This window comes from Mustela erminea, chromosome 12 (assembly GCF_009829155.1).
Source record: "Mustela erminea isolate mMusErm1 chromosome 12, mMusErm1.Pri, whole genome shotgun sequence".
Lineage (NCBI taxonomy): Eukaryota > Metazoa > Chordata > Mammalia > Carnivora > Mustelidae > Mustela > Mustela erminea.
The window spans coordinates 34,923,262-35,202,748 of record NC_045625.1 but is presented as its reverse complement, the minus strand read 5'-3'; the positions used below and the strand labels follow the sequence as shown (position 1 = coordinate 35,202,748).

At 41.5% G+C, this 279,487-nt stretch overlaps 3 protein-coding genes across 24 annotated transcripts; 1 reads left to right on the top strand and 2 right to left on the bottom strand.

Moving 5' to 3' along the window:
• Positions 1-9,689: 9,689 nt before the first annotated feature.
• CLTA (clathrin light chain A) lies at positions 9,690-29,882 on the top strand. Of its 4 annotated transcripts, XM_032307076.1 has the most exons (7): positions 9,690-10,044; positions 15,444-15,481; positions 17,443-17,560; positions 22,419-22,530; positions 27,258-27,311; positions 28,432-28,467; positions 29,443-29,882. In XM_032307076.1, exons 1-7 carry the CDS (start codon positions 9,828-9,830, stop codon positions 29,612-29,614), a joined length of 747 nt encoding a protein of 248 aa, XP_032162967.1. In that variant the 5' UTR covers positions 9,690-9,827; the 3' UTR covers positions 29,615-29,882. The 4 variants fall into 4 exon arrangements, with proteins under 4 accessions (XP_032162967.1, XP_032162969.1, XP_032162968.1 ...); XM_032307078.1 differs by lacking the exon at positions 27,258-27,311; XM_032307077.1 differs by lacking the exon at positions 28,432-28,467.
• Positions 29,883-37,761: 7,879 nt separating this feature from the next.
• On the bottom strand, positions 37,762-80,911 carry GNE (glucosamine (UDP-N-acetyl)-2-epimerase/N-acetylmannosamine kinase). 4 transcript variants are annotated; one of them, XM_032306569.1, is made up of 12 exons: positions 80,743-80,911; positions 62,569-62,774; positions 58,268-58,719; positions 54,990-55,142; positions 52,649-52,861; positions 49,132-49,219; positions 48,177-48,387; positions 45,437-45,566; positions 44,865-45,086; positions 42,809-42,991; positions 40,132-40,248; positions 37,762-39,124 (listed from the first exon to the last, which is right to left on the bottom strand). In XM_032306569.1, the coding sequence occupies exons 1-12, from the start codon at positions 80,791-80,793 to the stop codon at positions 38,889-38,891; spliced, it is 2,262 nt and encodes a 753-aa protein (XP_032162460.1). In that variant the 5' UTR covers positions 80,794-80,911; the 3' UTR covers positions 37,762-38,888. The 4 variants fall into 4 exon arrangements, with proteins under 4 accessions (XP_032162460.1, XP_032162462.1, XP_032162459.1 ...); XM_032306571.1 differs by lacking the exon at positions 80,743-80,911 and adding an exon at positions 68,532-68,553; XM_032306568.1 differs by lacking the exon at positions 80,743-80,911 and adding an exon at positions 67,921-68,140.
• Positions 80,912-113,214: 32,303 nt separating this feature from the next.
• RNF38 (ring finger protein 38) lies at positions 113,215-253,741 on the bottom strand. Of its 16 annotated transcripts, none has more exons than XM_032306386.1 (13): positions 253,385-253,741; positions 182,469-182,539; positions 155,494-155,643; positions 143,267-143,460; positions 135,958-136,171; positions 129,115-129,282; positions 127,684-127,854; positions 125,253-125,414; positions 124,397-124,503; positions 122,863-122,947; positions 120,744-120,865; positions 118,668-118,767; positions 113,215-116,681 (listed from the first exon to the last, which is right to left on the bottom strand). In XM_032306386.1, the coding sequence occupies exons 1-13, from the start codon at positions 253,635-253,637 to the stop codon at positions 116,619-116,621; spliced, it is 1,860 nt and encodes a 619-aa protein (XP_032162277.1). In that variant the 5' UTR covers positions 253,638-253,741; the 3' UTR covers positions 113,215-116,618. The 16 variants fall into 16 exon arrangements, with proteins under 16 accessions (XP_032162277.1, XP_032162278.1, XP_032162279.1 ...); XM_032306387.1 differs by having other exon boundaries at positions 155,581-155,643; XM_032306388.1 differs by having other exon boundaries at positions 155,596-155,643.
• Positions 253,742-279,487: the final 25,746 nt, after the last annotated feature.

Below are 279,487 nucleotides of genomic sequence, written 5' to 3'. Positions count from 1 at the left end.
TGGTGAATTGACCCTTTTATCATTAGATAATATATGCCTTTATCCTCTGTTATTTTCCTTGCTTTGAGTCTACTTTGTCTGATATTAGTGTTTGCATGGTTTATCTTTTTCCATCCGTTTAGTTTTAATCTATCATCTTGAAGTTTCTTGTAGACAGACTATAATTGGTTCATAACTTGCTATTCTAACGAACTCTGATTTTTGTATTGGTGTGTTTAAAACAGTTACATTTAATGGCACTTATCAATATGTTTGGATTTAGGTCTATTTGTTTTATTATTCATTTTCCATATTCCTCGGCCTTCTTTTCTGCCCTCTTTTAGGTTATTTGAATATTTTTTATTATTCCATTTTAATTTATTGTGTTTTGACAATATCTCTTTGTATAAAGTTTTCAGTGGTTCTTGGGATTACAATATATATACTGAATTTAAAATTAATATTTTACTACTTCAAGTGGAATTTTATTTTATTTTATTTTTTTAAAGGTTTTTATTTATTTATTTGACAGAGATCACAAGTAGGCAGAGAGGCAGGCAAAGAGAGGAAGAAGCAGGTTCCCTGCAGAGCAGAGAGCCCAATGTGGGGCTCGATCCCAGGATCCTGGGATCATGATCTGAGCTGAAGGCAGAGGCTTTAACCCACTGAGCCACCCAGGTGCCCCTCAAGTGGAATTTTTAAAAAACTTACTCCATATAGGTCCCTCAACCCTCACCCTTCATATTACAGTTGTCTTATATATATCCCATCTCCACTCATTGAAAACTCCATCGGACACTGTTATATTTTTTTGCTTTCAAATACCAAGTTTATTTTAAAGAACTCAAGAGAAAAAGAATAGTCTATTATATTTACCCAGATGCTTATCATTTTTGTTGTTTTCCTTCATTCCTGTTGTTCTAGCTTTCATTTTGGTGTCATTTCCCTTCTCTGAAGAACTTCCTTTAGACATTCTTTTAAAGCACCTCAACTGGCTATGAATTCTCTTACTTTTCCTTCTGAGAATGTCTTCATTTTGTCTTCATTCCTGGAGGTTATTTTTACAGATAGAAAACTCTGGCTTGATAGTTCCTTTTTTCAACACCTTAAAAATGTTGCATCACCTCCTCTGGCCTCCGTGGTTTCTTTTTTCTTTTCTTTTTTCCCCCTTAAGATTTTATTTATTTATTTATTTATTTGAGAGAGAGAGAATGTGAGTGAGGAGAGAGGTAGAGGAAAAGGGAGAGGAGAATCCCAAGGAGACTCCCCACTGAGCACGGGGCAATCCCATGAACCTGAGATCATGACCTGAGCTGAAATCAAGAGTTGGATGCTTAACTGACTGCATCACTCAGGTGCCACTGGCCTTCACGGTTTCTGACGAGATTTCAACTTTCATTCAAATCATTGCTTCTCTGAATGTGTTATTTTTGTGTAGCCATGTGGAAGATTTATTTTCTTTAGTTTTCAGCAGTTTTATTATGATGTTTATGGGGACAAAATTCTTTGGCTTTATCTGATTTGGAGTTCATGGTGCTTCTTGAGTATGTAGGTTTATGTTGTTTGCCAAATTTGGGAGGTTTTCAGCTGTTATTACTTCAAACATTTTTCCAGCTCTGCACCTTCTTCTATTTCTGGAAGTCTGATGGAACAAATGCTGCACCTTTTTTTTTATTGTTACACAGGTCCCTGAGGATCTTTTGGGGTTGTATTTTCCCTCACTGTTTTCCAGACTTATTTTTACTCATTGTTATGTTTGCTGACTTTTCTGTCATCTCCATTCTGTTTGGAATATACCAGTGAGTTTTTAATTTCTGGGTTTTCTTATTTTCCAGTCCTAACCTTTCCACTTTGTTATTCTCTGTATTTTCTATTTCTTTACTGAATCTTTCTAGTTAACCGTTTGTTCCAAGAGTACTTATGATTCTTAGAGCATTTTTAAATTAGCTGCTTTAAACTCTTTGTCAAATGATTCCAATGTCTAAGTCATCTTGGTATTGACATGTGTTGACTGTCTTTGTGAGTTGAGGTTTTCCTTCCTCATATGCCAATTAATTATTCATCAGCTAAGTTTAAGAATATATATTAAACATTTTGAATGTTAGTCTATGAAACTCTGGCTCTTGTTTAAATCATATGAAGAATGTTGATATTTTTGTATTAGTATGCAACTGACCTCATTAGATTTAGGCCATAAGTTCCAAACCACTCTTGTGGACTGTGGTTAGAATTTCATTTCAATTTTCAAAGACTTTGCAAGGGCATTCAGATCTACACCATATGTGCACCACCCAGTTGACAGTCTGGGACCTAGACAGTGGAAAATTCAGTTCTCAAAGTCTTAGGTACTGATTAAGACCAGGTCAAACCTAATTACAGCTCAGGGTTGAGCCCATAAGTTTTTAAACAATTTTACAGGGTCACTTCCCCAAGCTACTCCCTCTCTGTGATCTCCCTTGTACTATTCACTTCCCTGAGGTTCCTCTTTTTGGCTCTCCATCAGAAAACTAGAGCTTTGCTTAGCCCACTGTGCCTGCCATCCACTTTCATAACTGTGCCTGTATCTGAGGCCTGATGGCAGAAGAACCAGAGGATAAAAACTAGTGAACTCATTGCCAGTTCAGTGCTTCATATTTTTGGTCTTCTTCCCAATTTGCCTGCCACTATTTACTCTTCAGAGTCCTCAAATAGCTTCTGCTCCATGCATTCTGGCTAGGTTTTATAGCTGCATTCAGTGGGAAAGACCAGGAAGAATGTGCTTACTCCATCTCACTCCCACTCATGGTTTTTTCAACTATATTCATGAATGATTTTGCCTGTAATTTTCCTTTCCCTTACTGTCTGTTTCGGGTTTTGTATCAAGACTGTGCTTACAATAAAATCAGTTGGAGTGTATTCTCCCTTTTAAAATTCTCCCTTTTAAAAAAATGGAAGAATATGTGAAGACAAGTTTCACTGATGAAGGCAAATCGAGTTTTTTTTTGTGTGAGAAGCATTTTGGTTTATTAAACTGGTTTTACTAGTTATAGAAATATTCAATTCTATTTCTCCTTGTGTTATTTTAAAATTACATTTTCTAGGAATTTTTCATTTAAACTTTCAAAGTTATTAACATATAATTGTTTGCATACCTTCTTTTGATCCTTATATCATGTTTAAATTTTCAGTGACCCCATTTTTAGTCCAGATTTTGAATTAAAAAAAAAATCATTCCCACATAAGTGTTTTTATGACTTTGGATAGGCAATGGCTTCTTAGATATTACTCCAAAAACACAAATAACCAATATCAAGTTTAAAAACAGAAGATAAAGCACAGAAGTATCCAGGCTGAAACACAAAGGACACCATCAAGAATGTGAAGACACTATTGAGAAAATATTTGGAAAGCACATATCTGACAAGGAACTTGTATTTAGAATATATAAAGAACTCTTACAACTCAACAAAAAGCAAAAAAATTAGAAAAAAATGAGAAAAATTAAAAGATGGGCAAAGGATCTGAATAGACATTTCCTCAAAAAAGATGCGCACATGGTAAATAAGTGCATGACAAGATATTCAGTATCTTGGGACGCCTGGGTGGCTCAGTTGGTTGAGCGGCTGCCTTCGGCTCAGGTCATGATCCCAGCGTCCTGGGATCGAGTCCCACATCGGGCTCCTTGCTCGGCAGGGAGCCTGCTTCTCCCTCTGCCTCCAGCCTGCCACTCTGTCTGCCTGTGCTTGCGCTCTGTATCTCTCTCTCCTCTCTCTCTCTCTAACAAATAAATAAAAAAAAAATCTTTAAAAAAAAAAAAGATATTCAGTATCTTTAGCCACCAATGAAAAGCAAATCAAAATCTTGAGATGCTACTTCATACCCACTAGGATCACTATAATAAAAAGAAGTGTTGGTGAGGATGTGAAAAAAAAAAAAAAAAGGAAACCTTATACAACATTGGTGGGAATGTAAAATGGTTTAACCACTTTGGAAAACATTATGGCAATGTCTCAACTAATTAAACATGGAGTTACCATATGACCCAGTAATATATATATGGGGTATATTATCCATTAATTTCATTTTTAGGTATATATACTCAAGGGAAATGAAAACACATGTGCATAAAAAAACTTGTACATGAATGTTTATATATAACAGTCAAAAAGTAGAAACAACCCAAATGTCCATCAACTGACACATGAATAAATGAGATATATCCACACAATGGAATGTTACTGAATCATCAAAAGAAATGAAGTACTGATGTGTGCTATAACATGCACGACCACTGTAACTATTATGCTAAGTCAAAGAGGCTAGTCACAAAGAAGCACATATTATATCATTCCATTTTCATGAAATGTCCATATTAGGCAAACTTATAGAGATAAAACATAGAAACCTAGTGCCTAGAATTAGAGGGTTTGAGAAGATGGAATGTAAAATTTCTCTAGGGATAATGAAAATATTCTCAAATTGATAGTGGCGATGGATGCACAACTCTGTGAATATGCTAAAAGCCACCGAATTGTACACTTAACCTGGGAGAATTGTATGGGATGTGAATTGTACCTCAATAAAGCTATTAAAAGATATCATGCCTCTGTCTTGATCATTCTTTCTTGGGTTACTCACTCTGGAGAATGCCAACTGCTCTGTCCTAAGCAACATTTTGGAGAGGCTCGTGTGGCAAGGAGCCAACAGTTCCTGCCAACAGCCATGTGAGTGACCTTGGAAGTGGTTATCCTGTCCCCATCAAGATTTTCATGAATGCACCGATTGCCAATAGATTGACTGCAACCTTATGAGAGATCCCGAGTCAGAACCACCCAGTTAAGCCTGACCCTCGGAAATTGTTTAATAATGTTTATTACCTTAAGGTGCTAAGATTTAAGATAACTTATTACACAATAAGTTACACAATAAAATACGCAATAGATAATACAAGCCCATCTAGCTCTTTAAGACAGGAATTTCTAATAAAATTTTGTATTATATTTAATAATTATAAGATTTTCTGGTATACTTTGCTATTTGATTAAATGTATACTACTAATAATTATGTCAATCCAAAACAAAATTTTAAGAGCCTTATGGTCATGGGCTATTTTTAAATAGTCAATTATACTTATAGCACATATTTTTGTTACAAAGAAGTATGATACATTGACCGATAAAAGTCTTTCAAGCAGGGCTGCCTGGGTAGCTCAGTTGGTTGAGTGTCCAACTCTTGGATTTCAACTTAGGTTGTGATCTCAGACTCATGGGATGGACCCCTGAGTGGAGCTCCAGGCTCAGTGCAGAATCTACTTGTCCCTCTCTCTCTGCTTCTTCTCCTGCTCTCTATCTCTAAAATAAATGAAATCTTTAAAGTCTTTCAAGCACAAAAACATTCTAGGGGCAAGTGTTGGAATGATGGGATGTGTTCAAGGAGCAAAAGTAATACTATGAAGTTTTTTAGTGTTAATAAAAGACTTTGCAATGTATTTTTTAAATGTATGATAGTATCAAACCATTATATAGACACCATTAGATACATTTAGAAGAGCAATGCAACAATTTTATTTTAAAGGATCAATATTTACAATATATTAGAAATTATATCCTTGCAACTACTTAAGTTTTGAAAAAATTAAGATGTCAATTCAAAAATGCACAAGAGGCCTGTAAATTTTTTAAAAATTGTTTTAGGGAAGTATTTTTTAATTTTTTATTTTTTAAATTTAATTAATACATAACATATTATTAATTTCAGAGGGAGAGGTCAGTGATTCATCAGTCTTATATAATACCCAGTGCTCATTACATTTTGTTGGGAGGGTACTTTTTATCTTGCTTGGAGTTCATGGTGATTCTTAAAACTGTGACCTGGTTTCATCAATTTTGGGAAATTCTTAGCCATTTTATCTTCTAACACTGCTCCATTCTCTCTCTCCTCCTTCTAGCTAAAATTACATGTTTATAAAACCTATTCTTGGGGCACCTGGGTGGTTCAGTCAGTTGAGCCTCTGACTCTTGGTTTCGGCTCCAATCACAGTCTTGGGATCATGGGACTCAGTCTGCATCTGGCTCTGCCAGCAGCGCTGATTCTGCTTGAGATTCTGTCTCCAGCCCCCTACCCCTGCTCGCTTGTGAGCACACGTGCTCACACACACTCTCTCTGAAATAAAACCTTAAAAAAGCAACCCAAAACCTATTCCTCATATCCCATATAATTTTTATGCTCCTTTTTGTGTTTCAGCCTGGATATTCTGTGCTTTATCTTCTGGTTCACTAATTCTCTTTTCAGCCAAGTCCGATCCACTATTAAATTTATCCACTGAATTGTTTATAACACTATATATTTTAATAATACTATAAATTTTAGTTCTCACATTTTTAAACTGTTGAAATTCTTTATTTTATTTTTTAATTTTTAAATTAACATATAATGTATTAGCCCCAGGAGTATAGGTCTGTGAATCGCCAGGTTTACACACTTCACAGCAATGAAATTCTCTATTTTAATTTCTTTAACTCAATCATAGGTATTTTATGTATTTTATTTATTTTTAGTTTTTTTTTTTTTTTTTTCTAGAGATCACAAGTAGACAGAAAGGCAGGCTGGGGGGCAGGGTGTGTGAAGCTGACTCCCTGCTGAACAGAGCCTGAGCAGAGAGCCCAATGCAGGGCTTGATCCCAGGACCCTGAGATCATGACCTGAACAGAAGGCAGACGCTTTAACCCACTGAGCCACCCAGGTGCCCTAATCACAGCTATTTTAAAACCTAGGTCTGATAAATCCATTATCTGATTGCTCTGGAATTTCTATTCTAAGTCTGTCTCTCAAAATGTCTCTGAGCACGTTCTGCCTTTTCATGCTTAAGTTATTTTTGGATGAGGTTTTTTCTATTGGAGAGAATTTACTGTTGCTTTTGGCAGGCAGCTCTAGGCTAAAGACACTAGAAAGCCTGGATCATTTTAATTCAATCAAGGAATTATAGGATTCAAAGCTGTGATTTAGTCAATTTTCACCATGATTCCAACTGTGTAGCCCTGCAGGAGCCCAACTAAAAACCTGATACAGTTATCAGGGTCATTCCTTTTTGGTAAGCCCTCTATTATTTTCTTCTCCCAGCCTTGTCCCCCAAGCCCCAAAGATTTATTTATTTGAGAGAGAGCGTGAGTGGGGTGAAGGGCAGACAGACGAACAGGCTCTCTGCTGAGCCTGCCCAATCCCAGGCCCCTGGGATCATGACCCAAGCCAAAGGCAGACGCTTAACCAACTGAGTCACCCAGGCGCCCCCTCCTCCCAGCCTTGTTTACTGAAAGCCCTACTCAGCTTCTCAGCTTTTAGAACAATCTCTTTGAGGTAAAAAGTGGCTGGAAATGTTAGGATCATTCTTCTTGGCCTACCCTCCTCCTAGAACTTGGGCCCACAATTTCTTACTCCTTTGGTAGTCCTCTGATGCCCTCAGATTTTGAAAACTTCTTGCCCAGTTTTTCAAGTTACTTTCAGCGGAAGAGTTAGCTCGAGGCAACTCTGCCCACCATTGCCAGAAGTAGATCCTCCACTCCTCAATGTCAGACTGATTTCCAATATCCTGTTGAATGCCTCCTGAGTTATCTCACAGTTCCCTTGGGCTCACTAAGAAGCCACACTGAAGTCTTGGTCTTATCTCTTGCCTCATCCTACTCAACTGGCTTTTCCTGTTGTAGCTATTTCTGTTCGTGGTTTTCTAAGCTATAAATATTGCTTGTGGGGGCACCTAGGTGGCCCAGTCTGTTAAGCCTCATTCCGCTCAGGTCACCATCTCTAGGTCTTGAGACTGAGCCCCAGGTGGTGGGCTCCAGGCTCAGCAGCAGGGAATCTGCTTGAGATTCTCCTTCTCCCTCTGCCGCTCCCCCTGCTCGCATTCTCTTTCTATAATAAATCTTTAAAAAATATATACTGTGAATGTCTTCCCTCCTAAGTGCTGTCAGTTACCAAGTTTTCTGTACATTACCTCCATTATTTTCTTTCCATCAGAGCCCACTACTCTGTTCTTGAAATACCGTCCTCGGCCTGTCCTCTCCCAAACCACTGCAGGTTCACTGCAGCACCTTTCCTAACTGACGTCCCTGCTTTCAGAACCCTCTCATATGCTTACTGAGCATATGCCTGAGCTGCTAGAAGATTCTTTCAAAACAGGGTTCTGAGTCATTGCCTGCTTAAAGTCTTTCAAAGGCCCCTCACAGCCCCTGAAATTCAGGAATAATCCTCATCTGGGCAATCAAGCACTCCCTGAGTTGACGCCACACTTGCCTTCAGCTGTATCCATTTATTTTCAGGAGCGAGTGCCATCTGTCCCTCAGCTACTACTGCTGTGAGCAACCAATATTGTCTTTGGACTCTCTCATGGTCCTCCTTTCCCATTATTCCACACCCGGGACAGAAGAGATGGTCTCCAAGAAAAGATGAACATGAAACTACATTACATGTTGTTGATAATTTATGTTAGGGATGAGCATTAAACAAGAAGAGGGAGGAGAAAACAGTACAGTGCCGGCACTAAAATTTTAAGTTTCTTAAATGTTTTTCTTCAAAACTGTCCTACGTTCCATACTAAAAATGACTAAAAATCCACACTTTAAGCAAATAATTACCTCTTTTTGTCATTAAAGATTCATGCATATTTTAAAAACCACTTTCCTGTCCCTTGCTGACTATCTCTGGAGACTTCTTTGACCTCCGGTTGGTTGGTCTTTGCTCTTTTCCTTTTCAGGGAGCGGTGGTGAAGGAGAAAGGTCCTCCTGTTGGCCACTGCTTATCTCGGCAAGACCACAGTTAACTGTGATCACCCATTATCCTTTCTACGGTGTAGACAACATCCCCTGAGGTAAAATACTGAAGGAATTTTAGAGAAAGCTCCTGCTCTCCTTAGCTGACAAAATATGTACTTACAAGAGGTTGTTACCATTACCGAGGTACCCAGGAGACCTGGGTTTCTTCTTGACCACTCTCTCCCTGCGTGATTATTCCCTTCCCCATGCAGGTGCCTGTTTCCATATGAAATTTCTAAGTGATCCTACGCACAGTGTTCCGGTTCTAGAAACTTCTCTCTAGCCCTGGTAAGGTGTCCTGGCTGCAAAAGAGCTTTGGAAAGGAGAGACAGTCGCCTTTTTATAAAGATACGGTGGGGGTAGAAAAATCAGAGCAGATTTGAATCAATTATGTCTAAGTCAGGCGGCTCTACAGGGGAAAATAATCCAGACTGCATGAATGAATTAACACATACAAATTTTTTAATAAAGCCAGTACAAGGCCGTGAAAGGATTCAGTCTTCCCAAGGAGCCTGGGAGGGAAGTAGTACAGGATGCTCGTTCCCATTTGAAAACGAGGAAACGTGGGTTCAGAAAGCCTAAGTAGCTTGCCTCCTTGGTAGTCGACCGATCGATCGATGCCGCCCTCATTCCACCTCACCTCCGGCTTTGGCACTTGAGTCTCCTCAGAGGTAGCAGTCCGGGGTCAAGACCGCCCCAAAGGCCAGGCGGGGAAGGCCGCTTTAAGTCAAGCCACTTCCGCCTCCCTAGGGCCTTGCTGCGCTCACCACCACCCTCGAAGCCGCCGCGGCCCTAGTCACGAGTTTTCCTCGGGGGCCCGCCCTTCTTCCTGCTGATTGGGTAGTTCTTGAACCATAGCTGTCCTCTGATTGGTTGTTATCCCTTAGGCTCTCCAACACCGCCTACACCAACCGGATATAGGGGCAGGGTTTCCGCTTCCGCCTTCTCCCTCCCGCTTATCGTCGGTTCGCGGTCGCCGCCACAGCTGCCGCTGCGGGGCGCGGTGTTGGTGGGTCGGTTGGCTTGTCTCTCAACGCCGTGTCTGTGCCGTTGAACTGTCCGCCATGACTGAATTAGATCCGTTCGGTGCTCCTGCCGGCGCTCCCGGCGGCCCTGCGCTGGGGAATGGGGTGGCCGGTGCCGGCGAAGAAGACCCTGCCGCGGCCTTCTTGGCGCAGCAAGAGAGTGAGATTGCGGGCATCGAGAACGACGAGGCCTTCGCCATCCTGGACGGCGGTGCCCCCGGGCCCCAACCGCACGGCGAGCCGCCAGGGGGTCCGGGTGAGAGTGCGGCCGCGTTTGGGGCGGGAGGGCTTCTATAGAAACTCAGCCCAGAGTGTGTCTGAGGGCTCTCTGAACTCTTGATTCTTGCTGAACCTGGACGTTAAGAGTGTAAGGAGGAAACGAGACCCCAGCCCAGTCATAGCAGAAACCTAGGTTCGGCGAGCCTCCTTGGTGGTATGCATGTTTGAGCTCTCGGACGGGGCAGAGTGAGAAAGCAAAGAAAATAGGGTGTCAGTCAGGCTGAAGAGCTCGAAGAAGCCGGTTCATTTTCAGGAACTTTTCATTGAGCGCTTGCTGTGCTTTGAGCCTAGCCTCTAAAACACAGCCGCATTGGCGCAGTTTGGCCAGACTTGAAAGGCAAGCCTGAGCCCTGCACTAAACCAGTTATTAGGAAAGGGAGGCAGGGAAAAAAATGAGAATAGTAGTATCGTTTTTTGAGATATATACAAAACAAAAATGGCAAGGCAGTTCAGCTTTGAAGCACTTCAGGTGTACAGAATGTTGAATTATGGGGAGGAAAGGAGGCATGAATAGCGAACTCAAGGAAGGTGGTCTAATCCTGGAGGAAGAAACTCTAACCAAAGAAGGATAAGAGTTTTACCATTTGTCGAGCGGATTATGCCGGGATTTCTGGAGCTCTACTTCCTCTAGCTACAGCTTTGTTAGGCAGTGTTGCCTAAGCAGTATTTAAGATTAGTCTGAATTAGTTCTTCCAAAAGGTGGATAGAGAATGTAGTGTGGCCTTTCTCCAGCCAAAATCAAGAAAAGACAGACAACAACAAAAAATGAGCAGTAGGATGCCAGTTTGACCTCTGGCATTGATGCTTCGAATTACAGTGGGAGGAAAAGATGAGTAGAAGAGACCTATTCAATAGAATGGGGAAGTAGGAAATTAGCTGGAAGAAATGAGACCTGGGTTTGCATTTACTTAAAAAAAAAAAATCTAATTAAAAGAGAATAGGGCACTGGTGGGGCAGATAGGAGTGTTTGTACTACTCTAACCTCAGACCTCAAGGGGCCAGGCAGATAACATAAATGAGAGAAACCTGCTGTACTCTGAAAGCATTCAGATTCAGAAATCTCAAATTACTATGCCAGCCAGGCAGAACCGTTTTTGTAAGTAGGGGTAGGGAGAATGCTCGTTTGCAGTCTCTGAGTTTTTAATGCTGCACCATGTTACCTCCTTAGCAGATTAGTCCCAAATAAGAATTTACACAAGAACATAGAATTCACCTGAAAATGTGAATCATAGCAAGCAGGTTGGACTGAACCGGGTTGTGGCCGGGAAATGAAGTTGGCTTTAAGTCCGTAGGGTTTTGTTGGGTGGTGTTTATTAACATTTGCCTGAGAATTATAAAATTTACTTCTTAGATCCTTAGTTTCCTTCCTTCATTTAATACAAGAAAATTTGAGTCCTGCGGAGAAATGACTTGCTTAAGAAAAAAGGACAAGTTCTTGGCTCTGCCCCCATTCTCCCTACCCGTAGACTGTACCATATGCTGTTGGCAGTTGTTTCAGCAGGGGTGTTACAGGACAAGAGATTGTCATTTCTGAAAGGCGGTGTGGCTGCCTTGGGTAGGACAGAGTTGGGACAGTCAAGACTCCTAATTAGAAAAGTGTCCTGATTCAAGGACAGTGTTACTCTTGCTTACAGTTGTAATCCCAGCGCCTAACAGGGTGTCTGGCACATAGTAGACAGGCACAAAGGAATGAACAAAAACTACAGGTCCAAGAGTCCTGTAGAGAAATGACAAATCTTGATGATGGGCAGTTTGGAGAGGTAAAGGGGGGAGGGTAGAGTTGGATACACAGGTCCCTTGTGCATTAAGCTTTCAGCAAAGGGAAGGAAGGGATGATTGCTGACTTAGTTTCTAGGAAGGACTTTCTTAGTGAACTAAGCATTTAGTGATTTAAAGCCAGACCTCTGACAGTGTAGTTGAGGTTGGCAGTAGTGCATGGTCAGCACTTCCTTTGGGGACCAGAGAACTAGTTGGACACTTTATTTCCTTGAAAAGAGGCACTCTGGTGGTTGACATTCTGTGCTGTCCTAGACTGCTTGAGTGTAAGTTTAACTTTGTGGTCTCGGGCAACTTAGGTAACCACCACTGCCCTGCCTTAGATTTTTTCATCTGTACAAGGTACAGATATATACCACATAGGGTTACTAGGATTACATTAGTACCTATAAAGTGCTTACACACAGTACTTGTACATATTACACAGTACATATTACTGCCACAGTACCTGGCTGTACTCTTACTCTTTGGGAGTAGAAGGAAGGCATTACAAAGCCTGTAGGCCTTGGGGTGTGCTGAGGAAAAAGATTTAGGAGGGAGCCCTATATCTGATGTATTACTATACAGAGATACGTCGTCAGGAGACGCAAACAGATTGAATTGCAGTCTTGGGGAGAACTCCCATGTAGGATGGGAACAGGCAAAAACCAGAGGGATGGAGCCTTGGATGACTCCTTCAGCTAGGAGATCTGGAGAAGAGAGGTAAGTTTAGAGGTGGGAGGTGACCAGCTGAGTGAAGTGGCTCAGATACTGTGGAGGAGTAGGTAGTCAGGAGAGAGGCAGCATTAGTGTAGAGCTGTTGAAAAGCCCTCAATTACGAGGGCTGAGGAGGGAGGAGAAAAAGAGGTGATTAAAGAGCTACTGAGAGAGTATGGCAGTGAGGCACCATTTGTTGATTCTGACACGTCTGTCCTTGGAGGAGGAAGAGAGGCACATGAATTAAAGGAAAGCCTTCTGGAGGAGGAGAGTAATTTTCTTGGTAGCAGTGGTGGAGAGAAGTTCAGGGAAATTTCATGCTTGCTAATTAGTATTGTGCACTTACTGTGTGCTGGTTCTCTGTAGCTGCCGATCCACGGGGTAACTGCGGGCTATGTGATAGCATCTTATTTGAGATAAGAAATGATCATGGAAGTTAAGCTGTGTTCCTAAGGTAGCAAGCTAGTATATGTCTCTACTGGAATTCAAACCCACCTCTGCTTGACTTCCAGTGGATGGGCACCATGGGAAGTCAAAGGTGGGTTTGGGACAAAATGTCTTTCTTCTTAGGAAACTTACTCTTCTTCTGGCCTTTGAGATGCCTTAGGAAGTTTCCTTCTGGAGTGTCAGGTTGCTTAGCCTAGTTGTCCTAATCAGTCAAGGCCCTAGATGTCTTTCTGCATGTTTTGTAGCAACAGACAATTCTTTGACTTGGGCCAGTTGTACATCATCAGTACAGTAACTAATTGAAGCTCAAAGCACTTGCCAATGGGTTTGGATGAGTCTTCAGTCCTAAAGGACAGGAAGCATGTGAATTAGAAGGAGGTATGGGATGAGAATTGCTTCTAGTTTGTGTATGGAATAGTGATCAAAGGCTCTCCTTTTGGGAATGGCCCTGGCCTGGAATATATTAACTGGATAGTTGGTGTGTTAAATGTAATATATTAACCAGAATCTAGGCCTAGGCCTGGCCATACTAGCTAGCCATTATAAGCTCTAAGAGTCAAAGTTATCTCACTCTTTTCTGTCTTAAACAAAAATGAATTCCAGGTGGATTAGAGAGACACATTTCTGGTTTTTTTAGTACCAGAAAAAACCATATAAAGTGACAATGGGGGAATGTTTGTAATATGAGGGGACAAATAATACAAAGTGAATAAAGATCAAAAGATAGAAAAATGGGCAAAACTCAAGACAATTCAGTAAAGAAGAAAAACATCAGCTACATGATTACCTCACAAGAAAAAGAGATTTGCGGGACAAAGTCACCTTAAGTTTTTTCCCTGCTATCAACCTAGCAAAAATTTAAAAACCTAAAACTCAGTCTTTAGTATCACTAAGAGTCTGAAAAATGGGGCAGTCATGTGGTAATGGTGATATAAATGAGACACTAAAGGAGGGACAAGTGGTCTGTATTTAGACATCTTTAAAATGTATATATTCTGTGACCCAGGCGTCTGTATCTTGAAGGTTGTCTACTGGAGGGTCTTCAGGGTGACCAGAATGGTGTCACCGAAGCTCTGCGCCAGGCTGCTCCCAGTGCTGCCCGCTTGGCATGGTCTGTGCTAGCAGTTCTAGATGAAGGGATTTATTACTGAGGAGCAATTGACTATGCGCCCTAAATACTTCTATTAGTTTTTTGATCGCTGGGTGCAACTCTGTCATCTTTCTTATGCTACCCTGTCTAATAAGTTTGGGGGAAAAAAATATTGGACAAATAGTTTGGAAAAAAAAAAATCTTTTTTGGACAAAGTAATGCAAGTCCTAGGTGGTACATAGTAAATATGGGTGGACCAACAGATCCAGAGTACAGAATGTGTAGGCAGAAGCTTAAATCTTTATGATGCCTGTATGGAGACTTGGAAAGAAGGCGGAGCAGCACCCCTCAGGGATGGTGGGCAGCCCGGACAGATGGCCTCTTCACAATAGCTTGTGGGTCAGGGCAGGGCTTAGGACACATGCTTATCTGGCTGATCAGATAACTGAATTACTGAAACACAGTAATTAAAAAAAAAAAAAAGGTGGGGGGGATGGGGAGGTCCTTGCAGATAGACCAGACCTTGCTGTATGTAAAGGCTGCCCTCCTCTCATGCAGGCCCAAGATTGCCAGATCTGTCTGCCTGCCCTCACCCCAAAACCTAGACATCCTGAATGTGTGAAATTTTCTGACTTGATAGTATATGTTGTAAATATGTTCAGCCAGTGGACCGCCATTTTGCATTTTGTACTATATGGATTGATGGTCTCTAGCTCTTACTAAAAAACCATTTCCACATTCTTCAGATAGACTTTATCATTTAGCTCATGAACAAATTGTATGATACCCATCACACTTTGAGTTTTTTGTAACTTAAATCCTTGAAAATACTGACTTAATTTGGTATGTCCAGATCTTAACCATCCCAGACTAGTTCCAGGGGTGTAGAGGAATTAGCTCAAGAAGTCTATAAACTGTAGACCGATCCACGGGGTAACTGGTCTACAGGCACAGGATGGAGAGTCCTTACCACCAAAAAAGCACCTTGGTTTGAACACGAAGCTGCATGTCCTTGCTTACAGAATGATTCCAGGCCCCACTTTTCTTTTGCCTTCTCCAGAACTTTCATAGAGAAACACTGTTGCTCTGTGAGACTCTTCTGCCAGTCATCCGTGTGTTCTTTTTCTAGGGCAAAAGATCAAAAAGCTTTTGAATTGGGGTTTTGGTATAGATTTGTCGACATTTTGGTGAAGTACATCTTGGTTTCATTAAACAGGAAGTTGTTGATTGTTCTGTCCGTGTGTAGCACCAGGATAACATTAGTATAACTTCAGTACTTGCAGCGGATAGTACTGTGTTACACTCGGTAATGCTCTGGCCCAGCATCTGACAAGTCCTGATTGACTGACTGAAATTTTTTCTTGCAGATGCTGTGGATGGAGTGATGAATGGCGAGTACTACCAGGTACAGAGTGCTCTGATATGTTAAAAGATAGTGATTGTGTTTTCCTTTCCTGTGATTTGAATTTATTAGAATTGGATATGTTATCTGCTAAAATGGATTTGAAAAGTGACATTAATCATTCCTTTAAAATGTTACTGACCTGGCCCTAGTATTGCTGATTTTATTTTCAAGAAATGAGCCTTCATGGCAATGAGGATAGCAGTGGCTAATTTAAACACTGTGTGCCATGCACTGTGTCAGACACTGCTTATATTTACTCTTTAATACTCTCAACAACCTGGGGGTCCTGTACTGTTGTTCCTGTTTACAGATGAAGAAACTGAGGCACAGAGTAGTCTAAAAGTCATAAAGCTGGTATGCGGTGGCTAGGGCCAGCATTCGAACCTTGGAGATTGTATTTGGGGAAGGGGTTGGAGTTCATGGTGACTGCCATTATTCTCCCGTCTGTATCACTCAGTGCTGAGTTGCCCGCCCAACTCAGACTAGCTTAAACCAAAAAGTCTTTTAACAGTTTATATATACATAAATGAAGTGTCCTTGAACCAGGACTCTAACTCGTTTTCCCTAGGACTCTGGCTCTGCTTGCTAAGCGTGCATTTTTGTGCTCAAGCTTTTTTCGTGGTGGTCAAATGACTACAGCACTTCTAGGCTTCTCATGTGCATGTCACATTATCTAGAACAAGGTGGGGGTTTCTCCTCTTCTCCCAGCCACCCAACAAAAGTCTTGCATTTCCTTCTGGATCATCTGGAAATAGTCACTACAGCCTGGGGAAAGAGCATGATGCTTTGCTTAGACCTGGGTTTCTGCCCATCCTTCAACCAGTTAATTGGCAGGAAGGATGTTAGTCTAATTGGTTTAAACCAAGGATGGACTAACTTTTTTGTAAAGTACTAGATAGTAAACATTTTAAGCTTTGTCATAAGGTCTGTGTCAGACTGCTCTTGCTGTAATGTGAAAGCAGCCATAGACCATATATAAACGAATGCACACAGCTGTGTTCAGTAGAATTTAATTGTAAGTAAACAGGCAGCTGGTCTGGACTCTGGTTTCCAGTGCCTGGTTTAGAGCTTAGCCCTTAGGGAGAGACAGTATGGGTTTTAGATCCTGGCTCTACCTCTTACTAGCTGTGAATTGGACATGTCATTTCTCTGTGCCCCAGATTAGTCCCCCCAAATGTGAAATGGGAATAAAAACGTTGCAAGTTGCTTGGGAGATAAAGCCTTTATGTGCCTAACCCATGGAAAATGTCAATAAGTTAGTTACTAATACTTCAATAATAATTCTCTTTTTATAGTCTGGTTGGGTGAACCTGAAATTTATTCCCTAGTTCAGCAGGTGAAAAATTTTCTAAAGATTAAAATCTGTTTGAGTTGTATCAGTTTATTAGCTGTCAGACCTTATGCACTATGAAGAATCTGTCCCTGTCCCCACCCCCCTGCATACACTCATAACTCCTAATTTGCCTGCCTTTTTATTCTTTCCCTCAGTGTGGCTAGTGACTGTACATTTTCTTTTGGACTCCCTTATACCCAGAATTCACATATTAGATGGTATCAGGTGCTCTTGATAGCATTTAGAAGTTTTAGCTCCTGAGCCTCGCTGAGCAGTGTATTTTACCTTTGTTACTTAAGCTGCGTGTCAAGTTAGGAAACTAAAACTAGTAACACTGTTCTCTTGTAAGTCCATGACCCAGCTCCCCTGCTTTCCTCTTTCCCACTTCTATCCCAGGTATTACAAGGCAGGGTAACAACCACTCCGCCTTCCTTGCAGAGTGGAAGGTTGTGTGCAGTCATGTTGAGAGCTCCCTGTGAGCACGCAAGGTGGTAGTGTTTTTTTTTTAAGGTAATCCTCTAACATTTGCTAACAGTCGTCAGCACGTGACCAGGGTGTCCTGCAGTGGATGCGCATTTTGGGAAGGTGTGTTTGGTACTGATAGAACACAATTGTGTTTTGTGTTAAGGAGAGTAATGGTCCAACAGACAGTTATGCAGCTATTTCACAAGTGGATCGATTGCAATCAGAGCCTGAAAGTATCCGTAAATGGAGAGAAGAGCAAACAGAACGCTTGGAAGCCCTCGGTAAGGAATCTTTTTCTGTCTTGGGGTGTCTGTTTTCAGTGGAATAGTTGACCTTGACTCTTAGCCCTTTTTAACTGGAATTAGCCATAATGTCCTTGTCTAATATTTGGGAAGATACCTTCTGCAGCCTGAGGGTTACAAGGTCACCCACAGGGAGATGCTTAATCACAAGCCATTTTGTGAGGATTAGGGCAGCTCAGAGAGCCACTACCAAATGCATCCTCTCGGGAAGAGCAGAGCAGAGTTCTGAGCTTGGAGCAAGGAAAGAGTAGATTCAAGACCCAGCCTTATTAACTCTTCCTAGCTATGGGCACTTGGTAGTTCAAACCTCACAGAGTCTGTTTCTTAGTCCGTGGGGTAAGATCAGTGTTAGCAATTCCAGGGTTCATCTGAGATGGTGTTTATGAGAGAGGGATGTGAGCCTGAAGGTCCCCGCGAGAGAGATTTCAGAGTTCGTTTATCATTTCTAGGCTGAATGTAAGGTAATGCTTTAAGAAGAAAATGTGAAGTATGTTAAGAAACATGTACAACTTGATTTTCCTACTCTACTATCCCTGTAAGTTAAGTTTGTATGTTTTTGTGAGTGAGGAAAGTGAGAATCCTAGGGTAAGTTTTTGAATCACACAGCAAAGAAGCAGTAGCATCAGAACTCTGCCCTGCCTCGTGGTCCGTACCCCTGCATCCTTCAGCCGCCTCGCATGTAGTATATGTCGTCCCACCGACATCATTGCCAGCCGGCCTGGCCTTCCGTGAAGATCCGTGTACATGGAGTGTCACTTTTGGTCAGGGTCATGGGACTTGGCATCTGTGCATAAGTGGGTTGCAGAGGTGTGGCACAGTGTGGAGATAAAGCCGTGGGGTATTCTTTTCTCATCTTTTTATTAAAATTTCAAACATGGGCATCTGGCTGGCTCAGTTGGTAGAGTGTGCAACTCTTGATCTTGGGGTCATGAGTTCGAGCCTCACATGGGTATAGAGATTACTTAGTAAAACTTGAAATAAAATTTCAGACACCAAAGAGTTGAAAGAAGAATAAAATGAACTTGTGCATACTCCCTTAGAGTCAGTGATTAACATTTTTGCCATATTGAGTTCTCTGTATGTAAATGAAGCATGTATGTATGTGTGTTTGTTTGTTTTATACACACCCATTTCTCATCCACTTGCAGATACATCATCCATTTCATGCCTAAATATTTTGTTGTATATCTGGAAATAACGACGTTCTTTGTACGCACAATGTCAGCATTATTAGTCCTTTTTGGGAACCATTGAATTAGTACAAACTGACTTTTTGTTATATGGGGTTAACTGACACCTAGAAGTATGACCCAGTTAGTGCCCAATCTGTTCTCTCTCCAGCCCAACTTATGTGGCTTTCAGAATAAAGGGCACACTTTGTTTGAACCGTTGTGGCACTGTCCAGTAGAATTTCTTTGGAAATATTACAGATGTGCTGTACCGTATGGTATCCACTAGCCGCATGTGTCTGTTAAAGAGCTTGAAATGTGACTAGTACGACTGAGAAACTGAGTTTTTAATTTAATAAGTAGCCACGTGTGGCTGGTAGCTACTGTATTCGATAGTGCTTTAAAAAGATGAACATTGTCTTCATGATGCTGATAGTTTCAGTCTTTGCTTTTTCTTTGGGTGTCTCTTCTGAGCGGGCAGAAAGGCAGGACTTCGCTGGTACTAATATTTGTCATGTTACAGAACCCAGCCTTTCTCTTTTCCCAAAGTTTAGCAAAGTTGTCTTCCCCGTGAAGAGAGTATACTTAGATCACTTTGGTATCTGGGAAAATCCCCCCCCTTCCCAATGATCAGATTGGGCACTTTGGGAATATTCCATGAAGTGTTGTTTCCTTAACTCAAGATGCTTTTCTGCAAATATTTGGCTTTGCAATTGAATTAAATTGGTCTGTGAACTAGGTGTTTCTTCAGTTTCATCTTTTTTCTTTGCAAGAAAGCACAAGATGCTAAAAATAGAGAACCATGGTTTTCAGCTTAGCTGGTGACTGCGTTCTCATAGATTTATTTTCTGTGAACAGTAACAAGGACTGCTCGAGAAGACAGCCGTCTGTGCTCCCTGCTCTCTAAGGGAACTCTTCAGCCTTCCCTCCCTCTTCTTCTGCCCAGATGCAAAGATCATGTTGTCACTTGGATCTTTGTTCTGCTGAACTAAGCATTTAAGAATTCTTTTTTTTTTTTTTTTTTTAAGATTTTATTTATTTGAAAAAGCACACAAGCAGGGGATAGAGGGAGAAGCAGGCTCCTTGCTGAGTAGGGAGCCCAATGTGGGACTTGATCCCAGGACTCTGGTATCATGACCTGAGCTGAAGGCTGATGCTTAACCATTTGAGCCACCCAGGCGTCCCAGAATTCTAAATTTTTTATCAGCTTTTTAAAAAAATCTGTAAAAGCAAGACAATTTAAAGGGATGGTTTTTATGTAGTAACTACAGTCTGTGCAGATGGTTACAGTTTTTATTTAGATTAATTTTTCAGAGTAAATTTCTGTGTTATTTTGTTCCTAGTATATTAAAACTTAAAAAAAAATCATCTTCAGACTACAAAGAAAGGAAATACCCAATCAAAAAGTAATGTTTCAGAAGTGATTTCACCACTATTGAAAAAGAGATTTTTTTGTTTTAATTTTATTTATTTGCCAGAGAGAGGGAGAGAGTACACACAAGCAGGCAGAGACGCAGGCAGAGGCAGAGAAAGAAGCAGGCTCCCCGCCGAGCAAGGAGCCCGATGTGGGACTTGATCCCAGAACCCCGGGATCATGACCTGAGCTGAAGGCAGCGGCTTAACCAATTGAGCCACCCAGGCATCCCTGAAAAAGATTTTTAAGCTTCCTATTTTTTGGTTTCTTGTCCACATACACTGGCAGCCCAAAGTGTATCCTGCTGCATTCTAGCACCCTCCATTCTACTTCTCCTTAGTGCCGCAGACACATATTACAAGTCTGTTGTATAGACTTGACTTATCAGTGAAAATCTGAGTATAAAAGAATTCTGTGTGGGGCGCCTGGGTGGCTTAGGTCATAATCTCAGGGTTGTGAGATTGAGCCCCATGTCAGGCTCCATCCTGGGCGTGTAGCCTTAAGATTCTTTTCTCTCCCCCTTTGTGGGCACCCTCCCAATCTCTCTCAAAAAAAAAAAAAGATAGTCACCTTCTGATAAATAACAGGGTAGAAGTTCTTTATAATCTGAAACTTTGAGGAAGTTTCTAGCTGCTAACAAGCTATTTCCAGTAGCTACAGACCAAGTCTTCTGCAGGTTGTTACTGTAAGACGTTCTGGGAAAGGCCCTGAAAATACCCCAAAGTGCTTAATTGCTTCCCTTCAAGGGGTTACTCACTGTCGCCACCACTGCTTTCTCCTCTTCCATGATGCTAGCTAGTTACAGGTCGGGCTCTGGCTCTGCACTGTCAAAACTCTTGTTTGCATCTCTGGTGATCACCTTCTGCTCCCGTCTTGTGATTGATTGTTTCTAGTTTTGTTTTCCTTTCCATTCCTCTCTTTGGATGCAGCAGTAAGAACGGGTAAGCTTCAGAGTCAGACCTGGTTTGAATCTTAGCTCAGCCACTTTAGGAAAGGTAACTAAAATTCTCTGAGCTATAGTTTTTCTCAGTGCTGAACATGGATCTAGAGTTGACCTTCTCGGGATTGTTGTAAAGATTAAATGAGAGGTCTGTCTATTATAAAACACCTGCTAGAGAGGAAGCTTAAGAATGTGTTCCAGGTGAAGTCTCAGGGTAACTTCAGATGTCCACTGCAGCCCTAGCCCTGACCTGCATTTCTGTCTCTTGCTATCTACTAACCTGGTCTTTTTAGCTAGTTGTCATATTTGAGAATCCAGTCTGGAAAACTTCCTAAGTTTGTATTTTCTCTCATTCGAGAACCTTCTGATTAACTATTAATGAGTCCCACCTCAACCCCCTGCAGTCCTCTCCATTAGAGCCTTTTTAATTCTGTCCTAGCTCTGCCACAGACTCACTCTGCATCTGAGCAGGAATAGATGTTTTGTGGTCCCCTTCAACTCTTAATATCTGTATTCTGTTCCCTGGTTCCTGAACCCTCTCTTCCTCTGGTTATTTCAACAGTAGGTTTCTGCTTTATAGAAGTGCTTCTACCATGTTCATTTAAGAGAGTGCTACCTTGTGTTTTACAAAACCATCGATTGGCAGAGTTGGGGTGTTAAATATAGTTTGTAAGAGATTTTGTTGAAAGATTATCTAATATCAAAAGTCCACCCTGAACTAATATTGGCAGCATAAGTATTAAAGAATCCTCCTGGGGTGCCTGGGTAGCTCAGTCGGTGGGGCACCCGACTCTTGATTTCAGCTCATGGTCTCAGGGTCCTGGGATTGAGCCCCGAGTCAGGTTCCACACTCAGTACAGAATCTGCTTGAGATTTTCTCTTTTCTCTCTCCGCCCTCCCCTACTCCTTCTGGGCTCTCATGCATGTGCACTCTCAGATCTTTAAAAAAGAATCCTCTGCTTTTTTCCTAGTTGGTGCTGCCAAAGGCTTTTTTCCTAGGTATCTTCCCCTACCCCCAGAAGAAACCCCAAAACAAGTGAATCCACTAAGATGTCAGTGGATTGAGAGAAAACGTGAAACAACTTGGATAGAATCACTGGGATAAGAGACTAGATGTACAAATAGGGAAAATAGAATTTTGTCTTCCCTCCTATTGTCCCTCCAAAATACACAGACACACACACACACACACACACACGGATACACCAACACAAACCTGCACACCCCATAAGTTTAATAAGACCAAAGAAATTGATGGTGCAAACTTCAGTTTGTGTTTTGCCTCATTTGTGTTTCTTTTCCTTCCCTTCAAAGATGCCAATTCTCGGAAGCAAGAAGCAGAGTGGAAAGAAAAAGCAATAAAGGAGCTAGAAGAGTGGTACGCGAGGCAGGACGAGCAGCTACAGAAAACAAAAGCAAACAACAGGTCAGTCCCTGTGCTGCTAGCACTGTTTGTTTTCCGAGACGGAATCACATTCATTTCTGACAGCCAGCATAGTTCTCACATGCTGCCTCTTGTAGTGTGAAATGTCTCTGTGGGTTTTGGAAAAAGTATTGGAAACATAAAGGTTGCAAGTCTCTTGGGTCATAGGAGCATAATTCAGCCTGTCCTTTAGCCACTCCGGCTGTGGTGACTTTAGCTCTTCACCTGAGAGTTTGGTCACTCCACGTTGCTTGGAATAGTACGAAACAGCAAAAGGGAAAGTTATTTCATGGATCCATTCCACATTTGGAAATGTAACCCTGAAATGAAGGGCCACTTTCCTGAATATAGCAGGATCTCAGTACTTTCCAGATGATCATAGACTTGGTCATGTTGCATCCCCTAAATACAGCCCTGCCTTCTGAAAGCTGCTTTACAGAGGGGTCCAGTAGCAGGGAAACGTGTGTGTCATTGGGTAGCGAGAATGTTCCAACATGGTGACTGCAGAAATAAGGGGTCTGAGAAAAACTCTATTTTTTAAAAATGCTCTTCAGAACGGGCTCGCTCAGTGAAGGTTAAGAGCAATTATAGGGAGAAATCACGTTCTTTCTCTCAGCCCCTCTCACAGCACCTGCGGTCTTGATTACTCTGTGCTTAAAGTCCACTTGGAAGTAGCTCAGAGAAAGGCGGAGGTAGCACTCCTGGCCTTGATGCAGGCCGGGGGCTGGCCCGTCCTGGGGGATTCGGAGCCCAGCTGTCCCTTCGTGGTCACTCCCCTACCTCACAGGAAAGAGCGGTGAGACCAAGCCTGGGGTATTGGTAGTTTTCAGTATAAAGAGCCTTAGGATCCTGCCCTCAGAGGCAGAAGGTGGTTTACATGCTCTTGCCTCAGGCAGCTCTTAGCTGGAAATGTGCCGGAAAAGAGGGAGTGGACTGCTTTGCCAGCCAGCCTGTGCTGTTTAGCATAGGACAGCGACGGCAGAACAGCTGGACCGTCGTGTACAGTAGCCTTCAGCTACCTGTCTTTTGTTGGCCATCCTTGCATCTGGCGGGCTGGAGCCCGTGTCCAGTGGGGGATGGATTCTCTAGGCGTGCCTCTCAGGTTCCAGGATAAGTGCTGTGATAAGTGTGGTGGGCTGCTCTCTGCTCTCGGTGTTGAGTTGCTCAGGGCCGGGGCACTCGCTACCGGGGCTTCTCCTGAGCTTGTGATCAGTTTCAAGTGCTGACAGGTCCAGGCTGCTTTATTCTCTGCTCATTCAAGATGATTGACCCGAGGTACAAGTTCAGAAATCTAAAGGGAGATGAGTGGGTGCTTTGTGCAAGCTCTGTGTGAGGCCCCATTTATCCTAGCAAGTTGCCTATGAGTCATTCTGCCCTGAAGTACTTGGTAGAATCAGGCTGTCCCTCCCTGTTCAGGATCCCTGATGTGTAGACAAGCTGATATATAGATTCTAAGACTTAAATGACTGTGTTGGGAATAGGCTTCTGATGGCAATTTTGCTAAACCGTGGCCCTTTTTGTAAAGAAAGGGGTGTCTGAACAGCATCTGTTGTCCTTGGACCAAATAAGTGTACCTGTTCTTAGGAGCTCAGTCCCCCAGGTTTAGTCCCTCCAAGGCATGGATTTAGGGCGTTGGTACCGCTCTTAGAATTGTAGAAGGGTGGGTTGGATGGTCTCATAGATGAACGTCCCAGGTTCCAGAGAGGGGAAGAGACTTACACTTGCCATTCATGGAGAATGTAGGACTGTTCCCAACCAGATCCCCTGCTTTGCAGAAACCCTGAAGCATAGGGTGGACTCTGTCAAATTAGTGGCACACTGGCCCTTGTCACCAGGGTTCCAGGATAGAAGAAATGGTTTTGACACTTGATTCCACTTATTCTTCATGGGCTGGGGCAGGAGCCACTTCGAGCCACCATGGGGGACTTCTTGCAATGGCTTCCCCCTTCCCTGGAGATTTTGACATTGTTGCCACTCCCCCTCCATTTTTCTTTTTTTAAAGTATTTTATTTATTTATTTGAGAGAGAGTAAATGAGAGCACGAGAGGGGAGAAGGTCAGAGGGAGAAGCAGACTCCCCATGGAGCTGGGAGCCCAACGCAGGAATCAGTCCTGGGACTCCAGCATCATAACCTGAGCCAAAAGCAGTCGTTTAACCAACTGAGCCACCCAGGCGCCCTCCCCCTCCATTTCTGACTCTCTAAACGGTGTCCCATGGGACTAAATCAGTAAGTCCGTTTACATATGTGAAAGAACTGTCTGTAGGTAAATAGTGAATCTCAGGAGAAAATAGAGTGCTCATTTCAGGCATGTGTCTTCCTCTGAGTGACTTTTGCTGCTGGATTTTTTAGGGGCCCACAACGCTAAGGCAGAGCAGTTTGAGAGAAGAGATGATGTGGTGGGGAACAAGGGCCTATTTCTAGGAGTGTATCATCAGGCCTCCTGCCTTCTAGATGCCCTAACCTAAAACCTCAGGAGCACATCTGTGCCAGGCACGGTACTGGGCAGTGGGCGGATGACAGCTGATCTGGCCTTCATGGCATCTGTAGTCTGGTGTCCCTCTGCAGTTTCTTTTCTTTTCTTTCTTTTTTTTTTTTTTTTTTTTAAGATTTTATTTATTTATTTGATAGAGACAGCTCACCAGTATGCTGAGAGGCAGGCAGAGAGAGGGGGGGAAGCAGGCTCCCTGCTGAGCAGAGTCCAATGCAGGGTTCAATCCCAGGACCCTGGGATCATGACCTGAGCCGAAGGCAGAGGCTTTAGCCCACTGAGCCACACAGGTGCCCCCCGCCCCTGCAGTTTCTATCTCCTTCCTTTTGTCCCAACTTGAGGCCCAGATATTGTTGTACAAGAACCATGAATTATTAGTGACAGCCTGTGGGGAAAATAACTTTCCATTGGAGCCAGTCAGAAGAGTGTTGACCTGAGAGCAACCCCAGACCATCTTCCCTTACAGTGACAGAAACATTCCCTTTCACAGGGAGCTCTGGTGTATCTTTTTCAAGATACTTTTTTTTTTTCCAAGATACTCTATAAAAAGTTTGGGGAACCTGGTTTTCCATGATGGCAGACATTTTTTCCATGCCCCCTGGGGACTGTTAATGTGGGTCACTGCTTGAGCACCCTGCAGTCCAGCCCCCGTTTCCCACAGGCTTCCCTGAGGATTGCTGCTTTCAGACCCCTCTGTCAGGTGAAGACCATACAGGTAGAGGGGCTGCCTGTGGTGATCAGGGTTTTCCATCATCTTTGTTTGTCTGTAGCCTGGGTGGTGCTATGCTGTCCCTGACGAGTTCTGTAGTCTTGGGGTTAGCTGCAAAGGCGGGAAAGCCTGCCTTTCAAGCTTTTGTTGTCTTAGTGATGCTGTGGCCGTAGTCTATTCAGCCTTTATTTTCTTCAGTAGGAGCAAGCACAAGTTGAAATTGATTATGTTTCGCCCCTTGTGTAAACTAACAGGATTATGGGTTTACAAGCCCGCCTGCCTTGCCTTTCCTGCCCACTCAGTCTGCCCACAAACAACTCTGTTTTCTGGCTGATTCAGAGTTAAAATCAGGCTGTTCTTTTTTGCTTTCTTTAAATTTCCACAAATCACCACCTATGTGTAAACCAAAATGGGAAAGAAGGAAGGCTATGTGTGAGTTTAAAAATAAACAAATAAAATTACTAGAATTTCCCTCCAAATAAATAAGGGCACCTAGGTTAATAAGCAGGCATGATTGTCCTTAAAAATGTCCCTTCTATTCCTATACCCGAAACCAACCTGGCAAAAGACAGGGTAGGACTCCCGGGTTGGGGAGGTCCCCTGCCCACCCACAGTGGATGGCGTGGGGTGGAAAGTTTTATACCTGGGATGTGCCCCCCTTTCCTTTTTGTCCCAGAGTCCTGCCACTTTGACCCATTTCTGGTGTTGTAAGAGGTTAAGTGAAGTTCTGGTCCCCGGGCTATACCTTGTGACAGCAGTCCAGTCTGGCATGGACTGAGCAGATCAGCACCTTCAGGGACAGACAGGAAGCCAGAGCCAGGACGCTTGGCTGCAGTTCTTTCCACCGAACCACTTGATGTACAGCAAGTTTTTCCTTTAAGGTGGGGATTTTGCAATGACCACCTCTGTTCCCAGAATACAGATAATGGATCTCATTCAGTCAGGGCAGGGCAGCAGGAGTCAGATAATCGAAGATAAAAGTTGGCTACTAGGCGTAGTCTGTCTGGCGTCTGGCAGCATTGACGCCCAATAAGACTGAGTCTCCCGAGTGCACAGCCGCGGGGCAGCCACACTCTGTCCCGTGCGAAGAACCAGGCAGGTTTGCTTGGGAGTTCCGGGGCCACCTCCGGAACTGGTTGCTGCCAGTCCACGTCTCCTGTTACTTTACCTGTAAAGTGTCAGTGAGAACACTGGGCCCGAGGTTGTCGGGGTCGAGGACCGGCTTGAATGGACGCAGTAGCTCTGCAAGGGCTTACTGGAAGTGGGTGCCGAGACCTGCTCACTGTGGCTGGGAGAAGGCGGGAAGGACTTGGCAGGGCTCACCTGTGAGAATCCCCAGGGGGAAGGCCAGTGGGAACCTTGCCTGCCAGGGTCTCCGGTGCTTGAAGCCTCGCTGGGTGAGCACAGAGCCTTGGGAGCCACGTCCCGGAGCACAGTCGTGCCTGTGTTACGGATTTGAGATGTTTCTGCTTCTCAATGTTCTCTCTTTTTTCCTGCCTGCTTGCCTGCCTTTTGGACCTCTTGCTGTCTAGGGTGGCAGATGAAGCTTTCTACAAACAACCCTTCGCTGACGTGATTGGTTATGTGTATGTTGCAAAACTAATTTTTTCCTGTTTTGATTCTACTTTTTGTTTAGAGTTAATGCTCCTGTAATGTCACAAGTTGTTCTGCTTTCTAAATGATTTCAAATTGGCACTCTGGGGGCTGCCTGAGAGTTAGAAGGTTGGGGGTGTGATTCATCGATTGTCTTGCAGAAGCGTGACTCCCTTTAACTGAGCCTTTTTTCCACTTTGGGGGTTTTGGAGGGAAGGAAGCAGATTCCCTTTTAAAATGTGGGTCATTTGCGACCTTGTCAGGGAAGGCTTTGGGACTGGGGTGGCCCTTTAAGCTGTTGCTGCCACCACTGCAGCCTCCCTGCTTGGGAGCCAGTGGGGGCAGTATTTTCTCCATTTGGTTCTTTTGAAGACCATGTGGGGTTGGTTGCTTCTCCCTTGGGAGCAGAGGTTGTCTCACTTTGCGGGGGTGGGGGTGTCCTGTAACTGTTTCTCTATGGTGGAAATTGTTCAGTGGCCAGCTTCTGATGCATGTTCGCCCACTTGGGCACAAAGAAGCCCCAGCTTTTTCAGATAGAGATAGCCTAAGCCTAGGCCACTGTGGCTCTCCCCACCCCCAAGAAAACGGAATCTTCTCTGGGAAGATATTTAAGGACTCTTACTTTCAAAACAGTATTGCCGAAGACAACTTGGAAACAGTTCTTGCTGTTTCCTGAAAAAATAGTACTCAATTTTGATACAAGGGAGATGGGGGTAGAGGGAAGAACAACTGGCGGGAAGGGTGGACGGTAGGTTCGTGTCTGCAGAGCTTCTTAGGGCCTGTGACCTCGACATGTTCATCCATTTAGAATACAGAGCGGAGTTTCCCGGGTCCCCAGATGCATTTGCAGTGAGATTTGTGAAATGCTGGATTTACAGGTGGTGTTGGATTGATTTTTGCACATTCTCTCTGGAGTGGAAATGGAGACTGGAAAGGTCGAGTCTGGGTTTGCTGGGCAGCAGGGTGGCCCAGCAAAGCCAGCTGCACGTTCCCAAGTGTAGACGGAGTGGCAAGGGCATGTCTAGCTTACTGACCATCTGCATTGAGCTCATTCTCATTTTCTATATCTGACCTAAAGTTTCTCTCGTTTCTTTTCTTCTCTTCACCTTTAAGCACAAACATAAACCATCCTTGCTACAGCCTAGAACAGTTAAGTAAACCTTTCTCACTGCCCCTCACTGTGTGTGCCATGAAGTCGCAGTGTTGTAGTGGCTCCGGGCTTCAGCAGTGTTTGCCACGGCCATCCCTGTGAGAGTGCCACCCCTCCGTCCCCACAGACCAGTCATCTCCATCGCTTTCGCTTTGCCCGTGATGCTTGTTGGAGTAGATGAATATAGTGTGTCTTCCCTCCTCTTTCCACTGTCCTTTCAGGCTGTAGCTCCCACGAGGTAGTTCCCAACTGGGGGTGGGCTGACCTTGATGTGAAAGAATGTTGGAGCAGCATCCTACCCCCAAGCAGCTAACCTTGATGGGCTCTTCAGCCATTAGGCACTGCCCCCTTCCAGAGCGTGCCCTGAGTGGCCCAAGGCACCTGGCTGGAGGGAAAACGGCCAGCTTGCAGCTCACCTGGAGAAGGTCCTAACAAATCCCCTTCCAGAATGGCTTCAGTCTCTAGCGCCTGCTCGCATGGGAGCTGTGTCTTGAATTCCTTTTGATCTGCCCTGTTTCTCTCTGGCCTTAGGAATAAATCCAGAGGCTATCGTGCAATGACTAGTGGGCTTTTGAGAAGTCTCTCGATTCACTTGAAACTCAGAGCCCAACATCAACTACAGTGCACATTCTTGACCGGCCTGCTGCTTTGCTCCTGCTGATGAAGGCAGTGCATAGCTGGCTAAGGACTTGCTTTTTAATGCTCTGTATCAGCAGAGACAGAGAGAGAGTGAGCCCTGAACCAAACACCTGTATTCCAACATTTTACACAGTGGTCCGGGCACCCTGTGCCTAGGAGAACTGGCCGCGTGTCTGCTCCCGAGTCTGACCTGAGCCAGGGGCTATTCTCTTTGGAAAACCGGAATGCCAGGAAGTCAGGCACGAAGAGACGGTCACTTCTGTCACCATGTAGCCGTCAGGTAGCTCATGTGAGTGGTTCTGCATTAAACCAACATACTTTGTTGTTGCTTCCAGGGCAGCAGAAGAAGCCTTTGTAAACGACATAGACGAGTCGTCCCCAGGCACTGAGTGGGAGCGGGTGGCCCGGCTGTGTGACTTTAACCCCAAGTCCAGCAAGCAGGCCAAAGACGTCTCCCGCATGCGCTCTGTCCTCATCTCCCTCAAGCAGGCCCCCTTGGTGCACTGAAGAGCCCCCCCCTGTGGAAACACTACATCTGCAATATCTTAATCCTACTCAGTGAAGCTCTTCACAGTAATTGGATTAATTATGTTGAGTTCTTTTGGACCAAACCTTTTTGTCTTTAGAGTTGATCATTGTTTGTGATTGCATGTTTCCTTCAACTCTGTTCTCCCTAGCAGTCAGAGAGGAGGGGGAGGAGGGGGGAAGCCTCCCAAAGGTAGCCTCAACCTCTACTTTTGTGCATTCTGAGAATAAATTTGTTTCAAACAATAAACCTGAGGCTGCATTATTGATTTCAAGATCTGCTGCAGGTTGGAGAGAGATTGGGAAGGATGAAGAATTTCCCATTATTTCCTATTATTGGCACAGCCACTGAATGCCCACCCCTTCCTTGAACTGAGAGAGCTCCAAGTTATTAACCATCTGTAGTAGGAGTCTGTGGAAGTCTGTTTGAAAAAGGGAGTTCCATGGCTAAAAGTAACCTCTCATTGCCCAGCTGAGGGAGAGCTGGGAATCCCTCACCAACCAAGACCTTTCTCAAGTGACAACTTGTCACTGTCCCCTACTTTAAGGTCTTAGATAGTACTTTCCAACAGGGCTCTCTCTGGATATTTATCATTCCTTCAGATTCAGCCAGTAAACCCGAATCAGGGTGGCATTACTTTGTGGCTAGTCCCATTACTCTGGACTCCCACAGTACACACTGGGGTCGATGCCAGCCCTAGCCGCTCTATTTCACTTGTCAGATCCTTCAAGTAGGCCTTACTGGCCAATACACTAAGCACATGTGTTATTTCAATAAATTTAAAAGTACATTTCTAGCCTTAGATCTTCTATGCTCAGTGGCCACATGTGGTTAGGTAGCATCCCAACTGTACAGCACAGAGAATATTTCCATTATCACAGAAAGTTCTGGACTATACTGATCTACACAACAGGTACCACTAAGAGTGCACCATTCAGGCTTCAACACTTGTCTTCATCCTATCACATTTTAGGTGATGGTTTGAGCAACTTATAAAGCCAAGTCAAATCTGCTTAGTTACCTGAAATTCCAGGTTGGAGACTGATGTAAACTCCTGTAATAACCACTCAGGAGAAGGGTGGGAATGGGCAAGAAGGAAAACCCGTCATTTCTCCCATTGTAATTATGGCTGGAGGGGGTTGGAACCTTTTATTACTTTTCTGCCCATGTCGCACCCCCACCCCAAGCTGCTTAGTTGGGCATTTTTTGATCGGGGTCACGTTTCTGGCCTCTTCGCACACTCCTTCCCTTTAGCGGTTTACGGTTGCAATCTTAAGCAATCACTCATTTATCATTTTTGGGCCTTGCGAATGCCCTTCAAAATGTCAGGCCAGTTTAAGAAACGGCTCAAAGGTCACCTCCACCAGCACCTTCCCTTACTGCCCTCTGTGAGCTCCCATGGCCCTCTAGCTGGGGCAGCTTACCTTTGGGTATTCTCTTGATGGGGTTACCTGGACTGGTCTTGCCTCCCACACCAGATGGGCTTCTTGAGGGTAGATGTGGCAGTTGTAAAAGATCAGTCAGGTCTGATAATCCCCAGATCAAGACTGGTTAAGATGACAGAAAGTACTGCTATGAGACTTCCAAAAGCTAGATCATAAAAGGCAACACAGCTTAACAGCTGGTTTGTTGAAACATGCAAGCTACACACGCTGGTATTCCTTGTGTCACCATGTCGAAACACCACCCTGAAGCCACAATCTGTGAAGCCCAAACCAGCCTACACAGATCCTGAAACTACAAGCAGAGAGAAATGCCTGGCCAGTCTAACCTCTTGCTACTCTGGCTCTAGCCACAGTAACTGCAAATGCACCAGATACAGTGAGTCTGGATTGCCAAGTAGAGCCTTTCCTAAATTCCCAGTCCACAGAAACCATGAGAGAAATGATTACCGTTTGAACCTCTAAGTTTTGGGGTGGTTTGTTCCAGAGCAGTAACTTACAACTGTTTCTGATGCCTCCATTACCCACGTGGGGCTCCATAAAAAGAAGGGAGTTGGTCCGGGAACTCCGGGTTCAACATTTAGTTTTAAACTTTTCTTTGGACCACTTTGCTTTTTATGTCCAACTTTAAATGTTATTTAACACAGTGTGAGAAGTTCTAGCCAGAGCAATTAGGAAAAGGGAAAGGAAAGGAAGAAAGGAAGAGAAAAAGAAAGAAAGAAAGACTAAGTCCTGAAAGGAAGTAAAGCTGTCAGTCTTGGCAGATAATTGACATTATATATAGAAAACCCTAAAGACCAAAAAATGTTGAAACTAATAGATTCCGTAAAGTTAGAGGACACAAAGCCAGTATACAGCAGTCTTTTGCATTTCTGTACACTTGAACTACCAGAAAGAGAAATTAACACTTTCCCCCTTGCAGTGGCATCAGAAAGAACAAAATAGGAATAAATTTAAACAAAGACATGAAAGACCTATACAATGAAAACTCTTGAGATTAACAAAGGAAATTGAAGACAAATAAATGGAAAGATACTACATGTTTACAGATTAGAAGATTATTATTAAAATACTCACACTACCCAAAACAACTTAGAGAATCAGTTCAGTCTCTCAAAATTCCGATGGCACAATTTAAAACAATCCTAAGGAGTGCCTGGGTGTAGCAGACCAACTCTTGGTTTTGTCTCAGGTCAAGATCTTACGGTTGGGAGACTGAGCCCCTCATCAGGCTCCGTGGGGTCTGCTTAAGACTCTCCCTCTCTCTGTCCCTCTCCCCACAACCAAATAAATATCAAAATAAGAAAATAAATCCTAAAATGTGTGGAACCCCAAAGACCCCAAATAGCCAACACAACTTTGAGAAAGAACAAAGCTGGAGGCATCATGCTCCCTGATTACAAACTACATCACAAAGCTATAGTAATCAAAACAGGATGCTCTGGATCAATAGAACAGAACAGAGAGTTTAGAAATAAAACCGTGGGTGTATGATCAGTTAATTGTGACAAAGGTGGCAAGAATATAATTGAGAAAGGACCATCTCTTCAGTAAATGGTGATGGGAAAATTAGATCACTATCGTAAACCACACAAAGATTAACTCAAAATGGATTAAAGACTTGAAACCAATAGGCTGTAAGCTCCTTGATGTTAATCTTGGGTGATTTTTTGAATCTCACCGCAGAAGCAAAAATGAACAAATGGGGACTACATCAAACTAAAAAGCTTCTGTACAGCAAAGGAAACCAACAAAAAATGAAAAGGCAACCTGGTGAATGGGAGAAAGTATTTGCAAATCATATCTGCTAAGGGGCTAATATCCAAAATATATTTTAAAACTCCTATAGGGGCACCTGGGTGGCTCAATTAAGCGTCTGCCTTCAGCTCAGGTCACGATCCCAGGGCCCTGGGATCAAGCCTTGAGTCAGGCTCCCTGCTCAGCTGTGGAGCCTGCTTTTCTGTTTCCCTCTGCCTGCCGCTCCCTCTGCTTATGCTCTCCCTATCAAATACGTAAATAAAATCTTTAAAAAAATAAAATAAAAACTCCTATAACTCGGGACGCCTGGGTGGCTCAGTTGGTTAAGCATCTGCCTTTGGTTCAGCTCATGATCTCAGGGTTCAGCAGGGAGTCTGCTTCTCTCTCTCTCTCTCTGCCAGCCCCTCTGCTTGTGCTCTCTTGTTCTCTCGAAGTCTTTAAAAAAAAAAAAAACAAAAAACTCCTATAACTGAATAGTCAAAACAAACTAAAAACCCAACTAAAAATTAGGGGATCTGAACAGACACGTTTCTAAAGATACACAGATGGCTAACAGATAGATGAACAGTTGCTCAGTATCCCTCATCAGGGAAATGCAAATCAAAACCACAATGAGATTAACACCTTGTACCTGTTACAATGGCTGTTAGCAAAAAGACAGCAAGTGTTGGTGAGAATGTGGAGGAAAGAGAACCCTTATGCTGTGTTGGTGGGAAAGCACATTGGTGTAGCTACTGTGGAAAATGGTGTGGAGGTTCCTCAGAGATTTAAAAGTAAAACTACCAGAAAATGTGTATATAGATACATGTGTGTATCTATATATACATATAGATAAATATCTTATGTATTTTGTCTCTCTGTGTATTTTTTCATACACACACACTATCATAATGAAGTACGATTCAGCCATAAAAAAGAACGGAGTATTGCCATTTGTGACTTGGATAGACCTTGAGAGCAAAGTCAGAGAGCGACAATTAACTGTGTGATCTCAATGACATGTGGAATCTGAAAACCAAAAACCAACAACCGTGCTCACAGATACAGAAGACCAGTAACAGACCAGTGGTTGTCAGGGGTGAAGAGTGAGGAGGGGGGAGGTGAATTGGGTAAAGGGAGTCGGAAGGTGCAAATGTCCAGTTATAGAAGAAGTCATGGGGCAGTGACGTAGAGCATGGCAAAGACAGCCAGTAGCGGACGCCCGCCTTGTAGACCGTGCCCGTTCGGCCCCCCAGTGCTGCAACAAAGGGAACATCGCAATAAGGTGAGTCAAATGAGTTTTCTGGTTTCCCAGAGCACATAAATGTTTACACTGTAATCTGTTAAGTGTGCAACAGCATTATATTTAAAAAACGGACATACCTGAATTAAAAAATACCAGCCATCATCAGAGCTTTCAGCAAGTTGTAATCTTCTTGCCAGTGGAGGGTCTTGCCCTCAAAGTTGAGGGCTCCGGACTCATCAGGGTGGTGGCCGCTGAAGGCTGGGGCAGCTGGGGCAAGTTCTTAAGACAAGACAGTGAAGTCTGCTCCATTAGTTGACTCCTCCTTTCACAATTTCTCGGTAGCATTTGATGCTGTTTGACAGTGTTTTGCCCACAGAATTTCTTTCGAAAGTGGAGTCCATTCTCTCAAGCCCGGCCACTGCTCTGTCAACTGGGTTTACGCACTCTGTAAATTCTTTGTTGTCACAGCAGCAGGCTGCACCGCATCTCCACCGGGAGCAGTTTCCATCTCCAGAAACCACTTTCTTTGCTCATCCATAGGAGCAACTCCTCATCTGTTACAGTTTTATCGTGAGATTATAGCAATTCAGACACATCTCCAGGCTGCCCTGCTAATTCTAGTTCCCTTGCTATTTCCATCACATTTGTATTTCCTTCCTTTGCTGAAGTCTTGAACCCCTCAAAGTCATCTGTGAGGGCTGAAGTCAGCGTCTTCCAAACTGCTGTTGCTATTTTGAGCTCTTCCATGAATCATGCATGTTTTGTTTTTATTTAAGTAGGCTCCGTGCCCAGGATGGAGCACAACATGGGGCTTGAACTCACAACCCTGAGGTTAAAAGCTAAGCGGAGACTAAGAGTTGGACACTCAACTAAGTGAACCACCCAGGTGCCCCACAAATATTCTTAATGACATTGGGAATGGTGAATCCTTCCCAGAAGGTTTATCAATTAACTCTGCCCAGATCCATCAAAGGAATCCCCATCCGTGGCAGCCATAGCCTGACGAGATGTATTTCTTAAATAAGACTTGAAAGTTGAAATGACTCCTTGACTCACGGGCTGTGGGGTGGATGTGTGTTAGCAGGCTTGAAAACAACACTCACGTTACTGTACATCTCCGTCAGAGCTCTCGGGTGACCAGGTGCCTTGTCAGTGAGCAGCAGTATTTTTTTTATGTTATCTTTTTTCTTTTTGCGAGAGAAAACACATGCAGTAGGGAGAGGGAGAAGCAGACTCCCTGCTAAGCAGAGAGCCCGACATGGGGCTCGATCCCAAGACTCTGGGGATCATGACCTGAGCCGAAGGCAGATGCTTAATGACTGAGCCAGCCAGGCGCCCCGAGCAGTAGAACTTCAAAAGGAGTCTTTTTTGGTCTGAGCAGGAGGTCTCAACAGTGGGCTTAAAATTAAGTTCAGCAAGCCATGTTGTAAACAGATGTGCTATCATCCAGACTTTGTTCCATTTACAGAGCATAGGCAGAGCAGATTCAGCAGAATTCTTAAGGGCCTAGGATTTTCAGAATAGTATGTCAACACGATTTCAACTTAAAGTCACCAGCTGCCTTAGCCCCAAGCAAGAGAGTCATTCTGTCCTTTTGCAGTTTGAAGCCAGGCATTGACTTCTCTCTCCTTTCTAACTCTGAAAGTTCTAGAAGGCATCTTCTTCCAGTGAAAGGCTGTTTCGTCTTCATCGAAAATCCATGGCTTAGTGGAGCCAAGTTCATGAATGAACTTAGCTGGATCTTCTAGACCTTGCTGCAGCCTCTGCATCAGCACCTGCGGCCTCACCTCGGGCTTTGATGTTAGGGAGACGGCTTCGTTCCTTAAACCTCAGGAGGCAACCCCTGCTAGCTTCCAGCTTTCTCTTGAAGCTTCCTCACCTCTCCCAGCCGTCACAGAACTGAAGGGTTAGAGCCTTGCTCTGGATGAGGCTTTGGCTTAAGGGACTGTTGTGGCTGGTTTGATCTTATATCCAGACCACTGAAACTTTCTCCATAGCAATAAGGCTGTTTTGCTTTCTTACCTCTTTTGTGTTCACTTGCCTAGCACTTTTCATTTCTTTCAGGAACTTTTGCATTCACAGCTTGGCTGTTAGGTGTAAGAAGCCTAGCTCTGGCCTGTCTCAGCTTCTGACAGGCCTTTCTCACCCATCTCTAGCTTTGATTCAAAGTGAGAGATGTCTAACTCTTCCTCTCACTTGAGTACACAGAGGCTCCTGCAGGGTATTAATTGGCCTAATTTCAATATGTGTCTCGGGGATAGGGAGGTAGGAAGAGAGGGAGAGAGATGGAGGCATGGATGGGTCCATGGACCAGTCGGAACACAGACCAGTTAGGGTCACCATCTCACATGGGTGCGGTTCGTAGTGCCCCAGACACAACGGTAACATCAAAGATCACTGATCACAGATCACTGCAACAAAAAAGTTTGAAATACTACGAGTATTACCACAAGATGACAGAGACGCAAAGTGAGTAAATGCTATTGGAAAAGTGGTGCCAAGAGACTTGTGTGATGCAGGATTGCCACAAACCTTTGTAACAACACATTATCTGTGAAGCACAATTAAACGAAGTATGTCCATACTATATATATGCCTATACTGTGTATTTGAAAGCTGCTGCAAGAGTAGATCATACCCATTCTCGTAACAAGAAAGAATAGTTCTGTATGTACAGTGATGGTTTTTTTACTGTGGTGATCATTTTGCAATATATATAAATGTAATACATTAATGCTCCCTATTATCAAAAAAATTGTTACTTTTAGGAAATTTGTATTAGATGCCTTAAGAAGTTACATGACCTTCAAAAAGCAAGCAGTGCAACAAAATAAACCTCTTCTAGAAAGGAATTTTAATTAGAGAGTTAATTAAGAAAACAAAATGCAAAAATGGTAGGCTTTCCACAGAGAAATATATTTATTTTTTCTTTAGAATTTGGCTCAGAACAGTAACATAAAAATATTTACATTAAAATAAATTAATATGTGATTAAGCATATGTAATAATTATGTTGGAATATATTAGCCTTTTCGTGAATTTAATAAAAACTAAGATTTGGTTTTAGATTTAGTACCATCCTTCCAAATATTTGGTATAAAACTTGGTAGTAATGCACCTATCTAGTGGACAGGGCAGTCAGAGATGTCGCCAAGGGATAACCAATGCCCTTCACAGTCCGCTACCTCCCCTGGGGCGCTGATGGCCAAGCGACCAGCTTCCTTCCTGGGAATCACTGTGGAATTTTTCAACAATAACCAGGATGTGGAGATTATTTCAGGGCTGGTGGAATTCTAGGAATCAGCCAACCTATCTTTTCACATTAACCACCAGGAAGGAAGTGGCAATATAGATTCTTTCACTTTATTTTGTATGCTAACACCAAAACAATGCAAACCTTCAGGTTTTCCTAAAATTAAAATCTGAAAAACATGCATATGCTTTTTTAGATCATCTAAAAGTACCCATAAAAACCTGTCACTGGACCAAATACTGTATTGGCAAAATGTCCACAGCATAGAGGAATATTTGATTAAGTTTATCATTGAAGGACAGCATCAAAGACAAATTGAGTCAGCCTTACTGAAGCTGTTGGTAGTATGAAGTAAATCAAGATATATTCACATTTTGCAAGTTTCTTATCTGAGGGGTTGTGTGGCATAGCAGAAAAGCACAGAGGGACCTGGGATCGAACCCTGTTTCTAAGACTCACTAGCCACAAGGCTTTAGGTAATCACTGCAGCACATCAGGACTTAGTTTTGGGCTGTATAAAATGGAAATGAGGACATCTACCTCCCAGGTTGTGCGAATTAGGAATAATGTATATGAAGCACCTAGTTCAGAGCCCGGCATCCAGTAGGCACTTAACAAATGGAGGGTCTTAGTATTTCTTCTAGGTTAAAATTGATAGTAAGAACCTTGGCCTTTGTATCCTGACACCAGTGAAAGCACAGGATCTTATTTAGCCAGAATCCAGATTCACAGATACGAGCTCCACAAGTACTCGTTTAATGGATACTCCAAGGTCGTACTCAACATTAGCAGGAAAGGTTATTGAAGGGAGAGGTATCTGTCGGTTGCAAAGATCCTTTGGGGATGGTTAATCTCCTTGCAGAGGCTGTAAGTCCTAGTGGCTTCTCAGCTGTCCTTAAGAAGATAAGGACAAGGTCAAGAAGGTGACTCAGATCCCTAAAGTTGCTCAAGATTCTGCAAGGGTAATAAATAACAGCATTAAGCAAACAACATTTGGGGATGACAGAGGTGTCCAATGTCTTGACTGCAGTGATGGTTTCACAGGGGTATACATATGTCAAAGCTTATCAAATTGTGCACTTTTAAAAATACCTCAGGAAAGCAGTTTTTTTAAAAAAGTTTACTCAAGCCTTTCACAGTGAGATTTCCTTCTGTTTCCTGACCCGGATCTCTTTCTGCAATCGGAGTTTAGGGCCAGAGGAGGAAGGAAGAACGATCTACACTCCAGTCTTAAGGCCCCACCTCAGGCAGGGCCTGTAGGTCTACATGGCCCGTCTAGTAGCAGAGCCCTGAGGCGTCCTTGTCTACTGTCACAGCAACTTTGGCACAGAAGATTGTGACTGGTGCTTAGAGGGTTTGAGCTGAAATGACCCCAGAAGGAGCAGCATCTACAAAAATGAGGGTTGGGAAAGGTGGCTCCGGAAGAGGAGACTAAAAGCAAAAATTTAACTGCCGAAGTCACCTGCCAAATACCAAATTTAAATACCAAATCTGCTTTTTAAGAAATGCTCGTCTAAAAGACAACCTGATTCCACGAAGAAGCTCAGAGTCTCGGTCTGGGTGCACCCCTGGGAGGCCTAGCAGATCCTGCGAGTCGTGTAGTCCAGAACCATGCTGGCGGCACCGAGCAGGGCAGGGTCCACCAAATCCGACACCACCACATCCACGTCTTGAACGGAGGACAAGGCTTGCTGGCGGATGACGTCTTTGACGATGTGGATGTAGTGACTGGCTAGGACTCCAGATAGGATCACAAGGGAAGGATTTATGGTGTGGAGGATGTTCACAACCCCAAGACCTAAAGCCGTTCCAGCTACAAGAAAACAAAACCAGAAAGTGAATCTTGAAAGCCAAATCAAGCCTGGGTGGCTCAGGTCAGGACTGGGCTCCAGCCAGCGCTGGGCTCCTTGCTCAGTGGGGAGTCTGTTTGTCCTTCTGCCTGTACAGCTAGCGGGCTGTACTCCCCCTGCTAGTATACTCTAATAAGTAAAATCTTTAAGAAACAAAACAAACAAACAAAAAAAACCCCACCACAACAAAAAACCCGCCAGAGCATGGTAGAAAAGGGTCAGCTGCCCAGAATACTTAGTACATTCTCACTATGTAACAGAAAAGTGGTGGTTTTAAAAAGATGTGTGATGTATTCTTTTTTTTTTTTTTTTTTTTTTTTTTTTTACTTTTTAAGGATTTTGTTTATTTATTTGACAGAGAGATGAGAGAGAAAATACAAACAGGGGAAGTGGGAGAGGGAGAAGCAGGCCTCCCGCCAAGCAGGGAGCCCAATGTGGGGCTTAATCCCAGGGCCTCACGACCATGACCTAAGCCAAAGGCAGATGCTTAATGACTGAGCCACCCAGGTGCCCCAAGATTTATTCTTAATATTAGAAAATGAAGTTATGCTTTAAAATTTTAAAAGCTAGGTATTAAAAAATAAAAGCTAGGTATACTATATACTATACCATATGATCTCTACTATGTTAAAAAAAAAAAAAGCAAAGATTGGAAGGAAATGTTAATAGTTCGTCTCTGGTTAAAACTTGAAGTGATATTTTTTCTTACTCCCCTATAAGATGAACAAGTAGTTTAGGACAAGTAGTTTATTCATAGTCGTAAAACGAAACAAAAAACCTGCTTAATAATGGCAGTGCTGCCAAATACCTCAAATGCCATTCCCTTTTTCTCTCTCAGAAAGCAGGAAAACACCTCCGAACACACATTCCAGAGCGCTGGTCCCGAGAGAAGCTGGGTGTGTGCGGGAGTCCTGGGCAGGCTGAGGGCCCGCCCATGGCAGGGCTGCCGGGACCAGAGCCCCACCCTCACCTGTTCTCAGGATGCTCTGGGCCTTGACGTTGCCAAGTTTTGCAGCTTGAATGAGATGGGCCGCGCTCACGGCCTCGTCTTTCGGCACTGACATCCCTTCCACCAAGAGCAGGTCCTCTGAGCAGAGGAGAGAAGCAGCAGTCATTAGTGAGCTGTGGCAGCCCTGCAGGGGGCCGGGCTGAGAAGTCCGCCTGCACCCGCGGGCAGCGAGCCGTCCCACCGTCCCACCAGAGCCTCCTAGCCAGCCCTCGAGCTTCGCACTTCTCACTTCCCCATGCAACACAGATTCGTCTATTTCTCTCCTTCCTTGATCCATCCCAGGTGCACCTCCCGTCACTTGCAGCCCCCGCCGCCCCCGCCATTCTACGGCAGCGCCTAAAGCACTGACACGGACAGGAGTTCAGTTGCCAGCTCGGCCACAACCCGCGGCACAGCCCCATCCAAGTCACATCACCTCTGGAGCCTTCTCTAGAAAATGGGGGTAACACCACGTACCCTAGCAGGATTATTTGAGGAACTATATGAGATCATGGACAAAAGAAGACCTCAGTCAAAAAAAAGAGCCAGAGTCAGTGCTCACTCAACAGTAAGTAGGTGCACTACCTGCAGTCCTTGTCTTTCCTGCCCGCACTCTGCCCGTCATCGACCCAGGTCCATCTCCCTCCGCATCTGCTATCATGCTTGGGCTCTGATGAGAGCAAATCCCAACCACGCAGGCTGCTATCCTGCCCGCCCCCCGCCCTGGGGTCTCCTCACAGCTGCCCTGCCAGCTCTCCCGCATTCCCTCTCAGGGCTCTTCTCAGCTTCCACCACCTCAAACCTTCTACCCCGTCCCCACCATCACGAGATCTCCGGACTGCTGACCTCTCCAACAGAGGACCCCACGAGGACCCCTTCCTGCCCCTGCCTAAAAAGACATCTGTGATCTGCACACCTTCACGCTCCCTCTCCGTTTCTCAGGCCTGCCGCCCAGGCCCTGCAGCTCAGCACACACACACACACACACACACACACACACACACACACACACACACACACACCCCGCTCCTCAGGAGCCCTGCGGGGGGCACTCAAGCGCCCCTTTCTCCAGCTTCACTTCCATCCCCGCCGCCTGCAGGCGCTCACAGTCTCCCTGCCCTCAAAGCACTTCTTCCCTCTCCCTCAGTGCAGTCAGGCTTCTGTTCCTGATACTGAATTCGCTCTTTCTTAAGACATGAATTTGCCCCCAGGGGAACAAAAACTGGTTTCTGAGACAAAAAAGAAAAAAAAAAAAAGCTTACTCTTTTTATACAAATAGTACATAAACACAAACAGATAAACAGTGGATCTGTGGTACTGAAGCAGCATGTGTGGGGGCCAGGATTAGGGAAAAAAATGTCTGAAAAGGCCCCTAAGGGAGGCTAATGATAAAAATGAAGTTGAAAACAAAAGTTTTTCAGGGTTTCAAATGATGTCCTCATGGCCAAAGCCATTAAGAACTCTTCTGATTTTCTCTTACTCATAAGCAGCGCTTGACATTCCAACTACAACCCCCTCCTTGAAACTCTCCCTTCGGCTTCTGTGATTTTACCTTTTCCTGATTTTCCTTTTTGCCTGTTAAATGCTGTTTTACAGGATTCCACCCCAGACTCTTGCCTCCCTCCAAATCTCATGCAGAGATTTAACTGACACCTCAGTGCTGATGATTCCCAAATCCCCACCTCTAGCCCAGTCCTCTCTCCAGAGCGCCAGAGCCCTATAGCCAGCTGCCGCCTGCACATCTCCAGTAACGTCCCACAGGCACCCAACCATCCCCTTCTGCCACAGCTGGTTCCTCCTCCTATATTCCCAGCCCATCCAACCAGAAAACCAGAAGTCACTCTAGAATGGCACCATCTAAAGCTACTCCACTCAACTAGTATTTTTCTCCCTGAAAACAAAGAGTTCAGTTTCGTGAAGAGTCTAAAATTCAGATCTGACCATGGTTTTTCCCCCGAGAAGTCTTCTCCATTGGCTGCTGGTCTTCAATGTCTTTTCCATTGGCTGCTGGTCTTGGCCTCACCTCTTCAATGCTTAACCCTATGTTGCCCTTTATGCACCCACAGCACTGCTTCCCAGGCTTGAGAGCATCCTGGGCTCATCCCAACTTGCCCTGCTAGTTCTATTTAGCCTCTCTCAACCCCAGAGAGCACCCTAACACTCCCTTCCCTGTATGAGGAGGGCAAAGAGGGAACACTGGTGTCCTTATGTGCATTTACATTTCCAGGCCAGCAATCTCAGCACAACTGACGCTGTATTATAATGACAGTAAATGACTCCCTCTTGCATTAGACCAGAAACCATCCTGACTTTTATAACATGTCCAGAAACAACTAATTCAAATAGACTTCTTGGAGCTCACAACTGTAATGTGTTAATCCACTTAGTGCTTGGGCTAGGGGCTGAGGAGACAACAGTCAAATCTTCCCTGCTGTCCAGAGTGCAAGACCCTTGTCCACCCCCACATGGAGAGGAAAGTGTTAAGATGGGTAAGGACTAAGGGGATTTCAGAGCTTGGGCATGAGGAAGCCCCACCTTTCCTCCAGAAAGCGGAAGGGTAGAAGTTCTGGCTTCAGTATCCAGCTCTTTCTGGAAACATCTACTTTGAAATACTTGTCTACTGTTTAGCTATTTAATTCCTCAGGTGAAAGAAACCAACCATCATGTAGCTTCTTTGCTTCCCTCTGCAAGGCCATTCCAGAGGCGTAGGCTTCAATACATCCACGACCTCCACAGGAACAATCAGGCCCATCCAGAGACACAACAAGGTGACCAAGTTCTGCAGCACAGAAGGAGCTTCCATGGATCAGCTCGTGCTGATGGATGATCCCCCCGCCGATCCCTGCAGCGAGAGAACAGTCACTGAGATGGCTCTCAGTTCACACAGGAAGCTGGGATACAGCAACGCTTCGTCCGTTTAGCAGTGTGGCATGTGGGGTTCTTTCCTAAGTAGCTGACATTTAACTAAGTACCAGCATTTCATCTGGAAGCATTCTGGAGGGAAATGCTTTAAGCAGATCCCCAACCCTAACCCTAATGCTGGAACCATTTGGCTCGCTGTGGTTTCAACGACAGCTGTGGGGAACAGACCCATGTAGGCTCAGACTCACTGTGTGACAAGTATGCCACCTCAAGCTCTCACGGCCTGTCTCCTCACCGAGGCCATCTCTAACAATAAATAGCCTCATCACCCATGAGAGCACAGGATGTCCTCAACCAAGCAAGACAAGAGCCAGCAGAGTCTAGCGGACAATTCTGCATGGTCTTCTGCAGACTTCTTGGGAGGTTCTGGTAGATTTCAGCCCCCACTGCCCTCAAGACAACCTGGATAATGGCTTCCACCTACTCTGTTCTCTTCCCGTTTCTTCATTCCTGCTTCTCAGCATCACCTCCTACATAAAATACCCTAAGTCCTCATCTTGGGCTCTGGTGTAGGGGAAACCCAACAGAAGACCATCTTTCCAAAATATATCATGTACCACCCTGTTTCTCAAACAAAGTGTACAAAATATGATTTTGCCTCTTCTTAATGGCACCACGTCTAAAAATCTGTGACTCAGTGATTATGAGTATCAGTGACTCTCTTGTTTGTGGAGTTTAGGAGTCATTAAGGAGAAAAGCCTGAGAAGGCCCTGCTTTCTTATCCTGCCATCAGTTACTTCCCATGGCACCAACTCTTCAACTCCTCCCCTCTAATCTGCAGACTGTCTGCTCTGACAGAACATCTAGGAAATGATATGCGACCTTGCTAATACTGTGTCTGAGACTAGGAGAAGGGCTTGAGCTTCCAGGGGAGGTAGAGGAGGAGAGTTGACCAGCACACACATTTTGAAGTTAGACCTATCTGGGATCACATGGTGGCTCAACCACTTACTGGCTGAGTCTGTTTCCTCATTTGGAAAACAAAGCAGGACTAAGCAAAAATGGGGGAGTAGGCAGCTCCAGAAGTCCATCCCTCCACTAAAGCAATGAATAAATCGGCAAAAACTCTCAGAACCAATTTTTTTGGAACTCTGGATACTAACAAGTTTGTAACAAAAAGAGGAATGCTTAATCAAGGAAAAAAAAAAAAAACAGCTGAATTTTTATAAGAAGGCTTTCTGGCATTTTCTGGTCCCAACACCCACTCCCCTGTTTGGTAGCCCTGAACCAGCCCACATTCTCAGCAAAGATGGTAGTACTGGAGTAAGCAAGACAAACTCTATTTTCAAAAAACTGTTCTAGTTTGTATTCACCTACTTGGCAGCTCCTAGAGGACCAGCTCAAAGAGCTTGTTATGTCATCTACCACAGAACTGGAGGGGGCTACCCGGGGCAGGGTTGGGGGGAGGTGGGGGAGTGTTGTCAAAGACATTTACAGGAAAAATCTGTTTATTAGTCTCTGCTGCCCAGGATAACAGCTGCTAGTTGAGGCAAATATTATACTAACCAAAAAGACTGGGAGAAGAAGCTGGGAAGGAGAAGCTTCGGGGAGTAAGAGCTCTGAATAGCTCTGACAAGTCTCTGGGAGTCTGAGGTCCACATGTGTACCCAGGGCAGGGCACACGCTTAGGAAAGCCTAGGAAGGCCCTATGCACTCACAAGGGGTTCCCCTTCTGGCTCTACTCAAGCAGGAGGTGGAGACTGAAGCAGACTTACAAGCTCCCTGGAGGACACCGAGGGCATGCCCCAACACACACTCGAACTCCCAAAGCGACCTTCGCTTACTCCACTCACCTGTGCCTGTGATAAGTGTCACAAAGTTTTCCAGGCCCTTTCCTTGGCCAAATTTCCTTTCTGCCAGGGCAGCACAATTGCCATCGTTGTCCACCCACACGGGGAGATGCAAGGTGTCAGAGAGCGGGCTCCTGAGGTCCACAGAGTTCCACTCTTGAATCAGTTTGGTTGAATGCAGCACAACTCCTTCCCGAGGATTTACACGGCCGCCCGTAGAAATACCTGAGCTCCACCACACACGCCAGGAAAACAATTCTCATAAGCAATCTTAGAAAAAAGTGTGCCCACTTTCTGGGTTTCAAACACAAATTAATTCACCCAAAATCTCCTAAGACAAATATTACCAAAGACTGCAAGGAAATGTCAGGCAATTCTGAGCTACATCTGCAGCTCCTCACCTCTGTACCCATAATGATGACTGCTGCTCCAGAAAGTCCCCATGCTTGGGACCCACAGACAGGACCTGGAGCCACATACACAGGGCAGTGACCTGACGGGTCAGTCATGCATCAGAACTCAGTAAAATCTGTATCAAAATGAACATTTCTTGAATATGCAATTCACAAGCTCACCTACTCCCAAAATTCTGCAGTTCAGTTTTACAGCTTCTGCCGCAGCTTCTACACACATCTGTAGGATTAAATTAATCCTCTCTTCGTAGGTTTTAGGATTGAACTGAGTATACTTCTTAACAATTTCACCCTAAAAGAGAAAACAAACAACCCCTATCTCACTTATCTTACCTAAGGAGTGTCCTGTGAATTTTCTGACCTCTTTCGCGCTGAATCGGGCTTCGCTACAGGACGGAGAGGCCTGCAGACCCCGCCGGGTGCTTGGAGGGGAGCCGCTCCCACGTAGGCCAGCCCTGGGGTCCACCCCAGCCGTCTTGGGGAAGCCATCCCCAGGAGTGGCGGCTCCAAAGCAAACCCTGGCCCCTCACCATGCCAAGTGAATGCTGGCTCATCTCAATCTTGGTGAGAAGGTCATAGTTTACTCTTTCAGGGTGACCAAATTTACTTGCTTAAAAACTAAGGCAGTTAAATAAATATGCTAAGGAGGTTAAGCTTTAATCACCCATAAAGGAAAGCCGTAAAAGCAGGGTTCTATGATGTTTATATTACCACGCTTTGTGGGCAGCCCTCTCAGGCCCCCTCCCTCCCTAGGAGCTTTGTACTATCACTTTGCTGTTGCTCAATAAACTTTGCTTTGCTTCCCGCCCCCACAAAATAAATAAATTACTGTGGTTTGTGATATGTTTTAATACTATGTCAAGGAGAGTCTCTCCTAAATTATTTTTTTTTAAGATTTTATTTATTTATTGACAGACAGAGATCACAAGTAGAGAAGCAAGCAGAGAGAGAGAGGAGGAAGCAGGCTCCCTGCCGAGCAGAGAGCCGGATGCAGGGCTCCATCCCAGGACTCTGGGATCATGAACCTAGCCGAAGGCAGAGGCTTTAACCCTCTGAGCCACCCAGGCGCCCCTCTCCTAAATTATTCTTTTTAAAAAAAATTTTTCTTTGGGGCACCTGGGTGGTTCAGTAGGTTAAAGCCTCTGCCTTCGCCTCAGGTCACAGTCTCAGGGTCCTGGGATCAAGACTCACATGGGCTCTCTGCTCAGCAGGGAGCCTGCTGTCTGCCCCCCCCCCATCCCTTATCTGCCTCTCTGCCTACTTGTGATCTCTGTCAAATAAATAAATAAAATCTTTAAAAAAAAAAAAAAAGACTTTAAAAAAAATGTTAAACTTATAATTCAATTTGCAAAGTGTTGACATTTTAACAATACTCTTTACATTATATGCTAAAATTTTATAATTTTCTTTATATAAATTACATAGTTTTGGGGTTTACATGATTCTTACAATTTTTCTGGTGGTTGTTCTGAATAGGCTCTTTTTCCATTCTTTCATTACTAATGGATTTTGCCCATTTACAAAGGTTAGGGCTGTCTCTAATGACTGTCATTACAAATAAACCTAGGGGCACCTGCATGGCTCAGCTGCTTAAGGGTCCAACTCTGGATCTCGGCTCAGGTCTTATTCTTATGGTCGTGAGTTTGAGCCCCACGCTGGGCACCACGCTGGCTGTGGAGCCTAGTTAAACTAAATAAACAAACAGGAAAGCAAACCTAACTGATGTTCACTGTGCAGCAGAATCACCCAGACTTTGAATAAATACTGATGCTGCCCAGAGATGCAAATTAGTCTTGGGGTGGGAGCCAGGTATCTATATATTTTTTAAAGCTTCTAGGTAATGCTAATGTGCAGTCAGCTAACAAACACTCACTTACAGGAAAACTCAAAAATCTTTGCCTAAAAGTTCATGTTAAGTAGGAAGTCACTGATATTTATATATTTATCCTAACATCTAACCATTTTGCTCAGGTGTCTTTTTAATTCTGCAAGCTTATTTATTCATATTGTCTATAATATTTTTTGTTTTACTCTGTGCACAATCTCCACTTGTGCTGTCTGTCCCTTGCTTTTATTCCCTTCCTAACTTCCAGAATTATGTGCAATAATGTTGCAGAAAACATGTTTCTTTTCTTCTTGATTTTAATAGGAATGTTTCTAGAATTTGACCACTACAGAGGGTTCTGGCCAGTGATACAGAAAGATCATCTTTAAGAAAACCTTCTATTAATGCTTTTTAAAGAGTATTTACAAAGGAGACATTGGTCTCTTTTGAGAAAATTATGTTTTGTTTTACTTTATTTGACCTAAACAACTTTATTTTTTTAAACCCTTGCCATTTCTCACAGATTCCTAAAATTTTACATACCTATAATATTTCAAAGGTTTTTCTTGTATGTTTATTCTTAAGTCATCAGAGGCCATTTTAACATGAACAATTTATGTTTTTATGAAGGCACTCTCAGTTTCTGTCAACGCTGTGTTGATCTTTTGGTTATAGGATTGAAGGTATGCTGTACTCAACTAAAATCATGTGCTATCTAGAGAAAATGCAGTTCCCTTCACCATTTGCTGACACCCTTCCCTAGATAGTGACAGTAATCAGCACGCTCCATGCTTTACCAAGTACAGAATTCCAGGTCTCCTGGATGGCAAGAGCCCTCTCTGGTGCATAAGGGGTCTCCCACTGTCAATTCAAGTCTACTAACTTGGATTCCCAGAAAATTTTACTTCTTTGAAATGTTAATGCTTAGTAAAATAGTGAGGCAAACATTGTAATGGATCCAAATGTCAATACTGTGGGCAAATGATTACAAGCTCTAATGTTTCTAGTCCTACCTTCCAAACATATTTTAAAAAAATCATTTACATAACATATGAAGTTAAGACTTGGGAATTTTACCTTCATGCTGACTATTGCGACTCGGAGGTTTGTCCCACCGAGATCAACAGCCAAGGCACTTAGAGTTTCAAGAATATGGTCAATATCTTGAGAGATATTCTCCTTCACAGGAGGAAAGCAGAATTTCTTTTGTAGTGGCTCTTGAAGATCAATAGATTTAAGAAACTTCAAAATCCTCGGAACAGCATTTCCATCCCCATAGATCTTTGAACTGCAAGATCAAAAAAATCAATTAAACACTTCTCTCATACATTTTAAATGACATGGAGGACATGGTGCTAACAGAAACCGAGACTTCAGGTAATAAAGTTGTGCTTCTTCATTTTAAAATAACATCTGATATCACCAGCAACACAGTAGGTATGTGCACATTACTCACAGAAGGTCTAATTCTACTGTTGACTGAAATACAGCTATTTTCAGCCTCAGATACCAATAATGAATGCCTCTATCATTAAGGAGAAATTATGTTAGTTAAGCTAATTTCAGAATGTAACCTAGTTTGGGACAACAAATTTATTTATTGCTTTCTTCATCTTTGCATTCATGGGAAAAATGGTTATTTTCAGAATTCAAACATTCAAATATAGGAAAATCTCATTACTTTGAAAGAGAGAGGAGAGCAGTCTAAATTACAAGGTTGAACTAGACTATTTTTAAAGAAAATCAATCATTTTCTCCTATTTACAAAAAGTCAAAATAGGCTCAAGAGGTATTTTCCTGGCAGAAGTGCTATATTAATTAACTGAGACAAATAAAAGAAGTTACCCTCCATTTGAACCCTTGGTAGAATAACAGGGGTTCTATCAGCAAGCCCTGCCTCACTCGCAGCTAGGGGACCCCGACGGATGTAGAATGAAAGCTCTGTTAAAATGACTGAAAAATGATCACAGCTTAAAAATGGTACCCAAGGCAGCTCCCCTTTGAAATCACTTTAGAAGGAGTATATACTCACCAAGGGTATTGTTTACCAAACTGAAGGTGCAATGCTTGCAGTATTTTGTCTTGGGTATCGGCATCCCGGACATGAAGGACATTCTCCCCTAGGTGAACCCAGTGACACATTATAATGATTTGAAAGTGGAAACGTCCAAAGAATAAAGAAATTAGCAATTTGTTGTGCTGTGCTCATAATTAACCCTGAAACCCAGAGGACTTCAAATGAGTCCATTAGAGCAACATCAACTTTTCTCCTTTATACGTTTTAAAGCACTCTCAGAAAGATTTCCATGTATCAAATACTTACGAACACTAGGGTCCTTTATTCCCAAAGAGAATAAATGAAGTTTTTATTGATTTATTGAAATAAATGATATGCATGAATCTAGCACCTGAGTACAACCCTCCCCGCCCTAGTCATCCAGTGTGCCCACTCTCTCCATCCACCTGCCTTCCGTCTACTCAGCTGGCTGGTCAACCACTTTGTTTCCACGTATTTTCTGACCAATGTGATGGAGTCAATACAGTGAAAATGGCCATATTTTTCAATAGTTCTGGCTAAGAAGAGAAGAGTGGGAGCCAGAAAGAGGGAGTGGAGCTGTTCTTTCTAAGACGTGAGAGGCCGAGGAATGTTTCAGTGAGAAGGAGGCTGAAGATCCATGGCCAAGAAAGGATGCCCCTGAGTTCCCAGAAAAGGCAGGAAGGGGGGAGATCTAGAACATGGGAGAAGGCTGAGCAGTGGGCAGCACAGAGAGATGCCACACCCTCCAAAGTAAGTAGGTGAGAACAAAAGGATGGACAGGCATTGTGCTTATCCAAGTGTGGTGACACAACATACAAGACTGCCTTTGACAACAGAAGATCCACTGCAAATCCAGCGTTCAACTGTCTGTTCGCACAGTCCTTCAGCTCTCCGCAGAGTCAACTCCGTCTCTTCAAAACAATTTCTTTTCTGGGCTTTACCGCTATCACCCTCCTGGATTTCCTCTGACCCCACTGGCATTTTCTTTTCAGTCTTCCTTGCCGGCCCCTTCCTCCTCACTGGAACTCTGAATGCTGAAGGGCTCCAGCCGCTGGTCCTGGGCTCCATTCTCTTCCCTATTTACATGTCGGTCCTGGGCAATCTCATGTAGTCCCTTCGTTTGAAATGACATTTCCGGCAGAGGGCACCATTATCCTCCACATCCTTTCTCTGTACTTGTAACAGAATTTTTAGCTGCACATCTAATAACTGAGCTAAAGACTATATTCTTTGGCTTCTCCTTCAGCTAGATGTGACCCTGTGACTATATTCTGATAGGATATGTGAAGAAATATTTGCAACTTCCAAGTTGTGCTTTTATAAGGAAGGACACCTTTCCTCTCTTCCTTTCCAATGGCTAAAATGTGGACCTGACAGCAAGAGTTGGAGCATCTATCAAGAAGACAGACAGAGGCTAATTCTCTGATGACCACGGAGCTATACCAATGAGAAAGAGAATCTAACTTATTTAGACACTATTATTTTGGGTCTCTCTGTTATAGCAGATGAACGGATATCTTAACTACACACCATCCACATATCAATCACTCTCAAATTTCTATCTCCCAACTCTGACTCTCCATACAACTATCAGAGCTGCTTGCTTGCCATGTCCACTTTGAAATCTGATAGGCATCTCAAATTTAACATGACTACTGGAGAACTCTTAATTCCACCCTCCCAAATGTGTTCCTCCTGCAGTGTCCCCTATGTCAGGAAAGAGTACCCCACTGCTCAATCCAAAAATCTAGAAGTTTTTTCCTTTCACTGCTCACATCCAAGCAGCAGCAAGTACTCTAACAAACCCCAGACCTAAACTTTGTCCCTCTCTGTTATTACCAGGTACTCTAAGCCACTATCAGCTCTCATATGAACTGAAACTCTTAAGTGGTCTCCCTGCTTCCAGTCCTGTCCCACCATACTCCACTCTGCACGGAGCAGCAGAGTGGTCTTTCCAAAATGCAAGTCACATCATGTCCTCCTCCCATAAATGGCTTCCCATGATACTTAGAAATACATCCCAGATTATCTAACCTGGCTTACGGAGGTCTGCTTCCTTCTCTAACATCATCTCATATCACTCTTCCTCTTGCCTACTACCCTACCAGCTACACTGGCCCTTCTGTTTCTCAGCCACATCAGGCTTGTTCCCATCTTAGGGTCTTCGCACTGGCTGTTCCCTCTTTTCCTCCCTGATCCTCACATAGCAGATTCGTTGTCACTTGGGTCTCAGCTTAAGTGTCATCTCAAGGAGGCCTTGTCATCTAATGTATCCCATCATATTACCTGTGTTACAGGCTACACAGCACCCAGGAGGTCTGATACTTGTTTTTTTGGTCTATCATCAATCTCCCCTCCCTCTAGAATAAAGTTACATGAGAGCTCAGCCCGGGTTAGTATAATGTACCGCCAAATCCCAGTGCCTAAACACAGTAGGTGCTTATTAAATATTTTCTTAATGAATGAAGTTGAAAGAATTTCCATTCAATGGGTTGTATTTTCTCTGTGAAGTGGGGAACAAAGTAGTACGTTGGGAATGAAAGAGGAAGAAGACCTAAAGGTAATAGAAAATTAGGCTAGCAACTACATACACAGAAAGAGCAGAGCTGGAATGAACCTCTCTGATTCTAGTCTAGTTCTTTACCCCCAGAGTACATATACTTCCATTAGCTACAGAAATATATTTGTATGGATATTATTAGAACTTGGACTAATATTAATAAGATCTAACTGGACCAGCAAATTCATTAATAATTATCCTTCTTACACTTCTGTTAAGGGGGCATCTTATTTAGAACTTCCATGCTCTAAAGTATTCGTTAAAGGAACTCTACTGCACCCACAGATGAAAGACTGGCATTCATATACTTACAACACAATCATTCTATCTCTTAGCTCTGACATTATAAAGACAATAAAAATGTTAAGTGGAGGCCTAAAAAAATTGATAATCACATGGTGTTATTTATAGATTTTAGGCGACAACTGGCCATTTACCTCATTCACTCACTTGTTCATAAAAGTGCATTCCAGCACTGATACATGCAAACCTTGTAATAATTCAAATACATGATAAAAAAAATGTCACAGATGGGGGCGCCTGGGTGGCTCAGCGGGTTAAGGCCTCTGCCTGCGGCTTGGGTCATGATCTCAGGGTCCTGGGATCGAGTCCCGCATCAGGCTCTCTGCTCTGCAGAGCAGAGAGCCTCCTTCCTCCTCCTCTCTCTCTCTCTGCCTGCCTCTCTGCCTACTTGTGATCTCTCTCTGTCAAATAAATAAATAAAATCTTTAAAACAAAACAAAAAAAATGTCACAGATGTATAAGGGGGAGCTCATATTTAATGCCTCTCTCCTCACACTTCCCTAGCTACTGCCTACACCAACGGAGGCCAAGTTGCTAATCCGACTGGTCAGACAGCAGGACAACGACCACACTGTGTTCACCAGTGGGCAGGAGCCACTGATTCCATATATATTTCTAGTCTGCTGAGACACAAACTGAGGTAAATACCTGTTTCTCTTCCAATCTGACGTGTTCCCAGATTGATCACAGGTGTTCCAAAAGCTCCAACCTCTCGTACTCCACAGCTGCTGTTCCCAATCATACACCCAGCATGGGCGACCAGCTGTATAAACTGGTCAAATGGGACATGTTTCACTGCACGGAAATTGGGATGATGCTCAATGCCCTTCTTCCGCATCACTCGAACCATCTCTTTGCTCCCTGCGAAAATGGAAAGAACCACCTGTTAAACAGTTTATGAGATAAACCATTTCCCCTGGCAAGTAAAGCCCCACTTCAAAAAACTACCCTATAAAAATTCATGATGGTAATTAGGGAGATAGTAACTTTAATTACCGATCTTTTCAGGAATGATGAAGAGCTAAAATGTCTGGTCAGGTCACTTCATCAGCTCATCTAGGAACTTTAAACAGCAGCATTTGGGACTTTTCAAACAGATTCAGCAATGTAAATTGCCTTTTATTAATGCCCCCAGTAAAAGCTCTACTTTAAACAGCAATTAAGAGGTTCAAAGACACTCCAACAGTCTCTATGTCTTAGGCTGGGAGTTCCTAAATTGAAAAATCTTGGGCTCCACACACCGAGCTGATCAGAGAGCCTCTGCCTCAGCTAGGCTCATAGTTACTTTAACAGCTCAACTGGACAGCACTCCCACTCTTATGAACTGAGCGCCAAGAAAATACATGTAGATTCTGATACTGTAGCTGATACTTTATTTCAAATGCATGATTTTTAAAACAAATGTATGAAAGGGAGGCAATATTTAATGCTTGGATTGCCTCTTTCTCACCCTTTCCTAGCTACCATCTAGAAGGGAGACAAGGTTGCTATCAAGATTGGTTAGACAGCAGGACAGGGACCACAGACCACACCGTGTTACCACACTGTGTTCACCAGTAGGCAGGGAGCTATTGACTTAAGAAAAGCTGGACATGCATGTGTTTTCTCTCTTTTTAACATTTTCTGTGGCAAGGTAGATAACAGATTCAGGGTGTAAGTCCTTACAGCAGGCTTGGCCACGTCTCTATGCCCAGTCCTGCTGGAGCACACCGGTCACTGACTATAATTACTGTAGTATTTGGTATGCCAGAAGATGGCACTATTCCAAGATTCAAATTTGGGCTCAGTGAAGGCTTTCTCTGGCCTTAAGCCTAAACAGGACACTACTTTTACCCTACTTTGTTGGGGAATTGGGCCATACATCACAAAATGATAAAGAGATGCCATGATTATTTCCCTATTGTTCCTTGTGTGTATTTTATCAAAAACCCTGTGAGGAGGACAGGTGAGTGCCAGACATGATTTAGGTACTCCTTGGACCCTTTACTTTCCTAGAGGAAAAAATCTCTAATTCTAAAGTATATACAATCAGGAATGTTTATAACAAATAGAGTATCGCTGACAATGAATACTGAGTGAGAGACATATAATTAATTACCAAATGTTTACAGAAATTGAAAGGATTAGAAGAATCAACATTAAGGTTTTTTGCAATACTAGTACACCACCTGGATGAAACCTGGGTTGGGGAGTCTTAATTTCTTTTTTTCCAGCTAAGATCCTACGTTGTTTCCCCCAAACAGAAAAGATTATTCAAGAGACACTAGGAGAGGGATACCTTCAGAGTAAGATGGTAACATCTTGGTATTGCAGAGAAGGGTCCTGCCTCCTTCATCAAAAAAATGCCTAAATCTCAGCAGTAAGTGGCATCAGCTAAACCAGTAATTCAAAATTCTGCAGTGTCAGGCCCTGCTCTGCATTTCTCATTTATATCTCATCTTCCCGTTAACCTGCTTAAGGTCTCACCAGCACCAAAGGCTACAGTACCGTCCACCAGCAGGAGGTCGAGATCAGGCTTGAGGATGAACTGGTTGGGCACTCCAGATTTCAAATGCCTATGCCCAAGACCAAGGTATAGCTAATATAAATAAGTAAGAAAACGAGAAATAACAACAGTGGCTAGTTTACGGCACTCACTAGGATCATTACTTTCCCAGAGATCCCCTTTCACCTTCTAAGGCTAACGTCTTTTAGCTACTGCATTTTCTCACTGGTGGAAACTGGAGGGAAGAGACTAAATTTGGAACTACAGTGGAGGCCGGAGAAATTTTTTGTAGTATTTCTTTCGTATTCAGTTTCTACTAAACTTGGCAAAAACATCACAAGCTTCCATCTGCTACAAACTCAGCGATCCCCTAATAAATGGAATGCATTTCAGACTACAATGGCTTCAATGGTAAGATCAGCAAGACAGAAGGGGCAGTTAAAAGAAGACATAATAGAAACATAACATCGGAAAAGTTGGTGGCATAACTTCAGTTTCAATTACCTGCATCAATGTTTGGAAACAGAACTAGGGTCCGCTTGTTAAATGAGATAAGCGCATCCAGTGTTAATTCAAACATTTTTATGGAATGCTTAATGTCAGTGGTCACAGGGTGCTGTAGTGCAACAATGTAATCTTTAGATTTTACATCATCACCTGTTTAAAGAAGATCAAACCACACTGCATCATTAGTTAAGAATCTTAAAGAGGAAGAAGCAAATTCTAAAAAGTAAGATCCCAAAGTCTGTGCTTAAAAATTCCAAGATAAAAACAGCTTGCCACATCCCAGGCAGAGTATCTGAATATAGGATCAAATGTTAAGAACACAGAGGAACAAGTCCTAGAATCCAGCAAAAGGCGCTTGCTACCACAAACAACATATGTAACTTTAAACAGCAGTCACTAGAATCTGTTGCTTTAAAATTCAAAATATTTCAAAGCATTAGAAAAATGTAAATCTTCCCCATTTCTAACCAGTGTTTCTAATGAACTGTCAGCAATGAATGAACTGCTGATGCTCAAGATGACTTTAATCCATAGCCAGCAGAAATAAGAGAACAAGAAATAACAGTAATGGCTATTTCCCTGCAGAGTATAGGATCAGTACCTTCCTAGAGATACCCTTCCACCTTCTAAAGTTTGTCTCTGGGCTACTGCATTTTCTCCTTGGTGGGAACCAGAGGAAGAGACAAAACATGAAACCTCTTGCTCCTCGATATGCAATTTCTGACATCACTCTGCTTCGTCTCAGCCCTTCTACACGACACTTTCCATTAAGGTATCATCATTTTGTTTAATGTTGTGAAGTTCTCTATTTACTGTGGTATTTCTTTCATTATTAGGAATTTAACAAGTCTTCTTAACCTTTTTTTTTTTTTTTTTAAGAGAGGGAAGGGGAGGGGCAGAGGGAGAGGGAGAAAGAATCTTAAGCAGACTCCATGCCCAGCACAGAGCCAGACACAGGGCCCGATCTCATGACCCTGAGATCATGAACACAGCTGAAATCAAGAGTCAAACACTTAACTAATAGGGCCTGCCAGGTGCCCCAAGTCTTTTTAACAATATGCTAATATTTTTACTAGGACTGTTATTTATTTGTGTTCTGAAGACGACGTTGTACGCTCTAAGTGGCCTACCCAACCCTGTTCTTCCTAGAAGCAGAGTAATACCATCCGAAGTTGCAGGTGGAGAAGTAGTTACAGGTTTTGCACAAAACATATGGCCACGGGTGGGTGGCTTTGACTCACGGTCTTTTCTTTTCCACCAGCTTTACAAAAAAAAATCGTTTTTGCTGTTTTGTCATCCTTCTTTTTATAAAGAAGCTGCTGAAATGGTTCCAAATAGAACCTTAAGCCCCATAAGTATAGTCTTGCCACATTTTGCTTTGTAAGGGGTATGTTCTATTCATTACAAGTTTTTCAGAAATACAGTTTTTTCAGAATCCATCTAGAGCAAACAGAATAATCAGAATGCAAGAGTGTTCACTTAAAGCATACAAAAAGGAGGGGCACCTGGGTGGCTCAGTTGGTTAAGTGTCTGCCTTTGGCTCAGGTCTTGATGCCAGGGTACTGGGATCCAGCCCTACATCAGGCTCCCTGCTCAGCTGGAGCCTGCTTTTCTCTCTCCCTCTGGTCCTCCACCCAGCTCATCCTCTCTCCTTCTCTCAAATAAATAAAAATCTTTTTTTTTTTTAAAAACAGAAGAAGAAGAAGAAGAAGCATACAAAAAGGAGAGACTGAAGTGACAGAATTTGTTCCATTGGCATCTAGACAGGCTCCTTGGTAACTAATATCTGTGCAAGGGTAAGAAATACACAGATTGGATTAACGCATTATAGGAAAACCCTATTCCTTACTTGTTCTAATGTGATCTAAATTAAAAATATACACAATCACAAGGTACCAGGGTGGCTCAGTCTATTGAGCTCTTGTCACAAGGTCTCAGGGTCACAATCTCATGGGTTGTGGGATCAAGCCCCATGTGGGCTCCACACCCAGCAGGGAGTCTGCCTGAAGATTCTTTCCCTCTGTCCCTCCCCACACTTGCTTAAAAAAATACACACACACACACACACACACATAGACTCACACACAATCACTAAATCAATTTTTTGTGGAGCCCAACACAGGATTTGAACTCATGACCCTGAGACCAAGACCAGAGCTGAGATCAAGGGTCAGTGGCTAACCGACTGAGCTACCCAGGTGCCCCACTAAATCAATTTTCTATTGATTAATTTCATTAAATTATAGATCTACCTCTTTAAAAAAGGAGAGTCGCAAATGTTGAAGAATGATCTTGATTTGCCCTCTAGATAGTACTCTTGCTGTAAATTAAGCAATGATGTTGTTTATCAAACAATTTTCTTTCCTCTTATTCAAAAAAGGTAATTTCCAGGAAGCTAGATCATTGATCAGTGAAGATTTCAGAACTTAAGGCTATTTACAGAAATAATACTAATGGTACAACTATGATTTTTGCTTTCATTATAATCAGCAGAGCCCCTTATATTAGTAAGTAATTATAGCTTCCTGGCTTCAATATTATCTAAGTATTCCAACAATCTCATATGAGAGACGTTAAAATTAAAAATAGTTTTATCAGGGGTGCCTGGGTAGCACAGTTCAGCATCTGACTCTTGGTTTCAGTTCAGGTTGTGCTCTCAGGGTCATGGGATCAGGTCCCGAGTCGGGCTCCATGCTCAGCATGGTGTCTGCTTGGGATTCTCTCTCCTTCTCCCTCTCACCCCTCCCCCCACACTCTGTCAAAAAAATCTTTTTAAAAAAGTATTTTCATTCCCCAAAAAACAAAATACAGGAAAACAAAAACCAAAACATCCATAACTCTACTAACCAGAAGTCAACATTATAAATGATTTGGTATACATACTTCTTCACCTTTCCATTATATTACAGATTTTATTAAAATAGCATCATTTATACATATAATTCTGTAGCTTGCTTTTCCCCCCTTGTTGTTATATCAGGATCTCTCCTTGTAACTATTTACCCATAGCATATTTAATGGATTAAAAGCATACCATTCTATAAACTATAGCAAAGATTTTTTAAAAATACAACCCAGTAAGACTATTCCACAGAAAAGGTGAGTCTCAGAGAGTTGAAGTCATACCATAGGGTGAGATCTATGAACTAAAACTTTAATCTTCTGAATTCTAATGGAATATTCTACATTCAGTAGTTTCTAAAAAACAAACAAACAAACAAACATATCCAAACAGACAAAAACCACCATTAGACTGAATAAAGTTTGATACGTACCTAACCACATCCGAATAATGCTCATGTAGTCTTTGTTCTTGGCAGAGAGAAGCTTGTCATAGGAGGGGCAGCCCGCCAGAAGGATGCGGTCATGGTCCTCACACATGGATATCAGGTGTTGCTCTGCACTCCGGGTGCAGCATACATGATAATGAGCCAGTTTGGTTATGGCATGTCTGATAGAATCATCAATGGTCCCACTGACTTCCCCACCTTCAATGTGAAGGATTCGGATATTCATCAAGGCGGCAGATGTAGCCAGAGCCAGGGCGTCAAACCTGTCTCCGTGAACAATCATGATATCAGGCTTCAAGCGATTAAGGACATCTGGTAGCTTCACTAGGGCCAAGCCCACTGATTCTACCATGGCTGCCTCATCTTCCCCTCTAACAATTGTGTGCAGCCTGGTGTTAATGTCGAAGTCATCTTGTTCAATCATGCGGTATGTGTTCCTAAAGCAGAAAAGAAATAAAGATATGAGAGCATGTTCAACACAGGGCCATAAAAACATGAAAAAAGTGATAACATCAACCCTGAAGGGAGAAATATTTTATAAAATTTACTTGTTAAAATAGACAAACAAGTATACACAAAAACTAAAAAGCACAGATCATAAGTGCATAGATTGCTTGATTATTTTACATGAATACCCCTGCGGCCATCACCCAGATCAAGACAGCACATCCAGACCCACAAAGTCTCACTACTGCCCTGGTCAGCACCTGGATAGAGAAGCACCTGAAGGAGAATTTTTTTTATTAAAACAGAGACCAGAGTTTTTGGTGGTTAACTTCTTTTCTTTCTCCCTATGTAAATTTTTTAAAAAGAAATATGCTACCTAATTAAAAAAAAAAAGTTACTTATAAAACCAAAATGTACTTTTTTAAAAAAATAGGGAAATCAGAATACTTGACATGTCACTATACTATAAATTTCTGAATGATGAAAATTATCTTCTGAATTTGTACTGTACCACTAATGCAGCATAATTTGGAATGGGATGTAAATGTAGGTTTTACAGCATTAAATTGATTATGAAGGGGTGCCTGAGTGGCTCAGTCAGTTAAGTGGTGAACTCTTGGTTTCAGCTCAGGTCAAGATCCTTACAGTCCCAAGTTTGGCTCCACATTCAGCAGGGAGTCTGCTCCTTCTCTCTCTTGCCCCTCCCCCTATACTTTCTCTCAAATTCTTTCAATTAAAAAATTTTAAAAGTTGGCTAAAAAATGCAATTTCAATTCTCTTTAATGCTTCAGTAACAGCTGCAATTCTCAGTGCCTCAAAATTTTATATTATGACTAGATTTTAAAAGATTTGGCTTTTTTTCCCTAAATATAGATATATTTAGAATATATAATGTAATTCTATATAGTTGTTATAAATATATTTTTAATTGGGAAATACATAAAATTATCATCCCTAAACCTGTCACTCAGCAATACCAATGTAAATCATTTTGATTTTTTCCTAGCCCCTTTATGTATATTTTATAATCTATTTTATAACCTATTTAATCCATTTTATAATCTGTTTAATCCATTTCATATAATATTTTCCCAGATCATGAAATATTCTTTACATCATTTTACATCATATGGACGGTCTAGTAGTCATTTTATAGATTCCTTGGCATTTTCCTATAAAACTATCATACTGTCTGTAAACAAAAACAGTCTATGTTTTCTTGTCTATTTCTCACTTTATTACACTGGCTGTTATAGTCTAGCACAAGCTGAAGAGAGGTGGTAAAAACAAAAATCTTTACCTTGCTCTCTCTCAGGGGGAAGCTTACTTTTATGCTAGCTGTAGGTTTTCCCACCGATGCTCTTTATCAGATTGGGGATTTCCCTTCTATTCAAAGTCTGCTTAGAGTTTTTTTTAATAACTGGGTTAATTTTGTCAATTTTTTTTGGTATTTGTTGAGATGATCATATGTGCTTCCCCTTTATGCTGTTAAGAGGTGAGTAACACTGATGCTCAGATGTTACATCAATCTTGATTTCCCGAGATCAACCTATTTGGTCACAATGTATTACCTGTTTTTTAAATTGCTGGATGTGATTTAATATATATTTTTAAAATTTTATGTCTATCCTCATAAGATATACTAGTCTGAATTTTTTTCTTACAATGTCTTTGTCAGGTTTTATTATCAAGTTTTTTTTGTTTGTTTTTTTTTTTTTAAGATTTTGAGGGCAAGAGCAAGCACAAGCTGGGCGAGGGGCGGAGGGAAAAGCAGACTCCTTGCTAAAGAGGGAGCCCAACGTGGGGCTGGATCCCAGGACCCTGGGACCATGACCTCAGCCAAAGGCAAATGCTTACCAACTGAGCCAACCAGGCCTCCCAAGATTATACTGACTTTATAAAACAATCTGGGAAAATTCCCTGCTTGTCTATTTTCCAAAAGAGTCTATGTAAGATTGGTGTTATTTCCAAACAGAGGGGGAAAAAAAAAGACAAACCAAGAAGCAGACTTTTTTTTTTTTTTAAGATTTATTTGAGAGAGAAGAGAGAGAATTGGTGGGGAGCAGGGGATAGCAGGAGAGGAAGAGAGAAACTCAAACTAACTAACTAAACTTTTTTTAGATTTTATTTATTTATTTGATAGATAGAGAGTGTGCCTGCACAAGCATGGGGAGCGGCAGGCAGAGAGAGAGAGAGAGAAGCAGGCTCCACTGAGCAGAAAGCCCGAGGTGGAGCTCGAACTCAGGATCCTGGAATCATGACCTAAGCCAAAGAACAATCTCAGAAGCTTAATCAACTGAGCCACTCAGGTGCCTCTATAAACTTTTTTTTTTTTTTAAGATTTTATTTATTGGGACGCCTGGGTGGCTCAGTTGGTTAAAGCAGCTGCCTTTGGCTCAGGTCATGATCCCAGGGTCCTGGGATCGAGTCCCACATCGGGCTCCTTGCTCGGCAGGGAGCCTGCTTCTCCCTCTGCCTCTGCCTGCCTCTCTGTCTGCCTGTGCTCGCTCGCGCTCTCTCCCTCTGTCTCTGAAAAATAAATAAAATCTTAAAAAAAAAAAAAAAAAAAGAAAGATTTTATTTATTTATTTGACAGACAGAGATCACAAGCAGGCTGAGAGGCAGGCGGGGATGGAGGGGAAGCAGGCTCCCTGCTGAGCAGAGAGCCAGATGTGGAGCTCAATCCCAGGACCCCGAGATCATAACCCAAGCCAAAGGTAGAGGCTTAAACCACTGAGCCACCAAGGCACCCCTCTAAACATTTTTTTTTTTAAAGATTTTATTTATTTATTTGACAGAGAGATCACAAGTAGGCAGAGAGGCAGGCAGAGAGAGAGGGGGAAGCAGTCTCCCTGCTGAGCAGAGAGCCTGATGTGGGGCTCGATCCCAGAACCCCGGGATCATGACCTCAGCCGAAGGCAGAGGCTTTAGACCACTGAGCCACCCAGGCACCCCTCATTTCACATTTTTAAAACCTTTGAATTTTTGAGCAATGTATCAGTTTCTTCTCTACTCTTTGTAAGTATTTTCTTAGAGAAAATCGGTTTTTAGAGGCAGGTTTTTGTTTACTTTTGTTGTTCTTGTTGCCTTGCTTTTAAAGAATACTCTGAAAAGGCAATTTTACTTTAACACGAGCTTCTTTCATATATAACATGGTCGTTACTAACCATCTTGGGAAGCTGCATTAATGTTTTTATGCCACAAGAGTGCACTAAATGCCATTTTACTACCAAAAACAAACCGAATGTTCACCTTTGGTTTAGACATTCTGTTCCCTCTAAGATTTCCCAACTCTCATTTTTCAAATTTAGACTATGATAACAAACCTAATGATAAACACCAGAATAAAAACCAATGACAATATAACATTCTAATTTATCTTGTAAATTAACTTCTTAAGTCTTGTTTCCTACCTACTACTTGATGCACTATTGATCTATACATGAGTTTTAAGAAAGCAGTACCATTAGAACTCACAAAACATATTACAGGAAGTTACATTATTAGAGTCACACACCATGTAAGTGGCATTTCTCCTGAATGTAACAGGTAATGATAAAAATATTTATAGCTATCATTTATCGAGCACCTATTAAGCAGCTACTCTGTGTGATGGACAATTTGTATCACTATCTCCATTCTTCACAGTAACCTACAACATAGGCTTTCACTCCATTTTATAACTGAGGAACCTGAAGATGCAACTTCTCCAAGGCCATATAAAAACTAAGAGGGAGAGCTGGGATTTGAAGATAGGTCCACTTGGCTACAAGATCCAAGCTCTCTCTAGTACACCAGGTTGCAATGAAGGATATCATAAGAAAATGGTTTCATCTTACCCGTAGTCATCTATCAGGTGAGAGCCAAGTACCACCACATCAAGTTCAAAGAACTCAGGTTCCATTTTAATGCCAAACATGATTGGGGCAAGTTTAGAATAATCAGCACGGTTGCAAGTGGCAACACAAACCCGAAGTTTTCGGTTATTCCCATTCTTCTCCATGACTTGTTTCTTTTGTTTTGAGACGTTCTTAAAATAGAGTTCCTAGAGTTGCAAAAATAAAAATTATTTATCATCAGAATGATAGGTCCTAGATAAAAACACAGAATTTTCTAGTTCTAAGCCTTTTAACCATGATTTAATACAGTGCTTCTTAACCTTTTTTTCCACCCCTGCTCCTGTGTGACACACCCACTGGTATATCCAGAGCTAGGAAATTCCTGCTGACTAATTCCACCCCTTTCTCTCACACTCAAGAAAACACACTGGAATACAATTATGAAACAGTGACATAAATCCGCTCCCTTTTAAAAGCAAGCAATCGTCAGTTCTTTATTAGTTAGAAATTACTTACCACACCTCACAACTGATCCCAACATACCAGACTACTGAGAATAACTGATCTAGTTCAACTCCCTCTCTTTACAGAAAGGGAAACACACGTCTTGAGAGAGGAAATTACTTCCCCAAGATTCAAGATAACATCTTATAAGGGATAAGATCTATTTACCCTCACACTAAACACCCACTATATAAAAAGCCCTGTGATTGGTGTCGAGGAAGAGAAAGGTAGAATAAAAAAGCCTACCTCCAAGGCCTCATTAGCCCCTATAGCCAGTGCCTATAAACCTCTGACAATTCCAAATGCCTACCAGGTATCTCCTGACCCATACACACCTTAAAGTCAATCACCCAAACCGAACTCATTTTTTCCCCTCATTTCCTTTCCTCCTTGCTTGTTCTCTAACTCAGTTATGAACTTCCATTCACCCAAATGCCTTGACCCTGGACATCCTTGTCTTCTCTGTCCCTTACTCTGTACCTACTAAGCCCTGTCAGTTCCACCTCCTTAATCTCTCTCTTTTTTTTTTTAAAGTAGGCTCCATGCCCAGCGTGGAGATCAATGCTGAACTCACAACCCTGAGATCAAGACCGGAGTTGAGATCAAATCAGACGCTTAACCAGCTGAGCCACCCAGGCACCCCTCTACCTCCTAAATATCTTTCAAAACTAGCTCCTCCTCTTCATCCCCACCAGGATATCCCCCAGTCCATCCTCTCATTTTAGGTCTGAACCATTGTTAACAGCTGCCAAAGTAGTCCGCCTATCTCTAGCCTTGCCCTGCCTCCCACAGACTTTCAGAGTGATCTTTCCAAAGTTCAGAAATTTGATTATCATGCTCAACAGAATATACAACCTATGAATAAAGTCCAAATTACTGATCTGGACCTACCCCATCTTTCCAACCACTTCGCCCTGACCTACAATTACCCTTACTCTGTGCCAAAGCCACACTAACATACCTATAGTTCTACCAGTGAGTCTCCAAATCTCTGTATATAGTATTGTAGATATATGTACCCTTAGGCTAAATTTCCTTTCCCTCTGGCCTGGGCTTCTCCTCATCCTTCAAAACTCGGTCTAAGTGTTGCCTCTTCTTGAAAACCTCTACATAAACTTCAGTTCCTCTTCACTTCACCCCTTTTAGCTGCTACCTTCCTCTGAGCACTATGGCCCTTCCAAACACATATATAGTTTTGCTTGACTCCTCTCCCCACATCCACCCACTCTCCTCCCGCCATCTATAGCCTCCATTCAAAGTAAAAATCATGGGTAAGGGATAAGAGATGTTCTAAACTTCTCTGTATCAAATGTAAAATTCCACCTCATGGAGTCAATGCTTTTGCTTCAATGTCAATATTTAGACTTTGCCATCAGGCATACAAAGAAGCTTGAATAAAGATGCCAGGAGTAGGGGAGTTACCCTTTAAATCAGGGTAAACTCTAAACCCTACTGGAAATCTCATCAGCTGCCATCTCATCTCTATTAGGCTCAAACTTCTGTGAGAACACAAACTGCCCCATCATTAGGCCCATTCTGAACTCAACAGTCTCTGGTCAAAGCTAATTCCACCCAACAGAAAGCATTTATGATATAATGAAATAGACATTCTGTCAAGAGAGCTGTATTCACTAGTTCTAAGCACTACCTAATCATTAAAGACAAAAATGTTTCTCCAAAAATGGCTGTCTTAAATGTTGTTGTACATAATCCTTCCTTCAATGATCATTAAATTTCAGCTGAATAAAATGTTGGTGATACTCAACTTGCTGGGTGAGGCAAAGCAAATCTTTCATGGTTGGTCAATTTGTTTTTATCTTAAAAGAATGTAAACATCACCTCACAATACTAAAATGCTTAGTATTTACCAAATAACTCAAAAGTTATTTTACTAAAACCGAGAGTAAAGCAGCCAAATAAACAAACTATGAAAAAGGCAAAAATGTTACTAAGGCCAAAGCTTTTTTCAGGAAAGGAGTTAAATCTTTAAAATATGGCAAAATGCCTCTTTAAAGGGAGAAGTTTGGGGTTTTCTAAAATAACTTTAACTTACTTCTTAGGTAGTAAAATTCACATGGTTTAAAACTGAGAAATAACAAGAGGCGATATAGCAGAGTCTTCTCATCTGTGCTCTACAGCCATGCAGTTTTTCTCCCTGGAAGCTAGAAGTTACTAGTTCTTGTCTATACTTTCATAGGTAAACCATGCATAAATAAAATAAATAAAGATGTATTTGCTTATAAATACATAAAACATACATTATACAACTGATAACATTCTATAAACTGATGTTGTATCCCCTGCTTTTAAAAATGCTTTTAATTATGCTTCTGAATTGAATGGTAAAATGGGAAACTTTAAAGGCACTGAAAATATCAAAACAAAAATGCAAAGTTGTGAAAGTTGCTGGCCATCATCCCTTTAAATATATGAAGGGTTATGAGAGCCCCAAAAGTAAAAACAATCAATGTCACAAACATTTAGTATCTACTCTGTGCGGAGCACTATAAAGAAAGCTGAGACACACAGAGAACTGAAAAAGACCCTGCCTCATATTTAGAAACCTTAAAATTAGTACCTGAAACCAGCCGACATGATAGATGTTAACTAGTTCACTTTTCCAAATAGAAGCCCCAGAAACAATTAATAAATTTTTTTCTCAGCCCTGTATACATTATTTGCTCTGGATCAGGGATCATACCCAAAGATACATTTTTATACTGAGAACTATGACCAGAGCCCCATGACCAGGATAGAATGAATAAATGGCAAAACAATGAATAAGTGACAAAATGGACTTAAACTGTAATAGGACAATTTAAGTTACATAAAGTACAATGTAAGGCAAAACTCAGTTCTTTACATGGTGAAATACGAGACAGCAATTAAAATGGATGGACTATGTCTACATTTGTCTATATTAATAAATCTCAGAAACAGAGCATTAGAGGAAAACAGCAAATTCTAAAAAGTTAGATACAAATAGGGTATCAAGTTTTTCAAAACGTGTAAAACATTACTGTATGCTATTTACTGATCTACAGCAAAGTTCCACACCAACTCAGGGAAGTAGTTACCTCTGGAGAGGGAGGGAAGGGAAAGAAAAATGGGGTTTCGGGCTTTAGCTAACATTTTTTTTTTAAACCATACCATAAGCAGAGATATGAAACAAACACGGTAACATATTAATATGTGTTAAATCTCAGTGACTGGTAGAAGGTGTCATACTGTCTTCTGTCCTTTTAAGCACATTCGAAATTTCCATTCTTAAAAACAAGAACTCTTTTATTTATTTTTTTTTTTAAAGATTTTATTTATTTATTTGACAGAGATCACAAGTAGGCAGAGAGGCAGACAGAGAGAGAGGGAGAAGCAGGCTCCCCACGGAGCAGAGAGCCCGATGCGGGACTCGATCCCAGGACCCTGAGATCATGACCTGAGCCGAAGGCAGAGGCTTTAACCCAAACTCTTTTAAATAGATACTGTGAAGTAGGTGTGTTGTCCATAGCCACTCACCACCCCCCCACAAACACCCCAACCTAAAGCTCAGAAAATTAGGAGGGACTGGATTTGCCCCCCATTTCACCTATGAATTCCAAAATTGTAACTAAAATACAAATAAATGCGAGAGAAGTATGCTTTCATCTTGAATTCACTGGCAATCTCTGAGAAACCTAATTCTGAAAGACCACTTCCTGCATTCTCTCAAGACTGACCATTTTAAATAGACGAAAGGTGATCAGCACTTTCCAGAAAAATATTCCACTCAACTGTGGAAAAAGACAAACATCTGGCTCAGTCACTGGGCAGAAGAAACAGTAACAACAAACATTTGAGAAGTACTTCTGAGGTGCTAAGCACTGTGTTAAGAACTTTGTAAGCATTAACCATTTCATCCTGAGAGTCCTCTCACTAGCCCCATTTTACAGAGGGGGACCCTGAAGTATTGCCAAAATAATTTACTTGCCCCAAATCACAGTTAATAATTGCCAGAACCACAAATCAAACCCAGCCTACAGGATACTGCCACATCCAGTGTTTGCCTAGTATCTGATCATTAACATCCTTGGAACTTCTTTGGACCAGGTCCTGCCAGGCCCCATGGCAATGAAAAGAACATGATATATCCCTTGTCCCTCGGTGCAGCAGGGATGAGACTCAGGACCAAGAAGGAAGGGGCTATCTAAAAGCGGCCTGGAATTCAGAAACCTATTCCTGAGCTGTAGTTTGCTTTGGCTTCTTCCAGAGCCTCTACAGCTGGGTTCAACAGTAAACTTAGACCGCTAAATTGCAGTCCTCCTTTCGGAGAAGCCAATACTTTAGCGTTCTCTAACAATTTAACGGGTGTGCTCCGATTGGGGAGGAAAAATAAACACCTATCAAACTCCCGAGGAAGCCCAGACTCAGAACGTAGTCAGGGTTCAGCGCAGATCTTCAATACCATCGTTTAGTTCAACCCTTTAAACCCCAAGGCCACTTGTCTGTCAAGGAGCTCTCCGCCCTCTCCTGCACACCTCCGTAACAGCACGCTATCTCCCAGGACAGCCCGCTTTCTTACTGGACAGCACTGCTCGTGGGTGGGAGCCCTTCCCGGCTGCCGGCTACTCGCCAGCGGCCCGCCACGAACCTGTCTGCTCCCCGTGCCGGGAATACAGAGGGGCCCTGGCACGTAGGCCTGCGGAAGACAGGGCGACGCCCGGGTCTTGTGCGGGCCCGGGAACGCCGGGAGGTCCAAGCCGCGGGACTGCGGAGGCCACGAGACAGGGGCCGGAGCAGGAGGCCGCGGGGCGCCCGGAGGATGCTCTCCCCCGCGCGTCCCCCGGGTCCCGGCCGACGCGGGGCTCTCACCAGACGCTGGCGCGCAGCTCCCTCCCAGACCGCCGCCGCGTCTCGCGGGCTACAGCCGAACGTAGCAACTGAAGGCGGGCCCGCGCAGGTCAGCCCCGGCGGCTTCCGCAAGTCAGCCACGCGCGTGAGAGACTCTAGTCTCGACCCCAGCCCCACACGCCCCTGCACGCCCCAGCACGCGTCCCCCCGGCACCGAATCGGCGAACGCGCCCTTACGTAACCTGAGAGCGGCCCTCTGATTGGCTGCGCCCAGCAGAGCCCCACCCCCTTGCCAAACGGTTTTTGGAAGGGGTCGACCGGGAAGGGTGGAGTGTTTCCCGTTGTTGTGGCGGACTCCGGCAGCGTGTTGCCGCCCCGACGCGTAGTGCTCCGCGGCCCACGCACGCTGGAGAGCCCGGGTCTTCGCACGTGGAAGCTGTTTTGGCCTTGCACCCAAGGGAGAATTACGCCTCCTCTTCCCTGAGGCATTTCATAGGCCCTGACCAAAACAATACTGTCGTGCCGCCGGTCCGCCCCAGAGCCATCTTTTGAGATAAAAGCCTCGCCACTGCAGGACGGTGTCTGCTAGAAGACTGATGGAGTGTTGATAATGAACCAAACAAGGCACATACCAGCTGTTTATAAGGCGCTCCGCCTGGGCCTCCTTTTAGGGAACCTTCTGCCAGTCGGGCCGGGGAAGTCCAGAGGGGAACTTGGCAGCGGCTGAAGAGGTGGCGGAAGAGGGCTCCCACGGTGCCCGATAAAGACCTTTTTTTTTTTTTTAAGATTATTTATTTATTTATTTGACAGAGATCACAAGTAGGCAGAGAGGCAGGCAGAGAGAGGGGGAAGCAGGCACCCCGCCGAGCAGAGAGCCCCACAGGGGACTCAATCCCAGGACCCCGAGATCACCACCCCAGCCGAAGGCAGCGGCCCAAGCCACTGAGCTACCCAGTCGCCCCTGATAAAGACCTTTTAATGATCTTTTCAAATTACCGAGTCACCAATGACAAACTTAGAATGAGTTGGTGTTAAAAAACATTACAACATTTTTTACCACCATTAAATAATTGACCACAGGTGAAACTTAACTACTCATCCAGAGTTCTTGCTCGGAGGCGAATTTCAAACCCTAACTTTTGCATTTCATGTATTTCATTTAATAATGAAGCTGTAAGTTACAGAGTACTTAGGAACTAGCATTTCTCCGGCAACTAGCCTGGAGCTACTAAAAGGTCATTTTCAGCCACAAAATGACAAGACTTTAAGGGGATTTATGTAAGGAAGTGCCAACAGATTTTATTAAATATCACTTTGGATAGTATGTGGAGAATGGATTGGCACTGAAAGAATGGTGGCAGTGAAAAAAATAATCTGGAAGGATACATAAAAAACTGGTCCCACTGACAGGGCCGGAAGGAGATGGACTTTTCCACCAAATACCTATTTATAATATCTTTTGTGTTTTGTAATATATGCACATATTGCATATTAAAGAGAACAAAAATTTTAAAAATGGTGACAGTGAAACTCAAATGGATGATATGAGATTGAATTTGGAAGCAGAATTGAAAATTATGGATTAGGTATGAGGGAATGAGAGAAAAGGATGGAAACAAGGATGACTTCCAGGTGTCTGGTGTTAGTAATTGGGTGATTGGTGCTATTTATCAAGATGAGAGAAAAGCTGAGGGAGTGACCACGTTTGGGAAGTTTAAAGTTTTATTTTGGGATATATTTGAGATGCCTATTAAGTGAACAATAAGATATATGAATCTGGACATAGATTCACCAGAGAGTGCGTTAGTTTGCTATTGCTGCTACAACAAATTATCTTAAACCTAGTGGTTAAAAACTAATGTATTATCTTGCAGTTCTCTCCAGAACTCAGGAGTCTGAAATGAGTTTTACCCAGCTAAAATCAAAGTAGCAATATAGATATCATCACAAGAAAAGAAAATTGAACTGTTTGGTGACAGATGTTAGCTAAACATAATGGTGATCACTTCACAATATATACATATATCAAATCATTTCACTGTATACTTGAAAGTAATATATAATATCTCAAATATATGTCTTTTTTTTTTTAATTTTTAAGGTATCAGTGGGTCGGCCTTCCCTAGGGGGCAGTGGACAATCTACTTCCTTGCCTTTCCTTGGCTACAGGCTGCCCTCATTCCTTGGTTTGTGGCCCCTCTGACCTCTGTTTCCCTTGTCACATTTCCTCTTCCTCCTTGACTTAAAAAGACTCTTGTGATTATAGTCCAGGATATTCTTCCCCTCTCAAAAGCCTTAATCACATTGTCAAAGTCTCTTTTCTATATAAGGGGACATTCACAAGTTCTAGGGATTAAGACATGGCTCTTTGGGAGCTATTTTGCCTAACACAAGTGGTATCAAAACCCCAGGGAAATGTTCAAGATGGGCACATTGCTTTTATTTTATTTATTTATTTATTTATGATTTTTTAGGGATTTTATTTATTTGAGACAGAGAGGTACAGAGAGAGCATGAGCCATGGGAGAGGCAAAGGGAGAAGAAGAGGGAGAAGCAGGCTTCCTGCTGAGCCAGGAGCCCTATATGGGGCTCAATATATGGATTGATATGGGGCTCATGGGGCTCGATATGGAGCTCAATATGGGGTTCGATCCCATCATGACCTGAGGCGAAGGCAGACATTTAACCATCTGACCCAATCAGGCACCCCAAGATGGGCATAAACTTATATAAACTTTTAAACTTACATGCCAGGGGCACCTGGCTGGCTCAGTCAATGGAGCATGTGACTCTTGATCTCGGGGTTGTGAGTTGGATCCCCACATTGGGTGCAGAAATTACTTAAAAATAAAATCTTTAGGGGAACCTGAGTGGCTCAGTTGGTTAAGCCTCTGCCTTTGGCTCAGGTCATGGTCTCAGGGTCCTGGGATGGAGCCCCACATTAGGCTCTCTGCTCAGTGGGGAGCCTGCTTCCCCCTTTCTCTCTGCCTGCCTCTCTGCCTACTTTTGATCTCCGTCCAACAAATAAAATCTTTTAAAGAAATAAAACATAAAATCAAAATCTTTAGGGCGCCTGGGCGGCTCAGTCGTTGCATGTTTGCCTTCAGCTTGGATCATGATCCCAAGATCCTGGGATCGACCCCCTGAATTGGGGGGAGTGTCCCTGCTCAGTGGGGAGCCTGCTTCTCCCTCTTCCATTCCCCCTGCTTGTATTCCCTCTCTCACTCTCTGTCAAATAATAAAATATTTTTTAAATAAAATATTTTAAAAATAATAGTTACATGCCATATCACCAAATATCCAGAAAAGAACACTAATTTTTCTCTTAAAACTTAAAAAATTTTAATTTAAAAAAACAGTATTTATGTTCAGTTTTTTAAAAATCTGCATGCTCATTACATGGGTGTGTTTAATTTGTTAGAATTCAAATTGTACCCTTGAGATATCTGTGCTTCTTTATGTATCTTGTAAGTATTACATTTTTTTTTAAAGATTTTATTTATTTTTGACAGACAGAGATCACAAGTAGGCAGAGAGGCAGGCAGAGAGAGAGGAAGGGAAGCAGGCTCCCCGCCAAATAGAGAGCCCGACACGGGGCTCAATCCCAGGACCCCGGGATCATGACCCGAGCCAAAGGCAGAGGCTTTAACCCACTGAGCCACCCAGGCGCCCCAGTATTACATATTTTTAACATACTTAATGCTTAAGTTATGGCTAGGAAAAATGTAACTAGAAATACAAATACTTTGAATAAAGATAATACAGTTTTGAGGATTTTTGCACTTATTAAGCCACTCAGATTTTATGTTTGACCAATATTGAAAATTTTATATTTCCATATATAGTTTGAATAGTTCTGTGTTCATGGAATCACTTAACCTTGAAATGAAAGTGAAATTAATGAAATGAAATGACCCTCTTTTTTAGACTTTTTCTTGATGTTCTCTTGAGATGAAGTTGCAGTAAGGAACTGTAGGAGACATTTCCTTTTGGCTTTCTCAGATCACGTTTCTATCCGTACCTTTACATTTCCAGATCTCTGTTACTTTGCTATTTAACAGTTGTGAATTTAACATATCAAAATCTTCTCACGTCATTGTTTATGTTTGGTTTGGTTTCCTTTGGCTTTAATCTGAGAGCTCTACAAGTTGCAAAAAAAAGTACATATGGCTTTATGATATAATAAAATCAAATTTTCCATAATTACTCCATAAGCAGAATTACAATTTCAAACATTTATGGCATAATTGGGTTATCAGAGAATCCTAAGTCTTAAAAGATCATCTAACCCAACCTTCTCATCAAAGGAGGAGACCTCTCGAAACCATCCCTGACAGATGTTCATCTGACCACTTTAGGAACATTTCTTTTAATAGGGACTTTTTTGCTCTTTTATTTGGTGGTTTAGTTGTAAAGTAGTCGCCTCTCTATAAAGTCTACCCAAGTATTAGCACCCCATTATCCTAACTACTTTGTTTATATTCTCTCAGTACTTGGAACAACCTTAAGGTGTAGATTCTATCACTCCCATTTTATAGATAAGGAGGCTGAAGCGTGAAAGGGAAAGTTGCCTAAGGTCACAGAGTTGTTAAGCAGAAGAAGATCCCATGTGTTTAGACACTACCTGGTGTTTCCTCTTTCTACTAAACAGAGCCTTTCTTATGATAGAAAACCATCTTCAGGTTGCACTTGCTCATCGCTCTTTGGGTATGCTGTTCCACTAGTTAAGAATTGACATAACTCTTCTGTTATCCAGCCCACATCTCTCTGAATCACTCACATAAATGTCTTTAAGAGACTTTTCAAGCTATCTCCTTTAAAATCAAGAATACAGGAGACACTGGGTGACTCAGTCAAGTTGAGCGAGGGACTCTTGATTTTCGCTGAGGTAGTGATATCAGGACCCCAGGATTGAGCCACACATGAGCCAATCCCCCCACCCCATGGGCTCCGTGTAGGGGCGCCACGGTCTGTGGAGTCTCCTTATCCCCCCACTAAATAAAATCTTTTTTTCTCTTTTTTAAAAAAGATTTTATTTATTTATTTGAGAGAGAGAGAAAATGGGGGGAGAGGGAAGTGGGAGAAGCAGGCTCCCCACTGAGCAGGGAGCCCCGCTTGAGGGAGACCCCAGATAGTTTTTTTTATTGTTTTATGTTAGTCACCATACAGTATATCATTAGTTTTTGGTATAGTGTTCCAAGATTCATTGTTTACATATAATACCCAATCCTCCATGCAATACATGCCTCCTTAATACCCACCACCAGGCTCACCAATCCTCCCAAGCCCCTCCCCTCTAAATTAAATAAAATCTTAAAAAATAAACACAATAAAATCAAGGTATACAATGTCTAAGACAGTCTCCTGATGTACTAATTTTATAAAGCCTTCAAAAAAGAAAATGAGGCCAGTGTGGCCCTTTTAAAAAAATAAAGTTTTTTTAAAAGTGGCTCGGTTGGGTGGCTCAGTTGGTTGGACGACTGCCTTTGGCTCAGGTCATGATCCCGGGGTCCCAGAATTGAGTCCCGCATCGGGCTCCCAGCTCCACGGGGAGTCTGCTTCTCTCTCTGACCTTCTCCTCACTCATGCTCTCTCTCACTGTCTCTCTCTCAAATAAATAAATCTTTTAAAAAATAAAAATTAAAAAATTAACTTTTCACTGAAGTGTAACAAAGATACTTGCACATAATAAGTATGTGTTGATTTCTGAATTTTCATGAAGTAAACATACCTGCATAACTACCACTAAAATAAAGAAAGAAAACATTGGCAGTGTCTGTGGGCTGTCTATGCAAGGGCTGCCTATCCATGACCCATGGAAAGTCCTAGCACCAAGGCTGTGCTAGTAATAGACACAATGGTATTGATTAAGCACATTAAACTAGCTCTCTGAAGCATTTAGACCACGGAATACAGGGAGGATTGGCCAGTTGGGAGTGAAGTGGAAAATGAGGCACAAAAACAGACACAACAGATATGCTACAGAAGGTAGAACATGTGGGCTGTAGGGAGAGAATTCAGTCCCTGACTTGCCTTGGATCCTGCACAACTTCAACCCATATGAATTCTTAAAAAAAAATCCTCTGTTTCTTAAGAGGCTCTGTTCCTCACAATAAGATGATACTAACACCAAAAGTGTAAACAGGAAGAAATTCTAACCCCATTATTTCAACTCCCAACTCCAACCAGTTGGTAGTGGCTTCTTGGAGAACTGTGTGGAAGATGACTCTGATGCTGAGTTCAAAGGAAAAAACACCTGGGCTATCAGCTGTGATGTTTTGCAGGGAGGAGGGCAGGAAGGCAGGGATGGTGCCATGTACTTGCCATTCCTGCCCTTAGCCAATTTCACGAAGAAATCCAGACATGGAAAAAATCGAGCAACTAACCACCATATTAAGCTGGATATTTCTGTTCAATAAATATCCTTTTGTTAACTGGTCCCCCTCGCCCCACTCTATATATCAGGCACAACACCTTTAATTGCCAGAACCTCGTGAGTACATAAAAATAAAACACATCTTACAAACCAGATATCACTGCATAAGCCAGATTGCTAATAGCCCAACCAAGTCATCTAGGCACCTCCCCAGAACAGACAGAACTGCTCTTGTTGCACTGATGATGACAGATGAGAAAGCAATTCTTTCCCCTTTAGGGAAAGCATGTAAGGATTAAGGTTACGTTGACTGAAAATAATTCAGTAATATCCTGAACTCTGTGTGTCCACTTCAGGTTTGCGAGCATGAGATGGAAAGATATGCTTACAAAGGTAGTGATTAAGACATTCATAACAAGAAAAGAAGCCTCTTGAAATCAGGACCATTCACTCATTCTTCATATCCTCAATTACTAATCAGCTTATTATGTGAACCAGTCAGCTCTTTAAAGCACCTCTAGTGGTGAGCCCTCTCCATGCCAGCTCACCCAATTAGAGAAGAAAAGTATAAATAAATACAACGACTATGTGTTTGTTTTTATGAAATGTTGCCCTTCCTTCAAATTTTTAAGTGTATTTTTCTTTATGAGCTATGAAACCATCATATTTCCAACCAGTAAGTAATTTTATTTCTTATCTGTCTGCTAGGAAAATGAGGGAAGCCAGAGAGAGCTCAGCTCAGCCATCCCTGACTAATTGGAGTTCAGAAAGTTTAATTTGCACAGCTATTCTGGAAGAACTGCAAAAGTATTTAAAACTAGTTTATCTTTAACTTGACTCTGTTAGAACAAGTTAGATCAACAAAATTATGTTCTAAAAGTTATGTTCTAAAATAACTGCTCATGAAAGAGTTCTGTGAGAAGGGTGTTCTTGTGGACTTGCAAGGACCTGGCTAAGATCGGTAGCACACAGTGCCAGCAACAAGCCCTGGGAGAAATTTCATGATTTCTCAGTATAGGCTGAGGAATCAGCCAAGGTACTAGCCCCAAATCCCTGGAGCTGAGGAAGAGCCCACACCTGGCAGTCAGCATGAAGCTGAAGCTGAAGATGGGGTCCCACATGGACATTCCTTCGGAGTACTGAAGTGGGCTTCGTCATACCTGTGTGAATGCTTAAGACAACCAAATACATGGGGTGCCCCGGTGGCTCAGTCAGTTAAACGTGCAACTCTTGATTTTGGCTCAGGTCATGATCTCAGGGATCATGAGATTGGGCTCTTCACCGGGCCCTACCCCCACCCCTCAATTAAAAAAAAAAAAAAAAGACATCCAAATACACATAATTAACATCTACAAACCCTAAGCATGAACATAAGCCTCAACCTTTCTCATCTCATAACTTTCCCACCCCACCCTGGAATGAATCTAATCCAACCTGTCACATCATTTTTGCTTTTCTTCCCTACCCTGCCTCCTGTCTCTAAACGTGGGTATTTCCTAAGGATTACACCTCTGCCTCTGGCCCTCTACATATGCCATCCTTCAGAATTTCCTTCACTCTCAAGTCTTCCGTTTTAACTTCTGTGTCGATAATTCCTAGGATGCATACTCTATATTTTTCTTCCTAGTTCTAGGCCCATATCCCAGTTGCCTGCTAGATATTTCCTCCCCTCAAACTCAATGTAAAAAATTTAGTTGGGTTTTTTTTTCCTCTTAACTTCCCCATGTCTGTTAATGGCACCAAGTTGCCACTTGCATTCAGACTCAAAATCAGAGTCATATTTTAGTCTTTTGACTCTTACTATCCAATGTCTCAACTTTTAAAAAATGGTTTTGGGGTTTTTGTTTTGTTTTGGTTTTGGGGCTTTTTTGCATCTATTCTTCCTTCCCATTCCTACCAGTTATAGCATCACTACCTTAGTTCATCCTGTTATTTCCTTAATTCTGAGATGCCTATATTTTTATGATATTCACACCTAAAGTCAAGATTTATCTTATAATCAATATATATATTTAATGTAGAGTTTTTTAAATTATGAACTCTATTATGTCAACAGTGTCTTAGAATTGAGAAAATATGGCATCTTAGACCTAAATGACTATGTTTCTATTGGTTCTTCCAGCCTGCATTCCCTTGCTTCTGTAATCTGTCCTGCATGTTATTGCCCGGTGAATCCCCTTAAAGGAATGCTTTCATTGAGTCATTTCTTTGCTTAAGAACAATTTTGGTTCCCTATTCCCTGCTAGGTAAGGTATGCCTATGACATCAACTTTAGATTGAAAGTCCCCCACAATCACACCCTGACCTTTCCTGTCATTAACATTTTCCCCTACCCAGATCCTTTTGCCCTGAACAGATATTCTCTGCCTAACTTTGTGTGGTTCCCCACAATGAGAAGGCTATCATCCCTCCTGCTACTAACCTGCTACTCGTGCTTCCGGTCCTATTTCTGTTGTAAAACCTCATTTGAACATCCTATCCCAAAACAATCACTTCTTCCTCTAAATGCCTGTAGCGCTTGCACTTGTCTTGATTACTTATTTCATACTTATTCTTAATTATCTGCTATCTTTGAATGTACACATTTATGACTGTAAAGTAATAGATCTCATGCTTTATCTCATGTTTTATATTTACTGTAAAGTAATAGATCTCATGTTTTATAAGTAATAGATCTCATGTACACATTTATGATTGTAAAGTAATAGGTCTCATGTCACATAAGTTACTTACTCTCTATGTCCTATTTTTTCAACAGATCATAAATTTCTTAAAGTTCATTCTGTTAGATATATTTGTCTCCCTGAGAGTTCCTTGAATCATGAACTATGCAGGAAATACAGTCTAATAAGCATCAAGTGAAATGGGGTGGGGATCATATCAAAGAGTCATTGCTGGCCACCTGGCTGGGTCAGTCAGTAGAGCATGTGACCCTTGATCTCAGGGTTGTAAGTTTGAGCCCCACACTGGGTGTAGAGATTACTTAAGAGAAACAAAATCTTAAAAAAAAAAAAATAAGAGTCGATCCCAGTTCTTTTCTCTGTGGCTGGTCCAAGTCACTTGGATTCAACCTCCCCACCTACCCTCCTCCAGCACTCAAGCTTATGATCTTACTAGTACAACAGTGTTGCTCAGATTTTATAGTGGATCAAGGGTGAGAAAGCAAGTTGAAGAACAGGAAGAAACGTAACAGTGTTCTAGGATAGATGTGTGGAGACAGAAAGTAACGAGATACAGTGAGGCGGTGGGGTAAGTCCCGCTCAGCAAGGGTTTTGGACGATGTCCTGCTGGTGAAACTAGGCTTTCTTTGTCCTCACTAGAATTGGGAAATTTTTAAAATCAAGGGAGTGACATGATCAGACTTGCTTAATTACAGTTGTAGAAGATGGGTTGGAAAGAGGAGGTAGGACTAGAAGGCAGACCAGTTAAAAATCCGATTTCAGGACCTGAATTAAGGTGCTGGTGGTCATGGGAATTAAGAAGAGAGAATCAGAAGAATGTGGAGAAAGAATGGACAGAACTTGATAGCGGAGATGAGACAGAAGAGACGATGTTGTAAAAGAACGACTGAGTTTTCTGTTTCAAAGCAGTGGGGTGGCTGGCAGAGCTGCTGTCTGAAACAGAGAAGAAGAAAGTTTGGGGATGAGCTGGCGGCCGTGATAAAGATTTCTGATTAAGACATGTTGAATTTGCAATAACTAAAGGTCGTTTTCATTAGACTGGAGACCTGGACAATGATGTGGGTCAGCGATACGTATTGTGACAGGCGTAATTCACCCAACAAAATGCGTATCTATTTTGAAATACACCACACACTCCTAGCCCAAGGCACCCAGCTACATTTCTTGTTCTACCTGTTTCGCCAGAGTTTTTTTAATGCCCCTGATACCCAGTTTGTTATACTTGGCCAGTTCAGAACTCTTTTTATAAAATTCTGCGTGTAACTGTTTTCTAAATCCTAGATGATTAGACTCTTAGACATTATTAAACTTAATTTTATAGGGTGTAAAACCCTGTGGAAGCCCAGGGACATCAGTTTATGGTGTCTTACATTAAATATTCAGTGGTGCTTTCCTGGCTACATTTCCTCTTTCTCCACTCACTTTTTCTGACCGCCAGGCACCTACTCTACCCTGCCCTCCAGCTGCTCTTCTGGTAATTTCTTCTTTACACTGTGGTCACTGTCTCATCCTGGAAACTGTCTTCTTCTGTTTCCACGACATCTCTGGTTTCCTGCCTACCTGCCACCTCTCTGGTTCTATACTTCCTCAAATCACTACTTAAAAGTTAAAGTTTTCCCAGAATTCCCCACTTAGCTTCCTTTTCATCTCACTTTAGTAAACTCCCAGCATAACTTCATCCACCCGCACAGCTTACCAAACAAACAATTTATTTTATTTTTTAAAGATTTTATTTATTTATTTATTTATTTATTTGAGAGAGAGAGAGAGAGAGGGAGAGACAGAGCATGAGAGGAAAGAGGTCAGCGAGAGAAGCAGACTCTGGTGAGCAGGAAGCCCGATGCGGGACTCGATCCCAGGACTCCAGGATCATGACCTGAGCCGAAGGCAGTCACTTAACCAACTGAGCCACCCAGGCGCCCCCCAAACAAACATTTTAAATTATTGCTAAATCTGAAACTCTAGCTTAGTCTTCTCAGTCCAGACCCAAATAACTAACACCTTTTAGGAGCGCCTGGGAGGCTTCGGCTCAGGTCATGATCCCAGGGTCCTAGAATCGAGCCCCCCAGGAAGCCTGCTTCTCCCTCTCCTCCCTGCTTATGCTCTCTGTTGCTATCTCTGTCCCTCAAATAAATGAATAAAATATTTTTTAAAAAAATATATCATTCCCTTTAGGACACCTGCTTTTGGCTGCATTCCACAGGCCCTTCAAATCAACTTGCCAGAGTGAAATTTTCTTCACCATAAACTTGGGCTTTTCCACTCTAATTCTCAGTGAATGATATCATCATTCACCCAGTAATTGGGAGACTTCTGTGACTTCTCCTCCATCAGCTCTCATGTTCAGTCTGTCATGAGATCCTATCAATTTTACATTTTAGATTAGCATTTTTTCTAGAAGAGAATATGGTGTGATTGAACATAATAAGGGAGTGAGAATAACATACAGAAAAGAATAACCCAACAGAACAAAAAGTTTTGTTAAGGAATATTGGAAAATACAGACTATTAGTAAGGGGAAGAGAATATTAGTAAGGGGAAGAGAACCTTGAAAGGTAACTTTAAAACTACAGTATTTCAGAGTTGATGTGGTCATAGAACCCCCAAACATTAGGCAGACGGATGAAATGGTAATTTCAAGGCACATTATAAAAAATCAGTCACATGAGAAATGGGAGTCAGAACAAATATTACCTTTGTAACTAGAGACAGCCATTTCTTAGATTTAGTTGAAAACATGAGGAAGAAGAAAAAAAAAAAAAACACTAAGAAGTTCCAACTTAGAACTCAGAAACTCTGACCTCGAATTTAAATGTAAGTGCAAGTGCTACAAAAAATGAAGATAATAATTTCTTACCAAAGAAGGCAAACTGAGATTAGACATTAGTGAAACAGCTAGAAGTCGACTCTGACTATGTCAAAAATAATTGCAAGAATGATGTTATTTGATGGAAGATGGCTTATAAACCATTCCTTAACTACAGACTATCTTTTTTTTTTAATATTTTATCTTTTTAAGTAATCTTTACACCCATTGTAGGGCTCAAACTCCCAATGCTGAGATCAAGAATCACATGCTCTACCAACTCAGCCAGCGTGGCACCCCTAGATGATCTTTAAATATATAAATATATTTTTTTAAATCATCAAACTGAAATGTGATGATAATTCCCTAAAACATCTGGATTTCCTTATGCCTCAATAAAAATTTTGCTTAAATAAGTTTCACTATAATACAGCACACTATATGACATAGTTACACTTCAATAAACATGGGAATCGCCATTACCACTGGAAACTAATTAACTCAACATAAACACACTCCTCTCCCACAGGTGGCTAGCCAACAGTTAACTAATTGGGGGAGAAAGAAGCATTAGCTGGGCCCTTTTATACAGCAAGTTTCAAAAGCAAAGAAGAAAGTAAAAATAGTTGTCAGGAACATCACACTTCTGGTAATAAAGTACATTTAAGGAAGCAGGAGACTCAGAAAGTAAAAAGCAAACCCTCTTTATCTGATGAAAGCACGAGGCATTTGAGGGAGAGTTCATTTCCAGCTTTCAGTTCAGACTGGGAGTTTGAGCACAGTAACAGAGAAACAAATAGCAACCACAGAATGACTAACATGGGTTAGCAGTCAAAAAGAAGACATTTAAGAAAAGATGGATGGGATAGGCTTAAAACCAAAGCTTTCCTCCTCTTCCTTGTAATTTCTCCCTTTATTTTTTTCCCTCCCCAGATTGCAGTTTTCACGATCAAGCTCTGCTGACTTGTTAAATGACTTACGTGAGGTCCTTGAAGACACAACTTCCAGTGAGGATACATGTTGATTTCCATCCCGCAGCAAAAGCTCTGTACCCGGTGTTGTTTGAATTAATGAACAGGGCAGCTGTTTATTCTCTTGACTGAGCTGCCACAGAGCTAAGAGTCATTAACAGGCATCTGAATCCCAGACTGAATCTTGACCCCGCCCCTCTGAAAAGGAAGACCAGGGGGAAAAAAAAAAAAAAAGTGATTCTAAATTCTTCCTACGTTCTTGGACAGTAGCTTGAAAGCCAGAGGACAGTCAGTTTCTGAGTGTTGCTTCCCTGTTTCTACCACTTGATTCTATTTTCCACTCAAAAAATTACTTTCTTCTTCTGAGTTTCTCAAAGGTAGCAACAAAAATTCACAATCAAAAATCTCAATCATCTTTTTCGCACTGTTTTCACACACAGTTGACATACTACTTATTGACATACTACTTTGAGCAAAGAAGGAAACTAAAGAAATTAAACTAAAAATAAGTTAAAACTAAAAAAATTAAAATTTTTAATGGAAAAACTAAGGGAGGATTTAAGATTCTTTTTAAGATTTTTTAATAGTCACTGACCTCAGCATATTAGAATCCTTAGTTTCATGAGACTGAAGGAAAAATCAATATTGTTGCATCTTTGTCTAAGCTACATTATAATAGGAAACTGTGGCTACATTTTTAAGGGATGTACCTTGCACTTTTGGTGCTCAGGGATCCTCACAACCAGACTGGTGGCAAAGGATATAAGCTGATCATCTGCTTTATCCCATTTGATTGGCATATGTTCATTTGAACACATCACCAGCCTAGCCTTAACTACTATACAATTTTACATTCTACTTAAGGAATGCTTAATGCTGCTGTTTGTAAATACCAATGAACAATGAGAAGCATATCCACTAGCATATGCTAGCAGATTTACTGAACTAGTGCAAGCCAGCACAATCAAAAAATGAAATTGATTTTTTAAATTTGATATTAAAACTCCCAATAAAGTAAATAAAATCAGAAATAAAAGAGGAGAAATAACAACCAAAACCCCAGAAATACAAAGAATTATAAGAGGGGTGCCTAGGTGGTGCAGTTGGTTGGGTGTCCGACTCTTGTTTTCAGCTTAGATCATGATCTCAGGGTCCTGGCATCAAGCCCCACATCAGGCTCTATGCTCAGCAGGGAGTCTGCTTGAGATTCTCTTATCCCTCTGCCCCTCCCCTCCATGCTTGCTCATGTGCACTGTCTTCTCTCTCTAAAATAAATGAATAAAATTTTAAAAACCCAAAGGATTATAAGAAACTATTATGAAAAATTATATACCAACAAATTGGAAAATATAGAAGAAATGGAGAAATTCCTAGAAACTTATAACCTCCCAAAATTGAATCAGAAAAGTTAAACAGATCAACTAGCAAAGAAATTTAATCAGTAACAAAAAAAAACTTTCAACAAATAAAAGCCCAGGACCAAAGAGTTTCATGGGTGAATTCTACCAAATGTTTAAAGAAGAGTTAATACCCAGTCTTCTCAAACTACTCCAAAAAATAGAAGACGAAGGAATGGTTCAAATTTCATTCTATGAGGCCAGCATTATCCTAACACCAAAACCAGACAAAGACACTACAAAAAAAGAAAGCAAATATCTCTGATGAACCTAGATGCAGAAGTCCTCAACAAAATATTAGCAACCTGAATCCGACATGATCTGGTGGAATTTATTTCCAGAATGCAAGGGTGGTTCAGTATTCACAAATCAACCAATGTGACATACCACATTAACAAGAGGAAGCACAAAAACTATATGATCACTTCAAGAGATGCAGAAAAAGCACTTGACAAAGGACATATATTTTCATGACAAAAACTCTCAACAAAGTAGGTTTAGAGAGAACATACCTCGACATAACAAAGCCCATGTACAAAAAACCCACAGCTAACATCATCTCAATGGGGAAAAACTGAGATCTTTTCCCCTAAGGTCAAGAAAAAGACAAGGATGTCCACTCTCATCCCTTTCATTCAACGCAGTAGTGGAAATCCTAGCCACAGCAATCGGACAACAAAAAGAAATAAAAAGCATCCAGATTGGTGAGGACGAAATAAAACTTTCACTATTTGTGGATGACATGATACTATATACAGAAAACCGCACAGACTCCACCAAAAAACTACTATAACTGATAAATAAATTCAGTAAAGTCACAGGATACCAAATCAGTGTACAAAAATGTGTTGTGTTCCTACATACTAATAATGAAGTAGGAGGAAGTGTAATGGGGAAAACAGTGCATTTACAATTGCACCAAAACCAAAAAAGAACAGAACAGATCTGGAAGCATCACAATGCCAAATTTCAAGACATACCAATGCTATAGTAATCACAACAGTATGTTTTGGCACAAAAATAGACACATAGATCAATGGAATAGAATAGAGACCCCAGAGAAAAAGCCATCATTATATGGTCAATTAATCTTTGACATAGGAGGCAAGAATATGCAATGGGAAAAAGGCAGTCTCTTCAACAAATAGTGTTGGAAAACGGTATGGCGACATGCAAAAGAATAAAGCTGGACCACTTTCTTACACCACCCATAAAAATAAGCTGAAAAAGGATTAAAGACCTAAAAATGAGACGTGAAACCAAAAATTTTTGGAAGAAAATGTAGGCCCTAATCTCTTTGACATCAGCTGCAGAAACATTTTTCTAGATATGTCTCCTTTGGCAAGGGAAACAAAAAGCAAAATTAAACTGTTATGACTACACCAAAATAAAAAGCTTTTGCACAGTGAAAGAAACCATCAAAGAAACGAAAAGACAACCCTCTGAATGGGAGAAAAATGTTTGCAAATGTTATATCCAATAAGGGGTTAATATCCAAAATACATTAAGAACTTACACAAGTCAACACTAAAACAAAACAAACAAACAAAAAACACACAAAAAAACCAACAACAGCAAATAATCCAATTAAAATAGGTAAAGTAATTATCTTTTGCATATCAAATCTTATGAAGCTAAATAATTTGATAATATATAGTGATAGTAATGGTGTTGGCAGAATAAGAACTCTCATACTCTGCTGATGAAGACATTAAAAATTGTATTCTTTTTGGAGAAAAATTTGACAACATCTATCAGTATTTTTTTTTTAAAGATTTTATTTATTTATTTGACAGAGAGAAATCACAACTAGATGGAGAGGCAGGCAGAGAGAGAGAGAGGGAAGCAGGCTCTCCGCTGAGCAGAGAGCCCGATGCGGGACTCGATCCCAGGACTCTGAGATCATGACCTGAGCCGAAGGCAGCGGCTTAACCCACTGAGCCACCCAGGCGCCCTCTATCAGTATTTTTAATGTACATACTATTTGACTCATTATTTCCACTTCAGATCATCTATTATATATATGTACCTCCAAATGCATACAAAAATATATGTACAATCATGATTATTGTATCATTTTTATAAATTGGAGAAAATCTAAATAACTCTCAATAGGAGACCAGTTAAATAAATACATGATATCCACACTGTAAAACACCACAGAATTATTAAAAGGAACACATAGGTCTGCATGTATCAATACGCAACTCCTCTGGGACACATTGTCAAATGAGAAAGGAGCATCCAAAGTATATTCATAGTATCCCATGTATGTAAAAAATAAATCTAAACCATATTCTGTATACTTTATAAATATGTTTACATACGTCAATAACTATTATAGTCACTAAATCACATTTTATTCCAAAAGCAATGCAACATTCAAAAAAGCACAATTCAAACAGGATTTCCAATTGTCACTTAAAACTTTAAACCTTAGAATATTCACATCCATAGTCTTTACTATTGAAGTATTTTGGAATAATGACTATTCTTTTTCCTCTATTCTTTGCTTTTCCATATAAATTTTAGGATCGACTTACCAAGTTCCATGAGAAACCCAACTGGGATTTTTATTGGTTTAATTAATTTTTATGTTTTTTCTGTCCCCATAGACTGAAAGCTCCTTGGTGACAAGAGGCCATGCCTGTCTTGTTCTCACTGTGCTCCCAGCACCTAACCCAGTGCCTGGAGTAAGGCAAGTACTCAGTAAGTATTTGTAAAATGGTTGGGTGGATGGACGAGTGAATGAATTATTTCTAAGAGCATAATGACTCAATATAAAATGTTTTGCAGGTGTTAAAATTTTTATTTTCAACATATACTTAATTATGGGAAGGAACTTTCAGTCTATAGTTAAATAAATTAGTGGTTTGTAATCAGCAGAAATGTACTTTCCACAGCCTTGGAGACTGAAAGTCTGAGCTTGTGGCTGCATTCTGGTGAAGGGCCTCTTTCAAGTGCAAACTGTCAACAACTCAGCTTTTTGTTGTATCTTCAAGTGGGGGAGAGCAGAGGGAAAGCCAGCACTCTCCTGATTCTTATAAGGGCACTAATTCCATCCTGAGGGCCCCACCCTCATGACCTCATGACCGCATCTAACCCCAACTACGTCCCAAAGGCCCCATCTTAATACCATCACACTGAGGGAGGGGGTAGCGTTTCAACATATTGGGGGAGACGCAAACATTTAGTTCATAAGAGTGCCTCAGAGGATGAGCCCCGTTCTCCCCTGCCCCACCAACAGGGGGCAACGGCAGGAGTAAAATAAATGGTATGGCACAGTTAGGCAGAGGGAAGCTTTAAGCATTTTCTTTTTTTAAGATTTTATTTATTCATTTTTGTGAGAGAGGGAGGGAAAGGGTGCGTGAGCACCAGCAGGAGAGAAGGCCAGAGGGACAAGCAGGCTCCCTGCTGGGCAGGGAGCCACTGCCAGGCTCCATCTCAGGACATGAGCTCATGACCAGTGGAAGGAAGGGCGCCAACCAGGCGCCCAGGCAGAGGGAACCTTGAGCTTAATTTCCCAGATATTCTCCACCTGCTCTTTACTGGCACTCAGGGGTAGCAGTTCCATTCCCAAGGAGGGTGTATTTAAAGCTGTGTGTGTAGAGGGAGTCGTATGTTTCATTGTCACAATGAGGAGTGGGTGTTTTTGGTTTTCACTGGGTATGAACTTTTTTGCAATGCCAGGACCTGTCCTGCACAACTAACAACTTCCCTGCCCCAAATGGCAGGACCCTTCTCACTGAGAAATTCTGCTCAAGTATGATACCCACTCTCTCTTCACCGCATGGAGCAAGCTTAAAGAATTTGTACTTACACAAAAAATAATAGAATCATCCCTTGTAATTTGGTTGGGACATTCCGGGGTGTCATGCACCATGAGTCTCCCCCTAGGCACAGAAATTCCTAGTTAATAATTATATATTGACAGATTATAGAGCAAACCATAGTCTGAATTTTTTTTTAAGATTTTATTTATTTATTTGACAGAGAGAGAGATCACAAGTAGGCAGAGAGGCAGAGAGGCAGGCGGGGGGGAGGGGGGGAAGCAGGCTCACCGCTGAGCAGAGAGCCCGATGCGGGGCTCAATCCTAGGACCCTGAGACCATGACCCAAGCCGAAGGCAGAGGCTTAACCCACCGAGCCACCCAGGCACCCCCATGGTCTGAATTTAAAAGCAGGGTTGCAATTAGAGAAACCAGCTGGGCCACCACTGAGTAATTTTAAATAACTCAAATTTTCTCTTACCTTGGCCAAATCTGACTAAGGATACCAGAACCCTCAGCACCATTCTTCTGTTAAATCTCCACTCTTCATTCTCACTCATCTCCTCATACCCAGTCTGCTTCTCTTCATGACCCCAAATCTCTCGGAAGCAAGTCCTCTTCTCCCCTCCCACCTTTTCCAGTCTCTGTCACAAAAGCTCAGCGGTGAGGCCTGAGACTTGAGGAATGTTCTCATCATGGGGTTGCAGCCTGGGGTCTGGGGGTCAGAGGGCCCTGCTGTGAGCAGAGTACCTGGGTGTGCGCCTACCCAACAACCATCCTGGGCTTTGATTATCAAACAAGCACAAGGCTGAAGAATGGTCACAGCCATTTTGTTCATCTTTGTATTTCCAAAATCTCACATAATGCTAGGCACAGAGTAGACACTCAATAAATAGTGAGTTCAATTAAAATGAGATGAGATGATTCCTAAATGGGGTAGGATATTACCCCCATAATTTCTGATATAAATGGGGGTAAGGAAGATTTAAAAAGCTGGGAGAGACAAGAATGGTCTCTTTGGTGCTGAAGGTCAGTTCAGTCTTAATCTTCATGATTTTATGTCTAGAATCGATTATTTGATCTATTAAAAGTGATTAAACACATTTTGGATTATTTAAGGTGACAGCAATTATATCCAAGATATGAAAGAGAATTCCTTTTTTTAGAGGAAAATCAGATGCGGAGAGAGCATGTTCCTACTCAAGGAGTATGATAAATCAATAAATACAAACCTATAGGCGCCTGGGTGGCTCAGTGGTTAAGCCGCTGCCTTCAGCTCAGGTCATGATCTCAGGGTCCTGGGATCGAGTCCCGCATCGGGCTCTCTGCTCGGCAGGGAGCCTGCTTCCTCCTCTCTCTCTCTCTGCCTGCCTCTCTGCCTACTTGTGATTTCTCTCTGTCAAATAAATAAATAAAATCTTAAAAAAAAAAAATACAAACCTATACTGATTAAATATCTTGATCATTAAAGTGAGTGGATTTTACAGGGTGTTTGTTTTTTTAATGAGGCAGGATTTGCAACCAGGCCTCGCCTTTCCTTTTCTGCGGTAATGGTTAAATAAATTTTCACTAATCTAGATCACAAAATATACCATCATTGTTCCCTATCTTGTACAAACATGACTGACTGAGCATTAGATCCAAGGCTTTAATGAAATAACAATTTGTAACTCCGTGAGCCCAACTCAGCCCACGCTTTTCATTCTGTACATGGCTTCTTCCACAGCAAAGACCAAGTCTACACCTTGCAAGTCTAGACGGAGTCTACACCTTGCAAAGAGGCTCCGCAGCTGCCTCCCTTATAAGGTTCCCTTATCCTGCCAGGCAGGGGGCTGGCCCCAGAGAGACCGAGGGGCAGGCGCTGCAGGTTGCCGGAGATGCACCGCCAGGGGCCATGTTTCCAGAGAGGTGGGAGAGTGGGAAGTGACTGAGCAGACAGTAAGCCCGCAGATGCCAGCAACTTGTAGGGCCCCCCCAACACCTCGAAGGGGCCTGCGTCATAGCAGACACATTGCACACTGTCGCTGGCACGAGACAGTGACAGCGTGGGGGCCCAGCACGGAGCACCAGGCCTACAGGAGCCACCCATGCTAGAGGCTCCAAGCCGGGCCTTCTGTGAGGCCCGAGGTGCCCAGGCCTGCAGGGCTGATCGGGAGGGAGGTCTGAGGCAACCTCAGAGGTGAAGGATCCTGATGTGGGGTCCTGGGGACCTGGCATCAAACCACCCAAATAGCCAGAAGCTGGGAGTAGGAGGGAAGGGCTGCCTCGAGCCTTTTCTGGGCCCTGTGCAAGCGCGCAGGTGACAACGGACCACAGTGGAGAGGGCAGTGAGGGGGAGCCCCTGGATCCTTCCTACGGCAGCCGATAACTGCCGCAAACTGTAGGGCCTAAAACCACAAAACTGTGTTCCCTCACAGGTCTGTAGGCCAGAAGTCCAACTTGGAGGCACGCAGGGCCAAACTCCCTCGGGGGGTTCTAGGGCACACAGGCCTTTGTCTCTCCCAGCTTCTAGAGGCTGTAAGTGTTCCTTGCTTTATGTGGCTGTGGCCACATCACTATCATCTCTTGCGCATCTGGCTTCACGTGACCTTTTATTCTTCTGTGTGTCTCTCCTGCATGTCTCTCGTAAGGACCCTTGTCACTGGATTATGGGCTTCTGTGGAGGATCCAGGACATTCTTGACATACCTAAGACAGCTACAGAGACTCTTCTTAACAATAAGTTAGCACTCACAGGTTCCCAGGATTTGAATGTGGACAGATCTTTCAAGGGGGTATGATGGTTAATTTTGTGTGTCAGCTTGGCTGGGCCATGTTACCCAGGTATGTGGCAAAAAGTTATTCCAGACATTTTCTTGAGGGTGTTTCTGCATGAGATTTACATTTAAATCAATAGACTTTGAGTAAAATCAATAGACTTCTGCGATGTGGGTGAGCCCCATCTAATCAGTTGAAGGCCTGAATGGAACAAAAGGCTGACCTCCACCAAGAAGGAGGGAATTCTGCCAGTGAATGGCCTTTGGACTTTATCCACAGTATTGGCTCTTCCTGGGTCTCCAGCCTAACTGCCTTTGGACTCAAAGGACAACTCTTTCTGGAATCTCCAGCCTGTCAGCCTCCCTCACTGGGTTTTGGACTTGCCAAGCCTCCACAATCATGTGATCCAGTTCATTAAAATAAACCTCTTTCTATATATACCTACACATCCTATTGGTTCTGTTTGGAGAACCCAAACCAATACAGGGGTCTACTAGAACTTCTACGCCCATGTCTCATCAAGAACACTGCTTCTCAGACCTGAGTGAGCATGTGATTTTGTTCACGTGCAGATTCTAATTCAATAGATCTGGAATGAGGCCATTTCTAACAAGCTTCCAGGAGCTACTGGTTAGGGCGACCAGCATGTCCCAGGACTATCCCAGTTTCAGCACCGGAATTTCCTTGTCCCAAGCAAACCCTGAGCCCCGAGCCAACCAGGATGGTTGGTTACCCTACTACCAGTCCAACAGATGGCACTTTGAGTAATAAAGAGCTAGAGATTCCTGTGGGAGGGGGGATTGTGAAAACTTGAGACCCTTTAAATATGGGCATAAGTGTAAAAGTATCTTGCAGAAGATAAATCCCTAAGTATTAGCTCCCAACATGAGGTGCCATAGGTGGCCGCAAACCTACTAAGGGTTTTTCCTTTTCCAGTGCTCTTATTTATTTAATTTTTCCTCTCATAACAGGATGAAACCTTTCATGAGGGTGATTTCCTTTATTTTTTTTTTAAGATTTTTATTTATTTATTTGACAGAGATCACAAGAAGGCAGAGAGGCAGGCAGAGAGAGAGGGGGAAGCAGGCTCCCTGCTGAGCAGAGAGCCTGATGCGGGGCTTGATCCCAGGACCCTGAGATCATGACCTGAGCCGAAGGCAGAGGCTTTAACCCACTGAGCCACCCGCCCCTTATGAGGGTGATTTCTTATCAAATCTCCCACAGCAGCCTTGCCACTGACTTCATGGAAACAGAGAACCTCCCCCAGGAAACTCCCTTCTGTTTCCTCCCCTGAGCTGAACATTTTCTAAGCGCTGACTCACTCTCTTCTCCTTGTCTAGTGGAGAAAAAGGAGCGAGGCTGAGGAGTCAGCCAGAGTTGTTCGAAGTCTGGCTCCGCCATTTACAATTGATGGATCTGGGACAAGTTAGATAATTTGTCTAAGGTTGATGACACTTCTGAAGAGATAATAATCAGAGGGCTGTTGCCAGGTCAGATGCCTACACAAGATGCCTGCCTAGCACCTGACACTTGGGGAGCTTCCTTCCTTCCTGCCACCCCAGACGGAACAGGCATGCATGGGTGGTGCAGGCAATGGGAGAGACAGTGTATCTCATTCTGATGACTGCCCTATCTCCTTGCAATATTGTTTTACTTATATTTTTCCTGAAATCAACTTTAAATCAATTCTTTTTTTCTTTTTTTACTTAGCCTTGTACTAAAGAATAATATTTGTAAAATCTTGGGTTTAACTTGCTAATTATATATTTTTCAACACACAGAGATATTCAAAAGAAATGTAGAGTGTCTTTTATGCTCTCAATAGGATTACTGTGCTAGTTCTAGATCTTCCTAGATCTTTTATCTAATACAAACTCTAATGAATACAGGTAGTCATTCAATTGGCATGTATTAGGTATTAGAGTGCCTTTTTATGTCAGAACAGCTTGGCACAAGGGGCTCCTGGGTGGCTCAGTCAGTTTGAGTGTCCAACTCATGGTTTTAGCTCAGATCACGATCTCAGGGTCATAAGATTGAGCCCTGAGTTGGGTTCCATGCTCGGTGGAGAGTCTGCTTGAGATTTCTAACCCCTCTCCCCCCTGCTCTTGTTCTCTCTCTATAAACATAAATAAATAAATCTTTAAAAAAAAATAACAGGCTGTCACAAATCTAGGCTCTTCAGCACCCACGATGAGGCAGTTGACCCCAGACCCCACTTATTCCTGGGACTGAGAAGATCGAAGACTTCCACACCAGTTCAGAAGGTCTGTGACATGTTTATAGAGCACAGGGAGAGAACACTAGATCCCAGGCCTCAGGTTGGAGGCTTTCTTACATTCAAGTATATTTATTTATTTATTTACTTTTATTTTTTAGTAATCTCTATACCCCTCTGTATGGGGCTCAAACTCAGGACTTAGAGATCAAGGGCTGCGTGCTCTTCTAACCGAGCCAGCCAGGTGCCCCTGGAGGCTTTCGTCCGCTCTTCTGCTGCCTCCATGCAGCGGAAGGGATGGAAGCTGAGAGGGCTAGGGGAATCTATCTGAAGGCCTGAACATCTTGTTCTTTTTTTTTTTTTTTTAAGATTTTATTTATTTGTTAGAGAGAGAAAGTGAGGAGGGCAAGGGGCAGAGGGAGAGAGAGAATCTAAAGCAGACAGCCCCGCTGACTGAGGAACCTGATGCGGGGCTCAATCCCACAACCCTGAGATCACGACCTGGGCCGAAATCAAGAGTCAGACACTCAACTAACTGAGGCACTCAGGTGACCCTTGTTCTTACTTTTTTATCTAAGTCTTCTTTGTAGGTAACTGAGAGAAAAAAAATGGATTCAAGCCTGTTCTGTGGGCTTGGCCGTCCTGTGTGTGTTTTCTCTCTCTCTCTTTCCCTTTCAGTCCTCTTTCCAGGTGGTGGCATGAGTAAATTGGCTCAGGGCCCACAGTGCCTGGGCAAGCCAGCCAACTTAGCCTCTTTTCTTTTCCTCAGGGGCCTACATCCTTCCCACAACATGGCTTGAGGCTCCAGGTCCATGCACTAGTAAGATGCCAAGATTCACATTTGGGGGTGGGTTAGGAGATGCCACCTTTGCAGCAAGCCAGGAGCTCCACCCCAGCTCCCAGCTGTGTCTGACTCTGTCAGACGTGGCACCACATGGCGCCACTCACTGCTCCAACTAATACAGACTCCCACCTTGGTCTGATTTTCCAAGGTTCCTCCTTCACGCGGACTGGGCTTGCCTTCATCTTCCGGCTTTTCCATCTCCTCCTTTCTCTACAGGCCTTCCTCTCTCTGCACCGACACGTTTCTCTAGGGCAAAAACAAACATAATCAACCCAAACCAGTTCTCACCACCGGATACCGCTGGCATGCTGGGGCCATCTCGTCCCATCCTCTCGTGACACGATATTGCAAGAAGAGGTTACACGTGGGACTTCCACTTGCAGGCCACCCACTCATTCCTTAACTTGCCCGGTCTGCCAGCCTTCAGGTCCCACCACTCTCCTGAAACCGCCATCCAAAAAGTCAGCAGTCACCACTCACCACCCTCCTCCACCCCGGGAAGCTGCTGGCACGTCGACCTTCCCCTGGCTCTGGCACCAGGTGGCTTCGTGCAGCTCATTTTCAAGGCTTTTCCTGACTCACCTTCTCCCCCCCCCCAGGGTGAGAGCAGTCCGAGAGCAGCATTTGCCGGCCTCTTTTCCTCTCCCCCTGCACTTGTCCTCTGTCAGAGCAGCTCCCTCTGTGCCCTCTCCTGGCCTTCCCCACAGCATGCCTCCAGCCTTCGAGAGCGAGCGAGAAGACGGGCAGCCTGTTCCACTCCCATGGCCCCCAGAGCCCAGAACTAAAAACAGAAACATTGCAAGCCACATGAGCAGGCCTCTGAAAGGTCATTAGGGAAAACGCAGGGTTTCAGAAAGGAAGCGTGATCCTGGGGAGTCAGGTGGTCCAGAAGAACAGGAGATTCGTAGCGAATGAGGCGTAGCAGCGCAGCTGCTCGCTTTCTGTTGACAGGAGGCAAGCCAGTCAGCTGCTTGGGGCCCCGTGCAGACAGGGGCACCTGGTTTCAGACAGGTGTCAGTCAAAGTTTGTCATGACAGACTTACTGTCCCGAGCGACGCCTGGGGGTCGGGGCAGAAGGAAGGAAGACCATTTACCAAAAAGACTTATGAGTAGGATTTAGGGAGAAGGAAGGCTCCTGAGGCACCACGACCGTGTCAGAGTGCACGGAGACTCCTCGGGTAAATGAAGGCCTGACAGGGGCTCCTGTGACAGCCCGTGGGCAGGCGCCGGCCCCTGCTGCTATTTCGGGCCCCCTCAGCACACCTACGCTGACAGCTGGGGCTCGCTCTCTGCGGGACCGGAGGCCCTCCCAGGCACTCCTTTTCATCCAGCAGTGGCAAAAAAAAAAAAAAAAAAAACCTCTCTTAAACCTCAGCCGGTCTCTGTCAGATAGGAAATAGGTGCCCTGAGGAGGAGTGACAGGCAGGGGCTTTCCTGGAGCCGCTCTCCCATGCTGTTGGCATGCGAGGCCCAAATTCTTCCAAACGGCTGGGGCAGACCCGCCCCAAGCTAAGGAGGGAGCGGAAGCAGGCCTGCCACCGGGTCTCCCCGACGACGGCAGGGGCTCCCCGAGGCAGAGTGGCCGTGTCCGCTGCAGGCCACACGAGGCCGGAATCCCGGGCTCTGCTTTATTCTCAACAGATATTTGCCGTGAGGCGGCAGACCTGGAACAGACGGGTCTGGGTCCTGCGTGGGTGCGTCTTTGACGTGGGATATGTGGGTGAGGACCCAAAACGCACAAACACCGAGAGGGGGAGAAGAGTCAGGTGGCAGGGCTGAGTGAGAACGGAAGCCGGAACAGGAGCCAGAGGAGAAATGAGGCCTGAAGAGGCGGTCAAGGCCCAAGCCGGCAGATCTTGTACACGTGCTGTGGCGCATTCTCCAAGAGATGGTGTCCGAGAGAAAGAGGCGTCCGGCAGGTGGAAGACAGAGAGGGCTGCTGACCCGGGAGGCCAGACCCTGACAGGCAGAGCTGGGCCGCACCAGCTCCCCAGGGGTGTTGAGAACATCTGGCACCATCCTGGCCTTGTCTTTGCCTTCTCACCAATCTGTTGTAAGAGGGTGGGCCAAAATCAAAACGAACGATTTAAAACTTTTTCCTCCTCCAGGTTTTTTTCTCTCTCTCTCTCTCACTCTCTCTTTTTTTAAGATTTTATTTATTTATTTGAGAGAGACAGAGACAGCGAGAGAGGGACACACAAGCAGGGGGAGTGGGAGAGGAAGAAGCAGGCTTCCCGCTGAGCAGGGAGCCCGATGGGGAGCTCCGTCCTAGGACCCCGGGATCATGACCTGATCCGAAGGCAGATGCTTAACGACTGAGCCACCCAGACAGCCCTAGTTTTTTTCTTTTCTCCTAACAATGAACTTATTTTTTATGAAATATAGAGGAAAGAACAGAGGGAAAATGTCACTATTCAGCTTTTAAATGTTAGCATTATGCCATCTTGCAATAAATCTTGTAGTGAGGTGAAGATCACAGATACGCTGGAGGGGTCTGCCCTTCCTGTTTCTAGGTGACTCCATTTCCCCCACTCCTTGTCAGGGGCGCTGCCTTCCGCCAGTGGAGCACACATCCCCCTGGAGGCGGGCACTGAAGTGGACCCTAAATTCACTCTCTCCTGCTCAGAAGGGGAGGCAGACAGCAGAGAGAGGATGTGTGGGAAGGTCTGCGCTAACTGAGGTCTAAATCAACAGGTTACCTAGAGAAGCCTCCAGGCCCCACCCACATTCACTAAGTGCACAGCTGAGAGCATTAGCCCTGGTTTTCTGGATTTATGACTTTAATCTTGCTGGTTATCCTCCCACTCACATGTTTATTACATGTTACACCTTTATTTATAGTGTGCCCTCTTAACCACCCAGGTTCATGAACCATTATTGTAATTTTCCACCTATATGACTTCACCTGCAGATGGGTGTTCCTGTACAGACTCAAATATTTCCTGCTTGTTCAACTGCAAAATTAGGACCATAATACCTATTTCAGAGACTTCCTGAGGATTAAGTGAGATAATATATGTAAATCACCTAGCATGGTAATTGGCGATATATGCCGTAAATGTTTTCTCCCTTTCTTTTCTAATTTCTCAGAAAGCATCTGTTTAAAACTGTCTGGAATTCACAAAGTGTTGCCAACAAGCTCCACAGTCAGAATTGCTGGAAACTATCTCTGGTTCTTTCATGGAAACCATGGCATTTCCTTTTTTCTGATTAGCTTAGATGTTGAGAACCTGAAGGAATTAACAGTGTTAAAGGATGGTTTTTCAAAAAATGTAAAAATATGACTTTCAGGCAAATATAAAATGAACACGGGTCAAAGATTTTAATCAAACCCATTAAGTCATAAGAGCATCAATAAGATGTTAAGACTGTTTCAAAGGAAAAAAAAAAGACTTTCAAAGGAGAATGTGAGGAACAGAGGGCAATGAGGTTTCCTAACCAAACCCCCTAAAATGCTTTTGCTAATACATGCAAAACTAATTAATATCCTCATGAAAGAGAATGTAATGTCTGGGGTTTTCTTTTCTACAGGGAAGAAATATCACTTGTGTCTTTACCAGACAAAATTCGTTTGTATTGGTATGGATAAGAACCACTTGCATTACTAACAATTTTTTTTTTACAAGTTTACTTCAATCCCTAGAGTTGGGAAAATAACCTAATTAATACGAAATCAGTCAAATTGCACTAATCTATAGAATCAGAAAATGACAGAGATTTGGGGAGTCAGTGATAAGCATTCCGTTGAAAGGAAACCTAGTATGGAATCACTTTTGCCCACTTCCATATCTTGGACAGTTTTTCCTGATGAAACCTATAACTTTAGGACGTGGCCTAGCAGGGAGGCCTTGGAATTTTCTCACTCTGAATTGTGGGACCACACGGCCAGCCTGGGACAGCCCAGATCCAGACAGCCAGGCCCCTATCCGAGCCGGCCCCTCACTCCGTCTGAGGACAGGAATTCTGCTTTCCCTGAGGTGTATTTGGGCACATAGTTCCCAAACTGACCACTTTGTTCCTGCATCTGGGAATCCCAGGGCTAGCTGGTTGGGCAGCCCTATTATTGAAGGCTTCCATCCACATACTGCCCCCAAAAGGCTTCCCAGGTTCCTCTACAACTTTGCCCTTGCAAACCCTCAACCCAAGCCAAAGAGAGAATTAATATACCCTGAAATTTGCAAAACCGTGTGGTTTGTCCAACCCTCCATCACGTAGTACCTTGGAACACCACTTTCATCCTATCATTTAATGGTCTACAGTTTTGAGAAGTGTTACTTCTCGTGTCTTCAATTCAGTTGTACGTCTTTGATCGCTGACACCATCCCCCTCTACCACCACCCAAATCGGGTGTTAAATAAATAACATAACAGGTGTTAAATTAGGTGTTTAAGCAGGCATTTAATTAGATGTTAAATAAATACTGGTTGAAGGGACAGACAGAAAGTGTTAGAATAGAGTCCTTCCTTGCTCAGAGAAGTTCCCAGTGCCTTCAGAATTATGTGCAAACACCTGTCAGGGAGCTCAGGCTCCCCTCCCCCGATGGCACCCACCTACTCCTTCCACACCAGGTACTTACCCCCGTACAACATCTGCTTTTTTTTTTCTCTGCCTCTCCTCTCCTAACCCAGAACGCTCTTTTCCTTCACCCTCAGGAATGAACTCAAATGCCAGCTCTGCCATAAAACTTCCCCGATTCTTCTGGTCAGAAGCTACCTGCTCACTTGCCTTGTCCTCTGAACAGAAGGGAGACATGGAAGATTCAGGCCCCAGAGAGGACGGCCCGAATCCCCTTACCAGCTCTGCGTTCTGTGACAAGTTACGAAACCACGTTGTGCCTGAGTTGTCTAATACAAACTTTGGGCGCGTAGTGCCACTCGCTTCATAGAGTTTTTGGAAAGCTTACATAAATTCCTACATGCAGAGCACTTAGAAGATGCCCTCCACATAGCACACATCTAGTGAGAATTCGTTCCTATTCCTCGTGTGAGCTTTCTTCATTCTCTCTGTGTAAGACAAGATCATTGTCTTACACAGATTTTACTTACTTTTTACATTTCTGTCCCCATCATTAGAGTAAGCTCCGTCAGGGAGAGGTAGGGCACATTTGCTGACTGAATGAACAAAAAGAAAGGATGAATGGTTACTTGCTGTCCTGGCTCTCAGTAAGTGAACCTGATCAGAGACCAGGCTTCTTGTTTGTGATAAGTGGGAATTACTGTTTTTGGTTTCTTTTGTTTGTATTTGTTTTTGTTTTTGTTTTTTTAACCAAAACTTTTGAGCTTCTACTTTGCAATTTCAGGTACCTGTCTGATCTGAAGTGTAATGTTTATAAAGCCCTGATGCCTCCTGCACCACCGGGATCGTTACCACGTAAATCTTCTCGGGCATGTTTGCTTTCTGGGTATAAGCTGGAGTAGTAAGCTGATAGTCAATTTTGTCTTGCCTTCTAAAATTCACATGTATCAGGGGCACCTGGGTGGCTCAGTGGGTTAAAGCCTCTGCCTTCGGCTCAGGCCATGATCTCAGGGTCCTGGGATCAAGCCCTGCATCAGGTTCTCTGCTCAGCGGGAAGCCTGCTTCCTCCTCTCTCTCTCTCTCTCTCTGCCTACTTGTGATCTTTATCTGTCAAATAAATAAATAAAATCTTTTAAAAAATAAAAATAAAATTCACACGTTATCAGTAGTTTTTTCCTAGTGGAAGCCCTGGGTTGGAAGAAAGGGATATTCCCCACGAACACGTGATAGGACCTCGAGCAATTCACTTTTACTGGACCACACATTTAGCAGCCCAACTTTAAAGACTCCCACAGGAGAGACGGGCCTCCGAAACACCTCGCTCTGAAAGCCAATGGGGCTCGTGCCTGCAAGACCCAGAGGACTTAGGCTAGCAAAGAAATTGTTTTAAGGGGCGCACTGCACCACCACTCTCTCCCCGGGGCTCGGTCCAGGGAGACTAAGCCACAGTGCCCATTTGCCCATCTTTCCCTGGGGCAGATTTGGCACCCAGTCTACATGCCACTACCTGAGGCTCTGGTTACTAACTTAGCACCCAGCAGGGGACCGGCCGCGGTCCTCGAGATCCTCCTGCCGTCTCCTCTCCAGCCTGTTCCCACAGTAACATCCAGTCACGGTTATCTGCCTGGAAGGAGCTCGTCCATACATCTAGTGCCCCACGCTTCGCAGCTGCCACCCAAGGGACAAGCCCCCAAATCAAATCAGCTGTAAATAAAGCAGAAGCAGACATCTGCATTTGGTGAGCTGGAGTAAAATGTAAGCGTCCTTTCCACAAAGAACGGAAAGAAGGGAGAAAAAAAGGACAGAAAGGGAATAAGTGTATGAGGTAATGCATGTGCTAATTAAATTAACTCAATGGTAGGACTCCTTTCGCAATGTGAATACCTCGAACCATCCTGTTAAATACCTTGTAAGACTTTAAATACCTTATAATTTTATTTGTCACCTCAGTAAAGCTGAAAAAAAGGAAAAGGCCTGGCCTCAAGTAGGTAGCTAACTAACACTACCGACACGGTCTTATTCAGGGATGAAGGGAAAAGGGCTTGGGGTCACTGAAAAAAAGGTTCAGATGGAAGGAATGTGATGAAGAAGCAGCTCCAGAACTTGGAGAGAAGACTTAAGCACAGCCAAGTCACATGTGACACAGCAACACTCAATGCCTATGATGTCCTAAAACTCACGTGGCCATCGTCAGATAAGAAGCGTGGACAACAGCATGTCCATTCAGGGGAGAGGGCGTTCACTTCGCTGTGGGCAGGAAAGCCCCCGCCCCCACCCCGAAGACATCTTGGGCCTTAAGGGATGGCAGAGATTCTCAAGGAAGATGCTTCCCGTCCAGGCGGTAGTATAAGACTAAGCCAGACCAGAACTCCTGGAACCACGGGTTACACAGGACAGTGCTGCGAAGACAGATTAGACCTGTCCTGTAGCTATCCAGAGGACTCTGGCTGCCGGGGAGGGAGGGCAGATTTCCATCCTTCAGGCCTTCAGATGATCAGAACCAATCTCTGTCTCTTCTGTATTTGTACCAACCAGCCACTGGACCGACTGAGCCACCTGGGTGCCCCTTTGCATCCATTCTAAAAGGGACCCTAATCCCATGACTATGAGCTTGGTGAGATTCCCTTCATTCACATACCTAGATACTCAAAAAATGATGGGTAGTGAATAAATAAATGAATGAACGAAGAAATACGCAAGGCCACCTTGAGTCCATGGAGGGAATGAAGCAGGGTGACAGAGTGTGAGTTGGGGGGACAGATGAACCATTTAGAAGGACTCTGTCTGGTGGGCAGCTTCGGCAATCCTTGGCAAAGAAAGTGGGAGAAGACACCCACCTTTCGTAGGTCAGCCTTTGCCCAGCCTCAGACCAGTGTTTGCAGGGCACTGTGTGGCCTTTATCTTCCCCGCCTGGCCAAAGATGCTTTCTGATTGATGTTTGTAGGACATGGAGACAATAAACACAATCAAGTGCCTGGCTTTGGCAGGGAGAGGTTTTGGGTTGGGTTCTTTCCCCCAGTGTTAACAGGGCCCATGACGGCAGAAGGTATTAGGAAATCTTTACCAAACATTTTGAAACACCTGCACGTTCAGGTGCACCAGACCAGGGCCCAAAGCCAACTGAGTGTATTTGAAAGTTCTCTTATTGCGGGTCCGACCGGCTGCCCTTTGTTTAGATGAACCGTTCCTGAGCTAGAGGGAGGCAGAGGCCATCACCACTCTTCTGGGGGATGCTCTCATGGATGCCTGGGGCCTGGTGGGAAGAACACTCTTTTGGGTGCTGACAGACCTGGGTTTGGAGGTTGACATCACCCATCTACCAGCCTGGGGGAGCTCCGTACAATCCCCACCTCTTGCCAAGTCATGTAAATCTGAAAACATTCCCCCCAGCCCTGAGGAAAGAGCACCAAGGAGAGGCTGACAGGGGTGGGGCGCTACGGGCGGGATGGGGGGAGAGTAAAAGTGGGGACTTGGCTGCAAGCGCCAGGCCAGTGCTACCAGGCAAAGAGCCTGTTACAGGCTGTGGCCTTGACTTGGGGGCCCAGTCAGACTCCCCCAGAGAGAAGGGAGAGGGCCTACAAAATATAGGTAAGGAAAAGATGACAGCCTGCTTCCCTGCTTTTCCAACTACAATTTAGATTTTTCTTTGATTAAGCACATGGGCCACGAACCATGGTGTAGCAGAGGACCGGTGACTTTGTCACCGGCCAGAGTCACATATGTTTCATAGCACATTGCAGTTGTTGCACAGTCTGTGAATTATCGCTTCCATTCATCACCTCTTCAAAAGCATAGTCATTATTAGACCTACTGCTAGATTTTGTCCTTCAATGCATTACCGAAGTAGCATTTACTCCCCATATTGCAGATTCGTTTATATTTTGGTGACTATATTTCAATTTGATCGATTCCCTTTGCACTTATTTTAGGCACTAGAAACAGCATTCTGAAGAGAAGTCCACAGGCTTGGCCAGCCTGCCAAAGGAGTGAGCTCACGGCATACAGAAAGGTTAAGAACCCAGAGGAGTGGCCAGCAGATGGGAGGTTCTGAAAACACAGGCATGTTCAGTTCCGTTTCAACATCCTTTTCAGAAGACACAGAGCCCTTTGTTGCTCATGTCTGTTGCCCTGGACAGTTGATCAAGGGCCAACAGAGAACAGGATCGAGACGTGGCAGAAAATGGGTGGAGGGCCCCGGAGACATAAAGGAAAGTCACTGCTGACATTCCCCACCACCATCCCCTGACACGTGATACAACCGAATCTAAGCACGTAAGTTAGAGCTGAAACCATCGGAGGCTCGGGCATCCTGGCCCCTTAGGAGTATCTCCCTCAGCAGCTGTCTGCCTGAAACTCCCAGCCGGCTCCTAACACCTGCCAGCCAGCTGCCTGGCCTTTTGAAGAACTCCCAGACCCAAAACGTCTTTCCTCAAGAAGGTCAAGATGAGAACTTTATGGTCTTTGTTTGAGGACTTTGTTTGAGAACAACTGCTATTTGATCATGGAGTGTATGAGCCAAAGCTCAATGCTAAACACCCACTCAAACTTTGCCATTTCCTTGTTGCATTAAGAAGGTTATTGTGGAGTCTGGCCATGCCTCAAGGACACATTAACTCTGGGAACATCCCATTTCTCCAGGTCAGTCCTGGGGGGATGGAAGAGTGAGGCCAGGAGCCGAGAGAAAGGGGCTCAGATCAAAGAGGAGAGAGGCTCTGCTGGGAACTGGTATGGATGGCTTAAGATCCGACCCTTGGGGATAGCAAAGCTCTAGCTCTATCATCAGATTTACTGCTCCAGAAATATTTCCCCAGTCACCTGCAGCTTATGTGTAGGTAAGGAGATGTGGAGAGTGTGGGAAGTTACTTGCCATCATTACAGGGACTCCAGGTTTCTACAGGGGCACAGTAAGTGAAGAATGCTCTCTTTCTTCCTAGGAATCCAGGGCTCTTAAAAAAAAAAAAAAAAGCAAACAATAAACCTCACCAATCTCATTTACTTACCAAAGAGCAAACAGGTGGGTTGCTGCATTGCTGGTTGGAGGAGGGTGGAGGAGGAAAAGTCCCCTTGTTGGCTACCACCCACGTGAACACTACTCATGGAAAGAACATGATGCCAGCTACTAGGACCCCTGGGTCCCAGCCCTACCTGCCTCTCACTAACCCTCTGCTTGACTTTCCTTTCCCAGTGTGCCTCAGTTTCCCTGTTGGAAAGTTAACGACTGCTGCTCCTGAACACAGACCAGTCTGCAGTCCTGGTTGGATGCCCCTCCCCACCAGGTGTGGGCAGTCTAAGAAAAGGAGAGTTCTATTGGTGCCACAGGCCCTCCGAGGCAGGGGAGCTACAGTCCCACCCAGTGAGTCGGGAGTTCTGTGTGGCCCGAATGGTGGCTTTCACTTGTTCTTTCATTCATGCATGCATTCATTTATTAAGTGCTGTCTGGACATTTTTCCGCTTCTAAGAATAAAACATGTTTATTGTAAAAATTTCAAACACAATGAAAATCTAAAATTGCTGCAAGTATTTTCCTAGTACTGCCTCCTAAAGGAAACAATTAACTGTTCTGTTTATTATATGTACTTTTTTCCTTCCTTCCTTCCTTCTTATTTCCTTCCTTTTTTTTTTTTTTTTTTTTTTTGTAGCATGTGAACATGTTTTATCTGAGCAATCTAGAAGTCCCTAGATTCAAACATCAGAGAGTTCCTTTCCACTACTTTCAACCCCGAATTCTACTCCCATCTGCAGACAGTCACTGTTAATATTCTGGGTAGCTTGCTCTGTGAATGTGTTGTCCAGCACTGGCTGGTGGGAGGTCACTGCTGCCTGTGCAGCCCGGCTCCGCCCCTCCTCACCCTGTGCCTCCCCCCTTCTCAGGGAGGTGGTGTGCCTTCTGTCCCCCCGAGTCCAGGGGCACAGGTGAGTCCTCCAGTCATCTCCTGAGTGATTCTTTCCCACAGCTCCACCCACAGTGGGTGATGGAGGGCGGAGGAGATTTGGGCGCTCCAAGAACTCCTGAGCCTGCTGGCCTTTTATAGGCGGGACAGAGGTGAGCAATAATGCCTGCAAAGCTGGGTGCAGGACATCTTAGCATGTCCCACGTGTGTGGTCCAGACCTTCCCTCGGGTTGTAGGGGAACTAAGCATCTACTATGTAGTCTCAGCCTTTGGGGGTCTCAGCTGAAACACACGGAGAGAATCCCACCTCAATGTCCAGTCACAGATGCCACCATTTATTTACCCATTTTCAGTGATGGATATTGGGCTGGGGTGTGTGTGTGTGTGTGTGTGCGTGTGTGCACGTGCGCGCGCATGCACACACAGTCTCAAGACCTACCTCAGGCAGGCTTTTAAATTAGCTGCTGAGAGGCACTGGGTGACTCAGCTGGTTGACCATCTGTTTTCAGCTCAGGCCGTGATCCCAGGGTCATGGGATCGAGCCCCGAACTGGGCTCCTTGCTCAGCGGGGAGCCTGCTTCTCTCTCTGCCTGCCACTCCCCCTCCTTATGCTCTCTCTCCTTCTAACAAATAAATAAATAAAATCTTTTAAAAAATTGTTCAGTAACAGAGAAACAATTAAATACATCTTGAAGCACATACAGTGGACTATCACACCACTTCCAAAAATCACTTCTGCAAAGACTATTTCAGGAAGAGTAGGGCATACACGTGTTATATGCAGTTTTGTCCCCTTCTTGTCACTTAGTTTTCTTGGTGGGTATGCAGCAAGATCCCAACTTTCTGTTAAAAAAGAATCCATCAGAAAAAGTAGTAAGTATGATCCAACAGACTTGTAATTGGGAGAGAAAGGAAGAAAGCCTAAATGAGGGTAATGAAGAAAAAAAAAATAGAGAAACCAAGGGGCAGAACAGAGAGGTGGAAGCATGCCTTGGGGACTGATAGGAGAGAGGTGTGAGGAAGTGACCGCATGGATGACAGCTGGCCTTGATGGACTCCATCAGCAGCTCTGAGAGCACCAGAGGCTAAGAGGGGTTCGGGCAGGAAGATGAGGGCAGGTCTACACATGCTGAGTTCCGAGGTGCCAGAGAGTCTCAGGAGAGAGACAAATCTGGTAAATACTGGAGAACAGCTAAAACTAGGTAACTGGCAGAGTCATCTTGGTGAGGTCCTTGGCTGAAAACTCCAGGGTTTGGGAAAAGATTTGAATAATGGTCTATCATCTCAGATACTTGTACTGTTCCTGTTGAAACACCGCACTGTTTTTAATGGAGCTCTGAACCCCCGCAGACATTTGCCTGTTTCCATCTGTTATGATACTGTTTCACCAGTAAGAGAAAAGCCAATTGAACAGGGGTTTTGCTAGCTCACGTAGTCAGATGATAGATAAAGCAGCCCACGCATGGCATCAGAAGCCTGTTTCTTTCCAAATTCTCTTTTGCCTTCATGGGGTTGGCTTCAACCCGAGGCTAATTTCCCTCGTGCCTATAGGATGATGGTCAGTAGCTAACAGGGACATGTACCTCCTTCTTTACATCCAGAGGAACAGAGAGCATCTCTGAGCTCACATTTCAAGTAAGGGTCAGTTTCATGTGCACTGCTTGGACCAGGTGGTCTCTTGAAAACCCTGATTTGCCAGGGACATGGAATATATTCACTGACTTTACCCAGCCAGGGCCTACCCTGAATCTAGGACCAAAGTCAGTTCCCTCCTCCAAGCATGGGCTGCATGGGGGAGGGATGGCTGGGAACTGTCAGAGAAGGAGTGAGAGAATGGACACCAGTAGGCAATGAGAAGTGTGTTCATCAGACAAAATGTCTAGACCTGCAAAGTCCAGAAGCGAATCCAAAGAAAGATGCTGTGTCTTGTTTTACAAGCACTGAAGGCTCTAGTCCTCTTTTAGGGGGTGAAAGAACAGATTTTTCACATAATAGCTGAATGACCCCAGAATCTTCCCTCCAAACCTTTAGGGGGTGCCTTTGGTCTCTTAGAGGAGGAGGAAATGGGAAAGTCCTGCCATGTGGGTGGCAATATCATTGGCACTTTCACTTGTGCTAAAATTATTTAGTTCCTCTGATCCTGTGAAGAATCTTATGACCCTCAGTGGACAGACGAGGAAATGATGCCCAGAGAGCTTAGGCAACTGACCCGAGGCACACAGGGAATTAGTGGCACGTTCCCGGTAGGAGGATTCTCAGAGAACTGGAGTGGAGTCAGCAGACTCAGAACACGGGGAACATGTTTAAGGGTCCAAGGTATCTCCCAGAGGCAGAGCGTGGAGACGCAGGTGGGACAAGAATCGGGGAATGATTCCATCAGGATTCCCTTCTTTCATCTCTGCTCCTCTCTGGGTTTCTGCTTCGTTTCCTCTTCCTGCAGACAGACCTTTTCTGCTTCTACAAGATTTGAGGGAGAACAAGTGGCCACTGAAGACACTGTCCTTTTCTTTCTCCTTCAATTCCAAAATCCTGGAGACAGCACATCCATCGACACAGAGGGGGAGTGAGTTATAAAAATGGCTGTTCCACTGGCCCCACTCCGGGTGGGTGTCAAATAATAAGGTCACGACGAGTGGAGTGGATGACCCTGAGATAGTATGTTCTTTGCAGACCAGCAACAGATATGTGACCTCTGTGTGCTCAGTCAGGATCTCACAGCCGCAGGTAGGTCACCGGGAAACGTGTTTAGCCTGCTTCTGCTGGTTGCCCACTCTTCCTTCTCCCCAGGCATCTTGTCCAACACCCTGCAATTGTTTGTTGCACAATTCAGAGTGGCATTGAGAGCCCTTGCCCTTCACGAAATTGTTCCTTGGAACTTGGGCTTCCTGCCACATTGCTATGCAATGAAATTCTGATGCATTTCCTCAAGCAAATGCCTTTGGTTCCGGGTTGGGTTTGGGTAGTGGATTCCTAGGAAGAGTCACGACAAGCCATCCCATAGGGCACAAGCAAGGCCCTTTCTAGACAAATGTGGGACCCTGGGTAGGCAAGGAGCTGATGGCATTTGTGTTGTGCACAGGCTGGGGCTTGTTCCTGATTGTGACCTCCTCGTCCATTTGCTGTGTGGGGTGCAGCTCTCACCCTCCCGGGTGACCTGAACCTGTCATTCAATACACAAATCCAGGAAGGGCAGTTCGCTACGGTTGGGAGAGTCACAGGCAGCCTCAGCGACCTCTCTCTGGCACGTCTCAGCAAAGGAGTGTCTGTTTATTTTCCCCCATCCAGAGTCATGTGCAACCTGGCCCAGATCTGGAAGAAGGTGGAGCTGGCTCCCCAGCCGGCCCTGAGGAGCCTTCCTTCTGAGGCCTCCTGAAGTCAGCCTTGTCAAGGCTGATACAGTTCAACGGGGCCCAAGCTTCTCTCAGGAGCTCTAGACCTGGATATGGGATACCCACCCCTGTGTGTTCACCTCACAGGGTGTCTCATCTTTGACACACACTCTCCTCTCCTGTCCCCATTTTTGTCAAAACATGCTCCTCCTGCAAGATTCATTCTTGGGTAACTGTTTCCACCAGCTGCCTATTCACCATTCAAGCTGAGTCATTCTCCATTCCTCCACTCAAAGAGATGTTTCTGGAACTACTATCCCATGCCTGACTTTGAGCTAGGCCCTAAAGGTAAAGATACCCAACAGTGCAGGCTCAAGATTCTCACAGGCCAGTGGGGAACCCACAAGAACAAGTATCAGTAACACACCAGGTTGTTCCAAGAGCAGGGGAGTGTCTCACCCAGCGCACCGAGATCAGGGAAGATATCCTCGAAGAGGTGATGCCTGCTTTGTCGTGAGGAAAGAAAGAGGAGGGGAAGAAGCTGCCTTCCAAACGGAGGGTCTGCAGGAGAAAATATGAAGAGCACAGGGTGTCTGGGGAACCACGAGTTGGTTGGTGCCACCAGAGGGTGAAAGACAGTGGGAAAGGGGCCTTGAGCATTGAGAGTGGAATCACGATTAGGAGCAGACTTTGGAGCAGACTTTGGAGCACTGTTGTTGGAGATACGACTGGACTTTGTTCTGTAGGCAATGAAGAGCCACTGAAGGGTCTGGGACTTTGGGTGGGGTGGGTGGTGAAGGGAGCCAGATTTTGAATGACTCACTTGGGGAGCTGTAGAGAGGTCTGAGTAAGAGGGTGGTGGGGAGAGATGCAAGCCTGGAAGCAAGATCTTGAAAAGGCCGATGATGGAAACTGAACCACAGTTGTGGAGGAAGGGGAGACAAAGGGACAACTGATGAATTCGGAGAGGCCGGAGATGAGGAAGTCAAGACGACTTCCCTGATCCTGGTTGGGGTATTTCACTGGCTGGTGGGACAGTGACAGAAACAGAGAACACAGGAGGAGAAACAAGCTTGGGGAAATGTGAGGAGCTTGTATTTGGACACACTGAGATTGAGTGCCTGTGCGATACCCGGGAGGGGAGGCTCAGGAGGACATGTCCAGTAGGAAGCTGGGAAGGCAGGCAGAAGCTCCAGGGAGAAGCTGGGACTGCAGGGACGAAAAGTGCATCATGAGAACGGACAGACCCGTTGAATCAGCAACTCAAGTGGAGTGGAGGACACCTCACTCCAATGAGAATATGCAGAATAGGAACACCAGAGGGTGAAGACACATCCTAGGGAGCTCTGACAGGAAAGGGGCAGGCCAAAGAAAAGAAACTCAGAGAGACAGAGAAGAAATGCAGAGAAACAAGGAGGGCTGAGTGGGGAGACATCGCAAAAGCCAAAGGCACAGAGCTCTGAGGAATGAGCGATGTCGTACACCACAGAGAAGTCCAGCAAGACTAAGACTGAAAGGTGTTCATTCAACTCAGCATTTAAGAAGCCACTGGTAAACCTGGCACTGGTGGGGACAGGCAGGTCTTGGCAGAGATAATCACCCCCGTCCCACATGCTTACGTGTGGAAGGAGCATGGGAGTTGAGTTCCTATCTATGAATTGATCTTGAACAATATCAAGGGAGCCTGATTTTAAATAAAATTGCATTTTAGAATATAACCCAAACCAACCAACCAACCATAGATTAAACAAACAAAAAACAGTTAAAAGTGTTAGAAATCCTATCTGGTACAAAACAAATGCAATGTTAAAGGAGCGAGTCTCCCAGCTGTCTTGATCCTGTACTATTCTGAGAAAACAGATTTCTTATATATGCTTTCTGTAAATAAAAACAACATTAAGGCACATTTTGGATATTTATAACCACATCAATCTTGACCTGCACATTAAAAGGCTTTTATTTGGAACTTGGTTGTGTACAATAGTGCCCTCTGGTGTGGATGTCATGCATAAAAACTTGTCTTTTATTAGCATGAAGGTAGTATTCTCAAATTACTCCTGCTCGCACACATGGAGGGGTGGAGCTGTCTGACTTAGGTTTTAGCTTGTTTAGGTTTTATGGGATGCAATATGTGACACTGGAATATCAATGTACCTGGTATGGCTCCTTCAAGATGGTGAAAAATTCATTTGCCCCTATGTGTTGGAGAGCTGTACTTCTCTCAAAAGGGTCAGAGTGGGACCTACCGCTTATTGTTTAAAATAAAGTTTATAAAACTATACATATAGAAAACTCAACAAATCATAAAGCACAACAAATTTCTCAAAGTGAAGTACTTAGGTCATCAAGCACAGATCAACAAACAGAATTACTGATAGCCTGGATGTACCCCCGTATCATGCCCTCTGCATCTTCTGGTCTAACTGTAACCTCTAACGCCAAGGATAACCACTATCACGTTTTTTCATATAGCGTAGGTCCACTTCGCTTGTTTTTGAACTTTCTGTAATTGGAATGTATACCTATATAGTTATGTATATAATATATATATGTGTATAGATATAATTGGAATAATTGGTATATATCCTTTTACATCTTATTCAATATATTTGAAGAGATACATCATGCTGCTGTGCATAGTTTTCATTCTCTTTGCTGTATTAAAATACCATTATATCGGGGCACCTGGGTGGCTCAGGGGGTTAAAGCCTCTGCCTTCAGCTCAGGTCATGATCTCAGGGTCCTGGGATCGAGCCCCATATCGGGCTCTTTGCTCAAGCAGGGAGCCTGCTTCCCCCTCTCTCTCTGCCTGCCTCTCTGCCTACTTGTGATCTCTGTCAAATAAAATCTTAAAAAAACAAACCATTATAAAACTCAATGACAAAAATTTGGGTTGTTTCCAGTTTGGAGTGATGAAAAGTTTGCTATGAATATTCTCATACATGGATTTTCATGCATGTGTTTGTTTCAGTATATTCAGACAACGGTGCATCAATCACAATTTCGTAATATTTTCATTACTCCAAAAAAGAAACCCCACATTCTTTAGCTGTCACTCCCAGCTTCCCAACCCCTCAGCCCTGGTCAACCACTAATCCTATCGTTATAGATTTGCCTTTGACATTTCACATAAATGAATCACACAATATGGTCTGTTTTGTCTGGTTTCTTTTAGTTAACGATAGTCTTCTCAAGATTTATCAGATTTTGATTCGGCAAAAAACCATTATGGATCAAACTGTACATATGGAACAAGACACGGATTAGAGACCTGTTCCTATTTATTGATTCCCCTTTAAAAAAACATTGCTAACTTCTCACTTACCCAACGATATATAGTTAACTTTCACAGTTAATGTATTTTCATGGATATGCTAGGGAGCCTCACTACTCTGAATCAATTTGTGAGAGCAACTGAGGTTTACTTCTGACTGTTGAAGATAAAATAATAGATCCCTCTAACATTTTCCGGGTCCAAAATATTTTAGTCATTGTTTTATGATAAATTCTGGAGTTTTGTGTTCATTTGTTGGAACAGATTCAAATAATTTCCCGAGATGGGACAAATCTGGTTTTTTCTAAGGTACCCATACAGCTGACCTCTATGCAGAGATGTGGGCCCTTCCATTCAGATGAACACAGAGACACCCAGGGGAGGAGATGTGAAGACCCACGTGCAGACAGAAGCAGAGACTGTGGAGTTACACACCTACAAGCCAAAGAACTCCAAGAAGAGACACAGATTGCACCTCAGAACCTCCACAGAAAACCAACCCTGAACTTGATGTTTGACTTCTGGCTTCCAGAACAGTGAGAGGATTTGTTCTAAGCCACCAAATTTGTTAACCTGTTTCAGCAGCCCTCAGAAATGGACACACTAGCTACCTAACTCCTGATTCTGAAGCTGCCTTGCAGAAACTGCTGCTCCATAGAGGCTTGTGGAGCAGCCTTGGGGGCTGTGAATGCGCCTTAGGAAAGACCTCAATCTCTCATTTCGTGGGGAAGAGAAATTGAACTTTTTTTTTTTTTTTTTTTTTTTTAAGTAAGCTCTACACCCAATGCGGGGTTTGAACCCACTACCCTGAGATCAAGACTCACATGCTCTACCCACTGAGCCAAGAAGGTATCCCATCACTTTTTCCTTTCTGACCTGTCTCACGAAAGATCATTCAAATTTCTTTTTAGAAATTCTGGAATTAAGAGTAAATGCAATCTATTTTCCTCCTTACTAATATCAAAACAAGGGCAGTCTACGCCTGAATAGCCAGATAGCGTTACATTTTTCTCTTGGGAATGCTGGCCTTATTTTGGTACAATAGTCAAAGTTATTTTCCTCTGATTTAGCTTAAGCCCAGTATTAACATTGTCCAAAAACAGAAGGGAGAAAAAGAACCAAGTAGAACACATGGATACCATATGCTTGCTCCATCAACACAAACATCAGTCTTTACTAGGGTAAATTTATATAGTCAGAAGCTTTATCTTACCTTATTTGTGGAACCCTTATTATAAGTGGTAACTATCAATAAGGTTGGATAATATAAAAATTATTCTTATCCAAACATGAAAGGACTGAGGTAAAGAGAGAGGCCATCATACTACAAATCTCTTAAGCTTACTATTAAGGATGGACTGTGGGGAAGGGACTCCAACACTTAATAGGTTAAGAAAAAGCAGCTTGTGAACATGTTTACTAGACATATTGATGGGTACTGGCAGATGCAGGGTATTGGCTACAGGTCTTATTAAAACTCGCCACTACTGTTTCCATGGGTAGAGCAAGAATCAGATGTTTGAAGGGAAAGTGGTTTCCTTTTTACTTAACAATTCACTTCCCTTCATCTATAATGGGAAAACATCCATACTGATTCCACAGCACATTTTTGGACTTCAGACCGTAAGATGACCTTCAATTTCCCTGGCTGTCACTATGTTTTTCTTTCTTTCTTCAGTTTTTCTTATCCCTGTATTTCCCACTCGTCATTTTGGGAGGCAGAGAGGGACACATGAAAGACGTTCAGAGCGTATGCACTGTAGGGCAACGTCAGTAGGAATCTACCCCATCATCTCAATATGGGTTGGAAGTTTCCTACTCCCAACTGTTCAGAATGCCCAACCCTCTGATTGGCAAATAATCTTTCAAACTGCCACGAATCCTGAAAGTGCTAAGCAAATGTCCGATTAGGGAATGTACTGAGAAGAAACTATTTGTGAATGTTACCAAGGCCTGCTACACATGTTCACAACTAAGGCAGCTTCTTATAAACTTACTATTAAGTACTGAATATAGCAAAAGTTACATTCAACTATACAGAATAAAACACTGCTAACCACACTATAGTTTGTAAAGGTATGCAATGGTAGAATATTAAGTGTTGAAGGTATCAGGAGTAATGTTTCATTCTTTGGAAACCAGGTAACATGGCATTATCCCAGTCTAGACCTGTCCTGTTCAATGTAAAGGCCACCATTCACAGGTAACTACTTGAGCATTTCAGATGTGGCCAGTCCAGAGCTGTGCTATAAATCTGCACAATGGATTTCAAAGACTTGGTATGAGAAAACATAGAACACCTCATTAATTTTTATACTAATCACATACTGAAATACTTTGGGTAGGTTTGGTAGAATATATTAAAAATATTTCAACTGTTTCACTTTTTTTTTTTTTGAAGATTTTTATTTATTTGACAGAGATCACAAGTAGGCAGAGGCAGGCAGAGAGAGAGAGGAAAAAGCAAGCTCCCCACTGAGCAGAGAGCCCGATGTGCGGCTCGATCCCAGGACTCTGGGATCATGACCCGAGCAGAAGGCAGAGGCTTTAACCCACTGAGCCACCCAGGCGCCCCTTCCTTTTACTTTTTAATGTGGTAACTAAAAAAATCTTTAATTACAACTATGGCTCATTATATTTCTGACAGCAGTCTGTAGTAGTTCAATAACCTGTAACATACAAGAGACCTGAAACACTTAAGAGCAATGATCACAAACATTCACAAGAATTTTTTTCCTTTGGTACAAATCAGGTTTTGTGATCTATTAAGAAATAATGGTAGCCAGTAAGCTTTAACTGACACAACTGATAAATCCAAGGTTCAGTAGGTAACTTAAGAATTTAAGAAGAAAAAGATTTGTCCAAGGGGGGAATAAATGGGCAAAGATGAAGTCCTGGTAGGAGTCTACACTGAACATCTTATTTAAAGGTCTCTGCTGCTCACAGGAAATCTGATTCCAGAGGCTTTCTAGGACAGCTCTTTTCCACCTAGTGACTCAGAACCCAGGGTTGCCATCACCATGGCAGAGGGAAAGAGAACTGGCTTTTAAGTGCGGCCACAGGGCCTGTGCTTCCTTAAAGCCTTTCAAAGGTCTTTGGATTAGTGTAAAAATTACTGTGATACTTTGTTTCCTCAAACCAGGTCTTTGAAACCCAGTGTATAAATGTACAGTACTTGGGACGCCTGGGTGGCTCAGTTGGTTAAGCAGCTGCCTTCGGCTCAGGTCATGATCCCAGCGTCCTGGGATCGAGTCCCACATCGGGCTCCTTGCTCAGCAGGGAGCCTGCTTCTCTCTCTACCTCTGCCTGCCCATTCTGTCTGCCTGTGCTCGCTCTCTCCCCCTCTCTCTCTGATAAATAAATAAAATCTTTAAAAAAAAAAAAAATAAATGTACAGTACATCTCAATTTGGACTGTCCACATTTCAAACGCTCACATGGCTGTGCAGGCCTCTACCTTACTGCAGGTAAGGAGGCATTAGCGCCTGCATGGGTGTACAATGAGGGTAGCAAAGGCCTCTGCCATTAAGACAGCACAAGTTTTGGATTTCTGGAAGCATTCAAAGTCCAAAACAAGCATTCTTTCCAGTATGCTGGGAAAATGAGAGAAACAATCAGGACTTGGTCATTTCACTGGATGCTTCTAATAGTTATGGTCTGGAGCCGTCAGAGGGCAGCCTCTTCTCTCAGGCCCTGAGAGAGGAAGAGGAGTGAAATCTATTCTTCAGCCTCCATTTTGTTTTGTTTCTAACTTTCCTTCTCAAGTAACATGGCTGGCATAGATATTAAGTACATGAGTTTTATTCCTTTTTGGTCAAAGGAAAGGGATTACACACACGTATGGAAAAGAACAGAGGCTCTTCTTCCCCATTATGTTGACAGTAAGTTGGACCTAAGCTGTAGCTAATGGTGACCAATTTGCCCAGTTATCTATTGTTATCTTATTTCCTGCATCTTATGGTTAATACATATAGAAAGAAATCTTGCTACCTACGATGTGACCCTACTGTTCAATAAGCCTATGCCACATGTGTGGCTATATTCAGCTATGTTGGCTTTCTCTTTTTTTTTTTTTAAGATTTTATTTATTTATTTGACAGAGATCACAAGTAGGCAGAAAGGCAGGCAGGGAGAGAGGAGGAAGCAGGCTCCCTGCTGAGCAGAGAGCCCAACGTGGAGCTCCATCCCATGACCCTGGGATCATGACCCGAGCCAAAGGCAGAGGCTTTAACCCACTGAGCCACCCAGGCGCCCCGATCTTGGCTTTTTAAAGAATAGAATTCTGTTCTGTATATTATAATGCTAATTCTTTTTGTGTTTCTAGGATGATTAAAAATACAGTAAAAATCTGTATTATAGCCTAAAAATTAAATATAGGTGCAAATAGCTCAACAGGTCTATCTTCCTGCAGGAATTCCCCTACAACCCTCCCTTCAAGCACATACAACCCTACCCCTCCCCTAACACAGTAACACGAAACGCAACAAAATGTTTTAGGTGTACATCATACATTTATTACCAACAACCCTCTCAACTCCAAAATTGGGCACAGGGATTAAAAATAAAAATTCATTGCACTACTTAGTAAAGCATTACTAGTAACTTTCATAAAAAATGTACAAACTTTGTTAAAAATTTATCAAGCCTTCAAATGATTTGGTTACAGATATTTATAATACATACATTTAAAACTATATGTTAACTGATACAATGGAATATGATTTGGGGAAATGACTCAGCAAATGATTCCAAAAAACACCCCTGTAAGCTTTCATAATCTGAAACAAATAGCAAAATGAGGTAACCAAATGTACCACAGGGGGGAAACTAGCTTCTAATGAAGGCCTAAAGATATCTGTGAAAAATATTCTCTTTGAGTTGGTAGATCTCATTCAAAATACTAGAAGAGGCCCAATTTAAGAATCTTAATAAATCCCATTTCAGAGAGTGTATAAAATCTAAATATGCTTTCACATTTTCCAGATTTTGCTCAAAAAAATTCAGGACAGAAAGTCCTAATGAGATCTTGATACCTGGAGGCCTTGACTTGTTTTTTGTTTTGTTCTTTGGGGATAGGGGATTGGGGGGGGGGGGTGGCAGAAAAAAATTCAAAGATGATAATTCATGCAAAACAACACAAAATGAAAACCCCACAGCAGAGTTAAGGTGGTAAAGCCAATACTGTTTTAGGAGAAAAGAGGAAGAAGGCAACAAACCAACATCTGCCTGCTATCTGGTGCATCGCTCAAGATGACAACAGCTGGGCACGAAGCAACTATTCTTTCTTGTTAGCCATGAAGCTGCTCACTGTGGCTAGTCTGAGCTGGTTCAGAACACATGCATATATGCTCCTAATACACACTAACCACTTAATAAGCAAATCCGTACACATCTCCAAGGGCCCCATGCAAAGAAAGACATTCCCAGAGATCGGTCACAAAGGTGCAATATTACTTCAGGATTTTACCAAAATAGACGCTGCTGCCTCCTAAATTGCCAACTGCCTCTCAAAAATTTGCTGGAAAAGGGATATTATGTCAAGAATTCATCGTCAGAGGGAGGGACAAAAGAGCTACTTTTCCTAGTCATTAGTACAATGTGCCTTGTTAATCAGGTATCTATATAAATTAGAAAAAGTGCTTTACTTGCATGCTTCAATAAAATGAATACTGAGTGTAGTAGTGTTATGTTAGATCTGTACAGATATAAATTTTTTGCAGCTATATAAAAGTATGTATAAGATGGGCTTTTGCCATTTTAAACATGATTTTTTATACTTAAAAAAAATAAAGATCAAACTATACGTGATTTGTAATGTAGATGATTATTACGCCAATAATTTTGGTCTTCAACACACTTTTTATTCATCAGGAACAGGTGGGGAATATCCTAATGATTGAAAAGTAACATGTGCACTTTAGCACTATTGAGATGTATTTCTGATGCACTGACAATTACTGGGGCAAACAGAAAGTATGCAAAATCCTATCTGTCTGACTAGATAGAGGCAACAGTGTCTTGAAAAGGGCAAAATTGTGCTTCTGTGAGGACTGACTTTACTGAACTCTAAGCTGGGATGAGCTTATAGAGATTTCAGGGAAGGCAAGTAGCATGGCAGTAACAAGTAGTTAACACTGTCTGAGTAGAAAACGGACACAGAGCCAACTGAAAGCTGAGTGAGGCTGGCAGCAAGTCATCAGAGTTCTGACTGGGATTAGGCAGCTTGCATTACTGCAAACAAAGCAATGACCTCAACTGCAGGAAGAGGCAGACAAGGCTGAAGACAATGAAAGAACGAGGGAGGAACCAAAACACTGCTGGAAAAATGACTTTAAACAATCTAGATGATGCTCAATGGACCTATTAAAAAAAAAAACCCACACAGCTATGTATTATTTCAGATCAACTAAATGAAGGTCAATTCCTGTTTTACAGCATTATTTTTTATACAAAAATCAAATCTTCATTTATACTGCAAGTATTCTGGACCTGTTATATTAAATTTTTCTCATTCAAACAAAATTTTAAAAAAGCAATAAAACATCAAAGCACAACAGGTCTAAGAATTCGAGCTGTCACAGCACTTGATCCATCCTGGAAATGAGGGTTTCCATGAGAAGCACATTTACTGAGGGAAGAACCAGACAACTTTCAGAATTGGAGGTTGGCAGGTGAATCAGTACAAACAGAAACAGAATTTCTTAAAAGAATTTAGTTGCCTATGAGCGCTTAACAAAGAATGTATCAAAAGTCAAGCTGAATTAGCTAACAGATTTTGTTCAGGTGGAAGTAAAGGAGGTGAGACAATGGGTCCTGCGATATTCTTAGAAATATATTACTCAAAAATCTTCAGAATAGACTACAAACCTAAACACTAAATAATAATAAAAAAAAAAATCACAGGTAACTTCCTGTAAGAAACTTACTGGAAATGTAAAGGAAAAAACAAGAAAGTATCAACATTCAAATCACTGATTGAAATGCTAATATTGCTAACTGATGATGTATGATATTGCACCTTCTTTTTGGAAACAGTTAAGTTGGAGATTAAAAAAAAATTTTTTTTCACAACAGAATCAAAACATCAGGTTCATGGAGTGAGAAATCTGTTACACTTTTTTTCTTAAGTGACCCACTTGGGACCACCAACAAAGAGAAGGTGACAGCTGCCTGAAGCAAAGGAAGAAGGCTTTTCTCATTCCATTCACTGGGAGGGAAGGGATGGAGTATTCAATGCTTATCATTGATGCACCCTTAGCAATCAGTGTGCAACAGCAAACACAAGGGAAAAAACCAGTGTACAGTACTAGTGCTGTTTAAATAACACACCAGATTATACATTGCAGCATAATTAAAACTACACACACATTCTTGGTACATGCTGGTATATAGGATCTCATACACACGTTAGCTACCATGCCCTCACACAAGTAGTTGCGCACACTCTCTCTCACACACAGATACATTTATCACCAACAGTCATACGCTGCATTCATTTCCACTCACAGTTTCTGAAGGCTCTATATAAGGTAGATTGCTATATCATCTGGAGCTACCACTTTTTATAAAAGCACATGCTAAAAGATCACGTCCACTGTAATCTTGCAGCAACACTCGGAATGATCACACAAAAACCAGGGAATGTTAGTGCACACACAAAATTAAGCTAAAGAAAAAGTCTTTGGAGTTCCAATCACACGGTTAGTATAACAATCCCATAATTGTGAAGACTAATTGTAAGCTTTTATAGTTGATTAAGTCACACAGTGCAAAGAAAGGTCCATTGACCCTTTTGGTAAAGGGAGGGCTGGAAGCCACACAGATTAAGTTCAATGGATAGTCCGTATATACATGTGATGAGGAACACCCAAACTAAATTTGTGCTCTTAGGTTGGTCATTCTGAATCCCGATGCACTTCTGAAGCATCAGCTCGGCAGATTGGGCAAGTACGATTTGCCTAAAACACAAAAGAGAAAATATGTCTGAACTGTGATTTTACAATGTAACATGTTAAACACAATGAGCTATTTTTATTTCCCACATAGTTTTTACATTATTTATTCCTTTAAAAAGATACAAAGCAATCATTTCATCTCTTTAAAAAAAAAAAATACACTACAGGGGCACCTGGGTGGTTGAGTGAGTTAAAGTCTCTGCCTTCCGCTCAGGTCATGATCTCAGGGTCCTGGGATCAAGCCCTGCATCGGGCTCTCTGCTCAGCAGGGAGCCTGCCCCCCCCCCCCCCCGCCTGCCTCTCTGCCTACTTGTGATCTCTGCCAAATAAATAAATAAAATCTTAAAAAAAAAAAATACACTACAAACTCAAAGACTTAGCAGCCGATGAATAACTGCTTTTTAATTATGTCTGTTTCAACATACAGACAAGATTATCTATCACCAGTTCAGAAAGACTTAGTAACTAGCTTAAAATGCCCTCTCAACAAATGACACTACTTTTCTTTGAGTTGCCAAAGCCACAAAACTAAGTATCACCTGCTCTCTTTCTAAAACACTTTATTCATCCAATACTCCGGCTGTACATTGTAATAGTTCTCAAATCAGTTCTCTTCATCCAATTGCCAGTATTCCTTTTTGTCTAGCCCAGAACATCATCATTCCTTCTCAAAGTCTCTCAGAAATCTCTCTCCTTTTCCATTCTCCAGTCATCTTCTTAAAATACAATCTCAGTCATAGGCTTCCACATCATTTCCAGGATTAAGTCCACACTCCTTCACGCACACTGTGACTTCACAATAAGCCAGTCACTGGCCCTATCTTTGAATATCTCTTCTCTTGCCACTCCTGAAATCAGCCATATACGATCTGCTATTTTCTTATCAATCTCTGTTCTACACAGCAGGGCCATGCAATTATAATACTTTTTTAAAAAGTTAAGACTCTGCCTTCTGGATCTGGCTTGAGCTAAACTGGGCACCCTTCCTCTGTGCTCATACAGAGGACTAATTCTGTTTTAACTCATCTGTCTTGCTCACCAAAATGTGACCTTATCTAAATCACTGGTCTTCTCTCCTAATCAGAATACTCTTAAAAAAATAATAAAGTTGACCCTTTTAAAATAATTCTACTGCATCATATTTTTTTATTCTACCAGTACAAAATACGGAATTTGTGTCCTTTGGGTTTTTCACACCTACAGAACAGAAAAATGATGAGGATTAAATATAAGCATTAGTGGGGGCGCCTGGGTGACTCAGTGGGTTGAGCCTCTGCCTTGGGCTCAGGTCATGATCTCAGGGTCCTGGGATCAAGCCTCGCATCAGGCTCTCTGCCTAGCAGGGAGCCTGCTTTCCCCTACCCCTGCCTGCCTCTCTGCCTACTTGTGATCTCTGTCAAATAAATAAATAAAATCATAAAATCATAAATAAATAAATAAATGCACTAGTGGTTCATTTCCCATGTAAATTCCCCCCCACCCCGGCCAGACTTTTTATTTATTTACTTGACAGAGATCACAACTAGGCGGAAAGGCAGGCAGAGAGAGAGGAGGAAGCAGGCTCCCCGCTGAGCAGAGAGACCGATGCGGGGCTCAATCCCAGGACCCTGGAATCATGACCTAGGCCAAAGGCAGAGGCTTTAACCCACTGAGCACCCAGGCGCTCCATCCCATGTAAATTTCTAACAAAGGAAGTCCCTTCTAAACTCTTAGAGGAAACTGGCCCAACAAGTTCAGAACTCATCCTTATACATACCACTAGAAAGGATATACTATGATTGAAGACAACCTATTTTTAAGGTTTGCACAGTTACTCCCACACTGATGACTCTAGTTAATTTTTACTGGCCTTTTCTATTTACAGAAATCACTGAAAATTTTGTCTCCTTATCCATCCTCCACCAGAACAAGGGACTTACTTTCCATAAAACTGTGGTCAACAAAAAAGAAAATTCAATGTTATTCTCTTCACAGATGCCATCACTTTACCTTAAGCCATTTGTCGACACACTTGGCATGGAACTCATGGTTACAGGGTAAAACTCTAAGTAGCTGCCTTGACTCAAAATCACACATGCATACTACACACCTAAAAAAAGCAAAAAAGATCATTTAACCATAAATCTAAGTGGTTTTCTATTTTGTTATGACTAATGAAACCTAAAAAACCATTTATCATCTCACTTTTCAAACTGTCACTTAAATTTCAAGACAAAATAATTTATCAATATCCTGAAAAAAATCATGATATTAAGACATTTAGAATGTTTCACTTTATGAAGAGATCATCAAGAAAACTGGTTAAACATCCAAGCTAGTCTTAATACTGAAGACACTAGTAATATTCAACAAATGGTACTGAAACAATCGGATATCCGTATACAAAAGAATGAAGTTGGACCCCTACCTCACATGATATACAAAAATTAACTGAAAAGTAGAACAAAGGCCTAAATTAAGAGCTGAAAACTATTAAACTGCTAGAAGAAAACATAGAGGTAAATCTTCATGACCTTGGAATAAGCAATGGTTTAACAGAAACACTACCAAAGCACAAGAAACAAAAAAAGTAGATAAATCGAACATTTAAAAAAATTGTGCTTCAAAAGACACCATCAAGAAAATGCAAAGACAACTTACAAACTGGGAGGTATTTTTGAAAATCGTATCTTATAAGGGAACAACTTGTATGTAGAACATATAAATAATCTCTACAACTCAATAATAAAAACAAAACAATTTAAAAATGGAGAAAGGTTGTTAACAGACATTTCTCCAAAGAAAATACACAGGTGGCCAATAAGCATAGTAAAACAGTCCAACATCGTTAGCCATATGGGAAATGGAGATAAACTTAGTAAGATACCACCTCACTCCCACTAGGACAGCTAGAATCAAAACAGAATAAGCACTGGAGAGGATATGGAGAAACTTTACATATTGCTAGTGGGAATGTAAAATGGTGTATCCACTTTGGAAAAAATTGGAAGTTCTCAAAAGGTTAAACAAAGACATCTGTCTCGCTCAGTCAGAACCCCTCTCAGGGGTTGTCAGTTTGAGTCCCATGTTGGGTGCAGAGACTACTTAAATAAATGAATAAACAAAAACTTTTTTAAAAAAGGTTAAACAAAGCTACCATATGATCTATTAGATACCCAAGAGAAATGAAAACATATCGACAGAAAAATTCTGTACACAAATGTTCATAGCAGTATTATTAATACTAATCAAAACATGAAAACAACCCAAACATCCCATCAACCGAGGAAGAGGATAAGCAATATTTGGTGTTATCCTTTTGACAGAATATTATTTGGCCATAAAAAAGGCATGAAGTACTGATACAAGCAACATAATGGACCTTGAACACATTATGCTAAGTTAAAGAAGCCATACATAAAAGAGCATATACTGTATGATCTCATTAATGTGAAATGTCCAGGACAGGCAGAGCTGCAGAGGTAAAAAAGTAATAAGTTAGTGGAAAGCTATGCTGGAATAGATAGGGTTGGGGAAAAATGGAAAGTGGCTGCTAGTGGCTGGTGTGAAGAAATAGTGGACTTTTGAATTTGAAGACTGCAAATTTGAAGGTCACAAAACTCTATGAATATATTAAAAACCACTGATTGCATACTTTGCATGTGAATTTTATCTCCATAAAGTTGTCCTTAAAGATACTATAATAAGGAGAATATTTATGTAAAAACCTCAACCTTTACATGTACAAGCTCTTCAATCTCATATAAAATATTTTGGAGTTAGAAATAGAAACCATAAAATTTCTAGGCAACCTAAAAATCTAGAACAGGACTGTTGAACAGAACTTTTAGAGACAGAAATGTTCTACATCTTCTAACAACAGACTCACTAGTTGAGTGCAATAAAGAAACTTAATTTTATTTAATTTAAACAGCCTCACATGACTAGTGGCTACCTTACTGAACAGGACAGGCCTGTATGCAATAGAGACTATTTATCTTTATCAAGTTATCTTTGACTCTCAAGCTTTTATTTTATAAAGGTAGAAAAGGAAATTTTCGAGTGATATCGGAAAAATGTACTTACAAAGTCTGTTCTGACTGGTGATTATTAGGATTGAACCGGTAAGAAGGAAGTTGTTCAATATCTGCTTTAGTCAGTCCTCGAGGCTTAGCCTCTCCCAGTCGCTCTGCCAGGTTTAACAGGGCCTAGAAAGGGAAAAAGGAGCCAATTTTCATCTCTCTTTGAGCCACCCAGGCATCCCAAAATATTTTTCTTATGTTGGGATGGTATCACTGTTGTTTTTTCCACTGATGGGTACATGATCTATTCAACAAGGAGCTGTCCTCTTCAGCAACATGACTTAGGACTTAATTTTAGTATACAATACCTAAAGGATAACCAACTCCTCTGCACAAAACTGACATCAGTGTAGAAACAAAACCAGGAAATTATTACACAGCCCCTTTCTCTCTCTAGAAATCTGGAACTGGAGTCCAAAGGACAGTGCAGTGTGATTATAAGGTAGAAGGAAAATGACATAATAGCATTTTTTTTTTTTTTTTAAAGATTTTATTTATTTATTTGACAGAGAGAGATCACAAGTAGGCAGAGAGGCAGGCAGAGAGAGAGGAGGAAGCAGGCTCCCTGCTGAGCAGAGAGCCCGATGCGGGACTCGATCCCAGGACTCTGAGATCATGACCTGAGCCGAAGGCAGCGGCTTAACCCACTGAGCCACCCAGGCGCCCCGACATAATAGCATTTTGAAAACTACAGAAGAATATAGTATTTGGCCTGATTTCTTCCATGTGTGTTTTAAAAAAAAAAGAAGAAAAAAACCACCAAAGGTGCTTTAAGATTGTGTGTGTATGTTTGTCTATTCCCTATCCATAGGTTCTATTCGCATTGTATAGAGACCAAGTAAAGCTGGAATGAGAAAGGTTCAACTAATATTTAAAAAAAAAAAAAAAAAGTCATATTGTCACTTACAATCAACAATACAAAGTTGCCTTCCAACCCCTAAACTGCACCTCCCATTCGTAACCTCAATTAATATATTATTTTATATAAAAATTATATAAATATGGAAAATAGAAGCTACTTGACCTGCTATCTTCTTTTATTCTACCTTCTTCATGAACTACTGCAATCTTTTTTGCAGAACATCTTCTTCTGCAAGCCCCCTGTGCACACCCGACACTACCACAAACCATTTGGCGATCAATTCCTGCTGATTCTAGCGTTAAGTCTCTCAAATTAAACCACATTTGAAAACTTTAAGGGACGCCTGGGTGGCTCAGTGGGTTAAGCCGCTGCCTTCGGCTCAGGTCATGATTCCAGGGTGCTGGGATCGAGTCCCACATCGGGCTCTCTGCTCAGTAGGGGGCCTGCTTCCCTTCCTCTCTCTCTGCCTGCCTCTCTGCCTACTTGTGATTTCTCTCTGTCAAAGAAATAAATAAAATCTTAAAAAAAAAATAAATAAAAATAAAAATAAAAACTTTAAGAATAAAGAAAAAAGTCTCTTAAGATCTACTCTTTTAGATTTACAGTTCCCATAGTTCAGAATTGCATGGTCCTATAATTTGCCCAACCTATTTAGTAAGTTTTCCTCCCACTAATGTCTAACCATTCCCATCTACTCCTTTATGCTACTAGCAGTTTTGACTCTTAAAGGTAGAATCTGATGCCATCAGAACCAAAACATTTAGCAGCTCCTTCCTCCCAACAGTGAAAATTATGTCTCTAGCAGGGCACACATACTCAACAGCCAGCTGAGATTTTCAATCAAATCTCTATTTTCTCCTTTTCACTTAAGCCACCAACTGCATGCCATGCCTCAAGAATATCCGGCACTTCCCTACCTCAATCTCATGCACGAAGCTGCTCTTTTTCCATCCGTTCGGAACCAGCTCAAACACTTATGCTTCCAAAAAATCTTTTCACACCAAATCACAATTCAATGTTTTGCCACTTACATTCTCTCAAAGGCATTTTATTTAACTCTAATATAGCACCAAGCCTATCTTCTTATCATAGCTGTGTGGTACATGTAGAAATATCCCAAGGATGCCAACCACTTTTCTGATATATTCATGTTGTGAAACATACAAAGGATTTATCAAATGCATGTTTAATTAGCTGACTGAGTAGAATACTTCTTATGCATATAACTCTACCCAAACAAACTCACAGTTTACCTACTAACCTCGTAATTTTCTACTTCTCCATCTTCCACGTCCAATTCAAAGCTGAAAGTTGGGCCCACTGCAGGTGGCACTGGAAGCATTGATCTGCAGTGAAAACAACCAACACTAATATTGATACACTGGTACACTACTTCAATGAATAGAATGGGAAGAACAAGGTTAATGCTAAAAGAATAAAGAATGGTCAGTGTTAATCAGTGGCAACCCTTTAAAGAAAAGGACTTTACTAGCAATAAAACTGACATTAAAAAAATACAACTCACAAAAGCATAAAAAACATGAAATATTAGAGATTATAATTTAACAAAACATGTGCAAGACCTATATAATTAAAAACTAAAAATACTACCACCAGGAAGATTTTTTTAAATTAACAAATAGAGAAATACACTGTTATGCAGACTAGAAGATATCAATTCTCTTCCAAAATTGATCTATAAATTTAATGCAACTCCTACCAAAATCCCAGCAAACTGCATTTTAGTAGAAACCGATTTGCTGATTTTCAACTTTACATGGATCATGTAAGACTTCAAATAATTTTAAGAGCCAAGTTCTGATATTATCTGACTTTAAAGACTTCTAATATAGCTACAATTATCAAAATAGTGTGTGGTATAGGAGCCTTGCCCTCTCTATAAAAACATTTCCTAGACTTCTTAGAAGGTAATTATAGACTTGAAACTGAATTCTGGCCAGTGGAAACTAGGCAGGAAGGCAGAGAGATCCATTTTCATTTTTGCTAGCTGGAGTGTAGATATAATGGCTAGAACCCGAGGAGCCATCTTCATTCATGTAGAGAAAGCCAAAAAATTTTGAACATGGTAGAACCATTCCTTAATTATTGGGCCAACAATTCCTGAACTGCCCACTTCTGAACTTCACTACGTGAGAGACAAATTAAAAACTATCATGTGTAACACTTGGGCATTACAAACTTAATCCTAACAGTATTTCTAAGGCACAGAAATAACTTCTCTGACCTCTTTCCTTGGGAAAGCAGCAGCATCAAACATATGCGGGGCCCCTGGGTGCCTCAGTGAAGCATCTGCCTTCGGCTCAGGTCATGATCCCAGAGTCCTGGGATCAAGCCCCACAATGAGCTCTCTGCCTGGTGTGGAGTCTGCTTCTCCCTATTCCTCTGCCCCTCCCTGCTACATGCACATGCACACACGGGTGCTCTCTCTCTCAAATAAATAATAAAATCTTAATTTAAAAAGCTGGATATTCAAAGGTGGCTAGTGATGACAGCTGTAAGAGAGGCAAAATTGTAAACTTTTCTACTTTTTATTTTTTGAATCTTCTGACCTATTTTCTGGCTCACAAATTTCTTCCTCTCCCACTTCTCCCTTGTTCTTGGCTCTTCTCTTTATTCCACCCTTACACAGTCTCCCAGTCCAATCCCTTAACATTACATAAAAACAAATCTCTAACACACCCTCAATCATGTATCACGCAGAAGATATTCATAAGAGGAGAATGTCAAGGCTATCAAAATTCAGAATTCACTACAATGAGAAAAACAGGACTTACAACACATATGGTAGTAAGCTGGGATGATAGGGGGGAGGTGGTATTGGCTGCTGGGATCGATATCTACTACGTCCTGTGAGCCTCCGAGGCATAAATGGAGGATAAGGCTGTAGGGGAAAAAGGTTGAAACAATTTAAGATCACTCTACCCTTTTAACTACTTATTTTGCCTAATAGTCTCTCTTCTTTAAAAAACCTATAAAATTTCTTACTATTTAAGTAAGTTAACATTTGGTATTTATTAAATGTTAGCATAAATACAACTAGTTTAAAACATACACTTAAGAGGTGCCTGGGTGGCTCAGTGGGTTAAAGCCTCTGCCTTCGGCTCAGGTCATGATCTCAAGATCCTGGGATCGAGCCCCGCATCGGGCTCTCTGCTCAGCAGGGAGCCTGCTTCTCCCTCTCCCTCTCTGCCTGCCTCTCTGCCTACTTGTGATCTCTGTCTGTCAAATAAATAAATAAAATCTTAAAAAAAAAAATACACTTAAGTATATTCCTTAGTGATTGGGGCACCTGGGTGGCTCAGTCAGTTGGGCATCTGACTTGATTTTGGCTCAGGTCATGATTTCAGGGTAATGGGATTGAGCCCTGTACCAGGCTCTGAGCTTAGCATGGAGTCTGCTTGCCCCTTTCCCCATGCTCCCTCTCCCTCACCACCCGCTTTCACTTCCTCTCTAGATATAAATAAAATCTTTTAAAAAAAAAAAATACACTTAGGTGTAGTTTTAAATACAATTTTCCAACCAAACACTTTCAAGAATACATTTAAAATTCTAAACAGGCAGAGTTATATAGAAACAGAACTCAGAACAAGTTCAGCAAGTAATAGATTAATAACATGATTGAAAACTTACTACTCCGAAGGACACCTCCTGATGCAAAGGATCATGGGTTAGGAACTGCAAAGGAGCTGATGGAGGTAATGTTGGGGGATGGGCCGATGGAGGATAAGTAAAACCTCCTACTGGAAGATGTTCACCTAAGAGTTCCACTTCATTTTCTATCCTTTGCAGAGGCTGAGAGAGGAAAAGAGCAAACTAATATATTAATATACTGCCAGTGTTTAGACATATTATGTTTCATAATAATAAAAATTAACCTCCCCCAAACACCTTTAAGGTCATTTATTTCTTGATGTTTATACGAATCTAAATTTATGCATGTGGACATACAGACTACAGTAAATTCTCTGAAACGTCATTAAAACATTTCCAATAAACATTTTACTATTTGAAATGTCTCAAAAAAAGGAGACGGAAAGTAATTATATGGAAGTTAAAATTCCTTTTTAATCATAATACACTGACCTCACAAAATCTTCTGACACTTCAGACACTTTAACATATGAAACCGAGCATGTGTATATTTATAAATCAGAACCAGGACTAAATGGGTGGGATCAGATGGAGCAGGCATGATGCTGTATTAGAAGACTTATGGGCTTCAGTATTAGACTCTTGCTGTTGTCACTAATGAGCCATGTGACTTTTATATAAATAACTTCATATGAACCTCATATTATCTAGAGGACTAAAAGGTTCACTCCTACTTCAAAAGCATGCTATGAACACTGAGACAATGTAGGAAAGCGAAGCACACACTATGTTTCTTCTTGACAATAACTTTACTGAGATATAATTCACATACTATAAAAAAAAAAATCACCCTGCTAAGGGGTACAATTCATTTAGGGGTACAATTCATTTAAGGGGTACAATAGATTTAAGTAGATTCACCGGAGTTCTATGACCTTCATCACTATCTAATTCCATAGCACTTTCATCCCTCCACCCCCCAACCTGTGCTCATTAGGAGTCCACTACCCCATTTTTCCAGTCCTCCCCAAGCCTTGGACAATTGCCAGTCTACCTTCCATTTCTACAGATTTGCCTATCCTGGAACATTTCATATGTTTGTGTCATTTGTGTCTGGCTTCTTTCACTTAGCATGTTTTCAAGGCTCATCATTTTGTAGTCTGTGTATCAGTACTTCACTCCTTTTTATAGCTGAAAAAGATTCACTGCTTCACTGCATCAGTTGATGGGACATTTGAACTCTTTCCACCTTTTGATGTTAGAAGTAATGCTACTATGAACACTTATGTACCTATTTTTGTGTATCTGACTCCTTTAAGAACATGTATTCTTCAACGTTAGTCTAACTTCCTTCTGCAGTTAGACAATTATCAACACATTATTCACTATTCAAACAAAATTCCACTTTAGTTTGGTAGCTTATATATGCTTGAGAGAAATCCCAACTGCTGACACTATGACAACACAAGTGAACCTAAGCTGCTGTGATCTGGCTATGTGACTGGACCTTTTAAAGGATACCAAACTCAAATATAAGTGATGGCAAAATTTTGTTTTAATCTTGAATTCTCAGGTACTTGAAGCTAAGATCATCCTGCCATCAATCCTGCCATGATTCTAATAAAGACTTCCTTATAGAAGTAGTTTTAACTTTTTGGATAAGCCCAACTTTTGTCCTAATTGGCTTCTATAGCGGTCAGAGGAGCATCCAGGTTAAGTTCTCCTCTACCTGAGACCCCGCATGGTGCATAAATCCTAGGTAAAGGATGGTTAAGGTTCCTCTAGGATACATGGCCAAGTTCCTTTCACAGGACTTAAAATCTTTTCCCCGTATCATTCTGTATGTTCTCTTTCCCATTCACCCTGAATGCCTGACAGTTTAGATGGTTAACTTGGCCTGTCCAAAAAACATCTGGGCCTCCTTCCTGTGCCCCTGTTCCACTGCTACAGTGCTTATACTTCCTCCAACCCCTCAAGAGAATATGCCTCTGAGCTAAATTCCAGTCCCAAGACAAAATTAACTGTATTATAACAGATGACCTCATCTTTTCAACAGAATATAGAAAACAAATTTACTTTCTTGCCTAAATGAAAGTAATTATTATAGCAAGTATCAATAAACTATTTTATAATACTTTCATTTTCCACCATTTCAGAAATACATAAAAGGAAAAAACAGAACAGAATTTTTCTTCAGATTTACTTCCAGAAGGATTGCGGACATGAAGGAACAATTTTAAATTATACAAGAGACATATAAAAGAACTAGAAAAACTTAAGCAACCAAGATAATTTTAGGTAAACATGTTTATATTAATTTGTGTAACTGTGAATTCCCTAATTCTTTTAAGAACCAGAAGAGTGCCTAAATTATAGTTTTTAAGTGGTAACAAATAACATCTATTAAATTAATCTGCCTCTTAGGTCTATACATTCTCTGAAAATTAAAGACAGAAGAGTAGATACCTACCGATCGTGACTGCTGTGTTTGGAAAGGGACAAACTGGCCAGGTGGTGGCAAATGAGGAGGATGATGGGGAGAAAGGTGAGGAGGATGTAAAAGAAATGGGTCACTAGAAATAAGGGGTGGGAACGCAGCATATGGTACTGGTAAGTGCTGAACTGAACATGCTTGAAGCATCTGTAAAAGAAACCATTATTTGTTATTAATATAAAACTAGTAATAATGTATTCTTAAAAATCTATACATTGAGATTGAAATGTCATTGCCATGTCCCGCTCAAAATCATACCAAAATATCTTAATGACCTACACTGACAATGAAACTATAGCGTATTTTTGCATTTATCAGTAAAATACTAGTAATTATTCTGTATTTTATATAGTTCTGGCATATAAGTCAAAACACCCAACTTCCTCTTTAGCTTTTTGATACCTGTGAAGTGGAGTGAAAAGTGTTGCACAGAAGAGGAAGCTCCTTCCTACTTGACTGAATAACCAGATATTACTGCTTTCTTGTCCAAGAACCTATCCTTTTCAATGTTACAGAAATTTTCTTATTTACGGAATTTTGATATTTACTAAGAGCCCAACCCACAGCTAAGTTCCTTATTAACATAGTAAGGTTATGTTTCTCAATATTTTAGTCTGCTAATTTAGCACACTGATCCCATAATCCATTATTGAGAAACCAAGGTTAGGATAAATTAATAAATTAAAACTAGAGTTGGTATTTCTGTGTTCCTTTTAATCTCACATTCAAATAAAGATATTAGGATTATATTTAGTTTCAGGAAAAGGCTTCATTGAAAACCTCAGTCAGACAAGTCATTTAAATTCTCTGGATTTCAGTGACCTCATTTGTGAAATAAGGAGGTTGGACTGGGGGTCGATGGATTAAAGGATAAAACATGAGCTTAAGAGGCAGAAGGAAGTGGGTGTTAATCACTGCTCTCTCATACTAACTGTCTCTGTGACATTAAGTCATTTGCAATTTCATCATCTAGAAAATGGGGATACCATTGTTACCACAGGCTTCCTACAGTGAGAAATAAGTAAGACCAAGCACTCAAAGTGCTTGTAAAAACTTAAGCGCTGAGGCTATTACTGTTGATCACTAAAGTCTCTGAGACTGACTTACTAAGTAGTTCAATATTCTATGCTAGTACCCTAATCCAACCTTTATCAAGGTTTAATTATAAACAGTGCTGATACATGCTTTCTCTTTAGGATATTTAAATATGTTTAATTTAATTTGAAAATACACCAAGTTTTAAAGCTAACTTTATTAAATTGTTATTTTAAGTATGCTTTGAGACTCCTATTGCAATAAAATTGCATTTTTTACTTGAAAATGAAGAGCTTTTTCCAAAGAGCAGTCTCTTTAATTCTGTTTGCTTACAGAACACACTTAGCCATTCTAAGGGGATTGCAGACTTACTGGAGGAGGCACACTACAGACAGGGAGGTGCTGTCCACTGAAAACCACAGAGCATCCTGGGACCTGTTGTGTACTGCAAGCAGGGATGTGCTGGCCTGTGCAGAGTGGGATCCCATGTGGTGCCACTGTTGTTACTGTGTAAGAAACAGGGACAGTGCCCTGATGGAGCTAGTAGGAAAGAAAAATGCAACCTTAGAACTTCAGGTGTTTGAATAAGAAATCAACTATTAAAAATTAAAATCTAGGCCTTTACAGTTTCCTCTCTTAGCTACACAGAGTTTCACAATGTACTTCTGCAATAGCTTCAACCAGAATATTCTTTATCACTGTATAGGACAGCTGACTGTTTCAAGAATAATAAATAAAACCCACAGAACTAAGACACAACTTGACCCTCAAAAAGACTTCAAAAGTCCAGGAGAATAATGAACTGCTGTATTAACTCTTCTTGTCTGCTTTATAGAGGAAACTTTTCTGAGAAAACTTGGAAACATGAAAGCTGTATCTTCTAATACCTAGCCACATCCAACAGGAAATTTTTAAAAAAATTTAAATCCAACTAGTACAACAACTTGAAGGAGAATTTAAAAAGTTAAATAATTTCCTTCTCTCTTGGCCAGTATGATTCCTATCCTACCTGAGGCAAACAATGTTAATAACATGTAACCCTTCAACATCTTTCTTCCATGGGCATATGAATACATACAGATTATCCACTAATTGTTGTCATGTTCATTTTTTTCCCTTAACATAAATGAGATATAGCTTGCAAATTACTTTCTTCAATTAATATTGTAGATATGTCTTGAAGGGAGTTAAAGTCAATTCATTTTTTTTTGAAACACCCACTTAACACAGTCGTCTCACTAATAGGCTATTGGGATATTCAAGTTGTTTTCACTCTTTCACCACTGCAAACACAACTGTAAAAAAAGATCACTGAATACATATCCAAAAATACTAGTAGTTTCATTTATTTCAGAGGGATTCTGGGTAAAAGGGTGAATTTTACAGTATTGTAAATGGCTGGGTAAGCCACAATCCTAACAGTAACAATAGGAACCATTTTCCAGCATCTCCACTCAAAGTAGATGTACTTGTGTCACAATTGTGCTTACCCACCTGAAGAATGGAAAAAACAACAAAAAACAGTATTAACATGCTTGCCTTAAAATTTGCATTCTCTGATTAGAGCAGGTGAGTATCTTAGAACAGGTTTTTTTTTTTTTAAGATTTTATTTATTTATTTAACAGAGAGATTACATGTATGCAGGAACTGCAGGCAGAAAGAGGTGGGGGAAGCAGGCTCCCTGCTGAGCAGAGAGCTGGATGCAGGGCTCAATCCCAGGACCCTGAGATCGTGACCTGAGCTGAAGGCAGAGGCTTAACCCACTGGGCTACCCAGGTGCCCCTTATGACAGGTTTATTAACCATTCAGAGTTCCTTTTTGGTAAAACTATCCTTTGTTCACCTGACCATTTTCTATCAGGTTTTCTGTCACATTCATTTAGAGCTTAATTAGAGATACAAATCTATTGCTTGTCATTAAAGCAGAGGCTTAACCCACTGAGCCACCCAGGTGCCCCTGCTTTACTTAACTTATTAGAAATTGGTTTCTGGGGGGGCACGCCTAGATGGCTCAGTGGGTTAATGGTCTGCCTTTGGCTCAGGTCATGGTGCTCGCTTCGGCAGCACATATACTAAAATTGGCTCAGGTCATGATCCCAGTGTCCTGGGATCGAGCCCCGAATCGGGCTCTCTGCTCAGTGGGGAGCCTGCTTCCCAGCTCTCTCTCTCTGCCTCTCTGCCTACTTGTGATTTCTCTGTCTGTCAAATAAATGAAGGAAAAAAAAAAAAAGAAATTAGTATCTAGGAAGACGAATTGGGTACCCAATTGTCCCAGCATTATTAATTAAAAATTCTGTCTTCTTCCAACTCATCTGAAGCCATATATCACTAAAGTATCCATAAATGTGTGGGTTTATTTCTGGGCTTTATGTTCTATGTCATTAGTCCATTTAATTATTCTGGCATTAGAATCACTTGGGTTACAACAGGTTGCTGGCCATACCTGGAGTTTCTGATTTAGTAAGTCTAGTGTATAGTCAAGAACCTGCATTCCTAACAAATGTGTAGGTGATGCTGCTGCTGCTGGCCAAATGATCTAGCACATACTCTGAGAACTACTTGGTCTTAGCAACTAGACCAGAGCACTCATCAGCCAACTATTTCTTTCTTTCTTTCTTTTTTTTTTAAAGAATTTTTTTTTAAAGAATTTATTTATTTAACAGAGAGAGATAACAAGTAGGCAGAGAAGCAAGCAGAGAGAGAGAGGAGGAAGCAGGCTCCCCGCTGAGCAGAGAGCCCGATCCCAGGACCCTGGGATCATGACCTGAGCCGAAGGCAGTGGCTTAACCCACTGAGCCACCCAGGCGCCCCGCCAACTATTTCTTAAAGAGCCAGAAAGTATTTTAGGCTTATGGGCGACTTGATCTCTGCAAAAAGCATCCACAGATGATAAATAAGAAAGCATAGTTGCATTCCAGTAAAACTCTACAGAAACAGTCAGCAGTAGCCTGCTTTCCCCTACTCTAAGATAATTCCAGGCCCTTAATAAAATGCCACAGAAATGACAGAATCATCTTTTCAAGTTATACCTAAATCTTCCTGGAAATTTACTTGAGATTATGCTATTTCTACATGTTCCGAATGTCAGTTTTGACAACAGGCAGTTTTTACAAAAAGGTTTACAAGACAAACCTTCAGTATTTAGATAGGTTTACTGCCTTAACAAAGTGTTATAATCTTCTACATAAATCTTAGACATCTTTTATTAAGATTGCTTCATAATTTCCTCTGTATTATTTTGATTTTTCAATGATACTTTTTCATTTGAACATTACAGAAAATTTCAAATACACTCAGCAGTAGTATAATTAACCCCCCTATTCATTATGTAGCCTCCAAAACCATTAAACCACAGCCAATCCATTTCCATCAACTTCTCCTTTTCCTATATTTTGTTGAAGCAAATCCCAGGAACCCATCCTTTAATAAATATTTTAGTACATATTTCTGGAAGACAGAAACACTTAACCACAGGAGCATTATCAAACTCCCTTGAAAGAAAGGTCCTTGGGGCACCTCAGTGGCTCAGTGGGTTAAGCCTCTGCCTTCGGCTCAGGTCATGATCTCAGGGTTCTGGGATCTAGTCCCGCATCAGGGTCTCTGCTTAGCAGGGAGCCTGCTTCCCCCCTCTCTGCCTGCCTTTCTGCCTACTTGTGATCTCTCTGTCAAATAAATAAAACTCTTTTAAAAAGAAAAAAAAAAAAAAGGAGAAAGATCCTTAGAAATAATATTCTGTTCAAAATTCCAATGCATCATCAGTATCAAATTTTTAATCAGAATCCAAAAATAGTTTACATATTACAATTAATTGGAGTATCTCTAAGTTTGTTAACTGCTATTTCCATCTCCCCTCATCACCACAGCTTATCTGTTGAAAAAAAAATCTTGGTTGTTTAGAGTAAATATATCTTTGAAAAGTTTTTTTTATTATGTTTGATTCTGGTATAGAAAAATACAACTGATTGATTTTTTTAAATTTTATTTTTATTTATTTATTTGACAGAGAGAGATCACAAGTAGACAGAGGCAGGCAGAGAGAAGGGAGAAGCAGGCCCCCCACCGAACAGAGAGCGCAATATGGGGCTCGATATGGGGCTCAATCCCAGGACCCTGAGACCATGACCTGAGCTGAAGGCAGAGGCTTAACCCACTGAGCCACCCAGGCCCCCCCAACTGATTGTTTATAGGTGCTTTGGTAACCAATCAATCTGTTCAAATTCTTAATTTTAATAGCTTATCTAAGATGCTTTGGGCTTTTCTATGCATATGGTCATTTCATCTGCAAATACTGATGGGTGTTATTTGTTCTTTTCTTGTTCTCAAACTCTTTTTCTTTCCTTTGTCTTGGCTTATCCTCCTAACAATATTGGAAACAATTCATTTCCATTTCTATGGATTTAACCTATTCTAGACATTTCATATAAATGTGGCCTTCTGTGGCTGGCTGACTTGACTTAGCATATTTTCAAGGTTAATCCATGTAGTGCAGCATGAATTAGTACTTCACTCCACCTTTTAGTGAATTATTATTTCACTGTATGGATATACCATATCTATTCATGAAGTGATCGATATAAGTTAGAGACATCTATACATTTAATCTGCATATGGGCCCCATATTAAATTCTTTAAAACTAGAGTTTCTTGTGTTTTCTTCTACAATTACATAGTGAGGAGAAAAATACAATTATTTTTTTCACTGTTTTATACCTGTAACTACATTATCTTATTCCATCCGGTAGAACTTTTAATGTAACATTAAATAAAAATGGACAGCAAACATCTCTAGTTGCTGATTCATCTAGCCAATTAGGATACTTGCTGCTAATTTTACTTATTATATTCAAGTAATTTCCCTTTTGGTTCTTAACTATTAGTTTTTATTAAATTTTAACTGACTTCCAACATCTTCTGATAAAAATCATTATTTTCTCCTATTATTTGTTGATGTACTATGAATATTTCCATACTACGCTATCCTCTTATTTGGAATAAACCTTTATTATTATTATTATTATTACTGATATGCTGCTAGGTATTTCTGAACATCTATTTAGAAAATCCTCCTTTGTATTTGAGAGTTTTCTATTGTTGTTTGGGGATTACTATCTTTATTTTTGATATTAAAATTACATAGGTTTCATAAAATAATTAGAAAAAATTGGTTTTTTGGTTTTAAGAAAAGCCTGAAATCATTTGTATATTATTACATGAGAGTTCCTTACAAACTGGAAAAATCATCTGTGAAACCATCTTATCACTGTGCCTCTTCAATGGTAAAATTCTAAGTAGCTTTTACACTTATGTGGTAATTCACATTTTTCTATTATTGTTGGGTCAATTTTTGGACCTTCTTTTTTTTTCCTTTTTAAAAAATTTTTAATTTTTTATTAACATACAATGTATTATTAGCCCCAGGGGTACAGGTCTGTGAATCGCCAGGTTTACACACTTCACAGCACTCACCAACCACAGCACATACCTTCCCCAATGTTCATAAGCCCACCACCCTCTCCCTATCCCACCCCCCCAACCCTCAGTTTGTTTTGTGAGATTAAGAGTCTCTTACCGTTTGTCTCCCTCCCAATCCCATCTTGTTTCATTTATTCTTTTTCTACCCCAACCCCGCCATGCTGCATCTCAACTTCCTCCTATCAGGGAGATCATATGATAATTGTCTTTCTCGGATTGACTTATTTTGCTAAGCATAATATCCTCTAGGAACTTCGTATTTTCTCTGTCCCCCCAGTTACACACAGAATTTCATTATAATTAGGTAAAATTAAAAGAAATTTACAATAGCTAACAGCAAAATAATAACTGAGTGCTTACCATTTGTATTAGTTTAAGTGCTCAGAATAAATTAACTCTTAATTCTCCCAACAACCCTTATGAAATAGGTGTTTTCATTTTAAAATTGAAGAAAATTCTTTGAATATTTCTTATGTGTATGGATATAGGTCTTTTTTTTTTTTTTTTTTAAATCATTCCTACTTCCTTTATATATTTGGTTCTTTTCATCTTACCCAAGCTCACAAGGTGCTAGTTATTCTTACCAATTTTTCAAAGCACCAGGATTGGGTTTTGTGCTGCTTCTTTTTAAATAAATTTCTATATTGTTAATTTTAATTATATTTCCTGGTAATTTATTCTTTTCATTCCTTTTGGTTTACTCTGTAAATTTTTCCCTAATTACTCAAGCAATTAGTTCATTTATTTTCTATTTTTAAAATAAATAATGACAGTTTATAAAATTTTCTCAGACAACAGCTTTAGGCATATCTGACTTTGATGGTATTTCCTTTAATTTTCCCCAATTATAATCTTGCCTCAAACATTTCAGTGTCATTTTAAAAATTATTTTTAAAGTTATGATTTATAATTTTATCAGATTATGACCACAAAGAATGTGGTCTAGAAAATTTTTTCTTTTTAGAACTTCTTACTGCATGATCAATTTTTTGAACTGTTTCTTTAACACAGGATAGAACATGTCTGACAGAAGATGGTGCCTGGTAGAGATCATATTTTCTTTCAATTGTCAATATACAGTGTTTTCATGGTTTCCTATCATCTACTACAGATGAAAAAAATGAATGCCAGTTCGATTTTCCTTCCTTTTCTAATTTCTATCTACAAATGTGAAAGACGAATTTTTCCTTATCCTTAAAATTCAGCAACTTTATTGCTGACTTCAGAAAATCCATAGAAATCCAAACAATTGTGGTCTTGACTCTCAGGCTCTGTCTGACAAGCCCTCTTCTCAAATAGTCCCTCAGCTCCTGGCACGAACAAAGGGAATAAGCCATCTACCTGTCATCCCTGTGGAGACCCATGGAAACCTACCAACAAAGATGTACTCAACTGTCGTGCCTACTGAATTAACCAGAAGAAACAGGAAGGGAGAGGGAAACAGAAATGTGTATTCAAACCACCAGTTTTCTGTTATCTCCTATTAAACTTATTATCAGTGATTTCCAACTAATACACGAAACCATTCTGAGCTTTCATAACCTTGCTCCTAATTTTCTAAAGTTCAACTTTCTTTCAAGCTACATAGAATTTAAAAAGAATGATCTTACCTAAAACAGCTTCTGTTTAGGAAAAATTACTTCCTTTTAGGTAAAATTAAAAGAAATTTACAATGAAAAACTACCTCAATAAACTGCCACCAATCTTTAGCACCTGTATTTTCTGGACATTCTGTTACTATACCTGATCATGTATGTCAACCATTACTGCATTTTGCTGGGGTGGATGAGCAGCAGGGTGTAACAGACGGGGAGATACATTCGGAGGGTGGAAGGCTCGAGGTTCCTCTATTGCTTGCTGCTGTGCATAAGGGAGATGGTGATAGTTTTCATCTTGACTAATGGAATTATGTCGAGACAGACGATCCCTTCTTCCTCTCTGGCGCCTGACAGGAGGACTGTAATATAGCAAATGTCAAGAAAGTCATTATAATATTTACTGTTGTGATCCATAAAGATTCTGTGTTGCCTCTTTGCAATACATCAGTTTACGCTAAGGCAAAAGCCTGAGTATTAAATAATTGCGCTGGTTCCCCATCAGCTCTAAAACCAAATTTAAACAACGTTTTTTTAAAAAAAAAAATTACAAAATTAGTATTCAGCTCTGCAAATATTAGAAATCAACAGCCCACTACTGTCCTTTTTTTTGTTTAATTATACGAAACTGCCTTTTATAAAGGCAAAAGTAGTCGAATATCAGCAATTCCATTGGAATGAAAAGACGTAACTGAAGAACATCTGTTTACAACTGCAAATACAATAGTAACTCAGTAAATGCTAGAAATGGAAATCACTGAGATAGCGTCAGCATAAATATTCCTATAATACACAGAATTTTAAAAGACGGTATGAAGGAAACCACTTTTACTCCACCTACACCTCAGTCATCTATGTAGTTTAACACAAATTTTGTCAAGTTGTTATTGTGAGTAGATTTCCATTCTCTACAATTCCACAATTCACCTCCACTGCTTTTTACAATGGCTCAGCACTAGTGCAATTCAAAAAAGCAGCCTCATTCAAATGTACTCTACAGGGGCACCTGGATGGCTCAGTGGGTTAAGTGGCTGCCTTCGGCTCTGGTCATGACCACCACCCCCCAGCATCAGGTCCCTGCTCGATGGGCAAACTGTTTCTCTCTCTCCACTGCTTGTGCTCCCTCAAGCTCTTTCTCTCAAATAGAATCTTTAAAATAAACAAACAAAAGGGCACCTGGGACACCAGGATCACGACCCGAGCCGAAGGCAGCTGCTTAACCAACTGCCTTCGGCTCGGGTCGTGATCCTGGCATAAGACTCCCTCCCTGCTCTGCAGGAGTCTGCTTCTCCCTCTGCCCCCTGCCCTTCTCATGCAAGTGTTCTCTCTCTCTCATTCTCTATCAAATAAATAAAATCTTTTAAATAAACAAACAAACAAAATGTACTCTACATTGGGCAAAAGAGGCCAAACAGTCCCATTCCAAACACAGCTGCACACATCAGATCACCTCTCTACCTCTAAATATGCTTCTTCTCACTCCCAACTCCCCAGTCTTAAACAGAACAACAACACTCCTCTTTGACATTAACTTTTCAATAGTGCTCCTGATACACATGCCGGGTTCTTGTTTTATTAACTGCCTCCACTAACTTTATTTTAATATTTCTCTTTCTGCAAAATGTACTTAACTTTACTTCAAAATCTACATACTGTATTTCACTGAATTTAAGATGTCATCCACCCCAGAACTCACTTTTTAAATGTTTTGAGATAATTTTAGTATGGTTTTTTGCATACCCTTTGCCCAGCTTTCCTTTATCCTATTATCTTCCATAACCATAGAAAAATTACTAAAATTAATAAACCTTGGTATTGTACTATTAATTAAACAGAGCAGATTTCAGATTTCACTGGTTTTTCCAATTATGCCCCCTCACTGCTGAGAATCCAATACAGGATCTCATTATTGCATATAGTTGTCTTATCTCCTCTTTATATAATTTTTTTAGGGGAGGTGGGGAGGAGCAGAGGGAGAGAAAGATAATCTTAAGCAGGCTCCATGCCTGACAGAGAGTTTGATGCAGGGCTCTATCTCACAACCCTGAGGTTCAGGACCTGAGCCTGAAACCAGGAGTCAGATGCTTAACCGACCCAGCCCCCCAGGCACTCCTTTATCTGTACAAGTATTTTAAAGGACTATTGTATGGGGGTGCCTGGCTAGCTCAGTCAGTGGAGCATGCAACTCTTGATCTCAGGGTTATGAGTCTGAGCTGGCTGTAGAGGTTACTTAAAATTAAATCTTAAAAATAAATATATAAGATAAAAGACTTAGGGCGCCTGGGTGGTTCAGTGGGTTAGGCCTCTGCCTTCGGCTCAGGTCATAATATCAGGGTCCTGGGATGGAGTCTCGCATCGGGTTCTCTGCTCAATGGGACTCCATCCCAGGACCCTGAGATCATGACCTGAGCCGAAGGCAGGTCATGACCTGCTTACTCCCCTCTCTGCCTACTTGTGGTCTCTCTCTCTCTCTGTCAAATAAGTAAGTAAAATCTTAAAAAAAAAAGAAAAAAGAAAAAAGATAAAAGACTGTTTAACATTTTTTTAAAAATTGCCAATTAAACAACGATATACCATCAATTCTAAGTCCTTAATAGATGTTAAGATATGGGAAAATACATACCTTAAAATCTATAAAATATAGAGTACATGTGCTTAGATCATTCATCTCCTAAAAATCTACTCAATCTATTATTTTTTTTTTAATTTTTTAAATGATTTTATTTATTTATTTGAGAGAGAGAGTGAGTGAGCATGAGAGGAGAGATCAGCAGGGAGTCCCATGCGGGACTCGATCCCAGGACTCCAGGATCATGACCGGAGCCAAAGGCAGTCGCCCAACCAACTGAGCCACCCAGGCGCCCTCAACCTATAAATTTTAAGAGCCCCTTTATTACTGTATTATTCCATTGTTGACACCTGGTTCTCATCTTCCCATTCAAAAATCATATCAGCAGCACTCCAACAAAACACAAATTAAGATCCAAGTCCTCATGGTGACATTCAGGTCTATTATTTGATCCCCTTTATCTTTACTATATGGCCTCTCACTAAAAGTTATGTGTGCCTTTGGACATTTAGAAAGCGGAATAATTTTTAAAATCTAAAAATAAGAAATAATAATAAAATATGGAGAAATATTTCAGTTGACTTTATATTTTGTTCATTTTATTTTTGGTGTATCATTTGCCACAAAACTGTTCTGTCCGGAGTTTCCTATATGTGTTGTTAATCTGTTTTTTTATAGAAGCTATACATTCCTTATTTCTATTCTCCTAGTGATGACCCTTAATTTTTAAATATATACTTTCACTTTTCAAAAAAAAAAAAAAACACACACACAAAAAACCCACCTAGATTTACTCAGCATTCCTGACAGGCAGAAATTAAACTCTTCTCTCTGCTCTATTCCCAACTCATGTGCAGACCTTTTCTGAATTTCTTTTTCTTTTTTAAACAACAGGCCTTTATTCAGACTTAATAGTATGTCTTTTTCATTTCCTTTGCTAACCAATGGTCTTGAATCCTAGTTCTTGCTCTCACTCTTCTACTTCCGGGAGAGAATACAATTTTTAACAATTCTTTCAGGGAGGATTTCTTGCGGGTCAATATGGTTTCTTAATATTTGAAATGCAATTATATTTTGGCTTTATACTTAAGTGATAAATCAGCTGGCAGAACTCAAAGTTTCTGTCTCGGAATATCTGTGAATTTTTATTATTCTTGGTGTAGGTTCTGCAAGTTCACCAAAATCTTGTTCAACACTCAAGTGTTTCTTAAATTCTGAGAAACGGTTTTGCATTATTTCTTTAAAAAGGTCCCTTCAGATCTAGATGTCCATCAAAAGATGAATGGCTAAGGAAGATGTGTGTCTCTCTCTCCCTCCCTCTCTCTCTCTCACACAAACACACACACATAGGAATACTATGCAGCCACCGAAAGAAATGAAATCTTGCCATTTGCAATGACATGGATGGAACTAGAGGGTATTATGCTGAGCAAAATAAGTCAACTGGAGAAAGACAATTATCATGATCTCTCTGATATGAGGCATTTAAGAGGCAGGGTGAGGCCTTGTGGGGGTTAGGGAAGGAAAAAGCGAAACAAGATAGGATTGAGAGGGAGACAAACCATAAGAGATTCCTAATCTCACAAAACAAACGGAGGGTTGCTGAGGGGTGGGGGGATTGAGATAGGGTGGGGCTGGGTTATGGACATTGAGGAGGGTATGTGCTGTATCAGTGCTGTGAAATGTGTAAGCCTGGTGATTCACAGGCCTGTACTCCCGGGGTAAATAATACATTATATGTTAATAAAAATAATAAATGAATGCATGAATGAAAAAATGAAGGAATGTTTTCTGGGATGTAAAGAAAAAAAAGGTCCCTTCAAGGTGCCTGCTTAAGCAACTGTCTTTAGCTCAGGTCATGATCCCAGGGTCCTGGGATCGAGTCCCACATTGGACTTTTCCTGCTCTGGGGGGAACTTGTTTCCCCTTTCCCTCTGCTTGTCACTCCCCTTACTTGTGCTGTCAAATAAATAAAATCTTAAAAGGAAAAAAAAAAAAGGTCCCTTCAATTGTCTCCGTGTGAAAATATTAGACATACTTAAAACCGATGGATCTGTCTCTATATTTAAACATTTTTATCCACACTTTTCCTTTTGCCTTTTACATTGTATCTGGGAAAATTTCTCCACTTGATCTTCCAGAAACTAGGACACCTTTTCTGCACATTTCCTGAGTTCTGAATTTTTCTTTAGTAAGGTTTCTAGTTGACTTTTATGAATATCCTCTTGCATCTCTCTCATGTTATACTTATTTAAAAATTATCTGTTCTATTAACTGTTTAAGTTGTTTTACTGAGTTTAGTGTCCTTTCACTTTGTGCATTCATCTTTGTATCTTAAATTCTATTAGACTGCTGCTGAATATTGTATCTGCTTGCACAGCCTTCTTCTAGGAGGCAATCTGGCAGCTTAAGCCTATAGCCAGCCTATAATAAAGTACCTAATGGAGAATGAGGTTAAGGAATAACACACACTGCTGAGCAGAATAAGCCTGTAAGTCAGTTTTCTAGGTAAGTGCTTCCTCCTATCCTCCCCACTCTGTGTTTCCATGAGCTTAGAGCAGGATGCTTCTCTTCAATTTAACAACCCTTAACTAGTTACTATTACCATCTGGAAATAGACACCTTTTACATTCCCCTTATGATCCAAAGCTGATCTATGACCCATAATTATGTTCCTAAGCTTACACGCTAGTGAAATGTTTCCACATGTATACCGGAACTGTGTACTCTTAAAAGGTTCTTAACAATACTCTATATAATACTAAGAAACTGAGGATACCCATTATTCAATAGATGGATAAATAATGGGGTATCAATATAATGTAAGATTATACCCAGTAAAAATAAATGAACTACTGCTATCCACATTAAAAACAGAATGTTTGAGGAAAGCCTGGGTGGCTCAGTTGGTTAAGCCTCTGCCTTCAACTCAGGTCATGATCTCAGGGTCCTGGGATTGAGCTCTGCATCGGGCTCTCTGCTCACTGGAGAACCTGCTTCTCTCTCTCTCTCTCTCGCTGCCTGCTGCTCTGCCTACTTATGATCTCCGTTAAATTAATAAATGAAATCTTTAAAAAAAATAGAATGTTTGATAAAGTCAAAGAAGAATACATTTAAATGAAAGTAAAGCCAGCAAAACCTAAAATCAAGTTGTTTTAAATACATTCCTAGGTATTAAAAAACACTAACAATGGAATGATGTCAATCACAGAACAGGGTTTATCCTCTAGGAAGGATGAACAGTGGCTTTTGAATTATTAACAATGTTCTATTTTAATCTGGGTGTTGGTACACTTGTGTGTTATCCTTTTAAGTTATGCTTGGTTTACATGTTCTTCTGACTGTATGACACATTTCATCACAAAACAATAGAAAAGAGTACAGCAGGTGCTCAGACTGTAAGCTTGAAAAAAACAACCATATTGTCTCATGCTATTACATTTAACATCTATAAAATATTTCACCTGGGTTGACATACACTATTTTAACCTAAATAAAACTGGGGGGAAATGGACCAAGTAAAAGCTTCAGTGTGTCAACAGAATATAACTCAGAAACAGGTTTATTTTGTCTCATCTGGAACAAAGAACGGTGTTTTCCTTGTTTTATTTTGTTTTTAACGTTTTGTTTGTCAGAGAGAGAAAGTGCTCACAGAGGCAGAGGGAGAAGCAGGCTCCCTGATGAGCAAGAAGCCAAATTCCAGACTTGATCCCAGGAAGCTGGGTGGTGACTTGAGCTGAAGGCAGATGCTTACCCAACTGAACCACCCAGTCATCCCAAGAATGGTGGTTTTAAGATCCTTCAGTATTAGTTTCCCAGGGATGCCATAACAAAACACCACACACCAGGTGACTTAAACAACAAAAACTAATTTTCTTACAGCTCTGGAGAGTAAAAATCCAAGATCAAGGTGTCAGCATGATGAGTTTCTGGTGAGAGCTCTTTTTCTGGTTTGCAGATGAACACCTTTTCACCGTGTCCTTGCATGCCAGAGTAAGTGAGCTCTCTGGTGTCTCTTCTTATAAAGACACCAATCCTATTGGATTGGGGGGCCCTACCCTTATGATTTCATTCAACCTTAATTACTTCCTTCGAGACTCCATCTGCAAATATAGCCACACTGGGAATTAGGGCTTCAACATATGAATTTTGAAGAGACACAAACTTTCAGTCCTTAACACCTTCCTAACTCAAGAGTTTCAATGTTTCTTAGATTATCAACATCCTGGACATGCAAACCCCTGTCTCATTCTAAGGATACACAATTCTCTGAAGAAGGAATGTTATGAGCTCAGGCCACAACTGAAGAGGAAGAAGTTCAGAAGAAATACATTGTTCTGAGAAGGAAAGACAGGGACCAAGTACCATGACAGAGAGGACTGAGCACTGTAATAAACCTCAGTCAGTCTTTCATACCACAGGCTCTACAGTTTTATAAGAAACCTAATTAAGCTCCCAATTGTCTTAAAGATAAATTAGGTATGAAGTGAAAAAGAGGTAGCTCATTTCTAGAGTCTCTATATTTCCTTATAGTTTGGAACTATAAAATGCATTTTTATATGATCAGAATTGCTGGCTAGCCCACACAAAGCCTTAAACCATAAAGTAGATGAATTCATATATAATAGTATGGATTCATTTTAGATAAATCACCTTAGCCTCTTTCAATTTCTTCACCTATTAACCATAAGCTAAATGAACTCTCATGCTCTAGTGTGGGAATCTAAACAATGTGTCATGTTTTTCATGTGTGAGTGGAGGAGTACATATGTGTTGATGTGTTTATAAAATGCCCATAGAAAAGAAATGCTTCCTGACATTAAAAAAAAAAAAACTCATAAATCTACCAATGGAAGAAAATTTAAGAAATACACTGTCATCAACTAACCTTCTTCTGTTGCGTGCAGGTGTGTTGCATCGTTCCCCTGAGAAGTGATGTTGGCTTGATCGAACTGAAGGGGGCTGCCTATTTGATGTCATCTCCCATGGTCGCATTGGTGGTGAGGGAGCTGGTGATGCTGATGTATAATCAAAGACTGAATGAGAGAGGCGCTGTCTCTTGGGACTCGGACTATCTTCACTCTGCCAATGCAACAAAATCAACTTAATGAAACCTTTTAAGTATTTTCCATTACTATACGTGCACAGGTGTTTAAATACATGTACCTCAGAGAGTAAAGGAGAGGGAAAATATGTTGTCAACCCAAATTAAATACCTTTAAAGAACAAAGATTCTAGGTAAGGGAAGGGAGATACAAAGTAACTATCAAATGAAAAGTAAAATCTGTTTCTTAAAAATCATAAAACTCATCAACATATAAGATATACAATAAGGTGATAAGCAATTGTATGGAACTTGACCACTTAAAAAAAATTTATTTATTCATTCTAGAGAGAGCACTGGTGGTGGGGTGTAGGGGGGCAGTGAAGAGGGAGAGAGAGAACCTCAGGCAGACTCCCCGCCAGTGTGAGCCCAACACCGACTTGATTCCACAACCTGAGCCAAAATCAAGAGTCAGAAGCTTGACCAACTGCAATTCCACTATGTTCCCCATCAGTTAAGCTACTCTTTTAAGGGTCAATTCTCATCTAAGAGATCAATGAGGAGGGGGTATAATTCCAGTAGGCCCTTGATTTGATTCTAAATAACACTCTTCTGCTTCTTTATTCCTATTGTTAAGGCCATTAATTTTCTTTAACAAGGCTTATAGGGATAAAACAACATTTACATAAAACAAAGAAACCAGGGGTGCCTGGGGGGCTCAGTTGGTTAAGCCTCTGCCTTTGGATCAGGTCATGATCTGAGGGTCCTGAAATCGAGCCCCACACTGGGCTCCCTGCTCAGTAGAGAGCCTGCTTCTCTCTCTCTCTGCCTACTTGTGATCTGTCAAATAAATGAATTAAAATCTTTAAAAAAAAGAAAGAAACCGTCAACTAATCTAGCGCATCAGTTTTGTTTTGTTTTATTTTGTTTTAAAGATCTTATTTATCTGAGAGAGAAATGAGCAGGAGGGAAAGGGAAAGAGAATCTGAAGTAGCCTTTGAACTAAGCCAGAGCATGACATGGGGCTCGATCTTGTGACTACAAGGCATGACCTGAACTGAGAGTGAGTTGGAAGCTTAACCCACTGAGCCACCCAGTCGTCCCTTTATCTAAATCATCGGTTCTTAACTAGATCATCAAAACATTTGGAAAGACATGGAGTTCCAGGTAAACATGAGAGTGGTGGATAATTAAAAACCTGTACTTGTTTCATGTTGAGTTTTCAAGGGTCACAGCACTGTTTATTAGCTATAAAACTGGTATGGATCTTAGTTGAATTCAACTCTCTAGGATTCCCCACACATGTCAATTTTCCAATCCAGTCTCATAAAAACTGTCAAAACTACAAATTAACCATATGTCTGGCGAGGGCTATGTGTTTCCTAAGAGAACCTCTCTTATCTCAAATCTACTCCTTCAAGTTCTAATTACTTGGGCATTAAAGCACTTTTGGTTGCAAAATAATTGGCACCTGTTGCCAGCACAAAAAAAATCAAAACATTAGCAAAAGAGTATATAGGGCTATAATACTACAACATTAAATTTTTAAGAGATCAGCATATAAAACAGAACTGGTTAAACTGATAGGAATAAAGCAAAATGCAATGGTTACTTCTGATCTTTCCAAGTTATTTAGCAGAGGTATTCCAAAAATGTCATCTTCCCTCTGTATTTAAGATTATATTTCAAATTTGCCATTTTAATTAAAACAATATATATATATATATCGTTTTCAGAACCACAAAGATATACCTTATTTTCTCCATAGATTTAATGGTGCTATTAAAAATATGCTTGTTTTTAGGGGCAGCTGGGTGGCTGAGTCAGTTAAGTGGCTGCCTGTTGCTCAGGTCATGATCCCAGGATCCTGGAATGGAGCCATGCAGCGGGATCCCTGCTCAGAGGAAAGCCGGGTTCTCCCTCTCCCTGCTGCTCTGCCTACTTATGCTCTGTATCCCTCTATCAAATAAGTAAATTTTAAAAAAAAATTTTTTTAAAGATATGCTTGTTTTGGGGCACCTGGGTGGCTCAGTGGGTTAAGCCTCTGCCTTTGGCTCAGGTCATGATCCCAGGGTCCTGGGATTGAGTCCCTCATTGGGCTCTATGCTCAGCAGGGAGCCTGCTTCCCCTTCTGTCTCTGCCTCCCTCTCTGCCTACTTGTGATCTCTCTCTGTGTGTCAAATAAATAAATAAAAATCTTTTTAAAAAATAAAAATAAAAAAATTTATAAATGCTTTTTGCCCTTTGATTTTAGGAAAAAAAATCAGTTATGCTCTAATAATCCTAAAACTTAAAAAATAAGCAATGAAACATAGGTATTTTGATTTTAAAAAGCCGACTGATGAAGACCTGGCAAACTCATACATACACACAAGCACTAGACACAAGCACTAGAAATAAGTAATCTCAGTTGGTAAAACAAATCTGACTTTTTAAACTACTAAATGCTAGCAACCAATCTGATCATTAGCCTTCATATATATCCTCTACTGAAAGCTTAAAGCAAGCTAAGATATGGAATTCTGAATTTTAACTGCTCCAAAAGGAGGGGGGTGGTACAGACCCACAAAAATGACCCGAAGAAGCACTTAGGCGATCAATCTTTACATATTTTCAGTGATGTTAATGAACCTCTTCTTATTTTACAACAAATGAATTGTTTTTAAAGAGATAAGCAAAGGTGCCTAGGAAAGTTTCTCTTCTTTTTGAGCTGTGATAGGTTTACATTAGGCAGTAAGGAGAGACAAAGAGTGGGAAATGAGCAATTCATTAGTACTAGGGTAGTAAGTCTTCCTTTTTTACTCAAAGTAACAGAAAACCAAAATGGGTATTTAAAGACAGGGGAAAAAATAAAAAAGACAGGGAAATAATAGTAAGTTTACTATATACAACATGATTTCATTCCTCCTCAATTTTAGTACTCTAAGGAACTCCAAAAATACCCTGTTTCCAGAAAAAAGAGGGAATAAACTACAAAGAAACAAGAATTACATTAGTATGGGACTTTACTCAGCAAAAAAAAAAGATGCTAAAAATGCTTGAGGGAAGGGATGCCTGGGGTGGCTCAGGTGGTTAAGCATCTGCCTTCGACTCAGGTCATGATCCCAGGGTCCTGGGATGGAGCTCTGCATATGACTGCCTGCTTGGCAGGAAACCTGCTTCTCCCTCATCCACCTCCTCTGCTTGTGTTCCTACTCTTGCCGTCTGCCTCTCTCTCTCTCTCTCTCTCTCTGTGTCAATTAAATAGATAAAGTCTTTAAGAAATGAAAAAATGTATTGTATTTATTTATTTGAGAGAGAGCATGAGAACAGGGTGAGGGGCAGAGGGAGCAGCACACACCTCACCAAGCAGGGAGCCTTGGGGGGGAGGGGAGCCTTCCTTCTGGGACCAGAAACATGACCTGAACAGGAAGCAGCAGCTTAATTCAGGCGCCCCAAGAACTTAGGCACATGGTTTTTCTGTTGCAGGAAGTATAAAAGGTAATCAGAGTCTAGAAAAAACAAAGGTGAGAACAAATCTGTATCATTCTGTCACCTAATGCATTCTTTGAGTAGAACAGGTAAAAGATGTAATTAACGTCTCCTCCACAGGCCAACATGCTACTAGGTTCTGCAATGACTATAGAGATACTCCTAACATGATGAAGAATCTTTACTGGTTTTCAATTTTATAATCAACTTAGACAAAGCATGCAAGATAACCACTGTAGTTATGGGGGTAGGGGGAGAAAGTATTCTAAACTTAATAAAGACTTCTGTTTTGACAAAATCATGGACCAAATATGAAAATCATAACAGAATAACACCCAGGAATAATGGCTTACATAAAACAAAAATAGGTTTTAAAGATTTTATTTATTTATTTGAGAGAGAGAGACACAGCAAAAGAGGGAACACAAGCAGGGAGACTAGCAGAGGGAAAGCAGACTTCCCACGGAGCAGGAAGCCCAATACGGGGCTGATCCTGGGACACTGGGATCATGACCTGAGCCAAAGGCAGATGCTTAACCACTGAGCGACCCAGGCGCCCCCAGAATAGGTTTTAAATGCAATGATGAGGGGCGCCTGGGTGGCTCAGTGGGTTAAAGCCTCTGCTTTCAGCTCAGGTCATGATCCCAGGGTCCTGGGTTCGAACCCCGAATCGGGCTAACTGCTCAGCAGGGAGCCTGCTTCCCCTCCTCTCTCTCTGCCTGCCTTTCTGCCTACTTGTGATCTCTCCCTGTCAAATAAATAAATAAAATCTTTAAAAAGAAAAAATGCAATGATTAACTCAGAATAAAGGAAAAATTACCAAGGACCAAAAACAAAGAGGAAAACTGAAAGACAGGATTGTTTTTGTTTTGTTTTCTTAATCTTGGGGCAGGACACAGAAGATACGGCTTTATCACTCACTCAGAGCCTTGCATAGGACCAAAATTTCCAAAGTACTATATTTTCAATAAAAGGGAAGACTAGACAGGCCCGTGGCTGACTTAGTCGGTAGAACATGGGACTCTTGATCTCAAGGTTGTGAGTTTGAGCTCCATGATAAACATGGAGTCTACTTAAAATTAAAAATAAATAAATAAAATGGGAAGACTAGAAAAATCTCATGGTATGGAGAATAAGAAAACATATCTACTCTGTCTGGACTGGGAGCTGGAAAAGAGATTTCTCCCCTGAGAATTCAAACCACAGGTTAGCTCTTCACACCAAGTTTAGTGTTCAATTTTTTCATTACCCATATTGCCTGTGAACTTCTAAGCGGTGGCTCAGTGAGTTAGGCCTCTGCCTTCGGCTCGGGTAGTGATTTTGGGGTCCTGGGATCAAGCCCCACATCGGGCTCTCTGCTCAGCGGGGAGCCTGCTTCCCCCCTCTCTCTGCCTACTTGTGATCTCTCTCTCTCTCTGTCAAATTAATAAATAAAATGTTTTGTTTTTTTTTTTAAAAAGAATATAGAAACTGGTTCAGAATTATACTACCATAAGGACTCCTGACAGAGGTAAATGCACAGCAGAATCTGGAGTGCTACTTCCTTTAACCCGGCCAGTGGTTGTTACACTTCTGCATGTGTCAGAACCACCAGGTTCTTGGGCCCACAAATCTTCATTTCTAAAAGGATCTTGGGTGATGCTTGCTACACCTGGCCTGGGACTATGCTTTGAGAACCACAATGACAAGTTCAGGGACTCTCTTAGGAAAAATCCCTAAAGATAAACCCTCCGTAAGAGAAATTTGCTTTTTCAGGATGCCTGGTGGCTCAGTCAGTTCAGTGTCCAGTTTTTTCCCCCAACCCCCTTAAGAGAGGGAGAGAAAGAAGGAAGTGGGCCGAGGGAAAAGAAAGAATCTTAAGCAAGCCAGATGCTTTAACCAACTGAGTTGCCCAGGCTCCCCCAATGTCTGACTCTTGATTTCAGCTCAGGTCATGATCTCAGAGTCTTGAGATCAAGTCCCACACTGGGCTCTACACTGGGCAAGGAGCCTGCTTAAGATTCTCTCCCTCTCCCTCTGTCCCTCCCACCAACTCACTTTTTCTCTCAAAAGAAAATAATTTTAAAAAATAATAAACACCCAGACCTTCTCCACTTGCCTTAACTATCTCAGGCAAATAATAAAATTTCTCATTTCACAACTAAGAAACAAATGTTAAATTTAAATGACCCAGAGAGAGAAAACACTGAATTCCATTCATTTTACATAACAGATGTTAAAGTACCTAGAAAACTAAAACACTCCATATAAAGCAAGTTGGTAATAAAGAATAACCATCAAGACAAACTTGGTTTTTGTTTGTTTTGCAAAGGAAGGATATAAGCAGGGGGAAAGCAGGAAATTAAGTTTCATATTTGAATCACACAGTATGACTTATAAAATGATCTCTGTATATTCTCTCATTTAGTCCTCCACAACCTGAAGTTCTTTGTTTAAACTGTATCTACACACTGATGTGTTTCTATTAGTTAAGACTAACGGAAGACAGCTGAATGATTACACTGCCCTTGAATGACACAATGCATAGTCCGGTTTCACATTTCACATTGGACTTCAATTTTCTAACGCACAGCTCTGATATTCCCCAGCTCAAAAGATTACAGAATAAAATCTAAACTCATACCAGACTAAAACCACATTTTCCTGGGATGTTATCTTACACACAGAGAGGGGAGAAAAAGGGGCGCCTGGGTGGCTCAGTGGGTTAAAGCCTCTGCCTTCTGCTCAGGCCATGATCCCAGGGTCCTGGGATCGAGCCCCACATCGGGCTCTCTGCTCAACAGGGAAGCTGCTTCCCTTCCCCCTCTCTGCCTGCCTCTCTGTCTACTTGTAATCTCTGTCAAACAAAATATATAAAATCTTTTTAAAAAGTGGGGGGAGGGGAAAGGCTTCAAATATTGTGTTTTCAAAAGCATGCATTAAAAAAAAAAAGTTTTATATGATCCCAGTTTGTGGTATTTTTTCTTTTATTTTCTTTCTTTCTTTTTTTTTTTTAAAAGATTTTATTTATTTATTTGACACAAAGAGAGAAATCACAAGTAGGCAGAGAGGCAGGCAGAGAGAGAGTGGGGAAGCAGGCTCTCCACTAAGCAGAGAAAGCCTGAAGCGGGGCTCAATCCACGACCCTGAGACCATGACCCAAGCTGAAGGCAAAGGCTTAACCTTCTAAGCCCCCCAGGCACCCCCCAGTTTTTGTATTTTCATGGAACGCCAAAAAAATAGTTTTTTATGTGCACTGAGTGCTTAGAAAGGTACTCCAGTGGTATAGCATTGCAGTCTCATCATGAACAGAATCTAACATTGTGTGAAAATATGATGTTACTATCATTGGCCATAACTGGCAGTCCATCTTCTAGGCCTCTCTAAGGGAGTTTAGGGATGCCTACATGGCTCAAGTTTGAATGACATATAAATATCCTGTTAAATAAGGAGACTCCATGCCCAGCGTGGAGGCCAGTGCGGGGCCTGAACTCACAACCCTGAGATGAGCTGAGATTAAGAGTTGGGACACTTGGGTGCCTGGGTGGCTCAGTGGGTTAAGCCGCTGCCTTCTGCTCAGGTCATGATCTCAGGGTCCTGGGATCGAGTCCCGCATCGGGCTCTGCGCGGCGGGGAGCCTGCTTCCTCCTCTCTCTCTCTCTCTGCCTACTTGTGATATCTCTCTCTCTCTCTCTCTGTCAAATAAATAAATAAATAAATAAATAAATAAATAAATATTTAAAAAAAAAAAAAGAGTTGGGACACTTAACTGACTGAACCACCCAGTCATCCCTTTCTTAATTTTTAATTACACAAAATACTACTGGTTCACAAAAACTTATTTACCTTGATGTTGTAATTTGTTTCTAAATGGTATATTAATTTCACCAGAGCACTAGATTTTATCCATCATGAATCTGTAACTATAATAATTTTAAGCTGTAAAGACAAATCAATGGTTAAAATAAAAAACCTGAAGCATAAACATGAAAACAATGAAAACGGAGAAGATATTAAGAACAACCTGAAATCAAGAGATCCCTCTGAGATACCCTGAGATACCTCTGAGATGGAGCTGTGCTGCAGACAGCTGAAGATCAGAGACTAGAAGTTATAGTTTCTAGTATACAGATAGATGGTAGGTTAATGAAGTTACAGGCATGCACAGAATTTCCCCAAATAATTTATACATAGAAAGGGAAGCCCAATATTCAATTCTTAATACTTTATGCTGAGCAGCTAATGAAAGGAAAGTGAAATGTCATGAGAAAAGCCAGTAGAATGGAGTTTCAAAGACTCAACTGAGAGGTCCCATAAGACGGGGACTGAAAAACATCCACCATGTTTAAAAACAAACAGCCCATTGACATGGAGCTATTTCTTTATAATATGATTTAGTATCTATTATGGCATATTGTCCCTTATAACAATTTTCAAAAAAGTTTTCACCCGTCTTTTTTTTGAAAATCTGTCTTATGAATTTAGGATAACTCTGGTTATCCTAAATTCATATGGTTTCTAAAATCATAAAACTCTTCTAGTTTGGCTGAAATTTTTATTAAGTCTCTAAATTTGCTAGAGGTTTTTTTTTTTTTTTTTACAGCAGTCTTCTCTTTCAGAAACCTATTTCTGTGTATAAATTATGAAAATTTCAATCGCCTACTTAACGTTCATAAATTTACAAAATGAAGTATCACACAGCTATCATTAGGACACACACACATATACCCCGAAATCAAGAGTTGTGCTTGACATGAAATCGAAATTCTCCACAATGTACCTGTTTTATGAAAGCACCCTATCTTCGATCACAATCAATGAATTGGTTGATAGCACAGAAACTAATAATTTCAAAACTATAAGGGGTAGATAGAAGAGACAAGAGGGAATCTTTCCGGGAGACGAATTTGTTCTACTATCTTGATTGTGGCAGTAGCTCCACATCTGTATGCGTTTGTCAAAAGTCACAAACCTGTACTTACAAGAATGAATTTTACTAAATGTTAATTATACTTTAAATTTCTAGAACAATTATAGGGGGTATTTTGATTCTAATGTTAAATATAGACTTATTTTAATAGAGATGCAAATGTGCTTATATCTATACCTCTTCTATGCAAAAATCCAGAATAATAAATACACAAAGCCGTCACTTTTACGGAAATTAAAGTATCAGGTGAGGGGCACCTGGGTGGCTCAGTCTGGGATCAAGCCCCTCACTGGGCTCCTTGTTCAGTGGGGAGTCTGCTTCTCCCTCCCCCTCTTCGGCCCCTGCCCACCCTTGGTGTTTCCTCGCTCTCATGAAATCTTTAAAAAAAAAAAAAAAAATCAACTGATATCAACCAAGAAACACATATAAGAATATTCATGGCAACAATGCTTGTAGTAATAGTAAAAAAAACTAAAAAACTATGAACTACTAGATATGTCCATCAAAAAGAGCATGCAAATTTGAGTAACATTAACATCAGCATATCCATATTAAATGAAATACTGAAAGGAAAATGAGTCAACTACATGGCAGCATGCACCAACAATGCTGAATCTCAAAATGACAAAAATACAATGTTTGATACTATTTATATTAAGTTCAGAAACTGAGGGATACTGCATGTAGTGAAACCACTTAGAGAAGTGAGGGGTATTAAACACAAAATTCAGAATTTGTGTGTGTGTGTGTGTGTGTGTGTGTGTTTCAAGATTTCATTTATTTGACAGAGAGAGAGATCACAAGTAGGCAGAGAAGTAGGCAGAGAGGCAGGCAGAGAGAGAGGGGCAAGAGAGGGGCAAGCTCTCTGCTTGGCACAGAGCCTGATGCAGGGATTATCTCAGGACCCTGAGATCATGACCTGAGCCAAAGGCAGAGGCTTAACCCACTGAGCCACCCAGGCATCCCCAAAATTCAGTTTTACCCAAGGCACAGGTATGGGACAGCAAGAAGATGTAAAAGGTCATTTGAGTATTTCTAAAGTATTGGTAATGGTTGACTTAGGATAGATGGTGTTTTTTAAATTATACATGTGTCTGTTGGGTGCCTAGGTGGCTCATGGGGTAAGCCTCTGCCTTCAGCTCAGGTCACGATCTCAGGGTCATGGGATAGAGTCCCGCATCCGGCTCTCTGCTTGGCATGGAGCCTGCTTCCTCCTCTCTCTCTGCCTGCCTCTCTGCCTACTTGAAATCTCTCTCTCTCAATCTCTCTCTCTGTCAAATAAATAAATAAATAAATCTATAAATTATACATGTGTCTGCTTTATACTTTATAACTTTCATATATGAAATACTTTATAATTCTGAAAATTAAAAAGCATGCAAATTTTGAAAGATTGAGTAATATAAAATTTAAAATGTAAAATTTATGAGTAATATAAAATAAGCAAAGTACAAAGATCTTTAATAAACAAGAACAAATATAACTATATTTGAGCTATAACAAATACAGCTCAAAAACAGATGAGGTTTTTGTTCAAAGATGACTGGTGGTTGGAAACAGGGATCCCAGAGAGTACCAAACACCTTCCTTCTTCTCTATGACCATCCCACTTACTGGATGCATACTTAATTCCCATGCTTGGGGGGGAAGGGATCGATTTTTATTTATTTATTTATTTATTTTTACTCCTGCACAAGCTTGCAGGGAAAATAATACCTCTAAGGAGAAACTGGTTTCAGCTAAAACAAGGGAATAAAGAGGATGCTTTGGGGGGGGGAAATGCAAGAAAGAGGTAGATGAATCTATTTCAAATGAAGTTTTCCAAGGGGAAGGAAGCAGAAAAGGCTGGGAGGGAAGGAATTTGGGGGAGAGCCAGGGAATGAAAACCTTACACATAAAAAGAGTAACTCCCAGGATAAGAAATGTATACATTTCTCCCTTCCATGTGGCAACTAAGTTTTCTTAGAATGAGAGAAATATAACAAGAAATCATACCTGATTGTACTATCAGAATTACCTGAAGGTATGTGACAGTATCTCAAAGGGGATGTGAGAAGGATTTACTTTGCTTCATGTGCAACAGTGTGGTAGGTGAGGAAGTGGGCAGAGAAAAATCTCCAGTATTCCCTGGGAGCCAAGTACACTGAGGGCCTTGTTTTAAAGTTAGAAAAAAGTAAGATGTAAGTTTAACTAGGGCTATAAATAAAAATTTGACAATAATACCTTTCACCTTTCTGCAACACTCAAATGGAACTGGCTCTTTGTTTTGTTCAAAACATATGTTTAAATCTATTGCATATGCCAACAACTCCTTGAGTTTGAAGTTAATACTGAGTTAATGTCTCAGACTCAAAGTATGGAAAACAAAGAAAACATCAAATAACTTTACTGGTGGCAGCAGTGAAAGCAGTAAGTCAATTATCTTCCTTAGCTCCACTGGTTTACTACTAAATACCAAGCTATTACAGACCAATCCTGTGTCAAAAATAGTAGTCAATATTCCATTTAATTCAATACAGATAACTACGTCTCTTAACATATACTGTACTATTTACAGAAATATGTTATCTAAAGGTGGTATGTTATAGTAGACAAGAAATAGAAAAAGTTGAATCGGAGTCTCTGCCACTAACTAGCTCTGTAACTGGGCATCTCAGAGAGCTTTTCTGAGCCTATTTCTTCATCTAGAAAACCATCCATGACTGGGTTATTATTAGGAGGATTAAAAACAAAGGAGACAATACATGCAAAGGAGAAAACCTGGCACAAACTGCAACAAGGAATATCACATTGAAGAGCCATGGATCACCTACAAAGCTATTCTCAGAAATTTCATATCTCCAATTTAACGTATCACAAACAAGCATTTCTTTCAGAACTAGTCCTAAGCCCCAACCTACCACTCCTACACAAAGAGAAAATGAGCTGGTTCTATCAAAAAGTCCAAGCTTTGGTTAGGGGCTCTCACTACTTCAGATTTGTATACACATATACAAATCTATGCCTTGGTCCACAACCCTAATATCCAGAAGCAACTGTTTAACTACTTTTCTTTTGGTAATACTAATACTGACTTCCATTACTAAAACATGCTTTTCCAGGAACAATGGGCTGGAAATTGAGTTGCCAGTAATTTATGTGAGCACATCCTAGCAATCTTGTGAATAAACTAATGATAGTCCCTGCCTTAACTTATTTTCATTTTATATATAACAACAAAAATTTTAATCACATTTTACCTACAGGTATCAAAAGTGATAGAAGACAAGCTACCATGTTCTTTTTGAAATACACATCACTATCAAACTCTGAGCACTAAGCAAGTAAACAGTGATGGCTTTAAAAAATATCTTGCATGCTTCCATTTTTCCATTCCCACACAACTTCATGTATCATATCTTCTACTTTCCTATGGAACTTGGGCTATTAAGACAAGTGATTAAGACCAAAAGATCAAAAAACAAGAATATTAAGTGGTCAAATGATAAACAGCAACTCAAGAAAGGACAAACATTCTTCAGAAAAGCTGGCTGAAAAGTTATGTTGAAGAAGTCCTCTAAGAAGAATACTTATTCCCATATACAACAGAAAAGAAGATATTGAGAAATCTGTCTTAAGCCTTCCTAGAGACAACCTAAAATGTATCTGTGACTTTCAGCCCTATGTATGGAAAGGGTAAATATATAAGAACCTGGAAGAAAGCTTTGAAGTGAGCATCCTCTTGAACGGTAGTATTCTGATCACTTGGGAGGAGAGGGAACAGGCTCTGAAGTCTCACCCTTTCACAAATCACCTTGTTAGGATGGCCAGGTAGAGGTGCTGAATTGGCCCCGGGAGATATCTGGGAAAAAGAGGGAGAAGAAAAGGATAGTTCATGGCTAGCTGCACCAATGTGGAGAATCATGTCTATGAAGGACAGTCTGGATTTTCTAGGTATTTGTGTTAGCAGAGACTGGAAAGAAATTAAAAATTAATCTTAAACATGAAAACAAATATAAGGATGGCAAAGGTTGCCTCTGGCAACAGATCTCTCTTACAGAAACGTTTTTAAAAGACAAAACAGCACTGCTCAAAAATGCAAGGTCCTTCCTATGTTTCCCATAATAATATCTATTAATATCTTTTCTGTTGGTATTAATTCTAAAGTTCTAAAGGACAGATGAGACTTCATGTTAAGAAAACCTGAGGTAAAATCACGTATTAAGTACAAAAAGATTACTGTCCATTTTCACTAAGATTAATAATTTTTCATTCTGTTTTTTTAATTAACCTTCTGTATGATCTTGCAAAGAAGATATTTCAGAACATTTGTAGCAAACCTTCTAAAAGGACCATAGGTATAAAAAAGAAGAGTCTGTGGACATCTCAGCTCTATTCAACACAAACCTAGTGACCTTAAGAATAAAGGATAAGATCATAAGACCCCAAGCAAATGACTGCTTGTTTTATATGCTTGACTTGACTACAGGTCAATCCCCTTTAACTTGTGTGTAATATAAACTTAAATCTACAGCATTTTTAATCATGGACATCAGGAGCATACTTGTACCACTGTGCTGTGGACTGAACTACCCTTGGGAGTTAAGGTTTGTGAACTTGCTTACCCCTACATTGAAGACCATGTGCTTTAAACCACTTGTCTGGTTTTCAGTTTCACTGTCTCATTCATTCCTTTACATATGTCTATTCTGTGACAAGCACTGAATTAAGAAGATAGGCATGGTTTCCCACCTTCAAGAAGTGTACGCTATGAAAAAGAAACAAAAGCAAATCACTGTACAATATACAGAGTATCACCTTTCTATGATAATGCTAGGCACTGGATGCTACAGAGAGGTAACTGGCAAAAGACAGTAGTGTAGTCAAGAAACTGCAAAATGTTCAGTTTGGCTATCCAGTACAGAAGTAACCAGAGAGGAAGGCAGAGACAGATCATTAAGTGCCATGCTAATTATACTAATAATACTTCTATAATAACCTTCCTTAGCCCCTTTATAAATTGTTTCTGGTTTGCCATGAGCCTGGTAAACAGATAACCAGGCCTGCTGGTTAATATATTAAGCTATATTCATTAATATGTAAGACTATTATTTTCAAACACCTTCCTAGGAGTAAAAACAAATCACTTGAGAGCCGTTAACTTTAGAATTCATTACTACTGCTGCATAAAGTATCTTCAACATGAGCTAAAGCTTATCTCTGCACTACAAGTATGAAAGTGCTAATATTCTTTACCACGATGAAGTATGACGTGCAGAATCAAGGAATATTTACTGATTGCCTCCTCCAAGTCAAGAGTCGTTAGGAAAGAAGACAAAATACGGATCCTGCCCTCAAGGAGCTTATTCTACTTAAGGGGGAGGGCGGGTAGCAAAGCAGCCAAATAGGATGCTGTTTTAAATGCCCGGATACAGGCAAAAATTAGAACAGAGGTAGGACCTTTGAGTTTATCTGAAGACATGCAGAAAGATTTCATAAGAAGTGTATTTCACATTCCTGACTCCTCACTCAATCTAAGGAGTTCTTTTACCACTTTAAAGCAATTCTCTTCTCTTAAAACAGTGTTCCTGGGCGCCAGGATGGCTCAGTGGCTTAAGCCACTGTCTTCGGTTCAGGTCATGATCTCAGGGTCCTGGGATCGAGTCCCGCACCGGGCTCTCTGCTCAGCAGGCAGCCTGCTTTCCCCTCTTTCTGTCTGCCTCTCTGCCTACTTATGATCTCTGTCTGTCAAATAAATAAATAAAAGCCTTAAAAAGAACAAACAAAAAAAGGTCTGTTCCTTTATGTAAGTTTCATATTATTTTTGTAATCTTAAACTTATAATTTGCAAGGTACCTTTGAAAGTGTTTTAGAAAGCTCATCCGTCTTCAACAATCATACCTGAAGCAGTCTGCCTGAGCAACACACTCTAACTGCTAGTGTAGTGGCTAGCTTGGCAAACAGAGATCAGGGAGTCAGGTTTCCTCTCCTTAATTCTTTGTTCCTTTGAAAACTTAAGATTTCAATCATATATATGAAAGAAAACAAAAAACTCTGGCAAACCCTGGCCCTTCTGCTCATAAATCAGTATTTTCAAGCATATTCCTCTCCTACCCACAACAACTTCTTTCGGTCAAAAGCTCCATTTGACTATAAAAAGGAGGACAAAAAACACAATGGAAAAAAAACATATTCAAATGCTGTAGTTAATAAAGAACCAGGACATAATGACAGATGGGCTTGAAACCAGGTGCGCCCACTGGGTAAAATCAAATATAGTAATTTTATGTGTCCATGTAAGGCAGAATTCTAAGAGGGCTTGCAAGATTCCCACCTCTGGTACACATCTCCTGTATAATCCCTCCCTCCACGGTGTGTAGGCAGGACTATAGAGGGAGTGGACTTCATTTTCATGGTAAGGTTATTCACTGAAGTGAAGGAATTTAAGTGTAATTAAAATCCCAAGTCAATTGATTTTCAAGTTAATCAGGGTAAGCCTGACTTAGAGAAAACTCTTAAAAGACTTACTGACCCTTCCTGAAGAGATTCTTCTGTCGGCCCTGCAGGTCACCACTATGGTGTCAGAAGGCATATGAACAGGGCCATGTGGCAGAGACATGAGGACACTCTCTAGGAGCTGAGAGAGTCACCAGCTGACAGCTAGCTAGAAAATGGGGGACTTCAGTCTTAAAATTACAAGAACCATATTGAACCAACAACCAGTGAGCTTAGAAGAGGACATCAAACCTCTCACGACATCGCAGCACCAGACAGGTAAAATCCCTTACACAGGGCCCTGCAGCTTAACCCCATGTAAACTGTGACTTAAGAGATTCATGTTTTAAGGTACTAAATGTGTGGTAATTTGTTATACGCAAGAGAAAGCTAGTATGGCCTGTATTTATCAAACAGAATGGAAATTGCTCTACCACACACCTGAAGAAAGTTTCTTCTCCAGAATTTTAGCTGTATTAATTTGATGAAGAGCTTGTTTATCATCAAAATAGAAATTAAGACATTTTTTATCTAAGCAAAATCTGGCAATAGCTAACTTCATGCTAGGAACTGAACTGGCTCTTTCATCTTTACAAACTGAAAGTCAGGTTTAACTGACTTGATTAAAGCCACATATCCTGGGCACCTGGCTCAGAGGGTTAAGGCTCTGCCTTTTGGCTCAGGTCATGATCTCAGGGTCCTGGGATAGAGCCCCACATCAAGCTCACGGCTCAGCAGGGAGCCTGCTTCCCCCTCTCTCTCTGCCTGCCTGCCTCTATGCCTACTTGTGATCTCTGTCAAATAAATAAAATCTTTAAAAAGGGTGGGGGGGAAGCCACATATCTCATGCATACCAGAGCCATAATTTGAAGTTAAGTCTATCTGGCTCTAAAATTCATGCTCAACCCACTAAAACACCTTTAAGAATTTTATTTTATTTTATTTTATTTTAAGATTTTATTTATTTATTTGACAGAGAGAGATCACAAGTAAGACAGAGAGGCAGGCAGAGAGAGGGAGGGAAGCAGGCTCCTTGCTGAGCAGAGAGCCCGATGCGGGACTCGATCCCAGAACCCCGAGATCATGACCTGAGCCTAACATTCTTAGGGCACTTGGCTGGCTCAGTTAGAAGAATGTGTAACTCTTGATCTTGGAGTTTTGAGTTTGAGTCCCATGTTGGGTGCAGAGATTACTTTTTTAAAAAATTACAAAAAAGGAGCATTCTTTTTTGTAATCTAACTGGATTATAAAAAACTATTCCACGAAGTCTATATAAAGCTATTTTAAGTACTCAAAAAGTACTTCCTTGTAAATTATTTCTGATCTAACTCTCTACTTTCCTCAATCTTCCTCATTTAAAATTACTTAAGGTATACCATATCTGGAAACTGATAGAACTGTATTCTTCTCTAACCTGACAACTGTTGAACATTATGAAGGTAACAGTTAACTTCAGTCTCTGTTCAGAATGCAACCTATGTTTAAAAAGTCCTGCCAAGAAAACATCCCTGTAAACTGATTAATCTGCAACTCCCCACACTTCATTTTTACTATCTATTTACATATAACTGTATGATTAATTCACCTAGCATAGAGAAAAGCACCTGTTTTACAAGACTAAAATTACAGAAAAGTTAAACCTTTTAAGCAGTAATATGATACTTTTTAGGCCATCTTTTGTGTAATGTGGCCTTTCCCTGTGTGGTAAGCCATAATATAACCAACAATTTAACCTCTGTCTTGAAAAGTCTAATTATTATCAGTCATGGTACTAAAAATAACATAGGACTTAGGTCCAGATATTGTCCCAGAACTCGCTTCCTCCAAAATCACTTCTGACGGCAGCTTCCTTCTCATCCATCATTCATTTACATTTTTCTCATAAAGGTGAGGTAGAGAATATGTAGGTACATGACCTCTAGGACAGCATTTCTTCAAAATAAACTGCTATAAGGCCAAATAGTCTTCTCCAAAACAACCACATTACTTGGGGGGAGAAAAAAAAAAGTTGTTCATTGTTATTAGCAGCATACCAACTGGTCAAAAGCACTCAAGTCACAGCCTATTAGAAGAGGAGAAAAAAGACCAAAACAACCAAAATAGAAGATGAAGAGTCAGATGCTTAGTGTTGACTCCTCCAAGTCTTACTCGTTTTCCTAAAAAACGAAAAGGTCAAATCCAAATTATCTAAAAATCCACATATTCTCACTGCTTCCACGATGGCAATGTTAATCTCCTGGAAAGTAATCAAGTAGATTTTATTAATTATTTGAACAGTCTGAATCAGTAATCTTTCATCTGATAAATCCTCAGGTTATATGCCAATATATGAATACCCCCAAATAAGGGGAAAGCTCCATGCACAAATATGTTCATCACAGTACCAACAATTTAAAAAGGGAACTAGAGAGGTGCCTGGGTGGCTCAGCCATTAAGCAGCTGCCTTCGGCTCAGGTCATGATCTCGGGAGTCATGGGCTCCAGCCCCACATAGGGGCTCCTTGCTCAGCAGGAAGCCAGCTTCTCCCTCTTCTCCTCCCCCTGCTTGTGTTCCCTCTCTCGCTGTCCCTCTCTGTCACATAAATAAATAAAATCTTTAAAAATAAAATGGGAATGGGGCGCCTGGGTGGCTCAGTGGATTAAGCCGCTGCCTTCGGCTCGGGTCATGATCTCAGTGTCCTGGGATCGAGCCCCCCATCAGGCTCTCTGCTCAGCAGGGAGCCCGCTTCCCCCTCTGTCTCTGCCTGCCTCTCTGCCTACTTATGATCTCTCTCTCTGTCAAATAAAATCTTAAAAAAAAAAAAAAAGGGAACTAGAAGTAACCTAAATGTTTAACAAATAAATATTTGCTAAGTAAAATAATGGTAACATGCTTGATAGATCATCATGCAGCCTTAAACCATGTTAAGAACTGGTACTATCTACTGAAGGAGGATCACTGCTGTTCAGCACTGGGACAATCACTTTTTAAAACAAACTCTTATTTCCATTTCTGAGTTAAGGCAAACAAGGTTTGCCTTTCATGTCTTTCTGGGAGCACAAGTGAAAGAGGTTTGGTGAAAAATAGTTGAAAGGTTCCACCATCGTTTCCCTAATCCCACAGTCCCATAAATTAATCAGAAGGGGGCAAGGGTGTGTATGCAACTAAGGAGGTCTCCAACCATAACAATAACTGAGAAGGTGGACATAAAGGCTTGAAAAAATAAGAAGTACAAGTTATTTTAATGTGTTTTTTTTTTCTTTCTCTTCCACATCTAGATATGCCTGCACACGGATTCTCCCAGCAAGGAAGTACATCTAAAATAATTTTATTTAGGCTGGTAACTTCTTAGCACAATTAAGATTATCTATTATTGCAATTAAAATGACCTCTTTAAGATTTCAAGATTTATCTCTAAAAATTACAGATTTGGAAAGTGTCTAGACTATAACCAGGGCAAATCAGTATGAAAGATGTATATACATAAATATACATGTTATTTGAAAAGGTAAAATGTGACCAAGCTCTTTCCAATTCTTATTAAATAAAATTCATAATTAATTCAAATATTTTGCATAATTAATTCAAATGTCTACTATGTACTAGATGCTATGAATATACGGGGAAAAAGAAATTATTCTTGCCCTCAGATCAGTCTTATAAGGGGCAATTCAACAATAACTAAACGAGAACAGTGCCCTCTAATAGAGAGCAGAGAATGAAAGGTGCTGAAGTCCTTAAAAAAGGAACATGGAATGAAATAATAAGGGCTGGGGGAAAAAATTAGACTGCAAATGGTCCCTCTTCCTTTATTTGCTCAAATTTCTTACTTTTTAATTTACTATACAGAATTAAAGCATTTGCTTCATTTCCTCCACAAAGGCAGTCACTTCGAGAATTTAACATTTGCTGAATGAATGAACTAGACCAAAACTACACTTAAATGTGTTTACAATCTGTATACTCTCTACAGAGAAAAATAAAGCTATGAGTTAACCAAAGCAGAAAAGTGAAAACACATGCCTGATATATGTGGTTAATAGGAAAATAATCTTAAAACTAGTAAATAGACCCAGACACAACACAAACACTAGCAAAGTGAATTACAAAATGAAGGTGGCCTAAATAAAACCAGGACAGTAGAGAGAGAAATAGATGGAACAGACTAGAAGACAAAGATAATCTTGACCAAAAATCTTTCCATACAAACCATCTGAGATTTTTATTCAAGGATTTCTCATCCATACTTCCCACCCACAACCTTGAAAAAAAGTAAAAATGAGCACAGGTTAAGTATGGCAATCTAATTAAAAGTTCATCCAAAGCTGTTGGCAGAGAGACAAGAGATCTACATTCCACATTATGATGCTAACAGATTCAGTCACGTCTAACTATATGTCTATGCCATCTTACGTCTACCCTCCCTCAAGTCAGGTTCTCAACATTTACTCAGATTAATACTTGAAAACTTAGTTCAGCTATAAAAACAGGATGGGTACGTAAACCTCAACAAATACAGAGACAAACTACTTTCCAGTATGGGAGAAGATATCACAGGTGGAAGGACCACGGACCTCATTTACATCCAACTTTCGTATTTTGCAGATGAAGCCCTGTGGCCCACAAGGCCAGTTTGTGGCAAAATTTATTTAACTATTGATTTAAAGTCTACCAAATCTCTTAGAGTTAAGTCTCACAGAAAATTATAGAACTGAACTTAAAAACGAACTCCTGTAGTGAGTAGATTTAAGATTTAGTAAAAGAAACATTAGTCCACTAAGTTTACAATCTAGCAAGAAATGGAGAAAGGAGTATGTGAAGAGATACAATTCTCATTTAAAAATCCAGTTAGTAATTTCATCTTTTAACTGCAACTATGCCCCAACTGCAGTGTAACTCATCTAACACCTATATTTGGTCTTGTATTGTTATTTCTATAGAAGTCCCAGTTCTTCCTTTCCAGTATGTTGTCTGAAGACAGGAAAAATTTTACTTTGCTCCCAACTGTCCTTAGATTTTTATAAAGTTTTGATTTCACAGAAACTGTGCAAATGTATTTTTATTTTGAGCCTAGTTATCAGGGCTGCTTGCTATTTAAAGGAACTGAAATAAATGTATTAACAATAGCACCTGTAATCAAGGTCAAACACGATCCCAAAAAGGTCTGCAATTCTAACATAACAACCTGATTGAGTATGAGTTGCATACACTTAAATTTTCAAAGTTAAGTGCGCCACGTTAAGAGAAGGCAATCACATGATGCCAGCAATGACATATGTTAAGTATTCATTGCTATTTATGGTGGAAGAATTAGCATACCCAACTTCTGCAGCACAAAGAAGAAACTATGTCTCTTACAGGTCCTAGACACGGAAACAAAAACTTTATTTTCTTTAGCTCTCAATAATTTGAAAAATTCCTGGCTCAAAACCAACCTCTCTCATTCTTCAGCCCTGAAAAGAAGAACTTCCATCCTCTGAGAACAAAACGCAGCCTGTCCAGAAACCCGAAGAACAGAAGGACGCGAAAGGACCCTTCCGAACGGGTTCCGCGTTCTCCTGGGTGACATCATTTCACCTGCGCCTAGGCAAAACAGGAGAGAGCGCGCGGGAGAGACCATCTGCCAGGCAACGGCGGGCCGGCGATCCCGCGATCCCGCTGGCTGCACCCACACCTCCACGCCGCCGCCACGGGAACAAAGAGCGCCCGGCTGCCGGGCCGCGCCCCGCCAAGCACCGGGCAACCACACCTCCTCCTTGTTGCCGGGAGCGGCCCCCGCAGGCTCCCAACGGCCTGCGACTCGGTCCGTCCCGCCCTCACGCGGGAACCAACGACCGCAGCGGCCAGTACCTGCGAGGAGAGGCTCCGCCCTGCGGGGCTGCTCCCGCGGCTCCTCGCCGGGCCGCCGCCTCCTATTGTGACCGCTCGCCCAGCCAGCGGCCAGCTCGCCAGCTCCGCCGTTCCCGGGCCTCCTCACCCCCGGAACCCGGGCTCCGACCGAGGCGCTGTCACGGCGCTTCCTTCCTCCCGGCACCATCACACGGGCCGCGCCAGGAAACAGCTGCACACTCAGAGCTGACAGAGTCCGCTAACGCCTCGGGGGCTGCATCCTCTGCGCCCCCGGGCCCTAACAGCCGGGGCCGCGGCACCGTCCCGCCCCGCCGCACCCCACCTCGGTGCTCGCGAACACAGCGTGCCGCGCCGGCGCACTACCCTCCGCTGCGCGCGCAGGCGACGCCCCTCGCCGCCAGGCCGCAAGATGCGCGAGCACGCGGCACTCCCACTTCTCCGTTCGAGGTCGCTGCCCGCCTCCCCACCTCGTCCCCCGACAGGAACAGACCTAGCGAGCACAAAGCGCGAGACCACCAGACGCTCCGCCCCCTTTCCCCCAGGCTCGGCTCCGCGCGCCGAGCCCCCTTTGTTTCCACCCCGCGGGGGAGGGAGGGGCGGGGCGGCGCTGCGCGCGTCCGGGCGCGCGATTGGGACTAGTTCCGGCAACAGAGCAGGTCGCACAGCGCCCCTGCGCAGCCCCGCCCCGGCCCGCCTCTCTACCCAGGCGCCCAGCAAGGCCACAAGCTGCTGAACCGGCTCCTGGGACCGACAGTGTATCCCAATTCGTACACATCTTCTCTCCCTTAAGTATGGCTTCTTGGCCGTGTCTCCCTCCTGCAAAACTAGGGAGTCTAACAGTAACTGACCTCACTCAGTTCAAAATGTACTATGTATTCATGTGGACCCAGAAGTGGAATTTTTATTGATGTAGAAGAAGGTGATAAGTCGAAGGTGTCTAACAAAGAAGCAAGGAGGTCGGAACCCAACGTGTCCAACTCTAAGGCTTAATTAAACCTGACAGTTACTCAGACCGTGCTAAGGACTGGAAATGAGATGGGTACAAAGACCACAGCGGCATGCTGCCTGTCCCAATCACATTCGAGATCAAAAAGGGAAGACAGACATACCATAAAAGCACAATAAATGCAAGGAAAAGACAGCTAAGTGGTATCTGAGGAAAGCTGGGCCAGCAAGGGGGCATTACGCAAAAAGTAGGCTTTATGCAGATAGGAAACTGATTGATGCCATCAAGGATAGTGATCATATTTTAGGGTAGACCAATCGGCAAAATACCCAGGTTCTACTTCTGGCACTACTTAAACCAGTCTCCTTCCTGTTCTGGGCCTTAGCTGCCTGCAGTAGAAAATTAAGGAATCAGACTAAACTGATGTTCAAAGATCTTCTAAATACACATGAATAACACTACATGGTAATTATTTGTGTACATTTGTCTCCTGTATCGATAAGATGGAGCACTGGCTCTCTTGTTTTGGCTTTGGAAGCCCAAGGTCCAAACCTACAGCCTGAAACACAACAGTAGGTGCTTAGCAACTCTGAAGCAAAGTTCCAGCAATAAATCACAAGCTTTTACAATTCCTGGACATAGAGAAGTTAAAATGTTATAACAGGTACCGATAAACACATTCCCTCCCCCAACCCTACACTCCCACTACGCAGTCCTTTTATCTAGCAGACCCTTCCTACCAAAGCACCCTGTCTTCCAAAGCAGCCAATTCGTAGATGATTACAACCAAATTGTAAAGGTTTTTCTTTTTCCATGGACACAGTCATAAATCCCAACCATACTTTTAGATGCATCCAACGCAATCGGTTCCTAACTTGAGTCCCTTGTAATTCCCCAACTACTGCTGCAGATTCACCTAGCTTCCAGAAGAACCTCAGCTGCACAAGTTTTCTTATATAATGCAGACCACTATGAAACCACTTTTCTTGTACACCTGGGTATTAGCTATGTGATGAAAGGAGGAAAGGAAGAAAAAAATTGGGAATGGGAAGGGAAATTACCATCTGAGAGCCCTCCAATCAAAAGAGCCAGATTCATCAAGTGCTGAGTCTCAGCATCAAGAATCTATTACAGTCCTTCAGGGTTTCCATCCTTAAGCTTAATGTGAACCCCCTTGAGCCTCAGCCAATCCTTTGTGAGGCAAACTCCATGAGAAAACTTCTCAAATGATTAAGATCTTAGCTACCTGGGCTCTTAGGGCTTAACCCAAGATGTCCCCCTAGATGCAAACAATAATCCCACAAGTCAAGGTTGGATAGTTTGAAATCTATACTGCCATTTCTTCTCAATTGATGTTCTTGTATCTGATGATCTGATGAGCTAGCATCTTGCTAATAAACACTCAAGCAGTGAAATAGGCTTTAAGCTGGGCCACTTTGACCACCCAATGTGGCAGGTGGTAATTGTAACAGAATACTTGCTCAACCCCAGTCCACCTAAATTTTATTTGGTGTCTCTTCAAAAATGTGCAAAGCCTTGTTGGGAGTGGTGTCCGATAAAACTTTCTACGATAGAAATGGTCAGAATCGGGGCGCCTAGGTGGCTCAGTGGGTTAAGCCTCTGCCTTCGGCTTAGGTCATGATCTCAGGGTCCTGGGATCGAGTCCCGCATTGGGCTCTCTGCTCAGCAGCGAGCCTGCTTCCCTCTCTCTCTCTCTCTCTCTGCCTACCTGTGATCTCTCTCTGTCAAATAAACAAATAAATTATTTAAAAAAAAAAAAGAAGAAAGAAAGAAAGAAATGGTCAGTATCTGCACCATCTAAAAGGAGCACTCAAAATGAGGCTAGGGCATCTAATGAATTGACCAGGATTAATTTAAATAGCTACATATGGGGGCACCTGGGTGGCTCAGTGGGTTAAATAGCTACATATGGTTAGGAACAGCACAATACTTGCAGGCAAAGTAACTGATCGTAGAAAGAGCTTTTTGAGACTTCTGACTCCAAGACTGCTCTTTAAAATCAATTTCCACAACAGAAAAACTGAATGACTACTAAAAGCTTCCTCCTGAGATACCCAAGTAATTTAAGTCCCCTTACTTCTAAAATAAAAATACACCAAACACTGCTTACCAAATAGGAAAATATTAAAATTCCCTCAAATATGTCTGGTCGGGCACCTGGGTGGCTCAGTGGGTTAAAGCCTCTGGCTTTGGTTCAGGTCATGATCTTGGGATCCTGGGATAGAGTCCCGAATCTGGCTCTCTACTCAGCAGGGAGCCTGCTTCCATTCCTCTCTCTCTGCCTGCCTCTCTGCCTACTTGTGATCTCTGTCTGTCAAATAAATATTAAAAAAAAAAAAAAAAAAACACCAAAAAACAAATATGTCTGGTCATTGGGATACCTACTTAGTGACCTACCATTCTAATACACGGGAATAACAGCTGAGGTTTTGACTGGGTTGGGCTGGATCTTCGAGATGAATCTTTACATACTGATCTTCAATGTATGAGCAAGATGCATCCTTCTATTTATCTGCATCATCAACTTTTTTTTCAGTACTGCTGTACATTTTCTATACAAGTCTTGCTTTTTTTGTTGTTGTTCTTTGGTTATTCAAGGTTTTATATATAATTACCAATTCTAGAAGTTATTTAATTATACACATGTATATTGTGTAATTATATAGCCATAATATAACTGTATGTAATAGTTTATCTTAATCTTTTTTCATTTTCCGTACATAAAATCCTGCTGCCAGATAATAATGACCACTCAATTTCTTTCTTTCCAACACATTTTTCCTTTTGTCTTGTCTTACTGCATTGGCTAGGACTTCTGGCACAATTCTAAATAGAAATGAGACATGTGCTTTTGTCTTATTCCCAAACCAGAAAACTTCCGACATTTCACCATTAAGTATAATGTTTGCAGTAGTTTTTTGGGGATTTTCGTTGCAGATTCCTTTAGCAATTAAAAGAGTTGTCTTTTATTTCTAAATTATCAAAAGTTTATCATAAAGGAATATTTAATTTATCAAATTTTCCTGCATCTAAGAGATAATCATATAATTTTTCTGTTAATATGTGAATTACATTGACTGGTTTTGGATGTTAAGGCAATTTTGCATTCCTAATAAAGTCCTGTTTTCTTTTATTATCCTTATTATATATTGTTGGATTTGGTTTGCTAACATGTTGGTTAGGATTTTTACATCTGTGTTCTTGAATGAGAATAGCTGTTATTTTCCATTTTTATAATGTCTTTGTCAAGTTTTGTTACAAAGATTATGCCAGCCTTAGAAATGAATCAGGGAGTGTTCTTTTTCTCTCTAGAATAGTTTCTGCAAGAATGGTGTTATGCCTTCTTTAAAAATTTGGTAAAATTTGCTGGTTAGCCAACTGAACTTAGAATTAAGTGTCTTTCCCTTACTTTTTAAAGATTTTATTTTATTTAAGATTTTTATTTATTTATTTGGCGGGGGGAGAGCAGGCTCCCTGCCGAGCAGAGAATCCGATGTGGGGATCCATCCCAGGACCCCAAGATCATGAATGGAGCTGAAGGCAGAGGCTTAACGCACTGAGCCACCCAGGTGCCCCTAAAGATTTTAAGTAATCGCTATACCTGCTGTGGGGCTCAAACTCACAACTCCGAGATCAAGAGTCTCATGCTCCACCAACTGAGCCAGCCAGGTGCCTGACTTTTCCTTATTTTTAACAAAGGAAAAACAACTGTAACATTAGGATAGACTTAAGAAAGATTTCATACTAAAAGTCACAATCTGCTTCTAGAAAATTAACTTCCAATCTTGTGAATTTGAAGAGTTCTACTGCTGGAAATCCATTTTTGAGCACATTGCATAAACAATAAGCACAAATAAATTTTACTTAAGTGGTAGTTAAATAGTCTACCAAATAGGAAACACAAAATTTGGTTTGGTGTTCAATTTTGCATTTCTAATACATCACAAACTATCTAAACATAATGATTATCTGAAGGACCTTTATACAAGAGAAGTGACTCAGGCTATAGGTTTTCTTGTTCCTTTACATACTTCTGTCACAACTCCTTACAGTATTTACTTAATGTCTGTTTTCCCCATTAAACTGTAAGCCCCTCAAGAGCAGGTCCCATCTTTCTTTTGTTATCACTGATGTCCGCAGTGGAAGAATACTGGCTGGTAGAGGATACACAAAAAAACAAAGGAGAGGTATTTCTTATTTTAAAATGCTGTTAACACACGACTGAAGAGCTGCAGATAAGGAATCAGTTGTCCAGATGCTGAAGAACCACACACACAGAGGGGGAAAAAAATGCTATACACTTTTGGGACCTGCCAAAAAAGGTGCTGGGTAGAGAATGGCCTTCCTGCTGGGAGTCCATGACCTTTATAATGAAGAGGCAGTTTCCCACTGTTAACACTGTCAGGAATAGGGCTGTGCTGTCATCATATCCAATGCCAAGTCTCCTGACCGTAATGTTACTCCAACCCCAACCACCACTGCTGAGTTAGTGGCCTGTATTCGGTGTTCTAACATAGCATTAATCACCTTGCCATGTAAATATGTATTTACTTGAGTCTTTTGCCCATTAGATAGTGAACTCCCTGGTGCCACGGACTAAGTCTCATTGATGCTGGCAAGAGTTCTAGTACATGGCAAGCACTCAATAGTTCAATTAATGATACGTGACATTTCATAGCAGTGGTATATCCAATGTTTTTCTCAACAGACAAAATTCCCAGGAAAAAATGAGACACACAAGTAGAACTGGTAGTAAAGAAGGAATGAGGAGACAAATTTCAAAATTTCCTAAAGCTAGCTCTGCTCACCCTCCTCCCTCACAGTTTCCATCTTTCCACTAAAACCAGCTAAAAGGATCTAATAAGATGAAGCTACATAGTGGAAAGGTGTAGTGGCCGACCACTTTTCAGGCTACACATTATCTATATTCACAAACAGATGTGATCTAACGCAAAACATCAGCATAAGCACTTTTTACCCATTAAGTGTTACCACCTGTCAGACTGAAAATGTTAATAATCAGCAGCTGTCAAAGACCAGAAAGAGCGCGCCTGGGTGGCTCAGTGGGTTAAGCCTCTGCCTTCGGCTCAGGTCATGATCTCAGGGTCCTGGGATTGAGTTCTGCATCGGGCTCTCTGCTTGGCAGGGAGCCTGCTTCCTCCTCTCTCTCTCTCTCTGCCTGCCTCTCTGCCTACTTGTGATCTCTCTCTGTCAAATAAATAAAATCTTTAAAAAAAAAAAAAACACCAGAAAGAGGTAGCAAAGGTGCACCCAAACCCACATCTACTGAAAGCCTCCCCCAATATAGCCAGTTTTGGGATGGAGGAGTTGGCAGACTGCTGTTCCCACAGTATACCAGGGACTGAACAGTTCTTAGTGCAGTGAAGGTGCAGCTCTTAGTGACAGTTCTTTAGGCAGTGAAGGCGAGAAGGGGCTAAAAAGCAGAATGAGGTGAAAGGCCATCAGTGAGGAAAGAGTTCAAGACAGATGAGTAAATAAACCTGAGTGCCCAAGATAAGCCGAGTCAGAAATAATACAAATAGAGACCAAGATCAAGCCAGAAATGGAGAGGCAAGGGTGCAGACAAAGCAGGCACTGCACATTATAGCATATTCAATCTCTGGAGCAGTATAAACAAGAAAGAGCAGATTCGGAGCATGACCTGCCTTAATGTACACCCTCTGAAACAGAGAGCTTAAAGGCATCTTGCTCATTCTGTTCTGGCAAATAGGGCGCATCTTGGGAGCAATTGGAATTTCTATGACTCTCATTCGAAACTGATCCAGCAGCTCAATCTCAGGGCATATCATAGCCTAATTACTATAGTTTTTAAAAATCCACTGGACAGACCCAGGCAATGAAAAGAGTTAACCACACACAGATCTAATAAAGCCTGTTATTTCACTGTCAGGGATCAACCATTTATTATTTCTGACATAAAGTATTATATTTAAGGGTTTTTTTCAGTGTTTTAGTATTATGAATATTTGGTAATATTCTGATGAATATTCTCATACATATATACAGTTTGGCCTGCATTTGAAAAAACATCCAAAAGGGCGCCTGGGAGGCTCAGCATCTGCCTTTGGCTCAGGTCACGATCCCAGGGCCCTGGGATCCAGTCCCGCCATAAGGCTCCCTGCTCAGCGGAGAGTCTGCTTCTCCCTCTGTGCTCTCTCTCAAATAAAGAAATAAATCTTTAAAAAATAAAATGGGTTCATAAAGGTAAATTTTTTTTTTTTTAAGGAGTTTCTTACATATTCAACAGAGACAGACAGTGAGAGAGGGAACACATGCAGGGGGAGTGAATGAGAGAGAAGCCGGCTTCCTGCTGAGACGGGGCTTGATTCCAGGGTCTTGGGATCATGACCTGAGCTCAAGGCAGACTTAACGACTGAGCCACCCAGGCGTCCAAATAAAGGTAAATTTCTAACAGTGCAATTGCTGTTTCAAAGGGCCTTTGTTTTTTAATTTCAAGAAATGCTACTGAATTGCCTTCTAAAAAGCTGCGCCAAGTTTTACTCCAACAGTAAATGATAGGAGTCAACTCTGAAGAAGAAACAGAAGTGTTTATGGGCATCCACTGAAGAAAGATAGGCTAACTCATTCTCTGCAGTAGGCCAAGGACTAGGGCATGAAGCCCTGAAAACAAGACTTGGGCCAGGATACTCAGAGAACAGTCATATTTCATAACAAGCTTTAAATACTCTTTGTTTTAATTCCCTATTAAAACCCTTTACTATGGTCTTATTAAATCCAACAGCCTAGGAAGTGAGCCCAAACTGGAGACAAAGTGACACTAGTGAGAGTAGCAGCACTTAGAAAAGGTGGTGACCACCAGGTCCTGAGTCAAAGGGTTAGCTAAGAGGGCAAGCAGCCACCAGAAAAGATACCTACGGCGTCCCAGGAACACCTGGAGAGGAAGGTCCGCTAAAGCTGGTCACCTGCAGCTAAAAGTAACAAGGACTCAAATCATTAAGAATTAGACACTGAAGTAAAATATGACCCCAAAAGCCAGTAAACATGGACCATACTTATGTAAGTGCTTCAAGAAAATAAATAAATCATAATATAGGCACTGGCTGAGAAATAGAAAAGCACAGACAGACAACTAGCACCTTCACTTTGGTCAAGATGAAAGGAACATGAGAATGTTCTCTAAACAGATCAAAACACAAGATTATCTTGTACTTTTCACCATGTTTAATGGAAAACAGAATTTCCCGCAGGGAATGCTGGTGGAGCTCATGTGACTGCATAGTTGATACCCTACATCGATGATGCCCCCCGGCTACTGAATTCTACCCTGCATTCATGAAATGTGACCAGCTCACTGAAAATGCCAGTGTCCTCCTGGTAGCATCCATTGATGACATACACTGAAGACACCAACTAACCAGGGTAGTTTTGCACAGGCATTGCGATACACGGCACATCTCTGCAAACCCTGTACCCTCTGGCCCAAGCCACATTCAAGAGGCCTTTTCCTCACTTCACGTTAAAGAAGAAAGTGCGTTACCTGAGCAGATTCACACAAAACAGAAGTGAGCACCTTAAATAAAAACCCTTAAAGCAGGACAACCTTCAAAGAGCAAATATAAAATTTAAGCTCCCCCAGAAGTTTATTTCTCTCTCCTCTGCTTACTTGTTCCTGTTATGACGGTGTTTTATAAAAACAAATTAAATTTAGCAGGCAATGACATATCCAAAGTCAAGATAAGAATGCCACATAACAATAATCTCAAATACCTATCGTCACAATGTATTTTTAATCACCTCAGATATTCCACAGTATGGTAAAGTACTTTTGCACAGTAAGGCAGAGAGAATCTCTTTAAAAACACAGTGCATCACATAATATCATATAGCTCAGAAAGTGTAATACAAAATTCTAAAACTTTAGGAAAATGTAGGGAAATATCTGAAGATATTCTGGAGACAGATTTCCCAAAAGTCTATGCAATAAAATACATTTCAAAGGACTATACCAATAGACTTGTTCCCAAAATAATTTTAAATTTCTGAATGGGGAAAACACTTCATTAAAAATTAAAAGCTCGGGGGGCGCCTGGGTGGCTCAGTGCGTTAAAGCCTCTGCCTTCCGCTCAGGTCGTGAGCGGAATAAATAAAATCTTTTTTTAAAAAAATTAAAAGCTTAGAAATTTTTGCGAATGACAGATGATTAATGTTCCTATACAAAGTGATAGGAAAACAGGAATATCCCACAAGAAGAGAAAATTATGTGAAAAGACAAATTTTTTAAAAAGCAGTAAGTGACTAAGGAAAAAATGAACATATAAAGAGTTCTACAATCTCAGTGGTAATCACAGAAATACTCATTAAAACAATTAGAAAGCATTTTTCAACAATCATTCACAAAGTAACTTGACATTATGGATGCTTTCAATGTGAAAAGGAAGTGAGACAAGCATTCTCATATGGAAGCATAAACTGATGCATATGTGTGAAAAAATATACAAAAAAAGACAAAGGCTGAAAACATTGCTCGAATCCTTTGATTCAATTCTACTCTAGTAATCCAGGCTCAAGAAATACATCATTCAAAATTTATTACATAGCTACAATAATCAAAACACTATGGTACCAACATAAGGACAGATACATAGATCAATTGAACAGAAGAGAGAGCTCAGAAATAAATCCCTGCATACATGCTCAAGCCTCAAAGGGTCAAAAGGGTCCCAAGACAATTCAATGGGAAATGAACACTCTTTTCAGCAATGGTGTTGGGAAAACTAGATACCCAAATGCAAAATCAACTTACCATACCCTATTACACAAAAATTAACTCAAGTAAGTGAAGGATACAAACTTAAGAACTGAAACTATAGAACTTCAAAGGTAAAAACATAGGGGGAAAACCTTCATGAGATTGGGTTTGGCAATAATTTCTTGGCTAGGACATCAAAGCGCAGGCAGTTAAGAGAAAAAGATGAGCACCCAAGGAGGGAAAAGGGTAGAGGGAGAGAACCCCCAGTCAACTCTCTGCTGAGAGGGAGCCCGAAGCTGGGCTCAATCCATAACCCACGAGATCATTACCTGAGCCGAAACCAAGAGTCAGATGCTTAACTGACTGAACTACCCAGGCAACCCCCAAAATGAGAACTTTTGTGCAAAGGACACAACCAATAGAGTAAAAAGGCAACCTCTAAAATGGGAAAGTATTTGCAAATCATCTGTCTGATAAGGGGTTATATAGAGAATACATAAAGAACTCCTACAATCAAACAAAAACTAATCTCTCTGATATGAGGAATCTGAGAGGCAAGATGGGGGGGCTGGGGTGTAGGGAAGGAAAAAATGAAACAAGATGGGATCAGGAGGGAGACAAACCAGAAGACTCTTAATCTAACAAAACAAACTGAGGGTTCCTGGGGAAGGGGGGGAGGGAGAGGATGGTTGGGTTATGGACTCTGGGGAGGGTATGTGTTCCAGTGAGTGCTGTGAAATGTGTAAGCCTGACCATTCACAGACCTGTACCCCGGGGGAAATAATACATTATATGTTAATAAAAATAATTAATTTTTAAAAACTAATTTTAAAATGGGCAAAGGTTGAGGCCCTTTGGTGCCTTAGTCGGTTGAGCATCTGACTCTGTCTGAGGTCATGCGAGCCCGGCACTGGGCTCCACACTGAGCATGGAGCCTGCTTAAAATTCTCTCTCCCTCTGTCTCCCCAACCCCCACAACTTGCTTGTGTACTCTCTCTGAAGGGGGGGGAGGGGGCAGGCAAAGATCTTGAACAGACATTTCTTCAAAGAAGATAAATGACCAACAAGCACATGAAAAGATGCTCAGCATCACTAATCAGTAGGACAAGGCAAATCAAAACCACAATGATGTATGACCTCACACCCAATAGGATGGCTACTATTAAACACAGTAACAAGAGAAAATAACAAGTGTTGGCATGGATGTGAAATGTAAACTGGTACAGCCACTTTGGAAAACAGTATAGCAGTTCCTCAAAACTCTAAAAATATAAATGATGCAGCAATTCCGCTTCTGGGTATATACCCAAAAGAATTGAAAGCAGAGTTTCTAAGAGAGATTTGTGCACCTATGTTCCTAGTAGCATTATTCACAAAAGCCAAAATGTGGAAGCAACCCAAGTGTCCATTCACAGATGAAAGAATAGATAAAATGTGCTGCATACATACAATGGAATGTTACTCAGCCTTTAAAAATTTAAAAGTAAAGAAATTCCAGGGCGCCTTGGTGGCTCAGTGAGTTAAAGCCTCTGCCTTCGGCTCAGGTCATGATCCTGGAGTCCTGGGATCAAGCCCCTCACCAGGCTCTCTGCCAGGGGGGAGCCTGCTTCCTCCTCTCTCTCTGCCTGCCTCTCTGCCTACTTGTGATCTCTGTCAAATAAATAAATAAAATAAAATAAAGAAATTCCAACATTCATGCAACAACAAGAAGGAACCTTGACAACACCAAGTGAAATAAGCCAGTCACAAAAAGACAAATATGGGGCACCTGGGTGGCTCAGTCTGAAGAGCACCATACTCTTGGTTGCAGCTCCGGCAATGATCTCCCGGTTGTGAGGGGAGTCTGCTTGAGATTCTCTCCCTTTGCCCCTCCCCCTGCGCATGCTCCAGCGCTCTCTCAAATGAATAAATCTTAAAACAGAAATACAAATTTTTTTTAAAAGATTTTATTTATTTATTTGACAGAGATCACAAGCAGCCAGAGAAGCAGGCAGAGAGAGAGAGGGGGAAGCAGGCTCCCCGCTGAGCAGAGAGCCCGATGCAGGGCTCGATCCCAGGACCCTGAGATCATGACCTGAGCCGAAGACAGAGGCCTTAACCCACTGAGCCACCCAGGCGCCCCGAAATACAAATATTTTATGACTCCATTTATATGAGGTACACAGAGCACCCAAATTCATAGACAGAAAGGACAATGGTAGTCGCCAGGGGCTGTGCAGGAGAAAACAAGGGGTTACTATTTAATGGATACAAAAAGTGTCCATTTACAACATAAGAGAGCTCTGGAGACTGGCTGCACAACAATGTAAATGTACTTAACACTACTGAACTGTATCAGACCTAATATGATTAAGATGGTATATTCTAGATGTATTTTTACCACAGTTCAAAAAAAATCTCATCACAGCAGCAAAGGGAATGTTTAAAAATAAAAACCTGACCATGTCATTCCTTCGCTTAAAACCTTCCAAAGGCTTCATGTAAACAGGCAGAACAAAAACTAAACCTTCCCTGGCTTACCAAATTTTCTACATGACCTCTCCTGTGCCTATCTCTTCAGCCTCATCTCATACCACTTCTACCCTCATTAACCTTGCTGGTACACATCAGCCTTCCTTCTGTTTGGACATCTTTCTAGCCCCAGGGCCTTCGCACTAGCTCTTTCCTCTCCCTAGGATGTTCCCCTCATGACCCAAATTTTTACAACTTGTTACTTCCTATTATACGGACCTTAGCTTAAGTGTTGCCTTCTTCTTCTTCTTCTTTATTAAGATTTTAATTTGAGAGAGAGAGAGAGAGAGAACCCACACACACAAGTAAGGTGGAGGGGGAGAGGGAAAAGCAGACTCCCCGCTGAGCAGGGAGCCCAACCAGAGCTCTATCCCAGGACCCTAAGATCATGACCTGAGCTGAAGGCAGATACTTAACCAACTGAGCCACCAGGTGCCCCAAGTGTCACCTTCTTAAAGGCCTTCACTAACACCCAGAGTAGCCAACTGGCCAATTAATTGTTCAGCACTTAAGAATATCTGATTATTTACTGATTTACATATGCAGTTCATTTTCTGCCCTTTTCACAAAAATATAAGCACTAGAAGAACAAGAACTTTCCTTGCTAGTCTTTTCATCACTCTATCTTGGTGACTCAACAGTGTCTGGCACATAGTAGGCACTTAATAAATATACACTGTATGAATAAATGCATAATAGCTTTCTAAAATGACCTAAAACTCTACAATTAAAGGCAGATTAAATAAATTACCATGTATCCTTATGGTAGAACATTATGCAGCCATTTTAACTGATGTTCAAGTATATATAGTATGCAGATTATATTTCCCAAGATGACCATACATAGTAAATTCTCCCACCCTTCATTCTCTTCTTCTTATGTTGACATTACTCCCCAGTGGTGAGACTGAGGTTCCCACCTCTTGAATTTGGGCAGGCCCGTGACTATGCTGGAAGTGATGCTTTGTGACTTCTAAGCTAGGTCATAAAAGGCCGTAACAGCATCTGTCTGGTCCTCTTGTTGCAGTCACTCTTGCAATCAAGCTGCCAAGCTGTGAGGAAGCCCACACTACATTTAGGTGCTCAGGCCAAGGGTACCAGTTGAAGTACCAGCTGACAACCAGCATCAACCATCTAACATGCGACTGAGAACTTCAAGATGACCCCAGCCTCAGCCTCCATCTGACTGCAACCATATGAGAAAACCCGAAGCAAGAGCTACCTAGCTGAGCACAGGAAACCCCAGAATCATGAAAGATACAAGTGTTCTATACCAAATCAACTTTAGGGTCATTAGTCACATAGTCATAGATAATCAGAGCAATTTAGTTTTATTTTAACCATGAAGAGAATGCAGACAGTGAGTTTTCTTATGAAATAATCTATCTCCGTGTATTGTTCTTGCCCCTGTGCTTAAAAAAATAAAATCTCCAAAAATAAAAGAGCTTTTTTTTTTTTTTAGATTTTATTTTATTCATTTATTTGACAGAGATCACAAGTAGGCAGAGAGACAGGCAGAGAGAGAGGAGGAAGCAGGCTCCCTGCAGAGCATAGAGCCCCACGTGGGGCTCGATCCCAGGACCCTGGGATCATGACCCAAGCCGAAGGGAGAGGCCCTAACCCACTGAGCCACCCAGGCGCCCCTGAAAGAGCTCTGTAACTGACATTTTTTTAAACTGACCATAAGATTTGGAATGGCCAATGAGCATACAAAAAAATCCTCAGCATACTTAGTCATTAGAGAAATGGAAATTAAAACACATCCATTATGAACAACCACTGAGATGTCGCACGTTGTATACAAAGGCTACAATCTGAAAGACTACTGGAGAGTACTGGATGTAAACATGCAGATGTGAATAAAGTGGAACCCTCATGCATGTGCTGGAATGCACAATGGTGCAGCCACTTTGCAGAACAGTTTAGTAGATCTTCAAAATGTAAACATATATCCTGTGACCAAATGAACAAAAATGCACTTACACAAAAAATGTTCCTAGCAGTGTTATTCGTAAGAACCAAAATAAGAAAACAGATCTATCAACTTGTGACTGTAGAAATAAAATGTGTTAGATGCACACAATGGAATATTGTTCACCCATAAAAAAGAATAGAAGAGTGATTCATGCTACAACATAGACAAATCTTGAAATCATCATGCTAAGTGAGAGAAGCCAGAGACACAAAGGCCACATATTACATGATTCCACATATAAATGTGCAGAATAGACAAATCCATTAAAACATAAAGATCAGTGGTTGCCAGGAGCTGACAGAAGGAATAATGGACAGTGACTGCTAATGGGTATGGGTTTTTGAGTGAGGAATATTAAAACTGTTCTAAAATTAGATGGTGGAGATAGTTGTACAACTCTGAATATACTAATAGCCACTACTAACAAAAATGAAAGATATTTTATACAAATATAACTTCAATTACTATTGTTATTACTAAATTCCAATTGTTACTTCTGGGTAGAGGGGTTAAAACTAGAGCCACATATCTTTTTATAATCAACATGTAACTTAAAAAAAAAACTAAACTAAAAAATGTGAAAGATCAAGATTGAAGGAAAGTATACAGTCATGAAAGAAAAACCAGTAACACATTTCCTACCTTCCCTAAAAGCAGTCTGCATGGCATTACCTGTACACAAGCTGGACTGATGCCTTCTTCCATGACAAATGGACCCTAAGGCTAGCACAAGAAAGTTTTGTCTAGAAAAGACTTCTGCTCTGAGTAGCTCTGTTCACATACATGCTAATTTAGAAAGAATTCTCCCATTTCTCCATCTCAAGTGATCAGCCTTCCTGGAAGTGTTCCAGGCCACTCTGGGGAAGTGTACCATTGAGACTACAAATTAATTAATCTCGGGACACCTGGGTGGCTCAACTGGTTAAGTGTCTGCGTGGGGCTCAGGTCATGATCCCAGAGTCCTGGGATTTCCACCCCCACCCGCTATCTGGCTCTCTGCTCAAAGGGGAGCCTACTACTTCTCCCCTGCTTGTGCTCTCTCTCTTACAAGTAAATAAATAAAATCTTTTTTAAAAAATTTTAATTTATCTCACCCTTGGTTCCATCCTCCGTCACACACAGATTAGTTAAATTGAGGCAGCTTTTAAGAAAAATCACCTTTGGGGGCGCCTGGGTGGCTCAGTGGGTTAAAGCCTCTGCCTTCAGCTCAGGTCATGATCCCAGGGTCCTGGGATCGAGCCCCACATCGGGCTCTCTGCTCAGCAGGGAGCCTGCTTCCTCCTCTCTCTGACTGCCTCTCTGCCTACTTGTAATCTCTGTCTGTCAAATAAATAAAAAAAATCTTAAAAAAAAAAAAAAAGAAAAAAAGAAAAATCACCTTTGGCTCCTAGAAGACCTGAGAAATGGATCATGCCTGAAAGTTAAGCGGGGATACTAAGCAAGGCATCAACATGTGTTTTGACAGGCTGTACAATCAGAATAGCTAAGCAAATATTTTACATGAATGGTACAGGGGACAGAAGATGTGTTCTAGACCCAGCACTACAGGGTGACTCCTAAACAGGTCATTTCTTCCAGTAGGGTCACAGCTTCCAAGTTTATTTCAAAAAGAGGGTTGAATTGGCTCTGCCTATAATCCCTTCAATTCTCAAAGTGAGAGAATGTATGTGTGTCTATGTCTTCACACACATTCAAGCGGTATGTATTGGGTAGCAGGTTCATTTTTGGTTTTCTGAAACGATTTGTTACAGAAAGAAGTCAGCAGCTGTGGCAAACATACAGATCTGATTTTTAAGCACACTATTTTCCTCCCCAGAATAATGCCTGATGATCCCATTCAAAGCTGCATTCTATACTATCCAACTCTTTGTGGTTCTCATCCCCCTTATTCTGCCGTACATTTTCTTTAATCCACTGCACTTATTCTAACATAGTCTTATTTACATATTGTTTATTTTTACTGTCTGCTCACCAGCTCGACTGTACACTCATGAAAAACAGCAATCTTTGTTTTGTATTCTGATATCTGTTTCCTAAGTGCCTACTCACATAGATACCAATCAATACATTTGACTGAACCAGCTGAGTATAAATACATAGTCAAAAGACAAATCCAGGGGCGCCTGGGTGGCTCAGCGGGTTAAGCCTCTGCCTTCAGCTCAGGTCATGATCTCAGGGTCCTGGGATCGAGCCCCACATCGGGCTCTCTGCACAGCGGGGAGCCTGCTTCTTCCTCTCTCTCTGCCTACCTCTCTGCCTACTTGTGATCTCTCTCTCTCTCTCTCTCTCTCTCTCTCTCTGTGTCAAATGAATAAATAAAATCTTTAAAAGAAAAAAAGACAAATCCATTCTCTCCAATTCCCTCTGGGAAACAATCGTTAGTATACACACTCCAAGCAGGAAAGGGAAGAGCAGTTTCTCACAATTCTTTGAGAACTGGGCTGATCAAGTGACCAAAGTCCTTAAGTTCTCTTCCCCCTCCCCACATATTTTGGAAAAAAATCTCATCTCCTAAAAGCACAAAACTGGTCATACAAAGATTCAGAAATTAGAAGCAAATACACTTTAAAGTAGCTGCCAAGTTTTTCGTAGAGGTGGATAGAAAGCTCATCTCCAGACCCTTGAACCTGGAGACAGAACAGAGCACAGTCTGGCATCACCACCACAAATGAACAAACGGAGAAAGGCATATTATACTAAGCAGGGGAAAGAAAACTTAACCCAAAAACATCTTCACAATTACAAAGCACAAATGTATGCAATATTAAGGGCCTAAAGCGATTCTGTCTTTCCCGCCATCATCTTTCATTTTCCAATGCTCACATCTACAATCTGGAGTATACTGAATTTTACAGCACCAACTGTATAGTCTAGTATAGTCTCTTTCAGTGGCTTGCTTCTAAAGTAAGTTAAAAGTTAAATCCATGCCTCTGGATTACTGTAATAATAAAAGAGACTCTGGAATGCTAAAAGCATACCTCTCTCTGTAAACAGACTGAAATCTGTCTGAGCAAAACTCACAAAGACAAAGAGATCAATGCACAGAACAAAGAAAGCCATTTGGAAAATCCCAATGACCAACCAACTTCTTGATCTAGCTCCAACAGGATGAGGGAGGAGGCTCTTGATTAAAACAGCAGAGAAAAGATCACTTGGATTGGTGTGCCTGGGAAAACTACCAAGGGAGTGATACATTCCTGCATGTAAGACACAGGAAATGGGAGGGAAGCCACTGGAAACTGATGATGGAAAAAACTAAATTTAAGCCCATCCAACATCAGCAGCCAGATGTTCCAAGTACCAAGCCCACATTAGTATCTACTCCAAGGGCTGGGCCATCAAGGGCGCTGATGAGTACTGGAAAGCCCCCAAGACCAGATTTCTTTAGAGAAGAAACAAAACACCAAAATGAAACAAAACTACCAACGGTTTAGACCTGATTTTAAAAACAAACCAAAAAAAGGGGGCCCAAAGCAGGTTTCTTTGGCATGAAACAAACAGGTTCTGTTCTCAATCCTCGCCATTAAATTGGGTTTTGGATATAGAGAAAAAAAGTATGAGAAGCATAAACAAACACAATCAACTACAAAAACAAACCAAACTGAAATGGCTAAGATATTTCAATCTACAAACAGACATAAATTCCTGAGATAATTAGCAGTGTTGGGAGCACCTGTTCATATACTAAGATAATCCTCTCAATCTGTGCAAGAAAAGAGGAAGCAGAGTGACGGAAACAAAGGGTAAAAAAATGAAGAGTTTATGGGGTGCCTGGGTGGCTCAGTGGGTTAAGCCTCTGCCTTCAGCTCAGGTCATGATCTCAGGGTCCTGGGATCGAGCCCCTCATCGGGCTCTCTGCTCAGCAGGGAGCCTGCTTCCCCCTCTCTCTGTGCCTGCCTCTCTGCCTACTTGTGGTCTCTCTTTCTCTCTGTCCAATAAAAATAAATAAAATCTTTTAAAAAAAGAAAATGAAGAGTTTATCAAGAGTCCAGCCCACCACCTCAAAATTATGCTCAAGTATTCTGGAACAGTCTAATAATATGACACATAAACCAGGAAGGCCCTGGATTTCAACATTGTACACACCCTCCTGGCCCTATGTCCACAGTTAAGCAAATGAATCCAACAATAAAGGGCAGCATGCATTTTCACCATGATAGACATCAACACAGACCTCACCTTGTCACTGTCATCATGACAAATGTGGTCGTGATGGATGGACTGGCACTGAAAAGAAGCACCAACACTACCTACAAGAAAAAGGGAGGAAAAGTTAAGATGCAGTAAGTCCTCACATTTAAACTGTTTTTCCAATTAAAGGTGCTTTTATATCTATTATCCCATCTAGTCCTCAACAATATTCACAAGTAGGCTGGATAGGGATTATTATTCACGCAGTTTAATTAAGCAAAACAAAACAGAGAGGTTGACTTGAACAAAGTAGGAGTCAGTGAAGTGGGTCTGAAACTAGCTCTCGTTGTTCAAACTCTTTATTCACCATTTTCTACTATACTGAGCAGTTTAGCTTTCAAAGGCCACCTAAATCAACATAACAGCTTTTAATAAGGCAAACCTTTCTAGAGGGCGCCTGGGTGGCTCAGCTGGTTAAGCAACTGCCTTCGGCTCAGGTCATGATCCTGAGTCTGGGGATGGATTCCCACATCGGGCTCCCAGCTCCACAGGGAGTCAGCTTCTCCCTCTAGGACCTTCTCCTCTTTCATGTGCTCTCTCTCTCTTTCTCACTCAAATACATAAATAAAATCTTAAAAAAGAAAGAAAGTAAGTAAGTTAAGAAAGATATATACCCCTCTTCAGACTACACAAACTTTCTCTGAGGAAAAAAGATTACCCTATAAATTCTTAGTATACAGATAATACAATCTAATACACAATCATATAAGATATAAGATTACAAATAAGTTACTGCCTTAAAAGTATGTATTTTAATAGACGTATTTGTTAATTTGAAGAACTATCTCCTAATAGTAACTGCTTTTAATAGCGATATTTCTAACTAATCGGAAAACAAATGTTTATTCAATAAATGATTAAAACAACTAATTAGTCATTTGAAAAAGTTTTGGTTCTTATGTCATACCATACAGAAAACGGTGGCTCAAAGATATAGGCAAATGTAAAAAAACAGGAAGTCAGTTTTAAAAGAAAGTGCAGACTAAAAAAAAAAGAAAAAAAGGAAAATAAGGACTTGAAATATAATCTTGGAGTAAGAAAACCCTTTTGAAAGATAGCCAAAACAAAAACTACAAATAAAAAGTTAGCCGGCATGACTATCTACCTCAGGTGAGCAAAATCCCTTCTCCTCAAGCATGAGAATTTGACTTAGGGATAATCCCTGTTAACCTGATTAAAACAATATGCCACATACGTGACTTGGGAACATTGCTTATGATTGAAATTGCCAAACTAGTAAGCTGCATCTGGACTAGAAGTACAACAGACACTTAGTAGGAAGTCAGGTTTTGAGCTTCTCTGGGTCTGGTGACATGTAATGAAGGCATGTCCCTTGCAGAGGATCCTGGAAACTATGCCTTTGGAGTTCTCTACAGCACCAAAATGTGCATAACATTTTTTTGAATTTAAATTTCCAAAAGAGCACTTTGGAGAATATGAACTGCTACATGGACTACTGCAAGGACTCCCACTATTTTTCTTTTTTTAAGATTTTATTTTTAAGTAATCTCTATATCCAGTGTGGGGCTTGAACTCAAAATGCCAAGATCAAGAGTCCCATGCTTTACCAACTGAGCAAGCCAGGTGCTCCCGGACTTTCACTATCTTACTTACAGTTTCTGTCCTAAATCCTCCTGAAGAAAGTGGTACCAAGTGAGACCTACGGTGGTTTTACCAGTCTGGTAAACCTAAGATATCCCAATGCTACCTACCATATTCTGTAAAATTTACCATGCCATCAATTCAGATGTCCAACTATTTCATGTGCAACTGAGAATGCTACCAACTAAACTTTGACACATTTTTAAAATATTAAACATTTTTTATTTCACACTTACTGAAGTAACTTTTAAAGGTAGATTTTTATTATATATTATTATTATGTGCTGATAAAAAGAAAATCCTGTCAGAATGGCTAAGATCAAAAACTCAAGAAATAACAAATGGTGAGGATGTGGGGGGAAAATCCTCATGCACTGTTGGTAGGAATGCAAGTTGGGACAGTCACTACAGAAACAGTATGGGGGCTCCTCAAAAAATTAAAAATAGGAGCACCTGGGTGGCTCAGTCAGTTAAGTGCCTGCCTTCAGCTCAGGTCATGATCTCAGGGTCCTAGAACTGAGCCCCATGTCTGGCTTCCCTGCTCAGCAGGGAGTCTGCTTCTCCCCCTCACTCTACCCCCTTCCCCTGGCCTGTGGGCTCTCTCTCAAATAACCAAATCTTTAAAATAAACAAACAAATAAAAACCTTCAACAGATATTACTCAAGATGGATCACAGAACTAAATGTAAAACACAAAATTATAAAACTTACAGAAGATAACAAAGGAGTAAATCCAAGAGACCTTAGGTTTAACAATCAGTTTTTAGGTACAACAACAAAAGCATAATCCATGAAAAAAAAAAAATTGGTAAGATGGACTTCGTTAAAATTAACTTCTGCTCTATGAAAGACGTTTAGAGAGTAAATGTACAAACAAAAAGCCAAAAATGGTAGAAAATATTTGCAAAATGCATGTCTGGTAAAGGACTGGTATCTAGAAGTATTCTAAGAACTCAAAACTTGGGATGCCTGAGTGGCTCAGCAGGTTGGGCCTCTGCCTTCGACTCACATCATGGTCTCAGGGTCCTAAGATGGAGTCCCACATCATCGGGCTCTCTGCTCAGTGGGCAGCCTGCTTCCCCCCACTCTCTGCCTGCCTCTCTGCCTACTTGTGCTCTCTCTCTCTGCCAAATTTAAAAAAAAAAAAAAAGAACTCAAAACTCAACAGTAAGAAAACATACAACCAATTTTAAAATGGGCAGGGTTTCTCTTTGACCCCTGGTCCCGAATATCAGAACTCAATCCTTCGCTACTACTGGAAAAAAGAAGCATCCGAGAAGTGAAAGAATGCACAAAACTACAGCTTCCCCTCCCCAGCTGTCCCTGCCCCATAAGACAAAGATGTAGACAGACTGCTCAAACTGAATTCCTGAAGAATAAAAACAGGTCTTAACACAGCTATGGGTAAGCTAACCAGAAGAAGTAGTACACAGCAGCAAAAGAAAAAAAAAGGGGGCCAATTTTTAAAACTTGAAAGAATCTAGTAGAGAATAAACCAAACATACTGTGTTAGTGACAGTGCTTACAATGAGTTTTCTGGTTCTTTTCAAAGGCATTTTACAAAATTATTATTCTGGCTCAAGAACCTACCCTGCCACCCATAGGCAGAGAAGGGGCCAGGGGGCCAAAATGACAGTATGCTTCCAGGCAGACTTGGCTTGTTCTTCCACCTGGTGGCCCATTCAATGTTGCGCTACCAACATTACAGTTCTCACTCTAGGTTCTTAACTTGGGACCCAAGACTTTTATGTGAACAAAATTTTATCTTTATTATTATTAATTTAATATCAAATAGAAAAATTCATTCTCTTACAAATCTAGCAACAAATCACAGTCATATTGACAGTATTCATGACTCCAATGGTAATAAAAACCACATATATTTTCATATAATAGTTGTTGCATGTACACTGAAATGTCACACATATCAATACTCTGAGGTTTTGTGATTTTTTTTTCCACACATACCACTATTTTGAATTTATGACAGCTACTAGGAACACTGCTAAAATATGTTACCTAAATGTATTAATAAAGAGGCAAATATACTTTTACTGCAAAGCTTTCATTGTTTTGACAACCATGTTCCAGCATAACTTATTTTCTTTGTAATCTCATGCATTTTACTTTATGCAATTAAAAAATATTCTCCTGGTAAGGGGCCTAATAAACTTCATCTGACTACCAAAGGAGTCCAAGACACACAACAAAAATAGTTAAAAATCCTACTTTAGCCAGCAAAAGTTGCTGGACCCAGAAGAACAAACCACATCAGGAACTTTGTAAGGGAAAAGAGACATGTAACATCCTGAGGGGAGTCAAAAAAAATATAGGAAGCTGAAGAGAAAAGAAATGAAGATTAGGGGCACCTGGGTGGATCAGCCAGTGGATCATCTGACTCTTGGTTTCAGTTCAGGTCACGATCTCAGCATTGTAGGATCAAGCACATCATCAGACTCCCCCCCTTAGTGGGGAGTCAGCTTAAGTTTCTCTCCCTCTGCTCACCACCCTCCCCCCAACTGCACAAGTGCACACACTCAATCACTCTCTAAAATCAATAAATCTTAAAAAAAAAAAAAAAAAACTGCTTCCCTCTCTCTCTCTCTCTCTGCCTGCCTCTCTGCCTACTGTGATCTCGCTCTGTCAAATAAATAAGTAAAATCTTTTAAGAAAAAAAAAACCTTTAAAAAAAATTCTTTAGAAAAAAAAAAAGGTGGGGCGCCTGGGTGGCTCAGTGGGTTAAGCCTCTGCCTTCGGCTCAGGTCACGATCCCAGGGCCCAGGGATCGAGCCCCGCATCAGGCTCTCTGCTCAGCGGGGAGCCTGCTTCCCCCTCTCTCTCTGCCTGCCTCTCTGCCTACTTGTGACCTCTCTGTCCATCAAATAAATAAATAAAAATCTTTAAAAAAAAAAAAAAAAGGAAAGAAATGAAGATTAAAGTCAGGGTATGAAGCCCAACATTTAGAACTAGGGGACATAAAAAGGTCAAAGGTGAAACAGTGAAATGAAATAGAGAAGTTTCAGAGCAACTGCCAAGAATGTGAGCTAGTGCTTTAATCCACAGAAGTAGGTAGTGATGTAAAGCAAAGACACTATTTGCCATGTTGCCAGAGACCACCACACTACCAGAGATCCATTAGTCAAGGTGGCCCTGGGTGGCTCAGTTGGTTAAGTGGCTGACTCTTGATCTCAGCTCAGCTCTTGATCTCAGGGTTGTGAGTTCAAGCCCTCCACTGAGCTCCTCAATGGGTGTGAAGCCAGAAAAAAAAAAAATCCAGTACTCAATTCTGAATCCTCATTTTTCTTGATCTATTCACAGCAACTGACTCACTTGATTCTACTCTCCTTGAAACCCTTTTCCTCATTTGGCCTCACGGAAGGAAACGTCCCACATTACTGACTGCCAACATCTCAGTCCTATTTGCTAGATTCTCTTCATCTCCCCAATTTCTATGGAATGTTCCAAAGATTAATCCTCCAACTTCACTTTTCTATCTGTATTTACTCCTTTTGTGATCCCAACTAGTCCCATGGCTAGATCCCCAAACCCTGACTCTCCCACCTCCCATGGCAAGGAAATCTAGATTTCTATATCCTTCTTTCTACTCAGTATCACTTAGATGTCTAACTAGCATCTCACACATAACTTGCTCAAAATTGAGCTCTTGATCTTCCCCTCCAAAATTACCCCTCCTCCAGTTTCAGTAAATGACAAAACTATTCACCAGCTACTCTGCCAAAACCCTTGGCATCATCCTCAACTCTTCTCTTTCACTCATATCCCACATTTGATCAATTAGCAAATCCTGTTGGCACTTTCAAAATATGCCTGAAAGACAACTACTTCATATATTCTCCACTGCTACTACCTAAGTTAAAGCCTAGACTGAAGCAATAGCTTAACTGGTCTCCTTAGCTCCACTCCTTCCCTATGAACTTTCCTTACATCCCCCAGCACCAAATCTGTTCTCTACACAATGGCATGAATGACCCTTTAAATGTTCAGACAGATCCTGTCATTCCTCCTCTGAAAACTTTGGTTCCTCCTCTCACACAAAATAAAATCCAAAGTCCTTATACCCTTATACCTAAACATCTACAAGGTCCCACATGACCTGACTAACCTATACCTGTCAGATCTTACCTCCCACCACAACTCCTTTCCTAAAAGGGGAAATTAAAACACAGTAAACACACACAGCAAATGATACTACAATGTAATACACTTAAAACACTGCCAAAGACCACTGTTCTTTGTAGGCAGTAAAATGGCTTTAGTCCCAGGCCTATCCAGAACTCACATTCCCCTTTGTTGACACTCAACATGATTTTCCAAATGACAAGTTCTCAAAAGGATATCTGGAATGTAAGTGAGACTCTTCTACACACTGCTTCGGGGAGATGGGGAGGTTATACTGAGTTTGTGAAATACAACAATCTTCTTATAGAAACATCAGCAGAAAAACACTGTTGAGACATAAGCATACTCCTTGAAATTTGGACATAAAAAACAAGACACATTAAACCACGAAACTACACAGACTTGGGTGAAGGATGCACTTATCTTGAAAGGTGGGTAGCTCTTTAAGTTGTAATAAAAGTGTGGCATTTTGAGCACTGTGAGGATTATTCCTCAGTGCATACATCTGAGATGGGGGTTTGCATTATTTAATGCAGAAATATAAAGTGGGCTCCTCTTAAAACTTCCTATTCTCAATAGCTAGCTGCCTGTCACCTCAGAAATGAAGATTTGAGGGTTTTAATTAAAACAGAGGTTTCAAAGTCAAAGGGATGAAAAATACAACACAAAGAATATAGTTAGTGGCATTGTAACAGCATTGTATGGTGAGAGATGGTAGCTACACTTGTGAGCAGAGCATAGCACAGAGACTTGTCAAATCATTAAATTATATACCTGGAACTAAGTCAATGTATGTCAACTGTACTTCAATAAAAATATTAGTAAAATGTGCACTTGTTTAGATTTTTATTCATAAAGAATTTTCCAGATCTAATACTTTATGCTGAGAGGGATATTTCTAAAAACTACTTTTGGAGTACCTGGGTGGCTCAGTCCATTAAGTGTCCCACTCTGGATTTCAGCTCAGGTCGTGATCTCAGCATTGCGAGATCAAGCCTAGAATCAGGCTACAAGGTGGGTGTGGAGCTTGTTTATTATTCCCTCTCTCCCTCTACCTCTGCCCCTCCCCCCAAATAGGTAAAAATTACTCTTGAATTTATTAATGTATTCATTTGCCAACAAGGAACTAACCTATGGTCAAAGCCTAACAGTTTAAAATAAAAAATAAAGTATTTTTCTTTTAATAAATAGCTAAAATATGCTTTCAAAATGAAACAAAAATGGGGGCTCCTGGGTGGCTCAGTTGGTTAAGCAACCGACTCTTAATTTCAGCTCAGATCATTATTTCAGGGCCATTTCAGGGTCAGGGGATTGAGCCCTGTGTTGACTCCACCCTCAGAAGGAAGTCCACTGGAGATTCTCTCCCTCTCCCACTGCCCCCCTCTTAATGTGCTCTCACTCTCTCCCTCTCAAATACATCAATCTCTCAAAAAATTGAACAAAAATAAAATATAAAAAGTTGAACAAAAGACAAAACTAAATAAAATAATAATGAAGGTCTGAGGCAGGTCCAAATTGGCAGAGGAATAGGAGACCTTAGTTTCTTCTGGTCCCAGGAAATCAGCTAGATAGCTATCAACTCATTCTGAATACCTGTGAACTCAACTAGCAATCTAAGAAAATAGCTGCAACTCTGCAAACAGAAAAGCGACCACATTCTGCAAGGTAGGAGGTGTGGAGAAGTGAATCCCTGGCGATAAATGGGAAGATAAACTGCAGAGGAAAGGAGCCTCCATCAGCTGGCACTAGAAAATGATACAGCAGGAGAGCACAAAATCAGAACTCTCAGAACTGCTCCAGTGAGGCAAGTAGCTGCCAGAAAGGCACTCAGGAACAAAGCAGGGACGAAAACCTAGGTGGGACAGTGTGGTCTAAAGATACTCAGGGTCACAGGAAGACTGGGGATACCTGGGTGCAACAGAGTTCCCAGGCATTGGAGGCAGGAAGCGTGCTGTAATCTGCAAGCCCAGAAATGGGCTCCCAGCTCAGGGTTGCCATAAACCACAAACCGTGGTATGGTCAGTGGGTGGACTGCACTTTGAGCAGGGGCCCAGCAAGCAGCAGAACCCTCGAAACCCCCCTTTCCTCCCCTGGGAGGAGCTGTGCAGGAGTGCGCCAAAGGAGTCTATAGCGGTTGAAGACTCAACAGGGGGTCCTGTGTGTGAGACAGAAACACTGGTCACAGGCTGGGTGAGCACGGAGTGTGGACAGAGACCAGGGAGACAGGAATGACTGACTTTTCTCTGAGGGCATACTGAAGAGTAGGGCCCCAAGATTTCACCTGCCGGCTGGAGATTGGGAAGCTGCCATTTTCATTCTGATCTTCTAAAGCTGTGCGGAAAGCCTTCAGGGAACAAAAGCCACAAAGAGCAAACCGGAACAGATTACTTAGCCTGGGCCCTTGGCAACAGTGTACAGTCCGGAGAATCAGACATGCCCCTCCCCAAGATGATCAGCAAGAACATCCAGCTAAGACCAAGCTTACCAATCACTGAGAATTGCAAAACTCTATCGCTAGGGGAAAATAGCATATAGAATTCATGTTTCCCCCCCCATGATTCTTTGTCTCTCAATGTTTTTTCCTTTTTCCTTGTTCAACCAGTTTCTTCATCAACTTTTTTTAATCTTTTTTAAATTTTCATTTTTATAGTTATAATCTATCCTTCCACTGTATTTAATTTAATTTTGTATATATCTAAGTTTTCTTTCTTTATAATTTTGGGATACAAGTTCTTCTAAAAGACCAGTTATACACCCAAAATCTAGTGTATTGCTCTATTCTCTTCACCTGTATGATCATATTCTTTTATTTTTCCCCTTCATTTTCTGTTTTTTGTTTTGTTTCGTTAAAGTCTTTTTAAATTTTTATCTTTAGAGTTATACTCTACCCTTTCAATGTATTTTTTTAATTTATTTATTTTTTTCAGTGTAACAGTATTCATTGTTTTTGCACCACACCCAGTGCTCCATGCAATTCGTGCCCTCTCTAATACCCACCACCTGGTTCCCCCAGCCTCCCACCCCCAACCCCTTCAAAACCTTCAGATTGTTTTTCAGAGTCCATAGTCTCTCATGGTTGACCTCCCCTTCCAATTTCCCTCAACTCCCTTCTCCTCTCCATCTCCCCTTGTCCTCCATGCTATTTGTTATGCTCCACAAATAAGTGAAACCATATGATAATTGACTTTCTCTGCTTGACTTATTTCACTCAGCATAATCTCTTCCAGTCCTGTCCATGTTGCTACAAAAGTTGGGTATTCATCCTTTCTGATGGAGGCATAATACTCCATAGTGTATATGGACCACATCTTCTTTATCCATTCGTCCACTGAAGGGCATCTTGGTTCTTTCCACAGTTGGGCGACCGTGGCCATTGCTGCTATAAACATTGGGGTACATATGGCCCTTCTTTTCACTACATGTATCTTTGGGGTAAATACCCAGTAGTGCAATTGCCTTTCAATGTATTTTATTTTTATATTTTGTATTTTGTATATATAGGTTTTTCTTTCTTTACAATTTTGAGGTGTAGTTTCTTCTTTAAAAAAAAAAAAAAAAACACAACCAAAATACATCAGGATATAGTATATTGCCCTGCTCTGTCCAACTGTCTGTCTATATTCCTTTTTCTTCCTTTCTTTTTCGTCTTTTACTTTTCATTTACAGCTACATTCTATCCTTTCACTGTATTTAATTTTATTTTTGCATATGTAAGTTTCTCTTTCTTTATAATTTTGAGATCCAGTTTTCTAACAAACGGACCAACATACACACTCCTGTGTGTATCCATACCCACATACCAATACACATGTCCAGTGTATTGCTCTATTCTGTCCAGGTGTCTGATTATATTATCTTTTTTTAAGCAGCAAGAAGTGTGCTGGGCCCATATTATCTTTTTTATTTTTTTTATATTTTATTCTTTGGTTTCATGACTCTTCTGATTTGTTTAGTGTATATTCCTCTGGGGTTCTTGTTGCCGTTATATTCTTTGGTTCTCTCATTCATCTATTCATCTCTGGATAGAATGACAAGGTAAAAAAAACTCACCTTAAAAAAGAGAACAAGAGGGACGCCTGGGTGCTCAGTGGGTTAAACTCCTGCCTTTGACTCAGGATCAAGTCCCGGCTCAGGAGGGAGCAGGCTTCTCCCTCTCCTCCCTGCTCCTGCTCTCTCTCACTATTCTCTCTCTCCAATAAATAAATAAAAATATTTAAAAAAAAAAAAAAAAAGAACAAGACACAGTACACTACCAGTAACCTAATCGATACGGGTATAAGATGGCATAAAATGTCAGAACTAGAGTTCAGACTAATGGTTATAAAGATACCACCTGGGCTTGAAAACAGCACAGAAGACACCAGAGAATCCCCTTCTGGAGAAATAAAAGAACCAAAATCTAATCAAGTCAAAATCAAAAGGTTATTAACGAGATGCAATAAAAATGGAGACCCTAACTCCTAGGATAAATGAGGCAGGAGAATTAGTGATATAGAAGACAACATGATTAAGATTAAAGAAGCTGAGAGGGATGCCTGGGTGGCTCAGTCAGTTAAGTAGCTGCTTTTGGCTCAGGTCATGATCCCGGGGTCCCGGGATCGAGTCCCGCATTGGGCTCCTTTCTCGGCGGGGAGCCTGCTTCCCTCTCTCTCTCTCTGCCTCTGCCTGCCTCTCTGCCTACTTGTGATCTCTGCCTGTCAAATAAATAAATAAAATCTTTTTAAAAAAAAAAAAGCAACTGAGAAAAAGAAAGATAAACCACTGGACAACAAGAGGAGAATTCGAGAGATAAGTGATACCATAAAAGAGAAACAATATTAGAATAATTGGGACCCCAGAAGAGGAGGAAAGAAAGGGGGTGCCAAAGGTATACTGGAGCAAATTACAGCCAAGAACTTCCCTATTCTGGTGAAGGAAACAGACATCCATGTCCAGAGAACCCCTCTCAAAAATCTGTAAAAATAGGTCAAACCAAAATATATTATAGTGAAACTCCCAAAATCTCAGAGACAAAAAGCTCAGGGTGCAAAAGGTCCATAACCTGTAAGAGTAGAAACATGAGACTGGCAGCAGACCTATCCACAGAGACCTGGCAGGTCATAAAGGACTGGCATAATATATTCAGGGTGCTAAATGAGAAATATATGCAACCAAGAATACTTTATCCAGCTAGGATATCATTCAAAATAGAAGGAGAGATAAAAAGCTTCCAGGAAAAACAGAAGCTAAAAGAATTTGTGATCACCAAAACAGCCCTACAAGAAATATTAAAAGGGATCCTCTAAACAAAGAGAGAGCCCCAAAACAAACATAGACCAGAAAGGAAAAGAGACAAGAGACAATAACAGTGACTTTACAGGTAATACAATGGCATCAAATTCCTATCTTTCAATAGTTACTCTGAATGTAAATGAGCTAAATGCCCCAAACAAAACACACAAGGTATCAGACTGGATAAAAAGTAAGACCCATCAATATGCTGTCAATATGCTGTCTGCAAGAGACTCATCTGAGACCCAAAGACACACCAATTTTAAGGTGAGGGGGGTGGAAAACCATTTATCATGCTAAAGGACATCGAAAGAAAGCTGGGCTGGCAATCCTTATATCAGACAAATTAGATTTTAAACCAAGACTGTAATAAGAAATGAGGAAGGGCACTGTATCATACTTAGAGAGTCTATCCAACAAGAAGATCTAACAATTGTAAATATTTATGCCCCTAACGGGAGCAGCCAATTATATAAAGCAATTAACAACAAAATTAAAGAAACACATCGATAATAATACACTAACAGTGGGGGACTTTAACACCCCCATCAATGCAATAACACCCCCATCAATGCAATGGACAGATCACCAACGCAGAAGATCAACAAGGTTCTGAAACAAGGGCTTTGATTAACACACTGGACCAGATGGACTTCACAGATATATTCAGAACATTCCACCCTAAAGCACATTCTTCTCTGGTGCACATGGAATAGTTCCAGAATAGATCATATCCTGGGTCACAAATCAGGTCTCAACCAGTACCAATAGATTAGGATTCTTCCCTACATATTTTTCAGACTACAATGCTTTGAAACTGGAACTCAATCACAAGAGGAAATTTGGAAAGAACTCAAATACATAAAGGCTAAAGAGCATCCTATTAAAGAATGAATGGGTCAACCAGGAAATTAAAGAATTTAAAAATTCATGGGAACAAATGAAAAGGAAAACACAACTGTTCAAAACCTTTGGGAAAGGTTTAGGAAAGGCAGTCCTAAAAGGGAAGTATATAGCAATACAAGCCTTTCTCAAGAAACAAAAAAGGTCTCAAATACACAACGAAACCTTACACTTAATAGGAGCAGAGAAAGAACGGAAACTAAAGCCTAAAGCCAGAAGGAGAAGAGAAATAATAAAGATTAGAGCAGAAACCAGTGAAACAGAAACCAAAAGAATAGAACAGATCAACGAGGGACGCCTGGGTGGCTCAGCTGGTTGGACAACTGCCTTCGGCTCAGGTCATGATCTCGGAGTCCCGGGATCGAGTCCCGCATCGGGCTCCCAGCTCCACAGGGAGTCTGCTTCTCTCTCTCCCTTCTCCTCACTCATGCTCTCTCTCCCTGACTCTCTCTCAAATAAATAAATAAAATCTTAAAAAAAAAAAAAAAAAAAAAAAGAACAGATCAACGAAGCTGGGAGGAGGAGAAATCACAAGCAACACTGAAGAAATACGAACAATTATAAGAACATATTATGATATATGGCTCTGTCAGTTAAGCAACTGACTTCAGCTCAGGTTATGATCTCAGGGACCTGGGATAAAACCTTGTATGAGGCTCCTTGCTCTGCAGGGGACCTGCTTCTCCCCCTCTGCCTGCCACTCTGCTTGCTCTCTCACTCTCTCTCTGACAAATAAAATCTTTAAAAAACAAAATATATATATATATATATCTCCAACAAATTAGACAATCTGGAAGAAATGGATCCATTCCTAGAGATGTATAAAATACCAAAACTGAACAAGGAAGGGGGCGCTTGGGTGGCTCAGTCATTAAGCATCTGCCTTTGGTTCAGGTCATGATCGCAGGGTCCTAAGATCAAGACCCACATTGGGCTCCCTTCTCAGCAAGAAGCCTACTATCCTTCTCCCATTCCCTCTGTTTGTGTTCCTGTTCTGCTGTCTGTCTCTCACACAGTCAAATAAATAAAATCCTTAAAAAAAAAAAAAAAAAAAAAAAAACCTGAACCATGAAGAAACAGAAAACCTGAACAGACCCATAACAGGCAAGGAAATTGAAGCAGTCATCAAAAATCTCCCAACAAACAAGAGCCCAGGGCCAGATGGCTTCCCAGGGGAATTCTACCAAACATTTAAAGAAGGCTTAATACCTATTCTTCTGAAACTGTTCCAAAAAATAGAAATGGAAGGAAAACTTCCAAACTCATTTTATGAGGCCAGCATTATCTTGATCCCCAAATCAAAGACCCCACCAAAAAGAGGAATGACAGACCAATATCCCTGATGAACATGGATGCAAAAAATCTCACCAAAATCCTAGCCAAGAGGATCCAACAGTACATTAAAAGGATTATTCACCATGGGGGCGGGGGTGGCGGATTCCTGGGCTGCAAGACTGGTTCAACATTTGCAAATCAACCAATGTGATACAACACATTAAAAAAAGAAAGGACAAGAACCATGTGATACTCTCAATAGATGCAGAAAAAGCATCTGACAAAGTACAGCATTCTTTCCTGATCAAAAGTCTTCATAGTATAGGGACAGAGGGAACATACCTCAATATCATAAAAGCCATCTATGAAAAACCCACAGTGAATATCATTCTCAATGGGGAAAAACTGAGAGCTTTCCCCTAAGATCAGGAACACGGCAGGGATGTCCACTATCACCATTACTGTTCAACATAGTACTAGAAGTCTTAGCCTCAGCAATCAGACAACAAAAAGAAATAAAAGGCATCTGAATCGGCAAAGAAGTCGTCCAACTCTCACTTTTTGCAGATGATATGATACTTTATGTGGAGAACCCAAAATACTCCACCCCAAAACTGCTAGAACTCACACAGGAATTCAGTAAAGTGGCAGAATATAAAAAAAATCAATGCAGAGAAATCAGTTCCATTTCTACACATCAACAACGAGACAGAAGAAAGAAATTAAGGAGTCGATGCCATTTACAACTGCACCCAAAACCATAAGATGCCTAGGAATAAATTTAACCAAAGGGGCAAATAATCTGAATTCAGAAAACTACAGAATACTCATGAAGGAAACTGAGAAAGACATAAAGAAATGGAAAAACATACCATGCTCATGGAATGGAAGAACAAATATTGGGAAAATGTCTATGCTACCTAGAGCAATCTAGACATTTAATGCAATCCCTATCAAAATATCATCAAGTTTTTTCCCAGCTCAAATAATCCTAAAATTTTATGGATCCAGAAAAGCCCCCGAACAGCCAGAGGAATGATGAAAAAGAAAATGCTGCTGGCATCACAATTCCGGACTTCAAGCTCTATTACAAAGCTGTAATCATCAAGACAGTAGGTACTGGCAGAAAAACAGACATACATATCAGTAGAACAGAACAGAGAACTCAGAAATGGACCCTCAATTCTATGGTTAACTAATCTTCGACAAAGCAAGAAAGTATATCCAGTGGAAAAAATTGTCTCTTCAACAAAAGGCATTGGGAAAACTGGACAGCCACATGCAAAAGAATGAAACTGGACCATTTCCTTACACCACACTCAAAAATAGATTCAAAATGAATGAAAGGCCTAATTGTGAAACAGGAATCCATCAAAATCCTAAAGGAGAACACATCCAGCAACCTCTTCCACCACAGCTGCAGCAACTTCTTCCTAGACACGTTGCCAAAGGCAAGAGAATCAAGGGCAAAAATGAACTACTGGGACTTCATCAAGATAAAAGGCCTCTCTGCATAGCAAAGTAAACAGTTTACAAAACCAAGAGACAGCTGACAGAATGGAAGAAGATATTTGCAAATGATATATCAGATAAAGGGCTAGTATCCAAAATCTCTAAGAACTCACCGAACTCAACACCCAAGGAACAAATAATTCAATCAAGAAATGGGCAGAAGACAGAACAGACATTTCTGCAAAGAAGACAACCAGAGAATTCAAGGAGCACCCTCACGACCATGAACAGCATTCTTGAGGTGAACTATCCCCTTTTCTTCTTTCTCCTTTTGAGACCCTGTTCACAAAAATAGCTTGGTGGCAACTGTTAAGACACTCTGCTCTAAGAATCAATTGTTAGCATACGTGTACAGACAAAATATTTTTACTCCACTCCTTTTGCTAATAAGATCCAGTCCAAACCCGTGATGGTTTCTGAGAAAAGTACCTTGGAGAAGACAGCTGAGACCAACCTATAAACAGTTTACATTGCTTTTAGATCCTTTAGGACACTGGAATAGGTCCCTGCACATAGGAGATATTCTACACGTGTATAACTGCTGGTTCTGAAGTTCTGAAATCTGGTCCTGTTTTGTAAAGGCATTAACAGCCCTTTTAAATCAGTCTTTTGAAAACTTAAAGTAGCCTACCAGCCACCACAATCCAAATAATTGATACAGATGCTAAAAATCATCTGAACTCAATCAGTAATATAAAAAAAATCAATAATATAAAACTTAGCATGTATCTTTGTTCATCCTACATGAAGAGTGACAAGTAGACTTTAAAAAAAAAAAAATCCATCCCCAAGAATCCTGCTTGTACTTTAAGTTTTATTATTTATTTTTAGAAATGTCTACAACCTTCAAACTCACAACCCTGAGATCAAGACTCACATGCTAGGCGCTTCTCCTGCTTATACCTCTAAAGTAACTGTCACTACAATTACTGTCTAAGAGACACACTCAGCACTAAAGTCTAATTTTTTTGTTTGTGCTCCCATTTACTGTTCTTTTAGGATCTTTTCCTTTCACTCTAGCAGAATTTTAAGTGCCTGATTTTTATAGCATGACATGAAAACATACTGCATCTTACCCAATACTTGGCCCAGAGGTTGCTAAATTTTGGAAGACGATGTCTCTGGGTTTTAATCACATCACTCACAATAGCCTTCACAATTACTACTGGGATAGCGGATTCCTGGCACAGCGGCAAAGAAATATACTAAGAGACTTCTGAGTCTTAACAACCAACTAACAATGTCTGTTTTCTGCTCCAAAGATTCAAGTACCCAACTGTTTAAACCCAACTTTATTTATTCACCTATTCTCAATGTTGTAAGCATTCTCCAAGTGAACTTAACAACAAAACAGACTGCACTGTTTTTAGAAATCTTACTTAAATCTTACTACGGCTCTATCAGATGATATACTTTAAGACATTATTAATGTTAGGTAAATAACAAGTGAAGAAAAATCTTACTCTGTGAGGATCAGCTGCCTATTTACTATTACAGTAAGATCTTACTGTTACTTCTAGCTAAGTAGAGCAGAAAATTAAATTTCAGTCTCGGGTTGTTTTACACAGGTTTATTGAGATACAACTCATATACCATAAAATTCATTCATAAAAGTATAAAATTAATTTTTTAGTATATTCATAAAGCTATGCAACCATCATCACAATCAATTTTAGAACATTTTCTGTGAAAAGAAATCCAAGGCTATTACCTCATTTTCTCCCTCTACAAGCGCCTGACAACCACTAATCTAATTTGTGTATATGCCCACTCCAGACATTTCTTGTAAGTGGGATCATTAAGCAGGTGGCCTTTGTAATGGATTTTCACCTAGCACCTTGTTTGCAAGCTCCACCCATATTCAGAACGTATAACTCATTCCTTTTTATAAAAATAATATTCCTGTGTATGGATAACCATACTTTGCTCATCCATTTATCAACTGATGGGTTATACAGGTTATTTCCACTTCAGTAATATTATGAATAACGCTATTATAACATTCTTATTTAAGCTTCTGTGTGGATGTTTCTTTTTGTTTCTCTTGAGTAGAACTGCTGGATCATATGGTACCTCTACTCAACCTTTTAAGAAACTGACAAAGTGTTTCCCAAAGTGGCTGCCATCACACTGCAATTCTACCAGTAGTATGTAAGGATTCCTCTGGTTGTTTCTTTTTTTTTTTTTTTTTTTTTTTTAAAGATTTATTTATTTATTTGACAGAGAGAAATAACAAGTAGATGGAGAGGCAAGCAGAGAGACAGAGAGGGAAGCAGGCTCCCTGCTGAGCAGAGAGCCCGATGCGGGCCTCGATCCCAGGACCCTGAGATCATGACCTGAGCCAAAGGCAGCGGCTTAACCCACTGAGCCACCCAGGCGCCCTCCTCTGGTTGTTTCTTGAGTAGAAGGACCACTGAAGCCAAGCCTAGACACAGCTGAGTCATTTACTGAAAAATGAGATCTTAAGCAAGTCATTTAACAAATCATATGCCTCCCATCCATAAAGTGGGAATAACAGTATCTACTTACATAGACTTTAGGGTTGTTCTGAGAGTTATTATTAAGATTAAATGTATGAAAATGCTCACAGCACAGTGCCTGGCCCATAACAATGCAGGAAATGGTAATATAATTAACACTTCTGTTCAAACAAGGCTGCTGATTTGCCTGTGAGACACTGCCTAACTCCTTAACTTTTTGCTAGAACTCTCTCACTGCACTCATCATACTGTAATTTTTTGGTTGCATGTCTGTATCTTCAACCAGATCATAAGCTCCTTAATTTACCTTTCATATTCTAGCATGGAGTACATTTCCCAATTCATGACAGGCAAAATGCAGAAACAAGGTTGAAAGGAACTGCAAAAATGACAGAGGGAAAGGGAGAAAAAAGGAAAATGGGAAAGAAAGGGGGAAAAGCCTTCCTCATCATCTCCCTCCCTTCTCTGACCTATACTACAGTCACTCCCTCTACCGTCCCAGCCTCGGTGAGATATAATTATGCCTTCCTTCCTTCCTTCTCCCATTCAAGCTGCTTACACCTCATAATATGTCTCATAGATAATAGTTTTTTTTAAGATTTTATTTACTTGACAAAGATCACAAGTAGGCAAGAGAAGCAGGCAGGGGTGGGGGGCGGGGAAACAGGCTCCCCACCAAGCGGAGAGCCCGATGCGGGGCTCTATCCCAGGACCCAGAGACCATGACCTGAGCCGAAGATAGAGGTTCAACCCACTGAGCCATCCAGGCACCTCATATATAATAATTAAATACAGATAAATTCTATTTTCCCTGCTGGACTACATTTTCCAGAGTCAGAGATTTACCTTTATTCATCTTTATTACCTGTGTAGAGCCCAATGCCAAGTTCTGTTCACAGTAGACTCTACTTAAAAAGTACTGAATAAAGACTATGCAATCAAGTAAGTCTGATTTTATGCCTAACAAAAAGGAATCAACCAAGAGAAGCAAGTAGACTACAAGTAGACAGATAAAATAAGACACCGGTAGGGGAATTGTGCTTTCTTATACTCAGGGCTGTAAGTCTTGAATGGTCCACTCTAAAGAGAGCCCTGAGCCATTTCTGAGTACCTACTCTGTACCAGACACCTGTGTATAAGATACTGCAAAAAGCAAGCAAGGTTCCTTGCTCTTTGGAGCTTATAGCTCAGTAAAGAGCACTTGCTTTCTATCCTGAAGGTTCTAATCTCATTCCTACTCCAGAAATTTTATCTCTGCAGTTGCTTCATTCATTCAATATTTATCAAACCTCCATTATGTGTCGGATCTATCCCAGGCACCAGGAACATGGGAATAAATAAATAAGACAAAGTTTCTGTTCTTTTACTTAATCTTATATTTTAACCTATTCTACAAAGATGAATTCTCAGTCAATAATTCCATGACATTCTAGCAAGTAATAACACAGACATAAGTTTGAAAAGTAAAAAATAATGAAATGGTTTATGATGAAAAAAGCATTCCTCTGCCCTATTCCCAGGCTCCCTTCACAGAGGCAAGTATCCTCAAATGTTTTAAGTATTTCCTCTAGTACTAATAACTATTTTTCTAAGTAACATGCTTATATGACTATTTCTTAGTTATCAATTTTATGAACTATTTATCAAATTTGTCATGCTATTACAAGATTCTTCCATCCCTCCTATTCTATACTTCCCCTCTCATTCAGTCCTCCAACATAATTATATCACATCTGAATATGTATCAAAATTATGGTCATTGAAGTTTCAGAAATAGGTAAGATCTCTTAAGAAGTTGTAGCCAGAGAAAAGAAGATGACAAAGAGGTAAAATTTTTTGAATAATGAAATATACGGGAAGGGATGAGGAGTAGTTATTAAAGGAGAGAGCAGCACCGGGGTGGCTCAGTTGCTAAGCATCTGCCTTCGGCTCAGGTCGTGATCCCAGAGTCCTGGGATCGAGCCCTGCATCAATGTTCCTGCTTGGCAGGAGGCCTACTTCTCCCTCTCCCACTCCCCTTCTTGTGTTCCCTCTCTCTCTCTCTCTTTCTCTCTCTCTCTCGCTGTCACATAAGTAAATAAAATCTTTTTTAAAAAAGAAGAAAAAGAAGAGAAGACAGAAGAAAATAGAAACAAGGTAAGAGACTGGGGACTACAGGAAGAGTAAGGAGGAAGTGATTGATTAGATCAGTTTTCTTAAGTTTTAGTAAGAGGCTAAGTAGTAAAGGGAATGGTTCCACTTTTTACTTTATTTGAGTGAAAACAGGACTTCAGATAGGAAGGCGGGGTGGGGGATTCAGTTTCCAGAGCATCTCCTTATTCTTTGTGAGGGGACATAAAGAGAATAAAGAAATTGTGAATCCAAACAAAAATATGGCCTGAATGCAATCCATTCCTTGCACTGTAAAATAAATAATCTAACTAGTGTTTCTAGGGCACTCTCACTCAACTTCAAACTAATCCAAGTCTTGGGGTGTCTGCGTGGCTCAGTTGGTGAAACATTCAATTCTTGACCTCAGGGTTGCAAATCTGAGCCTCACAGTGGGTGCAGAGATTACTTTAAAAAAAAAAAAAAAAGGTGGCGCCTGGGTGGCTCAGTGGGTTAAAGCCTCTGCCTTCGGCTCAGGTCATGATCCCAGGGTCCTGGGATCGAGCCCCGCATCGGGCTCTCTGCTCAGCAGGGAGCCTGCTTCCTCCTCTCTCTGCCTGCCTCCTCCTCTCTCTGCCTGCCTCTCTGCCTACTTGTGATCTCTCTCTGTCAAATAAATAAGTAAAATCTTTAAAAAAAAAAAAAAAAAGTCTTAGAACTTGGGCACCTAGGTGCCTCAGTCAGTCAAGCATCTGCCTCTGCTTGGATCATGATCCCAGGGGTCCTGGGTTTGAGCCCCATGTCAGGCTCCCTGCTCAGCAGGAAGTCGTCTTCTCCCTCTTCCTCTGGTCTTCCCTGTCCTGCTTATATTTTCTGTCTGCCTCTCAAATACTCGTTTTTTTTTAATCTTTAATTAATTAATCCAAGTCTTTACTTTCTTGTCTATTCATTACCACCCATTTTATAGGGATAAAGGTAAACTTCAACAAATACTGTTTCTGGGGGGTGGGGGTAGGGAAAGGGTGGTGGGGTCATGGACATTGGGGAGGGTATGTGCTATGGGGAATACTGTGAAGTGTGTAAACCTGGAGATTCACAGACCTGTAGTCCTGGGGTAATAATACGTTATATGTTAATTAAAAAATAAAAAATTTTTTAAAAAATACAATTTCAGCCACTGACTAGAAAATGCCAAATACCTATCTAAGCATGGGTAATCATCTACTCTATGATAACCAAACATAGTAACATAATACATTTATTTTACAATTCAGTTCTTATAAATTCAAATCCTGGGGCTAAAACACTTGAAATCTCTAACATCTTCCCAAAGTCAAGAGTGAGAGGTTAAATTACTGCTATGATTTCTAGTATAGGCGCAACACTGATATTCACATATAACATTATATTTGACCATATGAAAAGGATTGATAAGAAAAAATTCTCATTTTTCCAGGGTCATAAATAAAGCAATAAATAACTGAAGTATTAAAGAATAGACCTTATAAAGAACCCCTAAAAAGTGATTATACAAACAGTAAGCTTTTCTCAAAGAAATATGCAAATGAATATTACACTGACATACCTTTCTTACTCATCAAGCTGAGAAGTATCAAAAAGTTCGATAAGACACTGTGTTGGAAAACATATGAAAAAACAGGCATTGAAAAATTGCTAGTAAGGGGCGCCTGGGTGGCTCAGTGGGTTAAAGCCTCTGCCTTCGGCTCAGGTCATGATCTCAGGGTCCTGGGATCGAGCCCCGCATCGGGCTCTCTGCTCAGCAGGGAGCCTGCTTCCTCCTCTCTCTCTGCCTGCCTCTCTGCCTACTTGTGATCTCTGCCTGTCAAATAAATAAATAAAATCTTTAAAAAAAAAAAAAAAAAAGAAAAGGAAAAATTGCTACTAAGACATATGTAAGCCAGTACATTTTCTAAAAAGAGAATTTGCCAATGGGGGGGGAGCCATATATGCTTTAAACCACATATTGCAATTCCAAGTGTTCATTTTACAAATATGCTAGCACTCAGGCACACTCATATAGACACAAATTATGCATCATAATTTATTACATGTCTCCCAAGATCAGAACTGGCTCCATGAAGGTAGTTAATTCCCTCTACTTTATACTCTGTGATCCTATGTGCAAGGAACAGTGCCTAGCGTACAGCAGGTACTCAATAAATGTTTGGTCAACTTAATGAGTAAAAGCTAAGATTTTAAGAATTTAAATGTCTATCAAGAAAGGAACACTCTACAACTGTAAAGCTGTAAAGGCAGGGGAAGAAAGTTCTTTATGTACTGATAAAAAATGAGCTCCACTGTATACTGTTAAGGGGAAAAAGGCCATGTGTGGAACAGCATAGTGGACCACCACTGTGTTTAAAAAAATGGGGCAGTACAGATGTACAGAAACTGATTACACCAAATGTCTCTAGGTTTAGGAAGTAGGAGGCTGGAGGACAGGTGTCAAAGAAAGTCTTTTTTTTTTTTTTTTTAAAGATTTTATTTATTTGGCTCAGAGACAGACCACGCACAGAAGCAGGTGGGGCAGCAGGCAGCAGGGGAGAGAGAAGCCCCTCGATGTGGGGCTCAATCCCAGTACCTTGGAACCATGACCTGAGCAGAAGGCAGAACTGACTGAGCCACGCAGTGCCTCAGAAAGTCTTTCCACTGTATACTTTATGTTTTTTGAATTTTGAACCACATAAATCTATTATCTCTTCAAAAAATAAATTTTAGGGGCACCTGGGCGGCACAATCAGTTAAGCATCCAACTCCTGGTTTCAGCTCAGGTAGTGATCTCAGGATCATGACATCGGGCCCACAGTGGGCCCCGTGCTAAGTGTGGAGTCTGCTTCAGATTCTCTCCTCTGCCTCTGCCCTTTCCACTCGTGTACTCACACATGCATGCATTCTCTTTCTCTCTCAAATAAATAAATTTTAGAAAAGAGACCAGTCCTACTCTAAATTACAATGGTTGTAAAATGAAGCAAACGCTTAAACACACTTGAGGTTATTAGCAAGTTGAAATATGAGGCAAACACCAGAGTCATAATTTTTGAAACTTGTACCTAAGAATTATATACCTTCCAAAACAAAAGTAGAAAGTAGGTGGGAGGGGTGCTTGGGTGGCTCAGTGGGTTAAGCCTCTGCCTTCGGCTCAGGTCATGGTCTCAGGGTCCTGGGACTGAGTCCCGCATCGGGCTCTCTGCTCAGTGGGGAACCTGCTTTCCCCTTTCTCTCTGCCTGCCTCTCTGCCTACTTGTGATCTCTGTCAAATAAATAAATAAAATATTAAAAAAAAAAGTAGATGGGATGAAATTAGTAATTTATATTATTCTCTGAAGTTTATATAGTTGCTGGCTGGATAATAGGGCATCATTCAGAGGGAGAAACTGAATTTGAAAAACAAACAATAGTTAATCATCAGTTCTGATTTTTAAATATTCAGAGACAACTGTTGATGCCTTGGCCTTAGTGAAATTTTCTAGGCAGCAAATATAATCTAGTACTTTGCAGTTCTGTGTTTTCATAGCTACCAAAACTTGGAGATTTTTATTTCCTAAAAAATATCACCAGTTCCAAAATGGCAAAACAATTCATTTAAATGTTAAGCTTCCCAGATGATGCTGTCAGCTCCTAATGCTAAGGACAGTGTCTGCATGTGTATTCATAATTGTGTAATAAAGTTTTGTGGAGGAGTCTTTTGTTGAAATTAGGCTTTTATCACATCTAAGTGGTAGCAGGGTGTTTTGTTTTTTATGAAGGGGGTACCAAAAATATGAAGAGTTGGTAGAAAAGTAAAATATTGGGAAAGTACATTGTAAAATATCTGGGGAAGCCAAATCATCTCAATGGGACAGCTGACATTAACTGATAATCCAAATGAAGAGAGATCTCAATTCAGTCTGGAAAAGACCTAAACCAGCCAGCAACTTTTCTGAAAGATGCCTCCCCATTATTAAAATAGTAATAATAGACTTAAATAGACTTTAAATTTTTAAAAATTTATTTATTTGAGAGAAAGAGAATGAGCAGGGGGAAGGGCCGAGAGGGAGAGAGAGAGAAGAAGACTCCCTACTAAGCAGGAAGCCCAATGGGGGACTCAATTCCAGGACCCTGAGATCATGACCTGAGCTGAAGGCAGACACCTAAATGACTGAGCCACCAAAGTGCCCCTAAATAAATAAATGTTAAAAAAAAAAATTATATAGCATATTCCAAACTATCATATTAGATTCATTTACATCCATTTTTCCTTCCATTATGTGTGGAAAATATTTTAATTTACAGAAGCATAACCAAAGCAGGAAACAGTAAGATTAGCATTGAAGAACAGGTACATTAGGGGTACCTGAGTGGCTCAGTGAGCTGAGAGTCTGCCTTCGGCTTAGGTCATGATCCCAGGGTCCTGGGATCGAGTCTCATGTCAGGTTCCTTGCTCAGCGGGGAGGTCTGCTTCTCCCTCTGCATGCCACTCCCCCTGTCTGTGCTCATTCTCTTTCTTCCTCTGACAAATAAATAAAATATTTTTAAAATTAAATAAATAAAAATAAAAGCCTCGTAATTAGGAAAATAAGAATAAATAATATAAAATGGATAATCATCCATCTTCTATCCTTCCCATGGCAACTTGGCCCAATAATCTATGAAGTTTTTATCCTGATTTGCTAGTCCTGAAACGAAGCAGTTTTCTACCACGAGAGAAGCAAAGGTCAGGCCCTTTCCCTATGCAGATAAACACATAGGGAGCAAGCAGGATACCAGTGACCGCTTGACACAGTCACGCAGGCTGCATTGCCAGGTGACCAGCACTTCACTCCCTCTCCTGGCATTTGAGCTGAGCAGGGCAGGTATTATAGTAACAGAAGTCGTGTGTCAATCTAACCAATCATCAGATGAATCATATAAACACTATATGCTTTATTTCTTAACATATCTTACAATTAAAATATTTTTTTAAGGTTGTTTTTTTTTAAAGTAATCGCTACAACCAACAGGGGAGGCTCAAACTTACAACCCTAATATCAAGAGTCACATGCTCTAACAACTGAGCCAGCAAGATGCCCCTAAAATATCTTATTTATATCAACTCTCAGTTATCTGTGGTGATGCAAGTGAGCCCAATTATAAATACAAGTAAATAAAATCAACACACAGGAAAATCTGCCCAAGCTTCGTCAGTTACACTGTTACTGGTATCCCACCTAAAATTACTCACACATCCCTGTGTTGTAAAATATTTATCCTCCATCTGGAGAACTAATTCTTTTCACCTGAGCTCATAGCTTTCTAAGGGCAACACTCTAAGATAAAGTGTTCACTGATCACCTGCCAATCCATGCTCCTAGCTGACAGCTTGAGCCTGCTGCTGGAAGGACAAAGGCAGCAGAAACATGGCTCCATCTTCAGGCAGCTTTAACTTCAGAAGGGAAACAAAGCGTCAGTTATCAGAAAACCCTAAAAAGCTTGTCAAGATGGTTTACTTCAGACTGCAAAATGCAAAGACAAACCAGGTGAGTGGTTTTTAACAGATCCTCACAGTAGTCCAGGATTCTCACAGTTAGAATTCACTACTCTAAAACAAAGTGTTCTACATTCCTCCCTCCATACCTCGTTCCAATACACACAAACAGGGACAGGGAGAGTTTCAGTCCAGAGTAGAGCTTTCACAGATCTAAGCGAAAGGTCTAAAAGGCAGGGAAATGCACTCATTCTCCAAAACATTTACTTCTACAAAACCAAACAGGTATGGGGCGGGGGGTGGGGAGTGTCAATGCCACTCCTAACTGGAAAAAAAATCCCCCTCTCACCCAGCCGGCTAGGTAAGAGGACTGGCTGTGTAAAAATGCCATCTTTACTGGTCTCACTACCTTAAAGGGCCATTGGCCTGGGGGACGGGAAAGCAATACACAGGTATAAAGTTTTACAATACAGACATTATTAGAAGCAAAAGAATTATTGTTAGTTCTCTCAGCCTCGAATATGGCTACACAGACATTTAAATCAAATACTCTCTAACAGAAACTAGAAGAAATAGGAGGTAAAATGAGCCACAGGGGCCACTTCATATTGCCATATTTCAAATCTATGCAGAAAATACAGCTATATATGAAAAGCAAAGTGGGGCGGGATGGGGAAGGGGAACTATAGAACTACCAACAAAGAAGTAAATTTTTATAAATAAAACATTAAGAGGGACCTAGGTAGCTCAATCAGTTAAGAATCTGACACTTGATGCAGCTCAGGTCACGATCTCAGAGTTATGAGATAGCGTCCCACATGGGGCTTAAGATTCTCACACTACTTCTTTGCCCAACTCTCTAACTAATAATAATAATAAATAAACAAACATTAAAATTATATTTAAGCTAATTCTAACATCACTACCAGAAAAAAAAAATTTACTTGCTAATAATATACTTAGATCCAGGGGTGCCTGGGTGGCGCAATCATTAAGTGTCTGCCTTCAGGCTCAGGTCATGATCCCATGATCCTGGGATTGAGCCCCACTTTGGGGGGGGGGTCTCTGCTCAGCAGGAAGTCTGCTTCTCTCTCTCCCACTATTCCTACTGGTATTCCCTCTCTTGATAGGTCTCTGTCAAATAAACAAACAAAATCTTAAAAAAAAAAAAAAACTTAGATCTAGAGAATGAGACAGAAAAAGAACAAGATTTTACAATGAGACCAGCTTCAATTTCAACCCCTGTTCTTCCATTCTTGAGCTATAAGACCTTGAGCAAGTGAACCTCAAATTTCTTCCTCACCTGGAAAAGGGTGTAACATCTATGACACATGCTGCTGCAAGGTTTATATGATACAAAGAATTTAGTAATGTACTGGGCACAATAAGGGCTAAGAATAAGTGATTATTCTTAAAACAGTTCAAAAGAAAAAGTTAAGAGGAGAAACTTTTCTCCAGACCTCCAAAAATTGTCTGACATATAGTCTGTAACTGGGAAAATCTTATCAGTATCCATCAATAGGAAAGTGGTTAAATTATTATTTCTTCCTATGATCTACTTAATATACAGCTCACCTAAAAATTACTAACATGGAAAGGCCACCAAGATATATTAAGTGAAAAAAGTAAGCTTCAAATAAATAAATAAATATAGTAAGGTCTAGTTTGTCTGGAAATATATACAAACTGTCAGGATAATTAATCGTTGAAAAAAATAATGGGGGGCGCCTGGGTGGCTCAGTGGGTTAAAGCCTCTGCCTTCGGCTCAGGTCATGATCCCAGGGTCCTGGGATCCAGCCCCACATCGGGCTCTCTGCTCAACAGGGAGCCTGCTTCCTCCTCTCTATCTGCCTGCCTCTCTGCCTCCTTGTGATCTGTCTGTCAAATAAATAAATAAAATCTTAAAAAAAAAAAAAGAAAAGAAAAGAATAATGGGACTGGGTGTATGTTTATATATTTTTTACTGTTTGCCTCTCCTACAATTACAAGCACTACTTGTATAATTAAAAGCTAATAACAAATAGAAAAAAGCATTACTTGTGTAATTAAAGTGACAATTACTCATACGGGCACTTATATAACTTCAGGTACTAATTTACTTTCTTCATCCGAAACTTTTTTTTTCCCTGAAGTAGCAGCTCATGGTCTGACAGTTGTAAATCCCATGGGCAGACTTATTTTTCCTTCCATCTGCCAGGCAATCTAACATAGCCAAGGCAGAGCTGGGTGTGGCTCCTTTATCACGATGGTGGCCACGGGTGGAGGAAGGGCATGCTGGTGTGGATAGGAGAGGAGGTGGTACAAGAAATGACGAAAAAGGAAAAGCTCACGAGAAAAAGAGTGCCCTTCTCTATTTTGTACTGTAGTGCTGAAAACGTTACAAAATGGGTCTTTGCCCATGCTGGTAGGCACCTATTGAGACCAGGACATCTGTGTGTAACATAGCCAACATCTCCATGAATGTCACCTGATAAGCAAAGATATAATTCATGTTATTTCATTTTTCAGTCTTTTTATCCTGGTCAGAGTCACTAAATTACTAGGCCAAATTTTTCTTAATATTGAATTACATCACAGGGTCCCTGGCTATGTATGAAAAGCCCCACTTTGGGGCTTTTGGCTGGCTCAGTTGGTAGAACATGCCAACTCCTGATCTCGGGGTTAGGAGTTCAATCTCCATACTGGGTGTGGAGCCTATTTTTAAAAAATAAAATAAAATAAAATACATATATATGTGTATATATATGTGCATTTTTTTAAAGTTACATCACAAGGATAGAGTCCAAAGCTATTTCTCTTATCTCATTTTATTTTATCAGGCACCAATCTAACATATATTCATAAACACACTTTAACAGAAAAAAATTTCTTCTGGGGAGTAAATGCTCAAGGATGACTTCAAGTCCATCTAAATTAGCCGGCAAAGCAGGCTTCTGTTTAAAAAAAAAAAAAAGAAAAAAAATGATAGGTACTTAAGGAATGACCACCTTCAAGAAAGATTATTTCCTAGTATATTAAATCATTTGTACTTACAAACTGATTTATAGTGAATGTTAGATTGTAGCCTATTAGCTGTTACCAGTGGTTATTAGCCTTTTCTTGGACACTAATGAGAACATATTCTTACTTGGACACTAATGAAAACACCAATTCATAAAACCCTTTTCTAATACACTCCTTTAGCATTATCATTTCCCTACAAGAACTGTCAAATTGCTTTCCACTACTTTGAAGATTAAAAAAGCCAAACTTGTCAATTAGGCATTCAAAGTTCTATACAATCTGCTCTGGCCAATCCTCCCTAGTCTCATCACTACCAACGCTGTACCAAAGGCTTTGCTCAACCCAGCTATCAACTTCTTGTTCTTAGAACTCATCTGCCTGAATTTTCTTTTTCTTAGAACTTACCTGCCTGAATTTTCTCTAGTCAACACACCTTTAAAATCCTACCTGAGGGGCACCTGCGTGGCTCAGTGCTTAAGCCTCTGCCTTCGGCTCAGGTCATGATCTCAGGGTCCTGGGATCGAGCCCCACATCGGGCTCTCTGCTCAGCAAGGAGCCGGCTTCCCCCTCTCTCTCCGCCTGCCTCTCTGCCTACTCGTGATCTCTCTCTCTGTCAAATAAATAAACAAAATCTTGCTTTAAAAAATCCTACCTAAATTCTACCATTTCGCAATATTTGGGGAAAAAAGCTAGAAAAGATCATCCCACCTATGAACTTTTTAGCAATACTACTAGTGGAGTTTCAGGGATCATTAAATAAAATCCCTTCTACCCACTTCTGGAATAACTGAGAAATAAGACCAAAAAAGTCAAATAGACAAAGATCAAACTGTCAGGTTTGTTACAAATTAAGCCCATATTTTTTTTTATTTTTATTTTTTTATGAGTTTTTTTTAAGTTTATTTATCTGACAGATCACAACTAGGCAGAGAGGCACGCAGAGAGAGAGAGGGAAGCAGGCTCCCAGCTGAGCAGGGAGCATGATGTGGGGCTTTATCCCAGGACCCTGGGACCATGACCTGAGCTAAAGGCAGAGGCCTAATCCACTGAGCCACCCAGACACCCCAAGCCCATATATTTTTTAAGGATTTTATTTATTTATTTATTTGACAGAGATCACAAGTAAGCAGAGGAGGAAGCAGGCTCCCAGGTGAGCAGAGAGCTCAATACAGGGCTCAATCCCAGGACCTAGAATCATGACCAGAGCCGAAGGCAGAGGCCCACTGAGCCACCCAGGCGCCCCAAAAGCCCTTATTTTTTAAATGTAACTTAAAGGCACTGCGACAGTGGGCTTCCTAAAACTGCACCCCAGAAATGAGCCACTTCATCTACCCAATCACAGGTACAGTTGGAAAACCACAGATTTTCCCACACGGAGGTTTGCTTCTAAGAAAACTTGCAGCTTGGAGCCTGTTCCCAGAAAACAGGCAACAGGTGGTTGCCTCCCCAGGTAAAGGAAAGAGGGAATGAACTGGGAGGTAGGCCTATTTCCTCACCCTAATTCTCCAATAAGATCAGTCACTCCTCCCCTGGGACAAAGAGAGGCCCAGGGAATTGTAATGTGGTGATAGTGCTTCCTTGTGGAAACATGAATCTACACTGAAAGAGGGACCCACCCTTCAAATAACTGCTTGTATAATGTGATAAACAACGTATCAAACAAAGGCCTGTGCCACTGTCTGTATAAATGCCTTAAAATGTTATTTTTAAATCTTTTACTGGTTCTCCTCACTGTTGTTTGTTATCTCCAAGCAGATTTTAAGCTCCTAGAGGATGGCACATTAAATGGACTATCCATAGCTGTCTGACCCAAATGATGAAACCTCTCATAAACTGAGGGGAGCAGGACGACAGAAATGTCTGTGCCAGAGTTTTGGTAGATGAACGCCAAGAGGATGTAAAGGGCAGTCTGGTATAATCCTCAAGAAAGGTGTTAAAGCACAAGTATGAAAGATTCAAGAGTGAGAGAATTCCTATATATTTACATAAAAAAGTAAAAAAGCAATTCATTCTTTATATCATTTACACACACAATACAATTAACACTTGGTGGGACACAGAAGACTCAAATGAAAATGAGGAATCACTAGAAGCAGATAAAAAGTCTTAATTAACACACATTGCTGGAAAACTATTTAAAGCTATCAAACCTTATACACCAGAAAGCAAAAAAAGAATGTGATTAAAATGCAAAAAAGAAATGAATTCAAATGTTAAAAGGCAAGCATAGCCACTGAACTGAAAAAAAAAAAAAAAAAATTTACTTAAGATGGCAAACAGACTCCTCCATCTAGTTTCTCTAACTGATGGGGGCAGAGGTACTCAGGAAGACCATGTAGAGAGAAAAGAAGGGATCCCAGGTAAAAACCTTGTGAATGTAACACGAATGTAACACGAAAAACAGTGGATGCAAACTCAAAGGCACAAAGACTAGGTGATTAACAAATGAGTGAAGGCCTCTGGATCACGCCAAGCCAAGCGGAGCAAGGATGTGCCTCTCCCAGAGGAGCTGCTCTGAAGTTCAATGCCACAGGGAAATGGCCACCCAGTGCAGCCAACTCCTTTCCCCACCCCCAAAAAACCATACATTGAGATTCTTAATATAAAATGTTGTATTTTGGGGTGCCTGGATGGCTCAGTGGGTTAAGCCACTGCCTTTGGCTCAGGTCATGATCTCAGGGTCCTGGGATCAAGTCCCGCATCGGGCTCTCTTCTCTCTCCCTCTCTCTCTGCCTGCCTCTCTACTTGTGATCTCTCTCTGTCAAATAAATAAATAAAACCTTTAAAAACTAATAATAATAAAATAAAATGTTGTGTTTTTATTATTGGCAGCTACTATAAACATTTTCAAAACACTATGATGACCAAATAAAACCTGTCAGCAAACCAGAATTGACACACAGTCTGCCAGACAACTGTTGCTGATCTGAGACACGAACAAAAGCAAAGCAACCAAAGCACCTGAAAAGGAATACTGAAAGGGACAGGGAGTGATCGGCGCAGAGCAGTCCACTGCAACTAAGGGAGAAAGATTTCAAGAACAGTGATAAACGGGAAATCCAACTAGAAATCAAGACTGAAAAGTGTCCAAAGACTTTGATTTACTAGAAATTCACTGATGGAATTAAAGGCCTAGAAGGGACAGTGAACAGGCAGCTACTTTGTAGCAAAATACTCAGTTAACTGCAATTTCTGATAATTCAGCAGACCCATATTTCAGAAAATCTTGCTAAACTAACAGAAGTATCTGTTTTTCCCTGGTTAAAATCAAACAGACCCCAGTTTTACAAATACTACAACTACAGTTTAGCTTTTCAAAAGAAAAGTAAGTTAAAGAATAAAATCTGAATAAAGAAGTACTCTCACCCAAAATGCTATTAGTGCTCTTTATTAACCTGATTTAGCATAATTTCATATTGCAGCATTAAGAACCATGCTCCTCTGGGGTGCCTGGGTGGCTCAGTGGGTTGAGCCTCTCTCTGCCTTTGGCTCGGGTCATGGTCCCAGGGTCCTAGGATCAAGCCCCCCCCCATCAGGCTCTCTGCTAGGTGGGAAGCCTGCTTCCCCCTCTTTCTCTCTCTGCCTACTTGTGATCTGTCAAATAAATAAATTAAATCTTTAAAAAGAAAAAAAAAAAAAAAAAGAAGAAAAACCATTCTCCTCTTCACAGCCGTCTCTGGAGATCACTTATGATACACTCTGGTTAATCCCCTATCCTCATCCCACCTCCAGCAAATTCTGAACAGACCACAAAGGCTCAAATCAAATCTCCTAGGCTATACTAGCCAACCCAGAACACACAGTGCCCCACATGGTTCAGCATCCACAAAAGTGAACCACCTCACTCTTTTTTACCATGTGAGAGCATATTATGACAGGATGCTTCCACCCCAGATGTCTGACAGACAGGATGCACACAAATGATATGACTTGGGAAGACTTAAAGACAACTTATCAACAAGAATCATCAAGTATTAGAAGCAAAGAACAGAAAAAATCCAGGTGGAAAGAAGTCAATCATGAAATGCAATCAGAGAATCTGAACATGGGAGAGAGGTTGAACACGGTTAGGGGAACAGACAAATAAACGTGGATAGCAGATCACATGGCTCTATGTCCCAAATTTTGAGACATTATGATTTCGTGTAATTGTTTTTTTAATTAATTAAACAGACTCAATGATCATTTGCTCTACTCTTTTCCTTTCTCAGACCTTGTACACAACTTGAAATGGGATCATTGTTGGCCATATGTATCAAAGCAATAAAACCTACAACACTGGTACGAAGATGCTTGAGAATAAATTAAGGAGTTGGGATGAAAGGCAGTGTAAGCAGACAGCCCACGCTAAGACAGAAGAGCCAAACCATGGACCAGAAAGACCTGGGGAGGGTGAGAGAGAGAACCAGCTGGTGAAAAACTCTGCTTAAGCATGGAGGCATGTGTCTCTGTGAATGCGGGGCTACAGCTCCTTAATCTAGGTTTTCAATTTAGTACTTCAGAGTGTTAGCTGATCTCAAAGAGTGTCACAGAACAGCAAAATACCAGCAGTGAACACTCTCCTTTACAAAAGCAACTCACAGCTTCAACATATCACTTGAAGTGACAGCCTAGGAAAAGATATATTGAAACTCTTCTCCCTTTCAACTCTCATCCAGGCTTGAGCACTTCACCTTGAGATGGGACATGAGAGCCAGTCCCACTTACTGCAACACTTAGAAACTGAACTGTCTAGTTCTCCTGCACTCATTCCACTCTAATCTAATCTTTGTCTTCCTTCTTCCCCTTGCCCCGAAGTTTTGGCTCTTGCACAGGGAAGCCTACCAAGCTCTGCGATGCGCTAAAACTCTCCCACTGCTCTGTGAGGTCCAGACGAAAAACTGGACCTTCTCCTCAGGTTAGAGAATGTCTCTCTGTAGGCTAGCCCTGCTGAAGTCCTAACTATGCTAAAAGCCTCCAGGCAGGACTTCTGGCCCCTCAAGTACAGACTCTGCCAATGTTAAATTGATTTTTCATCATATCAAGGGTTATTTTCTGTTCCTGGAATTTGAGGGCAGGGAGTCATTATATAGGGCTCACATACACATGAGGGTTTTCCTGACTATCTCTAAGCGTGGATGACAACATGAAATCAGTACAACAGTTTATTTGAAATGCTTTGTTCATCGTCCCGTGCCTTAAAAAAAAAAAAAATCGGATAAGGAAATGGTTTAGAAACAACTTTTTTCTTTGTATTAAAATAAAAATATAATCTAAAACCTGTTCATTAACTTGAAATGCACATCAAGTTAGACTGATGAAGCTCCTGTGATTAAGTGTAGCTAGAAATTTTGAGTCCAGGGTCCCATCCCTGTGGACTGAAAAGCACGACTGAGACACACTCCTCTTTGCTGCCACAGACCTGTGCATAACATGTCAAAAAAAAAAAAAAATCAAACTGCTTTGCTTCTCCTTCTAGACCAAGAGCTTGTTGCCAGCAGAAGCCACACCTTACAACATGTTTTGATATAATGAACCCAGTGCATCACTGGGCACATAGTAGGTATTAAATAAATACTTCTGAATGGTAACATATGATACTCATTATGAATCCAGGAGATAAATTTTTTTTTAAAGATTTTTATTTATTGGGCGCCTGGGTGGCTCAGTGGGTTAAGCTGCTGCCTTCGGCTCAGGTCATGATCTCAGGGTCCTGGGATCGAGTCCCGCATCGGGTTCTCTGCTCCGCGGGGAGCCTGCTTCCTCCTCTCTCTCTCTCTGCCTGCCTCTCTGCCTACTTGTGATCTCTCTGTGTCAAATGAATAAATAAAATCTTTAAAAAAAAAAAAAAAAGATTTTTATTTATTTATTTGACAGAGAGAAATCCCAAGTAGGCAGGGAGGCAGGCAGAGAGAGAGGAAGGGAAGCAGGCTCCCCGCCGAGCAGAGAGCCCGATGCAGGGCTCAATCCCAGGACCCTGAGATCATGACCTGAGCCAAAGGCAGCGGCTCAACCCACTGAGCCACCCAGGTGCTCCAGGAGATAAATTTCTAACTAAAAGTTTTGCTGTCTCCAAAGGATTCAAATATGCCACCAACCTCAAGCCCTAGATGTGTGTAGGCATTTGGTAATGTGATGCTAGTAAATGTTTTAGTAACAAATAACCTGCTAAAATAGATGACTAAGGAGAGGCATACGTCCCCAAAGCAGGAAAGAAAATACAAATTTTTAAGATTCTGAATTCTTGAGCCCTCTTAGCATACTTAGTATTCAAAATAACTACTGAATAAGTAACAGAAATATAAACACACACCCCAAAAAAAAAAAAAAAGAAAGAAAGAAAGAAAGAAATGTAAACACAGAAAGGAAATGGTCTTGCCAACTACCATTTGCTTTCTATTTTCTTTTCAAATCCAGTGACCTTAGGATGAAGGCCAAGAAGAAGCCTGAGATTTCAACACTCAAATTTATTAACTGTGTTAAGAGACCTAAATAAAAATTCACTCATGTGAACTCTGTAATTGGGTTTGTTTTCACTTATGTGCATTAACTGTCATGGGCAACCAAGAGCAGCAGCTTCCACCCTGTGAATTCTGTTTAACTAACAGCACTGGAAGAGGGTGATTCTTCACTGCAATACTGAAACCCACATGCAGCTCAACAGCTATGAAAGGCTGGACCCTTTATAACCCATCAAATCTCTCTCTACCAGTTTACAATGAGCACATAACTAAGGTCCACCGAGGGGAAGTGACTTGCCCCAGGCCTACAAAAAGTTAATGGCAGAGCAAGGGCTGAAGATCTTGAAGCTGAGGCCAGGGATCTTCTACCCCAAACCATGTCCCTGCAGCTATCAGATCTGTGTTCACTGTGATAAACTATACCAAAGTGTTATGCAAGTACAAATGCAAATTGAAATGATCAAATATAGCAAACCTTCCTGAGCAGGCTTCTCAGAAGAACTTCTCGCTGACATCATTTTCTGGTTACTAAAGGTTGGTTTTGGTAACTGAACCTCACAATGATAGGGAAAAAGACATGAAAAAAGGATAAAATCAGAATGAACACCAGTCCTATCTCTAGACATACGAAGAGAGCCATTTTCTTTTGATATCCTTTTGCTATCAAGTAGTGGTGGTACAGCACAAAGCCCTACTGTTGACTAGCTGGGCGGTTATCATGCAAGCCAACCTCTCCAGAACTCAGTTCTCACATCTTTAAAAGAACAGGTCGAACTAAATAATGCAAGATCCCTTCCAGCTCTGAAATTCAGAACATCTAGAACACTAAGCATGCTTTCTTTTTTTTTTTTTTTTTATAAAAGATTTTATTTATTTATTTGACAGACAGAGATCACAAGTAGGCAGAGAGGCAGGCAGAGAGAGAGAGAGAGAGAGAGAGGGAAGCAGGCTTCCTGCGGAGCAGGGAGCCCGATGCGGGGCTCGATCCCAGGACCCTGAGATCATGACCCGAGCCGAAGGCAGCAGCCCAAACCACTGAGCCACCCAGGCGCCCCCTAAGCATGCTTTCTTATAATTTACAATGTTCTCCAGAAAGTGCCTATATTTCCCCCTACAAAAAAAGTTCTGAGCATGTGATTATCTCAGACCAGTTAAAACACCCAACTGAGGGACACCTGGTGGCTCAGTCCGTGACTGAGATCAAGCATCTGACTTGATCTCAGCTCAGGTCTTGATCTCTTAAGTTCAGGCCCCATGATGACATCCACGGTGGGCATGGAACCTACTTAAAAAACAAACCAAAAAAAACCTGATACCTAGATCTCCTCTACAAATACTCATAACTCTAACGAATACTAGCTTTTTGGTTTATGAGGAGCTGCACAGGGATTTGCCACAGTTTAAGACACTTAGGAGCCCTAAAATGGTATGGGAATGGGAACGGTTGCTCAACTAGATGGAAACAGCTTTCCAAAACCCCTCATTGTATCTCAGCAGTTCCAATTTAATGTTTTATTTATCACGGTTTTGCTGCTCAAAGTAATTCTGGAAGCTCACTGATTTAAAGGCTAGTCCAGGGGGTGCCTGGGTGGCTCAGTCATTAGTGTCTGAGGCAGGGACCTCCACATCATGCCCCCTGCTCAGCAGGAGGCCTCCTTCTCCCTCTCCCATTCCCCATGCTTGTGTTCCCTCTCTCACTGTCACTCTCTGCCAAATAAATAAATATTTTTTAATAAATAAAATATTTTTTATAAAAATAAACAATAAAGGCTGGTCCAGGACTTTCTCCCCCAAAAGGTGACAGTGTAACAAACACATATTAGTTCTTTTCACCAAGAACCATATTACTAAACTTCCTCATGTATTTATATGCTAACAAACGTGGTCATGAGGCTGTCCTTCTTTTTATGGTGGTAAAACATACAACATAAAATTTACTATCCTAACCATTTTTAAGTGTATAATTCAGTGGCATTAATTATATTCACTATATTGTGTAACCCCACTGCCACTATCTTTTTCCAAAATTTTCTTATTACCCCAAACAGAAACCATTAAAAGCAATAACTCCCCATCCCCTGTGCTTTATTTTCTATGATTATATTCCCCAAGACTTAGTAACTTTGAAATTATGGTATACTGCCACCAGGTGGCTAGAGAGTGTCATGGCTGCCCAAAATTGGGAATTGTTTCACAATAATTCAAGGTAGATATAGATAGATACGGGGGAAATGGATGTGTAACTGAAATAAAACTGTCAAAATCCAGTAATCTGCATGATAGGTATACAGGGGATAATTATACTAGTTTCTCTCCACCTGTACATTTCGAAATGTTGTTTAATAAATATTAAAAATGTGCCTACAATATCACAAATATATAGATTTCATACTTTTTTTTTTTAAGATTTTATTCATTGACAGAGAGAGAGAGAGAGAGAGCACAAGCAGATGGAGTGGCAGGCAGAGGGAGAAGGACAAGCAGGCTCCCCACTAAGCAGAGAGCCCTGACATGAGGCTATTTCCCAAGATCACAATGCAGGGCTTAAACTCACACCTGAACAAGACCTGAGCTGAGATCAAGAGACGCTTAACTGATTGAGCCACCCATACACCCCATCTTCAAGTATTTTTTTAAAGCTGAAAACATGTTGTGCTTAATAAAAGTATCAATTATACATTAATGTTTTTATTTTTAATTTTTAAAATATTCTCTGGGGTGCCTGGGTGGCTCAGTTGGTTAAAAGTCTGACTTTGGCTCAGGTCATGATCTCAGGGTCCTGGTATCACACCCCACGTCAGGCTCCCCACTCACTAGGAAGTCTGCGTCTCCCTCTCCCTCTACCCTCCGTGTGCTCGGGCTCACTCTCTTAAATAAATAAATTTTTTTTTTAAAGATTTTATTTATTTATTTAACAGACAGAGATCACAAGTAGGCAGAGAGGCAGAGAGAGAGAGAGAAGAGGAAGCAGGCTCCCTGCTGAGCAGAGAGCCCAATGCGGAGCTCAATCCCAGGACCCCGAGATCATGACCTGAGCCGAAGGCAGAGGCTTTAACCCACTGAGCCACCCAGGCGCCCCCAATAAATTTATTTTTTAAAGATTTTATTTCTTTATTTGACAGAGACACAGGGAGAGAGGGAACACAAGCAGGGGGAGTAGGAAAGGGAGAAGCACGCTTCCCACGGAGCAGGCAGCCAGATGTGGTGCTTGATCCCAAGACCGTGGGATCATGACCTGAGCCAAAGGCAGATATTAAACAATTGAGCCACCCAGGCGCCCCAATAAATAAAATATTAATTAATTAATGAGAGTATTCTCTACACACAACATGGATCCCTAGATCAAGAGCCACATGCTCTACCAACTGAGCCAGCCAGGTGCCCCTATACATTAATTTTAAATCCTTTTAGTAACTAAACAGATTTTCAAGGTTACATTTTTATGCTAGTTAGCAAAAACTCTATGTTGTATCCAACTAAAACTCATTAACTACAAATGTGAAAAATCAAATTATATGTATTCAACTTCCGCATGTATTCAGAAGTAAGTTCAAAGGAACTACACATGTAGTTAACTGCACTTTACCTCAAATAAGGTTTTGTTTCTTTAATATAAAGTATAAACTATACAAAGGAGCCAACTTCAAGTATCAGCAGTGGAAGGAAACTAAGAAAGAAACAGGTCAGGTTTAAAACTTCAATCAGTTTCCCCTTTTTTTGTGTGTTTTTTTCCCGATTTCATAAATCACCATTTGACCAGATCACAGAAGTCAGCCCTGTAATTGTGAAATTTTTTAGTACCAGTAGGGAGTAAAAGCTCCACTGGACGAACTTTCTGGATAACAACTGATCCAACAATTTTTATTTCAACCATCTTTCCTGATATTATTCCAATATATAATATAAAGTCCTCTGCTTTATAAAACATTAACCCAAGGCAATGAAAAACTGTTCTTATATACAACCACCATTAACATCAATTATAAAAAACTCTGATGCCAGCTACTGTAGAATCAAGGCAGAACTAGACATTTGCTTTCCTGAATGCCAAGCTCTTGGTTCTTCTCCTCAATGATCTCTCCTAGGCTCTAACTTGCCAAGAAAACTGCCTCCCCTCCTGGCCTGAGGGCTTCTCTTGGCCTCTTCCTGCCATTTAGCTCAGCCTACTGGACTTACTGACTCGAATGAATGAATACCCACTGCTTCTGGGTTGCTGACTAGCTCAAATGCACCACCTCTTTGGTTCTAGAACTGCTACATCCTACACTGTCAGCTACGAAGGGCAAGAGACTGGACTGTGTTGAACACTGTACTGACCTGTTTAATGGTGGATGTGTTTTACAAGTGTAAGTTATGAGAACCTTAGCAATGAGTTCAACCTCCCTGTTTTATAATGAGTAAAGCTGAGGAAGATTGAGTGATCCTACCCAAAGTCTCACAGGGTTATTTAGTGGCAGAAATCTATTAGTAGTCATATCTATTGTATTCTAGCCGATGTGCTTTTTGCACTACTTACATCAACACTCACAACCTGCAAGATTACCATACAGTTAAGATACAAGCTGATAAAACCACTAAGGCAGACTAATTTTACCCAAATTCTTTAAACTCATGGACAACAGTCCTTCCAGGAATAAGACAATGAAATCTTAAAATATGATTTCTGCTCATGAAACTTGTGTTAAAGTGGGACCAGCTTGCTTTCTTCCAGAAGAGTAAGGCACACTGTACTCCCAGGAATCAATTTCATTTAAACGGAACATAAGATAAAACTATCTTGTGGAACTATACATACTGTATCCAAGTAACTGCTCAGAGTAAGATGTGCTTGAAAAAGGCTCTGCATGAATTTAAACCATTTAATTGACAACTGATATATTATTAATTTTTAACCTTCTCTCTACTGAGTTCTAGGAGAATGACACGCACCTATCCTTTCAATGGAGCTCTGTTCACCATGAGATTTTGGAAGGCTGTAAATGGGCGCAGACATTAATAGTAATTTAAATAGCCTTCGTTTGGAATAGCTCTACACCCTTATGTGTAAGTTTTATGGGAAGCATTGTTGATGTTAATCTTTAAAGCACAGGTTCTCTTATTTTTTTTTTTTTAAGATTTTATTTATTTATTTCATAGACAGGGATCACAAGTAGGCAGGGAAGCAGGCAGAGAGAGAGGAGGAAGCAGGGGCTCGATCCCAAGACCCTGGGATCACAACCTGAGCTGAAGGCAGAGGCTTTAACTCACTGAGCCACCCAGGCGCACTATTTATTTATTTTAAAGTATGCTCCATGCCCAATGTGGGATTCCAATTCACCATCCTGGTGCTCTTCCAACTGAGCCAGACGGGTGTCGCCAAGGCAGAGGTTCTCAAAATGGAGTCCACAGGCTCTTAAAAATTTACCAATGGACTTTAGGACGTCCATGAACTCCTAAAACCATATTTAAAATTCTTCATGTATGTGCATACGTGCATGTGTTAGGACAGAAGATCTACATAGCTTTATCAGTTCAGAATCACAACTTTTAGTAAAACAAAGTTTCCAGGCTGTGAAGGCAGGACAGCTCTCTGCTGGCTGCAAAATGCTCAACACCAATGGTCAAGGATCTGCTCTCTCAACACATACCAACCTTTCTGGAATGCAGAACCTCAACACAGTAGTACTCCTGAGAGACCAGAAGATTCCTGGTGGTAAGCCAGGGAGAAAAGTCTACCATATATACTAAGTTCACTACAACTTCCAAGCAGCATATTGCCACATTTGGTCTCTTGGCCACGGAACACCAAGATATTTTAGTGGCACTTGGCTGGCTCAGTCAATGTAACATGCAATTCCTGAACTCAGGGTTATAGGTTCGAGCCCTATGTTGGATGTAGAGATTACTTAAAAATAAAATCTTTTTTTTTTTTTTAAGATTCATTTATTTATTTGAGAGAAACTGAGAAAGAGAGCACGAGTGGGAGGGACAAAGGGAAAGGGAGACAACCAGAATCCCCACTGAGCTGAAATCAAAGAGTTGGCTGCTTAGGGGCGCCTGGGTGGCTCAGTGGGTTAAAGCCTCTGCCTTCGGCTCAGGTCATGATCTCAAGGACCTGGGATCTAGCCCTGCATCGGGCTCTCTGCTCAGCGGGGAGCCTGCTTCCTCCTCATTCTCTCCGCCTCTCTGCGTACTTGTGATCTCTGTCTGTCAGATGAATAAATAAATCTTAAAAAAAAAAAAAAAGAGTTGGCTGCTTAAAGAACTGAGCTACCCACGAGCCACTAAATATTAAGTCTTAAAAAAAAAAAACAGGGGCGTCTGGGTGGCTCAGTGGGTTAAAGCCTCTGCCTTCAGCTCAGGTCATGATCTCAGTCCTGGATCGAGCCCGGCATCGGGCTCAGCAGGGAGCCTGCTTCCTCCTCTCTCTGCCTGCCTCTCTGCATACTCGTGATCTCTGTCTGTCAAATAAATAAAAAATAAAATCTTAAAAAAAAAAAAAAACTTTATAAGAAAGCCAGATTGCCCTCCATGGACACACAATGAAGAGATGGGGAAGGGGTGACAATGTGAGAGGGAAGTCCCTAAGGTAAAGGATCTTCCAGCATTCATGATCCAATCCTCCCTGAAATTACTTTAAGTTCAGCAGATTTTTTTTTTAATATTACTGAAGTACAGTTGACAAATAATGTTTAGTTTCAGGTGTATAACGCAGTGACACAGTAAGTATAGTTACTGTCACCATACAACTTTACCCCGTTATTGACTATACTCCCTATGCTGTACTTTTCAACTTAGTTATCTTATAACTGGAAGTTTGTACCTCCTTCATCTCTTTTGTCCCTTCCCCACTCCTCCCTTCTAGCAACCATCAGTTTGCTGTCTATATTTAAGAGTCAGTTTAGGGGTGTCTGGGTGGCTCAGTTGGTTGGGTTTCTGACTCTTTATTTCTTTGGGGTCACAGGATCGAGCCTCACCGTGGGGGCTCTGCGCTCAGCCAGGAATCTGCTTGGGCTTCTTTCCTTCTACCCCTCTCCTGGCTCACCTAACACATATGCATGCATGCACTCTCTCTCTCAAATAAATAAATGCAATTTTTTTTTTTTTTAAAGTTTGTTTAGGGGCACCTGGGTGGCTCAGTGGGTTAAAGCCTCTGCCTTCGGCTCGGGTCATGATCCCAGGGTCCTGGGATCAAGCCCCGCATCGGGTTCTCTGCTCAGCCAGGAGCCTGCTTCCTTGTCTCTGTCTGCCTCTCTGCCTACTTGTGATCTCTGTCTGTCAAATAAATAAATTAAAAAAAAAAAAGTTTGTTTAGGGGCACCTAGGTGGCTCAGTCATTAAGCCTCTTGCCTTCGGCTCAGGTCATGATCCTGGGATCCTGGACTGACCTCCACATGGGGCTCCCTGCTCAGAGAGAGGCCTACTTCTCCCTCTCCCACTCCCCCTGCTTGTGTTCGTTCCCACTCTGTCAAATAAATAAACTCTTAAAAAAAAAAGTCTGTTTTTGTTTTTTAGACTCCATATGCCAAGTGAAATCACATGGTATTTGCCTTTCTCTATGCCACTTATTTCACTTAGCATAATACCCAACTATGTCCATCCATGTCGCAAATGGCAAGATAAAATTCTTTTTTTGCAGCTGAGTATATTCCACTGTATGTATATTACATCTTCTTAGTCCATCCAACTATGGATGGACACAGGTTCTTTCTGTATTTTGGCTACTGCAAATAATGCTGCAATAAACACAGGGGTACCTACATCATTTCAAATTAATATTTTCACATTCTGGGGGTAATACCCAACAGTGGAATTACAGGACCATATGGTAATTCTATTTTTAATTTTTTGAGGATCAATCATTGTCTTCCACAGTGGCTGCATTAATCTACCTTCCCACAAACAGTGCATAAGGGTTCCCTTTATTCTACATCCCTTTTTTTTTTTTTAAGATTTTATTTATTTACTGCCAGAGAGAGAGAGAGCACAAGAGAGCACAAACAGGGGGAGCAGCAGGGGGAGAGAGAGAGAGAGGCAGACTCCCCGCTGAGCAGGGAGCCTGATTCGAGACTCGATCCCAGGACCGTGGGATCCTAAGACACTGAACTGACTGAGCCACAGAGGCGTCTTCCCTTTATTTTACATCCTTACCAACACTTGCTACTTCTCTTTTTCACACTAGCCATTCTGTTCTGATAGGTATTTATTCTTGAAGTTATTCTTAGGTTAAATTTACTAATCTGTGTTAAAGTATCAACTTGTTTTATTTGTCCAAAAAGAAAACCTCTGTCAAAATCAGGAATAAAGTACTGCCCTCAGTTTCTTGAGTATTTAATATTTTGAGAATAAATCCATTATCGTGGCTTCATAAGCTTTGATTACAAATCTCCTTAGTGTTTTCGGACACTGAAGAATTCCTTTATATTTTAATATCCTGGATGCATGAAAGAGAGCAAGAGGGAGAAACAGAACTTACTCCGTACTCTCTCACATATAGACCACATAAAATATTAACTCTAAACACTACATGCTGCTTACACAGAAATACTTCTTTCCTTCCACCACCACTATTACTTGTTCACTTCAGAGGTTTGTGAACTTGAAAAATTTTATCTTCATATTTATCTTCTACCACCATGCACAAAGCTAAAAATGAGTTTTTAACTAATTGCAGTGTTCTTCCAAAAGAAAATGAAGGAAGGATTATTTAGGAAATTTCTGAACACAGGATGCCTCTGTGGCTCAGTCAGTTAAGTGTCTGCCTTTGGCTCAGGTCATGATCCCAAGGGCCTGGGATCAAATCTCACATCGAGTTCTCTGCTCAGTGGAGCCTGCTTCTCCTTCTCCCTCTGCCTGCTGCTCTGTGTATCTGTGTTCTTGCTCAACCTCTCTCTCTGACAAATAAATAAAATCTTTTAAAAAACTAACAAAAAAGGAAATCTTTGAACACAAGATTCTCCATGATAATTGGTAACAACAGCACAAATGCTGTTTTATACCTATGTATTTTTAGGATATTGCCATTTAAAACTTAGGGAAGGGGCGCCTGGGTGGCTCAGTGGGTTAAAGCCTCTGCCTTTGGCTCAGGTCATGATCCCAGGGTCCTGGGATCGAGCCCCGCATCGGGCTCTCTGCTCATCAGGGAGCCTGCTTCCCTCTCGCTCTGCCTGCCTCTCTGCCTACTTGTGATCTGTCTGTCAAATAAATAAAATCTTAAAAAAAAAAAAAAAAAAACTTTAGGGAAAAATTTTTTAACTTAATGCAAAAAAAATTTTTTTTAACGTAAAAGGCAGAGACAAAGGATTTAACCCTTCACCAAAACCACGTCTCTTAATACCTGAAACTGTACTCAAGGCCAAAATCTGTGCCTCGAATTAGAGATGACAAATGTAATTAAATTAAAAACGTAATTAAAGGGGCGCCTGAGTGGCTCAGTGGGTTAAAGCCTCTGCCTTTGGCTCAGGTCATGGTCTCGGGGTCCTGGGATCAAGCCCCGCACTGGGCTCTCTGCACAGCAGGGAGCCTGCTCCCCCGCCCCCCGCCTGCCTCTCTGCCTACTTGTGATCTCTGTCAAATAAATAAATAAAATCTTTTTTAAAAATTAAAAATATAAAAATAAAAATGTAATTAAAAATTTTTTCTTATGGTTTCTTAAGAGGATGGTCAACTGCCTAAAAGGCAATGCTGAGGATTAAAAACAGTAATGACCAATAAATATACTAGAAATTCCAAGCCTCCCATTTACAGGCACAGCATGATTGTTTGATAAAAGCACAAAGAGTTAATTATCCGCACACCTTCCTCAAAACTCCATGTGGATGTCTAGCAAAGCTGGTAGTGGAAAGTATTATATAAATAGACTGCTCTCAGTTTGCAAAACTGATGGCTTACTTCTCTAGCAAAAGTGACCATTATAAAAAAGAAACTAAAACTAATCCAAAATTTAAGCAAGCATACAGGAAATTCAGAGAACAAAGAACAACAACAAAAAAAACCTTTTACCTACACTGGTTCAATCAAACTATTATATACACGTACATTATGGCCTCAATGCAGTAACAACAAAGTATGTGTATGTCCAAGTGTGCCTGCCCCAAACCCCCCCCACCACCACCACAAGGGTTGATTAGGAAAGTGAAACAAATCTAAACAGTGGTAGGAAACAGGTTTTTACTAGGCCCAAGAAGACTTAATGACAGAGAGAAGCAACCAGCTTTATCAGTGACCTGTGCACATACAGAGGAAAAAAAAGGGCCACCTGAAGGTGGCAATCAGCAATAACAAACAGGTTCTGAGACCAAACTCTGGTCATATCTAGCTCTACCCAGAAGAAAGACAGTCTCAGGGAGCAAGGCGAGCACATAAATATTCTGGATACTACAGGCATCTATTTCTGATAGCTAGAGATTTTTCATCAATTCCCATCACTTAGGTGAAATTCTCACAAGGTGAGAATTTGCTTTTGTTCCACTTCCATTCTGTGCATATATAGTGAGCAGCTACTAAGTGCCAGGCACTACAGAAGCACTGGGTACATCACAATGGTGAACATCGGAGACAGATTTATCTGCTTATGCTGCTTGAATGGGAAGCAGGGAAGAAAACTTAAAAGTGGATCCAGGAGGAGGACAGGGGAACCCTAGTCCCCTTCATTCGCTCAATTTCTCTGAATACCAAATTCCTGGTCAAGAGAGTACATTAAGATGACAGTTTATTAGGAGAGGGATGCCTGGGTAGCTCAGTCAGTTAAGTGTCTGCGTCTGGCTCAGGTCATGATCCCAGGGTCCTGGGATCAAGTCCCGAGTCGGACTCCTTGCTCAGTGGGGAGGCTGCTTCTTCCTCTCCCTCTGTTGCTCCCCCTGCTTGTGCTCTCTCACTCTGGCAAATAAATAAATAAAATCTTAAAAAAAAAAAAAAGTTTATTAGGAAAGATGACCACTTAAGAGAGGTCTGGTGTCTCCTATAAATGTTCAGTTCTGAAGAATATGATGATCCAAAACTACCTTATGGGATAGAGCAGGACAAATCAACTTAGGCTTCAACACAAGCTGTCAAAGACTTTCCCTGTCTTGGGCAAAAAGAAGGTTATCAGAATAGAAAGGGAAAGGATAAAGAAAAGCAAGGAAGAAGAAACATCAAAAGAGAACAGGCTTCTGGGAACTGACCCAAGATAAAGTATAAAATTATTTGCAGCGTCTTCTGAATTCACCTTTTTTGGTATCAGTTACAATCAAGACCAAACTCTTCTGCTAAAGGACAAACTCAACTATCTTGCCAGACCCAGAGGGACAGGTGCCTGGGGCCACATATGTAAACCCATGAGTAAGTAATTACAAAGTGTAACAAGAGGAAAAGAAAACAGTGTGCAATGAGAGAAGAGAGAGGCTGAACCTTCTTTCAGACAAGGTGGTCAAGGAAAACCTCAGAGGAAAGCTGAGAGCTAACACATGAGTAGAAGCTGAGCGAAGGGCAGAGAGTACTCTTTATACAGAAAACAGCTTGTAAAAGAAAGGAAATTCTGGGTAAGTTCAAGTCCAGCAGAAGCCAAGAAATGGTTTTAAGTAGCTATATGACCCACTGTTTTAAAAGCTTGTCGTCCAGAGAAAATGGGAGGAAACCAGAGAAGGGGGAGGACCAACTCTTAAGCAGTAGTTCTGGGAGAGAGACAAGATGGTTTTGATGTAAAGAAATGAAAGGGGAAAAAAAATGAGAAGATACAAGATACATTTTTTTTAAGATTTTATTTATTTGACAGAGAGAGATCACAAGTAGACAGAGAGGCAGGCAGAGAGAGAGAGGGAAGCAGGCCCCCCGCCGAGCAGAGAGCCCGATGCGGGACTCGATCCCAGGACCCTGAGATCATAACCTGAGCCGAAGGCAGCGGCTTAACCCACTGAGCCACCCAGGCGCCCCAAGATACATTTTTGATTGAGGTGAAAATGATTTGGTGAAGGATGTGGGGGAGGGGCATGAGAGTAAAACAACAGGCCAAAAATAACTCCTAGGTTCCCAGTTTAAGCAACTGATGGATTTATTTATTGATGGAAAAAACTGTGGCGTGAAAATTGCTAACTCATACAGGAATTCAGCCAAGTGGCAGGATATAAAATCAATGCGCAGAAATCAGCTGCATTTCTATACACTAACAATGAGACAGAAGAAAGAGAAATTAAGGAGTCGATCCCATTTACAACTGCACCCAAAACCATAAAATACCTAGGAATAAACCTAGCCAAAGAGGCAAAGGATCCGTACCCAGAAAACTTCAGAACACTCATGAAAGAAATTGAGGAAGACAGAAATGAAAAAACATTCCATGCTCATGGACTGGAAGAACAAATATTTTAAAATATCTATAATACCTAGAGCAATCTATATATTCAATGCAATCCTTATCAAAATACCATCAACTTTTTTCCCAACTCACATAATCCTGAAATTTGTATGGAACCAGATTAGACCACAAATAGCCAAAAGAATGTTGAAAAAAGAAAACCAAAGCTGCCAGCATCACAATTCCAGACTTCAAGCTCTATTACAAAGCTGTAATCATCAAGCCAGTATGGTACTGGCACAAAAACAGACACATAGATCAATGCAACAGAATAGAGAACCCAGAAAGGGACCCTCAACTCTACAGTCAACTAATCTTCAACAAAGCAGGAAAGAATGTCCAAAGGAAAAAAGACAGTCTCTTCAATAAATGGTGTTGGAAAAACTGGACAGCCACCTGCAGAAGAATGGACTATTTCCTTACACCACCTTACACACAAAAACAGACTCAAAATGGATGAAAGACCTAAATGTGAGATAGGAATCCATCAAAATCCTAGAGAACACACACAGCAACCTCTCTGAACTTCTTCCTAGACACATCATCAAAAGCAAGGGAAGCAAGGGCAAAATGAACTATTGGGACTTCCTTTTGCACAGCAAAAGAAACACTCAACAAAACCAAAGACAATGGAGAGAATGGGAGAAGATATTTGCGAATAACATTGTCAGATAAAGGGCTAGTATCCAAAATCTATAAAGACCTTATCAGGGGCACCTGTATGACTTAGTCATTAAGCATCTGCCTTCTGCTAAGGTCATGATCCCAGGGTCCTATGATCAAGCCCCCACATCAGGTTCTTTTCTTAGCGGGGAACCTGCTTCTCCCTCTCGCTCTGCCCCTGCTTGTGTTCCCTCCTCCTCTCTGTGTCAAATAAATAAATAAAATCTTAAAAAAGAAGGAGAAGAACAACAACTCACCAAACTCAACACCCAAAGACAAATAATCCAATCAAGAAATGGGCAGCAGAAGACATGAACAGACAGTTAGTTCTCTGAAGAAGGTATCCAAATGACCAACAGACACATGAAAAAATGTTCCCCATCACTTGGCATCAGGAAAATACAAATCAAAACCACAATGAGGTTATCACTTCACACCAGTCAGAATGGATAAAATTAACAAGTCAGGAAATGACAGACAGTGGTGAGGATGTGGAGAAAGGGTAAAAAGAGCACAAGCAGGGGGAATGGCAGGCGGGGTAGGGAGGGAGAAGCAGGCTCCTCTCTCAGCAGGGAGCCCAGCGTGGGGCTTGATCCCAGGATCACGGATCATGACCTGAACTGAAGGCAGTGGCTTAACTGAGTGAGCCACCCAGGCTCCTCTATAATCTACTTTTTTTAAAAGTATTTTATGTATTTGGGGCACCTGGGTGGCACCTGGGTGGCTCAGTGGGTTTAAAGCCTCTGCCTTCTGCTCAGCAGGGAGCCTGCTTCCTCCTCTCTCTGTCTCTCTGCTTACTTGTGATCTGTCAAATAAATAAAATCTTAAGAAATATATAAATTTATTTATTTGAAAGAAATAGAGAAAGCAGAGAGAAAGAGAGATGGAGGTTCCACAAAAAGTTGAAAACAGAACCATCCTATGACCAGTGATTGTGCTTTTATGATTGTGCTTTTACTCCAAAGATACAAATGTAGTAATTTTTTTAATCTTTTTTTTAAGATTTTATTTGCGAGAGATACAGATAGTGAGAGGGAGCAGAAACAAGGAGGAGAGAAAGAAGCAAGCTCCTGCTTGCTGGTTCAGTTAAGTTATGCATCTGCCTTCAGCTCAGGTCATGATCTCAGGCTCCCTGCTCCATGGGGAGTCTGCTTCTCCCTCTCCCTCTGCCCTTTACCCAAACTCATGCTCTCTCTCTCTCACTCTGCTTTCTTTCTCTCTCTCAAATACATAAACAAAATTTTTTAAAAACTAAATCACAAGGGAACCTGGGTGCCACAATCAGTTAAGCCACTGCCTTTAGCTCACCTCATGATCCCAAGGTCCTGGGGATCAAGCCCCATGTCCGGCTCCCTGCTCAACAGGGAGCTTGCCTCTCCCTCTCCCTCTCCCTCTGCCTGCCACTCCCCCTGCTTGTCTTTCTCTGTCAAATAAAAATAAAATCTTAAAAAAAAAAAAAACACATAGGAAATAAACCTAGAGTTGCTGGGTTGGAGGAAGGGGTAACTGGATGATGGACATTAAGGAGGGCAGGTGATGTAATTAGCACTGGGTATTATGTAAGAGTGATGAATCACTGAACTCTACGTCTAAAACCAATAATACAGTATGTCTTAATTAACTGAATTTAAATTTTTTAAAAGGAGCAGAATTGGGGGGAAGTTGTGGGGGTGGAAAGGCAGGTCCCCCCAGTTTGGGGGGTAATAATTTTAAGTATTGATATATAAAATATGAGTTCCCTATAAAATTTAAATCTGGGAATTCTCAGCATATAAATGGTATTTAAATCCTTGGGAACAAATAATATCAAGAAAGAGAACACAGAAATAAACCAAGGGTACAAGGCCAAGCCGCGCACAGCTCACTCCTGTAGTCACTGGGAGGAAAGGAGCTAACAAAAAAAATACACATAAAGATGAGAAGAAAATCAACAGTGCAAGGTTACAGAAGCCAAGACTTGGGGATTAAAGAATCAATTCTATATGGACGTCTGGGTGGCTCAGTCAGTTAAGCACCTACCTTTAGCTCAGATCATGATCCTGGGGTCTTGGAACTGAGCCCCAGGTCTAGCTCCCTGCTCAGGGGGGAGTCTGCTTCTCCCTCTGCCCACCTTCCCCTTTTCTATCTTGCATGCTCAAATAAATAAATAAATAAAATCTTTTAAAAAGGGGGGCACCTGGGTGGCTCAGTGGGTTAAAGCCTCTGCCTTCCGCTCAGGTCATGATCCCAGGGTTCCGCGATCAAGCCCCACGTCGGGGTCTCTGCTTGGCAGAGAGCCTGCTTCCCTTCCTCTTTTTTCGGCCTGCCTCTTTGCCTACTTGTGATCTCTGTCCATCAAATAAATAAATAAAATCTTTAAAAAAAAAAAAAAGGAGTCAATTTTATGAAGTATTATGGTTAGATGTGCAGTGAGATGTGGCCTACGTGTCCACTAGTTTGCAACTCACCATCATTGATGATTTTGACAAGAGCAGTTTAAGGAAGAAGAAAGGGTCAAGCTGACAAGGGCTGACAGGTGACAGACTCCACAGCAAGCAGCCTGTTTCTGACTTAGCCCATGTATCCCAGCTATAACCAAGAAGCCAGTGAATCATTTCATCTTCTGCTCTACCAGAACTGCCTCCTAACCACTTTTCCTACTCCAACCCTTCCCCTCACCTTCAGCCATTCTCAGCTCTGCAGCTAAAAAGGAAGTTTCATCATATCATCACTCATCTGCTCAGTAATCTCATCTCAGAACAAAAGTCTGTATAATGGTGAAGGTAACCATCCCACTTCCTGCCACTGTGTTCCTCCTCTCTGGCTCCCTCTGCCTCAGGGCTTCTGCCCTGGTGGAGTAAGACTCTTCACTTCTTTAGGTCTCAGCTGGTATTACCATACCAAAGAGGTCTTCTTTGGCCAACAGATTTTTTTTTTTTAAGATTTTATTTTTATTTGACAGAGAGAGATCACACAAATAGGCAGAGAAGCAGGCAGAGAGAGAGGAAGGGAAGCAGGCTCCCTCCTGAGCAGAGAGCCCGATGTGGGACTCGATCCCAGGACCCTGAGATCATGACCTGAGCCGAAGGCAGCGGCTTAACCCACTGAGCCACCCAGGCGCCCTGGCCAACAGATTTAAATAGCACCCACTTCTTTCATGCTTTGCTTACCTTTCCTTGCCCTACTCTATCTTCTTAGTACTTAACCATCTTTATGACATGTTATGTATTTATTATAGTCTGTCTCACACCACGAGACTATAACCTCCCTAAGAGCAGAGGTTTTGTATGGAAATGGTGAGTGCTGTGAAGTCTGTAAGCCTGACGAATCACAGACCTGTACCCCTGGGGCAAATAATACATTATATGTTGATAAAAATAATTAATAAAAAAAAAAAAGCAGAGGTTTTACCTGTTTATGTTCACTACTGCATACCCAGTAGTAAGTAGGACTGGTACAAAGCAGACACGCATTTATTTTGTTTTATTTAAATCATTAGAAATCTCACGTTATAAACTGGTACTCTCAGTTTGGATACAAATTTTCTGCTATAGAGACAGTGTGAGTCTGATCACCTGTAGACATGCAGGAAAAGCCCAGTTTCTGGGCCCATGAAACTGAATACTGGCCCCCAGTCCTTGGAAAATTCACATTAATATCATCCTGTGGCCCATCTCCTGTAGATTCCTCAAGAAGTATTTCCATTCAGGGGCGCCTGGGTGGCTCAGTGGGTTCAAGCCTCTGCCTTCAGCTCAGGTCATGATCCCAAGGGTCCTGGGATCAAGCCCCACCATCAGGTTCTCTGCTCCACAGGGAGCTTGCTTCCTCCTCTCTCTCTGCCTGCCTCTCTGCCTACTTGTGATCTCTGTCTGTCAAATAAATAAATAAAATCTTTAAAAAATAAAAAAAATTTAAAAGGAAGTATTTCCATTCAGATTTCAAAATGAACTGTCTGTTTCCCTTTTGGGTAAAGCAAAGTACACCATACAAAAATTACTTGTAAAAACTCAAAGGGGTCACAGAGAAAGTAGTGGTACTCATAAATTACACATATATGAAGATATGTACATATTATTTTTAAACAAAGGCAATACACATGATGATCCTTCCAAATAATAGAACTGTACAGCCCATTCTGTCCATCTAGTTTCCCGAGTCATCTGATCACCAAGTCACTCTCTGATCACCAAGAAAGAGACTACATCATTTTTCCTACAAACTCCCAACCTCAGGTTGTGCTTCCCGGAAAGGTAACTAACTGAAAAACACTACCTAGCAACTCCTGATCAGTTAAGAGGAACAAAGCTCTGGATTCTGGCAATGAAAAACCTTAATCACACCTTTGAAATGTCTTAACAGGCTTATCAATCATACAGATCTCTACTCACATACTATAAAAAAACATGGAAACACAGATCCGGGGAACTGTAGAACTCACACAACAAATGAACTGCCTTCCATTTACTGTATAGTTAAGAATGGAAGACAAAAGCAAACAAGTTAAAATACAGATGAACCCAACAACCTGGATAGAACTAGAGGGTACTATGCTGAGCAAAATAAGTCAATCAGTGGAAGACAATTATCATATGATTTCTCTGATATGAGGAATTTGAGAGTCAGGGCGGGAGGTTGTGGGGGGTAGGGAAGGAAAAAATGAAACAAGATGGGATGGGAAGGGAGACAAACCATAAGAGACTCAATCTCAGGAAACAAACTAAGGGCTGCTGGAGGGGAGAGAGGTGGGAAGGATAGGATGCCTGGGTGATGGACACTGGGGAGGGTATGTGCTATGGTGAGTGCTGTGAAATCTGTATGCCTGATGATTCACACAACAGTACCCCTGGGGCAAATAATACATTCTACGTTAATAAAAACAATTTTTAAAAAATAAATCTTGGGGCACCTGGGTGGCTCAGTGGGTCAGGTCTCTGCCTTCGACTCAGGTCATGATCTTAGGGTCCTGGGATAGAGCCCTGCATCGGGCTCTCTGCTCAGCAAGAAGCCTCCTTCTCCTCTCTCTGCCTGCCTCTCTGCCTACTTGTGATCTCTGTCTGACAAATAAATAAATAAAATCTTTAAAAATAATAATAAATATTTAAAAATAAAAAATAGTTAAATAATTTGCAAGTCTCACTATATAACTGCATAAAACATTTTTGAAAATCGTTCTCAAAATATGTAATGTAAGTAAAGAAAGCAGAGAAGCATAGATGTACTGAAATTTCAGAAGCTGTCTAAAAATAATAAAGACACTAAAGGGGAGTCCCTGGGTAGCTCAGTGGGTTAAAGCCTCTGCCTTCAGCTCAGGTCATGATCTCAGGGTCCTGGGATGGAGCCCCGCCTTGGGCTTTCTGCTCAGCGGGGAGCCTGCTTTCCCCTCTCTCTTTGCCTGCCTGTCTGTCTACTTGAGATCTCTCTCTCTCTCTGTCAGATAAATAAATAAAATCTTAAAAAAAAAAAAAAAGACACAAAAGATATTATTTAGCTTTGCCTATGACAATTAGGGAAAATTTAAAAACCTTTTAAAAATCTACACCGGCCAATAGCGCATGAAAACATGCTCAGTATTGTTAGCCATCAGAGAAATGCAAAGCAAAAACGACAATGAACTACCAATGCACCCCAAGACAGGAAATAGTTAAGTGTTGATGATATGTGAAGGATTTAGGACTTTCCTACATTGCTGCTGGAAATGAAAAATGAAATGCTGCAACCAACCTGGGAAAGTTTGGCAGTTCCTTAAAAGATTAGAATTACTAGACCTAGTAATTCCACTCCTGGGGGTGTGTGTGTGTGTGTGTGTGTGTGTGTGTGTGTGTGTTTCTAAGAGAAATGTAAACATATGTCCACATAAAATCTAGTGCACAAATGTTCATAGCAGCATTATTCATAGTAATTCAAAAGTGGTACAACCTAAATGTCCCTTAATTGATTAATGGATAAATAAAATACAGTATACTCATACAATTAATTGGCCATAAAAAGGGATGAAACACTGGTATGTTACAACATGGATGACCATGAAAACATTATGCTAAGAGAAAGAAGACAGTCATAAAAGACCATATGTTGTATGATTCCACTTACATAAAAGCTCCAGAATGGAAAATCCTAGAGACAGATTAGATTAGTTGTTGCCTACCACTGGGGTAGGAGGAAATGAAGAGTGATTGCCAATGAGTACAGGGTTTCTTTCTGGGGTGATGCAAGATTCTAGAATTAGATAGTGGTGTTAGGGGCGCCTGGGTGGCTCAGTGGGTTAGGACTCTGCCTTCGGCTCGGGTCATGATCTCAGGATCCTGGGATCGAGCCCTGCGTCGGGCTCTCTGCTCGGCAGGGAGCCTGCTTCCTCTTCTTTCTCTGCCTGCCTCTCTGCCTACCTGTGATCTCTCTCTGTCAAATAAATAAATAAAAATCTTAATTAAAAAAAAAAAGAGAGAGTGGTGATAGCTGCACAATTGTGAATATACCAATACACCACACATGTTGAATTTTATACTTCATACAGGTGAACTGTATGGTATGTGCGTTGTATCTCAAGAAAGCTGTTAAATTTTTTAAAAGTATGAGATAGAGAGGGCGCCTGGGTGGCCCAGTGGGTTGAGCCGCTGCCTTCGGCTCAGGTCATGATCTCAGGGTCCTGGGATCGAGCCCCACATAGAGCTCTCTGCTCAGCAGCGAGCCTGCTTCGCTCTCTCTCTCTCTGCCTGCCTCTCTGCCTGCTTGTGATCTCTGTCTGTCAAATAAACAAATAAAATCTTTAAAAAAAAAAAAAAAAATATGAGATAGAGAGGCACAATGGGAAGCTCTTGGGATACTTGCCATATTTTATTTCTTGACCTGATTACTGGTTATACACGTGTGTTCACATTGTGATGATTCATTGAGCTGCAAACTCAGAAGATGTGAATGTTGCTATGTGTCTATTGTTTGTCAAATAAAGATTTTAAAAAAGAAAAACTAGATCTATAAATTCTTATTTGGAAAGAGGTCCAAGACATAATGTTGAAAAAAAACCAAGCTACAAAATAATATATATAGTATGGTCCCATTTTTTATAACTCATATGTGCATAACAAAAACACTGAAATATATACATCAACTTGTTCTCATTGATCTCTCAAGATTTCGAATAAAGAGACTTTTTATTTTGTCTGATACATATTTCTGTAATGTTTGAATTTTTTGCCATGTGCATTTTGTAGTAAGAATAAACATATACATTTTTTAAAAACTTTTAAGGCATATAGAAAGATTTCAATAAAGATGAGAACAGAAATTCCTGAATCGGGGTGCCTAGGTGACTCATCAGGTTAAGCGTCTGCCTTTGACTCAAGTCGTGATCTCAGGGGCCTGAAATCAAGCCCCACATATGGCTCCCTGCTCACCAGGAAGTCTTCTTCTCCCTCCTCCTCCACCCCTCCTCCACACACAGGCATGAGAGAGCACTCTCACTCTCTCAAATAAAATCTTTTAAAAAAGAAATTCCTTAATCAGTATACAAAAACACAGAAAAATACAAAAATAATAAAAGACAAATCATTTTTTAAAAAATAACAACCAAGGGGCGCCTGGGTGGCTCAGTGGATTAAGCCCCTGCCTTCGGCTCAGGTCATGATCTCAGTGTCCTAGGATCGAACCCCTTGTCGGGCTCTCTGCTCAGCAGGGAGCCTGCTTCCCTCTCTCTCTCTGCCTACTTGTGATCTCTCTCTCTCTGTCAAATAAAATAAATAAAATCTTAAAAAATAATAATAATAATAACAACCAATAACCCTAACACGTGGATTGCTAAGCGGATAAAGTGTCTGACTCTTGATTTGGGAACCAGTCATGATCCCAGGATTGTGAGATCTAGCCCAGAGTTGGGGAGTCTGCTTAAGATTTTCTCTCACCATCTCCCTCTGCTTCTCCCCCTCCTCTCTAAAAATAAATAAGTAAAAATTTAAAAAATTAAAAATAATGACCATCATTTGATTGCTTACTATGTGGAAAGGCACATATATTAACTCATTTTCATTATACCTATTTTACAGATGAGTAAATAGACAAAGACAGATTTAATCTAATCAAAAAGAATAGGGGCACCTGGGTGGCTCAGTGGGTTAAAGCCTCTGCCTTCGGCTCAGGTCATGATCTCAGGGTCCTGGGATCCAGCCCCACATCAAGCTCTCTGCTCAGCGGGGAGCCTGCTTCCCCCTCTCTTTCCGCCTGCCTGTCTACTTGTGATCTCTCTCTCTCTGCGTTAAATAAATATATAAAATCTTTAAAAAAAAAAAAAAACGGATTAAGAAAGCTGACAAAATCGTTGTCCAAAAAAGTTGTCCAAGTGGAATATCCAAGAAAAACCTATGAAAAATTACTAAAAACTATTACAAGAGCTTAGGAAATAGGAAGGTTTTTAAATAAATATACAAAAACCAACAGCTTTTTCTAACATCAGCAAAACTCCAGAAATATGATGAAAATGCCCCACTGTCAAAAGCAAAAAGAATGTGAAATACATTGACAAATGCAAATTAAACTACAAAACTTCACGAATACGTTTCCAATTAAGGTATCAATGGGATTTTAAGGAATCCTAACAAATACTTTTAAATAAAACTATTATCTGGAAGGGGAAAAAGTATGTGATGAAAGCCAAAATCTTCTCCAAAACAGAAATCTATGAGGATTTGCCGTACCAAGAATTCAGCTCTATAAAACTACAATCAGTAAAATGTATCATATTGGTGCCAAAACAGAGACAGATCAATAGAAGAGAATGCACAAACAGATCAAGCACTAACGGAAATCCAGTATATAATTAAAACTATTATATTAAGGGGAGCCTGGGTGGCTGTTAAGCTACCTTCAGCTCGGGTCATGATGCCAGGGTCCCAGCATTAAGTCCCACATCAGGCTCCCTGCTCTGCAGGAATTCTGCTTCTTCCTCTGCCTCTCTTTGACTCTCATAAATAAATAAAATATTTTTAAAATAATAATTATTAATAAATAAACTATGTTAAATATATAAGGAACTATTTAAATTGTGCTTTGTGCATACCAAATTAATGAAATGGTATACAGCTACTAAGCATGAGGTAGATTATACTGATATGGAAAGATGGTCACAATGTGGAGTGTCTGGGTGGCTCAGTCAGTTAAGCATCCAACTCTTGATTTCAGCCCAGGTCATGATCTCGGGGTTCCAAGCTCAGCTAGAGATTCTCCCTCTTCCTTTGCCCCTCGCCCCTGCGCTGCCTCTGAAATAAGTAAATCTCAAAAAAAAAAAAAAAAAAAAAAAGATGGTCAAAATGTAGTATGAAAAAAGAATTTATTCAATAGGAAATGCAGTATGATTCCTCGTATGTTAAATGTGTGTATGTATTTTAGAGCCACGCTATGTACAGAAATTGTCTGAAAGGTTACACCTACCAAAATAGTACTGTCACTACCCCTGGGATTATAGGGGAGAGGATGGGGTGGGGTGGGTGTTAAATAAACAGGAAAATACAGTAAAGAGAGGAACAGGACTAGAGGGTCCATCACCTAGGCTTCCAACAGAGAAAAGAGATGACAAACTCAAACTAGAATAAACTGAAAGGGGTCTGTTTGTAAAAGGAGTAATTACTAAATTAGGTGAGGCCTACAAAAATCAGAGAGGGTAGAAGAGCAATGACAATTATTGCTCTGGCCCCCAAAAAAGACAGGAGACAGTGATTCCTAAAACCCAGGTAATAAAATGCAGGCTACCACGAGAACAGAAGGTATAAATATTCTGACTTCATTCTCCTTCCCTCCAAATCTCCTAAGGCTGAACCCAGTAAGAAGCCAGAGGATCTGGGAGCTCTTTCCCTGGGGCAGAGAGCCAGGTGGAACAGGGTGGAGGACAGATCTGGAGAAGTAAATGGGAAGCTATCTGGCCCAGTTTCTTATCCCTTTTTTAAATTAATTACATAAATAGAAATACAATCTCTTCAGTAAAAATTAAAACCTTATAAAGAAAGCTAAAATCCCATCCTCCATAATGCTGGATCCTTCTCCAGAAGTAATCATCTTTCTTACCGTTTGGCTGGGTCTACCGGGGATATTTTCTAAAGATTTTTATTTATTTATTTATTTATTTATTTGACAGACAGAGATTACAAGTAGACAGAGAGGCAGTCAGAGAGAGGAGGAAGCAGGCTCCCTGCTGAGCAGAGAGCCCGACGCAGGACTCGATCCCAGGACCCTGAGATCATGACCTGAGCCGAAGGCAGCGGCTTAACCCACTGAGCCACCCAGGCGCCCCATACCGGGGATATTTTCTAGACAGAGACATATACTCACCACAATAAAACACAGAATTATTTAATGAGGTGTTATCTGCCTAACATGAACAGCATTTTTTTTTAAATTTTATTTAAATTCCAGTTAGTTAACATTCAGTGTAGTATTTGTTTCAAATGGCTCAACACTTCCTACTACACCCGGTGGTGGTTATCACAAGTGCACTCCTTCATTCTCATTACCCATTTCACCATGAACAGTATTAATTATTTACTCTTAGCAAACTTTTCTTCACCGTTTTCAGTTATAAAATAATGTTCAAGACCCAAGACAGATGGTTTGATTCTCCTCAATATTAATTATATTCTATCTCAGCAGATCTCAAAATATACTCTCCCCAGCTGCACTAGCATCACCTAGAAATTTGTTTAAAATGCAAAATATCAGGCCCCACCCTAGTGAGGTGAATCAAAAGCTCAGGAAGGTGGGGCCAAGTAGTCTTTCTTTGAACCAGCCCTTCAAATGCCTGTCACACAGGCTTACATCTGGGAGCCACTACTCCACCTCCTGGCTATTCCAAGCTACTCCACTATCACCTGTGCCCTTGCTAGACATCTGCATTTTGGCAAGATTCCCAGGTAATGCATTCAAGTGTGAGAGATGCTGGACTCCTTCAGAGCCATGAGCCCTATCTCAATCCATACTAGACACACATCCATCCACACAGAGCATCTATGAATGGTTCTGGAGATGGGAAGGGGAGAGGCCAGCAGAAAGAGCAATGTCTAATGTCTTTGAATTTGAACCTATCACTCCTGAGGGAAAAACGTTAGCAGTGCATGCCCTAGTTAACCAGAGCATGTTAGCATTGTCAACTTTTGTTTGTGATGGATGGCACATAACTACCATTAAACCACCCTGGAAATGTAATGCTCCTGTCAACTGTAAGTCAACTGTAAGTTCTCATTTTTCTTTTAAAATAAGTGAATTTCAATTTTAACCCTAGGCGTAATAAAATTGTGTAAGACTGGTTACCTTTGTATTGCTAACATTGTAGTGAGTTCTATTGTTTTAAAACAAACCACAGTGATATATCTTTTCTGTTCCAACAAAGATACCTTTACCAACAACTCTAAATCTACTTATCCACCACATCTAAGCCACAGCCTTCACCTCCATACAGCTTGTGGAGAGCAGAAATGTCCCCAGAATTCCACCTTTAACTTCCTGCTATCTCTCTCAAAGGCTCAGAAATCCTTCTCTTTTTTTTTCTTTCTTTTCTTCTTCCTTTTTTCCCCCCTTTCTTTCCTTTTTTTTTTTTTTTAAATTTTCTTCCAGAACCTGCACCTTAAAGCCCCTGCCTCGGCCCCTCCCTTTGCTCTTCTCTCGTTTTCCTCCATTGAGACTAAGGTCTGTCCAGAGTCAAATGCAAACATGTTGACTTAATCAGGAAATCTGCCAAGGGGTATTACATACACATTTGTGCTTGAATATCACAGCCTCACTGCTCAATCCAGCCTGACTCCATCTAATACAACAATCTGGGTTTTTTGCTGTGGTTTTTGTTTTGTTTTGTTTTGTTTTAAAGGCACTTCCAGTTTCACTTCTAGTTCCTACCAGGTTTACGCCCTGCCCTACTGCAACACAGCCCCCCTCTCTGAGCTTTCCTGACCCAGGAAGTAGCACAGACAATTGTGTGGGGGCCCATATCCAATTTGATTTGCCTCTCCCTCCTTAAAAGCAATTTTAATTCCAAGATTTCTAAAGCCCCTTTTCAATTTGGAATTAAAATCTTGAAAGCACCCCTTTTTAAGATTTCATTTATTTATTCGAGAGAGAGAGCCAGAGAGTGAGCACAAGCAGGGAGAGCAGCAGAGGGAGAGGGAGAAGCAGGCTCCCCACAGAGCAGGGAGTACCACACAGGACTCAATCCCAGGACCCTGGGACCATGACCTGAGCCAAAAGCAGATGCTTAACCAACTGAGCGACCCAGGTGTCCCTCGAAACCCCTTTTCAATTTGGTAACTTTTCTTCAATAGAAACAAAAGTTTTATTCAAACTTTAAAATAAATTTAGGCCCTGGGATTTTAACTACATAGCACCAGGAAAAATAACGTCACTATTCTATCAAATAATTATACTTCAAAAGGAAACGTGATATTCACATCTCCAATGTGCTAGAGAAAGATTTTGGTAAGGCAAAACTAGTTTGATTTCTATCCCCACCCCAAAAAACTGTTTATGTTAAATTAAAATCACTTATGTCAGTTGAATCAGAGTTCATTTTTTTTTTTTTAAGATTTTATTTATTTATTTGACAGACAGAGATCACAAGTAGGCAGAGAGGCAGGCAGAGAGAGAGAGGAGGAAAACAGGCTCCCTGCTGAACAGAGAGCCCAATGCGGGGCTCGATCCCAGGACTCTTAGATCATGACCCGAGCCAAAGGCAGAAGCTTTAACGCACTGAGCCACCCAGGTGCCCCTCAGAGTTCATTTTTTAGAAGATTTTGTTCTACCAAAAGTTAAGGCTCAAAGTATGTATAGACTCTAAACATTCTAGAGTCAAATTCTGACTTTCGTTTTGACCTTAACATAGAAATTAATAAAGGGGGTGCCTGGGTGGCTCAGTGGGTTAAAGCCTCTGCCTTCAGCTCAGGTCATGATCTCAGGGTCCTGGAATCGAGCCCAGCATCAGGTTCTCTGCTCAGCAGGAAACCTGCTTCTCCCCTCGCTCTCTCAGTCTGCCTTTCTGCCTACTTGTGATCTGTCAAATAAATAAATATCTTTAATTAAAAAAAAAAGAAATTAATAACGTCATAAGTTGCACACAAATTCATTTTTAAGAAGGCAAATCTTTTAACTTGTTGCCTTTGTTGGTTTTTTGGTTTTGGTTTTGTTTTTTTTTCTTTTTTTAGCACAAAATATAGCTTTTATTTAAGGCTCAAAAATATCATAAAATAGAAATAATTTGTTTTCAACAATACACGCACAATTTAAAAAAAAACCCACTGGATAATTAAATCAGAAGAGTTCATGACTCATTCTTGACGTATAGCAAACATAGTCAACAATAATGTCTTCAATTGGAGCTCCCAAACGTAACTCTTGATTTGTTCTAAAACTAAGGGTTTTAAAGAAACCCAAACAAGTAAATGAGTGTTAATTATGTGGATTAGCCAGTCTTTATCCCGTCTGAAAATAAAGAGTATCTTCCTCTGATAAATTAATTCCATATCCCTTAGTAATCTGAAAAGTGAAGAATTCCGCCTTCCTTTCTAGGTATCCAAAAGCAAAATAGGAGAGAAAGACTGTTGGCAGTGCTCCACTCAAAAAGAGGCCATGTTCCAAAAGTATGTAAGTACTATACCTGGTTTTGACCTTAGAATCTCATTTTCCCACAGTACATTTTCTAAACTGATGGCCCACCAATGCCTATTAAGCCTACAGTATAAATCAAACGGTATTAGAAACATCACCTATAACTGTTTATAAGGAAATTTACTCAATCTCAAGTTCTAATTCTAGGTCACCTACACACAGAATTTTTAACAAACATTCCAATCAATTTTGAAGTAGTTCCTTTGGTAACCACAATGCCACATTATCTTCCTCAAATAATCCAACTGTCTCAGACAGCATCAACCCAACATATTAGCATCTCCAACTAATACCTGAAATGTTCATATTCTATGCTACTGAATAGATATGTTTATGCTTTAGCTTGTGACAAATCAATTTATTATGGAAATTAAGAAGCTTAAAAAAAAAAAAAGGACTAAAAAGAAGTCTAACATCCACTCTTGAGATATTTGGTGGGAAGATATCCATATCCACAAAAAGGTGAAATTCAGAAGTTCCTCCGAGTAGGGCCAAATTTTCCCTTGAGAATTTTTTTATCCGCTTAAGTGCTCAAACAAGTACTCAGTTAAAACCTTAATGTTCAGGTTCATAGAACATAAGAGATTTTCTAAGAAGGGATTTAAATATGCCTATTCTAATGCCGATCCACCCACCAATGCAGGTACTCCTACTCCTTATGTAAAAAAGTAATGAATGACTTTAAAAAATCAATTTAATAATCCTAATGCAATAATTCAGGACTTAAAAAAAAGAGTTTATTTCTCAGGAGCAAAGTTAAAAACTAAAGACTGTGAATTCCTTTTAGTGGCTAAAGCAGCGATCACCTTTGCTTACATTCAACCTCTTATTACCAAAACTAACCGCTAAGTTTGCTTAAAAAAAAAGAGATCCAGTAAAGCATGATGGCTAAAAATACAGACTCTGGAACTAGACAGCTTGAGTTCATATCCCAGATAACACTCTTAATAGCTGCATCATCTCTAGCAAGTTATTTAACCTCTCTGTGTTCCAGTTTCTTCATCTGCACAATAAGGATAATAATAGCATCAACCTTAAAGGACCCTAGCGCAAATTAAATGAATTAATCCAGGTAAGCACTCTGAACAGAGCTTTGCACACAATAAATGACAACTACTACCCAGATATTAAAAAAACCACCTAGATATAAAAAAAAAGTTGGATTTGGAAAAACTGAAGGCATTCCAAGCTGAAAAATCAAAGAAATAAGTCAAAAAGTGATACACATATAGATGACAGGGCATCCTATTTCCCTGGAGAATAATATTCATGAGGAAAAATAGTAGAGATTGAAATAATAAAGACCTAACTACGCTGGTCTTGAATGCCAGATGAAAAAATATTTCTTTTACTTCGAAGGCAACCATGTAAATTTTTGGTCTGGTTAGATCTGTGCTTTAGCAACATTAACTATCATGGTTATATATCACTATTGTTAATGCAATTTTGATGTTCTCTCCTCTTTTATTAAGGGTTAGGATACCCAAAAATGCATTTTTTTCTGCTAACATACAGTCAGAATCTATCACTGTTTCCTATCTGAATTGTATCTGAAATCCTCACTGCCTGATACACAGTAGGCATTCAATAAACGTTTTATCATTACTTTCAGTGGCCACTAGAGAGCAGTGAAGTTAGAAGTCAGAGGTTACTGCCCAAAGTAAATAACTATTATAAATGAAGTAAATGAAGTAGCCAAATAACAGTTTATAATTAAGCTAAAATAAAGTCACTGCTGAACAAGGTACTTGCCTAAAACACTGTGGGTCAGGAGGGGGAGATCAACCTTACTTTTCATTGAAATCATATAAAATAGATCCTTGTTTGGGTTTTTTTTTTTTTTTTTAAGATTTTATTTATTTATTTGACAGACAGAGATCACAAGTAGGCAGAGCAGCAGGCAGAGAGAGACCGGAAAACAGGCTCCCCACTGAAGCAGAGAGCCCAATGCAGGGCTCAATCCCAGGACCCCGGGATCACGACCTGAGTTGAAGGCAGAGGCTTTTAACCCACTGAGCCACCCAGGTGCCCCAATCCTTGTTTATTTTTAAATCTCGTAAAATTTAGCTGTCAATTTAGTAGTCTTTTCTAAGGATCGAATCAGCAATATCTTTGTAATAGACTACCCAGTAGTCTATTAAGGTTGATTTCTTCAAGCTAGCTATCCTCCCATGTTCTTTGCAGCGTTCCTCACAACAGCTAAGACAGGGACCTAAGTGTCCAACAAATGAATGGATGAAGGAAGATTTGGAATATAGGTACAAGAGAATTATTCAGCCATTAGAAAGAAGGAAATCCTGCCATTTGTGACAACATGGATGAATCTGGAGGACATAATGTTAAGTGAAATAAGCCAGAGAGTACAAATGCACAACTATCTCACTTATACATGGAATCCTTAAAAAAAAAAAAAGTAAAAACGTTTTTAACTTAAAAAGTCAAACTCACAGAAAGAGAGCAGAATGGTGGTTACCAGGATCTGGGAAGTAGGGAAATGGGAAGATGCTGGTCGAAGGCACAAGTCTTCAATTAAAAGTTCTGAGAATCTAATGTAGAACATGGTGACTAAGTTAATAATACCTCATGTTCTTGAGATTTGCTGAGAGCGCTAAAACATTCTCACAAAAAAAAAGTAACTATATGAGGTGATAGTTGTATTAATAAACCTGACTGTGGTCATCATTTCAAAATGTATTCATTTATCAATCATCACATTGCACACATCTGTCAATAAAAAAAGGGAGATTTCCTCCAAAAGGACAACAATCACACTAAACAGTAAAAATAAATGTCCAACTCTTGACCTGACTCCAACAAGTAATTAGATGAAGGGCCAGCTTACAGTACCTATAGCTTTCCATATAGAGTACACAGTCCCTGGCTGCTTCACTCAGCACAGATGTCAATGCTCATCATGACAACAAAAAGGATCTTCTCCCCTTACCTGGAGAGGACTGAAGTCCACTATCCTAAAGTCTAAAGATAACCTCTGCTGTCAATTGTCTGGTGCACTTCTTTTTAGAAAAACAAGAAAGTCTATTTGAGACACTAATCAGAGCAATACACTAATAGTTAACATCGTAAGGGAATCTGGGTGGCTGAGTCGGTTAAGAGTCTGCCTTCAGCTCAGGTCATGATCCCAGCGTCCTGGGATGAAGTCCCCCATTGGGCTCCATGCTCGACGAAGAGCCTGCTTCTCTTTCTCCCTCCCTCTGCTGCTCTCCCTGCTTGTGCTCACTGTGTGTGTGTGTGTGTGTGTGTGCCTGTGTGAGAAACAAATAAATAAAATCTTTAAAAGAAAAAGACACAGTAAGAAAAAAGTCTTCACTAAGAGATTACCAATAGAACTTGGAAGCACATCATGACATGGGATGGTTGATCTAAGAGTTTATTAAGCACATTTTCCTGCACTGATTTTCTTCTTGTGGTAGAAGGAGCTTCCCAAAAAATGTCAGTCAGAGCTTACTTTTGGAAATAAACAAAAAGAGCTGGATTAGTAAAAGCACCCCCTGGATAGTAAGTAAGATATGTATTTGGCTTTCGTAGGCAATCAGTCACTCTGGCAACATAAACATAAAGCAAAGTATACTGTGATTTCTACATACCTTCTTCTAAAGTGATTTTGTTATATAATTTTAGATTAAAAAAACTAAAAAAAGTTCAGGCTGTCTTTTGCTTTTTAAAGCTTCAAGTATCTTTTGAGTATTAGAATTTAAAAATCTGAAGTGAAATGCATTCAATTAAACACATTCCCACCAGCACTACCAACAACGCTCCATTATCCATTTTGGTACTGTCTCCAGATGATTTTTAATCCCCGCCTGACTTCTCCCTACCAACGAGAACTTGGATACCATCTTTACCCTGCCTGCCCCCATTACTTGGTTGTGCTTGGGGAATTATAATTGCAGTGATCCCGCCTTTAGAACATCCTCCAAGCACAAAGACTCTTTGTATGATTGGGGGTGAGGGGGGCGCCTTCCAGGCTCCACAGCGAAGGGTGGGTGGTGGCAACACAGGCGGCAGAGAAGGAAGAGGCGGTGGGGCCGCTATGATGGCCCTCAAGTCTAGCTCAAAACTGTCTGAGGGGTGTTACTGAAGGGCGCCCAGTCAAAAGGTTCTGAGAGGCCTCTGCACCCCTCACATGTGGTAAGATCACCCGACAGATCGGTGGACCCCCACCAAGCCCAAAGACAGGGAGAAGGAGGCATGATAAAAGGGAGAAAAGAAAGCACAAGCTGAAGCAGCGCCTCAGGTAATGAAAAAGTCTCGGAAAATGAAGGCATCGCCCCCATGGACCAGTGGCTGGTACTAGGATTGTGCACCCAGTAAGTGCTCAAATATGTACTGAGGCAGCAACAAAAATCTACATAGGAAGACATATGTATTAGAACAATTTTTAAATAAGATAGCCTAAAAGCCAAATGAAAAAAACTTTTTTTAATTATGAGTCTCAACTCCTATTTACAAAAGCAATTACAAAATGGATACTTGTTTTTGCTTTTAGCCTAGCCTCCCACCTCAGCCTAGTCTTCAAAACTGCTCACTTTCCAGCTCCTTGACAATAAAACGGGTTTGAAGTAAAGATCAGTAAGCACCATCTTCACACACTAAAACCAAAGGTGCTAAAGCAGAACGGATACGGACAGGTAACTTTCAACTCCAAGAACATTCCAAAAACACTACAAAATGTCCTATTTAATTGCTTGCTACTCTCATATATTTCTTCCTCTTACCACTTCTTTCCTCTGCTTTTTCTTTCAACGGGGTCAAATCATTAATATATCAAAACTCCCAATCTCTCCCTTACTTCTACACATACTTTATCACAACAGCAGACAATACAGTGATAGTTTTCCATATCAAGACTGGAGTCACTGGTAAAACTCCAGTATAATCCCATCATTCTCTTCCTCCACCTGCCCAATCCCTTTAAACAGAACTGGGGAAAAAAAAAATTCAAACTGCTTTGGGTAAGGCCCATAGGTGAGTTTATTTTCCTTGTGTGGGCATTAAGACTATTTTTGTTAAACATTTTTAAACAGATTTTCTTTAAAAAAAAAAAAAAAAAAAAAAAAAAAAAAAAAAAAACCTGAGGTGTCTGGGTGGCTCAGTTGTTAAGCATCTGCCTTTGGCTCAGGTCATGATCCCAGGGTCCTGGGATCAAGCCTGCATCAGGCTCGCTGCTCAGCGGGAAGCCTGCTTCTCCTTCTCCCACTCCCCCTGCTTGCGTTCCTTCTCTCCCTGTCTCTCTCTCTCTGTCGAATAAATAAATAAAATATTAAGAAAAAAAAAAAACTCCCTTCAAGACAGCAGCAAAAGCACAATGGAACTCTGTAACCATCACCCTCGATCATGTTTAAAAATGATAATAAAAAAGACAACAGAAACCACTTCAAATGTACCTCTCCCTTGAGTCCGCAGAACAGCACTCTTCCATGACAACAGTTCTGAAAAACACACTGCCATTATTTGCAAAAGCAGTAGGAAGTCCAGTCTCGTCCTTGGTTCAGCACTACCCTCCTCCTCTAGCTCCAAGAAAAAAATAAAACAGCAGGAAGCGTAAACAACCACTTAATGGAAAATACAAATGGGTAAATATTTTCAAAATTGGCTAAAAAGCCTCAGGTCTTAAGAAATTGAGGAATGCTTGTGTAGGGGGAATAGGAAGAAAACATTGTATTTCCCCCTCAAAGTGAACACTCCAAGAATGCAAGAACAAATGTGGTGCATAGCTACTTTCTCGTCTTCAATTACCAGATGCTTTTGTCCTTTTAATATTTCTCTCATTCTGTCTTTTCATAAATAACGGTACTTTCAAAATTGAGCCTATTTCTCCAGCTCCATAACAAATTTTACCATTTTAAGCTGGAATCTTGGTTTAAATGAACAGGGTGATGAAAAGCCGGGGGGAGGAGGATAGGTTCCTTCCACTGAAAAGTTCATATGGACAAAATTCTCAGAGCTCAAAGCCCAAAACTGACCTGCCCTCTTCACAAATCCTTAACTATGGATGGCATACTTCATTACACATGGAACAACAAAGCTGCCTGGGACAAAGCCTTCCAAAGCTGCAAGGCCATGCTAGTTCATGAAACACTTGATGGGAATTAGAAAAGGGTGTCCCCTCTCTGAGGGGACACATTTCCACAAGAAATGCTTTTTTTTTTTAAGATTTATTAATTCATTTGAGGGAGACAAAGATAGAGAGGGAGGGAGAGTGAGAGCGCAGGGTTGGGAGGGGCAGAGGGAAAGGGAGAAAGAACCTTAAGCAGACTCTACACTAAGGTTGGATACCGATGCAAGGACCAATCTCACAACTCTGAGATCAGGACCTGAGTAGAAACCAAGAGTCGGACACTCAGCCAAGTGAGCCACCCAGGCCCCCCTACAAAATGCTCATTTGGTAAGTGGAGCACAAATGAATTTCCACTCCCACTCACCACACAAAACAGGTGACCTCAGGTTGGGCACAACCCATACAACCCAACACAGCAGCCCTGCAGCAGTCTACCTGGAGAAGTACTGCACTTCCAAAGCAGGGTTCCTGAGAGAAGAACCTTCCCAAACACAGGCATTTCACAAATCTCATTACCAGAAGTCCTCACATCTGTGAATATAAATTCATTCCTAAACATATCAGGACTAGAGCAAAAAGGGTCTGGCAGATAAGTAAAACTATCAAATTTGGAGAAAGGAAATTCTTCCATCTTGAGGGGGATAATCAGTTGTTATCTGAGACCCTAATCTTTGAATGTAGATTCAATAGCTGAAATCTAAATCAATGTCATAAGCTAAAGCAATAAAACAATCACCATCATCTGTGGAAAAAGGCATAATCACATACATTTACTGTTGGGGGTTTCCTTTCTCCGAATTTTCTGGGTTTTCCTTCTGTAAGCCCCCCCTTTTTTTTTGCTCCCATCCTAATTATAAAACCCCATATTGTGACACCAGTGGTTAAAGTTTATAAAACCTGATAAATAGCCTTGGTGGGCAGTGGGCCCCTTAGCTACCTGCATGAAAATAAGAGGACTATGTCTAGTCCTCTATGGGACTATGTCCCCATTATAAAGGGCTTAACACTCAACAGCTTCCAACCCTATCATTCTTTTATGCCCTACAAAAGAGCTAAGTATCACATGGGCCCAAATCATTCCTAGTCATGCAGGAGGGGCAAGAGAAGGTAGCCTATAGGGCAAAGTTGAGATGGAGTACAGCCCAGAGACAGGAGCCGAAGGCAATGGCTCTCAAATTTTAGTGTCAAATTTTAGTGGCCATCAGAATCTACTGGGGAACTTTTTCAGAATCAGATTTCTGGGGCTCTCCCTACAACAGAAAAGTGTGAACGTCCTGGGGCATTTATATTTTGACAAAGCTCAAACTGCTGACCTAGGTCCACTAGAAAATTTAGAAAGACTGAGAAATCCTCCATGCCTATCAGCAGTTCCAAAATAAAAGTCATCCAGTGCAATATACTAGGCTTCGCAGGTCAGAAAAGGGTGAGAAAAGATCACCAGCCTGCATGCCTAATAGGCTGTGTGGGACTGGAGTCTGTAGCAAGAGTTTCATCATTATGAGACAAAAATCCTGCACTCCATAAACAAGCAAATTTTTTGCATGTGAGAAATATTTCAAACATCTGAGAAATATTTAAGATACTGAATCTCTGACCCTACACCCAAAATAAGCAAATCCTAATTTGCAATTATCTGATTCAGATTTCTTAGTAACAGAATATTAGATATTATTAACACCCTCGGTGTACCCCTGTCCAATCTCATTCCTTGTCTTCTGTTTCCAGAGACAATCTCTACTCTGAATTTGGTGTTAGTTGTTGCATGTTTTTATACTATTACCATATATGCACATAGCCGCAAACATTATTTTGCATGTTTTCAGATTTTATAAAAGTGAAAACATTTTGTTAAGAATTCTGTAACCTGTTCCCCCACCCCATATTATGTTTGTGAGATTCCATCATTTTAATGCATGTGGCTACAGTTTATTTTTCATTGCTGTTAAGACTCAAGCACATGGGACTATCTAACAATTTATGCACTTCCCGTGCTGGTGGCCATTTAAGCTGCAAGGAAAATGCTTGTATTTCTTTCATACTTCTTTCTTGGACACTTGTACTAGGATTTCTCAGAGCCAGAAACAGACATTTTGGGTAAGTAGGTATATTAGCTCTCCAATAACACATCACCACACTACTCTCCAAGGTGGTTGTATTCATTTACACTCCCACTAACAGGAAATAAACTTTTGATTTCCCCACAAGCTCACTAACACTTGGTTATCACAGCATTTAAATTTTGCCAATCTGATGGGTGTGAAATGGCACCTCAGTATTGTTTCCATTTGCATTTTCCTGATTAAAATCTTTGACCAGAAAATTTTCAAGTTTTTATACATCTTTATCAAATAGGTTTTCCTCCATTTTTTAAGAAAAATCGAACCTATCTTGTCTAAATCACAGCAGTTATTCCACAGCACCCGTCCAACAGCCACCACAGCTGGAAAGCTTAAGTGCACGAGGGCAGCAAGAAAACAGCTGACTTAAACATGGAATCATTTCGGACAAAGGGCCCTAATTAATGCATTTGCTAATTAGTCTTCCCCTTCCCTCTTTTGTCAAGCCTTACTTCCAAGACAATACTGAGAGCCAACAGCCTTAGAACAGGAGAGAGAATGGGGGATGGGGAATGAGAAGGCTAAAACATTTATATGAAAGTACAACTGTCTTTACTAGAAGAAAATGAAGTGATTGTTGCAGACCAATACCTATTACTCAACCTTTAAGATACCATCCACCTCTAACAGACTCCTTTCAAACTCATCACCCTTGGCTCCTTCTTTGAAACATCCCAACTTTTCTCAGGACTAGACACTGCCCCCTTCCCCTCGGAAATCCTTTCACTCCCATCCCCCGCAATGACTAAATATCTTCTTTTCCCCCATTCTACAGCTTCTATTTCCCAGCGCCACAGGAACCTCTTCATTGCTCGCTCGCTCTCGCTGTCTCTAGGACTCCCAAGTGCTCTCCTCCTTCCCTTTCCAAGATGCATCCACAGTCAAAACCATACATTGAGGAACCCACCCCCCAAAGAAAAATGGGAGTCCCATATAGTATAGGGCCCTGCCTAACATACCAGGCAGGAGGGTGACTTGTCCCAATCCTCCCCGCCTCCTTCCCCCTTCACGCTTGGGGTAGCTGCTCTCTAGGGGCTCTTCATGGGTGACAGATCCAGACCACCCGGGAAAAAACTAATTCAGCCTTCTACAGCAGAAATGCTTTTTACTAGGGCCTTATACGCACTTCTGTTTGGGGCACAAACGAAACTTCGACAATTTCATGAAAACAGACACCTTGAGGGTGTCTCCACAAAAGCGGGAAGGCCTCCCTCCTATTAATTTCAGCTGGATTGGTTTAGTCCGGGCAATGGTGGCCTGGCAGAGACCAAACGGTCCCCACGATGAGAAGTTTCCGAAGCTCTGCCCCATTCACTCAAGAAAGCCCTCTCCCAAAGACTACACCCTCCCCATACGACTCTTTCCCCCTGAGACTCCCCAAATCGGTTCCCCAGGGTACCACCAAGCCCCCAAAGCGGCCCCAGCTCCTCTGTCCCACCCCGCAAGAGATCCCATTTCTTAAGCCTACCTAAAAAGCGTTGGGTGGGCGTGTCTGAGAGCAGGGCCTAGCGCCCCCTCCTCCGGATCTATGTCTCTCGGGTCTCCGGGGCTAGGGGCTCTTCCTCCTCCCAGCCCCCCTGCTCCGGGCCCGCGCCGGCTCTGGGTGGCCCTGGGTCCTAGCCAGGATACGACTCTCACCGGCTACGTGACCTTGGGCAAGTCACTTCCCCTGAACGCCTCGGTTTCCTCCTCCGCCAAGCGGAGACCTAAAGAGGTCCTGCCCTGCCCACCCTAAGGGAGGGGGCTACGCACCGGGTGGGAAAACGCTTTGTGAGCCGCTCGGCTCGACGGGGCCACAGGGCTCACAGGGGCTCCGGGGTCGGACAAAGCTAACCCGGACAACGCTCCACCCCCTACGCTCCCCATAGACCGCACGCCTCTGGGCCCCCCCACCCCCAAAACCAACCCACGCCCCTCCCCGCCCGGCCGGTTCCTGGACCCCGTACCTGCTCCCGGCGCTCGGCCGCAGGCGCCGCCACCCTGGGCGCTCGCCCGGAGAGGCCCGTGGCCCGGAGGGCTGAGACGGCCGGCAGCGGCTGGCTCGGGCCGGGGCGGCGGCGGCGGGGGGCGCGGGCGTCGCAGGGGCCCGAGCTCGGCGGCGCCCGGCCTGGGAGACGACGACTGAGGCTGGAAGTGCGCGGCGGCCGCAGCTGCTGAGGCGGCGGCGGCGGCAACCGCGGCGGCGGCGCTTCCGCTCATGGCGGGGCCGCGGGCAGCGGCTCCGACTGCGACTCGACTCCGGCGGCGGGCGCTGACTGGGCCCCGGCCGGCGGCAGCAGCGGCGGTGGCGGCGACGGAGGCGGCTCCCGGAGGGGAAGGAGGCGGAGCCGGGAAGCGGCGGCGGCGGCGGCGGCGGCGGCGGAGGGGGCGGGGACGCGGAGGGGGCGGAGACGCCGCGCCGCCGCCGCCAATGGGCAGCCGGCTTCTCAGCCGCGGCTTCGGGGCAGGACAGGCGGCGCCGTAGGGCATCCTCTGCCGCGGCCGCTCGCGGAGGCGGGGAGGCTAAGGGCCGCCCGCGGGAGAACCCAGCTCCCGGGGCGGCCCCGCCCCCGGTCCGCCTCCCGGGCACAGACTCGGGCCTCCCGGGCCGGGCCCAGCGCCACCCAGGCCCCGCTGCGCCTGGGGCTCAGCTGCTCGGCTGCCTCTGGCGCCAGTATTTGCGCCCGCGAGTTTGCTAGGGGATCGGCCCGGGTAGCTGCAGCTCGCCGGCGCGCCCGCCCGCCGGCCTCCCCGTGCGCGGCCAATGCCGCCTCGGCCTCCCTTCTTTTCTTCCCCACACTAGAGCCAGTCTCCTCTCCACCCTCCTCCCTCTTTTGGCTGTTTGCTCAAAGTTTTTCCCCTTTCAGACACTTACGAAAGAAACTGTCTGCCGTTCTTGAGCGATGTCTCAGTGACAAATCAACGGACCCAGAGAGGATAGTAGAGGCAGAAACGAAAGAGATGGAGGGAGATCCGCTGCCTTCTCTGAATTTAGAGACCCATCTTGACTTATAAGCAGAAGCCGGCCTGGCTCGGCCCTGGCCCCTTGCCCCTTCCTCTGACTTTCTCTTCCTCTTTCTTACTTTAAACGCCCTTGTTGTTAAAAAACTTACAGGAAACCATCTCACCCAGCTGGGCCTAGTCTCAAAAGAGAGAGAGGCCGGGAGGTGAGGAAAGGCTCTTGAGCTGTGCTGACGGTGTTCTAAGAGAGAAGAATTCTGCAGATTCATGACCCTCTTGGCGGCCCTCCTCTCCTCGGATAGGATATTGGTTACTGAACCCATTTCCTTTTCATGTTTTTCTTACTCTTATATCAAAGCCACAGAGGAGCAGAATAAAACTCAACCACGTGCTAGGAGTGCTGTTAAGTACAGCCGTGTGGGTGAGGGTGCAGCTAAACTGCTGACTAGATCGTTTCCAGAAAGCGTTATCCTCAGCCTTTCCCCACACGCAATCACCAACCGGGAACTGAGTAGAGAGGAAGCAGGTTACACGTTGACAAGGCACAGTGCTACAGTGCTAGGCTGGCCCCATGAGAAGGACGTGTGGATGAATCTGTGGCAACAGACATTTTAAATTCCACTTTGACAATCGCTAGGTACTGATCTTTCAGTCATTAACAATGCCAGGCCCTGGGGATACAATGAAGAAGGTATAGGCCCAGACTTCAAAGAGTTTACAAGTCTCCTTGGAGGATGCTGAGATCAATTCTTAGAAGTTAAGAGCTTAGAATTGCCTGGGTGGCTTAGTCGTTAAGCATCTGCCTTGGGCTCAGGTCAGGATCCCATGGTGCTGGGATCAAGCCCAGCATCAGGCTCCCTGCTCAGCGAGAAGCCTGTTTCTCTTTTTCTCTCTCTCTCTCTCCCCCTGCTTGCATTCCCTCTCTTGCTGTCTCTCTCGCTTTCTCAAATAAATAAATAAATAAAATCTTTAAAAAAAAAAATTAATAGCTTAAGGATGATGAGGAGTTTACCAGGTGAAACAGTCTGGGGAAAGTGGACCTGGAAGACTTTAAGAATGTAATTGGTCAGGGACACCTGGATGGCTCAGTTCTTAGGTGTCCAACTTTTGATCTCAGCTCAGGTCTTGATCTCAGGATCCTAGTATTTCCTGAATCTTATCCTTCACTTTCTCATGGCAGGTAACATATTACTACTTGGGGCTTTAGTCCCAATGCCTTCTGTAGAATGCCCATAAACTATGGCATTCATCTCTCCTTTAATAGGTCTCAGCAGCCTTGAACAAAATCAGAACTATTTACGGATGCCTGGGTGGCTCAGTTTGTTAAGCGGCTGCCTTTGGCTTAGGTCATGATCCCAGGGTCCTGGGATCGAGTCCCGAATAGGCTCCTTGCTCAGCGGGGAGCCTGCCTCTCTCTCTGCCTCTGCCTGCCACTCCACCTGCTTGTGCGCTCTCTCTCTGACAAATAAATAAATAAAATCTTAAAAAAAAAAAAATGAGGCCTATTTACACCCCAATGCCCAAATCCCAGTTTCAACTCTTGAAACTCCAATTTGGTCAAATACTTTTCCCACCAGCCCTGGAAGAAAGGGGGCAGGCAAGCAGTTTAATCTAGTAACGAAAAGACCCCACTAAAGCTGCCTTGGAGGCCAGGAAGAAACAAGAGAGAGGACTGGGTTAGGCCTGGGGCCACCTCACCCCACCAGTTAAGGGGTACAAAAGAGCAAATGGACCACAGGGACTCCTGGGTGGCTCAGTTTCTTAAGTGTCTGACTTCAGCTCAGGTTATGATCTCAGGGTCCTGGGATCAACCCCTGGAGGCCAGCCCAGTGCTGGTATCTGATGTCAGGTGTCCACTCAGTGGGAGTCTACTTCTCCCTCCGCTCCTCTCCCTGCTCATGCTCTCTCTCTCTCAAGTAAGTAAATAAAATCTTTTTTAAAAGAGAAGGAAAGAAAGGGGTGCCTGGGTGGCTCAGTGGGTTAAAGCCTCTGCCTTCAGCTCAGGTCATCATCTCCCAGGGTTGTGGGATCAAGACCCGCATCAGGCTCTCTGCTCAGCAGGGAGCCTGCTTCCTCCTCTCTCTGCCTATTTGTGATCTCTGTCACTGTCAAATAAATAAACAAAATCTTTCAAATAAATAAATAAATAAAAATTAAAAAAATAAAAAAGGAAAGAAAGAAAGGACCATATCCATGTGTATTAGCTTGGGCTGCCATAACAAAATACTATAGGCTGGTGGCTTAAACAACAGAAATTTTTTTTCTCACAGTTCTGGAGACTGGAAGTCCAAAATCAAGATGTCAACATGGTCAGATTCTGGTAAGAGCTGTCTTTCTCTCTCTGGTATCTCTTTTTATAAGGACACTGATTTCAACTTGAGGGCTCCATCTTCCTGACCTCAAAACCTAATTATCACCCAAAGGCCCAAAGGCCCCAACTCCAAATATTATCACATTGAGGGTTAAAATATCAATGTATGAATCTGAGCAGGACACAATTCAATCGATAGCAGTTATATTCACAAAGGTATTCAACTATCACCACTATCCAATCCAGAAGTTTTTCATCAACCCAAACAGAAACTCTGTACTTCTGGGGCGCCTGGGTGGCTCAGTGGGTTAATGGTCTACCTTTGGCTCAGGTCATGATCCCAGGGTCCTGGGATTGAGCCTCATATCGGGCTCTCTGCTGAGCAGCGAGTATGCTTCCTCCCCTCTCTCTCTCTGCCTGCCTCTCTGCCTACTTGTGATCTCTGTCTGTCAAATAAATAAATAAAATCTTTAAAAAAAAAAAAGAAAGAAAGAAAGAAAGAAAGAAAGAAAGAAAGAAAGAAACTCTATACTTCTTAATCCATAACCTTCCCATTCTCTTCCCCTCCAGTCCCTAGTACTTTCTATTCTAATTTCTGTCTCTATGAATTTGCCTATTCTAGGTGCCTCATATGAATGGAATCATACAATATCTGTCTTTGTGTGTCTAGCTCATTTCACTTACCATACTATTTTCAAGGTTGTAGTGTGTATCAGAATTGCATTCCTTTTTAAAGTGAATATTACACTATATATAATATTTCATTTGTTTCATTCATTCATTCATTTGTTTCATTCCTTCATTCATCAATGGACATTTATGTTGTTTTTTGCTATTGTGAATAATACGCTCTGAACATTGGCATACAAGTGTCTGAGTCCCTGCTTTCAGTTCTTTTCAGTTCCACCTAGGAGGAGAATTGTTGCATCATAGGGTAATTCTATACTTAACTTTTTGAAGAACCCACCAAACTGGTTTCCACAGTAACTGCACCATTTTACATTCCCACCAGCAATGCACAGGGGTTCCAATTTCTCCATATCCTCACCAACACATGTCATTCTCTCTCTCTCTCTCTCTCTCTTCTTTTTTTTTTTTTTTTTTTTAACACAGCCATCTAATGGGCATGAAGTGGTATCTCATTATGGTTTCGATTTGCATTTCTCATTTCACTTTTAAGCCCAGCACATCTATTATTTGTGTTTGTCTTCCAGCATGCTTTGCTGGTGTTCTTTTTTGCTTTGTCTTTTGGTTTGTCTGTTTGTTTGTTTGTTTGTTTGTTTGATTTCCTGGAGGGGGAGGAGTAGAGGAAGAAGAAAACAACAAAAGAGTTCCAGAAAAATTGTAACACACAATAAAATTTAATAGTGTGGGAAACCAAAAGAAGAGCCAGCTAGTTTCAGCTACAGCACAGAATAACATTCTGCAGCCTTAGCAATTGAAGGACTCCAGAAATGGCAGAACTCAATGACCATTGTAACCATTCCCAGCAAAGGCAGTGGAAATATAGCAGAGCCAGATGGAAGGAGCTGGAGCAAGAGATGATGCATTTAACCCCCAATATCACATGCCTCTACTTGTTCCAAGCACATCACAAACACCTGTGAAACACTCCAGAATCCTCCCTGAAACACCTGGGGATATATGTTGCAGGCTGTGGATGAAAGCAATAAAACACATGCTGACCATTTTTCTTCCTGTTATAATGCTAATAAGCATAAGTTTCTATTTCCTTAGGCTAGATTCCTAAAAAAATTGTTAGGTCCATGTTTTTAAAGGTTTTCCTTTCCAGAACAGCTATCACAATTTATTTATGTAATCATTTATTTTTATTTAAATATAGGGGGTTGACTTGATCCTATTATTCACTCACAAAGGCTCTCACATTGATTTTACTTATTATTCACTTTCATCCATATCCTCTAATCTCATTCCCTTTTCTCACCCTTGGAAATCATTCCAGTATGTTAAGCATATATCCTTTTGTTTGTAGATATTTATTTAAAAAAAAATTTTTATAAAATAAAATAAAAGACTGTTATTTGTAGATATTTATTTAAAATGTGTATTACTATTTTAGATTCGTGTATTTTTTCTTACATAAATAATATTATAAAATACATATATTTTTCTTTTTGTTCTTCCTTGCGGTAACAGGTTTTTAAGATCTGGTCCACGGCTTCTAACTACTGAATAGTACTCCACCACCACATTTTGCTTAAGGACTTCTTCAGTTATGGATGTCCAAATTTCTCTTCACAACCCAAATCAACAATGCTGTGAATATCTTCATACATGCCCCTTATGAGATCTATGTGAGAATTTCTCTGGGTTATACATCCAGTACCAGAACTGAATATTTTATAGTTTTTTCTCTTTTATATAGTTCTGATTTTCATTTTTTGATCATTGATAAGGGTGTGTGCGTGTGTGTGTGTGTATTTCTTTAACCACTGTATTCTTCCAGGAATTTTCTGATCACATCTTAGCCCTATCCTTCATTGCTTCTTTTAAAGACTAATTTAGTCTGTAATTGATTATAACACATTGAAAAAATGTGATACATGAGTCTACACATGAGTCCATAATGATACTCAAAGAGAGAATGAGAGAGAAAAGGGGGGGGAAACCTCATTTACCATCAATGGAAATACTGTGACACTAACTCCTTTGTCAGGTAACTGGTAATTAAAGAGAAAGAATGAAGCATTTAATGTGTCATTTTAGGAAGAAATTAGGTTCATCCCCAATTGATGAGGGAAAACTCTTCTTTGCAGAAGAATGTCAGCTAATAAATGTAGGACTGATAGAATTAGAAATTCTCCATTTTTCCATCTCCAATGAGATAATTGATTCAGGTAAGAATCATCAGTGAATGTTAAACCATTAAAAAAGAAAGAAGAGAGACGAATCTGTCATTGTATCTGTTTCCTACCCCTCACTTGCCCTACGAACACTTCCAATTTGCCTTCACCCCTACCATTCTATTGAAACTGCAATGCTTGAAGGACAATGCTGACTTCTCAATTGTGAAATACTATGGTCTTTTCTCATCCTCCGTGATCTCTTTATGGTATTTGACGTTAGTGGCTGCCTCCCTTTTCTTGTGATTCTCTCCTTTCATCCACAAGAGACTGGTTATCTGTTGTATAACAAAACAAACTAATATAAAGTGGCTTAAAACAAAAAATGTGTTATTATTTCTTGTGCTTCTGTGGATAGACTCGGCTCAGTGGGGTGGTTCTCACTTAGAATTTCTTATAAGGTTGCAGTCAGATGGAGGCAAGGGCTGGAGTGTTCTGAAAACTCACCTAGGCTAGATATCCGAGATGGCTTTTCACCACTTGGCTGGTACCTACACTGACGTGGCTAGAAATGCTGGGGTTAGCAGGGCATCTCACTCTCAATGCCACTAGCATGGGCTTCCTAACATCGTGGTCTCGGGCCAGGTAGACTTCTTACCTAGTACCTGGCTTCCTCCAGAGCAACTGTTCCAACTGTCCCAGGTGGAAGTTGCCAGGTTTTTCATGAGACAACCAATGGCCCATTTCTCACCTAATATGCATCGTGTATTTTTCCATTATTGGTTTCTTTAGAGGGGAAAAAGAACCAAAGACTCCTCCAAAGCTAAGTGTAAAACTTGTCCATGTTTTATTTTCATTTTTAACTATGTATGTATCCATATCTAACCCCAAAGTCATTTTTATTTTTAAGGTACATTTTTTCTCTTTCTTTCTTTCTTTTTTCCTTTCTAGAGAGAGACAGAGCATGAGTGGGAGGAGCAAAAGAGGGAGAAGCAGACTCCCTGCCAAGCAGGGAGCCCAATGCAGGGCTCGATTCCAGGACCCCAAGATCATGACCTAAACTGAAGGCAGATACTTAACCAACTGAGCCACCCAGGTGCCTCCCGAAGTAATTTTTAATTTTTTTTTAATTTTATTTTTAAAAAAGATATTATTTATTTATTTGATAGAGATCACAAGCAGGCAGAGGGGCAGGCAGAGGGAGAGGAGGAAGCAAGCTCTCTGCTGAGCAGAGAGCCCGATGCGGGACTCCATCCCAGGACCCTGGGACCATGACCTGGGCCGAAAGCAGAGGCTTTAACCCACTGAGCCACTCAGGCGCCCTTTATTTTTATTTTAAATATTTTTATTTATTTACTTGACAGAGAGAGACCACAAGTAGGCAGAGAGGCAGGCAGAGGGAGAGGGGGGAAGAAGCTCCCTGCTGAGCAGAGAGCCAGATGTGGGGCTTGATCCCAGGACCCTGGGATCATGACCTGAGCCCAAGGCAGAGGCTTTAACCCACTGAGCCACCCAGGTGCCCTATTTTTTTTTTAAATATTTTTAATTTTATTTATTTGACAGAGAGAGATCACAAATGGGCAGAGAGGCAGGCAGAGAGAGAGAGAAGAGGAAGCAGGCTCCCCGCCAAGCAGAGAGCCCAATGTGGGGCTCATCCCAGGACCCTGGGATCATGACCTGAACCAAAGGCAGAGACTTTAACCCACTGAGCCACCCAGGCGCCCTACTTTTTATTTAAAAAAAAAAAAACTTTTTTTTTTAATTTGAGAAAGATAGAGAGACTGAGAACAAGCAGGGGAGAGGCAGAGGGAGAGGGAGAAACAGACTCCACACTGAGTGGTAGCCTGACATGGGGCTCGATACCATGACCTGATCCAAAGGCAGATAGATGCTCAACCACCAGAGCCACCCAGGTGCCCCCAAAGTAATTTTTAAACACTCACTTTTTACCCAGTCTTTTGAAAACATTCAACTTAGTTTTCATAGAAGTGAAAACTGTCTTTCCATTTGCACTTGTATTTCTGCAGTTTACTTAATATTTAATTAAGTAACATAATTGTAGAAAAAAATACAACTAACAAATTCAGGGCAAAGTAGCAGAAAACAGCCTATTGGGTGTGAATGTTCAGGATACAGAGGCATAAATTGGCATATTTTACATAGATAATGAAAAGCATTAACCGGGACGCCTGGGTGGCTCAGTTGGTTAAGCAGCTGCCTTCGGCTCAGGTCATGATCCCAGGGTCCTGGGATCGAGTCCCACATCGGGCTCCTTGCTCGGCAGGGAGCCTGCTTCTCCCTCTGCCTCTGCCTGCCTCTCTGTCTGCCTGTGCTCGTGCACTCTCTCTCCCTCTGTCTCTGACAAATAAATAAAAAATCTTTAAAAAAAAAAAAAAGAAAAGCATTAACCAATTAAAAAGAGTTCCTAATATATCTTTTATTGAATCTCTCTTTTTTTTTTTTTAAGATTTACTTATTTATTTTAAGAGAGAAAGGAGAGGGAGGGCAAGGGAGAGAAAGTCGCAGGCGAACTCTGCACTCAGCACGGAGCCTGAGGTGGGGATCAGTCTCACAACTCTGAGATCATGTCTTGAGCCAAAACCAAGAGAGACACCCTACTGACTGTGCTGCCCAAGCACCCCATTGAATCTTTTGAAGTGGAAGGAACATAAACCACCTTAAGAAACTTGGAATTTATTGACTCTTATACCCCCCAATCTGGGATAGTCTGGCATGCCTTTTTTTTTTTTTAATTTACTTTATTTGTTTGACAGAGAGAGACACAAGAGAGTGAACACAAGCAGGGGGAGTGGGAGAGGAAGAAGCAGGCTTCCCACTGAGCAGGGAGCCTGATGCAGGGCTTGATCCCAGGAACCTAGGATCATGACTTGAGCCCAAGGCAGACATTTAACAATTGAGCCACCCAGGCACCCCAAGTCTGGATGACTTGATTCAGGGGCTCAAATGACATCATCAGCTCCCAATTTTCCTCCCAATTTGCTCACCGCCATGTTGGCTTCATATAGGTTCTAAGCAGTAACAAGGTGGTGATTGTAGCTTCTAGCACAGAAGAGAGAACATGTATTCCTCTCAGCAATTCTAGCAAAAGATTCAATACTTGTCATTGGTTAAGACTGGGTACATGCTCACCTCTGTACCCATCTGTGGCCAGGACAATGTCATAGATGACCTGATGGATTAGGATGGAGTCCCATGCCTCCCTAAAGTCCTATATAACCCCATGGACCAAGAAGAATTAATTACCTTGGAGAGTTCCAGGATGCTGTTACAAAAGCCCATTCCTGCAGTAATGATTAAAAGAAGGACTATGTGCTGCTGGAGGGCAAGTATAAGGTCTTATTCCTCCTTGTACTCCCACCCCACATACTAAACACCCTGCATGTTTTCCTGCATGCAGCAGGCATTGCTTATTAAGCTAAAATCACAAGCATCTTTTTCTTTATTTACTGTGCACCTTAATTAAGGCAGTTTATAGAGGATTTTTGCCTTTGCTGTACAAAATGCCAGTCCCCATTTGCCTGAATTTTGTTATCTTTTGATCTTTCATGCTGTCAAAAGGCCTCAAAGCATAGGTTTGAATGGGGTTTGGACTCAAAGACTCACAGAACCGAGCTCCATTATAGAATTCCCCGAATAAGGTCTTTCCTCTCCATCTCAAGTCTTACATGTTGCTTTATAATTCTGGTTATGGCAAGGCTGCAGTTTTAATTTCACCTTCTGGGTTTGTACTAGAGCCACTTTTAAGGACTACCCTTGGGTCTTTCCCCTAGTTCCCCTCCCCCCACACCCTTCCCTTGGTCCCTCCCTTCCCTGCAGCCACAGCTGCCTGGCTCCAGGGCACTCAGACGGTGCTGTCGCCTAGGCAACCCAGAAGGGGGCTTCAATCTACTGTCTCCCCAGAGGGGCCGGGCTGGCCTAGAGCCAGGAAGAGGCAGGGGGCAGGGAACCTGGCTGGCCCAGCGCAGGGCATGTCGGGAAGTAAACAGACCACTGGTGTGCTGTCGGCCTAAAGAGAAGGGGGAGACCAGGAATGTCATTGGTGTGATTGTCACAAGCGGACCGCCAAGGACTTTATGGTCAGCTAGGAGACCAGGAATGGGACAGGCGAAAGAAGGCTTGATTCATCTTGGGCCCAGATCTGCAGTGTGGGTTTTAAATGGCTGAGGCTCTGTATTAGTTTCCTGGATCTGTAGTAACAAAGTATTACAAATCAGGTGGCATACAACAGCAGAAATTTATTGTCTCAGAGCTTCCGGGGTTACAAGTCCTAAATCAAGTTGTCAGCAAGGTCACACTCCCTCCAAAATCTGTAGGGGAATTGTTCCTTCCCTCTTCCTAACTCCTGGTGGCTTACTGGCAATCTTTGGCCTTCCTTGGCCTGCAGCTGCATAATTCCGATTTCTGCCTTCATGGTCACATGGCACTCTCAGTCTCTTTAGATGGCTGTCTTCTTATAGGGACACCAGTCATAGTGGATTAGGGGTCCACCCAACTCCAGTGTGACTCCACCATAACTAGTTAACATCTGAAACAACTCTATTTCCAAACAAGGGCATGATCTGAGGTACTAGGGGTTAGGACTTCAACATATCTTTTTTTTTTGGTGGGGGGGACACAATTCAACCCATAGCAGGCTCCTAGATAGATATGAAATAATGGAGAAGTTGATTTTATTTTATTTTATTTTTAATTTATTTACGACAGAGAGAGATAGCGAGAGAGGGAACACAGGCACAGGGGAGCTGGGGAGGGAGAAGCAGGCTTCCCACTGAGCAGGGAGCCCGATATGGGGATTGATTCCAGGACTATGGGGATCCATCGCAGGACGCTGGGATCCTGACCTGAGCCGAAGGCAGAAACTTAGCAACTGAGCCACCCAGGCGCCCCAAGAATTTGACTTTAGAAGTTCCTGTGGTATAAGACAAAGGCTTCCAAATGTTATTTGACTAGACAAAGGAAGTCCTGGAACATCAGTCTGAGGAGCTTGGCTTTTTTTTTTTTTAAGATTTTATTTCTTTATTTGACATAGAGAAAGAAAGCACAAGCAGGGAGAAAGAGAGGGAGAGGGAGAAACAGGCTCCCTGGGGAGCAGGAAGCCTGATGTGGGGTTTGATCCCAGGACCCTGCGATCGTGACCTGAGCAAAAGGCAGAGGCTTGAGGACTGAGTCACCCAGGCGTCCCTTATCATATATAAATATTGGAAGAATGGCTAGCAAAGAACTCCGCAAATATTCACAGTTATTATGCAAAGATGATCAATGCATTTGGAGAAGGAGGGCAGAAAAAACTCTTATTAGTGCTGGTTGTAGGCTTTAGAGCATCGAACAACCGCCCTTCCCTCCTCCCCTCCAGGAAGAACGGTCTCACACTCGCAAAGCACTTCTCAGTTTTCAAAGTACTCTGTCACTCATTTCTCTTTGCAACCTTCACAACAATCTTGTGAGGTAGTCAGGATCTCGTTATTGTCTCCATTTTGCAGATGGGAAATTGAGACCCAGATGGGTTAAGTCAGTGGTTTTCCATACTTTTTCTTCTGGGACACATATGACAGATGGCTTTTTCAGATGGACATATACCATGGGTAATTCTTTCCCCATTCCTACCTCTTTCTCTCCCAGTGGAAAATATTTGATGCTCTGTAGCCATTACAAAGGGTAACTTGAAGGCATCTGGGTGGCTCAGTGGTTAAGCGGCTGTCTTTGGCTGGGGTCATGATCCAGCGTTCCTGGATCAAGTCCCAAGGTGGGCTCCTTGCCCAATGGGAAGCCTACTTCTCCCTCTCCCACTCACCCTGCTTGTGTTTTCTCTCTCACTGTCTTTCTCCGTCAAATAAATAAATGAAATCTTAAAAAAAAAAAAAAGGGAGGGTAAGTTGAGGGGTGCATGGTGGCTCAGTCAGTCGAATGGCCCACTCTTGGTTTCAGCTCAGGCCATGATCTCAGGGTTGTGAGACAGAGCCCTGTGTCAAGGAGTCTGCCTGAGATTCTCTCTCTTCTGCCTCTGCCTCACCTCTGTTCTCTATCTCTCAAATAAATGAATAAATCTTTTTTAAAAAAAAGGGTAAGTTGAGCCATATGTAGTTGACGTGGGAATATTCTCTGATGTATTGCTGATGGAAAAATCAGATTGCAGATTTACCGTTTATAGTAATATTCTATGTATGTTTACACATGCATCCAGCTGTCAGGAAGGCCACACAGGAAACTGTTAACAGTGGTTGATTCTAGAATTAAGGAGTAAGAGGCAGCACAGTGGGTGGAGGAGATTTCACTTTTTACTCTATGCAATTTTATTTATTTATTTATTTTTTAATTTTTTAAAAGATTTTATTTATTTATTTGACAGACAGAGATCACAAGTAGGCAGAGAGAGAGAGAGGAGGAAGCAGGCTCTCCGCGGAACAGACAGCCTGACGTGGGGCTCGATCCCAGGACCCTGGGATCATGACCTGAGCCCAAGGCAGAGGCTTTAACCCACTGAGCCACCCAGGCACCCCAACTCTATGCAATTTTAAATAAGCATGTAGGTTTTTTTTTTTTTAAGATTTTATTTATTTATTTGACAGACAGAGCACAAGTAGACAGAGAGGCAGGCAGAGTTGGGGGGGCCGGGGGGTAGGGAAAGCAGGCTTCCCGCTGAGCAGAGAGCCGGATGCGGGGCTCAATCCCAGGACCCTGAGATCACGACCTGAACCGAAGGCAGAGGCCCAACCCGCTGAGCCATCCAGACGCCCCAGCAGGTATTGTTTTTTATAACAAAAACTAATTCCATTCTGAAAATAAAATAAAATATTCAGTATGCAAGTAACATAATGTCAGGCATACCTTGAGTCTGCTCTGATTTTCTTCAAGGAAATAATTCATGAATATGCATAGACTATCTCTGGAATGGTATTTAAGGAGGCAATGACAATGGCTGTCTCTCAAGAGGGAGACTGAGGAACTGGTGTTTGGAGTCAGGGATGGGAGCAAAATGGACTTTTCACTGTATACCGTTCTGTAAGACTTAATTTGTTTTTAACGAAATGCATGTCTTAAGAATTGAAATGAATTAAGAGAAAATTATTAAAAGCTTCAGTGGCTTATAATTACCAATGAATGATTTGTGGTGTACCTCAACCGATCACAACACACCAGTACTTCCCACTGGATTAGATACTAAGCAGAGTACTGAGATCCAAACAGGACTTCCGACTCCAAGTGTGTGGCTTTTTTGTTTTTTTAAGATTTTATTTATTTATTTGACAGAGAGAGGGAGAGACCACAGTAGGCAGAGAGGCAGGCTGAGAGAAAGGGGGATGCAGCCTCGCCACTCAGTAGAGAGCCCAGTGCGTGGCTGGATCCCAAGACCCTGAGATCATGACCTGAGCCGAAGACAGAGGCTTAACCCACTGAGCTACCCAGGCACCCGTGTGTGTGGCTTTTTTACACTATATCATTGAACAGTCTTATTGCTTCAAAGGTTGCAGCCTCTCACCTCCAGCACCCTCCAAGTCCACTCCCAGGCTCAACAAGCCACAGTATTGATGCTACAACTGACATGGCAGAATAGTCATAATTATGGAATTAATTCTCCAACCAGTCTTTAGCCAATTTTTTTCAACTAAATTTTTTTAAATAATTTTTTCAAAGATTTTATTTATTTCTTTGAGAGAGAGAGTGAAAGCAGGAGAGAGACACGGGGGGCTGGTAGGGGCAGAGGCAGAGGGAGGAGCTCCCTGAGCAGGGAGCCCGATGTAGGGTTCAATACCAGGACCCTGGGATCATGACCTGAGCTGAAGGCAGACAAGACTCCTTCATGCTCCATCCCGTCGATACCCCCTCCAAATGTAACCTTTATCTGGCACTTATCTTCGTAGATTAATTTGTCTGTTTTTGAACCCCTTATAAATGGAATCATAACATATCTACTCTTGGGTGTCTGGTTTCTTTTGCTTCACACTATTCCATGAGATTTGTCCCTGTTGTGCATAGCAGTTGTTTGTCAGTTCCAGGAGTGGAAGTGCTGATCCATATGGTCTACATACATGCACCTGTCTTTATATATATTACCCAAGAGTGTCCAACACAGTTTTACAGTTTATACTTCTACCAGCAACATAAGAAAGTTCCAGGTGCTCCACATCCTTACCCACACTTGGTATTGTCAGTTCTTTTAACATAGGCCATTTTGTTGGCGGTCACCAAGTCTATTTTAACCCCCATTTGGTTCTCTGGTTCCCCCATCTGCTCAGTCTTCTGATCTGACAGCTCCTCAATGGACTCGGTACTTCTGACCAGCACTTCCTGCCCTTCTTTGCTGGAATAGAACCCTGTCCTGCTATGACTCCAACCCCTGATTGAATCCTAGTGCTCACCACCAACAAATCTGATCACAGGCTGAGACCTGATTCCAGCACAGACGGAGCCCACATGCAAATCACAGACAGGTCTCTACCCTAATCACAGACTGTATTTATAGCCCACCACAGTCTGAGCCTGATCACAGCTACAGGGTAAAGCCTGATCCCAACCAAAATAGGAGCCATGACCCCAGTAGCCCATCAAGCTCTAATCTTAAAAGCAGCCTGAGCCCTGACCCAACTCATAAACTGACCTGATCCAAATTGATCCCGATCAATACAAATGGCTAAGTACAATGTTGGAACTCATTAGAGGATATGAAATCGCAACAATAAAATGTATTGTGAAGTGAACTATTATATAGTCTCTCCTCGATTCACTTCAAATTTTAATTGTCACTGAATTTTGCTAAGTTAGGGAAAGAGACTATAATCAAACCTACCCTGCCATGTTGTAAAGAACAGGCTGGAGGCGGGGGAGTATGGCTCAAGGAAGCCTAAAGCTGAGCTAGCCCTGCAGATGGTGATGGAAAGACGGGTAACCTTCTTCCTGTCCTCACAAGATGGCAGGTTTATTTTAAGGGTGTTTTTAACAGCTTAAAAAAAAATGGATTCAAAGAACACTGGGGGAAGCCTCTGATTTTTGGGCTTCTGCCCATGGTGACTTTTTTTTTTTTTTTAAAACAATGGTATTTAACTCCCAGTGAGATTTGTTCTTTCATTACATTCTGATCACATTGCTTTTCCTATCTCCCTCCTTGCAGTGGCTGTTGAAAAGGAAAAAGGAGTCAGAGCCTTCAAGAATGAATGCTTAGAGGTTCTGTTTGCCCTTCCTCTGCTAGTCAGCAGCAAGCTGAGAACATAATTTTCACTTTTTCTTATGGTCTGGAGAAAATCTTAATTTCACTCTTAACACCAGGAAAAGTGCCCATGAGTGGACTGTGTCCTGCGAAGGTAGGCTGGGTGAGCAGTCTACAGTGAAAAGTGGACTTTCACAAGAGTCTTCTCTCTTGGACAGAAGTCCTGATTGGTGTGATATATTTGATTTCCTAAACAATAACTGGGTAAAACAACTTGGGAAAAGGGGCTGCATAGTATTGTGGGCAGGCACTGGGCTGGGAGTCAGGAGACCTGGACAGTTCCACTGCCCTATGTGACCTGCTACAAATCCCTTTCCCTCTCTATAGACCTCTTCTCTCCATCTATAATAATGAGGATTAAACATAGCTGTTTGTAACATCTTTTACATACAGTATCTCATTTAATTCTCATAACAATCCCAATTAAATGGGAAAAGTTTTTATTTCCATTTCACAAAAGAGGTAGCAGGAATTAGGAGAAATTAAGACTCACCTAGGTAACATAAAAGTCAAGTCATTGTGTTTTATTTTAGATGAATGTAACTCTTTAATGTTGTTCAATGTTTATCATAATTTACTCATTAGAAAACACCTATTAAGCATCTTCATATGCCAAATACTGTTTTTGACTCAAAGAGCAGAGACATTTTCAGACTTAATCTGCTTGGTAATGTATCATCTGAGGGGAGTAGGAATAAAGCATTTTCCCTTTCTCCTTCTCTTAGGACAGACGCGGGTTAACTTTATAGTTCTGTCTCCCCAGAAATCTAATAAAGATGCAATGAGGGCTATGATATTAGGCAGCATTGTTTATGGTAAAAATAACTCCTGATGGGTAAAGTGCATGTGGGTCAGGGTATTTAAGTCCTGGTAGGAAGTCATGGCTTTGGATCTCCCTAAGTGCAATAAACTCATCTCCTGCAGGGAACCTGAAAGCTGTGCCCATAGGACACAAAATATCGATTCTTATTTAAGACAGGTCATTTCTAGGGATGCCTGGGTTGCTCAGTTGTTAAGCGTCTGCCTTTGGCTCAGGTCATGATCCCAGGGTCCTGAGATCAAGTCCCACATTGGGCTCCCTGCTTCTTCCTCTGCCTGCTGTTTTCCCTGCTTGTGCTTGCTCTCTTGTTCTTTCTCTCTCTGACAAATAAATAAATAAAATTAAAAAAAAAAAAAAAGGTCATTTCTAAACTAAGGTTGTCACCACATTCATTGATGTGATCTTAACTTCTTGCACCCGAGCTGTCACCTTGGGCGGTGGGGGGTGGCAAAAGAAAGCTAATCATTGGATTACTGCAAGAACTCTTACTGAAGAGAAGTACCAGACACTGTTCTGTTGGTGTGCTTTTTCTTATCTTGACCTTGATGAGTTAATGTGATGCCCAGTAAGGGCTATAGTAATGAACTGAAACTCAGTGGCTAATTGAGCCCAATGACTATGAAAGTGGACATTCCAGGAGCAAACCCAGGTCAAATAGTTCTGAAGATAAGATTCAAATGCTGTTTTTTCTGACTCTAGAGTTCTCAGTCTTGGCTATAGATTGGACTCAAATTAAAATGATATTGAAATCATTTGCTACAATGGACATAGCAATAGAAAAGAACAAAACAGTGCTACTCACAATATGAGTGAATCTCTCCAACGTAATGGTAAAGGAAAGAAGTCAAATGCAAAAAAAATACATACTGGATAATTCCACTTATCTAAAGTTCAAAAAGAGGCAAAACTCACCAGAATAGTGGCTGTCATTGAGGAGTGAATATTCACTGAAAGGAGACACACAGGAGCCTTCTAGGGGGCTATAAATATTCTTTATCTTGGAATCCTCATACACTGTTGGTGGGAATGTAAATTGGTGCAGACACTGTGAAAAACAGTATGGAGTTTCTCAAAAAATTAAAAATATAAATACCATATGATCCAATAATTCACTACTGGATATTTATCCAAGAAAAGCAAAACACTGATTTGAAAAGTTATATGTACCTTTATGTTTATTGCGGCATTATTTACAATAGCTAAGATATGGAAGCAAACTAAGTGTCCATTGATAGATTCATGGATAAAGAAGATGTGGTACACATACATAATGGAATATTTTACAACCACAAAAGTGTGGTATCTTGTCATCCAGATAACCTGGATGGACCTAGAAGGTATTATGCCAAGTGAAAAAAGTCAGACTGAGAAATACAAATATCATATAATTTCACTCATATGTGGGATCTAAAAAACAAAATAAATAAATAAACAAAAAGTAGAATCAGACCTATAAATACAGAAAATAAACTAATTGTTGCTAGAGGGAAGAGGGGTTGGAAGGAATGGGTAAAATGGGTGAAAGGGAGTGGAAAATACAGACCTTCAGTTATGGAATGAATAAATCATGGGAATAAAGGGTACAGCATAGGAAATAGGCAATGATATTGTAATAGCATTATATAGTGACAGATGGTAATTATACTTGTGGTAAGCATAGCATAACATATAGGGATGTTGAATCAGTATTTGTACACCTGAAACTAATGTAACATATGTCAACTATACTAAAAAAAAATTTTTAAAAATTCTGTATCTTGGTCTTTTATTGGCCACATGAGAGGTGCATATATTCATAAAATATGTAAAGGCAGAAACTCCTGGGTGGCCCAATCTGTTAAGTGTCTGCCTTTGGCAAGGGTCATGATCCTGGGGTCCTAGGATGGTGTCCTGCATTGGGGTCCTTGCTCAGAGAAGAGCCTGCTTCTCCCTCTACCTGCCATTATCCCTGCTTGTGCTCTCTCCCCACACCCTGGCCCCCATCAAGGAAATAAATAAAATCTTTATTTTAAAAAATTTTTAATAAGATTTTATTTATTTATTTGACACAGAGATCAAAAGTAGCCAGAGAGAGAAGGGCAAATTTATGCCAAGGGCTATTAATATAAAACCAGGGGGCCGCCTGTGTGGCTCAGTGGGTTAAAACCTCTGCCTTCGGCTCAGGTCATGATCTCAGGGTCCCGGGATCCAGCCCTGCATCGGGCTTTCTGCTCAGCAGGGAGCCTGCATCCTCCTGTCTTTCTCTCTCTGCCTGCCTCTCTGCCTACTTGTGATCTCTCTCTGTCAAATAAACAAATAAAATCTTTTAAAAAAAATCACAGGGAAGTAATATTTTGTGAATATCAAGTGAAAACTTTGGGGATGGTGTTTTACTTTTCATATGACTCTCTTTTCTCCCCCACCTACTTTGTTAGAGGTTTTTTGTCGTCTTTTATTTATTCATTTTTAATGATTTTATTTATTTGAGAGAGAGAGAAAGCATGAGCAGGGGGAGGGGCAGAGACCAAGGGAGAAGGAGACTCCCTGCTGAGTGGGAAACCCAACACAGGGCAGGATCTCAAGATCATGACCTGATGGGGTGCCTGGGTGGCTCAGTGGGTTAAAGCCTCTGCCTTCAGCTCAGGTCATGGTCTCAGGGTCCCAGGATCCAGCCCTGCATAGGGCTTTCTGCTCAGCGGGGAGCCTGCTTCCCCTCTCTCTGCCTGCCTCCCTTCGTACTTGTGATCTCTCTCTCTCTGTCAAATAAATAAATAAAATCTTAAAAAAAAAAAATTCAAGATCATGACCTGAGTCGAAGGCAGATGCTTAACAACTAAGCCACCCAAGTGCCCCTGTGAGAGGTTTATTTGCAAGGGAATTTAATAAAATAATTTATAAGGCTTTATTTTAGTCAGTATGGAGTCTAAACAGCACCTGAAATTAGGTTCTACCCATGGTTGGAATGGATTAATTAATTTCTGGCTCCAGGTTGGGACAAAATTTCTGCCAGGAAGCAAACTGGAAAGGAGAATCCAGGAGATTTTACAGCAACAGCTGAAAAGATGGAGGTCATTGTCTTGGAGAAGCAAAGACCTGTGGGAAAGAGATAGAACATGGGAAGTGTCTTTAGATATCTGAAGGTTTGTCATGTAAGACAAAGGCAGACCTGTTCAGGGTGACTTCAGAGGAGAAATAAGGACCAGTGAGTGGAAATTCTGGAAAATAGAGTATAATGAGAAGAAACTTTCATAAGGAATTGGAGACTTTGCAATTTTTCTGAAGTGCGGTTTATTCATTCACTGAGATAAGCTCTGGGATACACAGGAGGCAAGTTCCCTTCCAGAGTTGGTTAAATGTGACAGAGAATACAGGTTGTCTATCTAATATTTAATCTCCTCTTTTTTCTTCCTAACAGAATTCTCATTTTGTTATGGGTTGTAACATGTCCCGCTAAAATATTGGATTCCCAAACTTCTCTTGCAGCAGGGAGTGACCAATAAAATGTGGACAAAAATTATAGGGTGGAACTTCCAGGACATCTACTTAAAAAGGGCTGACTTAGGGGGTCCCTGGGTGGCTTAGTGGGTTGAGCATCTGACTCTTGCTTTCAGTCAGGTCATCATCTCAAGGCCTTGAGATCAAGCCCCACATCAGGCTCTGTGTTCAGTGGAGAGACTACTTGAGATTCTTTCCCTCTGTCCCTCCCCCCAGTTCATCTTAATCCTGATACACTAGGCAAAACTTTTTTCAAACTAAAATTGTATACAATTACAGTTGAGGTGCCTTTTAGCTCAAACAGGTGGATACTATGACTGTTATTCTCCTAGGTCCTAGTATCCTATCATCTTTTGCAGGAAACTTTCTCAGGTTCTTGAGGAAGATTCAATCTCTCCCTCCTTGGTTCTCCTACAACACTTTGCTAAATCTGCTAGGATAACACTTACTAAACTGAGTCTTATGGCAGGTCCCTGACATATACATTTATGACTACTGCTCACTATAGGTGTAACGTGATGAGAATGTTTAAATGGGGAGGGCACCCATATTGCTGTCCAAGGTCCTGAACCTTCAAGCACCCCAGGACAGTCTGGTCTCTGAGACGCGAATTCTATTTGACCAACCTCACAAAACCTAATGAGGCAAAGAAGAGACAATAGCAGGAGAAAACAATACAAACTGAAAGACGGAGACAGAGAAGAGAAGCTGCTCTGAACACAGTCACTGAGAAGGGACTAGGGAGGAAAAATGAAAAAGCTTTTGACAATCTCGAACATTGTCATCAGAGTTAACAAAGATTGAAAACCAAAGATGCATCATAAATTTGTGTTCTAAGTGATGCAAACTGTGCAATTTGATATGAACAACTGTATTTGTGCAGAAGGGAAGCAGATTGTCACCTAGGTGGAGATAGCAGGAGGAGTGATTGTCACTGGATTTACACCAGCATGCTCATGTTTTTTTCTCAATCTTTCTTTTTCTCTTTTTCAATCTTGATAAATCGTTTGTAATTTCTAAAAAATAGTGCCACACAAGAACTTGGACTATGACTTATGTTTCACAATTTGTGCTGCTGCTTTCATGTACCTTTTTCATTGATTACAAGAAATATTTTCTCTTCCCCAAATTTGGAGAGTGGGATATTCTACCTTCATTTCCCTCCTCCTTGCAACCCATCCCATTTGCTCACCCTCTGTTTGGTTTGACTAGCCAAGTGAGTCCCTCCTGTACAAGATTCTTACAGTGCTCTTGATTCAAATTCATGCTGGGTATTTAAAAATGCATTATCTCAGTTAATCCTCTCAACAGCCCACAAGATCAGTATAATTATTCTCATTACAATTAAATTCATGTCATGGATCTTTGAGGCTGCTTGTGAATTGGATAGCTGAAACAATGAATAGTAATTCACAAATGTCAAGGGTCTTTTCTAATTTACCTGTCTGTCTCCCAAAATAGCCTATAAAAACTTTGAGGTCATGAACTATATCTTTTTTTTAATTAAAGATTTTATTTGTTTATTTGACAGACAGAGATCACAAATAGGCAGAGAGGCAGACAGAGAGAGAGAGTGGAAAGCAGGCTCCCTGCTGAGCAGAGAGTCTGATGTGGGACTCGATCCCAGGACCCTGAGATCATGACCTGAGCTGAAGACAGAGACTTTAACCCACTGAGCCACCCAGACACCCCCAAGAACTATATCTTATTCATCATTATATTTTTATCAATGTCTAGCATGGATTCTGACACATATTAGGGGCTCAAAAGTTATTTTTGGAATAAATAAACAAATTGATAAAAATATACAATAATTAGCATTGCATTTAAATCATTTAAATAGGTTACATTTATGAATAACAGATCAAAGATACATAAGGGAAATCTCAAAATAGTCTTAACTTTGGTGAAAGGATTAGAAAAACATCCTATGTGCCATTTCTACTGTGTGAAATAATGTATTCTTGAAAATTAACACAAGATACAGAAATAGTGAAATAATGCTCCTTTACATCTAGGTGTTACTCCTGTGGTGAGCCAAAATGATTTAGCTCATTATTTTATTTTATTGTTAAGATTTTATTTGTCTATGAGAGAGAGAGAGAGAATGAACGAGTGGGAAGAGGGGCAGCCGGAGAGGGAGAAACAGACATCCCCTGAGAAGCAGGGAGCCCAACTTGGGCTCCATCCCATGACCTTGTGATCATGACCCAAGTAAAAGACAGAAGCTTAACCAACTCAGCCACCAGGCACCCCTTTGCAAAAAATAAATTTATTTATTTGAGAGAGAGAGAGAAAGAAAGAGAGAGAGGGTATAAGCCTGGGGGTGGGGGAGGGAAGAGGGAGGAGCAGAAGGAGAGGAAGACAGGAACCCCCTGAGGGAGAGGTTTCAATTTACAACTCTGAGATCATAACCTAAGCCAAAATCAAGAGTTGGATACTTAGCCAACTTAGCCACCCAGGTGCCCCTAAAATGATTTAGCTTATTCTAAGGAATAAAAGGGCAAGCCCTCCAGGCCCATCTTTTTCTCTTCCCTTCCCTTCTTCCATTCTCTCCCTTCTCCTTTCTCTCCTTCCCCTTCTGTTCCCATTTTCAAGCAACTGCTGAGATCCTACTGCATTAATGTACCATGAGGATTTCAACCCCAACTTTCAAAGAGTTTACTCTCTAGTCAAGAGGGAAAAAAAAGTTCACAGATGTCAATATCTATAACCATAGTGATAACATCTGACTTCGTACCATAACATGAAACCCACACTTTTCCCCAGAGCTGCCCTCTTGCCCAATGTGATCCCTGTCTTGGAAAGTTTTCCTGATCTTATCTCCTGAGTACAGGAGAAAAGGAAATTATTTTCCTCAGTCTTTAAGTACCCATTGCATCTGGCTGAATAACAATAACAGCAAGGCTTTCCTCTGGGATTAAAAGCAAGGGAAAGCCTCAGAATGATATCCAAAATGACTAAAGCTCTCAAAAGAAAGATTATAATAACTGGAAGGAGGCTTTATAGCTCTTCTCATCCATCCCCCTCAAATTTCAGATCTGGCAGCCAGGGTCCAGAGAGATCACAGGATCTATCTGCAGTCACACCACAAACCAGGGGCAGTGCCAGGGCTTGAGCCGAGGTTCATAGGCTCTTGCTAAGTACTCTTTCTGTTTTCCACTGTTTCTTTTCTTTTCTTTCTTTTTTTTTAGATTTATTTATTTATTTATTTGACAGAGAAAAATCACAAGTAGATGGAGAGGCAGGCAGAGAGAGAGAGAGAGAGGGAAGCAGGCTCCCTGCCGAGCAGAGAACCCGATGCGGGACTCGATCCCAGGACCCTGAGATCATGACCTGAGCCGAAGGCAGCAGCATAACCCACTGAGCCACCCAGGCGCCCCCTTTTCTTTTCTTTTAAGATTTATTTATTTATTTGAGAGAGAGTGTGTGTATGTTTGTGTGTGAACTGGAAGAGGGACAGAGGGAGAAGAAGAAAGAATCTCAAGCAGATCCCCCATTGAGCGGGGAGCCCGACACAGGGCTTGATCTCATGACCCTGAGATCATAACCTGAGCTGAAATCAAGAGTCAGACACTCAACCAATTGAAACACCCAGCACCCCAATTTTCCACTATTTCTTGAAGTTTCCAAGGTTTACCTCAGGCAGGGTTAATGTGTCCAACCACAGCTTTGAACAGCTCTGACATGACCATGAGGTAAATGGCGCCCATAGAGTTTTGCACACTGCAGCCCTGGTTTCACCAACATGCACCTGAGATTATTTTAAGTAGTTCAGAACAAATGTTTATAGATACTAATAATTATGCATTTATTTATTTTTTATTTTTATTTTTAAAAAAAGATTTTATTTATTTATTTCACACACACACACACACACACACACACACACACAGAGTAAATGCAAGAGCAGGGGGAGCAGCAGGCAGAGGGAGAAGCAGACTCCCAGCTGAGCAGAGAGCCTGACACAGGGCTCGATCCCAAGACCCTGGGATCATAATCTGAACAGAAGTCTGAGCCACCCAGGTGCTCCTTATGCATTTATTTTAATGTTTAAAGACTTTTTTTTAAAATATTTTATTTATTTATTTGACAGAGAGAGATCACAAGTAGACAGAGAGGCAGGCAGAGAGAGAGAGGGAAGCAGGCTCTCTGCTGAGCAGACAGCCCGATGTGGGTCTCGATCCCAGGACCCTGAGATCATGACCTGAGCCAAAGGCAGCGGCTTAACCCACTGAGCCACCCAGGCGCCCTATTTTAATGTTTAGAAAACATAAAAACACATCAAACTTTGGTATTATGGATAGGGACATTATATAATGATTTGAAGTTTCCCTTTCCCTTAAAATCCAGATTAAAAAAGTAAGTGAAGGGGTGCCTGGGTGGCTCAGTGGGTTAAAGCCTCTGCCTTCGGCTCAGGTCATGATCCCAGGGTCCTGGGATCGAGCCCCACATCAGGCTCTCTGCTCAGCAGGAAGCCTGCTTCCCCCTGTCTCTCTGCCTACCTGTCTGCCTATTTGCGATCTCTCTCTGTCAAATAAATAAATAAAATCTTTAAAAAAAAGTAAATGAATTGAAATTAAAATATTTTTATTTTTTTTAATTTTTTTTTTTAAGATTTTATTTATTTGACAGACAGAGGTCACAAATAGGCAGAGAGGCAGGCAAAGAGAGAGGAGGAGGCAGGTACCCCGCTGAGCAGAGAGCCCAATGTGGGACTCGATCCCAGGACCCCGGGATCACGACCCAAGCCGAAGGCAGAGGCCTCAACCCACTGAGCCACCCAGGTGCCCCTAAAATATTTTTCAAAGTAATGTAACTAGTACAAGAATGTAGTAAAAATAATGAAAGTGGTATGCAGATTACCAAATTTTAGGAAACATTGTGTTTATTATATCGTACAGCATCCTCTAAGATAAGATAAAGGACTTTGACAAATGTACCTCCTCAGGATATTATGAGAAGACAACTTTTTTTTTTTGAGAAGACACCTTTTTAATGTGAAAGCGATGACTGAATAGCAGAAACAGGTTAAAAGCAGTTAGGAGAGGATATTTTATATTTTATTCAAGAAGGATAAAGGGTAACCAGGTGGGAGAGTCACACCTGGATTTTAGTGAGTCATGGAAATGATTATATTTTCAAATATGTACTCTTGCATTAACAAAGAGTCAGACAGAAACCCTGTGACCTCTTTTTCTGTAACTGAATATGAATACTTAACAGACAAGCTAGGTTCAAATCCTGCTTCTGCTAGTCCCCAGCTTGTGCTCTCTGTCATGTCCTTTAACCTGTCTGAGTTTACAAAAAGTCTGTGTGGTGAGGATTAACCATGAATGTAAAAATGCTTTGAAAGGGAGAGTGAGAGAAATCCTGAAGAAAAGGGGGAAGAAAAGGAGAAGAATGATGAAAGAGAGGAAGCTAGGTTGGAGAGACTATAAGAAGAATGGGAGCTGGTGAAATTATCTCAGACTTTATGTGCTGAAATAGTCATTCTTGTCACAAGCTGCTAGATTCTCTTCTTATGAAAACATTTCTAAGGTGGCAGATGAATATATTTTTAAAAAATTTCCTGAAACATAACACTCTAACAGGATGTGTTAGAGAAATGCCAAGAAAAGAAGGCAGAAGGAGGTAAAGTCCTTGGATGAAGAGGAAGATAAAGTAGTTTATGTATGGCCCTACAGAGACAGAAGTCTCACCTCCTCCACAAATCCTTCCTAACCTATCGGGTATATTTGACTGCCTCCTTCTTAGACCCCCCACTACACTTACACACCTTCTACTAGGGTTGGTGGAATGAATGATTTACGGACTTCTTTGTCTGTCTTTCCCATTAGAGAGTAAACCCCTTGAGCGCTGGGACTGTGTCTCCTTCGCCTTGTATATTCCCAGTTTTCCCCATGGAACGTGGCACTTCCATGCTTGGCAAATGTTTGTTGAATGAATGAGCCTGGGTCAAGGGATGTAACACCATGTCCTTTAAGGGATGAATGATGGTCCAGGGAACACTTAACTTGGAGAAGAGAGAACTCTGGGGAGATATATTCACTGTTTTCCAATATCTGAAGGACTCTCTTGAAGAAAAGCCTTTAATATGGGTTCTATGGTCCCCATGGCACAGTTAGGTCTCAGAACGCAAGCTGTGACTCACTAGAAATTCTAACCATCAGAACTGCCCAGCGATGATACGGCTTGTCTCAAAGAGGAAGAGCTTATTGCCGCAGAGACTAGATACCATTTTTCAATGTTTCAGACACTAGATTAAATGATCTCTGTAGTCTGCCTGTCTTCAACTCTTCATATGAGACTCTTCTCTTTGCTTGTTAAGTTTTTGGCTGATTTTAAAACATTGTCTCATTGGGCATCTCTATCTATTCTTGGAACCAGAGACCTCAGAGCCGGAAGGAACCTCAGAATTCATTTGGTCCAATCCCTTCTTTGTACCACTGTGAAAGCCAAGACCCAAGTCAAATA

Coding starts and splice junctions, on each gene's coding strand:
- CLTA (XM_032307076.1), top strand. CDS start 9,828: ATGACTGAATTAGATCCGTTCGGTGCTCCTGCCGGCGCTCCCGGCGGC. Junction 15,482..17,442: donor TGAATGGCGAGTACTACCAG/GTACAGAGTGCT, acceptor TTTTGTGTTAAG/GAGAGTAATGGTCCAACAGA. Junction 17,561..22,418: donor AGAACGCTTGGAAGCCCTCG/GTAAGGAATCTT, acceptor TTCCCTTCAAAG/ATGCCAATTCTCGGAAGCAA.
- RNF38 (XM_032306386.1), bottom strand. CDS start 253,637: ATGAGCGGAAGCGCCGCCGCCGCGGTTGCCGCCGCCGCCGCCTCAGCA. Junction 155,644..182,468: donor GTCATGATGACAGTGACAAG/GTGAGGTCTGTG, acceptor TCTTTTTCCCAG/ATATCTCCCGGGGCCAATTC. Junction 136,172..143,266: donor CCTGCACGCAACAGAAGAAG/GTTAGTTGATGA, acceptor GCTATATTACAG/TCCTCCTGTCAGGCGCCAGA.
- GNE (XM_032306569.1), bottom strand. CDS start 80,793: ATGGAAATCAACATGTATCCTCACTGGAAGTTGTGTCTTCAAGGACCT. Junction 45,567..48,176: donor TCGCAATAGTCAGCATGAAG/GTAAAATTCCCA, acceptor TTTCTCTTTTAG/GGTGAAATTGTTAAGAAGTA. Junction 40,249..42,808: donor AGCAAAGAAGCTACATGATG/GTTGGTTTCTTT, acceptor TCCTCTGCTCAG/AGGACCTGCTCTTGGTGGAA.